At 36.6% G+C, this 288,358-nt stretch overlaps 3 protein-coding genes across 3 annotated transcripts; all 3 read right to left on the bottom strand.

Moving 5' to 3' along the window:
* Positions 1 to 73,274: 73,274 nt before the first annotated feature.
* On the bottom strand, positions 73,275 to 80,471 carry LOC119776830 (histamine N-methyltransferase-like). Its single transcript, XM_038275448.1, has 7 exons — positions 80,322 to 80,471; positions 80,101 to 80,241; positions 79,379 to 79,431; positions 78,272 to 78,379; positions 76,401 to 76,531; positions 74,368 to 74,461; positions 73,275 to 74,185 (listed from the first exon to the last, which is right to left on the bottom strand). The coding sequence occupies exons 2-7, from the start codon at positions 80,232 to 80,234 to the stop codon at positions 73,830 to 73,832; spliced, it is 876 nt and encodes a 291-aa protein (XP_038131376.1). The 5' UTR covers positions 80,235 to 80,241; positions 80,322 to 80,471; the 3' UTR covers positions 73,275 to 73,829.
* Positions 80,472 to 84,065: 3,594 nt separating this feature from the next.
* LOC119776831 (histamine N-methyltransferase-like) lies at positions 84,066 to 97,289 on the bottom strand. The gene is made up of 7 exons (XM_038275449.1): positions 97,216 to 97,289; positions 94,994 to 95,139; positions 93,206 to 93,258; positions 87,962 to 88,069; positions 85,939 to 86,069; positions 85,670 to 85,763; positions 84,066 to 84,433 (listed from the first exon to the last, which is right to left on the bottom strand). The coding sequence occupies exons 2-7, from the start codon at positions 95,131 to 95,133 to the stop codon at positions 84,072 to 84,074; spliced, it is 888 nt and encodes a 295-aa protein (XP_038131377.1). The 5' UTR covers positions 95,134 to 95,139; positions 97,216 to 97,289; the 3' UTR covers positions 84,066 to 84,071.
* Positions 97,290 to 108,660: 11,371 nt separating this feature from the next.
* On the bottom strand, positions 108,661 to 275,977 carry thsd7ba (thrombospondin, type I, domain containing 7Ba; the record flags this gene model as incomplete). Its single annotated transcript, XM_038275473.1, has 27 exons — positions 108,661 to 110,019; positions 110,330 to 110,417; positions 111,853 to 112,048; positions 112,398 to 112,480; positions 115,108 to 115,203; positions 117,200 to 117,373; positions 120,236 to 120,407; positions 123,256 to 123,401; positions 127,247 to 127,364; positions 129,735 to 129,850; positions 133,583 to 133,727; positions 145,449 to 145,605; positions 146,786 to 146,919; positions 150,734 to 150,739; positions 176,125 to 176,303; positions 176,713 to 176,973; positions 202,604 to 202,795; positions 209,317 to 209,420; positions 212,292 to 212,424; positions 213,361 to 213,476; positions 222,291 to 222,522; positions 228,497 to 228,688; positions 247,219 to 247,419; positions 259,367 to 259,525; positions 261,679 to 261,848; positions 265,185 to 265,433; positions 275,113 to 275,977. Coding segments are annotated over 27 exons (4,766 nt in total), but the record flags the coding sequence as incomplete, so codon positions are not given.
* Between the last annotated feature and the right edge of the window lie 12,381 nt (positions 275,978 to 288,358).

Genomic DNA, 288,358 nt, shown 5'->3' with positions numbered 1-288,358 from the left:
TTGAAGCCTGTGGGTAATCGAATTTAATGTTTAATTTGTTTGAAGATTAAACTGATTGAACTGAAGATGGCTAATACTGAAAATAGGTAAATAAACATCTTTTAATGCATATACCAAAGATTAGGAATACATTTTTATCTGACGTTAGAGATTTAAATTCACACCAAAACCATATAGGTTAAAAACTAATATTTGTAGTGATGCTTCATACTCAGAAACCTTAATGCCTGCAAATATATTGCTTTGCAAAGGCATGGTGACACTGAGACGTGATACATTTAATATTTCTTTAATTGATAGAACATTAATAGTGTTTCTCAAATTTACTTGCACACTTTACTATTCAGTTAAAGGGTCAGGTGATCTAAAGGCATACTTGTTTTTTTTTATAGGAACAGTCAAATTTAGACATGTCCATCATTACTTCCATCAAAGCTCTAGGAATGAGATTTACTCTAACATCTATCCACTCTGACGACTGTCCAGCCAGTCAATGCTAAGAAAAGTGTCGATACAGATCTCGAGATTATCATCCCAAGTATTTAAAGAGTTAAAAAAAATAACAAAGCTAATGTGAGCTTCTTGAAAACTACTGATCATTACGGTTCACTTGCAATGTTTTGGGAGACTGAAGAAAATGACTGAGCATTAGAGATATGGTCGACAAAAGACACCAAGATAAAACACCTTGATTCCTTTGATTTCAGAGAACAGCCAAACTAATAACCATTTTTCAAAGATGAAGAGAGTACAAAATTGGAACAGAATGCCCAATATTTTAAATAAAAGACAAGAGACAATCAAATGGAGAAAGTCCTGACAGAAAAGCTGTCAGAACACTGGTCACTTTGTCCAAGTGAGATTACGTTGCAGCTTGTGATACAGGAAATATACAATTTAACTTACTCTTACAGCTGTCTATCATGCATCAGTTTAGTTTATCCTTTTCTGCTCTGACCATTCAGGTTGGAGTTTGATGTCAGGTTTAGTGGGCCTGGAGCTGTAGTCCTGTTGGAAGGTTTGCAGGATCTGGACCACCATAGTTTTTACTTTTTTCAACAAGTTTAATAATTAACAAAATTATTCAATAAAAAAAAAAAAAAAAAGAAACACTAGCCATGGAGAACTGTCACATGGAAAAACATGTGCGTTTTCTTCTGCTTACTCCTAACCTCTGTGCATGTCAGAAGATTGTCCTCCTAATGCATGGCTTTTACCAAGATTGATAAACAATTGAACCCAAATGTATTATGTTTTTCTTCCTGTTGAATTATTTTGCCATGCAGCTGGAGCAGACTTGATGTAGGTCTACTGAATAATGAGGTGAATTCGGCATTTTTGTTTTATCTATGAAAGTACATTGACATTTTACTAAACATAATCAACCAATGAGACATTTTTTTTTAGTTATTATTGGACTATTTCCTACTGAATTTATTTAATAGTGGTTTTGTTTTGGGAGGATTTGTTATTGAAGAGTGAGAGCTGATTTTCCATGTTTATATAAAATAAAGTTAGCTTGTGTGTGTAAAAGTGGGATATTATTACATACCTTTAATAAACAAACAGACCCTTTTTTTACATTTATTTTCTGATATACATGCAGGGAGACTCAGTTCATTAAAATATACACTAAGCCAGACTTTGGGACAGAGGAGACCTGTGAGGTTTGAATGTGTGCCATTTATTTTTCACGAAAACAGTTTTCTCTTAAAGTCGAAAAATTCTGGGATCTTGGACCAGGGCTTGACTAAGCATGGACCTACAGGACATATGCCTGGGCTAACACTCATTCTTTGGCTGGCCCAAGGCTGTCATAATATAATCACAAATGTTCATTACATCAAATACTTAATATGTTAAACTATATTCAATTATTTACCAAAATATAATATAATTTAAAAATGTAAAACTTTAAAGATAATTTATATCCATGTTCATTTTAAACAATTAACACAGTAAGGCCTGCCCCTCACCTCTGACTAAGGTGAACAAACTTAACAATTTGAGGAAACCAGATTTAGAGAGGTCACCTTGCTCTGCCCTGTGAAAACTAATTAAAAGAAAAATCACAAAAATACAAAGGAAGTGCAACACGGCTGAGAGAATAAAAGACTCCAAAACCCTCAAGTGGACCCAACAAATATGTAGAATTAATACTGTTTGTTTTGCACCACAAGTATAACTGGGGCAGAAATAAGGAAAAGTGGGCTTCTCGCTCATTTTACAGAAACGACAATTTTTCTGTCCCTATAACTTTGAAATCTATTTTTGTTTTATATTCTTAAAATACATATTATTGACTCCATCAAACCATTTGACATAATTAACTTGGTAAAATTAGCTTTTTAAACAATCAGTTTAGATTTCCAACCTCCACAAAAGTGCTCATCCCAACAGTCACTTATGGATTATTTAAAATACGTTTTTATGCCATTCAATATATATATATATATATATATATATATATATATATATATATATATATATATATATATATATATATATATATATATATATATATATATATATATATATATATATATGATATACATGAAATGTTAAAGTAAAATACCAAGTTAATATCATAAAATATGATCAAAAAGCAATTGTCCCCACCAGTTGTGTCACTGGTTTTACCATGCTTTAAAATGATTTTATTTTGAAAGATATAAGCCATATTGAATACATCACTTAACCTCCTCTACGAAGAACTCCCATGATAAAAACAATTTCTCTTTGCAGTTTTTCTGAAATGTTTATCTAATGATTTCTAATGAAGCTTGAAGTTGCTTTCATTGGAGTTAGATTATTGTTTATGTTTATGCATTTGTGGTAATGTGGCCTTTTTAAGTTTATTGCATGTATTCTAATTTTTGATTTTCTTTATTTTTGAACTTGTTTGCTTGTTTTTTAATTTTGTGTGTTGCATGTTTTTTTTGGGGGGATTTTGTTTGGAGGCCACATTGCCACTCACACCTGGACACGCCCACAGTAACGGCACAGGTGTTCCCCATCAACCAAGCAGCGTGCCGACTGGGACGCTGATTTAAAAAAGGCAGCTGTTTGGTTGGAGAGAGACCCGGACATGGGAAGGTTTGGTTGGAGAGAGACACCGGACATGGGAAGGCCGATCTTGGAGGGAGCCGGACGGAGCGGGTGAGAGAGAAGCAGCGGGAGAGGTTTGAGGACTGACAGCAGGAGGCCGCTGGAGCGAGGTGCAGAGACGCACACCGGAGCGAGGTGCAGGGACGCGCACTGGAGCGAGGTGCAGAGACGCACACCGGAGCGAGGTGCAGAGACGCACACCGGAGCGAGGTGCAGGGACGCGCACCGGAGCGAGGTGCAGAGACGCACGCCGGAGCGGGGTGCAGAGAGGCCCGTCATGGAGCGAGGCGCAGAGACGCACGCCGGAGCGGGGTGCAGAGAGGCCCGTCATGGAGCGAGGCGCAGAGGCACGCTGGCGAGAGGCGCGTGTTGGAGGTGACCTCGCAGGCCAGCTACGCTGGAGAGGCCCACACGCGCAGCGTGCCGGAACGAGGATCCAGCGCTGGGGTGGACGGTGCCCTCCATTATACCCGCCAAGTGCGTGTCTTTTAACAGACTGGGCCATATGACTCTGCTGCTCTTCACCATCCGTATTTTTATTTCTTTTTAATCTTTTTCCTTTTAACTTGTCTTTTTATTTTTTTTTTATTGGACTTTAATCTATTAAACTTTTTAAAGCTCTGCTCACAATCGCCGCAGTCTGTTTGGTTTTATGGTTTTTTTTAAGAGGATCGCACCTCTCGGGTGCCACACATTTAGCAGAGGCTTTTATCCAAAGCGACTTACAAAGTAGACACAATTTTACAGGCATCATCAATATTACAGTAAGTTCTCTAGAGGAAAATCCCTTGTCAGAATCAGCGGTGACAGCAAAGACAGAGATGGAAGTGCAGAAAGAGTAGGAGAGGGGTACAGAGCTATGGGTAAGAGTTAAGATAAGAGTTGCTCTTTGAAGAGGTGGGTCTTTAAGCGTTTCCTAAAGATAGAAAGGGAGGCTGCTCTTCTTGTAGTACTGGTTAGGTCATTCCACCATCTTGGAACAACCCATGGAAACAGTCTGGATTGTCTTAAGTGTGGTGTAGGCACTGCTAGATGACAATCCATTGATGACCAGAGTGACTGAGCTTTGACATAAGCCTTTGCAAGAGGGTTCAAGCAGACAGGAACCACACCCTTAAACACTTTGTATGTGCTACCAACTCCCTCAAAGAGTGGCATCCAGATCTGCAGTGAATGCTAAAGCTGTTGAGCTGAAACATGGTGACCGCAACCTAGACTGCAGACACCCTGAAAATCAGCTTGGCCATTCCATATCTACCCATAAGCACTGTGATAAGTTTTCTTTAGTTTACAGACATTTTTGACTCCTCCATACGGATATGCCACATGCCAGTCTCCTTTAAAGCCTCTACCATCATCCCTGTTCTCCAACAACCAAGGATAGAACTAAATTAGTTTATCATCTTGACCACAGTAACAATGAAGCCCTTTCCCATCTTAGATCCATCATAGAACCATATCTGGATCCTTTGCAATTCCCCTACAGACGGGGGCAGAGTTTAGGCAATTTGGGGCCCTATGCAAAGGCATGGGGCCCTCTGAATTGAGAAGACAACATATAAAATAGACACAAATACGCAGATATAGAAATTTTAATAGATAGACATCCTTATTTGTTCTACCTTTTGTCCCTCTCTTTTTGTCTCCTTTGTTTTTTTTGGGGTCACGTCAGGAGTAAGGTGTCACTATATTTGTGCAAAAATGGCCACTCCCACACTCAGTGATCGCAACCTAAATTATCATTTTTATTTTTTTTACTGATTAACACTAAATTAATAAACTTATTTGTTTGGTATAGATAATAATCCATTGATTGTTCCTTGCTGACCGGTCTTTTCCTTTAAGACATTTAATTTTTGAAAGGTAAATTTTTAATTTTTGAAAGGTAAATGATTAGACTTTTTAAATCACCAGAATGGCTGTAATGGAGGGTTTTCTGTCTTGGTATTATAAAAAATAATTAAAAATTCTGAAAGTTGATGGTAAATCAGGTTAATGATTTAGATTCATAACCTACCACTATCTTGTGTTTTTGGTCACTCAATGCCATACAAATAATGTGAAAAAGTTGGTTTCAGTTACTTAAATAATTGGGATTAGATGTGAGGCAAAACAATAAGATTTGTATTTGGAAGAAAATGGAACACCTGTGGGACTATTTCGATACTTCTTTATTTTCTGTGAAACAAATGTATAGGTTGAAAACGAAAAGTATTGTATATTCTGTATTCTAAAAGTATGGGCCATAAAACAGACTAGATATTATGATGAGCATCATATACTCGTACTTACAGAAAAAAAGTTTCTTGAAACACCATTGTTTATAAAAGCAATATATAGTAAAGTTTGAATTTGTGAATTTTCAAAGTCTGCCTTAAAGCTGTTACCTTAGATCTTCAGTTGCCTCTCGCATTCCTTTAGGCTCTGAGTTGCAGCCAGAGCCTTTTAAGTAGAACATGCAATCAGTACATGTGTTCATCACTGGAGCTACAGTCACAAACTGTCCCCAGAAGACCATAATAATTTTCCTGTGAGTGATAACAATCACTTCATTTAGTTCTACGTTGCCTATGATAAGGCTCATTCGCTGTGAGTCTGAAATGACAGTATATTAGGAAGAACACAGGCAGTCTGAGGAGTGACAGCCTGATGTGTAAAATCTTGTCCCCTTTCATCAAAAGAGTTATGATCAGTCATGTTGGGCTCGTAACAAATAGCCGGCTTTGCACTTTTATCAGCAATGCCGTGACCCTCAACGTTGTGACCTCATCATTAATAAGGGAAAGCCAGATGATAGATCAAAGCATGGTTCAGTGGAGCATCCCTGGGCCAGAGCTGGCCTTGAATCGTTCATCACATCATCCCCGTGGGGACTTTACGATGGTCTGGGGAGAAAGGACGATCTCTTGGCTGTCACATTTGTTTTACTGCTTTTGATAATGTCTCGCTTTTAAGATTGCACACACAAGAATTTCTCATTAATACCCGAATGGGATTTTAGCAATGACGACATGCAGATGCTAGGATACAATGGAGTTTTAGGTTTCATGCATGCTCTGCCCAAATCAGCTCGGTTCCTGAGTCAGCAGTTTATAATCATTTTACGAATATTATTTGAAGCTGCGCAGAAAAATAGAAACTTTCGAGCTTAAGTTCCAAACTTTTTTACATTTACTTTACACTAGCTAGCTCCTGGGAGGTAAGCTGTATCATGACCAGCCATTACTAGTGTTATTGTTTTATGTACGTTGATCATAATCATTGTTGTGGTAATATAGGAGATTTTAAATATTGCACATTTTAAGTCAACAATTTCTTTTTGTCTTGTCCCCCTTTTCAGTTGTTAGAGACAAAGGACTCTCTGGCATGCAATGCCTGTTTTTAGATGAACGCCTATAGATTATAGTTGGATTAGGGTAACTTTTAAAAGTAATATCCCAATTTGTTTAACAGACCATAAAATATTGTCAATCTGATATCATCTTTCTCAAGGCAAATTACTCACCGAAGTCCAAAGTCAGGCCGATTTGTTACCCGAGGGCCATTTGTTGCCCTCAGGTTGATTTTGTTTGCCCGTCAACTATAACTCAAGAGTGAAGGGAAATCTGTTTGCCAATTTAGATTGAAAAAAAATGTTTTTTTGTCCTTTTCACTGATGTCAGACTTCTTAAAAAGCAAAGATCTATGTACAAGTCCTCTGTCAATAATGGTGCCTTACAGCAAATGTAAGGCACCATTATTAGTGGGAAAAAAAGGGGGCAAAGTTGCACAAACCTCTTACACCCTCAGGGAGTATAAATACATTTCTGCCTGACAAAAACACACAAAAGTAAATCACTTATAGCCTCACAGCTATTAGATTTAAGAAGAAACTTTTGGTACCTCTGTAAATGTAAGATGTCATAGAATGGTTTTCTGGTGTCAGCACCATTGTAGCTTTGACCCTGCCTGAAATATTAGGGACAAAATACAAAATATTTTGCATTTTTTGAACCTCGCCAAAATTTTCTTTGAAATAAACATTGCAAAACACTACCAAAATATTATTTATAGCACAAAAAAGTAGTACAGACTTTTAAATCTAAATGTTGTGTACAAATATACCAAATTTGGACTCAATCAGATGAATCATATTTATTTTAGAATGGTATTAGTGAGAAATTTCTTAGGCGGAGAGGCCATTTTGGCACATTTATCCAAAAATGTCACCAAACTGTGCCAAATGTGTTTTTTACATCAATACTGGGGGTTTCTTAAAATTACGAGGTCACGTAGCAGCTGGACCCACCGGTGGGTCCGTAGGGTTCTAGGGGTTAAGATAAAAAAGATGACTGGACAATGCAAAAATAAAACACAGAAAATATCTATTATATCTAACTATCTTGCATCTAACTAGTACTTTTATTTTTTTAAATCTTTTTTGCAAACAGACTGCTGTTTTCTTTTCATCTGCAACATTTTTCATTTAATCTTATAATGACTTTTTTATGAATACACTTTTTTATGATATGTGGGGTTTCTTTTACTATAAAGTCCATTTAAGCTTAAAAATAATTTACAATTTAAAGGAAAGATTACTAATTTACCTAGTATGTGACAATAAAGGATATTTCTGTTTATTTTTTTATCATACACAGTATATAAAATTATTATAACAAATTATATATAAAATGGCAAAAATCATTATCGGTGAATATGCTCAAAACTCTTATATTATGATTTCAAAATATTACTCTTTGAGAAAAGTGAAAAAAAAACAACATATTTCTTTCACATTTTTATTCCAAAGATAAATTGTTTTACTTCATTGTAAAACAAGCTGATCTGAGCGTACTGAGATCAGACTAAACTGAAGCGTCTAGCAGAGTTTATATTGCACACAATATCTATATACAATATTTGTCAAAATTACATTTGTCAGCCAACACAGTAATAGTTTCTGATAAGAGCCATGTGGCATACTGTAAAGCCTAGGGTATGATTACACCAGGGGATGCCCCAAGATGGTCTCAGATGTACCCGTGTTTTTTGGGATTTGGGAACACATTAGATGATATTTAATTGTTAAACGGTTAAACAAAGTCACATAAATCGGTGCAGTACGAGGGTGTCCCAAGAGACTTCTAATGCATATTAGTAGGGAGTTACAGATCATGAAGTTTATGTTGCCAGGCTTGCAGTGAAGCCAACAGTAGACTGAACTATAAGTATGATTCAAGCCTTTAAGACTTCATACCTTAAATGGATAATTACAAACTGAAAAGATTAATGAGTGCATTGTTTGAAATTTATTCAACAATAATTTAACATATTAGATACACGAAACAGTTTTTCTTTTCAGTAGTAAGTACTTTAAAAAATTAAGAGGACTATCTCTAATCCTGCAGAAATGCAGAGCATGATTGAGCAGACAGTTTATTTTAGTCTATAAGTCCTAACCCCTGTTTTATGTTTTTTTTGTCATGAGAAACCTTCCTCGTCCTCTTGGGGTCCTCCCAGTCAACATTGATGAAACGAAGTATGCACCACAAGATTTATGCCCTGGAAGAAACAAAGCTTCATCAAGGAGCTTTTCTTCACCTTCTTTGATAATTTTTTGTTTAGGGTAAATTATATTTTTTCATGTGAATTGTCATCATGTGTTTTGCCTTTAGGCTGTTTAGCTGTGCATATAGTGACAGGCAGTGGAGGTATTGCTACCTTCCTTTGTCAGTCGTGCTGTTTTGTCTACTTGCATTTTGTGCACATGCTGAAATAGCTGCTGCTCAAAACCATGTCTGGATGAAATAATCTGAACTTCTCAATTAAATGTAATTACTTAAACATCTACCTTTGTATGATGTTAGAAAGTCCATGTTGTTTAGATGTTTTTCTGTTGGAAACTGTTCATTTATACTGTGTTTTCGGTGAGATGTCATATGTCCGACGCTCATGAACGCACCATAAGTGTTCGAAGCTTCATTGAACGCACCACACCTGCAAGTGAGATGGCTGAACGTTTTTCCTGCTGATACAGCAGTGTAAAGCTCATTATTTCCCGTTTTTTCCTGAAATTCTTCATTTGTATGTGTTTACTAACTGGACTTGCTGTGTGTACATGTCAGAAGGTGAGTTTAATGGCGCTTCATTCTACTGTATGCTGTAACTTGCATATTTCATGATTACATGTCTAATATTTACTATTTTATGCTGCTTGATGTTCAGCTACCAAGCTAATTTTCACCATGTTCAATGTGTGCTGTATTCATGCTCACAATATATTAGTCATATGTGTTTCATTGCTAAATACAGTCTTTATGTTTGAATATACATATTTTATGTATATTATGTATGATGTGTTTGTAATGATTGTTATTCTGTATTCCTTTGTAGAACCACAGTAAATCTACAAAAAACGAGACATCTGCTTCCGTGTCTTTTAACGGGGACACATTCCATACACCTTGCCGCTCTAAACCAGTTAACTCCTGGAGAACACCTCATCTCCTTTTCATGGTCCTTCGAGCCGGATTAGAGTAATATCAAGGTATGGATCCTGCAGATGCCCACACTGAGCCAGCACGCCAACGTGCTTCGCAGAGAGAGCGATATCCACCAGCTTACCTGAGTGACTATGTGGTTGCAACTCTCCCTTCAGAGGGACAAACCCACACCACACACCCAGCTCTATCCATCCAGAGTTCACATAGCCGGAAAACAGGCATGTCTCGGAGGAGCTCCAACCCCAGGTCTAGATGCTCATCTCGCTCATCTCGCTCAACCACCAGCAGCTTCTCCTCTCACATCTTATCAGAGTTAGACACAGCTCAACTTGAAGAACGAGTGAAGGAAATGGAGCTTGAGGAATTACAGCAGACAATAGAGGAGGATCAACAAGTTGATAACGAGCGTCAGAGGCTTCAAACTCAAGCCAGAGAAGCCCAACAGCTACAAGAGGAAGCCATCAGAGCACAAGAATTGCTGGCAAGACAGATGGAAAAACGACGCCAGCTAAAGAAGAAATGTAATGAGCTGGAGATAGCTAAAATGGTTACTTCTCTCCTCAAAGTGAGATCCCAAGATTCTGGTGACACCGGATCCTCCTCTCATCCACCAGATCAGCACAACCTAAGTAACCCTGTGCCTCAGCCAACTCCAGCTCCTCTTCCCATGGCTATTGCTCCACCTGCAGCAAAGCAACGTCCTGCTCCGCCTCCTACAGCTGCAGCTCCACCCTCAGTAATTGTAGCTCCGCCTCAAGTACTTCATGCAGCTCTACCTACCACGGCCTCAGCTTTGCCACCAGTGATTGTGTCTACGCCTCCCATGCTCCATGGAGCTCAGCCCATTGTAGCCCCGGCTCCTCCTCCGGTGAGTGTAACTACACCTCTCACTGTTCCAGCTCCGCAGCCTGCAGCTCCACCACTGGTGAGTGCAGCTCTGCCTCTCACTGTCCCAGCTCTGCATCCTGCAGATCCACCTACAGTGAGCGTGGCTCCGCCTCCAGGGCAATGTCCACCCTCACCTCTTCATCCACCATTACAGTCAGCCTGTTCATCTATGCTTCCTGGTTTAGCGGCGGTGGACTACAACCTAGTCCCTGCTCCATACTCAGTTTATCCAGCGCAGCATCAGCCGACTCAGTCAACCATAACATATCCTGTTCAAACAGCGTCCTACCCTTCAGCCTTGCCTCAATCCAGTACACAACAACCACAGGCAGCTGATGTTTCTCAACTCTTTTCTCCTTCCTATGGTATACCCAAACCTATGATTCCTTTCTTTGAGAGCGGCAAAGAAAGCGACTTTGCTTTACTAAAGATAGCGCTCGACAATCTTCTGAACAGCCATGTTCACCTGAACGAGCAGTACAAATATCAAGTGCTTCTTGGACATTTGAAGCTGCAGAGCGCGCTTCAGCTGGCTAAAGCCTTCATGTATGATCCAAGGCCATATACAGCAGCCATGCAGGCTTTACAAGATAAGTATGGTCAACCCCGTCAGATCGTCCAAAGTGAACTGGGTGCCATCCTAAATGCTCCAGCACTCAAGTTTGGTGACTCTGAAGCATTTGATGCATTTGCCCTATCTATCCAATCACTAGTAGGCATGCTTAGGACCCTGGAGGGTCAGAACGGCTATGAGCTGCGATGTGGATCTCATGTCGACCGACTGCTGAGCAAGATGCCTCCCAGCTACCGTGATGGGTTTGTGGAACACTGTCTTAACCAAGGTATTCTTAGGACAGGTACTGACTAAACTTACACCTTACCTGATCTGAGTTCCTGGTTACAGATGAAATCCCAAGCTAAACGCATAGCAGGTCGAGCAGCTTAGATTTATAACTATGAAGCTCCCAAGCCACTGAAGAAGGACCAACGTCCCTTCAACCGATCAAAGGAGAAGTCAACAGCATTCCTCCTCACTGCCAGTGGAGACCAAAGCCCCAAAGGACAAAAGTCTTCACCGCCAAAGCCCTCATCCAAGCCCAAACCATATTGTCCTCACTGTGACAGTAAAGAACATTTCTTAAATGCCTGCACAGAGTTCAAGAAATTGAACATCAACCAGGTTGTGAGGTGGATACAGGATGGACATCGATGTTGGAAGTGTGGACGATCTCATAAACCAGAGTTTTGCACCCTCAAGCGACCGTGCAATACCTGCAAAGAGCAACATCTCACAGTATTACACGATGCAGTCCAGCAAACTCAGAAGAGTGTCTTCATGGTGACGGCTCCGACTGAAAAGGTGTACCTGGACAGACCAAACAGATCTCCCAAGGTGATGTTAAAAGTTGTAAAGGTCCTACTCCATAATCAAGACAGAGTACTAGAGACCTATGCAGTTCTGGATGATGGTTCGGAGCGAAGCATCATTTTGCCACAGGCTGTGCAACACCTGAATATCACCATGCGGCCTGAAACACTTACCCTCCGAACTGTTCACCAGGATGTGGTACAGCTTCATGGTGCATCTGTTGCCTTCTATGTGTCTCCACTGCCTAAACCTGAAGAGAAGTATTACATAAGTGATGCATTCACAGCTGAGAATCTTAGTCTCTCAGAACATTCATATCCAGTGAGAACCCTCCAAAAGAGATATAAACACCTCCAGCACATACCATTGCCTCCTGTTGATCACGCTCAACCCTTGTTACTAATTGGATCTGACATGGCTCATCTCCTGACACCGATAGAGCCGATCCAATTTGGACCTCTTGGGGGGCCTATCGCAGTCCATACCAAACTGGGCTGGTCACTTCAAGGTCCCACCAGCTTTGACCAAGTTCCTGGATCCAACCAGCAGTGCCTGCTTACAGCAACAGTATCGCCTTCCTCTGAACTCTTCAAGAACGTTGAACGCCTCTGGCAGATTGACACACTGCCATACACAAGTGAGAAGCAGGTCACCCGATCGAAGCAAGATCAGCAAGCCTTAAACCTGCTCCAGACATCCACTGTCAGGGTAAATGTCGAAGGGGTACAAAGATATGCTACACCACTGCTTCGCCGAGCCAACTCCACCATCCTTCAGGCTCCTATGGAAGCAGTGTTGCCAAGTCTTCGTAGTACAGAGAGAAGACTCGCCAAAGACCCACAGCGTGCAGAGGTCTACTGTCAAGAGATCCATAAACTAGAGAAGATGGGCTACGTAGCAGTGGTACCACCAGAGGCAGCAACATCAACTCCAGAATCCTGGTTTATACCACACCACATGGTGCGACATAACAATAAAGACAGGATTGTGTTCAACTGCTCCTTTCAGTATGGAGGAAAGTCTCTCAACAACCTTCTTCTTCCTGGACCTGCCCTAGGCCCATCTCTGTTAGGAGTCCTCATACGGTTTCGTCGATACCCAGTTGCAGTGAGTGGGGATATTAAAGGTATGTTCCACCAGATTCGCCTTCTGCCAGCTGACAAACCTGTTCTGCGCTTCATTTGGCGGGACATGAAGAGAACAGAGGAGCCAAAGATCTATGAATGGCAAGTTCTTCCCTTTGGCACCACATGCAGCCCTTGCTGTGCCATCTACGCCCTGCAGCGGCACGTCCAGGATATTTGTAATATTTGGATTAACTGAGTGTGCAACTGAGTGTGCAGCTGTTCAGAGGATCTCCATCTGAAGTTAAGTTATTTTCTCTGTGATATCTCTGTATCTAAGTAACTCTAACTGACTACTTTAAAACATAGCACCTTCTGCTGCACTTTTCTACTGAGCACTTGTCAGTTTCACACGGTTTTATTTCTGATAGCAAGAAGTAGCTAGCCTAGGCTAGCGCTAGCTTAGCATTGCTATGGCTTCTCTCTCTCCCTCCCTTGACTCTTTTCCAACTCTTCCTTCTTCCTCTCCTCTCTCCTGCTCTCTGTGTCAGATGTTCAGTTATTCCTCTGCCTCCTTTAGTGATAATGGGATGTGTAATAAGTGTAGTATTTTTGTAGCTTTGGAGGCGAGGGTGTCAGAGTTAGAATCCAGGCTTCAGGCTGTTGAAGTAGGCCCCCCACGTAGCTGTCCTCCAAAAGTGCCTGAGCAGCCAGACGATTGGGTAACTGTACGTAGAAAGCGTAGTCGTGGATCTCTGCCCACTGGTCACCACCAACCCGTTCACGTTTCTAACCGGTTTTCCCCACTCAGTGACACACCCACTGAGAAGCCCACTCTGGTGATTGGCAGCTCCATAGTCAGAAACGTGGCATTAGAGACACCAGGGACCATAGTCAAATGTTTGCCGGGGGCCAGAACGGGCGACATCAAATCCTACCTGAAACTACTGGCTAAGGATAAGGTTAAATACAGTAAGATTGTTATTCACGCTGGTGGTAATGACACCCGGTTACGCCGATCGGAGGTCACTAAAATTAGTGTTGCTTCGGTGTGTAAGTTTGCCAAAAAAATGTCGGACTCCGTAATTTTCTCTGGTCCCCTCCCTGATCTGACCAGTGATGACATGTTTAGCCGCATGTCGTCATTCAATCGCTGGTTGTCTAGGTGGTGCCCTGAAAACAACGTGGGCTACATTAATAATTGGCAATCCTTTTGGGGAAAGCCTGGTCTGATTCGGAGAGACGGCATCCATCCCACTTTGGATGGTGCAGCTCTTCTTTCTAGGAATCTGGCCACATTTATTAGTCCTCCAAAACCCTGACCACCCAGGGTGCAGACCAGGAAGCAGAGTTGTAGTTTAACACACATCTCTGCAGCTTCTCTACTGTTACCCACTCTTTACTCCATCCAGACAGTGTCTTGCCCACGACCAAAATCTAATAAATTAGCAAAGATTCCCAAAGGAGTAAATCATGATAATCTAATTAAAATCAAAATAACTCCAATTGGGGAAAAAGTTAAAACAATTAAATGCGGTCTGTTTAACATAAGATCGCTTTCCTCTAAAAGTCTACTAGTTAATGACTTGATTTGTGATAATCACATTGACTTGTTTTGCCTTACAGAAACCTGGCTGCAGCAAGAGGATTATGTGAGCATAAATGAGGCAACTCCTTCAAGCTATTTAAATTTTCACATCCCCAGAAGTTCTGGGCGAGGAGGAGGAGTAGCAACAATCTTCGAGTCTGACTTACTGATTACTCCCAAAACAATTAATTCCTACAACTCTTTTGAACATTTAACCCTTAATTTCCCTGATCCAAATTTCAAGGCAAGAAAACCTCTTCTTTTTGTAACTTTGTATCGTCCACCAGGTCCTTACTCTGAATTTTTAGATGAGTTTTCAGAGTTCCTTTCTGATTTGGTATTAAATACTGACAGGGTCATCATAGTGGGAGATTTTAACATCCATGCTGACATTGAAGGCGATAGCTTAAGAGCAGCCTTTAATGCTATCTTAGACACTATTGGCTTTGTTCAAAATGTGAATAGTCCCACGCATTCTCATCTTCATACTTTGGATCTTGTGCTGACATACGGCATAGAATGTGAAGAAATAACAGTATTTCCTCACAACCCTGTCCTCTCTGACCACTTTCTAATAACCTTCAGGATTACTTTAACAGAGTTCTCCTCCCCCAAAAGAAGGTTCAATTTTAGTAGATCTTTATCAGATAGTGCAGTTATAAATTTTAAAGAATCTGCTTCACTTTCTCTCTGCTCTGTGTCACTGAGCAGTGCTGCAGAGTGCAAAAGCTTAGCTTATTCCCCTTCACAGGTTGATGATTTTGTTGAGGGGGTTGCTAGTTCTCTGCGTATTGCCTTAGACAACGCAGCTCCTTTGAAAATGAAAACCGTTAAAAATAGAAAGCTTGCTCCTTGGTTTAATGCAGAGCTGCGTACTTTGAAGCAAAATGCTAGGAAACTGGAGAGAAAATATCGCTCCACAGGCCTGCGAGAGTCCTTCCTAGTCTGGAAAAATGGTTTACTGCTGTATAAGAGGACCCTTTGTAAAGCAAGAGCAGCATACTTCTCCTCATTAATAGAGGAGAATAAGAATAATCCTAGATTTCTTTTTAATACAGTTGCCAAACTCACCCAGAGCCATAGCTCTGTTGAACCGTCCATTCCACCTGCTCTTAGCAGCAATGATTTTATGGGATTCTTTATAAATAAGATTGATCTTATTAAAAATAAGATCATAAGCACTCCTCTATCCGCGATTGTACCTGAGGTAGTCATGGAATCTGAACCGGGTTTAGACTGCTTTGATCCAGTTGAACTCTCTGAATTAGCAAAATTATTGTCTTCATCTAAGCCTTCAACTTGTATGTTAGATCCAGTTCCAACCAGGTTATTTAAGGAGGTATTCCCTTTGATCTCCTCCTCCATTTTAGATGTGATTAATCTATCTCTGTTACAGGGATATGTACCTAAAGCTTTTAAGATTGCTGTAATTAAACCTCTGCTTAAGAAACCGTCTCTTGACCCAGATGACTTGGTCAATTATAGACCTATATCCAATCTTCCTTTCTTATCCAAAATTCTTGAGAAAGTAGTTGCCAAACAAGTTTGCGATCACTTCCACCATAATGAACTTTTTGAAGAGTTTCAGTCTGGCTTTAGAGCTCATCATAGCACTGAAACAGCTCTGGTGAAAGTCACTAATGATATTCTCATGGCCTCAGATAATGGACTTGTATCTGTGCTCGTCCTGTTGGATCTTAGTGCTGCATTTGATACAGTTGACCATAATATTCTTTTAGAAAGACTTGAATATTTTGTTGGAATTAAAGGAACAGCACTAGACTGGTTTAAATCTTATGTATCTGATCGAATTTAGTTTGTTCATGTTAATGATAGATCTTCAACACGCTCAAAGGTTACCTGTGGAGTACCACAGGGATCAGTGCTAGGACCAATTCTCTTTACTTTATACATGCTCCCAATTGGTAGAATTATTAGACAGCATGGGATTAATTTCCACTGTTATGCTGATGATACCCAGCTATATCTGTCTATAAATCCAGATGAAGCTAACCCATTACATAGATTACAGGCATGTCTTGAAGACATAAAAACCTGGATGCCTCTTAATTTTCTGCTTCTGAATGCAGACAAAACAGAAGTTATAGTCTTTGGACCAGAGACTCTGAAAAAGAAACTGATTAGCCAGTCACTTCATTTGGATGGGATTAAACTGATTTCAGATAATAAAGTAAAAAATCTTGGTGTTATTTTTGATCAGGACCTGTCATTTAAATCCCATATCAAAGAGGTTTCTAGAATTTCCTTCTTTCATCTGAGGAACATCTCAAAAATTAGAAATATCCTGTCCAGGGGTGATGCTGAGAAACTAGTCCATGCATTTGTTACTTCAAGGCTGGACTATTGTAATTCTTTACTATCAGGAAGTCCACAAACTGTAGTTAAAAGCCTTCAGCTGATCCAAAATGCTGCAGCCAGAGTTCTAATGAAAATGAAAAAGAGAGATCATATCTCTCCTATCCTGGCTTCTCTTCATTGGCTTCCTGTTAAATCCAGAATAGAATTTAAAATCCTCCTTCTCACATATAAAGCCTTAAATGGCCAAGCTCCATCTTATATCAGAGATCTGATTGTTCCTTATGTTCCTAACAGAGCACTTCACTCTCAATCTGCAGGTTTACTAGTGGTTCCTAGAATTTCTAAAAGTAGAATGGGAGGCAGATCTTTTAGTTATCAGGCTCCTCTCCTGTGGAACCAACTACCAGTTTTAGTCCGTGAGGCAGACACCCTGTCTACTTTTAAGGCTAGGCTTAAAACTTTCATTTTTGATAAAGCTTATAGTTAGGGTGGCTCAGGTTATCCTGAGCTATCTATATAGTTATGCTGCTATAGGCTTAGACTTTTGGAGGACATAGGGACCCCCATTTCATCATTCTGCTTCATTCTCTCTCTGTTCTCCTATTCTGCAGAATCTGTTAGTTCAATCTCTAACCTTCTGCTCTCTCTGCTTTTCCTCAGAGTAGCTTTGCCTCGTCTGTTCCTGTTTGGCTGTGACGTCATCCTGGAAAAAAACATCAGCTGTGCTGCTTCTATCAACACCCTTGTTAATAGATGTTGGAGATCGGCCTGTTTTCCAGTGTGGTCCTGTTTCTCTGACCGTGACTGAGTGGATGTGCTCTCTTCGTCCTCTGGCATGGGAGCTGCCTTGGAGCTCGTCTGCCTGGCTGTGTGTTTCCTGGACGGGGCCGCCTTTTACAGCTGCTTTTTGTATCTCTGCTTCTGTCTCCTTGAACCCCAGTCGGCCTCGGCAGATGGCCGCTCACACTGAGCCTGGTTCTGCTGGAGGTTTCTTCCTGTTAAAAGGGAGTTTTTCCTCTCCACTGTCGCTACAAGCATGCTTAGTGTGGGGGATTGTATTTGAGTCAATGAGTCAATGCAATCAACTGGTTTTCCTTAGATAGAAAACTTTGTATCAATTTGACTGTATGATCTGGTTGAACTGTAAAGTGCCTTGAGATGACATGTGTTGTGAATTTGGCGCTATATAAATAAACTGAATTGAATTGAATTAAGTCTAACAGCCATCTCGTCGATTGTGTTGAACAGTCTTTCTATGTGGATAACTGTCTCCGCAGCACCCACTCGAAGGAGGAAGCAAAGGATCTGGTGGATGGTCTAAGTCAGTTACTCATCACAGGGGGCTTTGAGATGCGGCAGTGGGCTAGCAACATCCCAGAGGTCATTGAGCACCTACCATCTGACATGAGATCTGAGAGCAGTGATCTGTGGCTTTCCCAATCCAGCATGGACCTACAGGAGCCAACTCTAGGGTTACGTTGGGATTGCCTCCGCGACTCCCTGAAGTACAAACATAGAACAGTGGAGAGAACCGAGCCCACATTAAGGAACGTCTATAAGGTACTTGCCTGTCAATTTGATACCCTAGGTTATATTGTACCGTTTACCACCAGAGCCAAGATTCTGGTTCAGGATCTTTGGAAAGAACAGATCGGCTGGGATGAGCCAATTCAGCCACAGAGTCTCCGTGACAGATGGCTCGCCTGGGAACAAGAGATTCCAGAACTCATCCACATGGAAATCCCCAGATGTTATGCACCAGCTTCTGCAGACTCACCATCATCAACCAGAGACCTGCACATATTCTGTGATGCTTCTGAGAGAGCCTATGGGTCTGTCGCTTACCTGAGAACAGAAGACAGTCAGAATAAAATCCATGTCTCCTTTGTTCTGGCCAGGTCACGTGTGGCACCAAAGAAGCAACTCTCCATGCCACGGCTAGAGCTGAGCGCTGCCCTCACTGGTGCACAGCTAGCCAGTGTTCTTCGCACTGAACTCACCTTACCCATCAGGAAGATAACACTCTGGTCCGACTCTACTACAGTTCTACACTGGATCAGGTCGGAATCTTGTCACTATAAAGTCTTTGTGGGTACCCGAGTGGCAGAGATACAGAGCCTAACGGACGTGAACAACTGGAGGTATGTGGACAGTACTAACAACCCTGCCGATGACATCACCCGGGGTAAGACCCTGAAGGAGCTGTCCCGACCACATCGTTGGCATAAAGGCCCTGAGTTCCTGTGTCACACAGAGGATTACTGGCCAACCAGTCCATCATCCTATCCAGAGACAGATGATGGTGAGCTAAAGAAATCATCCTTCTGTGGACATGTAACTTTTGACACCTGTCCGCAACTCCCTGATGTGAGCCAATTCTCAACATGGAAGGACCTGATGCAGACAACCGCACAGTCCCTTCACGGGGCGGCTGAGCCAAACTGAGCCACCTAGTAAAGCAGCTGACTACATCAAGGCAGAGAACCTCCTCCTTAGAAGGGCGCAGTGGGAATCATTCCCAGAGGATGTCAAGGCTCTCATGTCCGACCGACCTTTACCAGCCCCCAGTCGTCTGGGTTCCCTTTCTCCAGAGTACGACAAGGACACAGGACTAGTAAGGGTCGGAGGGAGGTTACGGAGAGCAGAGCAGTTACCACAAGACACCATCCACCCAGTTTTGCTGGATCCCAAGCATCCACTAACCAACCTGATCATTCAGGATTTCGATGAGACCCTCCTGCATCCTGGGCCCGAAAGGGTCTTAGGTGAGCTGCGTCATCGGTTCTGGATTCTGCGGGGAAGGGAAGCAGTAAAGAAGTGTCAGATTCGTTGCATGCAATGCCAGGCATGGCGGGCTAACCCTTCTGTTCCTAAGATGGCAGATTTACCACCTGCACGTCTACGCCTCTACAAACCACCATTCTACTCAACTGGAGTTGATTGTTTTGGTCCGTTTACAGTCAAGCTTGGACGGCGAACAGAGAAACGCTGGGGCATCATCTTCAAGTGTATGACAACCCGCTGCGTGCACTTAGACCTTCTAGAGAGCCTAGACACCAATGCTTTTCTGATGTCTCTACGACGTTTCATCTCTCGAAGAGGCAAACCTTTCGAGCTCTTGTCTGATAATGGGACCAACTTCACTGGTGGAGCCAGAGAGCTACGTGAGGCCTTCGAGGCAATGGGCCCTCAACTGAAGGAACAGTTGGCAGCACAGCAGATTGAATTCTGCTTTAATCCCCCAGGTGCACCTCACTTCGGTGGAACATGGGAGAGAGAAGTGAGGTCCGTTAAGACCGCTCTCAAGGTGGTACTTAAGGAACAGACAGTGCCTGAAGCAGTGCTCCGCACGGTTTTAGTGGAAGTGGAGGGCATCCTGAATGCTAAGCCCCTTGGGTATGTCTCGTCAGACGTGGCTGATCCGGATCCCATCACACCTAGCATCCTGCTAATGGGACGTTATGATGCATCTCTTCCACAAGCTGTTTACGATCCTAGTAACACCCTGGAGAATCGTCGATGGAGGCATAGCCAGGTCCTTGTTGATCACTTCTGGTCCAGATTTATCAGGCACTATCTGCCTAGCCTGCAGGAGAGACAGAAGTGGCTGAAGGATCGAAAACAGCTCCAACCAAATCAAGTGGTGCTCATTGTCGATCCACAGCTCCCACGGGCTTTATGGCCTGTCGGAAAGGTACTAACCACTTACCCAGGGGCTGATGGACGCGTCCGGACCGCTGCCATCAAGGTCAAGGATCGGACATATGTCCGACCAGTAGCTCGGCTGGTCCAGCTGCCTAAACTGGAAGAGGCAGCCGAAGATTTAGTTACTTAAGTGGACTTTCTATCTTGGATTCGACTGTGCGTAGACAGTCGGGGGCGGCTATGTTAGAAAGTCCATGTTGTTTAGATGTTTTTCTGTTGGAAACTGTTCATTTATACTGTGTTTTCGGTGAGATGTCATATGTCCGACGCTCATGAACGCACCATAAGTGTTCGAAGCTTCATTGAACGCACCACACCTGCAAGTGAGATGGCTGAACGTTTTTCCTGCTGATACAGCAGTGTAAAGCTCATTATTTCCCTTTTTTTCCTGAAATTCTTCATTTGTATGTGTTTACTAACTGGACTTGCTGTGTGTACATGTCAGAAGGTGAGTTTAATGGCGCTTCAATCTACTGTATGCTGTAATTTGCATATTTCATGATTACATGTCTAATATTTACTATTTTATGCTGCTTGATGTTCAGCTACCAAGCTAATTTTCACCATGTTCAATGTCTGCTGTATTCATGCTCACAATATATTAGTCATATGTGTTTCATTGCTAAATACAGTCTTTATGTTTGAATATACATATTTTATGTATATTATGTATGATGTGTTTGTAATGATTGTTATTCTGTATTCCTTTGTAGAACCACAGTAAATCTACAACAAACCAGACATCTGCTTCCGTGTCTTTTAACGGGGACACATTCCATACACCTTGCCGCTCTAAACCAGTTAACTCCTGGAGAACACCTCATCTCCTTTTCATATGAACAAAACTATAATCACATAGTTACTTTCAACCAGTATATAAACATCCAACCTCTGAAGTCTAATATAATCATGTGAATTTTCCTTTCACAGATCAATTTTTACATGTAGCTTTATAGATTAATACCTTATTCAATCACATTGATGTGTATCCAGTTTCAGATGCTGCTTTTTTTTTTGTTGTATAAGAAAGTTTTATGATTTTATTTACCCGATTCTTGGACTCTGGTGCAGTGCTAGGCTGAGTGAACGCAGCACAGCAGGAAGGCTTCAGAATTTATATCCTCAGCATTCTTTACTGCATCTCAGTTCCACTCAACTAGATGTAGAAGTAGTGAGGTTTTACATTTATGGACAGAGAAACAATAGAATTTTGTGCTCAGTCGCTCAGTCAGTGGGCTTCATCATATGAAACAAATTCCAAATGAACTAAATTAACAAAGATAAAGTTATGTTTAAAATTATTCAGCATATCTACGTTAACTAATTATACTGGACCAAACCCTCAGGAAGCTAAGCTTTATATAAAGGATTAAAGAATAAGAAAGAAGAAGAAAGAAAAGGCTTACCAACTTTCATTTCATTTTCTAACACAGTGTCTTACAGTATTAATGAATAATAGGATAGATATGTTTATTAATATAAGTAACACTGTGGTCCGTTATGGTTTGTTCTTTGTTCAACCCCCTCTAGTATGACGGAGTATTAAGGCCAGGCTAAAGATTTTTTTCATTCATTATTTTGAGAATAAGGTCGTAAAATTACAAGAATAAAGTTGAAATATTACGAGAATGAACTCATCATACAACAACCCTTTCCAGAAAAAAACCACCATTTGACGGCCAACAGCAACCTAAGTCCCCTTTGACATTCTGCCCAATTTGATGCTGGTGTACTAAAAGATTTTCTGATTTGTCAAACCGAGGCCAAAGTAGAACTTCATATAATGCTCAACATTCCTCATTTTAGGGAAGAAAGTGCTTCTTGTAAGAGTTGTTATAAAACACAACTTGTTTCTTGTAATTTTAGGACTTTATTCACGTAATTTTACAACTTTATTCTCGTAATATTACGACTTTATTCTCAAAATAGAAGTTAAAAAAAATCTCTGACACCAATAATCCGTCATACTCGAGTGGTCCATAGCCCTTCCTTTTCTTTCTTTTAAAGCAGTTTGCAGTTGTTTTTTTACTATTTTCATCAGTTTCTGTCTATGACTACAGCATTTAAAGGGGTTATAGAATGCAAAGCTGAGTTTTCATTGTCATAGATGAATAATGATAGTTCAGTCGGTGAAATGAACATACGGAGAAGTTCTAACCCCATCGACACCTCCATTCTTTGCAAATCTCACAATTCTAAACTTCCACCCTAAAATGGGTGAATCCAAACAAAACCCCGAATTGATGTCAACTCGGGGATGTTGCCTTATTTGGTTCTGGCCTGTACTTTTGTCACGCCCCAAAATTGAAATACAGACCAGCCCACTGGTTCACTGGCTCAAGAACATGAATAGAGGTAAATGTAAGACACCAGTTTAGCTGTTAAGTCTACAGTTGGGTTTACTTCTACAAGAATTACAAAGCAGGCAGTTTCTCTATTGAAAATGAGCCAAACCACAGGCAGAAATGCAGAGTTCCAGGCTGCACAGAGGAAGGGGAACATTTTCATTGCTGGGCCACCTGTGTCCAGGCTAACGTCACCGAGTCGGGTTCGGTTGCTCTGTCCCCAGTTCCCGGACCAGCCCCGGAGCTGACGCCTTGGTTCGAGTGACCGGTGTGTTTAGACTCTGTGCTACAATGTAGTCGACCGAAATCCTGGTCGATTTTTTAAATTATACATATTATTATGGAACTCCGCTGATCAGGTCTATTTTCGTTAAGAGGGATGTTTAACGGTACCTTCTGAGCTGATTTGACAAAATAACACATTTTGCCTGCCTACAAAGTCTCGTTTTAGCTAATCACAGTAACAAATGAAATAGCCGCAGAAAAAAAAACAGCTTGCACTTCACAGTCTTGCTGAAATTGAGGATTCTGACAAAACAGATGTGATGTCAGTAGCTGCTATTTTAATTCAGCTAGGCACATCTTGCCTTTGTAACACCTTTATTTCCTCTCTTAAACAATAATACTTCAACGGGATTGGCTGTCCTATTTTGGTCAGTCATAAACAGTTGAAGTGGTGTGCAATAAGATGTGCTTTTGAACACAAAGCTTGTCGGCATGGTTAATGAGACTGGCTAGCTAAAAAACAAGTGCACCCACTTGAGAGAGCAAGTTAAGAAACGTTTCCAGAGTAGAGGAAACTCTAAAGACTCCAAAAAGAAAATAATGATAGAGCGAAAATTATTATAAGCTCAACAGGTGAGGGGGGGGGGGGGTGTTTTGCTTTTGTTTTTCTGTTTGCCTCTACTTGTTTTTAGTTGTTTAAGTCACATTATGTCCTCTTCTATGGATGCAGGCGGCAGTGCTACTTAATCCATAAAAAGAACGCTTTCATCTCCTGCACAATCTATTATTTGATCTGCCTACTTTTGGCTTCAGTAAAGACATTCAGACATTGAAGGTTTGACCAATGTCACTCTTTAATCTTATAGTCAAATGAAAAAAGAGCATTCTAAAGAGCATTTAATTTATGAATACCCTCTTTACATAGAGCTTACCCAGATCATTTTACCATATTATGCTAGAAATTTAAAACAAAAAATCCCTCCATCCATCAATTTTTATTCCAGTTGGGGTCGTGAGTGGTGCTGGTGCCTATCTCCAGCTGTCTACAGGCGAGAGGAGGGGATAAAACATAAAATGAATGACATAAGAAGTAGTTGTACGCAAAAGGTTTTTTAATGCTCCTCTTCACCATTGCACACAAATTGTCTACTGAGCGGTAGTTATGTCATTCTCATTACTTCAAGCCTACAAGTTGTTATCAATAATATACTTTTTTGAAAACTTCATGGAGACTAACATTATGACACCATTTTGCTATTACTGTTATGATTACTTCTACTTTTGAAGGTATCAGCCATATACATGGTAGTATTTCCCGTCATTGTGTTTTTTTCATAAATAATGACCATGATGATTTTTGCATGTCCATATAGAAAAGCAAATAACTTCGAAACTGTAAGCCCAAATTACATGTGTGATACATCATTTAAAGGCACACTATGCAACATTTTTCAGTTAATTAATGTGTTCCATAACGTTTTGGATGATTAAATGAGTCATTTCAGGTTGAACAAAGGTATTCTCGGCCGCCCTGGTGGTCTGTGGGGGAAAAACCGCACTTGCAATTGCAGGAGCACCGACCCGCACCCACAGGCTCAGAAGTCTCACGAGAGTCGGTCTTGCTTTACGGCGAGAACTGCTACACGCCCCCAGTTAAAAGCATGCTTGTTGCTAGCACAGTGGCGATCTTTGTGCAGCGCTGTTTTCACACCGGACACAGCCAAATCGCGTCTGCTGCTTCATTTTTACTGCTTGTACCAGTTCTGACGCGCGGCTGAAGCAACTTTGCTGCCCTGGCTGCGCTGTGCAAAAATTGTGTGAACGCGCGTTGGGCGGAGCTTCACTATCCTTTCTGTGCCTTGCAGCTCTATTTGCTGTGATCAGTGGGAATAAAGTAGTTTTAATATGTTTTTAAGTGAGAAAATACGCCTGAAAACGTAATCAATGCAGTCAGTTCCTCCAGATTACAATCCTGCCTTCCAATATTTTTTCTGTCGGAGCCGCTCAGACCCCCACATAGCAGCGGTGCGCCGATAGTTGGAATCCCTTCATCAGCAGCCTCTGGCGGTTCACGGCGGCAGCTGGTAGGTGTTTTTCATCTAAATAATCCAAACTGCAGGCAGCAGGATAATAAAAGCGAACATATTCTGCCGGCAGATTTCTGCATTTTAAGTTAATTTAGGCGTCAATAAACTGTTTAAGAGGAGTGATAATAGCGCTCTGATCATCAGCGCTGTGTCTCTCTCCCTGCCAGCTCCCAGATCAGCTTCTCTGATTGGTTGAGGCGGCGCGTCGAGCAGAAAAAATGAAATTTTTCCATCTGGAGCAGCAGCGTGTTTGCAGCGCGTCACACGCGTCAGATGCTTAAACGCGCCCGACGCGCTGCTTCAGCTGCTCAGACGCGCTGCGCCTGCTGCTCAAAACGCGCCGCGGGACCTTTTGCTGCGCCTTGACGCGCGTCAACCATTGACTTTGCATGTAAACTCGCTGCTTCTGTCGCGCCAGCTGCGTTCGCCTGTCTGCTAAGCTCAAAACAACCGCGCCTGGCTTGACGGAGAAACCAGGAGAACAGCTGAGCATATTTACGACAGTGCACTTTTACTTTCGCCCTCTGGGGGGAGCCTCGCTGGAAAATCAACACCGGTTGCATAGTGTACCTTTAAAAGCAAACACCTTCTAGAAAAATATTTAAAATAGTGTGACTAAAACAAAACCACTGCAGCAGTTAAAACATGACTCATAGTTGGGGTTTTTATTCTTGAAAATAATAGCTCTTTTTGGAATAGCAGTAACAAAGACAACCTTGACAATAGGCATGTGTCATTGTATTACATTTATTCTGCATCATGTCAACTACAACTGCAAAATTTCAGACCTCTAGGTAAAGAGTTCAAGAGCTATGGGACTTTAACTTCTGGTGTCATCAGCACCTCCAAACCTCTCCAAATGTGCCAAATTATTCCAAATTGTGGTCATTGCTTTTATGCAATGAGCATACCCTGGTCGACCTCGGCAGATGGCTGCTCCCTCTGAGCCTGGTTCTGCTAGAGTTTTTTTCCTGTTAAAAGAAAATTTTCCCCCTCCACTGTTGCAACATGCATGTTCGGTGTGAGGCATTGCTGAAGAATCAATGACAAAATGTGAGAAAAGGTCATTGCGGCAAGGTCTTTCTAGGAGGAGCATGGCTTGCAAGTCAACAACTGAATGCAATCAACTAGTTTTCCTAACAAAATGGACAGTATTGTTTCTGTATAGTGCCATGACCTGACGTGTTGTGAATTGCCACTAAATAAATAAATTGAATTTAATTGAATAATTACCAACTCCATATGAGAATTAAATGAAAAACATCCAGTGTCACCTTTTGCGTTCCATGCAGAAAGGTTTATTTTTCCAATAAAATTATTTTCTATATTGGAATAATCAGTCAGATTAGCCTACATAGAATTCTGCTGCTGCTTCCAAACCGTTGTCTTATATAGTATTACAAAAAAAGGGTCAAAGGGTCAGAAGGTGTAAACTTTCCTCATACAAGTCATCCAATATTTCTTCACACTGAAAATGTTTTTTTATAGCCCAGTCAGTCATACCCCTCAGGTAGCTTTTGTCCAACAATCATATAAGGACAGTTTCTTTCAGCTCAGAGAGATATACCTCAGCTCCTACAGGTAGCAGCTGACATGACTATTAGTCTTTTTTCTGGTACTTGCAGGTGTCAGACTCGCCGGTGCTCACTTGTCAGTGCTGCTCTGTGTGCTGTCTGAGGTGATTCATCTTCTTGCCAGCATCATTAACTTCCTTGTGAAAGGACTGGCAGAAGAAGACTCAAAGCAAGGCTCCAAAGAGTTTATGTGCCTTGTCAGAAGATACTTTTCCTCCTCTGTAATCAGGTTGAAACTTTTCTCTCTTCAATGTACTTTTTTGCGTTTAATAAATTTTTTTAATCATTTATATCTCAGCCCAGAAAACAGATCCTGAAAGTCCTTAACTTAAAACAGTACATGTATTATTTAGATTGTGGTGTAAAATTTCATGAATGAATTAATCTAATGTTGACACCATTCAATAACAGAACAAATGTTTCAATTATGATAACACAGTTAATATACAAAAAGAAAATGTGGTCATATCATTAATGCAAGCACATTTATCATCAGTAGACGCAAACAAACGGACAATGGCATGAAAACACCCTCGGCACTGTGCTATTTTGTTATTTCCCCATTAAACTAATGAGTTTCTGTTCCCCATTAATTGCTTCATTTCAGTTCTGCTGCAGATATTTATTTCTGAAACAGCATGTGTGCATTGACTGTTTGCCTTATTTAGGCCCCTAAATGAAGCAACTCAATTAGTGACTGTAAACATAAAGTCCCTTCAAATTAACCTTTGTTACACTACATTACATTTTTGTATTAAACCAAAATGATTTTATCAGAAGGATGGTCCTAGAAATCAGTATATAGGTCACAATTAAAAAAAACAAACTTTTTGGTTGTCATAAAGCTCTGAAAAAGAATACATTTTTCTAATGTGTCTATATAATAGAGCGCAGGGTTGTAGGCAACTATAAAGAATTTTAATACAGTATATTTTGCCCTGTTAACAGCAACAAAACACTCATCGGTTTCAGATAAATACTGAGTCAGTTAATCAAAAACATGTTCCTATGTAAACAAAGTTGTATGATAAGAAGTTTACAAGCAAAATTGACAAAATAATGCTAGTTGGCATAAATACAATCGTACAACTGCAATAGTTGGTCAAACAAGGATGACCCTGCTTAATCCTGCCTTTAGATTCAAACTTCTAAATCACCAGAAGGTAAAGATATTCCTATGGCTTTAACAAAAGCATATGTTTGGGCTGGTCAAGATGAGCCTTTCAAACCTAAATACATTAGTTGTCAGGTATGGTGTGATGGTTTCAATCAGTGGGATCTTTAGTGCTAATGGTATAGAGGGAATTCAACAAGTCTGAAAAATTATGTTTTTAAGTTTTTGTAAAGCTCTTCCTCTAATCTCAGCCAGGACATAATATCCATCAAAGTTGGAGTGCTAGGAATCCAGTTTGTGTGGGTTGTTTGTGTGTTTTTCTCTCTCCACCACCAGGGGGCTCATTGGATCATTACTGGAGGAGTATTTGAGCAGTGGGCTGTCACTACCTCAACCCCAGTGTGTTTGCCAGTTTTGGGTACTCTAGCCAAGCTGAGATTAGAAGAGTCTAACCTAAGCTTTGTTTCTCTGAATTTTATCAAGTTTTTTGTCTTTGTTCTTCGGCAGGAAGCCTTCCTGAGTAACTGGATACCTGGACCTTCACCCCCTGGAAGGATTAACTGAGAACACAGTGAGCAGGGGAAAACCTCCAAATGATCTGTTCAAGTCCTCTTCGGAAATCCAAGTGACAGTCCGCTCCTTTACTCCTCTGGGTCCAACGCTAGTCCATCTGTCCTCCCTCCAACGACTTCCCTCTTCTCTGGATTAACCCCCACAAGCTGGATTCAAGGATTGACCAGAGCCCCCTCCAACCCGATTCCCTCTTCAGTAATATTCAAGCCTCAGTCAAATTTCCTACGTTCCCTGAACTGATCACTGTGATCTCCCCTTCAGACTTTCCAGTTCCGGTTCACCACTCCACTGAGTTCCATATCCAACTTCTTTTATTCATCTACATTTAATAAACCTGTTAAACTTTTTCCCTTGGTCTCTGAGTGGTTCTCTGCATGTGGGCCAGATCGCTTTAACCAATCATGACGTGGAGTGTGTGAACAAATTAGCTAATTTAAATGAGTTCAATGTTTTCAGTTTTTGCTAAGGAGAATTGTCAAAGGTTCTACCAAATACCAATATCTGCAACTGGGTTGTGGGGGCAGCAGTCACAGCACATACTCCCAGACTTACCAGTCTCCAGATGCCTCCTCCAGGCCCTGAGATGCTCCAGGACCAACCAAGAGACAGTTCCTGCAGCATGTCCTGGGCCATACCTTAGGCATCCTCCCTGTGGGACATGCCTAGAATAGCGGTCTTCTGAAACAGATGTCCAAGCCACTTTATTGTATATGACTGCTCTGCATGTGGAAGAGAATCAGCTCTACCCCCATGGAGCGCCCAACCACTTTGTGGAGAAAGATCATTTCAGATGCTTGTATCTGAGATCTCATTATGTTGGTCATGATCCACATTTCATGGCTATAAGTAAGGGTAGGAATGTAGACCAACGGCTAAATCAAGATCTTTGCCTTTTTGTTTCAGCCCCCCAACTCATGGGCAGGACCCCAAGATACTTGAACTTGTCCCTTTGAAGCAGGAACTCTCCTCCAACCTATAGCATACAAGCTACGTTTTTTGGGATGAGAACCATGGAGGATTTGGAGGAGCTGATTCTCACCCTAGCTGCTTCGCACTTTAATGTGAACTGCGCCAGTTTAGAATGTAGGACTTGGAACTTGAAACCTTGAGCACCCTTCAGGGTGTAGAGTTGTTCAACTGTTCAATGGCTAGAATGAAGCCTCCTAAAGGGCTGGTTATACTCCCACAGCAGTGTGTCACGGTGAACTTGTCACAGGTATGATGCAGACATTTTAGATTTATGCTCCATTTTAAAGCTTGGTCTGCGCTATGTTATACCACGCTACAATGTAAGAGGGACTCAAAAGTCAAGAATAAATTTAAAATTGTTCACCCAATATTTCTATGACGTTTGCTAAAGTTGTGTTTTCTAAGGGAACACATATCTCCTAATTCTCCATTGTAAACATTAATTTTATCTCATTGATTAGTACCTTTAAACTGATCACTGGAACTTTTTAATTCAATTACAACTATTTCCATATTTTGTTTGTCCAGCTCACTTGCTTTTTGGAAGCATGTATCAAACAATCATTTTTTTGTGGCAAATTTCAGTGGCTGTTTCTGACAGCAAGAAAATAGGAAGAATCTCACCCCTTGACCTTTTTTCTGAAGCATACCTCTTTTTCAGCTGCTTTATAATAAGTTATTATCCAATATGTCAGACTTTAGAGAGGTTACAAAAAGTGGCACAGGTTTTTGTTTTTTTTCTGGGATGTTATTAAGCATGAGTATGGACTCTTAAGGACCTCTGCAGACTTTCTACTTTCGAATGTTTCATTTGGAAGCCCCACAACTAAGAGATTCTGGCAGGTAAATCTAAATATAACAAATACACAGCTTTCAGAGCTTTGTAATTAAAAAATATATAAGTCTAACATTTTATATGTAGCTGGCCCCTTATTCCAGCATGCACTATGTAGAGGATTATATCCAGATTGTTCTGCCTAAGAACTACAACGCTAGAACACTCCTAAGATATTTCTGTCTATTTTTTTCTATAATGTAGTTCATATACAGAATGCAAACCCGTTTGTTTAGCGTCATTGTTTGTTATGTTGTAGACAACTGAGCAAGCAAACCTCCTCCTTGGATTTACGTTAATAGGGTTATAGTAAGGGAGCAAGAAGGGGGGAGAAATGGGGAGTGCTAATAGGAAAAACACCAATACACAGGGAGTTTCATCTCTTGTGTCTCCACATGATTAGTTTAACAGCTCCTTTGATCTTTTGTTGTGATTGAAGTGTTTAAGTGGAACATGGGGGGCAATGGCAGAGCCAGGGAGCAGGCGTTGAATACTCCGCCACAAAATGCCTAAGAGGCACAACATCTTAATGTCAGGGGGAAATTAAAACACTTTTCCATTACTGAGGCCCTTGAATCTTAATTCATTTGTCCACACACAAAACAAAGTAGGTGACGGGGTCAGTAAATACTCCATGAATATGATGTGAATTTTGACCTTTGAGAACAGGTACAAAAGGGAATAATTTTAACATATACATTTATATATGAGAGGGACAGTTCACAGTGCAAAACAACTGGACCTAGTGGGAGGTTCTACCCTGATCAGACAAACACGAAGTGAATAAAGAATGTCATATAAATTCATATCTCAAATACTAAGAAATTAAATGTGAAAGAAAACAATATGCACAAATATCTATTTTGTACCAAATAAAATACACCAAACTGGTTTAAACAGCAGAATAGGGACATAATTAACAAAACCTTGTTGGTAAAAACATATGCCCTGTTTTTTAGATTTTAGATGTTTAAAGACTTAGACAACTCTTATTGTCATTTTGTATACAAAACAAAATTTTGTCTTGTAGAGCGTAGGTCTTCAACAGGGGGTCCGTGACCCCTAGGGGGTCCACGGAGGTACTGCATGGGGGTCGCGAAAGTTTTGGTTGATAACACTCTTTTTTTAATATTCCCCCCCTGCAATTTTTCCACTAATTGAAAAGTCTTTAAATACACATAAACAGGAATTAAACACACTGTATTAAACAGATAAATGGAGGCAGAAGATGTCTTTCAGTCATCAATGCACACATTCAGCGACACACACAGGAGCTCTTTTAAGCTGAGCACCGTTTCATTCACAACACCTGTCCCATCAACCAGGAATCAGAATCAGAAATACTTTAATAATCCCAGGGAGAAATTACTTCCGTTACATGACTCCATCTGTAATAGAGTTACTATAGGACCAGTTTGATATAACACACTTTCATTCAAATAAATAATTAGGGGGTCCCCGCTCCATCTCGCCATCAGTTTGGGGGTCCTTGTCCTGGAAAACATTGAAGACCCATGTTGTAGAGCATTTATGACATTTCCATTTCTTAAAGTGCAGCAGAAAAACAGAAAAGTGTGCATAGCACAATTTAAAGGGGTCATAGATTGATTCTATAGGGCATTTGGTGCTGGTCCTTAAGGTCTCTGAATAGGCTGTGTAACATTGGTTGGGCTGAAAATTATATTTGCTGTTCTATGAGCCCTAATGCAAGCCTGGTTATAAGCACTAGAATGAAACGACAGGTTTTCTTCCTTTTATGGTATGCTCATGAATATTTAGATGAGCTGTGAGCTTATTGGTTGGTTTACAACAAGCAAAGCCGCTGAGCAAAGACTCATCATTGTAACAAGTGCTCACTAACTGAAACATCAAATTGTTGATATGGTAGGGTGACCAGACGTCCTCTTTTTCGGTTATGTCCTAGTTTTCATACCTAAAAAAATGTCCGGGGGGAATTTCAAAATCGGCCAGGATTTTGGTCGACTGCAGTGCAACAGAACCGAGCCGTGAGCTCTGGCGCTGGTCCTGAAACCCCTGGTAACAGGGGGAGTGAGCCAGCGGGGGACGAAGCGACCGAACCCGATCTGGTGACAGTATGCTTCCCCCCGCCAGCTTAGCGACAAAATAATACTTACAGGTTGCGGTTGTGATGGCCTTCAGTCAGAACAGTCCCTCATTTCATAAAACAAAGTTTATCAAATTCTGCTTTGAACTGTCCAAGATTTTGAAAGCTCTCTTGGGTAAAATGCTTAGAGCAAATTAACAGCTCAGCATCAAACTTTGCAGGGATCTTCTGATACACAAAAATAATCCATGCCTGTCGAGTCTTCGGATCCTTGGGAGACTGTGAAAATGTTCCCCTTTCTCTGTGCAGTCGTTTGGTCGTTTTATGGTGGAAGTTTAGAATTATGAGATTTGCAGAGAAAGGATGTGTCAATGGGGTATGAACTTCTCTGTACGTCCATTTAACCCACTGAACTAGCGTTATTCATGTATGACAGTGTAAACTCGGTTTTGCATTCTATGGCCCCTTAAATGCATTTCATATTGAACATCCCTGCTGTGTATTTATAATATCTTCATTATCTTGTGTTAGACAGAGCCACAAAAAGGAAATTTATCTGTATGTAACAATTGCTATGCTGTCCAGCACAACAGGTTTAGCTGTGGTTAGTGAAGTGTAAACTTTCGACAAATCCAATAAAGAGCTTGACAGAGCTACTAACGACACTCTGATGTAGCACTCAGAATGCAGTGCACACTGGAAGATAGTGAATGCCGGTAGTCTTTTCTCTGCAGTGATTTTTTTCACTATATGTTTGTTTTAAAGGTAAACATCTTAGCAGCCAGGTATCCAAGCAAAAGTTGTTACCTTAAGGGCTCTTTATTAAATCTTCCCTGTCAAAAATAGTCTCACTACTGTACATTTGTCTTCTTACAAAAATCACTTGTCAACTCTTGTAAACTGTGACACAGTTTGGAGCTCTGATACTCATAAGCTTGAGGTATCATCCAGACACACTTCACAACACAAACAATTTGGTACCTGTAATGTCGTGTCAATACTGTTGGACACAAGACAGATGTTGTTATTATTTTGTCATTTCGACTTTGTGCACCAGTTGGAGTATCTCAGAGATCCCGCTGCACCATAATGTCAGCTAATGAACGGAGAGCTGGAAAAGCACAGCAGATTTGTTACCAGTGACAGAAAGCAGTGATGGATTCATGGGTTAACATCCACGGCACAACAGGCTGTAGACTGTCTAAAAGCTGTGGTGGCATGGAACCAGAGACAGGTGCAAGAAAAAATTTCTTAGATGGTAAAATCTACTTTAATTGCAGCTAGAGTCTGCTCTAATATTTTACCATAGAAATGTAACTGTAGTTTTTTAACTTCAAAATAACATCTGTCTATCCCATCTATCTATCCACTTACCCATCCATCCTTCCAACGATCTTTGATTTATTTATATGCAATGCTGTTGTGCAGATGACATAGACAGCGCGTGGAAATTATTGGCAATTAGCAAGACACACTCAATGAAGGAGTGGTTCTGCAGGTCGGGGACCACAGACCACTCCTCTATACCTTTGGTTTTCTGGCTGTTGTTTTGTACACTTTTCAATCAATCAATCAATCAATCAATCAATCCACTTTATTTATATAGCACATTTAACAAACAAAAAAAAATCCAATGTGCTGTACATAAAAACAAGCAAAAATCACCAGCAGTAAGAGCTTAAAAAGAATAAAAAGGACACAGAGGACCACACAGTTATGTGGTGTTAAAAGCCAAAGAGTAAAAGGGGGTCTTAATAAGAGACTTAAAACACTCCACTGTGCAGGCTGTTCATATATAGAGGGGCAGAATATTCCAAAGTCTGGGACCAACTACAGAAAAGTCTCTGTCCCTTCTGCTTTTAAGCTTTGGCACTATTAGCTTAAGACCTCAGAGGACGTGCCACTTTTGAATGTTGGTGGTGCTTTCACACATGTGGTAGCATGAAACGGACTCTATGACGCACACAAGTGACTCAGCTAGTGCAGCTCATACAGGGTAGCACATCAATGTGACCTGTGGCAAGAAGGAATTCTGTGTCTGTTATCGTAGTGTCCAGAGGCTGGAGGTGCTACTACGAGAGAGGACAGTACCCTGGGAGACATTGGAGGAGCCATAGGAGGGCAACAACCGAGCAGCAGGACTGCTACCTCTACCTTTGTGCAAGGAGGAACAGGAGGAGCACTGCCAGAGCCTTGCAAATTGATCTCCAGCAGCGCACAAATGTGCATGTGTCTTAACACATAGTTAAAATTGACTCCATGAGGATGGTATGAGACCCAACGTCTACAGATGGGGGTTGTGTTCACAGCCCAACAACATTTAGGACACTTGATAGTAGTCAGACAACATCAGGACTGGCTAATTCGCACTTGCGCCCCGTGCTCTTCACAGATAAAAGCAGCATAATAATAATAATAATAATAAAAAAAAAAATAAAAAAAAATAATAATAATAATAATAATAATGAAATTGAGTAATACAGTAAATCTTTTGATGGCACCCAATGGTAAAATTCACTCTCTGCATTTGACCCTTCCTTATGGGGAGCAGTGGGCTGCCACTGTTTGGTGCCCGGGGAGCAGTGTGGGGTTAAGGGTTTTGCCCAGGAACCCAGAGTGGAGGCTTCGCAACCTTCTCAGAGCACAAGGGCACTGTTCTAACCACTAGGCCAACCACAGGTCCCTGATGGACGTGACGGAGTCTGGAGACACTGTTGAAAGTGATCTTATGCCTACAACATCCTTCTACATGAATGGTTTGGCAGTGGGTCATTAATGGTGTGGGGTGATATGTTCTCCATGTGCTTGCCAGGCGAGATGAGATCCTAAGACCTCTTGTGAGACTATATACTGGTGCAGTTGACCCTGGGTTCATCCTAATCCAGGACAATGCTAGACCTCATGTGACTGGAGTGTGTCAGCAGTTTCTGCAAGATGAAGGCATTTAATCTATGGACTGGCTTGCCCCCGTTTCCCCAGACTCAAATCCAATTGAGCACATCTGGGACATAATGTCTTAATAGATCCACCGACATGATGTTGCACCACAGACTGTCTAGGAGTTGGTGGATGCTTTAGTCCAGGTCTGGAAGAAGATGCCTCAGGAGACCATCCGCCACCTCATCAGCAGCATGCCGACGCATGTAGGCCACACACAATACTGAGCCCAATTTTGACCTGTTTTAAGGACAACACATCAAAGTTGGATCAGCCTGTGGTGTGTTTTTCTACTTTAATTTTATGTGTGACTGTGTGATCTGGTTAAATTGTCTGTGTAAAGAGCCTTGAGATAACGTGTTGTGAATTGGCCCTAGATAAATAAAATAAATTGAATTCCCTCTGAATCCAGGTCTCTATTGGTTAATAAATGTGATTTCCGTTGTGTGATTTTGTTGTCAGCACATTCAACTTTTTTAAAGAAAAATTATTTTGTGAGAATATTTTATTCATTCAGATCTAGGATGTGATATTTTTTTGATAAGTCTATATATAATCAATGTTTGTCTGTCCATTTTAAGATTTGAAAAGCATTATAATACAAAGATATGGGCTCAGTAAAGTGTGTTTAACATCTGCTTTTATCAGAGATATAAGTTTTTCTCATCAAATAGTGTTTTTAATCTAACAAACAAGTCCGATTGCAAATCTCATTGTTTTGAATATTATTGTATGTATGTACAGTATATACAAATAATTTATCCCACAGGATGATGTTTTGTCCCTTGTACCTGAAATCGCATATCACATTTTAAGGCTGTGATGCATGTTATTCAGAATGTTTTAGAATTTTTTGCAGGTTGTTTTAGTTTCCATCTAAGAACATGTAATTTAATTTTGCTGTAATCTCAATGCATGTGACTAATATTGTATGTCTATACCATAATCTAATAAACAAGGACCAGAGAAAAAAACCCAAACAAATCTGACCAAGTACAAAAGGGGTATATGTGAAATAAAAAGATCCCACTAAAACGACAGAGAAACTCTGTGTCATGCAGGATCCTAATTAAAGATGATTAAAGGCTGCAGTCTTTGTTACTGCATTCGTGTATGACGGTTTTTCATCAGTGCTGAACAGGGAGAGAAAAAGCCTTCCCTCTTTCGCTCTGACGGATAGTTGAAACCCTCGGCCTTTGATTGGGGGCTTCATCTGATAAACAAACTCAATCAAAAATCATAGTTGAGGGTAATTATTTAAACTTTGTTAATGATATTCATAAGGTAGATAATTTTCCACCAAGGTATAATAAGCCCAGCTTGAAACAGAACTTGCAGATTTTACATAACATAACATCACAACTTATGTGACACACTAACAATGTGGTTCAAAACTGTAAAGAAAGAAGACAATATTGGTCTTTTAAATATTTGGTACCAATCTGAATAGTGTGGATGGCATTGTTATTAAGCTCCTTTGGGTGAATACTTTGCACCACCACCATCTGCCATGTATGTATATATGCATTTTTTTTTACGTACATGCAGAATCACAGGGAGAAGCAGTGAATTTTGACTTTTTATTTTTAAACCCATTTCACAAATTAGCGCCCAGTTGGACCTAATTAGTACATTTTTATTTGTGTTGTTATTGACACACAAAAACGATATATCCTCTTGCACACAACAAAGTTACATTAATGTAAACTTACTCATATTCCATCATGGAAAATATGGAGACGTCATTCTGGATTTTTTTGGTGTTCTTCACGGCTATTTTACAGCCACATTTCTCCACATGCAGAACTGACAGCTGAACTGATAGCTGATCAATTTGCTCACTTCACACACCTCACGCTCACTAATTATTATTCATCTTATCCCCCTGCTCCTTTTGCTTTATATATATGGCTCAGCCCAGCTATTGGGGCCAGATCATGGTTTGAGTTTGTGCTTTTGAGTTTTACTATGATGTTTTCAAGTTTTCGTCCTCAGAAGCCAGTGGTTAGAAAGGTTGTTTGGTGTTGTCTTGTGTTTCCTGATTGTGTCCTGGCTTTGTTTTGGTTCAGAGGAGGGAGCTAGTTTAAAGTTCCTTGGTTTTCCTGGTGTCATGTCATGTTTATACCTCTCAAATGCTGAGCCTGACTGTTTGGATCTGAATGTTTCTGCTTGAACTCTCTGCTGGACTCCTGGAACCCTGAACCCATCTGGACAATCTGTGTATTTCTGAAGCCCTGAATCTATTTGTTCCTGTATGGATCGGAACTCCTGGCCGGGCTACGGACTCCTAAATCTCAGATCTTGTTCTGAGCTTTTTGCCTGGCCTGGCTTGGACTCCTGTCTGTTCAATGGGGCTGCTGCACCGGGGATACTCCAGGCGGCTCTGCGCCGCATCTGGCTGGCAGTGCATCCACTGGACCTTGCCTCACCCGAGGGGAAGGACAGAATTGCCTATGTACTGATCCACAGCTCTGGGTTTTCTGTTATGTTTAGTCTGGATTTATTAAACATTTTGAACTTTCCCACTGTCTTTCTCACCTGAATACTAGGTCTTACTTTCTGGTTCTTTGAAATCCTTTTCCAACATTTTTGGAAATATTTTCCACATTATATATATATATATATATATATATATATATATATATATATATATATATATATATATATATATATATATATATATATATATATATATATGCAAAGGGTAAATTCCCATCCAATTATCCGTGAATAACCTGCCTTTCCACAACACGGAAGCTAATGTCCGGGATCATAGCAGCTAAGATAAGCAGGCATATGGATCAATATATGAGCACAGCTTAGAAGTGAATCAGTAAATATACCAGAGGTGCCAAACATCAGCTCCTTGTAGACATAACAGACACTCAAGACTGCAGAACTGAAACACTAAACTGAGCACTGCCTGCAATGATCATAAGAAAGCCTATGACTCAGTGCCACACAGTTGGATCATTGAATGATTGGAGCTATACAACATCAACAGGAGTCTAAGAGCCTTCATTGCAAACTCAACGAGGTTGTGGAAAACCACCCTTGAGGCCAATGGCAAGACACTTACACAAGTCTCCGTCAGATAAGGCATATATCATGGATATGTGCTGTCCCCACTGCTGTTCTGCAAGGTCTGAACCCCTTCAGCCAAATAATCATCAAGACTGGCTACAGATCCTCTACATCACAGTTGTCAAAGTGGTTCCAGAAAGGGACGTGTGGCTGCAGGTATTCTTTCCAACCAAACAATAGCACACCAGAATCGATTCATATTATCAAGTCACCATGTTCAGATTGGACTCCCTTGATGACATGACTAGAGTCTGGTGTGCTATTGCTTAGTTGAAAAGAAAACCTGCAGCCACACGGCCCTTTCTGGAACTGGTTTGACACCCCTGCTCTACATGGTTGACATCAAGCTGTACGCTAAGAATGATTGAGACATTGACTCACTAATCCATACCACCCGGATCTTCAGCACAGACATCGGGATGTCATTCCGACTAGAGAAATGTGGTCGGATGGTAACTAAGAGAGGGAAGGTAGTCCACACAGAGGGGGTCTCACTCCCAGAAGGAACAAGAGCAGACATTGAGGACAGCTACAAGTACCTTGGAATCCCACAAGCAAATGACAACCTCAAAGAGGCTACTGCCAAATACCTCCAATGTGTAAGGCAGGTTCTAAGGAGCCAGCTCAATGGCAAGAATAAGTTTCGGGCAATAAATACACTATATTGCCAAAAGTATTTGCTCACCCATCCAAATTATTGGAATCAGGTGTTCCAATCACTTCCATGGCCACAGGTGTATAAATTCAAGCACCTAGGCATGCAGACTGTTTTTACAAACATTTGTGAAAGAATGGGTCGCTCTCAGGAGCTCAGTGAATTCCAGCGTGGAACTGTGATAGGATGCCACCTGTGCAACAAATCCAGTCGTGAAATTTCCTCGCTCCTAAATATTCCACAGTCAACTGTCAGCTGTATTATAAGAAAATGGAAGTGTTTGGGAACGACAGCAACTCAGCCACGAAGTGGTAGGCCACGTAAACTGACGGAGCGGGGTCAGCGGATGCTGACGCGCATAGTGCGAAGAGGTCGCCAACTTTCTGCAGAGTCAATCACTACAGACCTCCAAACTTCATGTGGCCTTCAGATTAGCTCAAGAACAGTGCGCAGAGAGCTTCATGGAATGGGTTTCCATGGTCGAGCAGCTGCATCCAAGCCATACATCACCAAGTGCAATGCAAAGCGTCGGATGCGGTGGTGTAAAGCACGCCGCCACTGGACTCTAGAGCAGTGGAGACGCGTTCTCTGGAGTGACGAATCGCGCTTCTCCATCTGGCAATCTGATGGACGGGTCTGGGTTTGGCGGTTGCCAGGAGAACGGTACTTGTCTGACTGCATTGTGCCAAGTGTAAAGTTTGGTGGAGGGGGGATTATGGTGTGGGGTTGTTTTTCAGGAGCTGGGCTTGGCCCCTTAGTTCCAGTGAAAGGAACTCTGAATGCTTCAGCATACCAAGACATTTTGGACAATTCCATGCTCCCAACTTTGTGGGAACAGTTTGGAGCTGGCCCCTTCCTCTTCCAACATGACTGTGCACCAGTGCACAAAGCAAGGTCCATAAAGACATGGATGACAGAGTCTGGTGTGGATGAACTTGACTGGCCTGCACAGAGTCCTGACCTCAACCCGATAGAACACCTTTGGGATGAATTAGAGCGGAGACTGAGAGCCAGGCCTTCTCGTCCAACATCAGTGTGCGACCTCACAAATGCGCTTCTGGAAGAATGGTCAAAAATTCCCATAAACACACTCCTAAACCTTGTGGACAGCCTTCCCAGAAGAGTTGAAGCTGTTCTAGCTGCAAAGGGTGGACCGACGTCATATTGAACCCTATGGATTAGGAACGGGATGTCACTTAAGCTCATATGTGAGTCAAGGCAGGTGAGCAAATACTTTTGGCAATATAGTGTAGCTATGCTCTCCCAGTAATCATATACCCTGCAGGACTAATAAGCTGGCCAAAGGAGGAGGTACAGGCCACAGATGTTAAGACACAACAGTTCCTAACCATGTACGGAGGGTACCACCCCAAATCTAGCACCCCAAGACTATACGCAAGCCATAAGGAAGGAGGTCAAGGACTAATGAGAATAAGAGCCACTATCCAGGATGAAAAATCCAAGATCCACAAGTACATCAAGGACAAGGTTCCAACAGACAACATCCTCAGTGAATGTCTCAGACAATTAGGAAGGGGAGGATCATCCTCCCATGATCATCATCATGGGAAGATAAGCCCCTATACGGGATGTAGAGAAACCTAATCGAAGTTGCATATATCAGGAAATCCTACCAATGGCTAGACAAAGTCAGGCTGAAGGACAGCAGGGAGGCTCTCATCATGGTTGCACAGGAGTAGGCCCTAAGCACCAGAGCAATAGGCCCAGTGGCTGAAATAGTATACAGGAATATATATGGGCTTAAAGCCCAAAGGTCAAAGTGGGAAACACCTCAAAGACGGTAGAGAATGACCAAGCCAAGATCCTGTGCGACTTCCAGATACAGACGGACCGAATGGTAATGGCAAACCAACCGGACAATATGGTGGTGGACAAAAAAAACAGATAAAAGCCGTTGTGGTTGACATAGCAATACCAAGTGACTGCAACATCAGGAAAATAGAACATGACAAACTACAGAAATGCCAGGGGCTAAGAGAAGAGCTGGAGAAAACCTGGAAGGTCAAGTCATCAGTGGTAGCCGTGGGCACTCGGGGCAGTGACCCCCAAACTTGAACAGTGGTTACAGCAGATCCCTGGAAAAACATAAAAAAAATCTTGGTTCAGAAGAGTGCAGTTCAGCATGCAGCAGAGATACTGTGCAGAGCCCTCAAGCTCCCAGGCCTTTGGTAGAGGACACGAGCTTGAAGGAAATAAAGGGGGAAGACCACCCGCGATGACCACCCCGCGATGGGTGAGGAAGAGTTCACTGATCATAACCAAAGTACTTTAATTTGTCAGTTTTTTTTCAACAAAAATTCTTAATTACTATTTCGTTCAGTTTTTTTTATTTTTTAAATTACTAGTGTGAAATCAGATGGTGTGAAATATTCTCTCTCTCTCTCTCTCTCTCTCTCTCTATATATATATATATATATATATATATATATATATATATATATATATATATATATATATATATATATATATATATATGCATATATATATATATATATATATATACATATATCTATATTGTGTTTAAAAAAAGAGAATCATTCTGCTCTATTTACAGAATGCTATATAAGGTCTATTTCTGAGTCCATCCACAAGGACTCAGGACATTGAGTGTAACATTTCCTATTTACTATCAAATTCTGCCCCTAGGGCAAACACAGTCTCCTCTTCAAATCCATAATGGCTTTCCCAAGAAGATTTCCCTAAGATTTGCCCAAGCCAAAAGAGATTTAGATTAAAAATTGTGCAATTCTATAGCCATGTTGCTTGGGAAAAGGAATTTAAGAGTGTGCGTGTGGATGCCATCCCAATGCTGCATCTTGGAAGGGGCTATCGCTTTCCAAATTACTCAAGGCTGTGTACCCTCCTATGAATTTGTCCAATAGCATTAGCTTGTTTTTTTTGTCTACCCTCCCCTCTTCACAAAGTTTAAAACTAATCTTTTCTGAGAGCATGGCTGTTTTTGATAAGAAATCTAAACTGGGTCAAGGACTCAGAGTGAAGTCACTGAACATTAATTAAAGCTCCACCAATGCTACAATTAAGAATGTCTACAGCACGGGCTTTGAGATAGAAATCCATTCAAGGATTTGGAGAGCCTTTGTTTCTTTCTTCTCATGAGTAAAATCATTTTACCCTTTCTTTTTTTTTCCCAAAGTAGGTAATTAACAAGTCAAGTTAGTATCAAGCCAGTTAGGGAGGAAATTATTCCCGATCACCAACATCACATAATGATCAGTGTTTAAAAAATAAGCAGTATTCTTAAAAGAAATCAAAAGTTACAATAATGTGAACTGTGTTTAAGTAGTCCTTAAAAAAAAAAATCTAAATTTTTAAAAGAAGTAACAATATATTAACATCTGGGCTTTTATACTTTGAAAAAAAAGAAACAAAAGTGAATGTAAAACAGGAAACACCAAAAACGAACCTTATTTAGCTTTGTGCTCACTTTCAGGTGTTAGGTGTTTGTTTCACTTCTTACATATAGAGGAGTTTTCAAATAATCCAACAAAAACTGAACAATATCAGTATCCATTCTTTCACTCTCATTAAATTAATTTCTGAACTTGCAGACATTCGTGGGCTAATGTCATGTCTAAAGGTCTATATCTAGAGGTAGGCAGAGGCGCACCTTGTCAACAGGCAAACCAAGCAACTGCTTGGAGCCCCGAGCCGCTGGGGGGCCCCCGAGAGCCAGCTACTGTACACCCGGTAGATAAACAGCAACAGGCGAGCATGAAGTGGCAACGCTATAGTAACTGAGGAGATGCACAACTGCATATAAAAATTCAGATTGGATGGAATGTTGATTGACATTGGCTTTGCCCAGTCAAAATCCAGCCCAGCCCAGGTGGATGACTTCCCTTAATGAAAATGAACGTAGCCTAGCGAATGGGTGACGTTGTAGGCCTATCGTTCAGTAAATTGGAAAACAATTATGTAACTAAGCTGAAGGAAAATTATTCATTTTCCATGTCTCAAGAGAGACTTTCAGGACTGGCGGTTATTTCCATAGAGTATAGTGTGCGAAGGTCTTTGGATCTGGAGGACTTATGTCTGCATTTGCACAAGCCAAGGCCCGTAAGCAGCAATTCTGGAAGCAGTATAGGACCCCAATAATTTCACTACACTTCCTTTATATTTTGTACAAAGTTTATATTGGGTTTTTAAAGTAATTTACTGTTTTTTTTTATTTTATTATACATTTATTTTAATTAATTAGTTTATTCTTTACTTTTATTCTTTTATATTTTCCAAAATAACAAGGTTGTTCATGTTTAGAACATTTAGAATAAAAAAAAGGTTTTATTTAATACATTTTTCATTGGTGTCAGATTATTTATAGCCTAACATAATGGTGATGAACACTGGTCAGTAGGGCCCCCTAGGATTTTTTGCTTGGGGCCCCCACAGACTCTAGAATCGCCTCTGGAGGTAGGGTAGCATTTATTTAGAGATAAGGACACATTAGTCCTCTTTAACACCTGAGAAAGTTTATGGGGGTTTATAATGTACTGGACAGCTCCTGCTGCACTAAAGCTTTTCTAAACGATGGAACCTCCAGCTCCATGCTTCACAGGTGGTTTGAGGTTAGTTTTCTAGAATGCTGTGTTTGCATCTGTTATGATGTCTAAAAACATTTTACATACATTCCTCTGAAGAACATATTTTATTACATATTCAGATGCAAAATGTACTCTGTGGCTGTGTGCAAAACTCTTATGATAGTAAATCTTGTGAATTTCTTTGACTGTGTAAAGTAATTACGTTTGTGAGTGTTGGTGCTGCTTCCTAAATTTTGCACTCTGGGTGGGGACCCAAATGAATAATATAAAACAACCAGTGGACATCATGATACATTACCATCAAACAGAGATGATTTAAAGGTTATTCAGAATTTATTTTTCACAAGTTAAATGTCTTTCTTATAAAATGGAATCCTCTATGGAATCTTATATATACTGTACCTCAATGACTAATTTTGTATTTATTTTGAAAATCTACAGCATTTAATTGAGGGATTAAACTTTAAGCACTGTTATTGTACTATGATTTGTGGCAGAGCCCAATCATTTAAAGCAACTTCAGAAAGTCAGCAAAAGAAAAAAATAAACACAATAAATAATACATTCTGGAGAATAATATGTGAATATATATTCCCACAAATGGGACCACAATTGCCTTGTGAAATGTATAATCGGTCTCTGTAAGAGGAAGATATTTGGCAGCCCTTTCCATCTACTGTAACATTGTGCTTGTGGTCTTTCTCTTCTTTAGGAGAGCCATGGGCTGAGTATTTGAAGTTTTTAATATGGAACTCAAGAGACTAAGGTCACCTTTCAATACCCCTCCTCCCCCTCTTTTATTTGCTCTTGCTTAGTTCTGGCAACCCTGCTATTTCACACACTATTAAAAGAAATCTGCTAATGCAAGGAGCAAGGTCCCGAACATGTGGAACGGAAAATGATGGCATTTCTGAATTCTGTCTCTCTTTAAAAGACCCTGGGCGTCTTGTGCAGGGTTTATGACCCTAAGATTAGTCACTTTTTTGGAGCTGGATGTACTGCCTGGGGCTATTTCTGCCAGAAACTGATTTTCATATTGATGTGCGATGTAGAGCCCTCTCCAGTCCTCATATTGGTTCATGCATCACCTGGACTCTGCAGCTGTCAAGCCTCAGTGATAGCAAGTGAAGCAGACAATCCCTCTTTTAATAAATAAACAAGTACTGCAGTGCAAGTAAATATTATATCCTTGAAGCTTGGGGCATCTTTGCAATGTACAGCACATTTCATTACCATTAACGTTGCATGATGTTAAATGTCTATTTTCTGATTTACTTAAAATGCTTCTGGAATTTTACAATATTTATTAACCAAACCGCTGTAATTCAGTCATATAATATTTTAAAGATGTGTATGATATTGGATTATAATATCATAAAATTTCTATACATATATGCATTTGAATTGTGAGGAGTTTATTTATATGTAGGCGTATTTGTAAATATCCAGCCAGTCACAGTTTCCTTTAGTACGTATATTACGCTTATTTAAGCTCATGCAACTCCTCTTTTTCAGCTGCTGCGTAAGCTCCTCTCAGCCACAGACTCCCTGGATGTATTTCAATTCGACTGTGTCTTCCAAAGGCCAGATTCGTTGGCCGATTGCATCATAGCGCTGCGCAATGTCCTGTTAGGATTGGAAGACTCCTCCTTATATGGCCGACAAATGCAGCCTTTTTTTGGAAGGACAGGACCTTTGTATGCTCTGTGGCTTTGGGTATCCCGTGATTCATAGCGAGCAGAAGCTGGCTGGTGCTGCCGTGCTCAGAGGACAAAGGGAAATGGCGATAAGCAATGGAGAATATTGCAAGTACAGTTCTGAAATAATACACATATGTAAATAGTTTTGTATTAAACAATTGAAAATTGTTATTTTAAATGATTAGTGAGTCAGATATGTGGCAGTTATTGTTTATTGAAAGGTTTTATCTGACCCATTGCAAATGGATTTAGCTGACATTTAAGCACAGAATCCAATATCTCTGCAGTGTGGGGACTGCAGTTGATAAGGATATGGAAGGAGATGAGATCAAGACTACATTCTTTACCCATACAGTGGTTTGACCATCTATGTTAGCTGCCATCTGGTTGACTATGGTTTGGTTGACTACAATTTTTAGGAACATTGTGGGGGAGTTATTTTTTGTTTATCTAGGTCATAACTTGTTAACTTTTCTAAAGATCTTGAAACCAAGCAAAAGTATGTCAGATCATTCTTTTTTTGGTGTTGACAAAATAATAGTTTTTTTAAGGAGGAAATATTTGAGTTCCACTGTTTCACCGCCTGTTTCTGTTTTTGTTTTTTTTTCTTTTTCAAGGCATGGATATATATTGTGCAAGGGTATTATCTTTACTGTCCAAATGTATGAACAAAATCATATATGGTTACATGCCATACATGATATCTGAATAAATTTACCCTTTTTTGATTGCATCCTGAACTAAACAAGATGTGGAGGACACAATCCTATCTTCTTAAAACAAAGTGACAACAAAGAAGGATTGTGCACAACCACATTATATTTAGAGATGTTTTCTTACTGTGTATCACTGTAAATACTAAACTCTGCTGCATTGCTTTCAGAAACTCTAGAATCCCTCAACTTTGATTTTATGGATAAAGAACTTTTTAACTGACATACGACAGCAGGTACCACAAAGTTTTGAGTTCGGTAATCAGGTTTAAATATATGGCTCCCATAACATCATGTTTTATCCTTTTTCCCAAACAACAACAGTGGGAATCAGAAGGGGGGTTCTTTTTTTTTATATTTTTAGGACAGGAAGAGACCCTGGCAGCCCATATGTACAGTAAAGAGACTCCTGCCTAATATCATCTAGCTGTTACAATTCTTTGTGAGGTCACTTAAACTCATTGTCATAGAGACAAAGGTGTCATGCTGGATGGGCAGAGACAGAGCAATGAACAATCTCCAAACCTTTTACAATTTTGGCTATTCAGGGAGAGCAGGTTCAACAGGTTAAATGCTTTTAGAGAAACACTAAGCGATATGTCTTACCTTAATGTGCGTATTCAGCTTTAAGTTCTCGAGATTGTAATCTAAGTGTTTATGAACAATTGAGTGGTCAGTCCCCCCTAACTTGTTCTATCTGCAAGTGAAACGGCTACATCCCAATATAAACCCATAAATATCAATACCCACACGCCTTGTACAGTGCTACACACATGTGATTAGGAACAGTTTTATTCTATTTTTAAGTTTATAAAATGACAGAGCCAGCAAAAAAGGAAAACAAAATATGTTCTAAAATAGGAATAGGGGAGAAATAGAGAATTGACAGGGCTCACAGAAGATTGATACTGGCCAAGATGTTTGCTCTAAGGGGACAGAGGCGCACCTTGTCAACAGGCAAACCAAGCAACTGCTTGGAGCCCCGAGCCGCTGGGGGGCCCCCGAGAGCCAGCTACTGTACACCCGGTAGATAAACAGCAACAGGCGAGCATGAAGTGGCAACGCTATAGTAACTGAGGAGATGCACAACTGCATATAAAAATTCAGATTGGATGGAATGTTGATTGACATTGGCTTTGCCCAGTCAAAATCCAGCCCAGCCCAGGTGGATGACTTCCCTTAATGAAAATGAACGTAGCCTAGCGAATGGGTGACGTTGTAGGCCTATCGTTCAGTAAATTGGAAAACAATTATGTAACTAAGCTGAAGGAAAATTATTCATTTTCCATGTCTCAAGAGAGACTTTCAGGACTGGCGGTTATTTCCATAGAGTATAGTGTGCGAAGGTCTTTGGATCTGGAGGACTTATGTCTGCATTTGCACAAGCCAAGGCCCGTAAGCAGCAATTCTGGAAGCAGTATAGGACCCCAATAATTTCACTACACTTCCTTTATATTTTGTACAAAGTTTATATTGGGTTTTTAAAGTAATTTACTGTTTTTTTTATTTTATTATACATTTATTTTAATTAATTAGTTTATTCTTTACTTTTATTCTTTTATATTTTCCAAAATAACAAGGTTGTTCATGTTTAGAACATTTAGAATAAGAAAAAGGTTTTATTTAATACATTTTTCATTGGTGTCAGATTATTTATAGCCTAACATAATGGTGATGAACACTGGTCAGTAGGGCCCCCTAGGATTTTTTGCTTGGGGCCCCCACAGACTCTAGAATCGCCTCTGTAAGGGGAGACCTCAAACAAAAAAAGGAATGCAAAAGATTGACTTTAGACTGATAAAATTTTAGCATGCCACTTTAAAACATGAAGAGGGTGAATCACCTAATGCAAACAAATAAAAAAAAGTTTCCTACTTTAAACTGACTTGTATAAAAGCATCAATTTCCAGCCAAAAAACTGCTGTACACTAGTTTACATTAGATGATGTACATGTACAATACACATAAAAGACCCTGTACTATCTCTATAGTTATGCTGCTATAGACTTAGACTGTTGAAGGACATAGGGACCCCTTTTTCATCATTCTGCTTCATTCTATCTCTGTTCTCCCACTCTGCAGAATGTGTTACTTCAATTTCTAATGTTATGCTCTCTCTGCTTTTTCTAATCATAATTTTACCTGATCTGTTCCTGTTTGGCTGTGATACCATCCTGGAGAGAAATATCAGTGGTGCTGCTGCCATCAAGACCTTTGTTTATAGATGTTTGAGCTTGGCCTGTTTTTCAGTGTAGTCATGTTTCTCTGACCATCACTAGCTGAATGGGCTCTCTTCATCCTCAGAAATGGGAGCTGGCTTGGAGTTCGTCTGCCTGGCTGTTTGTTTCCTGGACAGCACCACCTGTGTAGCTGGTTGACAGTTGCCTTTTGTATCTCTGCTTCTTTTTGTATCTCTGCTTCTGTCTCTTTGAACCCCAGTCTGCCTCGGCACATGGCCGCTCACACTGAGCCTGGTTCTGTTGGAGGTTTCTTCCTGTTAAAAGGGAGTTTTTCATCTTCACTGTCACTACAAGCATGTTTAGTGTAAGGGATCGCCTTCAAGTCAACGAGTCGATGCAATCAACTGGTTTTCCTTAGATAGAAAACTTCAATTTGAATCAACTTGACTATAGGATCTGGTTAAATTGTAAAGTTCCTTAAGATGAAACGCGTTGAGAATTAGCACAATATAAATAAAATGTAATAAATTGAACTGGATATAGGTCTATAATTGACCAAGTCATCTGGGTCAACAGCCAGTTAAGTAAAGATTTAATTACAGCTATAGCTACCTTGAAAGCCTGAAGTACATAGCCCTGCAATAAGGATAGGTTAATCACATCTAAAATGCTGATAAGACTCAGAGGGAATACTTCCTAAATAACCTGGTTGGAACTGGATCTAACATACAAGTTGAAGGCATAGATGAAGATAATAGTTTTGCTAACTGTGAAAGTTCAACTGGATCAAAGCAGTATAAACCCAATCATATTTAGGAAGCTAATGATCTTATTTTAATAAAATCTATGTTATTTATAAAGAATCCAATAAAATCATTACTGCTGAGAGCATATAGGATATGGGGTTCAACAGAGCGATGGCTCTGGGTGAGTTTGGCAACTGTATTATAACGATATCTAAGAATATTCTTATTCTCCTCTATTAATGAGGATCTTATACAGCAGTAAACTGTTTTTCCAGACTAGGTAGGATTCCTGTAGGCGCTCTGCGCCATTTTCTTCAGTTTCCTAGCATTTTGCATCAACATTTGCAACTCTGCAATAAACCAGGGAGCCTGTTTTCTATTTTAAAAGATTTTCTTTTTCAAAGGGTTTATTTTGTCTGAGGCATGCAGGGAACTAGTAATCCCATCAACAAGATCATCAATTTGTAAAGGGGAATAAATTAAGTGTTTGTCCTCTGCAGTATTGCTGAGTGATACAGAGGGCATAGAAAGTGGAAGAGATTCTTTAAAAATTATAACTGCATTATCTGATAATGATCTGCTAAAGTGAAACCTTTTACCCTTATCAAAAAAGAGCAATTTGGGAATAACATGGATCAGAGCTTTGCATGAATTACGGAGTCAAAGAGTAAGGAGAGAGTATCCAAGGCCAGATGTGCCTCTCTACAAGGAAAAAAATATGCAGTGTGCTTAGAAGCAGCCACATCCTGCTGCTGCTGGTAAGCGTCAAGCAGTGGGGTGTCAGCAGTCGGCTGTCTGAAGCATCACACCGTCTGTCTCTGAGAGTGCAAGATTTCAGCTTTAAGAAGGAACTGTCTTTTAATGTTGGTGACACTTCATCCATCATGCTTTAGACAAACACTTCCCAAGTTGACTGAGTGATAGTAATGCAGCATTAACTTCTGTTTGCTCTGAGGAAAACATCATGCTTGTTTATGCATTTCAAAAGGGAGAAAATATGCCTGTCACACTTTTAAAACTTATTTTACTGCAAGAAAAAATAAGTTTGTACAGAGAGTACAGGGTTCAGAAAATCCACAGTAAAGAAGTTATACATCACTCTGCACTACAACTATTACGGCAGGAACGTTTTATCAGCTTAATTGTAAAGAACATGTTATCTGAGCAGCATTCCAAGGCTGTAGCTTTTGAGCAATGGCTCCCCGACAGAGAAACCCAGCATTCTCTTGGTATGGAATTGCATTTTATTGAGCTAGGGCTTGTCAGCATTTCTGGTGAGCTAGTAAAATATAATTGTGTCATCCTTTATAAAGCAGTGTTGGGTTGACAGCACCCAGAGAAGCTTCATTACTCTGCTTTTTATTGGGGTGTGAAGAAGGGGGCATTCTATTGTTGATGAATAACGTCTCTCTTGCATAAAGTCAAGGTAAAACACACTCAAGGCAGCAGTGCAGTATTCTGATGCATGTACATGTATCTTCTTAAACGAAATCAATTCAACTGAAGAGTTAGAGCTGGTTAGCCATTATAGTTTTACCTAATGCCTATCAATACAGATATTGATCTGCAAGTGAAATCGAAATCTGTGAGAAATCTTTCACATAAATTTGAGTTTATGCAACAAATTCCCCAAGACTTAAAGAGACAAACTACTTTTGTACCATTTGTTTCATGGTTCTCACACAATATAATTTTGTAGGCTGTAAATTCTTGATAATTCCGTAATGAGAAAAGTAAAGGTCAACCAAAATCTTTTATTTAAATTTAACTTATATCTTATTTAAATTAATAAGAAACCAGGTCATGGGTTTTATTAACTGTGCAAGAATCATTGTAAATTAACATAAATAAATGGTTAATATCTTTTTATGATTTGTTTTATTTCATAGAAAGACATAGAAATATACTGTGTAAATTTCAAGTAATATAATACTGAGATGCAACTGTATTCTTGAGGTATTATAGCTGCAAAAAAATAGTTTTGAATAAAATGACAAGACTGTTCAGTAGTGCTGTGGTCAAAAACACCAGATTGGGGAAATAAAAATATAAAGTAGGAACCCAGCATTGAGTTATTAAAGTTGGACATGGTAACACCAGGGACTCAGGCTTTAAATAGAGCACTGAAGTTTCCAATTTCATTTTTCTATGCACAATCAAGCCCCAGACCCAAGAGAGGGTGAATACTTAAGGTTTTCTGAATGAATGAGAAACAGGCATTTAGCGAAAGTGAAAAAGCAAAAAAAAAAGAAAAAAAGGAAGGGGGGGGGGAGTCAGTTGATTAATGAAATGAAGTTTAATAAAGTCACAGCAATGTAGGGTCTTATTTTCTTTTCCTGAGGACAGGGATTAAGTCTAAATATCCCCTACTGGTATTAACTTCTAATGTGCTTGCTTTGTTTATTTATTTATTTATTTTTTTGCAATGAACAATGCAGTGGAGATGGTCATTGTCCTCTGGAAGAGCAGCGATAATATACAACTTAAAACGACTTATTAGGTTTTTAAAGACCTGTCTTTACACAAAAGTTGTTATTTATGATTTAGTGATGTAGTTACTGAATGATAGGTCATTTGGATCTTAGCAATATCACAGCTAAAATCTCAAAATCATTCCCCTGGGTATTTTGCATTGATTTTAAACTGTGACTTAATAAATGTAAATCTTATAGGAGAGCAAACATTAGCATTATACAGAAATCCTTAAAATCTGTAGACATAAATGTACCACCCTTGACCTTTTCATTGTTTTTAAGAGCAGGAAAGTAGTTTAAAACCCACCTATTGCATAAATCCTCAGTGAATATATGGTAGCTTTTAAAAACAAAAAAATAGCATGTGTCTCAGGTGGGGTGGAGTTTTAAAGGACCCAATGCAAATACCAAAGTTGAAGTGTTGTCTTGCAGATTTAATAATTCAAAAGGTGGCAACTGAGGCAAAAATACAAAATAACAAATTATAGAAAGCAAAAAACTACAAGACGTCAGAGAAAACACACATGAGCATCAAGAAATGATGAGGAACCAGTGAACAGTAACTAAGATGGAGGATTATATTTTTCAAACAAAGCAAAGACCAGGGTAATCAACTGATGGGGAGCAGGTGTGGGCAAAAGGGTCTAGAAGGGAGGTAAGTGAAGGAGACTGACACAAGAGGGCAACAGAGGGTAAACTAAAAATACATAGGAACTCAAATACAACCATAAAACAACACAAAATGGAAATGAAACTAATACACTAGAAAACACAGAAAAACATGAATCAAAGTGTAACTGAAAACTCAAAAAGAAAGATTAAAGAGAACCAAAAAGTGCAGAATCTGATTGTATGATCTGGTTAAATTGTAAAGTTCCTTGAGATGACACGTGTCCGGTCATATTCAGAATTCAAACTTCTGAAAGTACTTTAAATATAAAATTATTATGCTGTTTAATAAATGATACGTGTTTATAATTAAGAGTAATTTTCATTTTAATGTTTTTTACTGGAGGCATCCATGTTTGTAAAAGAACACTACTGCCACCTACTGGTTTGTGATGTCACACTGCGGTATCGGCTGTTGAGCAGTTCCCAGTGCTCTATCTGATGTTTGTCACTAAGCTCTATTATTCAAGTCCGGGGGCAATGGCCCTAGGATTCCTGCTCCATGATGTAACTACCGGAAGATGTCAGGAGTGAGATGTTACTATATTTGGGCATAAATGACCACTGTCAAACTCAGTGATCACGAAGAAAATTTATATTTTTATACTAATTAACACTAAATTCATTAAATCACAGTGAACGTATTAGTTTTAGGTATGGAAATTCGTCCATTGATTATTCCTTGCTGACCAGACTTTTCCTTTAAGTACGCAGGAAAAGAGTTGTTTTCTCAATCATGACACCTATTTAGAAATATTCTCTCTTATAGAAATTTAATTTTGATTCAGAACTTAAAATGAATTCAATTCAGATTTACAGTATAGCTTGAGTAGAGGGTTTCTGAGGAAACCATAGGCATCCTAAAAAATTAAACAAGTACACTTTACTGTTACCACCCCAATACTGTCTCTCTACTCTACTACAACCTTTCCTGTACAGCTTCTTCCCAAGTGCTGAGCCTTCTGACTGATTATTCAGGCTAGGATATTTGCAAATGGCAGTAGGACAGCTGGCACAGTTTGCTCAGTAAAAGCCAGTGATAAACGCAGACGTTAGACCTAAAAAACTTCAATTTAAAAACTGTTTCACTTTTGAGATGAAGTATCCACATGGATCCAGAAGTATCCACATATTTTCAGGAGTTTTGTTGTACAGTGAGTGAGCACAGTTAGTGCAGAGAAGCTGTGTTTTTCGCTTATTTTAGTGTATTTAAGGTTAAATTGCTTTATTTTGATTGCCTACCACCCTGCCTCTCGCCTGTAGACCATCGGCCCCTCCGCGACCCTGACGCAATAAGCAGGAAAAGATGGATGGATGATTGCCTACCTTGATATATACAGCCCTGTAATCTAGTGAGCGCAGTTGCTAATAAACACATACATCTAAATGTATTTTATAGCAGTATTTTTAAGCACATCTAGCAGTCATCGGTGAAGTGTTTTAAAATCCAGATGCTGTTATTGTTCAATTTCCTCTTGGTGCATACTTACTGTGGTCTTGCTGCAGTGTCCAGCAAAAATAGAAATGAATAGCATTTTGAAGGTCACAGACACTAACTGGGTAGAACTGAGATTTTCAGCTGCTAACATTAAGTTTTTACATACAACAAATTAGGTTCTCTTGTTATGAAGTAGCTAAGTAAAAGTATTTAAGTAACAACAACGATCAGAACAAGTGCAGAAAATTCAACATCTGGAATTGCACTTAATTTCACATTTGTGAATACTACTTTTTGTGACTCTCAGCGTTTCACTACAGTGGATTTTCCAAAGAGTGCCTTAATCTCTCTGAAGAGTGCTAGTCTGTTAGGTCTCTGAGGTACTGTCTCAGACATTTCTCCAGAATTCCTCCTCTATTATTGGTCTTGGATAATAAAACATAGCTTTTACAGTTTTCATCTTTGGCTTCTATATGTAATGGTACTATGTACAATAGTAACTAAGTATGTTGTCATAAAAATAATATCATTGTTCTCTCTCATCAACAGAGGCGTGCACAGACATTTTGGGGGGCAGGTGCTCAGGAGGGGGGGGGCACTTTTTAGCGCACGTGTAACACTTAATTATAAAAAAAAATAAACGCATGTTGAATGAAATTTGACTTTTATTTGTAACATTCTCTAAACGTGAGTTTTCAATGGAAAAAAGTCACATCACCAACAGAACAGACTAAAGCATACTTCTTTCATCTGGCTCATCTCCCTGTTTTCCCTCACCCATCTGTTCTACCTCATCCTGGTCTTTTTCTGTCTCTGTGTCTTCCCGGAACTCTTCCTCATCTCCTGTCCTGTTATATGTTGATGGTATAGAGCTTCCCTGTTGTGACTGGCTACAATATATTAATAATAACCATCATGACAATAATAATAATAATAATGATAATAATAATAATAATAATAATAATAATAATAATAATAGCTTTAACAAATATGCCACATTAGTTTAAATAATGGGCTATTAGGGCAACATGACTGGAAGTCTTGTCACGTGGATATGACTTATGGTAGACTACAAAATAATAGCTATTTTAATAACTGCTGCACAAACCACTTAAAAATAAAATGTGAACAGCTTTTAAGATTTTTCAATATGATTAACCCTCCTTTCTTGGTATTGTGCTGCAATTACTAAATCAATATACAATTAAGACAATAAAGAGACCAAAATGTGTTAATTTATGTTGCATAACAAAACCTATACAACAGAAAACGTTTGTCTTAACACATAGATTTGTACAGAAGAGGATTAGGGCCACTGAAAAAAAAAAAAAGTTAACTGATTTTTAAATTTTATTTCAGTTTAACATGGGAAAAAAGTCAGAATTCTGACTTTTTTATTGTCAGAATTCTGAGATTAAAGTCAGAATACTGAGCAAAAAGTCAGAATTCTCAGCAAAAAGTCAGAATTCTCAGCAAAAAGTTAGAATTATGAGATTAAAGTCAGCATTCTGACTTTTTTCCCATACTAAACTGAAATAAAATTTAAAAATCAGTTAACTTATTTTTTTTTTTTCAGTGGCCCTAATCCTCTTCCGTAGATTTGCAATTGCAAACTCTACCAACATTATTTGTAGCCTATGTGGTCGTCCTCACGTTATCTGTCATTGACTTGGGCCACAGATTAAAACTTTCAGAATCAGAATCAGGTTTATTGCCATTGTTAGTGAAGGAGTTCACAAACTAGGAATTTTTTATGGTACAATCGTGCAACATGAAACATATAATATGGAATAGGTAAATAAAATTATAAAAATATCTAAAAACTGTGGGTATACGTCATGCAGTAAAATAGACTAATGTATACACTTTAGATAAAAAATATGGATACAAAATATAAAAAGTAAAATAGCATCTTACAAGGAGACAACTAGTGCGTGTTTGGTGCTGCTGAATGAGACATTTTAATGCACAACAAAATGATTCTGCTTGATCTGTATATTACCTGGCTAATAGGGCACGGGAGAAGCAGCCTGTCAGCGACCGTTCCTGCTATTGAGTTCACGTGACAAAGGAAGAGAGAGAGGCTGGTCGGGTGTGCGCAAGTAGGTCGGTCATTTCGGGGCATTGTTTCAGTCGTTTTTAATGGCTCAGGTTTTCAAAAGATCATTTCAAAACCGACCTCAGTAAAATCTTAATAATATTAATAATAATAATAATAAAAAAAAAAACGAGTTTCAAAAGGGCATTTTCTTTGATAGAGGGCAAACTTCCTAGTGCTTTAGCACCACCTAGTGTCTATGTGTGCACGCCCCTGCTCATCAACATGCTTTTTTCTTGGCTGTGTTATAGGATTCTTTTTTTTTATAAGTCTTGAAATTTTTTTTAAACATTGGATATAGAAATGGAATGCAATTTCTTTAAACTTAACAGAAATAAAGAGAAAGTAGAAACACTAAACCTGTTTTCTTTTGAGCAATTTAAATACAAATTGAAAGGATAATTTAGTATTCTATAACATACTCAAACAATTCAAATAGCAGACAGTTTTCCCCCCACAAGCAAGAAGCTAAATTGACAAGCATCACCTCAAAAAATAAACCACAAGAGGGGTGTTTGGTGCGGGTAAAAGTCAACGAGTGCAATTATGAGGGATCTTGCCCTCAGAAACTCTCCAAGATGACTAAGTGCACAAGTGACAGTGGCTTCTTTTTATCTCTCAAGCAAATATTGGCTTATAAGGGCATAGCTTAGAGTCAATATCAAGTTATTACTCAAAAAATGTTATCACAGTTGTTCAGGCACAAAAAAAAAAAACATCTTCTGAAGTATCCTGTTCTGCATGAACACTTTCTCTCAGTGAGAGCTTTACTGTTGTGGTGTTAAAACACAAAAGTCTAGACTGAAGTATGTGCTTAGGTATACAGTTAAATATGCTATTCAACAGCCTCTAATAGAGGTATATACAACAGCAACATTCAAAATAACACATCACAGCCTTAAATGCAAATCATTTTAGTGAGATTTATATAATAAACCATCACAAAGTATTGTATAGTTATAAAGCAGAGGGGAAAGCTACCCCTGTAAGTCAATACATGATCTTTACCTTTGCATCAGTTACATCTGCAAACTATTGGAGTATATCTTTGCTAGTTTCACACATCCAGCAAAAATGATGAAACTGTATCTTTTGCAGCATATAAGCTTAGACTTATGGAGAGCAATTTTAAAAACATTAGTTTTCAAGTTTTACATCATATTGTTAAAATGTTTAAGACTGGATCTATGGGCTGTTTTTATCATTATTCTTGAATTATTATTCTTAAACAATAGATTATTTTGTTTATGAAACAACATACCTGTGGAATGTAGGGCTAATAACTATCCTATCTACATATTCCAACACTTGAGCTTATAGTCTCTGTAGCTCCTCTAGAATTACATTGCCGGTCTCTTGACTCCTTATCTAACAAATACTCATTGCCCAGCTTTTCAGTTTACCTTACAGGCCATGTGCTGTGAAGGTTGCAGCTGTATTTGTTTAATTTCATTAAAATATGGTGACTGGAACAATACCTCTATGTGATATTCAAAGGTTACAATATTGTTTTAACAATTTAGCCTTGTTTTAAAAATCTCCACAATCGTATCACTGACCTTTTTTGTTACTTTGTCTTTATTATGATACTGTTGCTGACCATCGTTTTTCTTTAGCAATTCTCTAAGATATTCTTAGAACAGCAAGTATAATGAGATGAAACTACAAACACTGGACTGTATTTACAGCATCACTACTTTGAATTTTATTTCAGGGTATCATAGCTAAGGTGGCTTAATACAGACGAACAACCACTCCTATGACAATTTTTATTGCTTTTTCTTCCTTTTGACAACAGTTTAATGCTTTTTTTTAAATAAATAAATGTTTAAGTTTGTGTTTGGAAAAATAAAAAGGTTCATTTTGAGGGGCATAAATATCTCTGTAAGACACAATCTGAAATGGATCACAGATTAAAAGAAATTGTCAATTAGTGATACAGTATGCAGTATAAGTATGGTTTCTGCTTATCACTAGCAATTCCTCAAAAATCACAGCCACAGGAAGGATACTGTGGATCAGATTGCGGTTCTTTAAATCCCTAGATTAATGAGTGTGACAAAGAAAAATTTGGAGAGTGCTCACTCTATTTAACTCTTCCTGATTTCTGGTTAATTCCTGTAAGATTGATTTAAGCCCTTAAATCGTTACACTGATTTTTATTCTTTTTATTAAACCCATGAAAAGTATAAATAATAAATCAGAGAACTGAAATCTGTAATATAGATTCTGTTTGGCATCAACAGCTCCCTGATACAACTCTGGTATATTAGAAAAAAGAAATTCTGAATAATCCTTTAAATTGTCATATTCTGCCTTACTTTGACCTGCTGAGGGGAGAGGCTATAAAACAGCAGCTGCTAAACAGGACTAATTCTCCGGAATGAAATATACTGAAGGGGGCAGACCATTTACAAGAGGGTTATCAGAGCTATATTTCAAGTACCGGCCACAGCCTTCGCCCATTAAAGTGTGTCTGATGTATTTTAGGGCCAGTTTATGTGCAGCTCTGGTCTTAGAGGGTTACGTTGATAGACTCTCTAGTCTGACTCGTCATATAGAGACAGAGAGAGGAGGATTATTTTGATAACTGTGTACAGTTAAAAAAAATCTAATAGGACATGCTTGCTTTTTCTACTCCATAGCATCATGGACAGTCGTAAAGGTTAATGAAAAATGCATTTGACCCATTATAGGTTATGGGTCAAATTTCCCATTTTAGGTAGTTACACATAATAGTATGAGATTTTCAGCGTATGATTTGCATTAGTAAACATGTCACAGTTATAATATATTAAATATAATTGATCATTATGATGATAACACATGAGATAACCACTTGCATAATTGTGAGATATGAAGAGCATTTTGTGCAAAAGATTCTTCCTTTTCTGGTATTGTTTGATTAAATCTGAAAAAAAATTGTTTATAACAGGCCAAATTTAGTTGGTTAATAGATGGACTATTTGTTTGGCCCTAACATATATTTTTTTATAAGCAAAAAAATAGAAAATGAAAAATGGATTTGTTGCTCTTTATCCTGCCAAGCTGACAGTGTGGGTGGGGCAGTACACTGTTGCACAAAAAAAAAAAAAAAAAGAGAATGCTATTTTCTTGACATCTCATTAAAGACATTTTAATGAATAAAATAATGAAACAATAAAAAGTTTTGGTGTATTTTTTTAAATCTTGGTACATCTTCACAAAATCTGCTTATTGCCTTCAACAGGTTTTAAACTAAAAATGTGTTAACATGACTAATGAATAACAATGAAGGTAATTTTTTTTGTTTGTAATAATTTTATTTAATACAAAATAACATCTGGACATGCCTTTGGGCCGATTTATTAATTTCTTTACTACTATACTACTCAATTCAGTTCAGTCATTCTCACTTTTCTAATCTCAACTTTAAGACATTCCAAAACCATTGTCAGCTAGTCATTTCCGAAGGGACTAGATTCAAAACAAGGGTAAAGATAGGATACATAGGTATTTAATGAACTGCATCTTGCATTAAAAAAACAAAAGAAGGATAATTTTGAAAATTTACTTAAGGGGTCAAGCACAGATAGACAAAGCAAACACTGATAAGCATCTGGATCATGATTCATGAGGTCAGATTTTCAACTCTAAACACACCATCCATATGCTCAATAAATGTGTTTTTACCTGAATGAGTTATACAGTCATGACTAAACGCTGCTTATAATGTCTGTAAATATCCAAACAGTGTGTGGTTCCCATGGAGTATTCGTACATTCACATTTTCAGCCTGTTTGCATTGAATTGCCAGCAGTATATGAAGCTGATGAAGTTCATATGCTGGAAATGTGCATTAGATCCTCATGAGACGTGAGGCCTGTCATGTCAGCTGCAGCTAACAACCAAGTGACAGAAAGTAAATGAATACAATATCCTGCTAACAATGTAACAATGTCCAGCTGTTCAGTTCGTTAAAGTCTAATCAATCACCTGTAAAACAAGGTGATCTGCACAAAAACTATAGCAATTTATTTAGCTGAGAACTTTTCAGTGATAAGACACCAATTGGCACGTGAAGTAAATAGTTCTTGAAGAGCATTAGTGGGAAACGGTGTATTGAGGTTGATTATCTCAGTGACTAATGCTCTGTCACTCTGTAGTATGAGAGAGCACAGTGAGGACCCCCGGTAATGAAGCCTGAGCAGGTGTTGAAAGCACACTGACATCAAGGGGGAGTGCACTGACAAGAATTTCTGATGAATTTCAATTACTGATCTATTAAAGCTAATGAGCTAAATGGGCAGCCAGAATACATTCACCAGATAGCCCGAGAGAAGACCTCAGGTTTTTTTCTCTTTTTGATTCTGGAGTCACTGCAACGAGTGAAGTTGCTTGACATGTTTCTCTGTTAACTTGGGGGCTAGAAAATTCAGCTGTATGACCTCTTATTATTTGTTTCTTTTATGTCATGTCTAATAAAGGTTAGTGTTTTCACTGTTACTTGTCATTTCTAATTATAATGTCAGAATGCCATCTACTGGAGGGAATACAGCAGTTAGGATCTACTGTACATTAGTTATACACTGACATCTGCTGGCCCTAAGAGGAAAAGCATGAGGAAGAGGTTTATTGTGAGATGTTATTTTCACTATTTTAATTCAAAAGTTAACATACAATTCTCAGTAAAAGAAAAAACGTTCTTTTGAAGAGTACAACTTCAAAAGATAAATATTTTTGGTATCCTTGAACAAACTTCTCAAAATAGTTTGCAGGAATTTTGCAACATTCCGACAAAGACAGCAGGTAATACATAGTCAGATTAGTAGACTGCCTCACTGGTGTTCAGTTCTTCCCAGAAAGCTTTTAATCAAAGCTTAACGAAAATCAAAAGTTGTGATATAGTCAAAAACCTTGACTTTGTTGCCCTAAAGCAATTTGTAAATTTTTTTTTTTCTTTTGCTGCTACCCTACAGGAGTTGGTGGTCCATATGAAACATACTTTTTTGTAGTGTCTTTATAAATTGAGCAGCTTTACCTACAAATGAACAATGTTCATGTATTTATCTCAGGCAGAATAAAAATATTAGACACAAATTATATTACTTCCCCCGTACTTCACCGATAGGATGGTGTTTTCCAGGGCTGCATGCCTGTGCTTGATTTTCCTCCTATTGCAAATGTTGCCTTTTTGGCAACATTTAACATTTAGTTTCAGGATACGGCAGAATGAAAGTCTAAACGTTTTATTTTTTTCCCTAAGCACATTAACAAATAATAATATGGCATTTTATGCTACTTTTTGAGTAATTGAGTCTATCATAGCTTTCTGCACCTTGTCAGAACAGAACTTTGTATACCAGTGGGTGAAATCTTTAACAACTTTCCCATGTTCTATTTAGAAGCATCACTATGTGCTGTTCAGCAAGAGAAGTCTTTGCCTTAAAGACCAAGGCTTACAGCTTTGACATCTCAGACTGCTTTGACTGGAGAAGCTTTACTGAACGTCTGGAGATTTTCATGATAAGAACAGAACTCTTCTATAATTTCTATAATTTTACTCCAGATATCAGAGGAGGCATTCTGGATGTCCTCAGGAACAAGTAAGCATTGAAAAAAAATGGCAAGCTGTTTTTTTAAGGCTTCAGCATCTTCACTAAAATGTTCTTCTTGTGCATTTTGTAATTTTATTGATCTTGTTTAACCCTTTAAAGAAAAAAAAAACACTGTATGAGTAAATTCCACTTTTGTCCTCCATTTAAAAGATCACCTCACTTTTAAATCGCATTTATAATCTAATCCAAAATTGGTTTAAGTTTTACATGTTTTGATTAGCAAAGGCACTTTTGATGTTATAAATAAGATATGTAAATGTAAGCCTGTGACTAAACTATAATCAGCACTGTAATAGACATAAGAAAGAAAATTGTCCTTAATGTAGCAGAGGGCACTTCGGCAATGAGCAAACAGGCAATTATAGCCAAACTCTCTTTAGTTTAAAGACACAGCAGCTGAGAGTATTAAAATACTAAAACAAGATGTTGTTCATTATCAGAAGAAGGAAAAAATTATATTTGGTAGCTAAAATGCTCAGATGTGTCCTTAAGCAGGAAATGACCAACAGTAGAAGTACAGAGGAAAATAGAATAGATTTTTACAAATTAATTTTGGGCGTAAACACCAAAAGATAATAAACTGGGTAATACATTAGCTAAGTCAGCATTAAATGTATGCATGTGTTTTGTTTTATCCCCTGATATAAAAACTTTAAAATACACTTATATTATAAAAACAAAATGGAAGAAAGCTATTACGTCTTTTTTATTTTCTATATTTATTTATTTTCAATTTTTCTTCATTTACACTATAAAATCTCTTACATACTTCTGGATTGCAGTTTGACTGCACCCATGTAGGAGACATAGAAAACATGGAAATCCTATTTCTCTGGTCAGGTGAGCATTAAACTTTTTGGGTCTGCGTTTAAAACTCTGTAGCAAGAAACCACCTCTCCTTAATTACATCATAGAATATAATTAAACCATTATGCAATGGAGTTGATTTTTTTCAGTAGGACATAAATTGTGTGAAAAAAAAAAGGTTTATTAAAACAGCGATCCGGAAAGAAAACTTGCAAACTAGGGCTTTAGCCCATGGCTGGGTTGCAGATTTCAGCAGGAGAGTGGCGCTAAACAACAAAAGCTGCAGCAGAAAAGGTGTTGAACAAGGGCGTTGAGCTCCTGTCCTCCAGGGCCACTGTGCTCCATATATTAGATAAACTTCTGCTTCAGCACAGCTGAATCAAAAACACTTGAATTAATGCAGAGGTGACATTTAAGCCATTTGATTCAAGTCTGTTGGACCTGCGACATATCTAAAAAAAACTGCAGGACACAAGACCAAAAGAGAAGGCTTAAACTGAAAAATCTAAAATTAATACAACTGAATATTTTTTATATATATATATTTTACGATTAAAGCATCCAGAAACACGGAAATCATTTTTTTTGCAGGGGTAAGCCTACTGTACATTTATTGGGTTCGAGGAAATTATATTTTCATATTTTTCCATGAATTTGCACAGTTTGGTCATCAGTATATTATCAGCATATTCAGAGTAGCAAAAGCGCTAAATAGGTTGTGCGTCTTTTTTTTTTAGCTAATTTTAAGCATGTTGTTTAATTAGGCCTGGTTGATGGCTCAGCTTAGCATATGCTATACGTTATAGTATATAATATAATTCCAGGGTTTTTCGCCAGAATAGTCTTGAAAAGACAATAGCAATGGACAGGAAAACTTGGAAGATGCATCCAAAGAACCTAATAGTTTAAGCCTCCGCAGCTTCAAACTGCTAAGTGACGGATAAAAAATAAATAAGTTAAAAGGTGATATGCTGAAAAAATAAATTCATTGCCTTGATTATAATGAGAAAACATACATTAATTGACCTATAAAACACATGCAGAAACCTTTTAAAAACCTATAGACATTGTGGGTCTGAAGTTGAAATCTGGAGGTAGGGAAGAGAAAACATTATTCCAAGCATAAAATTCATGTTAAATATCTGCAGCAGTTGTTTAATGTGTACTAAATATGTATTCCAATTGTTTTAGTTAGTTTGATATTTGAAATACTTTTTATTATCATTTTATCAATCAAGAAATGACAGTCATCATCAGAAACAGTTTTCTGTAAGTTCATAACCTAAAGATTTGGTCCAATTTACAAGTAAGCTTTTCAAGAACTGTTCTAGTACACCTAAAAACAAAAAACGGGGCTGAACTTTCAGTGTGGCAAAATGGGAGTGCCTATTATACAAACATGTCTGGGTTTTCCAAAGGGTCATATTTGTATAAATCTTTGCATGAAAAACAAGCCTCAAAAGGAGAGCAAGTCAGGGCAAGTTTATTTGTAAGGCCGCACAAAAGGTCATTTAAAAGGCTAGACAAAAAAAATAAAATTATATAATTGATTTTATAGTCACTGGGTGTAATGGTGCTCAAAACGAGACTAAATAATATGAAAATACAAAAAAAGACTGTACAGCAGTGTTTTGCAAAGAATGTTTTCACATGTTCCACAAGTTTTGTTTGCACTTTAAACCTCTGTATAAATATAGAGGTTTTGCTTTATCATAGTTAGTTTTCTATGCTAAAACCAACATACATTATCTAAGAGCAGTTTGGAAATCTGCCTTTTTTTGGCATGCTATCTGTGCTTTAAATGGAACAGCCCTGCAGTTACAGTTATTTTTATAACCCTAAAATATGATGGACCTTTACTGAAGAGGCTAACTATAGAAATGCCTATCGCAAGAAAGTTCTTTCCAGATTTTTAGCCGAGATTATGTTACCATGTTCTAAATCCAATGGGTAAACAGCATGAACAAGCCTAAGGGGGGATAGAGCAGAAAATTGTGTATATGTGTATTGGAAATGCTTTATTTTTTAAATCAATGCCTGTTGCTTTACCCTGTCTTTGTTTATGTTGCTGATATGTTAAAATGCATATCTGATATCAAAGCTAAAACAATAATCTTTGAAAATAAACTGAGGACTTCACCTTTTAAACTTGATGCAGCAAACAAAGCATTGCTGCAATTTTGTGAGTGATGTCCCTACTCCTGAGTGCTCTACTCAGCTGAAGCTTCAAAGTATCTCCATTAGCAGGAAGATTTCAGTCTTCAGCACATGCATAAACATCCCAAAAAAATCCCAAAATGAGGAAGCTGATGAGACAAAACTAAGGATAATGTCTCTTAAAATGACTGGAAGGGTCAAGCTCAGATTTATAACAGGCTGCAAAATTGGAACAGAACAAAAACCCACCTTGAGTGAGTGTTGTGAGATTATGCCGAGTATATAATACTTTTTTATCGGGTGTTTTTTTTTTTTTTTTATTATTAATTGAGAACAAGGTGTACAAGGTCTTTTTTTTTAACAAGCAGCCAGTGTTGTGACATTTCAATCTTAAGGAGAAACAGCTCAAAGTTAATTTTAAACTGTTAAATGTTATTAATTTATATTCATAGGTCAATTTTGAGTTCATTAATAGTACTGTTTATCTTAAACATGCAGGTCGCCAGTAAGTCACACATTGACTTTTATTGAGTTGAATTTGTATCATGGTCTCATTCCGAATTGAGCAAATATTCGCTCCTATGAATTGTATATTTCTGACATGTTTTCAAAACAAATTTCGCTTTTTCCTCATACCGGGTCAAAAATCAGATGGAGACTGGATTGGTTTCTCCTACTGAATGCGTGCTCCTGAAGTGGGGCTGCCGTTTCTGATTGGGACAATCAATGGTGAAATACAACTAAAGAGCTTCTCTTGTGTAAGTAACAAAAATACATTTTCTATTGGAGCATCCACACGACAAATAAAGTTTGGAATTCAATCACTACTTTAAAAAAAAAAAAACTGCTAAATGCCTCAACTCAGCTAACTGATTAATTGAAGGAACCTATCTCTGTTGTTGCTGTGGCTGGCCTGGTAATATGTAGATTCTGTGCCTTTAAGACCACCCCTCTTCATTTGCTTAATACATCAGAAATGTGGAAAAAAATGGGCGGAGTGAAGGAATTGTGAGAAAGACTAGAAAGAACAGACAAAAAATTAAGGAGTACGCAGGCGTAATTACATTTAAAAAACAAAGTTGGTCCATCATGATATGGCTTACTTAGAGTTTGTGGTAAATAAATTGCAATACGTTTTTTAAATTATGTCCACGTTTCCAAGCAAAATAATCATCCCAAAGTCAAAGCAAATAGGAAAATCTTTTTGTTGTCCTGTTGTGTGAAGCACTCAATTAGGCATCAGGATCTCTACAGGAACCGCCATAGTCCTGCCCAATTAATAGTTGAATAGGTGGAGTTGACAGCTTAAGTATTTTATATTTTAATATATTAAAAAGACCATATTTCTGAAAGCATTACATATTAATCTGCACTATTTTGCTGTTTTAGAGGACAAGTGAGTTGCAATATAGTGTGGATCTGAGTTTGTATTTTGCTTCTATGAAAAAATAAAGGACATTTGATTTCTTAATGTTATATTTGTGCACACCATTTAAGCATTTATCTGTAAAATAGATATGAAACTGAAAAACATGTTTTTCAAACAATTTAACAGAAATAAAACATATCTTGCAATATAATTCAGTATAAGGGAATTCAGCATAAGCAGAGAACTACATGTTTAAAGCCAGTGCTCAGTCTGTAGTGATGAAGGTAAGATGATGAGAGGAGCTGCCTTTGATTAGAGATGCTTCTAACTACTGTATAGGTTTTTCTTCCCATGCATAATAATCCAATTAAAGCAAAAATTACCTTTAAACTTCAAAAAGTGCTTTTCTTTAGGAACTCTGTCATTTAATCAGTGGCTCTGCACTATTATCTCTCCTGTCAGTCTGTGTGCATGCTGAACACCGCCCACATTGCAGCAATGGCATCACATATGCCTATATCTCAGCTCTCTGCTCATGCCTTTAGTAAAAATATATCCGAAGCCAAGTGTGCACTTATAAAATGTTGCTTTGATTAATGGAGTTTTGGTAATGTTCTGCCTTAGACTAATATAATGGATTTAGCAATATTTAAATAGTAATTAGATAGATCAAATTTTTTATGAAAAAATAACACTGCTAACATCATAAGTATTGCCAGTCAATTTCTCCCAACACTGCTGGGGAGAGGGAAATTTGGGAGTCTTTGCTAAGATTGCTGCCTCCGCATCACGGTGTAGAATAAGCGGACAATGACCAGTACAACTATTGTTTGTGTTTTCTATTTTTACAATATCCTACCTTTTTAATTGATCTTATAGCCAAACAATATGTGTGAAGACAGAACAGTATACACATTAGAATCTACAATAACATATTTTATTCTAATGACATGATTTACTGGGCTACAGGTCCAAAATACCACCTGCACCTAGTCTGTACTGAAACACATGATAGGGACTGTCTTAGAGGCCCAATGGGCAAGTTATAGAAATAATCTAATCTCCACAGTTTGCTTTGCCAGTGACAATTATCTGTTAATGCAATTAACAGAAAAAAGAAACTGACTGTTATTTCAATCAAATTGGTTTTGCTTGGTTTGCTGAAAGCATCAGAATATTTAAGAGATGTTAGAATTGTTGAGATGTTGGATCGTGAGCTCTTCTGGAAGCATAGTATCCCAAACTAAATTTTACAGCTTCAATTCAATCTCAGATCAGTAAATTCAGGTGGAAAATTATTTAACATTTAAAAATACAGAATTATTTCATATTGAAATCAGCAAATCAGTATTGCAATTAATGAGATGCTGATCTTACAGCACAGGGCTGCTGTTATTTTCCCTGCAGTAACTAATGTTCTGCACAAGACGGTGCTAGAGGTTCACACTCCTGGCCAAATCCTACCTTAAATGTAGCATTACTTACCTTAACTTACCTATCCATGTACAAATGAAACAGATTTCTTACACTAAAACTTTCATCATTTATGATATGTTGGTGAAGATTCTCAGTCAGGGGATTCTTAGTAGATTGTTTTTTAACGTTTTTTGGAATTTATGATATGGTTATGGTATGAAAAGGGATAAAAATTATTTTAAAAAATGCTAATGATAACCACTAATAATGACCATTAATTGGTATGATAACATCTGAAGCAGCTGCAGACAGACACTTAGTATTTACTGTGTAAAATTGATTGAACGTGAATTGGCGCTATATAAACTGAATTGAATTGAATTAAAAGAATCCTAAATTAACATGAGGAGGGAGCCATGAGATGATGAGGTTCCATCTATTAGAACGTATTAATTCTTCATCTTCACCTGCTGCCAGATGATTTCACCTAAATAGATACACTGATCCCTTACCATTCAAGAAATAATTTCGTAATATTATGGCGGTAACAACAGCCAAGCCGTTTTGATATGTATTAGTTTTACTCAATATGTATTCCTGATATCTGAAAAAACATTTTTTTTTTTGTCTAAACAAAATGTCATTCTCCACATCTAGAATAAACATTCTGGATGTCTAGAAATTCATTTCAGATCTCCATATTCCTAATATTACTGGTCATTATTTGTATCATTTTGACTATGAAGAAATGTATTTCAGATATAAATACATATTCAGTCAAGCTGATAAATGTCAATACGGCCACTTAAAATGTGTAAACATTTTTAGATATATAAAATTTAATTCTTACTAGTGTAGTTTTTTTTTTTTTTTTTTTCTAAAATTCAGTTTCTGCTATAAAGATGTAATTTAGAAAATATATTATTACCGTTAGGTCTAGGAGTGTGATTTTTGATCAGGAAAAATCTTACTTTAGCGACCTACAAATGGAACAACAGAGAGGAGAGTGCTTTTACTAGATATAAAAATGGTCCACTTCATATAAACTTACGCATTAACTTGAGCAACAATGAGGCAGTCGCATTTTCCTGCTGCTCTGCAACTCACTGATGTGTCCCTGCTTTGCTGTGTCTTGTCTTTTCTGAGCCCTTTCGTCACATCACCCAAATTCAAACAATGGATCTGGTCAGCTAGTCTGTCAATGCAATTGATCAAATTTTCTCAACTGGAAGCGAGGGAACAGGGGACCCTTCCTGGGCTGCAGGGACATACTTCGTGGGATACACCATGGACTCATGGAAGGCTTGGAGGATAGTGTGTTTTATACTCTTGTCAGTGGAGGATTTCGAAAATGTATGGATTTTCGATTTATGATACTTGGATTTTTCCTGTTTGGATTTGGAGGATACCTGATGTATCTTCAATTACAGAGTGGCAATTTGGGCATCGATCAGGCTAGCTGCAGTGGTTGTACTCAAAGGTGAGATGGGATAATATCTTGGATGTGCACGCTCGCTTCAAGGCGGAAAAGCCAAACAAATTAGAGCCAGCAAGAAAAGACTCAAGTCCTGAGCATTAATAGAAATACTCAACACACACACACACAATTAGTGCTCAAATGTCAGACTGACTTTCATGTGGCTCCAGCCTCCGATGTGACCCTCTGCTGAAAAGTTTGAGTCATGTTTATATGTGTTTTTCTTGTGCTGAGGGTTTTTTTTATATCTCAAACTGTATCATTTCAAGGATAACATGTGAAATATGCTTTTTTCCCCTCTCCCTCTCCAATGTGGCTCCTATCTTTCCATAGAGATAAAGCCCCCCCTCCCCCACACACAACCCCAATGCGTGTGATGTATGTGATGTATGAGATGAACGGTTTGTACGGAAACTGAAGTCTCGATTACAATGTAATTTGTAGTTGACAATAAAGCAATTTAATGATTGATTGAGTGATAGAAATAAGTACTTCCTGTTGCCTGTTGTCATAGTGACTCGTTGAGTCAGTGCTCCACTGATAATGGCTTTTCAAACTTCCTATGCACGTGTTCAACTCTGAGCGGACCTACTTAGAATTGGTAGAAGTAATTCATACCAGACGTTGTGAAACCGAAAACTCAGAGTTCTCGTCTTTAAGCTACATAATTTTAGCAGATTTGAACCTGAGTTTGTTAAACCTGCTTTATGAACTGCTTGCTTTGGTGGCGCAGTGGTTAACGCACACAATCAATGTATGGAGGCCTTAATCCTCGACATGGGTGACCCGGGTTCCTCTCTAATACCCCCTTCCCTGCCAGCCTACTGTCCATAAATAATGAGCCACTAGTGCTGTAAAAACTCCCAAAAAATGTTTTGTGAAATGGATCCCAGGGTTTTCCTCTCCTTTGCCATGCAGCTCCTATGCAACATGAAGACATGAAACATGGGATGCTTTCAACTGTGGCCCTGAGCTGAGAGTTTTAGCTTTCTTAGAAAGATGGGTCATTTTTGGGCCTTCTTACCAGGTGGGTGTTGTTCTCAGTCAAGGAGAGGTAAGGGGAAATGTAAATGCCCAGAAACGTTAAAGGATGAATAGGGTTAAAAGGGTGGGGCTGCAGATAAAAGAATGTGGTGTAACATTGTTAAGGAACAGTGGGGTCTGTTGGTGAATTTTCTGATCTACAGTAAAGTGATGAGATAATCCAAGGTTGTGGAGCTTTAGGGCCAGGATTTCTGGCAAGGCAGTGTTGAATGCTGATCTGAAGTAAACTGATTTGTCAATGACAGGTGTTCCATTTTGGTGACCTTTGACTTCAACTGTGTTGTTTGGTTTAAAAGAAAAACTTGAACTTCGGTCTGCTCAACCAACAGTGCTCCTTATCGGATGGAATAAAGCATTTAACCACTGAAACTTTTAGTAGAAATGTAGCTGTTTACGTACTGTAGAGCATCTGTTAAGAAAGCATTCAATTAACAACTTATACATTTGCACAATGTAAATCTCATGCTTTGCCTTAATTTATATTTCATCTCCAGGGTTTCCTTCAGTTAGAAATGTAAAAACAAAAACCCACATATTTGGTCTACAGTTTTCAAACTGAACTCATAACAAAAGAAAAATAAATATTACCAATACGATTGTGTCACATTGGAATTAACACCTTAAATACTTTAGAAAGACAAATGCAAAGCAGGAAATACTTATAAATCAAAAGCGAAATAATGGTAGGTTGTCATTTTTAGAAATGATCATCTTAAATGTGTTGTGTGTATTCATATTTAGCTTGCCTGAACCCTTAAATTATAGAACTAGCATCCATTGCAATCATCTTTGTTGTGCATTTCTCAAGCTTTGCACATCTAGAAACCTAAGATTTTTCCAATTCATCCCTGCAAAATTGCTGAAACACTGGCACAGGCCAACTTTGAAATATCTCCACATAGTTGCATCTGAACTTGATTTAAATAAATAAATATGGATATGCTTTGCTCAGAATTATTCATGCATTGCTCTGGAAATGTGTTTATGGGAAATAACCGGCCATGAAGTTCACCTTCACCCCAGAATGAAATTTGTTTTACTTATATGTTTACTTATAACAGGTTTTTCTGGAAGTACCAAGTTGTATTTAGCACCATTCTTTATGCTGTGTTTTGTGTGGCTCAGGATTTGCGCCGTGTTTCTGTGACTTTTTTCAACGCTGAGCTTGAGTATCTTTGCAATTTAAAGTTATAGTGGAGGATGTTCTTTTTCTGGGTGGATCATCAAAACTAGTGGTTCTCCTATTTATCAATCATTCTGGTGATATGTTTAAGTAAGGCCATTCTACATGCTCATCCCCATTTTCACTTACCAGTGGTGAGTCTGACATAGTGGAAAAATTGCAAACTTTATTTTGGAAAGTAAGCTTGTATGAGCAATGCAAACAGCAACTTTCAAACAGAGCGTGCACAAAGAGAAATGGGCTTGTGCATGCTCCCGCAAGTGTTAAATAGATGTTCCCTCTCAGGAGTGGGTACAGGGTTGTGCATGGGCTTTTTTTTTTTTTTTTTAAAGTGATATTTTGCCAAAATCCTCCACTATACCTTTAAGAGGAATTATCCTTAGCTTTGTCTTAAAAGGATCCCCCATACGAACCTCTTTTATACAGGTGCTAAAGATTTTTAATTAAACATTTTTTTGCAAAACAAGACAATATTTTGTTTGCAGCATGAAGAGTAATAGACAAGACCCCCTGTTCATTTTCAAATATGATTGTTTTAGCTTTGATGTTAGTAATGGTTTTCAAAATATCAGCATCAGCATAAACAGAGAGAGATAAAAGCTACAGGTATTGATAAAAATATATATTTTAAGGATGAACATTGAATGTATTCTTCTATAGGTGTATTCAAATATTTACATTTCAGATTTAGAAGACAGCAGGATAATCTCTGCATCTCATGAATTTGGAAAGAATAATCTTGCTATGGGTGAACATTCCACATTTAGCCTCTCCAGTGAAGTTACACAGTTTTAAAGTTTATTGTTTTAAATAAATAAAATGGATTATATGATAACTGATGTTTTTACATTTTTAGCACAAAAGATGAGTGGAAGCGGAAATACCATGTGCAGGATTGATGCTTAACTAGACCACAGTATATGCAAGTACTACTATAGTAACCTTTAAATAATAAAAGTCAGCATTTATGTTTATATAGTGGAAACATAACTTGCATAAAAAAAAATAAAAAAAATGACCCCTATTAAAGCAATGGATGTTAATTACCATGACTTTGTCATTTCAAAAGCCTCCATAGGTGTTATTGTAGTATAGCATCTGGATCGTAACATATGATGTACTGTAGTTACATACAGTACATACTGTGACATAGTAATCACCTTTGTTCTTTTGTCCCACAACATGATCTTGTCATTTGCCCTCCTACATGCAATATTGTACAAAATTGTTTAATTTGTTCAAAGAAGCCTAGACAGACCTCTGATTTTTATCTTAGTGTGTCATTATGCTGTACCTTACGTGATGGATTATTTTCACTAATATTTGTCTATATATAAGAGTTGAAGTCAAAGGAAACTCTTGAATTGGTTCTCAAACAATCCCAGATCACTTTTCTATTTTGCACTCACATTCAGAACAAAACCTTATATTTTTTCAGAAAATTTTAATTTTATAGTGAGCAGTTACTGCTCTGACCATTCTCTCATTTCCATCAGTTATTGGCAATTTATATTTGTGCTTAAAATGTATACACAAAATATACTTTATTCTTTTAACTCACGTTAAAATGTAAAACTAATTTCTTTAAACATTTTTTTTCTCAAAGTTGTCCTGGCTTTTTTGTGAAGAATTTTATTTAACCTCATTGTAACCTGCAAATGGTGATTTACAAATAAACCTGTCCTGACTTGACCTCCTTTCGGGATTGGTTTTTCATGCAAAGCTTCCTTTCAGGACAGGTTTATCAAGCAAAGCTTTATACAAATACTGACCTTTAGAAAACAAAGCAATACTTAAATAATGGGCACTCCCATATTGCCACATAGAAAATTCAGCACAGTGTTTTAGCTGTGCCACCGGGCTGCGGACCGGTACCGGGCCGCACAGAAAAAAATCCATATATAAAATTTATCCACGAGTCTGAGTGATGTTTTATTTAGAAAAATATAAAAAGTTGGGGTATTCTCTCCCAATTACATCAGTCGGTGCATCTGTGCCTCTTCACACTGGTTAATTTAGTCAAGACGCATCCTATCTATAACCCTAACCCGCATCCTATTTCCTGCGGTTAGAGCGACCAAAAGAAAGCTACGGAACAGACTGGACATCAGGAGCACACTTCTTATCATTGTCTCCGGTTACGCCTAGATGGGACTGAGCCCTGAGCTTCAGAGAAACAAGCTCAGGGCTCCCACTAATTCAACATAATGGTGAGTCTTTTTTTTAGTCTGTTTGTATTTGATTTTATGCCGGTGGTATTATTTTATTCATCATATTTACCCCCCACACTTTAAAGGCCGGTCTGTGAAAATATTGTCTGACATATAACCGGTCCGTGGCGCAAAAAAGGTTGGGGACCGCTGCTCTAGCACACGTATCATTTACATTCTGACCGGTCTAACTAGGGAGTACCAATATGGCTTCACAGCACCAAGTACTACCAAGGGCCTATCAGTGGTTCAGTGAATAAATAGAGATCAGTGGTTATAGGCACCAGCAGCGGAAATGCCACAGATTATTTACAGGGGACAAAGACACTCTCAACAACTGGACATTATGGATTCTAACCTCGATAAATGCTGCCATCAACATTTTTCAGTGTTGTAGGAGCTAATCATTTAATCAAATAACTCATAGTTGGTTGTTTGAATATTTTATTTCACCACTGCAATTTAATTCACCAATTCACAACATGTTAAAGGCACTCTACAGATCATTTAATCAGATCATACAGATTGGTTAAACATTTTCAGAGGAAAACCAGATGATTGCATTGAGACAGCACCTTTTCTGGATAAGCATGTAGCTGCATTAGATATTTGTCTGCGGTTTCTTTAACTCTACAGCAATCCTTTACCCAGCATACTGAAGAGTCGGGCTATAACGGCCTGCTGGCTTATTGCTGAAGTGTGGCCTCTAGGCTCTGTTATGCTGATGACACTTTATTTTGAAGATAAGCTTAAGTCATTGGCTTAGACTTAAATAGTTTTCCTAGCTCTAAACATTGAAATCCCTATTGCTGATCTAAACATTTGAAAACTGAAACAATGTTAGGATTATACTTAGAATTAAGTATAATTGCTTTACTTTTAAATTTGAGAACATTTACCCATATAGTGTTTATTTGCTCAAAGAGGCAAATTTCATGGATAAAAGACAAGATGCACAATAAGAGCATTGTAACAAAGAGGTTCAAGCATGCACATAAATGCAGCTCAGATTGCTGTTGAAGAACACCTTGCCATCTTTTTCAGTGCTGCACTTGTTCCTAAGGAGATCCAGAATTCCAGCTCTGACCTCTGGGGTGAAGGATTCAGAGAAGTGGTCTCTTCCCGTCATGAAACTCAGCAGACGTTCTCCAGTAACGCTGCTCTGGTCGAAGCACTCTGTGATGTCAAAGCTGTTGGGAACAGGATGTTCTTCAAATTTAAGGCCTTGTTCTTTAAGGCAGGCAATGACCTCTCCTGATGAGCGGTACTCATCAATGCTTCCACACTTGCACAGCTCCTTCGCAAAAGTCTTCCACAGGATGTCCCAACCACTGTTAGCTGGATTGTGGAAAAGAAATAAAATAACGACAATATGAGAGGCAAATGACAAATAGAGGCAAATTCCATTTTACTTTTTGCCTTCAAGCAGACCATAATGTTTAAACATTTCTCAAAGAATCCTGGACAAAGGATAGCTACACAGATTTATATCAAATTTCACAAATTTGAATTCGATTTACCTGCTTCAACAATGATCATGAGTTTGCCATTGTTTTTAAGGAGGCTATGATGAAACTTGATGCTTTCACTCAGGTTATTTAGATAGTAGATCATCTGTTAAAGAAAGCATTCAATTCAACGACTTGAATATTTGCATAATGTAAATGTCAAATTGTACCTTCATTTATTTTTCATCACTAGGTCACTTAACTTAGAAACATGAAAACAAAAACCTATTAAAATAACATATTTTTTTTCTACAGTTACCAAACTGACCTCAACATATGCAAAAAATAGATAAATAAAAAAAATCTAGAAAAGCTCTCCAAGAGCACTTAAACCTAAAGTTAAAACCTGCACACCCATTATAACCAATCGTAGTGTTTTACATCACAATCATGCCCTTAAATATTTTGATTTGGATTTTATAAAGACCATTACAAAGCAGGATATACTTACAAATTACAATATAAGTGATTGAGGGTTGTAAACCCCTTTCAGAAATACAAATCTTTAAAAATAAAGTGTTTATTCAGATTTTGCTTGCCTGAACCCATGGAGCAAACCTTATATTATTACAGCAGTTTTTTTGTGTGCACATCTCATGGGTGTTGTCCGGCCATGAGGTGAACCTTCACTCAATAAAGAAGTCTTTTGTTGCTGCTAAATAGGTTTCTTCCTGAAGTTTTAAGTTGTATTTAGCAAATTCTTTTTTTGCCATCAACCATCACCAGCCTCCCTCTTCCTGCTGAAGAACAGCGTTCCAAAATTACTGACCTCCACAAAGATTGTGCTTTTTTTTAAGCCCAGCATTAGCTTTCCTCCCTATAAGTTGTGTGGCATGTAGTCCAACCAGTTTAGTCTCATTTTATTTCAAACACTTTTTAAATTTTTTTTTATGTTCCCTAAATGGAATGTGCCAAAGGTGAACCATGGCTTTCCCCTTACAATTCAACACTATATGCCGTGTTAGTTATGTGTTAATTAATAGTTATCTCATTAACAGATTCTCTTATCTGAAGCTTCCTCACAGTTACCACTGGCCTATTTTTACAAGCCACAATAGTAGTAGAAATATAACCTAACCCTGCAATAAATGTCTCAACAACTTTGCTGCTTACCCGTGCAGTTTCTTGGTCTTTGTGATGTAGTTGTTTTCTTATGTTCTTAAATGAACTACTGAGGCATTCACAACGCTATTTTTTATAAGATGTTTAAATTACACAAGGACAACTACTAATTTGCTAAAATCAGATTTTATGGAGGAATGGGGAGTAACAGTATTTGCATGACATTTCTCATATTCTTTTACCTAAAACGTCTTAAAAAATTCACTTTCCTTCTACCTTACGGATTTTAATTTTTTTAAACAACTATGACAATGCAAAGAAAAGTTTTTTTTTTTGTTTTTTTTTGCTTTTTAAGTAGGAGATACTTTCTAGATGGTTTGCTTAAGTAGATCTTTGGACCTTATACCGTGCATCTTAATAGTTTCTAAAAATTCTAAATAAGCCAGCTAATGGTTTTGAATATAATATAATAGAAAACACCAGTCTTATAACCTTTAGCAAGTTTCTTAAAGAAATGTTGAATTTAATTTTTAAAACAGAATGAAAATAAAATAAACAGAACAATGTTTTTAGGTTTATTTTAAGTATTATCTTGGAATTTGTTTTAATTACCGGTTACTATTATTATTATTTTTTTAACATCAAATATCTTATTGAACAAAATCTACAATTCCTTTTCATTAAATGTTTAATATTTCCCCCTATTTTAAAACCCCAAAGTACAAAATAATCTGTTGCCTTTTTAAAATGGCGACAGCTTTCCTATGGAGGATATTTAACAAAAAGTTGTGCTTTATTAGCCGTGTAATATTTGTGACTCTAAACACCTTTTATTTAGCTGCACTTGGGAAAAATTGCTATTTGGATTTCAAAGGTTTCAGACATCTGGTCTAGCTTCATTCCATACAATAATCACTGCATCTAGTACAGTTACAGTGTATGAAATATGGGGCAATAGTAATTCAAACCATATTGCATAATACCTGAACCATGTGGATGAAGTCAAATTTCTTGATGTCTCCCTTTGCCTCCACTTGCTTCTCATAGTCTTCACTGGACGTGATGTGCCATGAAAACTGGATCTTCTGCAGGTTGGCAGTCTTGACAATCAAAGCTAATCAATTATACAGAGAACATAGTTATGACATTAAGATATTTCGGCGTTTATAAACAGCCTTCTAAAAATGACCTTTATCCCGTCGTCAAAAACTGTAATTAAAATCATGTACATATGACCACCATTTTTACAATGTCTACATATTTTCTTGATTTTTTTTTTTTTTCAACGTCGTATTTTAGCTTGAATTTCAAAGCAGACCTATTATTATTAAGACCCTTTTCTTAAAATTTAAGCTCTGCCATGCTCTACTCTGCACTGAGATTTTTGTGTTTCCATTGATCCACTGACATCTGGGTGTGTGGCTTAAGGTCCCACCTTTGACCGTTAGCATTGTGTACTCTGTTGTTAACAGCTACTGTGTCACATTAACATATTAAAGATGTCTTTTCTGAAGCTATAGAAGAAGAAGTCAGAAAGAAATATAATTGTTCTAATAGATTGCACAGATGACTCATTCCATTTTCCTCCTGCATTGAATCTTTGGATCTCAAGACCTAATTATGTTTTTAAAAGCTATGGTTCTTCTACTTTTATTTTCATTTGTTTCAGCTAAAGGCATGGGTTGTCATTTATTAAAAGTAAACTTTATATTTGTTGCCTTGCTCTGGCCATTGTGGTCTTTTATATCTTCTTAACTTTTCATCTCGTCAACAATATTTGGTTATTTACCAAAAGCAGGACAATACATTTTTCATTCCAGTCATAGTAGTAGGGCTGTAGTGGCTTAACAAAAGAAAAGAGAGCTACAGTTAGCATGCAGATCCATGCATTTGAGCTTAGAAGCAAGCACTTAAGTCCCACAACAATGGACTCCGGACAGGAAAGCATTTACGGTTAACCCGAGCTGGCTCCTATGGAATTTAATATGGGCCTTCTTCTATTGCATTTGCTCCATGTGCAAGGTTTTTTTTTGTACTTTAAGCTCATGTATGATGGATGATCTTAAGGTGCTCATTGTCTGTTTTCACATCATTAAAGAATTTCAGGATAATCCCTTTCATAATTGACAACCTTTGCTTTAGAACCTTAACCCAGTGGTTCCCCACACCTGTCCTGCATGTTAAAGGTGTTTCTTTGTTGCATCACACCAGCAAAGAATCGATGATTAACAAGCTTCTTTAGCACTTGATTGCAGAGGAGGAACCCTAAAATTTGTCAGGTGAGCTGGAACAGAGACTTATCTAAAACATGCAGTGTAGGGTTCCCTGAGGACCAGGGTTGGGAATCACTGCCTTTACCATTATAACCAACTGTTGGCAAATATTGATCTGTAAATGGACATTTTTAGCTTAACAGGTGCATGGTGTTCATGCATGTTCTTCATTGGACATTACTGGTTGTCAATTATTAAAGCTTTATTTATTTATATATATATATATTTATATATAAGTCAATTTGTAGTCAAATTATGTAACACATTTGGTATGAAGAGTCTTAGCACAATAGAAAGAGAAATAAGTTAAGGATCAAGATAAAAAAAATACGTATTCTAAACTTTAATAATTTTGAAACTGTTTTAAAATGGTACTTAAAACCCCTGTTTTATAGTGACTCAATCTTTAAAAACCTGTAACACCAGTTGAAGCTTGAGAGAAAAAAAAAAAAAAAAACAGATCAGAAAGCACCAACAAACCTCTGATCAGTGCATCTATTATGTGGTGGTTCTTTCATATTAAATAATACAGAGCACAAAATTCTGCCATCAACAACAAATTGCATGTTATTCATCATTACCTTTGAAGTTATCTGTGAGCTGAGAGCTGCCCTCCACAATGTCAGCAGTTACAGGAACAGAGGGAAACGCTGACTGCAGAAGTGAGAGTATCTGGGCATCCACCTCACCTAAAGCAGACCATAAAGTTTTAGTATTTCTAAATTCAACCACACCTTTCTGCTTTATTTGATTTTATTTCACGAATGACAAAAACCTGACAAAACAAAGACTTGTCGCACCTTTTATTGTCTTTTTTGTAATTTATAATTGTCTTGGATTATCTGTAAAGCTCTTGGCTTTTTTTTTTTGTGTGGAAAAAGAAATGGCACCCATGTCAGAATGGGTATTGCTTGGCTGCTACAGCAATCACTCACCTATTTAAAAAAATCAATAGCAGCTCAGGCTGAAACAATTAATCGGATTAGTTATGATTAACTGATTATAGAAACAATCAACAAATTCAGTAATCAAGTAATTGTTAAATGGAGTACACTCGAAAACATGAGTGACTGACAGAACAGCCTACTTAAAGCAGTAATTAAACCACAATCTATATATATATCTATAGATATATATATATATATATCTATAGATATATATATAGATATATATATATCTATATATATATATATCTTTATATATCACTTCTTTTCATCTAACAATATGCTCTATCAGGAACCCCTCAACTAGAAAAACTTTATTTTCCATTTAATTCTGTAACAACTCTTCTTTAACAAATCCTTCTCGATCAGATTATTGATTAATCAATGTGCAAAATACTCATGAGTTGCAGCCTAACAGCAGCAAAAAGGAATTCTGAAAGTAGGGGATCCAGAAAAATAGGGACGTATAAAGCACTTTCTCTTTGTCCTAATTTTCATTCAAATGAGTTGGTTCCTATTATTAGATTAAAAAATGTTAGTGTAATCTCTTATACCTCACATGGACGACCATTGCTTTATAACCTTATGGATTAACCGTTGGTCGATATTGCTCTGTAAATGGGCGCAACAGTTGCACGGTTTCCATGCATTTTCTTTATTGCACCTTGCAGGTTGTCAATCATTAAACCTTTTTTTGAAAATTAGGCAATTTATAGTTTAAATCTGTTATATAACATCACATACCACCCCCACTCCCGACTCCAAGCACATCCAGGTTGCTTTTACCAGCTCCAATTCTGAAAAACATAAAAACTGGTTAAAGAAGAGGAAAAAAAAGTTCAAATAATGGGGTAATCAGTTAGCTAGAAATCATTAAACCAGTTATTACTTTAATAGAGTTCCATCAGTAATGGCAGGTAAAAAAATTCTTCTTTGAAAAATGGACTTTTTTTAAATAAGTAAACTAACCACGATCTTACGTCTGTATGCCTTTTTTTTGTTGTTCATTGAAAACAAAATATAAGCTATGGAGATGCATACAGTATAGTTTGACACATACATGTTGACAACATCAAAACTTGTTGAAATTATTTTTCTCTATTGTAGGAAATAATATGTCTGTTCGATTGTTAAAAACTGCAAATGGCACCTTGGATCTCAAATTTCACTAAAAAGTTTCCAACGTTTATGGATCCTGAAAAAACTAAGAGCAATGATCATCTGGCTTTATTAAGAAAGCTTTTGAAGTAATATAACAGGCCAATTTAGAAATAATTTAACTATAACATTCAAAATTTCCTTGAATAATAATATTAAAAACTAAAATACACAAACCTCTTTTAGAAAAAGAAATGGTTTATTGAAACCTTTTGGTTTTTCATATAACAATGGAGCATTGTGTTAAAATGGGCATGACCAACCATTCCTGAGGACGAGATGTATGACTATAAGCTTTTTCTTTGCACCTTTGAAATTCTGCAGGCAGGATGTTTTGAAGACATTTGACAATGGCTTCGTGCTCGCCAGACTTTTGCAGGTAAAACTGGAAAGAGTTGACATTGCAGCCCTCATAACAAGTCTGCTTTGCTTCCTCACTCATGTTTGCACTGAAAAAATAAATAAATAAATAAATAAATCATAAAGAAAAAAATGTATATATACAACTATTGGTATCAACTTTAAATACCTTGAATTTGAGTTTTTTGGGGAAGGCAGGAAAGGATCACGCAGTTTCTACGCTGCTCAGCTTCCTGGAACGAGAGTTGCAGGAAAAGAGCAAACTGCAGAATGGTTGCCTTCACTTTCAGACAGTTCCCTCCCAGGAGGAGTGGTCATTATGTAACTGTGGATCTAAATGGAGACAGTGACTGCGGCAGGCTGTTTTGACATTTATTAGAAGTGCTGTCCTCTATAGCTCCATTTGTTGATCTTTAAAATAAGATTGTTCCTAGTCTAAAAGATATTCCTACTAGTCAGAAATGTATATATAGTTATCATAAAATACATTTTTGCTAGCAAAAAAAACATTTCAAGCTGCCAAAAAGTGATTATTTTATATATCTGGAAGTAAAAGCCCAATACACATGAATGGGAAACGTAACGTCGTTTGTACTTGTAAGAATTACATTTCAGATATCTGGGATGTAGCTATATTTTAGATAGGAAGAACGTTATTTTAGATATCCGACATGTTTATTTTGACTAGGAAAAAATGCGTTGGAGACATCTGGAACGTACATTCAGTCAAGTTAATAAATGTCAAAATGGCCTGCCATATACACTGTTGACAGGTGGACAAGCACAGGTGCAGCACCTGCTCCCTCTCCTCGCTGTGTATTGATTCAAGCTGCCATGGTGACGGTATGCTGCTCTGACAGAACAGCGACTGTCCCACCAGCTAGTTTACAGACATAACTCAGGCATTTGCTTCCTAAACTTCAGATGACAAAATGTATACGTCCCTTGATTTTAATTTATCTAAGGAATGCATTCCTGCATTCTTGTTTTAATATTGACTGCAAAGATTTAATAACTGTATTTCTGATTATAGATTAAGCTGAATAGGAATTTATTAATCAGAATTCTGATAATTCATGTGAACCATACTTACAAAAAATGAATATACAATATATTAACAGAAAAGTTTATATTCTATTACATATTACCTACGCTTGTCTTCTCAGCATATATATATATATATATATATATATATATATATATATATATATATATATATATATATATATATATATATATATATATATATATATATATATATACATACATACATATATTTGTATATATACATGTATATATATATACACACATATATATCCATACACACACACATAAAATTTATATATATATATATATATATATATATACTCTTCCTCACCCATTGCGGGTGGTCTTCCCCTTTTTTCCTCCATGCTCGGGTCCTCTACCAGAGGCCTGGGGGCTTGAGGGTTCTTCGCAGTATCTTTGCTGTTCCTGGAAATGCACTCTTCTGGACTGAGATGTCTGATGTATTTCCAGGGATCTCCTGGAAATACATCAGACATCTCCAAGTTTAGGGGTCACTGCCCTGAGGGCCCCAATGACCACGGGCCCCACTGATGCTTCCAGGTTTTCTCCAGCTCTTCTCTGAGCAGCTGGTATTTCTCTAGTTTCTCATGTTCTTTTTGCCTGGTGTTGCAGTTACTTGGTATCGCTATGTAAACCACAATGGCTTTTTATCTGTATTTTGTCCACCACCACAATGTCTGTCTGTCTGTCTGTATCTGAAAGTCCCAGAGGATGTTGGCTTGGCCATTCTCTACCGTATTTGGAGGTGTTTCCTACTTTGACCTTGGGGTTTCCAGCCCATACTCTGCACAGATGTTTCTGTATACTATTCCAGCCACACACACACACACACACACACACACACACACACACACACACACACACACACACATATATATATATATATATATTATCTGGGTATTGCTGACTCGATGGGCTTCATAATACATGACTTTGCCCCTTCAACCTCTTTGTTATCATATCATATTATCAAGAAAAGTAAAAACCAGCTCTTCAGGTAGCCCAGGAAAGCAGCATCTTAATATCTGTGATCAAACCAGAAGCTTCTACAAAGGGGGGAGGAGAAAAATAAAGAGGAAACATCAGAGTCACTACCAGGTTCATATTAATGCACAAACTTATTAGATAGAGTGATCTTAAAGCTCCAAACTGTCTTGGTTTGATATTTTCTACAGCAACAATAATGGTAAAAAAAAATAATATAAACATAACTTTCAAATTTCAAATTTTGCCCATAATAGCTAATAACTTAATGTCTTAAGCATATTTCCAACTAAAATTAGAGGGCTAATATTGGTTTTTTACAAAGAGGGGTTGACCCATTGACAATAGGCATGTGGCTCCCTTCCCAGTGGCAAAAAGAAGCTGGGTCTGACCCCTGTCAGACCGAGTGTCTAGTGATACCATCATGCTGCGTTAATATTGATGATGCCACGAGTGAGGCAGAACTCAGGAAAGTAAACAATGCAGTGCAACATGGAAGAGAGCCAGGTCATAGTCAGTGTGCTTTTTTTTGATCGTTTGTCTCTGCAAACCCCTCTACCAAGGTTGCGCCATGTTTATCAAACATTACGCTACCTGGGGCAGAGTTGCACTCAATCACGTAAGTTAGCAGGTGGACCCAGGTCTGCTGTTCCCACTATATGCCAATCGGAGCCAAGCAGTTTGAAGGTGATTTTAATCCAGGTCACTTGCCGAGTCGTTTGAACCGGGTCAACGGGTCAGTGAGCTGTTCCCACTACCACAAAAAGACAATTGTTCCAAGGTTTAAACTTTTTTTTTGGTGAGTGGGAAAGGGTATTAGTGTTGTAACTATTGGTCTTATAGACAGCTAGAGCAGGTGTCCTATGGAAGCAGCTCTATGCTGACCTGCAAAATGCCAGTTAGCTCCGTAACGTATCTGACTCACTAATCATTTAAATTACATATTTTTGATTAATTTAAGATGAAACTATTCACATACTTGTATGTGCTTCTTTAGAAGTGGGTGGAGCATCCCAGATTAAGGTTTACCTATGGCCTAATTCAGTGTTTCACTAGTACTAGTCCCTAGTACTAGTAGTAGTCTGATTGGAAGTTTATAGCGACAGACTGCTGTTATTTTTCCTCCAGTACTTAATACTGTCCTCAAGATGGTGCCAGAGGTTTGCACTTCTGTCCAATTTCTAATTTACTTTCAGCACTTTCTTTTGGCTTCTTTTGTAGCTTCATATGGCAGCAAAATAAATACATTGAATTAATTACCTAATCTTTAATTTATGGTAATGCTATGGTTACAAAAACACTACTTAAAAACGACAAAAAAAATGTCTATTTCAAAAATGAACTTTGTACTCTGCCTTTGGACTATGTTGCAAGTATATTTCCCAACACATCAAGACAAGACTGTTTTGGGCAATTCTGTTTAACTTTCCTCATCCAGGCCCTTCTTGAAATAATATTGTTAGCCTTTTCAATGCATATTGAATAATTACTTTAAACTTATCTAAAATAATTCCCTATGAAAAGTTAATTGCCCTATTTTCTTAGTTGTAATAAAATAAGAGCTTCTGGTCAAAGCAGCAGTAAAATGGGGTTTAAGAAGGAGCCTGCCAAGAGGAAATCATTAAAAGTATAGACAAGTAAAACTCTGAAGACAATGTATTTAGATGTAACTCACTTGGAATGATCTTTATTTTGTGAATAATACAAATGAATCATTAAAAAATAAATGCATTTACTACAATTTATAATTTTATAGTTAATAAAAACTATCATTAAGTTATACAAAACTAAAATCAAAACAAAATATCTAAGTTATTTTATCTTGCTTGAACATTTTTATCATCTAAGATTATAAGACTGGTGGCTTTTAAATTGGTTTATTGATGACAATAACACCAAGGTTGTTGTTAAAGATAACTTTGCCATCCGACTCTTTGCTGCAGCCAGGATGCCGGAGCAGCTCCAACACACCAGCTTTCAGCTCCGGTGAAGCCACTTTACTAAAATCCAGCACTTCGGTGAGAAAGTCAAGAAGCAGCTCTCCTTTCTCATCTCCCTCTGTGAAACACTCGGTGATGTCCATTTGAGATGGGAGGTCAAAGCTCTGGTAGCTCACTCCCTTTGAGTCCAGGAGGGTTTTGATGTCTCCCGTGGTCACACATTGACTTATTTCAGTGTTGCAGAGCTCATTCCGGTATTTCCGCCACAGCTTTCCCCAGCCACTTTCCCCTTGAACAGATGGAGCAGAAACAGTACTATTGTGTCAGCATGATAACAAATGATTCCAAATGTTTACAGACTGATGTCTAAACCGCTTAGTGTCTTACAAAAATATGCACTGCTTGAAAGTTGTCATGTTGTCACATTACAACCACAAAAGTCTGTATATTTTAATGGAATTGTATGTTCTGGACCAAAACAAAGCATCGCATAATTGAGAAGGAGAAAGTAAAATAATATATAGTGAAAATGAAACCACAAAAAAGAAAACATCTTAAACTCATAGTGCATATTTGTTTTCAACCTCACAAAACCAAGACTTTTTAGAAATACAGCTTGCGTGAGTATAATTAGACTTAGACTTAGACTTGACTTTATTAATCCCTTGGGATTACTCCCTTTGGGAAATTGTATTTCCAGTAGCAGGAAAAATTGCACATACAAGAAAATAGAGGATGTTTAGGCACAGTATATACAATAGAAAAATAAAATCAATTAAATAAGATGTAGGAAGATGTATTGGGGGATGAGGATAGACAAATAAATACAGAGGGCTATAGCAAAAACAATAACTTAAATTAACAGTTATGTAGTGTATTGCACTTGAATGGTTGAGAAAAAAAGAGTTTCCAGATTATAAAAACCACAGCGAGTATCTACAACTCCTTTACTTCTGTTTTGTCTAATGACAGGAGAAAATCTTCTTCTTGTTTGCTGTGTCCTCTACACAGAAAAGTTGCAAAAATAAGCTTTCTTATGGCTTGATCTAAACAACAAAATCCTTCTTGCAAAACCTTAATCACCATCAAGAATAATATCTGTATTAACAGATTCTAACACCCAAGTCTTCCATAGTTTCCTCTGTCCTCTTTACCCATTCTTTGATGTTCGCCTTGCAGAGCCATCATTTTAGTTGGACAGTAAGGTTTGCAGTTGTGCTATACTCCACTAATTTCCACATACAGTACCAGCTGTACTATCAAGGGTAAAATGAAACATGTGAATGCTGTCTGTTGAATAGATGACTATTAGAAGCAGATCAAACGGACTAAATACAAATTCAAACACAAATTAGATTATTCCTAAGAAGTTTTTAAATCATGTATGATTCTCCTTATAGTTACTAAATATTACTTCATGATCTAAAATCTGAGTTTTAAGACGGAAACATTTTAAAAGCCACTATATCCAACGCATTAGTGAGACAGAACAATTGCTGATTTTAATTGATGTCAATCAACTTACCAGACACAAGAATAATAAGAAGCTTCCCATTCTTATCAAGGAGACCCTGGAAGAAGCTGATGGTAGCACCGGGGTCCTTCACATAGTACAGCATCTGTCGATTTCACTACATTTAATGAGCTGGTAGTTGCATTCATGGAGCACCTAATTATATTGCTATGCTAGACAGATGCACTAATGGGATTAATTGCTGTCGAGTGCCACCTAATGAATATGACCTAGATGTGTCAAAAATACAGCACTAGGGCTGGCAATACTTCAGCACCAACCTGTATCATGTGAATGAAGTCTGCCTTCTTTGTCATCTTTTTCAGCTTCCAGTGCTCCTCAAATTCTGACGCTGTCATCTTGTTCCAGGTAAACTTGATGTAATTTAACTCAGGTTTCTGTGACACTAAAACTTAAAACAGATAATAAACAAATGTTTTTTTTGTTTTTTATTTGGGGAAAATGGCCTATTATAGAGAATATATATATATATATATATATATATATATATATATATATATATATATATATATATATATATATATATATATAGCTAAGTATATGCATCTCGTATTTTCTTTTTTACAGAAAAGAGAATAAGATAAATCATTCCCTAGTTCTTAATGCATACACTTGTCAGACATTCTATATTGAGTGTTGGATCAGGCCTCTTGGAGCCTTGGTCACCAGTTTCTATTTAAGCAGTTTATTTGTAATACCAATCTTTACTTGTTGATATTGGTCTCACATTTTTTTTGTAACGCCCAACATTTTTGTTAGCTTGCCCTGACTTATAACTTATATCAGTTGTACTTTGCTTTAACCTCAATGAAAACCATGCCTAAAAGTAAAGCATTTAAATATGCAAAACCAAGGCAAGCTGAACCTTTTGAAGTTGTCCTGATAAGGGATAAAAGAGTTTATTTGAACATCACTGAATGCTATAAATACATTAAAAAAAAAGTATTTCAACCATGTATTAGCTTAAGAATGCCGAACCCATGCACATCATTTACATTTTTCTTAGACACACTTGCTTGACTTACTTAATGCCGACTAAATATTGAAGAATAATTTAAATATTACAAACTGACTATTTCTAATACAATGAAACACACTGCAATTGCAAAATATTAATGTTTTATTAACCACAAAAAAAATATTTTAGCTTATTTTTTTTATTTTTATAAAACAACTAATTGAAATAAACAAAACTCGATTGAGAAAGGTATTTATTTGCTTGAACATTTTTTGTCTCATTTGTTGTCAGTTAATCATCATGTTTATTGACTATATAAGTTATTAAGGCTTTATTAATATAGCACTGAAAAGATGTGGCTTCAATAATATTTCTGCTACTTGGTACCCTGGCTTTTGGAGTTGTGTAAAATTAAAACTGTTATATGATTTTCACCTCATATTTCAGAATAGCACTCATATCTGCTTCATCACACCACTTTAGAACTAGTGGTAGAAAAAAAAGGTGATATATGTTAAATTTAAAATGTGAAAATATGCCAATTTAAATTCCAGGCTCATATATTCTATTGTATTGGACACATCTAAATCACACTTTATGGTAAGACATATAGATGAAATATAATCAGTTTATTATTCATTTAGTACACATCTTTTCAAAAGCCTTGCCCTTTAAAATTCAATGTATTAAACAATCAGTTCCAAATAGCAGTATCTTGTACTGCCTGTATCTTGTAGTCTGTACTGCCTGATTAGCATATTAAGTGGAGTTTTGTTTGTGTATTTTCAGCTGCTGCTTATTCACGGATCATTACCACTTTCCCAAAGACTTAGCAAAGTCTTTAAGCATTTCTATGCCTACCACACCAGATGCATTTCTGGACGTAACCAGGATTTTAACCCAAAACCTAAACCACTTTACCATGGGGACCATAACAAAATATTAAATCCAGGAAAAGTTAGGTTTCAGAGTCAAAAATAATTTAATGTGATACAATTTATACTGTGAAAAGTCTTTTTAATTAGCAGTTAAATAAGTTTTCTTTTTGTGCCTAGAGTTCTTGTTCAAAACTAGAAAATCAGCTGTTTGAAGAGTCATTGCATTAAAAGAAAATACCTGCCCATCACTGCTTCAGTTGGGCTTTTTTTTTTGTTTTGTTTTAAGCACAGCAGCTTCAACATATAGATACAGGGTTAGAAATGCAACAAATAATATACCTTAATAATTCCAGAAAATTAAATATTGCACAATCTTGTGGATTGCATGTGAACAGAGACATGTATTTTGTACAGTATGAGAAGAAGATGAACCAATAAAGACTGTACCTTTGTAGTTATGTAGCTGTTGGCTGCTAGGCTCAACCACCTCATTATCCACTGTCACCTCAGGATGTCTCTTATGTAGCTCAGTGAGCATCTCTAGGTCTATGTCACCTATAGGAAAAACAAAAATCTTTAAGCATAAGAAAAAAAGAAATACTTCAGTGTCCATACAGAGCTGTATTATAGAAATAAAACATTAGATTTTTTTTTTCAGTAGTGTTCTATGGTTTAATAAAAATAGCAGTAGCCTTGCCTCTGTGACAAATGTCTGTATAATTGGATTTAATAAAAGAACAGGATTTAGCTTTGGGTTAATTTACATATGTGCATGTAAATTCTATATTCCAGTTATTTTTAGCATTACTGTTATATACTGAGGTCAGGAGGCTGAGGTCACTGGACCAGTCTGCTTATGGCCAAACTTAAAACTCATCTGTCCCTTCAAACATTTTAACATCAGTAGTGAGATGATGTTTTATGACCAACATCGTGATTTTATCTCAAATTTTCTCCATTACTATATTGTTTTAGATTTCATTTAATTGCATTTTTACCAGTCTTGTACTTTATTGTATTTTACAATTAACTTTGTAAAGCACCTTGTAATGTTCTGTTGTCTGGGAAAGATGTTCTAGAAATATATAGAAAAACTTAATTTACTTTCTGAAGTACTTGCATTAGATAGCATGGCTTTTTTTACTTGTCCAGCTTTTAGTGCAAATAACCATTGATTTCGAAATTAAAGAGATTTTAAATATTAAGTTTGCCATTGGTTAAATATTTATAAAATGGTGTTTGTGTTAAGTACTAAAATATTTATTACATAAAGAGATAACAGAGAAAAACAAATTGGCAACTTCTGAACAAAAATTGACTTAATCTAATCTGAAGTTCAGTGATGCGGTACCCTGGACATCAGTCAAACCTGCTTTGACGATATATCCTAAAGGCCCAAATTGGTGCGGTACCTACGAAGACAGGATACACGTTTACACTTGTTCTGTATAATGCCTAAATAAATTGTATTTACATAGTCAGAGGTCAAGAGTAGCACTGGGTTGAATTTCTTGTATGGTTTTCACGGCTGCAAAAGTACCATATTTTCCAGACTATAAGCCGCTACTTTTTCCCCAAACTTTGAAGCATGTGGCTTATTAGAAGGTGCTGCTTTTCTTTGCAGTTACCGCCAAAGCAGGAAGTCAAAGTTGGAAATTAAAGAATAAGGGGTTAATTTTCATTTAGCACAAGCACATGCAAGCAGTAGGCACGATGAAGAACAAATTTACAAAATTTACACATTTTCAGATTTAATTTGCCGTATTAAAGCTGCCGAACCAATGAAGAGACTGGACCCAACTCCTACAGAGTTGAAATAAAGATCTGAAGAAGCCCCATCTTTCAGTAGAAGCTCTTACTGCTGCCAGCCAACCAGCTAAGGAGCTACCATTCTCATCCTTACTCCTGGGGCTATATAAAGAGTTCCCCCTACAGGTTTGGTGGGAGGGAGTTCAGTAGATATCAACGGCTTATAGCACCGTGCGGCTTATGTATGTAAGTTAAAATTTTTTTTAAACAATTTAGTGGGTGTAGCTTAAATTTTACCTCTAAAAGTTTGAAACTATTTATGGAAGTGAAACACCGAGATTCAGCCCAAAATAGTCATTCACGTAAAATCTTTATATAACCAACATATCCATTTTGAAAAAAATAAAAGATCTGCTTTTGTATACATTTTAATAAGAAATAAAATGTATCTTTACTCTTTATAATAAAAGAAAGAAAAAAAAACAATGTTTCCAGCAGTAGTATTTTCCTAATATATCTTTGATGTTAGGCCACAAAACTCGGAGAATGGAGAACTTGTTGTCAATAACCTATTCATTCATTCATTCATTAATCCTTAGCTTTATCACAGATTATCTATTAGATTCATGTCTGAACTGTGGCTGGGCCACTGCAAAATGTCGATATTATTCCACCCAGACCTTTGAGGTCTTCTGGCTCAAATCTACTCTGCATATTCAGAACCAAACATGGAGAAGTGGCTTTTAGTTTTAACAAACCTTTAGAAAGCAGCAACATTTCTGAAACCCAAAGTTGCTTTAAAACAAGATTTAAAACATATTTAGGGCTGCCTTTGACTCTGCCATCTAAACATGTTCAGTTCGCAGTCAAGCTTTTCATTTTCTCATCAATCATTTTATCGTTATTTTTTAATCATCATCTTATTATAATTATAAATCTTTTGACTGCAATCTTTCTAATATGCTTTATTTTTTATTTTCATGTGTAGCACTTTGAATTGCCTTTCTACTGAGATGGTGTAGATCAGTATAGATGGATATATATTACTTGCATATAAACCTTTTACAGAAGTTTTTCCAAAAAGCTGAAAATTCCAAACTTTTTGTGAGAACTGTGTGATAAATAAATTGCTTTTACATTCTGTATAAGTGAAGCTAAGAGTTTAATGAACCAAGTATTGAGTCCTGCACATCTTGCGGTTTATTTCTAGTTCTGTCTTTAAATACAATGTTTTCTGAAATAAAGCAACTCTGCCTAACAGTTCACCAAACACTGCTGCTTCTCATGTTCATTTGTGCTGACTTTTCTAAACACAAGTAGCAGGCAGACACATAGGATACAAAATATGAAAACATTCAAAATGAATACCTTTAATTCATTTAAAACACACATTTATATATTTAAAGCTACAGTGTGTAATAATAACAGGCATATAAAGTCAGAAATGTAATATATTATACATAACTATGTTATTTATCATCACCTATGAGCTCAGCCTTTTAACCATAATATTTGCGTTGCCTTAGAATTCGTTATTTATAATTACATAGGAGCGGGTCTCGCAGCCATGGAGGCTGACATCTTTGCGCTACGGCAAGCGCAGAGGCAACAAACTAGCGATTGCGAGATCTCCCATTATGCTCGAAAATAACTACGGCAAGTTGAGAGAGATTAACTGAGACGGTACTGAACAGTAGATGGCAGTATTATGCCTGAGAAGCGTTTAGTCTGCCTGAAACCAAAGAAGAAGAAGAAGCAGGTATACTCCGCTTCAGTAACAAGAAAGGTGAACAAGGCGGCAGGCGTGAGTGACTTTGCAAACTGTTTGGCACTGTGTGGCCAAACATCAGACGAATGGAGGATCATGCCTACTCTGTATCACAACGAAAAGCGGCGGACACCGAACCCCCGTCATCTAAGAAGCGGAAACACGACGAGAATAAACGCAAGCGTGACAAGAAACGACAAAAAACACGGATCAACATTGGCACGGCATTTACACAATGGAAGTCACTGATGGAGGAAAAAGGTTTTCAAAGTGACGCTCAAGTTGCCAGTTTTCTCTTGGACAGGTAATTAATCCTACACACACAATTGTCTAATATCACTGCAGTTTTTGGAGTACAGGATGCTCAGACCTGTCTAAAACAATAACATGCTGCGTGATGATGCTGTTACTCTCCAGTATACTTATTCAGCAACGTCCCTGACGTTTCACAGGTAATGATTCTGTTATTTTCTGTAAAATAATTTTCTGGATATATACCTCGGTTACTTCTCTCCGGCTCCTTTGGAGATCTTCAAGCCTTTCCTCCTCTGCTCTCACCCCGCTGGCACCCCTCCCTCGCCTGGCCCTAGCTGCACGCCCACCACGGCCTCCCTGCCCTCGCCCTCTTCCTCTTCCTCGCCTTGTAACCCCCGTGCCACAAACAAGACTTGGACTCTGTAAACGGGGAATATATATTCTTCCAGCGAACACAATCTCGCTGTTAAACTAATGACTACAATTACTTCATTTGTTTATATCACCATGCAAAGCAGCTCACCAAAACGTCACAACGACGTAGAAAAAATAACGGGTATATTTATTATCTAAAGTCTACATGAAATCTATACCCTACACAGACTAATGAAATACTATCTGTAAAATTATCTATGTAAACAAACCTCATCACTTGAGAAGGTAGGTGATGCGGACGTCGTGGAAGACATTTTGTCCCGTAACGCTCGCCGTACTGTTGGGGGGGAGAAGCGGTGGGGGGGAGATGTTCATGTTGCTGCGGTTTGCAGTCATGATGTCGCTGAAAATTACACACTGTAGCTTTAATATTAATTTCAACTAATATGTTTTCCTTAATTTCCGGAGGGAGTGATCCCAAGGGATCAATAAAGTGCTGTCTAAGTCTAAGTCTAAGTTTTAGTTGCAGTCCCTCTTGGACTACTTGTTGGCCTTCACCTCTGATGCCACTAATATGGATTTATGCTAAACTTAAATGCCAAATGTAAAGAACAAACAAACAAACATCAAGTTTTTATGGAGCGGTTCACATGAAGGGGACAACCTGCAAAGGCCCTGTGGCCAGGGTTTCAACCCTGCATGAGGTTGAAACAATTAGAATTAATTTACATTGTGTGTGACATGACTTTTTTATTCCAAATTCTGCGTTCTCAAGGAAGTCAAATGTAGCATTATGATTTTTCCAAAGTTATCCCTTTATATAAAACTTATTTAATGTCTATTTCAGCGATGCTGTCAATTTTACATTTCCAGTGAGGTGACCTCAGAAAAATCCACAATGCCTAAAAACAAGTGCAGGGAGATTATATCTCTGACGGTATGATTTGGACAAAGGGAAGAGATTTTATTCTCGTTCTTATTAAAGGTGACAACTTACTCTGCAGAGGGAAATACATTTAAGCCATGAAGCTTATGTGGAGATGCAGTGATTTGTTTTGATTATGTTAAATAATACCCTGCAGGGAAGTTTGAAGTCATTCTAATGGGTTTTATAGTCCATTAGTGAATCCATTATTATACAGTAATGACAGCTCAGGTAAATCAAAAGGATTGGCTCTGACGTAAGTAAAGGGTAACAGTGCTCTGAGGGCATGTACTCTGTTTGGAAAGGAAAAGAAATAACTGTATTGTTCTAAAGCCTTGTGCTGTAAAGCTATATGATGTTGGGGTCATTTGTCAGAGTAATAGTAAAGATTTATCTGAAAGCTGGTCAGATGGCAACAAAAACCTCCTCACTGTCTTTTTCTTTTTATCGCAGCAGCCATAAATAAGAAACTAGCCAATCGGAACAGTAACAGGCAACTGATTTACCAACGTTCCTTCACCTTAGCTGTCTGCTGAAGAGGTCATTCAGCTATTTACTATGTCACAGTGCACATAAGCTAAGTTCAGCAGTGTCAGCATCCTATAGTTTGTGTTCTTACCGGCTCCGCTTCCAACTCCAATGATATTAAGATGGGACTTTCCATCTCCAATGCTGCCAGGAGAGCAGAAAGAGCAGGAATTAAAAAAAAATCTTTGGAACAGCAACGCCTTGAAATTCACAGCTTCCAACCTGCCAAATGTGGGTTACATCTTTTTAGGCCTGTAACTGACAATTCTGCCTGACACCCGGGAATGTGAGATGCTCTGATCTAATGACTGAAGCTTCTGCGAGAACTTTAGGCTTTGAATGTTCCAGAGACACGTTATGTCAATCAAAATAAAACATTTTGTTAACTCTATTACACCTTTTAATTAACTTGCAAATCACATCCAACTGGCTTCCTTGCTGATCTGCTCATGAAAACGTCAAAAGAAGCCGAATTTGGTTTTGATTCTCTGCAGCATGTCAGTCACCTCCCACAGCCTGTGACAGCAGAGCTCTTTTAAAGTGCTTAGATTTTGGAATTTGCATCCATACACATACTAACCGATTGGTTAATTGACTGGCCTACAGCTTTTACTTTGTCAGCTAAACATGGTTAATTTGGGAAACTGACTTTGCATTTAAGACCAGTCATAAAGACAGTCCTATTTTTAGTGATAAAAAATGAGATACCTCACAACGGCTGACTTTGAATGTTTATCTAACTTTATGACCAATGTGTTCATTAAATTAGCTCTTTGGTTTCTCATGTAGCAAACTGACAAGTACAAAATATATGCGTTGTTAGGCAATTAAATTACAGCAGTTTCAACCATTTCTTTAACGAGACTAAGTGCAAGAAGATATTTTTACATTTTCTGCATTAATTTTCAAACATAACCTGTGGTGTGGAATTAGTGGAATTAATAACCTACTTATAGATTACTGAGTAGGTTAGGTATTAAGAACAATTTCCTCTGCAGGCTATATTCTTAAAAGCCAAGAGAAATGGATGCTGTAGTTGCTCTCCTTTAAAGCAAAAACGGATGTATTCCATTTCTGGCACCATTTGTATAAAACTATAAAAACAAATCTCTAGTTTGCAGGCAAAAACAATGTGAAAACCCTTATGAACAATTGATCTAAGAAATAACGTAGCAGAGGAAATGTATAGCTTTTTTTAATGATCTACAATTGTGTTAGATAATTTGTGTTTTTATAATTAAGAGAATTCCTCATTGAAAAAAAATAATAATTCCAAGACCTTTAGACTTTCTTCACAAAGTAAATGTGTTGCTATTTTTTCTAAATTTAAAATATCCACAACGTCAACATCAACAACATATCAATATCTAGTATAAGAATGAGAGATTGCTAATATACATTTTTAAAAAGAATATAAATGAAAAACATGTATCTTCTACAGTATATAGAAAACAATAGAGCAGGTAGGGCAAGAAAGAAGAAAGGGCAGTGGGATTATTTGTACTGTACTTATCTTACCAATAATTCCAACTTTGTAAAGCATTATCCTCAACATTTATAAAAGCATAGTATAAAAGAGCAACAACGCGCATTTAGTTAAAATGTAATGTTATCCAAGTTTTTTACTCTCTTTACTCAATCACAAAATATAACAGGGCTAGAGCAGACATTTTAAATTTTATGAAATATCTTTCTGTGGTCAAATTTTGCAATTTTACATATTTAATTACTCAAATATGTCATAAAAAAATCTAAATAACCTCTTAGTTATGTCAAATCTAGAAAATGCTTCATACTGTTTGTATACTATACTTGAGACACTACAATGCTGCAGCAAATTTTTAGATATAGCTTCTGACTATGACATCTAGTACATTACCTGGACAAAATGTCTGGGAGTTTATTGTGGATAAAGTCTCGCATGCATTGGTGTTCAGAAGAGCGCTCCAGAAAAAGTTGGAAGGATTTCTGGTATCTATCATCATCATGAACCAGACTCTTCAGTGGAGATGCCATCATACCCGTCTAGACAAAAGGGAGTAAAGCAGTTAAACTCAGACTTTACCAGTTTTTTTCTTTGGTTCAGGTCTGTACTTTAACAGGGTCATATGTTTTGAAGGTAATTAACTCAACAGATAGCAGGTTTAGTCTTAAGATTAACTCCTGTTCCAGTGTCAAGACTTCTGGTGCTTAGATACTTGTACTTAGCTAAATCCATCTTTCTGTCAGTTTCAATAAGGTTCCCTGTCCTCACTACAAAAAACACAGCATGATACTTTCAACATGGGCTTGACTTAGGGCTGAAACAATGAACCACTATTAATCGATTTTTAAAATAATCGTGAAATAATTTATTAGCCTATTCATCGTTAAGTGGAGTATAGACTCTAAAACAGAGGTCATGGATTAACGGACCTGAGTCTGGATCCGGACCCACCTGCTGGCTACCCTGGACCCAACCTGATTTAAAACATTTATAAATCCCAGATTCACTGCTCCGACCCGCAGCGCTCCAGACCTCCTGTGCAAAGCAAAGCCTCCAGCCTCCGCTGTTCCTCCCGCATTACTGTCCTCCGACTTATCCTCGGAGCTCGAGGAGAGAATGCGCAATATTATCATTAAATTTGTAGGAACACAATATGCATAAATGAACGCTTAATTTAATATGACATATTTAAAAAAATCCCCGTCAGCATCCAGCATATGTGCGGTTTCTGATGGAGATGAGAAATCTGCTTCCTGGTCTGTTGAAGTTCCAATAGTTTGCATCCAATCTTTTAAAAAAACGGTGTTAGTGTTAGTTTTTTTAAATATATAGGAATTATGCTCTAATTTGTAGTTATTACCGATCTGTTGCACAGGGGGTGGCCAATGATAGGCTAAGGGTGGCCATGCCCCTCCATCTAGCTCCGCCCCTGCGTAAAAAACGTTTCAAAACTGACAATAGTCGCAAAAGCAGCTACACATTTTCCAATTGGATGTTACTGTTCATGCCTTTATAAAATATGCTTGTTGCACACCAATATATTAATCAGAGGCTTAGCCAGAAATTTTTTAAAAGGGGTGGCCAGTCAAAAACCAATGTAAACTGAGGGGTGGCTGAAAGCGGAAAGGTGCCAGAACCTAAGAGTCCATCTACAGTTTTCCAACAGGAACAACGACAAAATCCACATTTTCTAAATAAAGACAAACTATAAGTTCCTACTATTTTCCTTTTGATTACAAATTGATGCATATATTTAAACATCTATGCTGTCTAAATAAAAGGTATATTGGACAAAATATCTGGGGCAAACATCTTTTCCATTGTCATTACTTACCTACTTTTATCAAAAAAAAAATTCTGCATAACATTAATATTACTTGTACTAATATCTACATAACATTTATTTTTAAGTTATTATTAAAGTAGTTATTTATAATTTCACTGAAAACTCCTTGATTACTTGCAGAGACACATAATTTTCTTTTTACCCCATATAACACAAAATTAGGGTCTTAAAAAAGCATGAATTCTGTACATACCAACTATAATGTAAGTATTTAGATATGTATAATTAACCACAGTGTTTTAGTTGTCAAGAAACTATGAATCTGTGAAACATTTAAATGTTTAATAAGTTTAAACATTCCTCTTAATACTATTACTGCTGCCACCCTCTGTATTAGAGAGAAATAAATGATAGGCGTGGCCACAGGGGGGACCAATGATTGGTTAAGGGTGGTCATTGCCACCCCTGCCCCCCATCTAGCTCCGCCCCTGATATTAAGGCGTGTTTCTCTGTAATATCTTAGTTACTGACGCGCTATAAGTAAAACGTATATCACGTTTCCTTTGCCAGATAAATTACGACAAAGCCTCACGTTTATTGAAAAAACAAACAAACAGTTTCAGCCACAGCGGAAGCAGCCTTATGCAGACTGAAACCTCGTTCAGACCCAAACAGACGCTGTCATTTCCCCTCCACTATCATTTGCAGCTGGTCTGAACAGCAGCTAAACGTCCGTGTTTCAACCAGAGACCATCAAACAGCGGGTTAAGCTCTTCGCATACATTTTCCTCCTGAGCGTTTTAAGCAAATCATATCGGGGATCACTTACTGGGTGTTTCTCGCAGGAGTGCGTCCGTGGAAAGTGCAGGCTGGAATGAACCCTCCCACATGTGTCACGGCTTCCTTAGGGAGGGCGAAAGGAGAGAAATCTCACCAAGAAAATCAGTTATTATCTTTCTGCTGTAACCAAAGGTCAATAGAGTAGCTAACAATTAAACTTTGAAGAATATTGAGCAGCACTACTTTGACGTGTTTAGTAAATCCAATACATTTCTTAAAAAGTACTTGAAAAAAATATACTGACTGAAAGTAACATTTCGATTTACAATAAACTGTCTTTGAAAATTATAGTACTTTAAGGCTGAAGTAAAAAATAAAATAAATAACAAATTTGGGCAGAAAAAAAAACACTTTTTCAAATCTTTTCTAATGCAAACCTTTCTAAGTCAATCCTTATTGTAGTTGTAAACTTTGTAGAACAAAGTTCCTCCATTGATAATACCTGTTGTTTACTATAAACCTAACCTCTGAATTAATGTGTAGTGGGTAAAATACTAGTATTATAACTTAAGCTTGTGTAAAAACAAGAAAAGAAATTTTAACACTTAGAGGTATAGTGTAGGATGTTCTTTTTCCGGGTGGATCTTCAAAATGAGTGGTTCTCCTAATTGTCAATCATTTTGGTGATAAGTTTACGTAAGTCCTACCTGCTCTTCCCCATTTTCACTTACCGCTGGTGAGTCTTGCATAGTAAAAAAATGCAAATCTTTTGGAAAGTAAGCTTGTTTGAGCGATGCAAACAGCAAGTTGTAAACCAAGCGTGCACAAGGAGAAATGGGCTTGTGCATGCTCTCGCACGAGTTTAGTAGTCATTCCCTCTCGGGAGCGGGTATAGGGTTGTGCATGTGCAAGAGGGTGCGTATTTTCAAAAATCCGCAAAAATCCTCTCATATACTTTTAATTGTCTATGTTTGGTGCATTTTTGCTTTGCCTGAACAATCTCCTTCCTCATTCAGTAGATTTATTCCCAAAGGGTAGTTTCCAGACTTCCTAATAAAATTTAAGATCCAACTTTCAGTGTAGTTGATCTACAATTTATCTCTCTATGATAGAAATTCTTCTTTGACGAGATCTCTATTAATTGCTCATTTCCACATAATTACACATAATAACCCGAACAGCATAGAATCATCTGACCTGAAGTAAATCAAGGTAAATAGACTATAGGTGACTATAGATGCATCAGTATTGAACTACTGAGGTTTTAGTCTGCTCATTAAGAGTAAATTAAAAAGGCAATTTTAAAGATATTTTTCCTGTAAAATCTTACAAAATGTCTCTTTAAAGCTGGATGACCTTCATTGTGTACAGAGGGTTTAAATTCCAACTCTCCAAATTTGAAGTCAAAGACTTAATCCACTAAACCACAGGGACAATATTGATCTGGACAAAAGGTAAAAATAAATATAAACTTTAAGATCTGCACATGTTATAATATTGGTTTCCACTGTTGATTTGTACGTTATTAGTTTTTTGTTTGAGAAAACCCCTTAACTTATGACATTTTCATTTAAGAGTTTTGAAAATGAATGTTAATTACGTACACCTGGCATTACATAGCTGCACATGCGTAGCCTGGCTTGGCCTTTCTACAATGGATGAAGCCAGGATGTGCTCATCATGCTACTATAAGATGAGCTTGGCTTTATTTCTTATCCTAGAATTTTAAAATTCAGCTATAAAATAAAGCCTGTCTCCTCTTGCGTTACGTTTGTGTCTAACCTTCAGGTTTTTTTTAAATACTGTTTTATAGTATCTAATTGTTGGTGGTATGTGATTACATTTATACATTTCTATCAAGAATAATACAATATTTGGGTTTAATGACAGAATCTTAAACTGCATAATTTGCCCTTTTTTTCAGTCTCAGTCCATTGGCACACAATAAAAAAAACGAGAAACAAAAAACTGCCGGGTCAATGTTAATCTCAGGCTTGACTTCAAAGACCCTTCATTAATTACACAAGGTTGCACCATCTTAGCTCTTTGTTCCTACTGTTTTCCATGTGTCACCTTTTTCTCTCTTAGATATAAAGTTACAAAGGACTGAATCAAAAGTAGACAAAAAAGTTAGGGAGGGAAAAGTTGGCTCTTCTCTGCCATGATTCATCTAATTGGAAAAAAAAAAAACTCCCTCATGTGGACAATGAGACAGGTTTTTAGTCTAACTAAATATGTCCAATTCTTTGCCAGATGTTCATTAGAAGGCATTGGTAAACCCTCCACCTATCCTGTTTTCTCTGCTTAGACACAAATTTACAAACCAAGCTGCACTTAATGTAAAAATTAGACAAAAGTTCAACTCACAACTTTCAGTTTATCATTATTAAACAGTCTCTGGTATTCCAGAGGTTAGATGTTAGACTAACTATATACACGAAATGATGCTGTTAGCTAAAATTAGGCATACTAGCATGCTGAGAATTGCACTACTGAAATATACTGGTTATATTCTTTCAGTTTTGTCTTACATGGTTAATGAGCGCTACAAATCAAAGCTAGAAACTAGAAAAAAAGGATTATCTTTATTTTTTAAAACCGTAGATATTTATTATAACTTAAATAAATATATGACCCTGATATAGAACTAGCTGCACCTAGATGTTACACTAGTTCACCATCCAACTTATTACCAACTAAAGTGAACCCAATGCATTCAGATGGCTTAAATAATTTGATATTTAACATGAACTTTAAGTAAAAATAAAAAAGAGGTTTTGGACAGCATGCTCCCAACTTTATAAAAACACTTTGGAGATGGCCCCTGCATCTGTCACCATGACAAGGCACCAGTGCATAAAGTAAGGCCCATTAAGTCAGATGACCGCCCTGCACAGATTCCTGACACTCAACCCAATAAAACACCTTAGAGAGGAATTTGATGTGAGAGAAAGAACTTCTTGTTCAAAAGAACTTTTGGAAGAATGGTCAGATATTCTAATAAACACACAACAAAAACCTGTGGACAGCCGTCCCAAAGGAGTTGAGGCTCTTATTGGTGCAACAGGTGGACAAACTTCATAATGAACCCTATGGATTAAGATTTGGATATCATTCAAGTTCCTATGCAAGTCAAGGCAGGTGAGCAAACACTCTTGAAAGTAAACTGTGTGTTTAGTCCTTATATACGCAAATGCTGCCCAGTGATGCAGTGCGTAGCATTGCTGCCTTGCAGCAAGAACATTGTGGGTTTGATTTCCGGCCCAGGGTCTTTCATGCATGGAGTTTGCATGTTCTCCCTGAGCATGCCTGGGTTATTTCCAGGTACTCCGGCTCCCTCCCACAGCCCACAGTGCTTCTCTAAATTCTCCTTAGGTTGTTTGTCCTGTTTGTCTCTATGTTGCCCTGTGATGAACTGGCGAGCTGTCCAGGGTGTAACCGCCTCTTGCCCGTAGACAGCTGGAGATAGGCACCAGCACCCCTCGCAAACCCACTTGGGATTACATGTGTCAGAAAAGGGATGGATGGATGGATACACAAATACTCTACAGGTTTTTTTCCCCCAAGTTTTGCCTACATAAGTATCGAAGAGTATTTTCCAAATATTTGCAGAATTCCAATACTTGTAGATACAATAGAATATATTTTCATAGTGTGACATATCCTGCCATTTCTTTTTACCTACAATTCCACTAACTTTCTGCTACTATTTATTCATTTCACAAGGCATATATTTATAACTTAAAAGAATAACCAGATTTACATACATTCAATTCAAATTCTTGCACCAGCAAAAATGTATAATTTTAATAATAGGCATAATGTAGATTACTGTAATTTGAACCTGATTACTGTTTAGAAGGATACATTACTTCATATTATGTATTAATCTCATTTTTTCTTGATGCATAACACACAGTACTAGAAGAATTTCTGTGATTGCAAAGCAATGGCAAACAGGTGGCTGTTTTTCATACTTTTTCTTTCTCTACCTGAAAACCAGGTAACCACACCTTTTATTCTTGCACTACACTGCCCCCTTGTGTGCAAATAATCCAACTACCTAAACAAGACAATAACTGAATAAAACTTTTTTTTTTTTTTTGCAGAACTAAGAGCTACTAAAAGCTACAGACCAAATTATAAAACAGAAAGTAGCATATGCATTTCGCCTAAATGTTTTGAAGTATTTCTTTACTTAGTTTATAGAATCAAACTATTCCTCTACTGGAGAACCTCTACACTTAAATCAGTGACCACTGTTTTTTCCTCTTCAAGCATTCCACTCTAATGTAACGTAGCATGAAAAAGAAAATGTTTTGGAGTCCTTGATAATTTACTCATTCACATCAATGCTTGTGGTGGTATGAGCTGCTTTATACACCGCATCCAGGTCCTCTCAGGGAATCCCAAGATGTTCTACGGCCAGCTGGAAACGTGACCCTTCCAGTGCATCCTGGGTCGTCCCCTGGGACTTAATCCAGATGAACATACCTGATCAGCTGACTGACTGCAGAGCAGTGGTCCTACTTTGAGCCCCTCCTGGATAGCCAAGTTCCTCCACTTGTGTCAAAGGTATTGCCAGGCCTCCTTGTGACTCTAAAATGACTGATAAACCGAGTGTCAAACTTCTCTATGTAAAGTAATAATTCAATAAAAACTGATAACCATCTTTGAACTCTAATCATATACATAGACATGTTGAAAGATTTAAAGGAAAATTTCGGTCAGCAAGAATAATTAATGTATCATTATCTGTTAACTAATACATTTTAGGTGATTAATTTAATGAATTAAATGAATATACCATTAATCAGTAATTAAATAAAAACATTGATTTTTGTTGTCATCACTGAGTCAGGGAACTGACATTTTTGCCTAAATATAGTAACACCTCACTCCTGACATCTTCCGGCAGTGACGTCACGGTGCGGTAAGCCTAGTGGGAGCTACTAGACACATCTGCAATCAGCAACAATTATTAAAGATTTTGAGAGAACTTCACCATTGAAATTCACAAGAGCTTTAGTTAAACTGACAATGCCTAGGTGCATGGCAGTTGGATGTTGTAATACATCAGGTAAAAGTGAAAAAAAAATATGTTGTTTCACCTTTGCGATTCATGATCCTCCAAGTACGGGTTCGTCGTTGGATTGCCAACTTGAAGAGGGAGGATTTGCCATAGAATTCTGGCCAGAGAAAAAACACCTAATATGCAGCCAACATTTCAGAGAAGAATGTTTTCTAGATGCCTTGGTTAATAGCGCATTGTGATAAACACCAGATACAGCATGGGGACTTGCTCAACAGCCGATACCGCACTGTGACGTCACAAACCTGTAGGTGGCAGTAGTGTTCTTTGACCAACATAGAGCTCCAGTAAGGCACATTCAAATGAAATTTGCTCTTAATTAAAAATACTTATTATTTATTCAACAGTATGTAATAATTTTATATTTAAAGTACTTTCAGAAGTTTGAATTCTGAATATGACCGGACTTTTTCTGTAAAAGGCTCGGAAGTTCACTCATTTTTCACTTCTTCGTTATTCATGAGGTTTATAAAATAATGATAGATTTCTAGATGGAAGTTGGTAGATATCATTTGGAGATTCCAAATGGCTTTTTCTAAAAAGAAAAAGAAAAAAAAATACAGTATTTGCATTGATTATTGAAGTAGAAGAAACCCAAAAAGTAATTCCTGTCAGCTACCTGCACTCTGCCACCAGTAAATAATATGCAGTGCAAATCTTGTGATCAGTAACAACAATCAATTGTGTTAACCACCAATTTGGCTTAATGAAAAATTATATTTATGGGTAAAAGGAAACCACTAGATGTACTGCTTGTACAGGTGCTGGTCATAAAATTAGAATTTCATGAAAAAGTAGATTGATTTCAGTAATTCCATTTAAAAAGTGAAACTTGTATATTATATTCATACATTACATACAAACTCATATATTTCAGATGTTTATTTTGTTTAATTTTGATAATTACAAATGACAAATAATGAAAATCTCAAATTCATCATATCAGAAAATTAGAATATTGTGAAAAGGTTCAAAATTGATGGCCCCTGGTGCCACACTCTAATCAGCTAATTAACTCAAACCACCTGCAAAAGCCTTTAAATGGTCTTTCAGTCTAGTTCTATAGGCTACACAATCATGGGGAAGACTGCTGACTTGACAGTTGTCCAAAAGACGACCATCGACACCTTGCACAAGGAGGGCAAGACACAAAAGGTCATCGCTAAAGAGGCTGGCTGTTCACAGAGCTCAGTGTCCAAGCACATTAATAGAGAGGCGAAGGGAAGGAAAAGATGTGGTCGAAAAAAGTGTACAAGCAAGAGAGATAACCGCACCCTGGAGAGGATTGTGAAACAAAACCCATTCAAAAATGTGGGGGAGATTCACAAAGAGTGGACTGCAGCTGGAGTGAGTGCTTCAAGAACCACCACACACAGACGTATGAAAGACATGGGTTTCTGCTGTCGCATTCCTTGTGTCAAGCCACTCTTGAACCACGGACAGCGTCAGAAGCGTCTTGCCTGGGCTAAAGAGAAACAGGACTGGACTGCTGGTGAGTGGTCCAAAGTCATGTTCTCTGATGAAAGTAAATTTTGCATTTCCTTTGGAAATCAAGGTCCCGGAGTCTGGAGGAAAAGAAGAGAGGCACTTCATCCACGTTGCTTGAAGTCGAGTGTAAAGTTTCCACAGTCAGTGATGGTTTGGGGTGCCATGTCATCTGCTGGTGTTGGTCCATTGTGTTTTCTGAGGTCCAGGGTCAACGCAGCCACATACCAGGAAGTTTTAGAGCACTTCATGCTTCCTGCAGCTGACCAACTTTTTGGAGATGCAGATTTCATTTTCCAACAGGACTTGGCACCTGCACACAGTGCCAAAGCTACCAGTACCTGGTTGAAGGACCATGGTATCCCTGTTCTTAATTGGCCAGCAAACTCTCCTGACCTTAACCCCATAGAAAATCTATGGGGTATTGTGAAGAAGAAGATGCAATACACCAGACCCAACAATTCAGAAGAGCTAAAAGCCACTATTAGAGCAACCTGGGCTATCATAACACCTGAGCAGTGCCACAGACTGATCGACTCCATGCCACGCCGCATTGCTGCAGTAATACAGGCCAAAGGAGGCCCAACTAAATACTGAGTGCTGTACATGCTCATACTTTTCATGTTCATACTTTTCAGTTGGCCAACATTTCTATAAATCCTTTGTTTTTATTGGTCTTCAGTAATATTCTAATTTTCTGATATGATGAATTTGGGATTTTCATTTGTTGTCATTTGTAATCATCAAAATTAAACAAAATAAACATCTGAAATATATGAGTTTGTATGTAATGTATGAATATAATATACAAGTTTCACTTTTTAAATGGAATTACTGAAATCAATCTACTTTTTCATGATATTCTAATTTTATGACCAGCACCTGTATATAAAAGCACAATCTTTTTGTTCACATACTCCATTGGTGTAGTCAAAGGTTAAAGCTTAGAAAATGAGGATCTTTGGACATGAAAATTCACATGAATTCTGGCTGAGATTGGAATATTTTGTGAAGGACAATGGGCACCTCCAATTAAGCATCTTTGTCCTGTTGTCTTTTATCTGAATAAGACACACACTGAGTTACATTATATATTGTTTTAGAAGTACATATTAATACTTATGCAGAATTTTAAGCACACCTCTATGAATTCATAGTTTCATCCAAAATGATGCAGACAAGAACATTTTCCATTTCTAGTTAAAAAAAAGACCATTCATTTTATAAATGACCAGAAAATGTTTTAATTTTGCTCTGTGCCTGCTCTGACAAACTTCCCCAAACCATAATTTATTGGAGTGTTCCTGGTTCCTTATATGAACAAATTTAATAAATTAAAACGAAACACTCCAACTGTCATGCCGCTCATAAATCTTCACTAAAACCTGCAAATGCATCTTGAAAGATGCACAAATGAGATGAATTGGACATGACAAGATTGGCCCCCATCTTTACCATGGATCAGATGGCCGTGACACAAGCATTTTAAATCAGCCTTGTCTTAAACAAAAGTGACAGGATTAGATAAATGAATTAGATGAGACAAAGATTTAAACTCTGGATCGCTCGCAGCTCCGGATTATCTTGGGACTATCGGACTGGAAATCTGGCTGGAGGGCAAAATGAATCTTATCAACTGCTTATCTGTTCTGGGCTTTTCCTGGGAGCCTGCAGCAATTACAATACATCAGGACTGGAAAGCCAAGGAGCCATGGAAGATCTTTGCAGATTTTCAGCTTCTCTCTTATAAACATTCCTCTCATTTTGAACAGCACAGGGGGATAAAGTAAGAAACACTGGGCTTTTTTTGATTTCCACATGATTTTACAATTTATTTGCATTTTGTCCAGTTCTCCATGTACACACAATAGTAACACAAATAGTTTAGGTACCGTAAACGGTAGGCAAAGATGTTTTTAGATCTGTCAAACACACCCAACAGAGTTCTCATAAGCATCTAAGAACAGAAATGTTTCTAGACAGCTTATGATGTGCTGTTAAGAGCTTTTGAATACTTAAAATCATTTTTTTTTCTTGTACCCAACTTTTATTTTCTGTGCTTTTTTTGCTTCCAAAATTTCAGAAGCACTGCCATAAAAGAGACTGATCTAAAATGTTTGGCAACTTATGGAACAGAGTCTTTGCAAGGCCACTTGAAGCACTCTCTGTAAAGATAGAACAAGCATGCCTAAATACAGAGGCAGCTGCCAAAATACAGTTGTTGTGACAGGTAACAACCATATTTGTACAACCAGAAGGATTATAGAGTGGCTGATAAAATACATTCAGGTCAGAAACAGGAACCTTTAAATGTACATCTCAATAAATAAGAATATTACTCAAAAGTACATTTATTTCAGTGATATAGTTACAGAAAACTAGATGGTAGATTATATAGATGTGACACATACAGAGGGGCATTTTTCAGGACTTAATTTCTTTTAATGTAAATAATTATGAATTGTGGCAATTAATACTCTCAGAAATGGCAAAACAAATATAAATGTCAGCTTTTTGCAAAGTATGTCAGTTAATGCTTTGACTTTCATTGTTTGCATGAGTAACTGCATCGGCGCAGCATGATATGGAAAGAATATTGAATTTAAATATAATTTGGAGGCTTTATTCTCATAATCATCTGAAAGCCGTCGTCTTCCCTACTGCTTTCAAACCTTTTCTTTGAGTAAACTTTCCCCTATTATGCTTTGATTGGACACTATGAACAGACAGTTCTCTTAGAAATGAACTTAACCTCCTTGCTGAGAGTTGTAGTGACTTTATGCCAGAAGACTGTCAAGTCAGCAGTGTTCACAAGGCCTGCTTAGTTGATCTTTGCCATGTTTTATTTGTCAAACAGAAATCATTTTGAATATTATTGTACTGTATATTGTACCCTAAAAACTTCATTTTCAGTTTTAATTAGCTACAAGGCATAATTGCCCAGAAAGTTATACTTCAATGTGTGTCTGATTCTATTCAACAGAATCTTTTACATTTTTTTTTTATCACTGAAATAAATGTACTTTTCAATGATATTTGTGCTTGTTGAGATGCACATGTTAATCTTTCATCAGTGGAGGCAAAATGAGGAACAGCTTAATACCTGGTGAGCACCGAAACCAACAATCCAGGTAACACAGATCTTCCACTGGGTTGAAGTAGCCAAAAGGAACTGAGGGTGAAAACGTTTTATAAGTCCCTCAGACTTTTTAAAAATTAGCAGCAAGAGCAAATTAATGAAAAAAATCTTCACAAAACTAAGAAATGAAAGAAAAAAAAAATGATCCGAATAGTTATAATGTCCTCAGAAATATTTGCAATCTTTTTTTTCCGAATCATTTTGTGACAAATATTTACTTTATTCTCTGAGCTGAAAAAAAAACCAATATGAGTCATGAACAATTTTCTTCAAAACAAAACACAGATCATTCCAAACATTATGACCATTGGCCTAAGAGTATCTTGGTCCTCCTGGTGCCAGAGCAGCCCTGACCTGTTGAAATATAAAAACAAATTTCCACCGACTCTACTAGACCCCTGAAAGCTTCAAGGTAAAGGTTCAATGGATTGGACTTATTTTTGCAGCACATTCCACACATGCTAAATTGGATTGAGATCTGGTGATTTAGTAGCAAAAACAACACCTAAAACCTGTGGTTGTCATTTTGTTCTATGTCTGTGTGCATTAAGAGGAAAGATGCCACAACCATCAAGCTATTCTATTTCAAAAAAATGTTGTGCATGGTCCGCAGAAATGCTAACTTAGGTAGAATGTGTTGAAAATACATCTGTAACACTGCAAAAAAATCTCTAAAACTGAATAAAAAAATAAAGAAAATAACAATTAAAACAACTTATATATTGGTGTATATAAGTGTAATGGAGTGAGTATTTCTACTGCTAAAATAAGATGACTAGATGTTATGCAATTCAAATAAGAGACTGAAGTTATTTTATTTTAAATGTAAATTGTAAGTGTTTTAAGAGGAGGTAAGTGAGACACACCTCAATAAAAAATAACTGCACTTATTTTAGAAAAAAAATAACTTAGATTCAAATTTTTTGCACTGTAAAAGCAATTATTCTACAGAAAACTACACTAAGCAACAAAGTGCCTTTGCTACCTCTCCTTTGTTCCATAATACATACAGGTGACGAGTTCTCCAAGAAAGCAAACCACATTAAACTGGCAGTCCACTTGATACAGAGATTCATGAAACCAGACCATCTTCCTTTCAATCGCTCTGTTATCCAGTTCTGATTTTCACATTTTAGCAAAGTTCTAGTAAATGTAGGACATTCGCTTTCCTGTATTTTCACAGTTTAGCTTTCAGATACGTTGGACGCTTTGTTCCTGCTTTGACAACGGATGATTGAATGTTATTTAAGCATAATCAATTTATCTTTACTATAATGAACGGTGTATATGTGACTCCAGTAATAATCTCCACTAGTAGGAGGTTACTCATACTCATGTTACTGCAAAAACTATCTAGAAATAAAACAACAATTCTTAAATTAAGTCTATTTACCTTTAATTTGAGCAGGTAAATAAGATGATTTGCCAATGGAATGAGTATATTTATTCTTAAAATAATATAATTAGATAATATGCACTTGAAATAAGACAATGCAGTTGTTTTTGTTATTTTTAAATGTAAATTGTCTATCTCTATTAGCAAAGTGTCTCACTTACCTCCTCAATTCATGAAAAAGCGCACTTAGTTTAAGTAAAAATGACTTATTTAGATTTCAATTTTTGCTGTTTTTTTTTTTTTGGTGATGGTCAGTCATAATCTGTTGTCTAGAAAAGACAAGTGGTCCAATGGGGGATTAAAATGGCAATAAACAGAAACTCAACCATTCAGCAATTTTACCCTCAGTAGCTCCTCTGCTGTATTAAACTACACTGGCCAGTCTTCTGCTGTGTTATGTGCATCATTGGGATTGTCATAAGTTCACCACCCTTCCTTGCTGTGGACAGCTTTTGATATATAGATGTAATTCTGCAGTTGCTTTGACCCATTTTACTAACTATCACAACTTTGCCCCTGTCAAATGCACTCAAATGTAACATTTGCCATGTTTTCAAGCTTCTAACACATAAACATTGAGGTCATCATACTCACTTACACCCTTATGTATCCTACTTAGATGTGCCATGATAAGGAAATGATCTGTTTACTTTACCTGTCTGTGGTCATAATGTTATGTCTGATCAGTGCTGATACAAGGAGTAACCCAGCCAATATTCTTATGATTCCCCATAATATTAGAGTGGTAAGTGAAGTTTTGTTTTGCATCATATTGAGGTATGAGGTATGATCTCAATCATGCTGGTTTCCAATCTTTACAGTTGCATGTGTTTTGTTTATTTTGTTCTTAAACTGAATGCATCAAAATGGTGTGCGCTTCAATAACAGTGACATTTTGAACTTGTTGTTGAGATGTGTTTTCTGCAGCTGTTAGTCACACGAGGACAGAGAAATAGCCACATCACACTTGTCCTTCAACTCGAGGCAGGCTTGATTTTGGTTTCCATGTATACACAACATATTGCATCATCAACAATACACAATTGGACAGAAAAATAATAAAAAAAATGAAACGAAGTACAGTTAAAACACTAGAAAAGTTGTCAAAATAAAATAAAAATGACTCAGCACTAACGTAGTGCATAAACCATCTTATTTGTTTGGAAATAAGGAATAAGAGTTTATTCAAAGAGCTTGGGCCTTTCAAACAGTTCAGCATCTATTGAGAAAAATTAAAATATGACTACAGAATCTCCAAAACTAAAGAAGAAAAAAAAAACAAAAACAGAATTGTGGTCCCTATAATTCTTGACACTCAAAACATTCCACAAAAGACTCACTTGTGGATTGATTTTGTCTTTAGTGCCTAAAAGTCTTGCTTCATCGTTTGCAAGTGGTGCTTGCACCCTGTGTTCATGTAGCAGGCAGTCATAGAAAAAAAGGAACTAGAGGCCCATGTCTCAGTCTCGTCTCACTTGGCTTATGCTCTGCTTGTATGAGTCTGCCAATATTCTGCGCCTTCAGCAGCAAACCCAATAGTTCTATTATCTCAAACATAACCCTGCTAAAGCAGGTCAGGGCATATCCTGGGCAACGATGTGAACAAGGCCAAAATCCGGCCCAAGGCCAAACATGTCCTCGTGAGGTATAGCAGCCTGGTTACATATCCACGTCGCCATCATAGGCAAGAGTCAAGGGCTTCTGTGGTGGAGGAGATGCCTTAGAGGTTTTGGATGGCTTACTAAAAAACAGAGAGAGAAGAGATGGAGAAATCTCAAAATGGATGTTGCTTGGTGTACCAAAAGGCAGGCCAACTAGATTTCAGTCTTTAAGAAGAATTCCATTAACTGATAACAGGGGCTCACAACAGACGAAGTAGCATGGACGAGTATAACTCATACTTGACAGCAGTGTGTTGGAAGAAATAAATGTCCCTATGCCTGTCAATGTTTATGCTGCTCTCATAGCAAGTATGTATGACCTACAATAATGCTTCTGCTTTAATAATCATATGTTATGGATTTTTTTGAAGACAGTAGAAAAGCACATACCAGATCAAGAATGACACCGTAATGATGAAAAGTATGACAATGAATCCAACGACGGTTACAGCGTAAACCCACAGCTTCACTCTCCCATCTGTGCAACCAAAGAGAAAGTTTTAAGTAACGGGACAGGAAGATTGTTTAAACATTCTTTTAAATCTTTACATACATATTGGTATGAAAATATATACTGTGATCAAAGTGCCTTATCAAAGTTTTCACCTCATTTCAACCTTTTCATATTTTACCAATTTACAAAAACTATTTTTGACATATTTTATCAGAATTTTGTGTGACATCATAAATTAAATTCATGAAATTCGAGAGAGTTTATTTGTATTTAGCACTCTGTATCAATATTTTGAAGTGAATATGATCTGATCTAAATCAATGCAGATCTGCAGATTCTATCCCAGGATTGCCATGTATTGAACTCCAACCATCTTCCCTTTAGCTTCTGGTCTCTCTCTCTTTTTTTTATTTTAGATATACATTTTCACAGTATGACGTTGCCAATACCATATACTGCCATTGGAAAAGTGTTTTCAAGGTAATGTGTATTGTTAGTTTTTTACCAGACAGCATTTAGCTTTTAGACCCAAACAATGATGGTGATCTAATGGTCCTTCTTCCATGTTGGCTGTCTTGATTTTGAAACTAGCAATACATTTTAAATGAAACTTTTAAATGTTTTATTCCTAAAATGTACTTCTTAGTACTTCTTACACAAAAATTGATGAATAGTTGTCAGGAAACAAGAAGGTCTGCGAAGACTCAAGGTCTTTGCAGCTTTGGTTAATAACCTCCTTGGTTTGTCTGTCTAGATTCCAGCTTCTAATTCTCGTCTTCAGGTGATGAATTAAACAGCCTTCATGAGATGTTTAAAGCTTGGAATACAGATTGTATTCTACAACATCAACCATTTTTTTTTTTTTTTTTTAACAATTTGTCTTCTGGCGTTTATAAAGCTGTTTGTTTACTCCTGTTTTTTTTCCCCCAACCAAACCTCTGAAAACTTTTCAGTGTACATGTTTTTGTACTGAAACTAGACCAGCCTCAGGTAACCTGTATACAATTGTAATTCAGTTACTTCTAAATTCAGCTGTACTACTACTATTCAGTTTTTACCTGTGGGGGAATAATTGCTGCAGATTTTAATTAGTCGTACCAAAGTAAAGAGGCGTAAATGCAAATGTCAAGTGTCCTGAAGTGTGTTTCCATTTCCCAATTTCCATTTTGCTATAGATGTTAATACATTAGAGAAAGTACCACTGAAATACACAGATTTTTGTGGTGACAAAATTTAAAAAAGATACTACTTTCAGAATGCAATATTTAGGAGGAAAATTTGATCAAAAGGCAAGTCTGCTGTGGTTTACCTTAGAGCTAATAAGAACTAGAGAGACATTAACGAAGAAGAAATTCTTCCTGTTGTCCATTTATCTCATTGATTTTACAGGAACAAAGTTATTTTCAGAAGCAGAAGCAATGTCAAACAAGCTGCTTAGAGAGGATTTCTATTTCAGTACCTGGGCCAACAGGCCTTAAGGTCCACTCGCTGAACAGGTTGTTGGCTTGAGATGGTCGGGGTTTTAATCTTCCAGAGTTAGTTTTCACATCGGCTTTTTTGCTGTTGTCCACCCCTGGGGTTCTGGTACAGTAGTCCAAGAAGCCGTGTGAAGTCATCACTTCAGTGTAGCCCTTCTCACACCCACACACTCCACTCTGTATGAAATGGTGCCAGGAACAGAAAATCATTAACTCTTCACATAGAAGTGTTAAAATTGTTAATTGACATTTTAGGAGACCCCCTGTGCAGTTGCATGAAGATACTCTTAGGGGCAGTATAGCACCAAGCTGTGGGCATTCATTTTTACTCCCCACCCCCACATTTCCACTCCAAATAACCACACAGGTGTACTCCTTAACTGACACATGCAGTGATGTTAATCTGATTAGTTTATAACGGCCTGTTATAGAAAATTAAAAATGTGATTTATCAAGATCCATGGAGTGTCCCACCTAGAAGGGGAGCAGAAAACACAAATATCTCCGCACAGCCTGATAATCTTACCGGTGTGCAGTGTGAGAAGGGCTTTGTGCACGGAGGATGGCAGTGTCGAATGGTAGTGGGCCTTTTTTGTGGGAAACACCCCCCTGAGAAGAGAAAACAGTCTTACCTTTATTCCTTTACACATTGATCGGTAAATTAATGTTCTGTCACAGCTGATTAATGGGTCCAGGTGTCTATCAGGGTCCCTGATCAATTGTGAACATTTTAATTCCAACACAGAAAATTGCATGTCAAAATATCAAAGAGTAATGCCTTGGGCTTTTGGGTTTTCTGCCAAAGCTGTTTTTTTTTTTTTCCTCCTTTCCTTCTGGATTCATATTTGCCAGAAACACTTCCTTAGAATGATAAGATCACATCCGCCCACTATTTACAGCATCTCAAGCCTGCCCAAAGCATTTATATTCCCACAACAGCCGTAGTTTTGTTCTATTTCTCTTAAGCTGGTTTAGATACTATAAATACAAATGGATGATTATATTTATATGGACTGAAAGCCCCCGGGTTCAGCTTGGTTTATTGATTACTTTTGTTAAACAAGGGGAAAAAGTCAATCAATAGACCCTTGTATGAAAATAGGAAGATCAAAAGAGGTGTTTAGTCTTGCCAGAACACTTCACTGAAACTATTCCGGGTGAGTGTGTCTTGATGCAATGATATTTAGAAATCAGTTTGGCTAAATCAGAGACAAGTCAAGTCTCAAGTCAAGTCCTTCACATTTGATGTATGATGTAATGTCTGCATAAAATACTGATTAATAAAAGTAATGTGTTAAAATTACAAGCTTTCATTTGAGTTTTACACATTAGATTTTTTTCTTTTCCAAAAAAATATATATGCTGTTATAGTTGGCTGTCAAAATTTTTTAAAATGATTAAAGCATGATAGCCACCCCAATGATAATATAAATATGCAATATGTTACAGAAAAGAAAACATTTTCCAGTACAGATCTTTGCAAAAATTACTAGCTTACTTACAGGTACAGTGCATACTCATTTGATCCCTTTTTAATATTCAATCATAAACTTTAGCATCGGGAAAAAGATCATGTGAGTAAATTAAAGTCCAGTTATTTAGGAGAAAACAGTTCTACACACACCTACCTAAATTACCTCAGATGTCAGAACAAGAAAATAAAAAAATAAAATGAAGAAAATCTAAAAATAAATATCTTGATAATCCTCAAGACTTCAGAAAAAAAACTGGACTGATCATATGTATTAGGTATAAATAAAACTGTTTGGTATTATCATAATGTGGGGCAGCTTTGCTACTTCCTTTACTGGAAGAAGCCAGAAAAAATTCTCTCTACTAAAAGGAGTTCCGGATGTTCCTAAGAGCACAGTGGCCTCCATAATCCTTAAATGGAAGGAGTTTGGGATGACCAGAACTCTTTTTAGACCAGGCCGTCCAGCCAACTGAGCAATAGTGGGAGAAGAGCCTTGGTGACAGAGGTAAAGAAGAACCCAAAACACCACTGTGACTGAGCTCTAGAGATGCAGTAGGGAGATCGGAGAAAGTTCCACAAAGTCAACTATCACTCCAGCCCTCCACCAGTCGGGGATTTATGGTAGATTGGCCCGACGGAAGACTCTCCTCAGTGCAAGACATTTGGAAGCCTGCATAGAGTTTGCCAAAAACACACGAAGAACTCCCAGACCACGAGAAAGAAGATTCTTTGGTCTGATGAGACAAACGTTGAATTTTTTGGTAATAATCCTAAGCGATTTTTGTGGAGAAAACCAGGCACTGCTCATCACCTGCCCAATACAATCCCAACAGTGAAACATGGTGGTGGCAGCATCAGGATTATTGGTTGCAATTGAAGGAAAGACGAATGCGGCCAGGTACAGGATTATTGTACACAGTTTGTGAACTGTGTCAAACTCTGTGGTTTCGTCGTAAAGTGTAAGTTGTAGCTGCATGCAACGGTTGAAAAAAATCACCCGGCTTTGAAGGCAGTTAGTTTAGATGCACTACTGTCATTAGAAAACAATCATTTACTCAAATGATCCAAATATCCTGACCTAGTTTGTCTCCTGATAGCACGAGATAGGAATTTATGCAAGACTTGAGTCCTAGACTTCAGCTTGAGTATAAAGTAGAGTCTGAAGTCTTTTCTTTTTTACAATTTAAGTGCAACTTGACTTCTCAGCTGTGCCTTCATGCTTGTCTAAATTTGTGACCGACAGATTGCAAAGTCCTTATGCTGCACGGCAAGTTTCAATCTTATCTAAGTTTTGTTATATCTGGTAAAGATCTTATCTGTAGCAACACAGCCCACTGACAGTTTAATACTATTGTAAAGTCTAAAGAAGATAATTTTGCAATTTTACAATGTCAAATCTTTGCATTTCCTTTATCTCTTGATCCAATAAGGCACCATTTTCCTCTAAATGTAAATCAAAACCACCTGCTTCAGCTGCTTAAAAAAATTTGCAGTTTGACAGATTTTAGAGAAGAATGAAAGATTCACATAATATCTGAGCTGCATAAATAATTTTAGAGCTAAAGACTTATTCAGTAATGCTGCAAACATTGATATGAAGCAAACTAAAATGAAAAGGGCTTCAGCCTTTTTACTGTAAGGGAACAGGAACAGCTCACTTTAAGTTGCCTGATTTGTTGAGAAATTATGGAAGTGTCACTATGTCCCTGGGGGTGTTTGGTTCAACCTATCTATGAGCAGCCTAGATACTGTAACTTTTTACCTGTCACATTAACACCATCTGAGCGCTGACACCACACTGCCCTCTTGTTGTTGGTCCATCCTCCTATTTTCCACTGGTAACTGTGGCATTTTCCTCCTGCAGAGACAAATGAAAAACTCATTAGCAGTTTATTTTGGGGGTCCACACCTTTCCTCAAGCTCCTATAGATGGTAACCTCAATTTCTTTTAGACCTGCACCTTTGCATTATAAAGATAAGACATATAATGATTGCAAAGACAGGTAAAAGGAAAGAAAAAAAACTGTAAATTATTCAATTGAGACACCATGCGAGACAATGGCAAGCTCGGATAAAATGAGGTAAAATTGGCTGGAAATGTATGAAATGGGCCTCTTTTTTGCAATCAAAGCTCTTATTTTCCAGAAGTGAATTTTATAGAAAGGTTGATTTGAAGAGAGAAGCAAAGACAGATGGAAACTGATTCGTGGGAGAGAAAAAAGTACAGCCACACAAAGCGGTAATTTGGGAAAATGAACAAAAAGAGTCAAAAGTAACACCACAGAAAGTACAGAATAGAAACTATACATATGTATACACTGGTAAGTGCAATTTTAAAACAAATGTACTAAAACTTAACTGCAAATTTAATTCGTACACATATGGTTAAAGAGAAAAAAACAAGGAACGGTAGTGGGTAGGTCTAAAAAAGTATAAAGTAATAGCACAAAAAAAGAACTATAAATGAACTGAAATTACATATCTTAAGGTTCCCTAATTTTAGGTAGACAGGTTGAGGGCCTTATATAATAGGAAACCTAAAACCAAGCAGCTAAGAGACGAATTAATTTAAAGATGATCTGACAAATTGACTGGTGACTAGAAAGGTGCGATTTCTAGCCTGATTGCCTCTGACTCAAGACAGAAACTTAAAGGTCTATTCTTTTTCTTATCCGCAAATGTGTCACTTCTAAGTGCTTCCAAGCCATGCTGAAAAGAACATTATTAAGAGTCTACACAGTTAATGAATAATAAAAAATGGAGCTAATTTAAGTTTCAGTGATGTTGGTCATCAACAAAATGAAGTCAGCGCAAGAGCAGAGACAGAAGAAGTTTTTCTTCTGTAACTTTTTAAAACATTTAAAAGACAAATGCTTTGTGCAAATGAAACGCAAAGATGTGTATGACTTCAATGTCTCAAAAAGAGTCACGAGGCTAAAGAAAAAAAAGCACTGCTGTACCAGTTTAAGCTGTTACACCATCTATTTCTTTTTGAAAAGTGAGCAAAAGCATGTAATTTTATTGTCTTTGTTGATAGGGAAATATTTGCTTGTGCCCTCTGACCGGATTTACAAAGAGTTTGATTTATCAGTTGACTCCCCTAGTTGGCAAACTAATCAAGCTGCTACTGCTGCTGTGATTGGCTAAAAACCTCTACATGGGCGGCAGATCCCCAATCACCTCAAAGAAATGTACTGAATGTCCCCCCTGTTTTGTGAACACTTTCTACATGAGGCTTTCCAGATCAATACGTGTTTTTCAATTTGATATCTACATGGTATTAATCTGGCTTATACCAGGTTATGAACTTGGTATTAGTTGTTAAATTTTTTTTTACAAAAACAGGAATATAGAAATCAGCCACAAAAATCATCGAACCCCTACATTGAAGCTCTCTAAATCTGTAAATTCTTCTGGAACCAGAAGGGTATTTTGGCAACAAGCAAAGTTGAAACCAAGCCCATCATCCTGTCCCCTTTTCTGTGGTAACCAGTTGCAGTGAAGCTTTTTTGTATTAAATAACAAGTGTCTGAGAGTGAGAATAATGAGGGCTTTCTGGAAGAAACACAAACTGATAGCAACCAATACAAGCTTAGGCCATTAGCTTGCCCATGTGTATCGCTGAGTAGACTGTGTGACAAAGAATTTAATTCTGCAGTATTGGGGTAGGTGCCAAGTACTTTGTGACTGTTTGAATATTAAAAATTGATACTCTTTAAAAAATAATAAGCAAGAACAGGGAGTAGAAATGATTCCATCACGTAGGCTTACAATATATGTGTATTGTTTCTTAGTCTGTCCAAATTCTAGGTTTTTAGGGTGAAATATAAGCGTAAAAACATCCTCTTTCAGACCTTTACAAGTCTGGGTCTCAAAGATCTGCTGTGGGCAGCTGCCTTGGTTCTCCATTGCCTGAACGATCACAGCTCGAGAACGCGCTTGACGGCCGGTGGGCTCAAAGCTGCGGCCCTCCAGGCAGATCAGCTGGCAGGAGCTCCAAGTAGACCACTCTGTCAAATGGCAATCACCTGAACAAAAAAAGAAAGCATCTAATGTCACAGCTTGATCATCATTCAGTAATAATCTGTTCAGTTCTAGAAGGCTGATTTGCCAAAAATGAAGTACTGGAAGATTTAATAGGAATCAGAAACAGGTGACAGACTATGTTCTAAATGTAGAAACAGATTACCGGATATTGCCTTCACAGTGAGACTCCAAAGGTAAATGTAAAGGCGATGAAGATAATTGAAACAGGTCTCCCAGGGGAGAAAAGTTCTGATTGATATTTTTTTGTGAGTGAGGCAATAAATTAAACAAAGACTTTCCTCCTTGAATATCAAACACAAATATCCTTTATGCTGCTTGGTAGGGTTATCCTGCATTGCTACTATCACCCAAAGCCAGTGTCTCTCAGCCTCAGAAAGCCTCTGATTCTCTGCCTTGAACATCCATTAGTGACTATCTGTGGACTCAGGCATCTCATTATCTTTCATCTTCACACACAGACTGTATCAGCTCTTGTGCTACACAGCTTCATCTAAGGCTGCATGCTGCGGCTGTAGATGCATAAAGCAGCTTACAGCTGCATTCACACATTGCATTTCACATGTATGTCAGATTTAACTCTGCTGGACCTTGCATTTCACCTGCTACAACCTTCACACCAACAGACTTACACAAGCAGCAAGAAGAAACGCACACACATACACACATGTCTGCCCTTGGCATCAAACACTTCTGATCCTGAGCCAAGACTTGCTGCATCGACAGATTGAGTGATGAATCAAGCAGAGGATCACAGAGTAGAGAGATGGGCAGAGGCAACCACTTACTCTTCACAGTTAAGCCTTACAAAAGGCTTCGTGAGGCAACAGGCCTGGGTTCACAGGGCTGAGTAGCCTTTTGACCAAACAATAATAATTGTGTCTTCTAAAAATGACAAGGATATAAATAAATCCACCTCTTTTGCTTTCTTTACAGCAGCTATGTGCAGATGCACAGTAAAGCTTCATTAAAGAAAGATAAGAGCTGACAGAAAAGCAGAATACCTATCAGCTTCCCAGCTGCTGCTTCTCTGGCAATGATTAATTTTTTTAACTTGAGAAATAATTGAACCCTGATTCTTTAAATAGAATTCATTGACTTTGCAAATGCAGTTAAAGAGCATAGCATAAGTCAATTTTTCAGTCAACAAAATTATCACATTGTAACAATATGGAGACAGATTTACAGTTCTATTGAGACATTAATATCCGACTCCTTTACAAAACGTTAATACAAAGTTGCACTTTCTGTTCCAATTAATCATTGGAATTGTACCTTTACTTATTTGACCACTCCCTACTGACATAAAATACGTTTAAATTCTATTTTTCAGACTTCTAAGTGTAGTTCATAAGGTTTGAACATGAATACGTTTAAAGTTATACCAGAGGGTAAATATTTTCCTGTTTGACCATTTCAAAACTAAGTGTAATTTGATGTGTATTTACGGTATAGTTATTTTCACAGAACACCCAAATATGTCTATGTTTCTGCTTTGTAGACTGTGATTTAAGGTGAGGTTGGAGAATTTTGCCATTGTCCTCCCGTTTCATTATTTTACAGATTTTGTGATGGTACTTTGACTAACACTGGGAATAAAACAAAACATGGTTCTTTAACCCACAAACTGTACTTGACAGCTGTTAGAGTTGGACTATTAACTCATTAAAAAAAATATTTTGTGACTTTATCCAAACGAATTACATTTTGATTAAGGTCATGAAACTTTCATCTTTAGGTTAGAATTAGGCTTCTGAAACTTTTTAACATTGGGCATATTGAAAATGTGTTAATCATGTTTAAAAGCTAGACGCAACAACCACTTTAAATAAACTCTATGAACTGTCAACGAGAGTTATCGAACATTCAGCACCATTGATGACAATCGTGTTGATCGTTACAGAAATCTATTTTTTCAACCAGCTGATTAAAACACTGAGAAAACTGTGACAATGTTCTGTTTTAAAAAATCCTTACAAAAGTCAAATGTATTAACATATAATACTATTTTCACATTGTTACATTACTGTTTGAGAGATGCCTGTCTTTTTGGAATAATAAATTAAATTGTAAATCTAAATCTGTCAAGGGTATAAATAATTTTAAACTTAACTTTAATAAAGAATAAATTTAATACACTGTTGCTGGCTAGACTGCCTCTTATTTTTGTTAATGGGAATGTATTACTTTCACACTCTCTCCCAATGCAGCACTCCCATTGGCATTAATTCTGTGTCTGTGATAAGTGGAATGATTGCCAGGGACTAGGTGATTGCCTTAGGCAGTGTGATCTGTTAATTGTTTCAATTAGCACAGAATATTTTTTCATGCTCTACCTTCTAGTGACTTATTAAATGAATTATTGCAGAAAAAAACTGGTGTCAAATCATTGATCACAGAGAATGTTATCCATTTAGTTATTCAAGAGCACCTTTGAGTGCCATTACTTGTTTTTAAGTCAAAAATATTGGATTTATTCCCATGAAAGGGAAATTACCTTCAGTGTTTATTAGAGAGACCAAATTGGATGGTGCTCAGATCACTGAAATGGGCCATTCATTAAGTTATGACTGTTATTGATTTTGCAATTATTTGGTGTTTAAGAATGTCAGCTAGTTGAAGGAGGGAAGCAAGTAGGAAAACAGGTAGAACATTGGCATAAGAGATGTATGAGTTTTCAATTACTGGGACAATTGGCTAATATCTACTAGTTAATTAGTTCTCTAGTTATGCAGTAATGTATAATCTGAATAACTCCTTAAAATTTTTAGTCATTCTTCTAAACAAAATGCCACTACATTAAAAGAGAAGATACGTGAATACAGAAAAAACAAAAGTAGCTTTGCCTGGGCAGGGGACAAAGCAGGGCTGCTCCATTTCCTGCTGCAGTTGCTGCCTCTGAACATCTCCACAGAGCGATGTGTCCACAGGCTGAGGCGGAGGAGACTCATGCCAGTTCCCCCAGTCGACGACGCAGGAGAAATTTCTTCTCCGGACTCCCTCACCGCACTTTGCACCCTACAAAAAGAAAACAAATCTCTATCGATCAGCTAATTCAAACAATGAGCTGATCATCAGTTCACTTGTAGGGTAAATATTGTATGAAAAAAAAATCACAGATTCTAATCAAAGTTCTTACTGGCTTCTGATGGGTTTCTTCATCCACATTTTGGTTTAGGTGGTTATTTTTAATCGAACATTTCACTAAATTACTGGCCACATAATACATTTTCCAATCTATATTTTGCATCTGGTACCAGTCTGTTTTTCCCTCTGCTTAGTGTTGATGCATTATTTCTCTGCAGTTTGTTTTTCCAATTTGTAAGTCATTAAAATCTGTACAAGTATTAGAACACATGTTCACATATTCAGCCTAATTATGAAAAACCTCCACATTGTTCTTAATTAGAATAAACAATCCACAGTAATTACATTCCATCCTCCACCTAAAAAATAAGCAAATAGGTTTGTTTTTTTCTAATTACAGTAAAGCAAATCTACTGTTTTCAATAGATGTATTCAAGACATTAGACACAAAGTTGACAAATACTTTTTTTTTACTTTCAAAACTGAAAGCAGTCTCTTAAAAATTTCATTATACATCAGACAACATTTCTATAATGTCTATATATATATATATATATATATATATATATATATATATATATATATATATATATATATATATATATATATATATATATATATATATATATATATATATATATATATATATATATATATATATATATATATATTTATATATATATGTACTATACTATACTTTATAAATACATCAATTCTCTAAATCTTACAAGAGGTCACCAGCTTAGACCTCTTGTAAGCAGCTTTGTAGCATAGAACAAAATTAATTTGTGTCCACAAAGCAGGCAAAGGCTCAAAGGAGATAGCAAAGCATTTTCAAGTTGCTGTATCCTCCATTCAGTTTATAATGTATTCAACTAACGGAAAAAGAGCCGTGGAGGTCAAACAGAGGTCTGCAAGTCCACAGAAACTTTTAGAGAGAGATCTACAGAGGGATTGTTAGAAAGGAAAAGTAACAGTCCCTGCTTGACGGAGAAGGATTTTGCAGACAATGAAGTGAGGACAGGATTATTCACTATTCGGGGAAACTGGTGTAAATATGACACTGATAGATGATTTACTTTGTTTCTACAAATTTGGTTTTAAGGGGGTAATTTTACACAGTGTATATAAATGGTTAAAATATTCTGAGGTTTTTCTAAAAGGAATTTTGAAAAAACTAAACTGTTAAAGATTAAAAAATATATTTAGGCTTTATGAATATATATGCTTTACTAGTTATAAAGGCACTGACAGAGAAAAGAGCCATATAAACACTGTAGAAAAAAGATTATATGTAGGATTTTGCAAAAAAGAAAGACTAAAGGAGAAGAGTCTTTTACCATACTGGACTGAAATTCACAGAGAAATCAGACAGATCACAAACAGACATTAGTTAAGTGCTACGCTATGCAAAGGCTTTAAATAACTCCAGTATAAGACTATTAAAAGTTGAATGTCTCCTGATTTTAGAGCATTTTGTGGTTTTTCATACTTAGTTAGTATTGTTGCAAAACTTTTTCTAGCATTGAAATCAAATATTATTTTAATGATACCAGACATTCTCATTTTTATTTGCAAAACATGAATAGTTTAAGTACGTACAGCTTTTTATTTTAAAGATCATCATCACAACAAAAAAAAAAAAAATCTTATTACCATTACTTTATTTGATTTTTTTTTAAACATGAAATACTACAAAACCCATAAGCCCTCAGCATTCCCAAGCACCAACTGGATGGGGAATCGATCTCCTAAAAACAATCTTCTAAAAATATTGAATGATTTATACAAATTTTAGTTTTGAACTGCATTACACAACCAAGCTGGTTATATGCCCTAACTTAATTTATAACATATGTAAAATAAGTAATTAGTATAAAGATTGTTGCTCATTTGGTTCACATAATAAAATCAAGTTGGTTTACTTCTCAATTTCATTTATTTAATTGAAAAAAATTGTAATTATTGATTGTTTTGGTTAATCTACTTTAAGTAAGTTTAATTTACTTGAATTCTATTTTTCAGTTAAAGTCATGAGTAAATAACAAAGAACAATCTTAATTTATCAACATAAAAAAATTATGAAAATATATATATTTTATAAATTAAGATAGAGCAGCATATATATTCTTTTAACATGGGGACAGTTTCAGCTGTTGCGACAGTAAACTTTCTAGACTCAGCTTTATTTTCCATTCAAAAGTTCTCCTACTTTAGTGCGTTTGTGACAGAGCTTTTGCTTAAGACATCAGAATGAATACAACAGTAATACTGTATTGTTTGTGTTATTATCATGCTAATGTTTAATTAAATGACTAGAATTCTTGTACATCAAGCAAATAATCTGCCTTATAAGTATGTTTTATATTATTTTGAAGATGATGTAAAGGAACCAATATCATAGAAAGCCATCCAGTTCAAGTTTTTGCAAGTCATAGCAAAGGGCCACTCCTACTGAGCCTGGTTTTACAGAATGTTTCTTTCTGTTAAAAATAAATTGTTTCTCTTTACTATCACTACTTGCTTAGGATAAGGTGTTGCTGCACAGTTAATGCCTTAATGCAATAGGCTGTTCTTTGATGGATAACTTCCTCCAATTGGCATGAAATTTTGGACTTTATCCACCTAAACAGTATTAATACTGAAGCATAATTTAATTGCTGTATATATATATATATATATATATATATATATATATATATATATATATGGCTTCAACAAAATTGGAAGGGAACTAGAGATATGTACATGTTTAATATCAAGGTATTGTAAGCCTTACCTCAATAGTGCATGCAGACCAGTCATTCAACAGCCACATATAGCAAGGCTTTATGGAACAAGGTTTTGTCTGAGTAAGCTGGTTGGGACAGGGACGACCTTCCTCATGAGCTTCCTGAAGGATTCTCCGGGTTCGTACAGAGTGACCTACATAACGACAGGGCCAACACACCATTTAGATGAACAGTTAAACAGATCCAGAGAACATCTGCAAGCTGCAACCTAGTTTTAAAATGAAACATTGTCTTTTGCTGCATTTGCTGCATCTGTAAAATTTAAAAAAGCATTTTAAGGTACTACTGTTATAGTGACAAACTGCATCAGCTGGAAACAAGTGTGCATTAATAGAGAACATAAACTCAGCTGCATGTAAAAAGTAGGGAGAAATCAAAAATGCTTCAGAGGAAAAAATACGCAGGACTCTGTAAGACAAAATAAAATTGGATAATCGTTTTTTTAGTTATGAAAAGTCGCTTTACTTTCTCATTTTTCCAAGAAATGTTTTTCTCTAGGCAAAGATAAATTAGCACAAGTGTGAAACACATGATCCATTTTGCCACTTAATCCTGAAAACCAGAGGTTCTCTAACAAAGTGCCTTGTTCAAGTGAGCCGTTAATAATGTGTGAAAGGAATTGTATTTTCAACCAGCCACAGAGAGGTGTGTTGTAGGTACAGCGCCACATACAGAAAAAAGACGATTTATTCTGTGCTGAGAGGTAAATGTTTTTAGAAAAGAAACCCATCCACAACAATAATTGTATTTCAGGTACCAACTGTTAATGTGAGTTGAAAGTTACAGTTAGAAAACTGTGTCAAGCATCAAGTCAAATAGTCGTAACGGGCTTAAGATAAAGTCCAACTGAAGTACAGTGCTTAAAGCATGAAGGAGTTTTTCTGAAAAAACAGACAAAAAGTGGCTAGCTTCTATCCCAATACAGCATCTTGCTTTTTTTCTTTGTGTCACTTTACAACACTTTCCTTCTATATATTCCATAATATGTCATGTGAATGACCACAAATAGAACACAAAGTAGCACATAATTATAAAGGAAACTTAAATATGGCTTTTAAAAATGTTTAACAAATAAAACTAAATGATATATATAAAACTGATGTTCGTGTGAATTTGTATTTGGTCTCCATGGTTCAACACTTTGTAGAACCACTTTTTTACTGCAACAATAGCTGCAGTTTTTTCCTAGTATATATCACTAGCTTTGCACATTCGAAGGCATTTTTTTTGTCCATTATTCTATGTTAAATAGTTTTGGATCAGTCCATTAATCATCAATCCGGTTGAATTTGTAAAAGGCTTTTTTTAAATTTATAGGGAAAAAAAGGAATTGAGTTAGATTTAGGTCTGGACTTTGAATGGGTCATTTAAACAAATACCTAAACAATCTTTCTGTAGCTCAGGCGCTGTAAGGCCATCTCATTGGTAACAAATTTCTGCTCAGGGTTACCCTGTATTGAGGTCCATCCAACTTTCCATCAACTCTGAACAGCATGTCTACTGTGATGGGAATGGCATGTTGACGATGATTTTTATCGTACTAGTTTCCTGCCAAGCAGAGAATAGGTCTAAAACCTGCTGTTATTTTGTCATTTGAGAAAAGACCTTTATTCCATTGTGATTTGTGGCAAATTGTAAACATAACATTATATGGATTTCTGTTAACAGCAGCTTTCCTAAGGCTGCTTTTTCAGAAGCTCAGATTTGTTTTGTACAACTAATAATTGTCCTGCTGCCAGATTCTCCCATCTAAGTTGTGGACTCTGCAGCTCCCTCAGAGTAAACAGACATCTTGGATGCTCATCTGATCAATGCTCTCTACTTGCCCACTGTGTCAAATCAGCTGGATGGCCTAGCCATGGCAGCTTTGTTATTTACCCATTCACACACAGTATGTCAATATGATGATGGGCTGAGCAGTGGTCCATGTTCAGAGTTTCGAATATTGTTTAATAAGCTTATTCTGCCACTCCAAAAATTTTGGCCTTGAGCTTTAATGACTTTCAAAAGCAGTGGGTTGCAGTTAATTGTATTTAGGGATATCAGAGTAAAGTGAGACAAGAGTCACTTTTTAATCAAAACTTCACACATTTGCTATTTCATGTTGATTTATTATAAAAAGTTTTAAGAAAGAGTTTGGCATTTCCAAAACAGGGCAGGAAGAAGCATAGGCTTATTTAAGCCTGCCTCCTGCTCAGCAGTGCAACATACTATCTAACATAAGAGCCAATACCCACATAATGAACACCCCCCCATAACAAAGAGAATTCTGCAGACCCCCATTGAAAGTGATAATACTTCTTTTTATATCTTCTTATTATTTGTATATTACATATTACATAAACTTATAATCCTGCTTATATTATTTTTATGTTTTTTCTGCTGCATTTTTATTTTTTAAACCAATAACTTCTCTTTATAGTGTATTTTTTACACTTATACTTGTATTTTTCAATCCTTTTGTAAATCAAGGTCAATCTGTACTACTGTTTTTTTACCATCTTGTTTTACTAGACATTTTTTTTATAATATAAAATCATTCAAAAAGTTTCATAAGCATAGATGAGATTATTTTCCTTATACATTTATACAGATTTCCTCAACTCTGTGCAAGTGATTAGTGTTAAAATGCATTAATAGGTGCATCAGTCCTTACTCACCTACATTTCATTTCTTTTAATATCTGATTTGTTTCCTCAGAAATTATTTCTGCCAATGGTAAATAGAAAAAAATATTTATTTTTACAATAATTACAATTTACAGATTTTAAAGTCAAATAGAAATTTTGTATTATTGTTGTGTTTGGCAGGCTCATAGGTTCTAGTTTTAGTAGAACTAAGTAGAACTTTATCAAACAATATTGCTGGATTGAAATTCCAGAGCATATTGCTATAAGCTATCATCCATCCATCCATTTTCTGTCACGCTTATCCCTACTGGGGTCTCGAAGGATGCTGGTGCCTATTTCCAGCTGTCTACCGGAGAGAGGCGGGGTACACCCTGGACAGGTCCCCAGTCTATTGCACGGCGAGTATCCGTATCATTCCTGGACTATTTCTGTACCTTACTTCCTTAGTCTGCAGAATCCTAGGAGGCTCAGTAAAGGCATTACCTAAATTGACAATTCACAAGACAGCAGCTAAATTTGTGTCTTTTTATGTTTTTTTGTTTCTTTTTTGTAATTGTTGTCAAGCACCAGGCACACACAGTAAAAAGCAATTCAGTTCTGTCCAAAAACAAAACAAAAAAAAAAATCAAACCAAGCACATTAGCATTCCCATGGTGTCTGGACAAAACATAACATAATCTTTGCAATGGTTGAAACAGATACAACACAAATCCCCCATTGAGGCTCAAAGATGTGTTTGTCTTTCTGTTAGGAGGAACCGAGTGGCAGAAAAAGTCTCTGTGGCAGAGCCTTGGGAGACACAGTGAGGGAGAAAACCTCCAGTTTAAATCCCCAGCCAAGAGCTGCTGCAAGTGTGAGCTGATTGGAGTGAGGGGTTAAGTTTGAGCTGACAGACAGCCAGCTACAAATTAAAATTAATGAACTTGAGGAGACAGTGCTGAGTCTTTCTAATTAGCAGGCTAACAAGCTTTCTCTTTTGGAGACTGACTTTGGGAAGCCAAAGAAACAATATATAGATCCGGGTTAAATCATTACTTCTGTATATTGCATGAGGTCAGGATGTCTTTCTCAAAGTGATTACTGACATGCCAGGTTCATGATTACTGACTTCATCTTAAAGCATGCCATATAGCTTATGGCATCCGCACGAGTGAACTGCACATCATTTAGCTGAAATTAACCCTTTCTTATTAAATATGCATTAAACATATTGCAAAGGTGAGCATATTGGTGAATGCCTGATTAGATAAATTTTTGATGCCAATTAATTATGTTCACGGTGACTGTACTCAAGGTTGCCGTTGCTGTTGTTTCGACAGAGTTTAAGTTTGACTATTATAATGTTTACCTTGAGTCCCACAGGTGTGCGAGCAATCCGCCCACGGTGACCATTCGCTGAGGATGCAGCTGACAGGACAGTCAACCATGCAGCTCTCCAACAGCTGCAACTTGTTGATCAAACCAAACTGTGGAAAAAAGAAGCTGAGCTGAGTGGCGGGCCTACTCGTTATTTCCAACAACATCGACAACAATAATAAAAAGACACCCTAAAGCAAACGGCCATGGTTTCATATTTCAAGTTAAGCTGCAGCTCGTTTTAGAATGATTGAGATGCAGCAGTTGGTTTTTACAACTAGTTAATATATCTCTCAGTACTTGAGCTGCAGCTGAGCATTTTAATATACATATATCAAACTGGTAATATAAGAATAACAAAGAAAATCGAATATACATATTTCTGTAAGCCCTCATATTAATAGAAACTTAACAAGAAGAAGTGCAGCAGCAAAGTTTGTGGTGGATTCTTAAAGTGTAGACCACAGTGTCCTCCATTCCTTTAACAGCCATTGTAGTTAAGTGCTGCATTCTTTATCTATGGCTTTGTGTATAAGGAGCCCTGGTCAAGTTTCTACAGGTTTTAGGTTTGGGTAAAGAGGTTGTCGCTGCAGAGGATTGGCTTTGTGACTCGTCAACCATTTATGTGCTGGCATGTCCTTATGCTTCATTCACTACTCATCAGAATTTGAAAGAATTAATGGCATAATGCAAGCAAAACAGGTCAGCAGAATTACAGTTCCTTTACTGTGCTCAGCTTTGAATGCGGTTGCTGTCCTCATTCAAAGTTAATTTTTTTTACAATTGTTAACATTTCACAATTTCACAAGCTTTTTATGTGACTCTGGAAACACACTAGGCTTCAGTCCTGGCAGAGTTTGGAACAATAAACATTTTTATCAAATTTCTAAAGAAAAAAAAATATTCTGGCTTTATCACAATCAGTTGGCATGTAGACAACATTTAATGTATACTAAGGAGAGTTTGTTATAACAGTATGCCAGTTTTTGCTACAGTATACTAGTAACATTCAAGTTACAGATATCTAATTAAACTGAGTTTTATTTATATTAATCAAAGATTTATATTTCAAGTGATCTTTAAATTTTACTGCATTTGAATTTCACCTAAAAAGGAGGGTGGCTCAGCCAGTGTCCCATTTTAAAACTGATAGAAAGTCTGTGGTGGGAGCTAAAGACCAAAATGATGGCAGGGGAGCCCTCCAGCTTCAGAGACTTGCAGCTCATCACTTAAGAAAAATCCTTAATGCATATTCCGGGTTAGAAAATATATAAAGTGTTTGATTGCAGTAATGCCAATAAAAGTGATTCTGAATGATTATTTAGAAGAGGGTAGATACTTTTCAACATGCCACTATGCAAAACAGTTTAATTATTTTGGTTTCTTATCCCTTTTTACATAGATCTTGTCTTTCTTATTTCCAATCTGAAATAAACATATTAGCTCAAAGGAAATAAATAAATAAAAAAAAAAAAAAAATAATAAATAAATAAATAAATAAATAAATCAATCAATCAATCAATCAATCAATCAATCAATCAATCAATCAGCAAAGTGTAGGAAAAATTTAGGCATGAATGTTCCCTCTGTATTTTGGAAACATAAACATAGATAAACATACAAAATAATCTTTAGGCCATTTCGTAAAAGAATATGGCCCTCTGTCCAGTTCCTATACAAACTCTGCTTGTGTAAAAAATTTTTATATTACATATGAAAAAGCTGTTGTCAAATTTTTAAATATGCTGAATTAAATGGAATAAGGAGGTTATGAAAGTTATTTCTTAAAATTAAAATTATTTCCCCCACTAACTTAACATACCGTACTCAAATTAAGTCTGAATTCTAAAAGTAAAAAATCATCAGATGATTATGTATTATTTAGTTTAAAATGCATTTTCTTAGATATCTCAATATATTTGCTGCATCTTTTCAATTTTGCAGAGGAAACATCTGCTTTTCCCTTTATTGCAGCATCCCAAAAACACTATTTGTCTTCGCACAATTGAGATAACACAATACCATTAAGCTCTGTTGACCTAGTGGTAAACTGCTTATTGAAACATTGGTTTCAAGATTAGAGGCAACATTAGCAGTTAAGCATGAAGCGACAAGCCTTTCAATATACTATAAACTATTGCAGCAGAGTAAGCCCTGCATTAACCATCAATAACCCCTCACTGAAATGGAGGAACACAAGATTTCTTCTGTTTAGCACAAAGACATCATTCTTAATGAGTAAATATAACAAATTCATTAGTATTTCATTCTCTTATAATCTGGATGGGTTTAAATTTTTAAGCAGATATAAAATGTGAATTGGGATATACTTGCAATTAAAACAAAGCCCCTGGTAAAGCCCTTGTGTGTCTGTATCAAGGAGAATAAGTGAAGATTAAACATCCGCCAACAATAAGCTCAAACTGCTTTCCTCTGCAGGCTTTTTATTTAAGGCCTCTCTATCTTTATAGGGCCATTACCTGTTGGCACTTCTGCAACTCCACAGTTTTACCATCACTCCGCACACAGTCCAGCAGACGCGACCGGTAACCCTGACCACAGATGGCATTTTCACTCAGCCGGCAGGTACTCCAGTCTACACACAAAACATTGTTACATGTGCATGACTTTTTTTGTTTTTTTTTTGCAGTACAGACTTAGGAAAGGATTGGGGGGGAACAAAATTGATGAATGAATGTGAGTAAACATTAAAAGATAGTGACAGTATTTTTTTTTACATCTTTGCATTTACATTCAATTCACCCCCCCACCACCCAGTGACTAATATGCCCATATAGCACATTTTTACAATGCTTCATAGAGAGGTGCTGTATTTTAAAGAACCCTGACAGATTGCCTCACAATCTCAGTTTCTTAATCAACAGACCAGTCTGAGCTTTACAGAATACAGTGAGTGAAGAGACAGCTTTTTGTTAAAAAAGGCAGACTCAAACACACTATTTTTGATACCATTTGTTAAAAAACAACTGATTGAAAAGACAGATTCAATTTGCATGAGATTGGCATGAGATCAATCCCTAACAAGTGGAATATTGCTGGTACTCTTGCATAGCACTTCTATTGAGTCGGTAGTAATAGCGCATATAGTTAAAACCTAACTCAAATACAGTGTAAAACTAATAACATGGGGTTCTTTTTAATCATCTTTAAAATATTTAAAATTGATTACAAGGTCGGCTTTCTATCACCTGAAGAACATTTCCAGGATTAAAGGACTAATGTCTCAGCATGATCTGGAAAAACTAATCCATGCGTTTATTTTTAGTCGAATTGATTACTGCAACGGTGTTTTCACAGGTCTGCCTAAAAAGTGGATCAGACAGCTGCAGCTGATCCAGAACGCTGCTGCCCGTGTCCTCACTAAGACTAAGAAAGTAGAGCATATCACCCCAGTTCTAAAGTCCTTACACTGGCTCCCTGTATCTCAGAGAATAGACTTTAAAATACTTATGTTAGTCTATAAATCTCTGAATGGCTTAGCACCTAAATACATCACAGACTTGCTATCAGTTTATCAACCCTCCAGACCACTCAGGTCTTCTGGCTCCAGCCTGCTCTGCATACCTAGAACCAGAACTAAACATGGAGAAGCAGCATTTAGTTCCTATGCTCCACTTATCTGGAACAAACTTCCAGAAAACTGTAAAAGTGCGGAAAGCCTAAGTTCCTTTAAATCAAGACTAAAAACACATTTGTTTAGGATTGCCTTCGACTGTTCTAGTTAAACAGTTCAACAAAAACATGTTTTCTTTAATCCAACTGTTTTTAATATTCTTTTTTTGTTTCTGCATTTTTTATTTTATTTTATTTGTTTTTTATTTTTTTCCTACTTGCTTTGATTCTGTTTTATCTTCCTGTATTTTAATCATGTAAAGCACTTTGCATTGTCTTTCTACTGAATTGTGCTATACAAATAAATTTGCCTTGCCTTGCCTTGCCTTGAAACTGTTTTGGTTTAAAGTCAGTTAGGATTACTAAGATAACTTTTAACTTGCTATGCAACAGGCACTTGACATTGAAGTAACACTGAAACAATGTGGGAGCCCAACGTTGGATTACCATTGGATTATGATATGAAATTGTAAGATGGATTTATGTAAAATCCTTTCCTAATTGAACATTAGTACTCAATGTTGAGCAGATGTTGGATATTGGTAACTCACCAACACAACTTGACAGCAACTAAATGATGTCAGATTAATGTTACAAACTTAACGTTTAACTAACGTTAGCTTTTGACGTAACAACGTTGGCTTTTTGTTGTCACCAAAGTTAATACAACATAGTATATAAACATTGCTGAATATAATTTGTAAGTAGACTGAAGTTTATTTCATGTCTCTGTTCCATATTTTGAATCATAAGGGGGAGAAAGTTTAAAGGTATAGCAAACATACAGTATTTTAGGTTTGGAGTTTAAAAAAAGTCTAAAAAAAATCTCTGCATCTTTTTTCTGACACTGAAACAATTTAGGCAATCCTAACAGACCTAAAACTGGAAAGATTCAGTGTCAGACAGAAAAATGGCTTAATTTGTCCTTTGCATGCAAAATATCTGGTTTCAGTTGCATGTGTGATATACACTATATTGCCAAAAGTATTTGCTCACCCATCCAAATTATTGGAATCAGGTGTTCCAATCACTTCCATGGCTACAGGTGTATAAATTCAAGCACCTAGGCATGCAGACTGTTTTTACAAACATTTGTGAAAGAATGGGTCGCTCTCAGGAGCTCAGTGAATTCCAGCGTGGAACTGTGATAGGATGCCACCTGTGCAACAAATCCAGTCGTGAAATTTCCTCGCTCCTAAATATTCCACAGTCAACTGTCAGCTGTATTATAAGAAAATGGAAGTGTTTGGGAACGACAGCAACTCAGCCACGAAGTGGTAGGCCACGTAAACTGACGGAGCGGGGTCAGCGGATGCTGACGCGCATAGTGCGAAGAGGTCCCCAACTTTCTGCAGAGTCAATCACTACAGACCTCCAAACTTCATGTGGCCTTCAGATTAGCTCAAGAACAGTGCGCAGAGAGCTTCATGGAATGGGTTTCCATGGTCGAGCAGCTGCATCCAAGCCATACATCACCAAGTGCAATGCAAAGCGTCGGATGCGGTGGTGTAAAGCACGCCGCCACTGGACTCTAGAGCAGTGGAGACGCGTTCTCTGGAGTGACGAATCGCGCTTCTCCATCTGGCAATCTGATGGACGGGTCTGGGTTTGGCGGTTGCCAGGAGAACGGTACTTGTCTGACTGCATTGTGCCAAGTGTAAAGTTTGGTGGAGGGGGGATTATGGTGTGGGGTTGTTTTTCAGGAGCTGGGCTTGGCCCCTTAGTTCCAGTGAAAGGAACTCTGAATGCTTCAGCATACCAAGACATTTTGGACAATTCCATGCTCCCAACTTTGTGGGAACAGTTTGGAGCTGGCCCCTTCCTCTTCCAACATGACTGTGCACCAGTGCACAAAGCAAGGTCCATAAAGACATGGATGACAGAGTCTGGTGTGGATGAACTTGACTGGCCTGCACAGAGTCCTGACCTCAACCCGATAGAACACCTTTGGGATGAATTAGAGCGGAGACTGAGAGCCAGGCCTTCTCGTCCAACATCAGTGTGCGACCTCACAAATGCGCTTCTGGAAGAATGGTCAAAAATTCCCATAAACACGCTCCTAAACCTTGTGGACAGCCTTCCCAGAAGAGTTGAAGCTGTTCTAGCTGCAAAGGGTGGACCGACGTCATATTGAACCCTATGGATTAGGAACGGGATGTCACTTAAGCTCATATGTGAGTCAAGGCAGGTGAGCAAATACTTTTGGCAATATAGTGTATGTGGGCATCTCAGCTGCATAAGAAGGCTATGCCAGAGCACCAGTTATTTAAAGCAAAATATTTTCCATGATACTAAAAAGCAATGCACATAAGATTTTTTCCATGAAATGAACTGTACCTACTAACATAATTTAGTTTTAGTCAGCCACTGTGACGCTGATGAAGATTTAAGAAAAATAGCAGCAGCTCAGTTGGAATTTAAGAGGATATATACAGAACGTGGCTGTTAAAACAGGTATTGCTTAGGAGCTAAACACAAAAGGCTAGAAATGCAAATTATGTTTTCAGAGACAAAACCTTTGATCTATAGAGAAAATAAAGACACATGTGGCATGCCTTTTTTTATGTAGCTGCTCTACACATGAGACATATATGATTATGAACCAATGACAAAACTGGCTTTTTTTCCCCTCGATCCTTAAATATTTGCCTCTTTATCTAACATAATATTAAAACAGTGTGTTAGATGGCCATACCTGAGACTTTGTACTGGTAAGTGAAGCAGGTGCTGTTTAAAAGACAAGGTTCTGACTGAACCAGCTCTGGACAGGCTGCTTTCTCTGAGGCAGGAAGGCGGAGGATGTGTCTGGTTCTGTTCCTTTTACTGCCAGGGTCGCACTGCTGCAGAACAATCACACCACCAAAAACAATGTGCTTAGTTTGAGAGACAAGGATTGAAGGATAAAGACAACTGGATTTAAACCTGCCCAGTGTGTGTATATTTCTGACCCACTGACTCAAATTTTGCACAGATGTCTTATAGAATGATTCTAAAATTTAAGTGAATATGCTTTTTCAAATTTCTTAACATGCTCTAAACCTGCATAACAGAACATTTACTGCTGTAACTCTCAGATTAGTGGGTATAGAGAACTGCGTAAAGGAATGAATTATAAATTCATCCTATCACCACTGCACCTTACTGCCTTAAGTTTAATTTATTTTTATGGTAATTTGTCTTAGACATTAGCAGTAAATCCCCCTGATCCATCATTTTATACAGACATTGTGAATACATTTCCTACTGCCATTCTCAAGGCTGAAGATACAGCTAATCTTTTAAAGAGGTATTCTAAGGACACAGCATAATACATGTTAATATATATTTTTTGTTGTTGTGGAGATAATTTAAAAGTTCTTGACATGACATTCCATTGTAGTGCTGCTCAAAATACATTCTTATTTTTCAGAAGAAATCTATTATAATATATTTAAAAAGAAAATGAAACCTGCTACAAAGTCAAGTGAAACTGAGATCTAAGTAGCTTGATAACAAAAAGGCGCTTGTGAATTTTAAAAGTAAACAAAAGCACATTCAATCCAAATAGGACTTTTTCAATAGACAAGAAAAATAATTGCCGCACTATCATATTGTAAAGTAAATCAAATGTTTTTTTTGCTATCCCTCTGTTGCAATATTTTCTAAAGCAGTTATAACTACGTTGTATGCTCAAGGTTCTCATTCTTTTCATGTCACATTTATTTACAGAGCTTGTCTCATTGAGATCCAATTTCTCAGTAGTTACAGTTGAGATGTAGTTCTACAGTTTTTCATGTTTTTCAAAGTTTGTCACAAAAATTAATTGGTTCTGGAGTTAAAAGCTAATTTATAAGTCAAAACAAAAGGGGAGTATATATCTATCACATATTTCATGAGTCTCATGAAGTAATAGTTTATTTGATAAATATTCTATAAACCTTTTAACTGTCATAATATTTGTATTTGGCAGATACACTGCAAAAAAATCTAAATCTTGATAAGTCATTTTTTTTCTTAAAATAAGTACATTTGTTCTTGAACTGACGAGATGAAAGAGACATTTTGCCAATGGAACAAGATAATTTACACTTAAAATAAGAAAACACAATTGCATTGTCTAATTTAAAGTAACTATTATCTAATTATCTTATTTTAAGAGTAAAAATACTGGTTCCATTGGCAAACTATCTAATTTATCTACTCAAATCAAGGGTAAATACACTTAATTTAAGAAATTTTTTCTTATTTCTAGATCGTTTTTCAAGTGTATATTTCAAATCAATTATGTTAAACGGATTATGTATTTATTTATTTATGATTATTTACAGAGAAATAGTTCTTAGAGATAATGTGTTGACCTCAGTTACTCTGACAGTTTGTCGTCAACAAGATTATTGTTGCAGCATTTTCTCTAAACTTCATAACTAATCATGAGTTTTGTGTAAATGCTTAAACCTCATTTCAAAAATACTTAATCCTTCTTTTATAGAATTTTCTTAAAAGGAAAATCTCATCCCTTTACTAGATGAGACTGCTGCTACTGTACACACTTTAGTATGCAACCTATTTCAGTGTAAATGGATTGGAAAATACAAAAATTCTACAACAACCAGTGCTACTGCCATGGGTATTTGGTGGGAACCTGATGGTGTTCATGACCTTGTCCCAGCTTTGCTCAATATAGGGAAGGTTTTTGAGCTTCCGGTATAAATTTAGCAGCAGTACAGAAAAAAAAATCTCCTCTTCCTACAAACTGGTGCTAATGCTTTAGCATTAATAATTAATCTGTCAGCTTTTAAAATCACATTATCAGTAGCATAAGACGAATCAGATGAAAGGTTTTCTGTGTAGAATCTCCTCTGCACTTCCTTCTTTCATAATAAGAGAAAAAGTGTGCTTTGCATCCATCTAAAAGAGTGAATAAAGTGTAATCCCAATGGTTTTAATGAGAATGGTGCAGCATGTTAATGTGCGCAGAAACCACACCCATTCTTACATGAATTGGAAGTGATGGGCTTACAGTACTGAAATATGACACCAAGTTTGGCTGGCATCAACTCATGGATACAGGTCCATCAGTGTCAAATGTTTCTAAATGCTCCACACAGGACCCTGATACAGCACCACCATGATAACACACAATTAAAAACATCATCATAAAAGTGTTATGCTTTTTTGGAGATCCTTTATGTTCCATCAATCAAGGGAATTTCTGTTATTCTTACGTCACACTGGCTGACTATTTACATCTTAGACCAGCTTATAGCAGTGGATGTGGATGGTGATGGTAAATAAGGGGTTGGTATTAAATAAATAATCTAAAGAAGGAAAAAAAATATACGTGACTCAAAACAGTGAAGAGCAATTTAAAATACAAGAAAATCTGTTTCCTTTTACAGAACTAAAGTAAATCCAGTTAGACCACAATGTTTGATCATTTCCTAATAAAGAACAATTATTTAATAGTCTGCCCTAATCTTTCCTCATTAAATCTAAAGCACATCATTGTTTTTCAACTCTCAAAACTGATGGAATCTGTGTACTGTTTTTTATTTTTATTTTTTTTTAGGATGCCTTAATTTATTTTTGTCAGTGACTCAGTAAAAACCAAATTAAATACAAACATTGATTTTGTAATATCTTATACTAATCTAATACTATACTAAAGTTATTTTAAAAATAGCACCTCTGATTAAATTATACCAATCAATATGTTTCAAAGTTTAAGTGTGAATGTCACTGGTATTGAGCTGTAGAATAATACATTAAAATTTCCCCCTCTCAGACCTTTGGAGCAAGATGAGTGTGAGCTTGATAATTACCTGGTGAGCAATTGTCATAGCACCACAGAGACCTACCCTGGGGAAGCGGGGAAGTAGTAGCATGATATAATAAATTACTGCTACATTAGGAGAACATATCAGTCCATTGCCAGAGGAGGAGGATATGCGGATCGAATCTGAGGTTCTGATTAGAGGGTAAATAGATAAAAGCCTGCTCTAAACAGCCTCTGTCCCTCTGCACCTGATGCATGACTACACGCACCTCAGTCAATGTCCGCTGTTAATGAGAGTACTATTGAGTGAGGCTCATAAATCAGCTAGAATCATTGTTCTATTTATGTGGTGTTAGCTATGCCATACAGCATCACACTCACACATATGATATATCCTGTAATGTTCAATAACATGGTGAAATCCATCCATTCCAGCCATTAAATAAATGTGGTTGGAATGGATTTTTTCACTCAATAAACTGATAAAAAAAGATCTAATTTGTATATGTACACATTTTCATTCTTTATGAAACTGTAAATATCCTCAGGTAATTTTGCAGGTTGTCTTAAAGGTATAGTGGAGGATGTTCTTTTTCCGGGTGTATCATCAAAATAAGTGGCCCTCCTAATTGTCAATCATTCTGGTGGTATGTTTACGTAAGACCGTCCTATGTGCTGGTCCCCATTCTCACTTACCGGTGGTGAGACTGACATAGAGACGTAAGCTTGTATGAGCGATGCAGACAGCAACTTGTAAACAGAGCGTGCACCAGGAGAAATGGGCTTGTGAATTCTCTTGCACGCGTTTAATATGTGTTCCCTCTCGGGAGCAGATTCATGGTTGTGCATGTGCACTTTTTTTAAAGTGGAGAGAGCAGTTCTATTCAAAAATTCGCAAAAAATCCCTCACTTTACCTTTTAACTGTGCACGAAAAATCAATGGGAAAAAAAGTATGATTCTTAGTGCTTAACCTAAACAGGAACAAAACCTCTGGCAGACCAGTTGCTTTAGATCTATAGAATTAACATCTTATAAATTCATTTTGACACCCGTATTGGTATCCGTAAGATTTTCTAGAAAGCAAAGTAAGTTGACAGATGGACAGAATTGTGGGTATCCATTATTTAATAAAAGAAAAACCGCAAAGGTAATATACATAATTTAAATCTGAAAAAAGTAATAATGAAAATATTATATGAAAATGAACAAATTAAATTCAAACATTGCTCTTCAACCATGCTTCAATAGAATGATTAAATAAATGTATCTTATTAAACAGCGAAACAAGCCTGGAAAAAAAAAAAAAAAACGGTACCCTTAATTTAATATTTTGTTTAATACTTCTGCTCTCAGCAGGTATTTTGGTCCATGCTTATGAGCAAACTGCTCCACTGGTTTCAGGTTTGAAGGATGCCTTTTCCAGAAGGGATGTTTCATCTCCTTCCAAAGATGATCAATCGCATGTGGGGCAAGGCTCATAGAGGGCCACTTCTAAATAGTCCAATATTTTCCTCTTAGCCATTGTTTAGGGTTTTTATCTTGACCTGCGACTGTGACCAAGCTTTCTGACACTGGGCTAGCCTGGACCGCCAGACTAATATGACGCATACACTGCATATCAGTCTGGTAAAGGCCTGGTAAAGCTTGATTTCAAAGGTGAGACTAACAAGGTCAGCCTCATCAGGTTAGAACCAATCGGATAACTAAGGATATGATGCAAAAACTCCAAGTGACATGCTCTGATCTTGTACTTCCGTAGTCAATGAAACTATCCAGTGAAAGATATTTGCAGTTTTGCCTAAAAATTTAGAGGATATAAAGTGTGCTCTCGGGTACATTCTTAATCTTCATTTCCACATTGCTTTGTTGCGGTCGGCAGCTTGTTATGCTAGCAGAAAGGCATATTTAATGCTGGCATTGAAAGTCATGAACCGTGAAGTCCTGCCTCCTGCTCTGTGATTGGTCTAGCCAGATCTAGTCAGAGTCAACAGCTCTTTACCAGACGGAATTATGCTCTGTGCAATTTAGTCTGGCTGCCATGGCTAACACTGGGTAGCACACTTCTCTCTAGACTTGGATAGTCTAACATGCCATTGCACCGAAATAAATATAAATAAGCAGCCCCAGAATATAACAGAGCCTCCTCCATGTTTCACAGTAGGGACCGTGTTCTTTTGTTAATATGATTCATTTTTCAATCTGTGATCATACAGCTGGGCAAAAAGTTCAAATCGTATCTCTTCTGTCCATAGAGCATTCTCCTAGAAGCTTTATGGCTTGTTAAAATGTAGTTTGGCAAATTTCAGTCTGGCTTTCTGATTTTTCTAATTTGTGTTCAACAATGGTGTTCTCCTTGGTTCACCTTTAATGTCTTTGGAAGTCTTTCTGGGTGCTTTTGTTGCCATTCATATTATCCGACTCTTCGATTTGTCATCAAATTTCCTCCTGTGACAACATTCAGGGAGGTCGGCTACAGCCCCATGGATCTTAGATTTCTGAATAATATGTGCAGCTGTAGTTTCAGAAACATCAAGCTGCTAGGAGATCTTATAAAAACACCTTAACATCTATAATGTCTATAGTTTAGTTTTAAATTTACTTAGACAATGCTTTCCTTTGCTTCCTCTGGTCCATGTCGGGTGTGGATGTGTTCAATTGCAGTGGCTGTGTCGCAGATAGCAGATTTGTAGTCCCAAAACTGCACAGATATTTGATTCTGTGCTTAAATGTCAAGCAAACCCATTTGCAAAGGGAGAGATAAAATAAATAAACCAAACATTACCCACAACATAGCTGACTGTGTAACCATTTTAATTAACTGTTTTCATTAATTTAAGACAGAATTATTCACATATTTGTATTATATTAAACTAAATATTTACCACTGTTCTTCGCCATTTCACTTTTTCCTTTGAGCGGAGCAGCCGCCTTGCTTGGACTCGCAATACATCATGGGATACCCAGGAGAATGGAGGATACAACAAACCTGTACCCCCAACCAAATCTGAAGGGGCCACAGTGATGCACTGACCTAACTGGCCAACAAATTTGTCCTTGGGAGGATGCAGCTACTTAATTCAAACACAGCCTATGTCATCAAATAGCTGTAGACCTCTATGTAGGCACACTGACTGATTACAAGATAGTAAACACCTATGATACAAATTAGTTGACACACCTGGATTATACATATCCCTTTGGTTATATTATTTCAGTCTAATCCAGGAGTATTCATGAGTGTTTTTTTTTCTTCTTTAAACCATCCTGTTGAAGCATGGTTGAAAAGTATTGTCTGATTTTCACTTGTTCATTTTCATAGAATTTGTGTATATTATTATTTTTGGTCAGATTCTATTTATTTTGTGACCATCGTGAGTTTTTCATACATTAAACGAGGGGCACCAACATTTGTTTAAGGTGTGTGAAATATGTTTTCTTTTTTTGTCATGAAACCTTTGTCTAAAGATCTGAGTTTTATTTACCTCTGATATAACTATAGCCACATCACAATAGCCACTTATCAAGACAGGAAAGACAAAGGAGCATGCCAATCAAGGAAGACAGGTTTTTGTTGATCATTATGAGTCAGGAAATGTCTAATATATCCTCAAAAAATATTTACAGTATCTGGAATCATAAATAAGCTTAGAACAACCGATGCTGTGAAAAGCAGAACTATACAATGACCAATGTTTATTTTGGCACCAAGTAGGGTGAAGAGGGTGGTGAATGAGATATAAAAGACTGAGATGTTAATGGTTTTATCTAGTATTCACACTATTTACTCTAAAACTTATTTTAAAGAGTGTGAATAGATGTGCAGGATGCTGCAGGTCTCATTTGGATTCAACCACAATTGCTTAGATACTTGTATTTTTTTTTTTTTGCTGAATTACACCAATTTTTGAAGGATTTAGTTTTAGGCTTAATGGGAAAAAAAAAACATGCTTTTTCTTCATTAACAATACCCTGGCAGCGGATGATATTTATTCTTTCTCATTACATTTATTCTTTTAAAATTCTTATTCTCAGTGTACATTTTTTCATCTTTCAGTAGTGAAAAATTCCAGACGAATTTAAACATGAGTCACCATATGGCAGCACACGAAACTGTGACACATATAAACACAGTAAACATTTTATATTTTAGCACCTTGCTCGGTTTGGTAAAATGAGTTAAAGTAATTAATCAACCAAATAATCAACTGTTATAAATTTCAAACCATTAACAGCATCTTTTAGCTTAAAACAATGTGGATGACATTTCAAATAACATATGCAAACAGAGCAGCTTGCTAATTCTATTTAATTTAAAACCTTCCCAGTAAGTTGAAGAGCCTCAACTTTTCATCGTCTTAGACTGCACACTAAAAAAGTTTGCCTATAAAACATTTTTTCAGAAATGTTTTTCTTTTGGTAATAAATAAAAAATAAATTTAAGTCTGGTTTACCCCTCAATTTCTCTTATTTTTCTTACATTTATCCAGGTTTGAGTATGTCTTCCTACTATTGGCGAATGTACAAAAAACTACCCAAAAGTCTGAACCAAAAACTTTTTAAACTGTACCAAAAGCAAAGCAGCTGAAAAACACTAACACATTAGTAAATACATATTTTTTCCATGATCATGTTTTAATAACTGTAATTAATCGAACATTATTTTTATCCGGTGCAAACTGCTCTGGGTTATTATATTTCTGGACAGATTATAGCATATTTCTCATGTTTTATGGTGCTATTAAACATTTCAGAAGGAAAGTCTGAATATGATAACATGTCTGCCAGACCAAAAAAAAAAAAAGAGAAGAAAAGAAACCTAACAGATTAATTAAGTGATCTCTCTTGCTTTTTTGCTTTTATTCTGTTCTCTCTCTTACTCCAATGTTCCAGTTCAGTGAACTGCTATTTCTGACAGAAAACCTATAACATTAAAACATGTCCGTGTAACCACTAGCCTGTGGCTACAACACTGGGGAACAAGTTGTAATGTGTTAAAGCCTGGGGCCAAACTTTCAATAGAAAATGGAAACACCAATCATTTTCACCAAATATTTTGGAATTAGTGTTAAAATGTGACTTCTTGGTTGAACAAATAACAAAAGTTTTATTTCTGAAATGGAACAGACCTATAAAGGACATAAACAGGTGTTAAATTATATTCAGCAGTAGAAGGACGAAAAAATACATACAGAAAGGTGATAAAAAATAAATGTGAGATGAAGTAATTAGTACAAAAACATAAGAGTACTTTTATTATTGTTGCAGCTGTTTTAAATAACAATCTAAGATCTTTCAGCTAGGAATATTTCAACATACATACAAACACATATAACCATATCCACACAAACTTGACAGTAACTTTGTATAAATTTTAGGAAAAAAAAAGAAAAAGTTTGTTTTCAGGATCTTATTGCAACATAGAGAACAGCTTCTGTCAAATAAGTCCAGATGTACAATCTCTGTGGTCAGCATGGTATTGTACTGTAACAGCTATCATGACCGATAACACCTCCGCCATTTATAATGATTTATTTAGAGGGGACAAAGCATTTACATAGTATACATACTAACATAATACTAACTCTTGCCAGGACCAGCACAGCTACTTCCTTCCCTACATTATTTTTATTCTCTATTATAAAAATAATTATTTAATTATATCTAGCCTCCAACACCAAATCTACTCTTACCTCTCCCTTACATATGCCCACCCCCATCCACCATGGCCCTGTCCATTGACACCTATCCATACACAAAGACTTAGAGTGGTTAGGCCATGTAAAACCAGTCTGTTGATGAGGGGCACAAAGGATATGATTTTTAGAAAGGTTTGTTTGCATAAAATTGGGCATAAACTTGATGGCATGCGTAAAGCTGATCAACTAACTAGCTTTAAGTAGAATTGCATCTGTGACAAAAGCAAAGTAGTGCAGTTCCTTTGCCTTTATGAGTATGGAGAACATACACTGATCAATAGAAGATACAAACAGCTGAGAGGAGTATATGCACATTTAATTCCTTACCATACACAGAGTAATCTATTAAACCTGTAAAGGGTGCTGTTTTTGTGTCTGTATTCAGCAAAACTAAATGTTGGTTGCAAATTTAAAAACAAAACGTTCTGTGGTCATTGTAGTTCAGCTTCACTGACAGATGAGGAAGAGAATATTTGTGTGCATATGAACATATTTGGAAAGAAGTGACCATAGTTGGACAATGTTAATAGGGGAAATATTTATATTTAGGATAGATTAATGCAGTGTGATGCAAACAATCTTTATTAATTTCAGTAAAATGAAATAGACTTGGAACGGAACTTAAGTATTGCAGCATAGCAAACAAAGAAAACTGATTTTTAACAGTAACCAAAGGTCAAGAATCCAAAATAGAACCTGTAAAGACACATAAAAGTGTGAAGAAGAGTTAAAAACATTTCACACTTGCCTAAAAATGAACACGCCAATCTTGTGGGCTAGAGAGATTTTTATTTTATCTTTCCTCTCCCTCAATGTTTCTTTATTGATAGGATAGTTATGTTTTATTTAATCAATATCACCTTACATTGGTTTGCAATGCTTTGCATCAGGTAGGGGTTTTCAGGGGTGGATGAAGATAAACACAGCTGTTTAAAGCTTTGCTGTAAGTCACAGCTGTAAGTCTGACAGCTGCTATCTGGACTGGTTGTCAGAAAGAGTCAAATTTTCCAGATTTTATGATTTATATCTAGTCTTTTAACTCTAACTTTTAGCTTTTACATGTTAGTAGATTTGTCCTTGTTGTTATGTGGTAGATTGAGATATTTTAATGTAAAGTACATTATGACTATTTATTATAACCTTTTTTTTTATTATCAGATTATCATATGATCAATCATAATATAACCTCCAACTGATTTTCTTCATAGCTCATCTTTCTTAAACAGCCATGCTGCTTCCCAGTAGCACAAACAGTTTTCTCAGATAAATAGAACAGCCAGAATAACTTTTGTAAATCCCCCTCAACATGGCCACCATTTGCATGGGCCATTTCCTTCTGCAGAGTGACTAGCTACAGATATCCAAACTTCATATAGGGTAAAATAATTTAACATCATTGCCCAGAGACTGTCTTTCAATGTGTTTCTGAAGCCAAGAAATTGCACCCAAGCCTTCCATCACAATCCACTTATGTATACACAATCCAAAGCATAGTGTGGGTAGTGTGAAGAATAATGTTTGAGGCTAAGGGTATTATGGCGGAGGACCGTGTTTTCAGAAGTGAGGCTTGAACCTAGTTAGTTTTCATGTGAAATTATTCATTTGGCTTTTCAGTGCCTCCTGCATCACTCTGACTTCCCAGCAACCAATGTCAGGAACTTGTTTGTAGACTTAAGCTCCGCTTTCAATATCATCCTGCAGAACAAGCTCTTCCAGTTGAGTTTCCCTCACTTCACCTGCAGGTAGATCACAGGCTTCCTGGTAGACACAAACCCCTACATCAGGCGTAGGTAACCTTATTCCTCGACGTCACTGCAGCTTTTGCATGCATCCCTGCTCCAACACCCCTGAAACTAATGGCCAAATTACCTTCTTGACATGTCGGTAATTTTAGCAGAGGCCTTGCCATTACCCAGTAATTTATTTCTGGTGTGTTTAAAAAGGGATACATGCAGAAGCGGCACACGAAAAATGAGGTTGCCTACCCCTGCCCTATATGAAGCTGGGTAAATAGATCTTGGATTTCAGGACCATCAGCAAGGAGCTGATGGTCCTGACTTCAGGAGCATTATCAAGCTCCTGAAGTTTGTAGGTGACACCACCCTCACTGGGCCATCCTATAGGTGGGAGATTCATCTATTGAACTGCTGTAGCCAGAACAGTCTGGAGCTCACCACTCTTCAAACAGTGGAGATGGACAAAGACAATGATGGTGCGCTTCTGCTTATTAAGTCAACCCTTTACTCCATCATCATCTCTTTTGGTGCTCTCATCATCAGGGACAAGGGTGCAGGATATATTTAGTGCTGCAGAGAGGGTGATTGTCTAGAAATGCCCTGCTGTTCCTGAATTGTACATCTCAGGAACCAAGAGGTAAGCAGAAAAGTTTGTTGATGACCACTGCCACCATTAACACATACTGTGTTAGACTCTCCCCTTTGGCAGGAGCCAGGAGGCTACTGTCAATCACAAAAAACGGCTTCTAACCATCAGCTAGTAGCCTCATTAACAAGACCCAGTTCCTCTTCTGACAATGTTGGAGGAAAACAAAACAAAGAAAGAACACAAGAAGAAAAAACAAACATCTAAGTGTGTATATACATAATGTGTATATAAATAATATATAATCTAATTTTATTAAATTGCCATGATATTGCCACTGTCATTATGCTATTCTTAAACAGCTTGCATTTGCATAAATTTTTATATTTTCATATTTATTTATGTGAACTATGCATTTGCTTGTTTATATGTAGCACCATCTCCAATTGACTTCCATGTAAAAACAGACATTTTGTTCATAGGGTATTTCTGATTCCAAAAACGTAAGACATGTATCTTAAACTACAGTTTCTTCTTTTATATCCAAAGCTCTATTTTCTTTAAACTTTATTCCAAAATGCTTTTGTTTTTTTATTTATCCATAGTAAAAATTTTCCACTATCCTGCTATTTATATAATTATTGTTTGTTTGTGTGTTTATTTGTTTATTTACTTATTTGTTTATGCCATATATTAGTGGCAAAACATTTTAGCAAAAATCTCTCTACATCATACTACAGAACACAATGTGTCAAAGGAAAGAAAGTTAAAATATTTTGTTTCTTACCGGAGGACAGTTGCTCCATGCTCCCCAGGCTGCCACTACACAGTCATTAGGACAGGCTAAATAGCAAACTTGGGCCCTGGGAGGCATTTCCTCCTGATCACACAGACTGACGTCTACGCTGGCATCTTCCCGACTAGCTGTTCCCTTCATCACACACCTAGAGAAAAACACCAGAGGCACCTTCAGAACAAGTCTCAGGAGGTTGTTATGACTCCGTCCCACTTGCATACACAGATTCATTTTGAAGATTTTCACATGGATTGCTAAAATATGAAGCTAGCGTTTCCTAAGAGTCTAGTTCGTATTAGTCCTTTGAGCTTTCTCTATGTGTTTCTTTGTCATTATTAAAGCACGGGTCAACATATTCCTTTCTTTTTTATATGAAACTGTGTTAGACTAACACAGATATTAAATAATACATTTTCACTAGATGGAAAAACATACATTTACTGAAACATTGAATTAATAACCAATCAGTTGATTTTTGCTGTTTGCCATGTGAAAGGACATGTTTGGGTATATTGCTACTTATGTACCTGTATACAAGCTACCCTCTTTGTAAACATGATATGAACACAACTTCACACAATAAACACCCAAGCAGAGCTACAGATTAGGTGTTTACATCAAATCACGTTGTGTTCAAGCATCCATGTTGAGTTTCAGATCGAAATTCAATTAAGAACCTATGGCAAGTATTACATATTTTTGTTTACAGATGCTATTAATCCAATCTGACTAAGCTGCAAGTACTAAATTTTGCAAATAATTAACATTTATTTCTAACAAGTATTGACTCAGCAAAGTAACTGCAGATGTGTGCCAAAGATTTTAGTTTTCTGTTTGTGATAGATGTGCCATCGTTCTCGTTCTATATCAAAATAATATATGTTGGTCTAATACATAAAATCGTAATACAATACAGAGGTTTGTGGTTTTAGAGCAATATAATGGTTAAGAAGGTTCAAGAAGGCTCAAACAGAATTAATATTTTATAAGGCATGTATGGAATGCTGTTTTTTTTTGTTTTTTTTTTAACATGCAAATGTTAAATGTACTCAGCTCAAGTTTGCTTAATGCCATTTAGCCTATAGCTAAACAATCGATCTTTACAGTATACTTAATTCAATTCCCCATTGTCTCTGATGCTATTTGACCACCATAAAAAAGAAAAACAAAGTACAAACTATCTATCAACATTCATTGTGAGGCATTAGCTTGTCGTGAATGTTTCCCCTTAGTGTGAACTGGCTACAGTTTTCTTGCCAACCCTGTTTCTACTTTTGTATCCTGCCAAGTGAAGCAAATGGTTTGCCAACCCGAATCCACTTACTGACCTGATCTTCCGACTCTGGACTCCCTCCCCGCAGGCTGGCAGGTCATCCACAGTGTTGATTGTGCAAATGGACCAGGGTTCGATCTGCCATTCGTACTGGCTGCATTCATTCTGGCATGGCACAGCCTCATACACCTACATGCATGCATAGGCAAGCAGACACACACAAACAACACCGTATATGTGAGCAGAATAAAGGAGAAATACATAAAAAATAGAACCAAAAATGCAGCATCAAAACATGCTTACAAACCAGTTGCCAGAAAACATAAACATACATCAGGCACTGGCATTATATACAGGTAACTTGCAGAAATACTTCAAACCGTATTTGTGGAATAATTCATGACATATATGTTCCTGATTTTAACAGCGATCATTTCCCGCTACCTAAAGAATGACCTAACTATCCTAAGCCATCTAAATAACAAAATTCTGCATCCTGTCTTACTTCTGTCCATCATGACTGTCAACTTTAAAATGTTATATAAAAAAAACTTTTTTGTTAGGGGGTTGGATTTAACTTCCTCAAATGTTATTGTAAATAAAGAGTAAATCTTAAAAACTAATTATACATTTTTATTTATACTTCAAAATTTCCGAGACACAACATTTCTTTTAGATTAGATTAAATTCTATCACTATACTATAGACATGCTATTCAATTATTAGTTTTTACTTCAGAAACTGACACTTATATCATCATGAATATTCTTGTGTATATCACTATACTGTATAATGGCTTATTTGATTACGGTTATTTTATAATTACTGAAATTAATTCTAATCTTATAACTTTGTGCATTTCCTAGGGGGCTGGTATTCATTTTCTCTGGATTTTTTTACATTGCACTGTATAATGGTATGCTGGCTTGCAGTGCTAACTAAGTGGGTCCTAAATTTGATAAGCAGATATACAAAATAAGAAATAAATGTATTTTAACATGATTAAAACAATCTTCATTATATTTGAGTTGACTTTTCTCTTCCATTTAATATTTTTTTGTTTCCAGAAAACAAAATAAATAAATCATGAACTCTTCAAAATTTTAGTTTAATTTTCTGCAACTTAAGTAGCTTATGCCATCTGTGTGCTATTCAGTCAGGGGTCTTTTTGCTACTCTGTGGGAGACATCTGCAGTGAAACCATGTGCACCTCCCTGCTGATGCTGACCTACACTCTACTGACGCTATATAAAGCCTATTCTACAAGGAAGAATGTCAGGAATAATTTAACTCTTTTCATTTCGGAAAGCTAGTTCTTTTAAAGTCTAAGTTTATACAATACGTGCTAACAGCTTCCTTTTTTGAGTTTTTTTTCCCTTTATGGTTTGTTGTAGGCAAAAAACAGAAAGAAGCCCATTTTATTTGTGACATTTAAAGTGTAAATAAGTGAAAAGAAATGCCAAACAAAATGTAAAAGCCTTTTAGATACAAAAGTCAACAGACGAGAGAGGCTCTATACAAAGAATCTCGACTGTGCGTCAGAGCTAAGTATACTTAACATTCTGCAGCAGCAAGAAAGGGATACAAACTATTTTGTCCACACTGAAAAAAAACCTATGTAGGACATAGAAAAACAGCATGGTGTGTGTGAAATGGCAATGACCATGGCAACAACCCCTCCAGCCAAGGATGTAATTTGCCGGATTTTGAGCTCATTCACTTCTCCCCACTCAGCTGATGAATCTAGCAGCTAGCAAAATGTTCCTCTAAAAAACACATGTTTACTCTCAATCTATGTAACTGTCTACCACAGTAAAAGGTACGCTCTTGAGGACAGTTTGTGGGAAAAGCTATGACAAGCTGTAATGTGTGTCACTAAATGCGTGTTGAGTGTTTGTGTGCTCAGACTTGAGAGTGGGAATGAGTGTCGAGTATTCCCTTCCCTGGGGCCACACAGATGCCTATTACACACCGTCATCATCTCCCATCTGTCCCTGCAGATGCCCGTGCTGGGAAAACTGGCAACTTCCGTACTTCCACTTTCTTTACTACTACTGCAGATAGATAGACAGGTTGGAAAAATCTGCAAAAAATTTTTTTTGAAAAAAAAAAAAAGCTCTTTCTTTAACTATTTACCGGCCTTTAAAGTCTGAATTATGAGAAAAAGCTTTTGCAAAAAAGTACGGCAATTTCCTTAATGAATGCGGTATCATAGGGCAATCATCATTATAAAATATAGACAAACCAGCCTTTATATATTTTCGAAGCATATTGCAGTATAAGTCATTTTAAAACAGGATTCTTTAAAACAAAAACCTGTCCAAAGTCAGTCAACTGATGAAAATAGCAGCATTATCTGTACATCTGTCAAAGAACTAATGTAATGGATTAGTTCTCTAACAAAAACTAAGGAAAAGATGCTGAATGAATCTGTAACAACAGACGTGTGACAAAAGGCACTTAAAAAAAGATCTATGCAGGAATTTTAAGTTAGCTCTGTATAAGTAAGGTCAAGCTAGACTAAAGTATGTTTTCCAAACAAATACAGTCTCTCTTTTAGAAAACAGATGTAACTTTAAGAGAAGGAACAACCCAAATATGTTGGATCACAGCACAGAAAATGGCTTGAAAAAATAGTTTATGTAAAATTATGTATAAGGTAATAAGGTAACTGGATATAAGAGTGAAGTTTATTGGGTACTGTAAGTTAATGCTTACTTATGCTCAATCACTTGCTGTAGCAACATCAAATTTTTTTCCGTGTGTCTAAGATAATTAAAGGAGATAAAATTGATCTGTAGTTGTTGACTAAGTATTTACTAAATTTATACAAATTTTTTAGGAGCACACATGTTGCTGAAAGAAAACAAAGTTTTAAGTTGTGTTTTTTTCCATTTAGTGATGGGAAACCCATTGTGCTTGAAACTGGAATTATCAATTACTGGAGTGCAGTTAAACCCTCATTAACAAAACAGTGACTGATTACAGGAGAGAAGTGAGATTGTTACTATCAGTGTGTAGCGCTTCACTATAAAGCTATGTAGCAATAAAGACAGTTTAGAGAAGTAGGACTTCCGATACTATTGTCAGTTTTCCAATGCTGGTCAGAACTGGAGCAGAAACCTTTTAGAATTGAATAGGTAGAAGTTTTGTAATTCAGATTCTCTTTTTTGATTGACGGTCCATTCTCCTCTGATTACTTAAACAGCCTTATACGCTCATACAATACCAGTTATTGCATGCTGTCAACAGTCCTGACTTCCTCCCCCTTACTGGTTAAATTATGGATTTAATTTTCACTTTATGAACTGAAATTCAATGTGGAGAGTTCGGTTTAACTACAATTATTCTTTGGTGTCTGATGTGTTACACATTAAGCATATTTTACCATCACTCATCAGTAACCTTATGAATTTACAATCTGCTAATAGATAAAAGTGTTTTAATCTACTGTTCTAAACATACTGTAGCTGATAAGAGAAACAATAACATATAATGCTGTTTAAAAAAGAAACTATCCAAAATTAAGTTGATATAAACTATAAACACTGAGCAAAACCCAGAGAATTTTTTTTTCTTTCAAGTACATTAAAGGTTACATATACAGAATAAGGTAGAATTGGCAATCAGTTATATTCATCTACTCCAAGAGTGTCTCTATCCTCGGCTCTTTTGTTCTCCTTTAAAATGGCCTGGAATCAATTTTCTTTGATAAGAAATACAAGTGCTCTACCCCAGCCCAGTTTCTTTTGATCACATTCTCAAAAATCTAGCTGGCAATTTATAGTATAACAAAGAGCTAATGTTCTGAATGAGAGCACGTAAAAGTAAAATTAGGACAAAATATTATTCACACGGATTCGGTATGGACTATCCCTTTAAATTGCTAAATTTGTATGCTGAAGATGAAGGAGACAGCAGTACATGTGAACTGTTCAGATCTGGCATGCATTTCTCCTCATTAGCTAAAGCATAGAATATGTACACAATGAATAGCACTGACCTGAGCCTGCGTGGATGTCCAGATTAGCAGTGCATGACAAGCCAGAAGTTGGGGAGGGAGAGAAAACAACGATAATGATTATTAGTTTAAATTTAGCCTGCAGTGACAGAAATGTATAACTCTGCCTTAATTTGACTTTCAAAACTGTCGCAATCTGCCCAATATTTCATTAACGAGGGTAAAGGATGTTAGGTGCCTCATGATATGCAGGGACTGAAAGTATTGATCAAAACACTCGATTTATAGCGCTTAGAGAGTTTTGAAGTGCCAGAGATGGCTGTAACAGCTGTGTGTTGGCTGTGTCTGCAGTTGAGGGACAACTCCAAGAAACAAACTTGTCTGGAGATAGTGAGCTTAAATAAACATATGCTCATAAACGCTTTTTTCTAGACTTCTAGATGTTAATCTAAAAGACTGAATGAATAAAAGACATAACTACAATAAGGGAATGGCTTAGGCACTGTACAAGATAATTTTTGATTAAGTTGACCATTTTAGACTTTATGCTTACTCTGTGTATGATCAGAGATCAACATACATTAGATCAATGTTGTACTTTTGAATTATTTATTTGAACTGTTCTTTCTTGATAGTCCAATTGAAACGTACATTGAACTGTATTCACTTTCAACCATCTGACCCAAATCTTTAGATGATCAAAAATTTGTGAGAATGTTCAGAAACAAAATGTGGACCACCAAGGCTCAAACTGATCAGGATGTCCACAGTGAGTGCAGTTAATGATTAATATTGAGTCATATTCAGTTCATGAACAAGCTGGTGTTCCAAACTTCAATCATTATCTTTATTTACAACTCAAGACATAGAAAATCTGATTCTGCATTTATCTGGAAAAGAAAGTCCAGAGAGATCCAAGTTCAAATCCTGAACACATTCAACAAACTATCAAGCTGTGATGGAAACATCTGAAGTGGGGATAAAGTTAAATAATAAAGCTATATGTAAGATGTTTTAAACACCATGTGCTACGCATGAGATCCCATCAGCTCTGACATCACAGAGTTCCTGAAGGCCATGCTTAATTCCTACACAAAGTAAAGGGTTTCTTTAAAGATTGACTCAGGATATTTGTGGAAATATTAGTGATTTTAGATTATTTCTTTATTGAGCCTCTGTGCATACTTTTGATTTTATGTAGATGAAAAAAAATCCACAAGAAGTTTGAAGTTTTTCAGTCGATTCTTGTTTATCAAAAAATAATTGAAATAGTTGGCCGATCATTTCACTCTCAATGAAAAAAATGGTTTAAAGATTACAGAAAAGCCCTAGAGTTAATATAAAAGTTGACTGAAGATAAGTAAATGTAAACCTTTGACTGGAACTCTACCTATTAATAAATAGGAAAGTTATGTGACAAAGAAAAAAAAAAACATCAGATTTTTTTGTCAGATGTGTTTATCTTTTAATTTATGAACTAGAACTAGGGATGTGGAATCTGAGGTATTCCTCCAAAAAGTTGATTTTGTACCAAAAAGTTTTATTTTTGTTTTATCTGATCAAAGGATTTTCTTCCACTCTTCTTCTGGATCATCCTTAAGATCTGGCCAATTTTAGACAAGCCTGGACATTTACTGGCTTAGCCAGGGGGACATGCCAAGTACTGGAGGGTTGGAGCCACTCATGGAGTAGTGTGTTACTGATGGCAGCCTTTGTTACTTTGGTCATATCTCTCTGCAGGTCCTTCATCAGATGCCTCTGTGTAGTTCAGGAAATTTTGCTCACCATTCTCATAATCATTTTTATCACACAGGATGAGATCCTGCGAATCAAGGGAGATAATCAGTGGTATTGCATGTCTTCCATTCTCTTATAATTATTCTCACAATTGACTTCTACACACTTTCCTAGTAGTTTCTTTAAAAAAAAAATCATCCAGTGTGATTGTTCAGATTTTTCTCATTTTGTCTCTTATATTTAAAGGATACCTATGATAAAAAATTAAGACCTCATTAAAAAGAAAACAATATTTGCTCTTTAACCTCACCTGTCTTATCCATGGTACCCTAAAAGAGTGTATACAGGGCAGAGCTATTTAGAATTGTGACTGAGGCAACGACTCAGAACAACTTGATCAACACAGGATCCTTATATGTTTGGAGGCAAGTGGGCTGGAACAATCCAGCAATCTACCCCCTGCAGCATAACAGCTATTAAAAATCATTTTACTTTGTGGATGAAGGATGACTGTTTACTTTTCAGGTTGTCACAAAGCTTTACAATCACATTATATAGCTGCTCAGCAACACTTAAGAAACAAACTTCTGGAATACAAAAATAAAAAGGGTCCTAGGCGGTTTATACAGGCTCCACTGCAGAATTTGTTTCAGTGAAAAAACAGAGAAAATGGGACATAGGAATTGAAGCAGAGCATGCTTCTCTTCACATCTCTGTCATTGTGACTTTGACTTTTAAAAGTCTGAGCTGTTGCTGTCAGTTGAAGGATTCAGAGAAGGATCTATCATTAAAGAAATTCAAACGGTAATACATTTTTACAAAAGCATTTTTAAAGATAAACTGTGCAAATACACATTGTTCATGATAAAAGCAAAAGGGTTTTGATTTGAATTAATTGTTTTAAGAACTCACAATGCCTTACAAATCTTCTAATGTCTGAAAGTTTTTCATAAACCAAAATCTTTGTTAGTAATTTTTTATGAATTCTTATGTATCTATCTAACAGAGGTGGGCACATAAGTGTGAAGTAGAAAAATAATGATGCATTAATTCAAAACAGAAATCTTACAAGTTTTAGATTAACAAACTTTATTCCAATATTCAGAAATGAAATCTATTCTAAATGAACTGTCTTTAGAAGTCATTCGTTACGAAGCTCCATATGTGTGTGGTTTAATAGAAGTATAAATCCAGCGGCATCATTAAACAAACAGTACCATGAAGATGAAGGAAAACAACAAAGAGAGCAGAGGTATTGATATGTTCAGTACAGAATTAGATGGAGAAATAGTTGAGCAAACTCCAAGAACACTGTTCCCATCATCTGATCATTTAAAGAGAATAAGGACAACTACAAACCTACCAAAATGCTGTGTCTACCTTGACTGACAGATAATACAAAGAGAATATTAATTAGAGGAGCAGCTAACTGCCCAATGACAAATGTGATTTGCAGCTCAGGTGGAAGCATGTACTGGCAGGAAAACTCTTTAAACCGTCACTGTTATCAGGCCTAGAGCCATTGAAAGATCTGTCAGAGGTTTACTTAATACAATGTGAGGGACACTGCAATCATATGAAAGAAGGTGCCTTCTTGCATCTACAGAGTATACTGTATACTAACACACAGCAAACCCATGATAGCACATAATGATTTAATGCTATATTGCTGTGGGGATTTATTTATTTTGTTACCTTGAGCATTAAAGATAATTTTGGTTGGAGCTCATGAATAGGTGTATGCAAAAATATTTTTTAAAATATTTAATCCTGTTGAGAATCTGAAGGCTTGAAATGCTTCAAACTGGGAGGTTTATTTTAATAAGTACAATGTCCTGAAACACACAGCCAGAGCTACAATGTAGGAGATCAAACATGACTTACAATGCTCAAATAAAAGTTTCAGCCTAAATCCAACTGAATATTTGTGTTAAGACACAAACAATAATATTCACATATCCCTAACATTCATTCTAACTGAGGTCTAACCGACGTATCTAGCAAAGGCAAATGGTTCAAGGGATTATGCAGTTGGTTTTGCATATGAAGACTTTAAGCTGAAATTAAAATGAAAATTATTCCATAAAGTTGAGGGTAGGTGGGAAAGAACAGATATGCTCCCCAAACAGTTCAACTATTTGTTTGAGAACTTTTCTGAAAATAATTTCAATCCCATTTTAATATTATGTACTGTCAAAGATAGGCTCTCTGTGTAGCTTTCTCTATCCTGTTCTTTTTTCTGAAAAGAGAACACTAAAAACAATAAAAACTCTTTATAACTTATATGTATTAAATAACTAGGAGACATGACAACAGATTTTGATAGACATTGTTGCTTAGAGTTACAGAAGGCAGCTGCATACCCCGGGCTCACTTCTAGGGGAAGTGGCCTCAATTAACAGTTAAAGAGGCATTTTATACATCTCCACTCTGCCACATCATCACATTTTACATCATACACGTTACCAGATGAGTAGACATCCATGGATCCAGCCTTATCAAAATATTACACTTTGTTCTTAGCTGAGGGACAATGTTCTCATTCCATTCCCAAATATTTGCTACATATAGAATGAAGATTATAACTGTATATCCAGACAGAGGAACTGCCTTAATTAGATAAACTATTTGGGAAAATACCATCTCCGACATGCAACAGGCAGCTATTATTAAGGTGTAATTAGCTCACACATCATCAATGATAATTATCCTATCAGTTCTGTTTTGTCTTGCTCTATCACATACAATTCTAAAAAGAAATACACTAAAGTTTTTGGTTGTAATGTGACAAAAACTAAAAATATTTCATTAAGTCTCAGGCTTTGTTCAAGACCACTGACTTTTTAATAACTAGTTTTATGTCATCTAGTGAATTTAGCTATATGACAAATTTAAGTAGAGTGTGTGTGAGTCGATGCTTATCTGACAATTTGACTCATATGACTAGAAAAGGAATAAATCCATTTTGATTAAATATGGTACATCTGAAATTTGGATCTTCTATGTTGACAAGTGCCTTGAGATTACATTTGCTGTGAACTCGCTCAAAAAAGATGAACTGAACACAGAATCAAATAATTTTTTTAATTTGCAAGATACGTACTTCACACTTAAAATATCAAATAAAAATTAGAATATTTTAGCAATTCAGTCCATTGAAAATAATTTTATAGACTATGAGCAAATGGTGAAATGCACAGCTTAACGACTCAAATGGATTGAAAAATAACCTACTGTTTTGGTTTTAGACTACTCAATAAGCTTAAAGCTTCTATGTTTTTTTATTTATCTCACTGTCTTTTTTATTATTTTTCTCCTGACAGATTATTAACCACCCAGGATGTCAATGATCCACGGACCCAACACTATTTACAGTATATTAAATATCAGCTTAGACTTGCAGCCGCATTTACTCTCTAGTGAGGCAGAAGCATGACTCTCTGTAATTGCTTAAACTGATTGGCTATCAAGCTCATAAAATGATTCCCCTTCTTGTTTGTCTTTAAATCTATTATGGTGAGCAACGTCAACAAGATAGGAATGCATTAGCAAATACATTTTACAAGTACTTAGCCCTGTGACACAACAATAAATACAGTATGGTCAAATATTTTTACCACATGCTGTCAAGCCTGAATTATGATATTTAGTATTTTGTGCTACAAGTCATGTTTTGTAAATGGATTTAACTTGTGACACAGAAAGAAATGCAAAGCAGACAAATGGCAAAGTAAAAGGGAATAAAGTACTGATAGCAGTTGTGTTTGTCAAATTTACTAAAAGACCTGCACACTGCTTATTTGTTCTTTCTGACACAAATAAGCACATGATCACTGAGTGCTTCAAGAATTGCCAAGAATGGCTGCCGATTTATTCCTGAACATGTAATTACATGGTTCTACAGCACAAATCATATATGCTTAATAATTGAGGGAAAAAAACAACAACTTGATTTTTGACCTCTAAAATTTTTCAGTATAAATGTTTGTGAATCAGGTTGTGTATTAAAACTCCTAGATCAAACAGTTTTCAGGAATTTTCTCTTCTTTACTACTGGGGGGGGGGGAAAGATCACATTCTTTTACCAGGAGTGACACTGAAAAGCTAGATCTTACATCCCTTCCCTTCACTGGCTCCCTGTCAAAAAGAGTAGAATGTTTTATTTTATTTTTTTTCAGGTATAATGCCCTTAATGTTCAATCTCCCTTATACAGTAAATCATCAATCAGTATGTGCACTCAATTGTCTTTCAGACTTAAATCTGCTCATCTGCTTGGCGTTGTTTCTCTCTTAAATAAAGCCTCTTAATGAACTACTAGAGAGTTTTCTTCCCTCTCAAGCAGAAACTATTTGCCGATCAATGCATCCATGTTCCTTTTCTGTGTATGCTATGTCTTCTCAACCACTTAGATGGTTGTGGCCAATGGCCTTTTACACTGAACCTGGTTCTGCTTGAGATTTCTTCCTATTGAACTGGGAATTTTCATTTCCACTGTGACTACATACATGATAGGTATGAGAAATTGCTGAAAAGTCAAAGACACAATGCAAGGGACTGGCCACTACTTTACTTTACTACAAGTTCATACAGAGGAAAAAATGCTTAAGGTCATTGACTCAATGCAATCAGTTGCATTTCTTTAGATTAAAACCTTTTTTTTGCCAATCTGTAAGATTTTATTCAATTCACTTTCTAAAGTGCCTTCTGATGAGGGGTAAGCAACATTGGTCCTTGAGTGTCACTGTACTGCAGCTATTACATGCAACCCTTCTTCAACACACCTGAAATCTTTCATGATGGGTTAACTGAAGGAGACCCAGTTATGCAGAACACCACTGACGGACACAAGGATGAAAAGTTGAACAGTTTATTAAAGCACAAAACACACAGAATGTACTGATTCTGGTTCGGGCCTGGGAACTGGTTCACCGGAGTCTGCGTGAGAGACAGCACAGTTAGTGACTGCTGACAGGGTTTGATTTCCACTGGTTCACTGATTGTACCTTGAGGGTTCTTCAGGTTAACCTTGGGAGAGTCACTGTTGGTTCTGGAGAAGGGTTTGTCAGCAGAGTCCGTTTGCTGCTTCAGCGTCTCACGTCTTAGCTTGAACAGACCTTGGCTTAGATTTCCCAGCTCTAGTCCTGAGCTGCTTGGGGGTTCTCTGTGAATCTTCAGGGTTTGGCTCAGAGGGTCGGCTCGGCAGGTTAGCTCTTCCAGAGATCTCACAGAGGAGGCACGGGTTTCCTGGAAAACAGAGACAGTAGTTAGAATCCAGACTGGATTCAAAGTCATGGAGATACACTGAGGATCTAGGCTTTAGCGCTGACCAACTGGAACAACACTGCGGCGTTGAGGCAAGGTCTGAAGACAGCTTATATAGTGGATCCTCTGATGATCTTTGACGAGCTGCAGCTGTGCAGGAGGCTCCCTCAGAGGATCCACGGCGGACTCTGCTGGAGAAAGATGGGATTTCTCCAGCTCCCAACGAAACCAATGAATGGTTAATGGCCCGACCTCTCGCAACAGACTGAAATGGTACTGTAATTTGGTCAGCAGGGATGTTCTCCTTCTCACATATATAAAGCCATTAATAACACAACGCCATATCTTATCTCTGATTTTTCCTTATGTTCCTTACAGAGCACTTTTCTCTCAAACTGTAGGTTTCTGCGAATTCCAGGAATTTGTAAAAGTAGAATAGCAGACAGATAATTTAGTTATCAGGCTTTTCTCCTGTGGAACCACCTTACAGGTTTAATCAATGAGGATGACACCATTTCTACTTTTAAGAATAGCCTTAAACTCTCTTTTTGGGTAAAGCTTGTAGTTATAGTGATTCAGGTTATTCAAAACAAAGTTTATGGTGTCTTCTATAGGTTTAAGCTGCTGGAGGATAAAGGGACTACTATTCATCATTGTTCTTCAGTTTACTTTTCTCCAATTTTGTTTTATTTTTTAGTCCAACGTCTAACTTTATGTTCTATGCTTTTTTGTCATAGTAGCTATATCTGGGCGGGTGTTCTCTTTGGCTGTGACACCATCTTGAAGGCATAGGCTGGGCTGTTGCCAACAACAACTTTAATTATAGACGACAGAGTTTGGTTTGTTTTTCTTCCAGACATAGCTGTGAGCTCAGCTTTTACTGTAGCCAACTGTATGAATTTCCCCTCTGGAACAATATTGGAGTATTTATTTTATTTTTTATTCTATTCTATTTTCTATTCTATTCTACATCTGAATTCCTAAAAAAAATGTTACTCACATAAGTGACGTGGGACTTTTTTAAACTACCTTAATTAATGTTTTAAACTGTGCTAAGCAGAGCTATTGGCTTTTGCTCCTTCCCTCTCCTTTTACCCCCATTCATTTCTGTTGAAGAGCATTCTTCTCCACTCCAAAAGAGGGCCTGCATTATGTTTGATTACCAGAAATAGATCAAGGATGAGAGATCAGAGGTCTGTATCACAAGTTAAGCTGCAGGCTGCCTCTCATTTGCAAACCCCATTCTCATCTGTACAGATCTTTATCTCTGCCCTGCTGCCAGACCATACACTGCTCAACGCTTATTCATCCCAATCAAGCTTCACCATACACTTCTTAACTCTGGCCTTCCATTTACTGTTACTTTTTAACAGCTTCAAATCAATTCAATTCGGTTTATTTATATAGCGTCATTTCACATGAAAATGTCATCTCAAGGCACTTTACAAAGAAATTAATCAGTTTTGACTCATGGCTCTCCCTTGCACTTCAGAAGATTTTAGCTCTTGTATTTCTTCAGCTGATTTGTTTTCCAACCTCAATTCAACAAATTGGATAACAATTACTCATCCAGCATATAAACACCTCGTGGAGCCACTATCATATTCATCTTTCTCTTATCCTTTATGATCGGACTTTTACATTTTCCTTCACATTGGCACACATTTGCAAGGGGAGTGTCTCCAGTTCTCTGCTGATTTCAAGCTTAACAGGTGTGAAGTAGTTTATGGGGCAGGATAAAGGTCTTGATTACAACTCCTCACAACAGAATGGTTTCAAGCAGGCATCCCCAACCCCGGTCGTCGAGGCCCGCTGTCCTGCAGGTTTTAGAGGTTTCCTTGCTCCAGCACAGCTGTTTTAATTGAAAGCTGATTAACAAGCTTTTGGTCTACTGTAATCGTTATAATCAGCTGTGCTAAAGCAGGGAAACCTCTAAAACCTGCAGGACAGCGGGCCTTGAGGACCGAGGTTGGGGATGCCTGTTTTACAGGATGTAGTACTTAATCTAGCCACAAAATCTAACCTAAATATTATGATTCCTTTATATAATGATTCTATTAACAAATACTGTAGTAACATACAGTAAAACAAGATATGAAAAAAGGTTGAAAAGACTGAAACTGACATATTTTAAGAAAGTCCTTTAGATATATTAAATATGCTTCTGCATCTTTATCATCCCAGTGGAACTGTCAAGGATTTTGATGCTGTCACACGATCTGTTGGGATTGACTATCTGTGCTAATTTTTAAGGTGCATTTGGGAGCTTGTCCTACATTCTGTATATAAGTATTGACAGATTTAAACACATAAAGTAAATTATAATTTTTTTTGCTGCCTGAATTTGATGACTGCATTTAAATATGGGTAATTACTCATATATAATTACCTCCACTAACCTTTTCATAAGCAAAAAGTTTCATATTAATTTATACATAAGCCTGGTCACTCGTTTTGCAAAGCGCCATGACAGTCTGCCATCTTAGAGGCACATCTAAGTGACAGACTCCACTGTTGCTACAGGCATGCTTGGTGTGAGGGATTGCATTCAAATCAATGAGTCGATGCAATCAATTAGTTTTCCTTAGATAGAAAACTTTGAATCAAATTGACTGTATGATCTGGTGAACTGTAAAGTGCCTTGAGATAACATCTGTTGTGAATTGGCGCTATATAAATAAGCTGAATTGAATTGAATTTAAATTGAATTGAATTAAAAATTTAGATGCCGTCAAGGTTATAATACAACAAGAGTAAAAAAATTTGTTTTACTCGTGTAGTAATTTCAGTGCAGTTGAATGGCGCCTGCAGGACCATGCAGGACCAAGCATATGCTACAGCAGCAAAGCTAAAGGGTTTTAACATGCCAGAGAAGCAAAAAAATAGAACTAAATGGACAAGGAAGTAGGAGACATAAAAAAAACATTAACATCAGACAAACCTTCTCCAGGTGGAAGAAATGGATAAAAGAAAATACATTTAAAATGGATGCTAATGTTTTTCCATTTGCTTTAATTAGACAGCGTTTCTCGTTACCATAACAGTAAGTCCCAAAAACATATACTAATCTTGCAGGTACAAAACTGTTGGTTTACATGGCTTAGGTAGCTTTCGAAGCAACCGTAAATGCTCTTTTGTCAGTGTAAATGCCAGCTAGTAGGGACTTCACTTTGGTTGACTGTTACATCTGCATTGTTGAAGCTTTTTGACACACGCCGACTGCCGTTACCACAAATACATGTTTAAAAAAGGGGGGAAATACCCCAATTTCAAAGCTAAATGACTGAAATTCTTACACAATATTTTTTCAAGCCTGATCACTTCCATTAGTTTAGCTTATTCTCAAAATTTCTATTTTGTCCAGTATGTTAATGTTATCATGTTTTTTTTTTAATTTCAAATAAAATAGTATAATATTTCAGCCCAGCTTTTAACTATAGAAATCATTCACATCAGTCTAGCCCCAAGGTGGTCATGGTAATATATATAATTTAGATGTCTATTTTCCTCCCACTTTCTTCATTACTTTATCCATCCAGTTAGACACTATAAAGCTATGATCCTTAATTAAGATCCCAGGCCTCATTCTTCTCTCCTGACACTCTTTTGTTTCCAAAGAGGATGGATATAGATCCTAAGAGCAAAAGTCCACAGAAAATGTTTGACTGTTTAAACTAATAGATGAGAAAAAAAGGTGAATGTCCTGTTTTGAAACAGCAGAAAAAATGTGTCTCTTTCCAGGTAGTTGTAGGAATGTGGGATAATAAGAGCGGCCCAGAGCACTTTTTTGTGCACATAGTAAAGGAAAGTGATCCACATTGCTGACATGTTTGTCCTCTCAGTCACTCACTATGTAATCTAAGAAAAAAAGAAAAATACACATACTTTGTGTCACAGCAGCCCAGTGTGCTTTGTATATAATCAAGGAAGGCCAAAACATAATGTTGCTGTTTTTTTTGTTGTTGTTGTTTTTGCTTTATAAAAATGTGCATTTTGCAAATGCAACATAATTTTAGGAAAAAAATTAAGAAAAGTTATAAACAAAATAGTTTAAAAAGTAGGCCCATTGTTAAGAGCTTCACATGATGATTCATTAGTTCCCGTTGTCTTAGTAACAAGATAAGACACAATTTCTGGCTTATGAATTAAAAAAGTCTGAGACCTGACATTTGGACCTAACAAGCTGGGGGAACAGACTTAGATTTGCGGAAGAAGAGAAACCCATATTTAGTATTATACTGTAACAAGATCAAACATCTCTGCTTAGATTTGGCAACATTTATTAGGAAAACAAATTTGAGAACAGAGAGCCATGACTTCAAGAACCATTAAAAATATTTTTTAATTTAACATTTTCAAGCCCTGATTACAATAAAAACAAACAAAAAAAACCTTCTGTAATCAAAAAGCACTTAATGTTCAGCCATGCACCTTTGAGGGAATCTATGGCAGAGGAGGGGAATTTTTAAAGCTGTGCAAAATTTATCTAGACTGTAATCACAAAGCTGATCTCATAAAATGCACCAAGCTCAGCAGATGTGACTCATATTTTTTGTGATACTTATTCATACAATTTTCATCCACATACATAAACAAACTCTTTCCTGATATAGCAGTACTCAACACTACGAGCAACATCTGTCCACACAATCTAGCAAAATTGACCTTTCCTAAATCAATAAAGGATAAGTGCATTCAAAATTATAATTAGTGCATTTAAAACCAGGAAGTGCATTCAAAACTTCCCACTATTTAAAACTAGCATCCATTGATGGTCACTAGAGGGTGTGCAGATATTTCCCAATATGCTTTGCAAGAGCTGTCATGGGATCTTTTGGTGGGTAAGAGAAAACAACGATGGTGCAGGTACCATGCAAGGAGCCAGGCTCATGCGAACACCAGGGAGGGAAAAGTAGTGATACATAATCCCTGCTCTACATAGTGATTGAGTGGCTAGGGCGTACATTCGAACAGCGTCATTATTTTCTTTTTAAATACATAATTCTAAAATAGCTTAGCAGTTTCACTATTCTAACAAGTTTTGATAAAATCAAATCCTTTGAACTTTGACAGGGAAACGCCAAACAATGTTTTAATATCGGCCTGTATTTGTAGTAAGAAGTAAGGCATTAACTAAAGGCTATAGTTTGATTTATACATTTCCGAGAGAGGAAAAAAAATGAAAGAAAAAAAATGAGAATATAATATGTTTACCCAGGTAAAAATTTATATGGTGACAGAAAATAGAAAATCATAGAATACTCATTCTTATCGCTAGATGGCTTTATCATTTCACTTTTGAGCTATAAGAAAATTTATCCAATGAGTTTGGCCTTCTTTGCACATGCATGAACAGAAATGTGGAAACTGCTGCTCCGTGGTGATAGTTAAACATTGTGAATCTAATACTATCCTTAAATTAAAAAGTGAGCTTCAAACATATGGTTAAACAATTTTTCTGGCAAGCATAGCAATGCTTCCAACAATCTTTATGCACAATCTGCTTTGCAGTTTTGATTGCTGTTTTTTGAGACCTATGTTTCTGCATGCAGTATGCTGTTCTGCATATGCTGGTGTTAAACAAGTGAGATAAAAGCTGTGACCAAGATAAGCTATTCTTCACCAACTAACAGCACAACAGAGTAAAACTTGCAACAACTGAGAACTTTGATGCATATTCAAGGACAAATTAAAAAGGTGCTAATGTTGTATCCAATAGCATGAAATATATAAAACAAACTGTATTTCAATGTGGTTAGACAACAATATCACATACATTTATATTGCTTTTTAAATATGTAAAAGATGTATTTCAGAAGAAATAATAGAGAAGTATAATCAATATACAACTGAATGCATACAACTTTGTCTTTTAGGTTTTTCTAGAAGGTAACAGCAAGAAGCATCAGCAGCCCAGATGCTCACTCACCATGTGTACAGACAGCCTGCTGAACGGGGGCCAAGGCATCAGATCATGACATGTAATGACCAAGAAAGCACTGAATGCTTTATTTGTCAATGCAGGAAGACTGACAGACTACTTTCTGGTAATTTACAGACATACCAAATAGTTCAAAAAAAGATAAATACAATAAAGCATTCCGGCACATCAGCAAAACAGAAAATAAAATCCAAATGCAGCAACAGAAAAGTTTGTGAGTAACACTAATATTAGATCTGTCTTTTCTTAAAGTCAGGGAATGTTGGCAGGAGCTGTTGAGGATTGTGATGCTCAAACATGATTATTGCTTCCATGGCTCTGTGCTGAAGTAGCACAAGACAGGTAGAACTCAAGCTCAGTCAGTTTCAATACAATTTCAAACAATAACATTGTCTTCTGGAAAGAGAGAGTGACACTGCTCTGATTTGTGCTTTTCAATTTAAAATGTTTAGGAGAGAATTTCAAAATATGTGAATAGCAATCCAGTATGAAAGGTGCTAACGCAAATCGCCTTATTTAATCCCATTTAAAATGGCAGAAATTACACATTTGCAATTATTCAGCAACCTGTGAGTGATCTACGAAGATGTATTTGCGATGGATAACAGATGAAAAACTGGCTTGGACTGGTCTATTTAAATTAGGAAAATGTATGTGCTACTGTTTGTGAAAAGCCATAAAACAAAAATTAAGCTCCAAGCCATGGAATTGGAGGTAATAATCATAACAATAATAACAATGTGGGCCTGGTGGATATAAATAGCATGCTCTATAATTACAGAACCCCAAACGCATGGTTTAAAACTCCCAAAAAGGGCTGAGCAGCATGTCTGATATTTTCATGTAAGCTCTTCAAATTTATTTAGTATTTTAAATACAAGGAGCACTGTTGTTCAATTTTCCTATCTGCATTGAGTTTTGTCAGTTTTATCAAGTTGCTGTATAATTTGTATAATTTCACTACGTTATAGTGATTCAGCAATCCACTTTTAAAGCTTCAAAAGTATAGAGGTTACAGGTATACGAGTAGCCTCTAAAGGGGATAAGTATTTGAGGAGTTAAATTATATGAAACATATAAATGTTACTGGTGGGATAGATTAAGTTTTTAAAACTAGATCTCACTGTAACCTTGGAATTAAACTAGATTAATCTAGATTAAAATGGCTCATTTGAATTCTGCCAAAGGGCTATATGAATCAGAATCAGAATTACTTTATTAATCCCTTACAGGAATTTTTAAATTTTTTTTTTGTAGTGCAACCATTTACAGAAGAAAAATAAGATTGTAAGTACAAATACGATATAAGAACAAAATAAGATAAGAATAAGAATAAAATAAGATAAGGGTAGGAATAAAACAAAATAAGTATGACATGTGTGCTACCTAAATAATAAATAAAATTAAGACTTTGAACAGGTTTCTTAATCCAGGTGGCACATTAGACCAGGGGCTCATCTCCTGTTTCCAAAATTAATCACAAACTGCTTGAGAAAGCTTTTCTACTATGATAACTGGTGATAAAAAATAATATTAAGATGTATATATAATTGTTTATATAATTATAAATAATAAGGTGTATTTGTGTTTAATAAGCGTTTATTCAGATAAACATGAATTCTGAACTGTAGGTCTACATAATAGGTCATGATGAACAGTTTACAGTCAGTAGCTTTGTGTCAGTCATTCCAAGCTCTATTTCTGGTTTTCCACCAGTCACTCAGACAGGCATTGTAATGTCCTGTGAGGCTTGAGTAGCAGCAAGGGCTGCTGGGTAATGTCAAGATAGGGAAAACATCACCAGTTATCCTAGTTTTGTGTAAAAGAGGCTTGTTTATGTTGGTAGTCTGTTCATGCTAAGCTAACATTATGTTCTGGAGGTTGCAATTGTAAGTTTTAAATATTGCAAGAATGTTTCACCAGTTTAATATAAAGAAACAAGCATTCCCTCTCTATTTGTGTTGAATAAGTAAAGAACTCTAACACTGGAACTTGATTTGAGTGTGAGTTACATATAAGTTGTCAAAAACAGTACAATATTCATATTCAGTAGTATAGAACCAGCTCCCAACCCAACTTTGAAAATAGCAGCATGTTAATGCCAACCCATCACTAATAAATATATAAATATATATAAATATGAATAGAAGACAAATATATATCAATATGAATAGAAGACAACAGAAACTCCAAACAAGGGTAGTATGGCCCTTTTTCAGTAAAAATAGCACATTATGGGGGCCATGGCCTGGACCCAACAAGGGGAATTGCACTTTCAGGGGTCACATTTAGGTCTAAGATTTGATTGAGTTTAGGTTGGGGTTAGGGTTAGGAATTAACCCTTAATGGGTTAGGATAATGGATACGCTGTAGAAATGAAAGGAAGTCAATCCAAAGGCCCTGCAAAGATATTTCCAAACCTTATGAGGATCAACTGGCCTTGTGGGGACCAAAAAAAGTGTTCCAATGTGGTGGACCACATTTTCTTTTTTGTAGTTATGGACAGATCAGATCAGATTAGAAAACAAAAATCTTAAATATCCTTTTATTTTATTTTATATTTTATTTTACGTGAAAATGTATGTTCTATTTTATGTGAACATTTTTTCAAATGTTCACATATAATACAAAATATGTTTCATTATAAAACAGATGACTGTATTGCAAATGAAAGCTTAATGGCAGAAAATAAAAGGCAAGAACAAATTATGTCAATATTAGTGTTTAGATTGCAATGTTGGCTGCAAAACAAATTTGTGCAAAATCATGATGTGAACTGAGATGTTGCATAATATAAAACTCAAATGTGAAATCATGAAAAGAGAAGCAACCATTGTTATGCACAACACCTTAGCAAAAAATGCCAAACTCAGATAAAAAGGGAGAGTTTTGTTCAGTGGGTCAGCTCCAGGGTGGATGGAGTTCAGGTATTAGCAGAATGAAAAAAATAATAAATTGACTGGTTAAGACTGTAAGACAGTTCCTTTGTATTATGTGGAATGTGCATTCACCACTTGATATCTCAGCCCATGACAGCCAACGCATGTGGGAGTTATGATGAAATTCAAATGTCTCCTGTAATTATAGTTCCAATTTGTGTGTTTCTCTGGGAGCTCAGCTTAGACATCTGTGAGTCTTCTATTACAATCTCTCAAGGCATTTTGTGTATCAGCATTAGTTGCTGATGGTGGGATTGTAAAAATAAGTGTGTGTGACCTAAATTTACCTGTTGAGCGTTTTGTGGAACTAATTTGGAGCAAAACTTGGATCATGTGTTGTGGAAAGTAAAAACACTTTTAAAAAGAAAGCTTTTAAACTCTTTAAAACCTATAAATCTAAATGATGTGTTTTTAAGGCCACAAAGCCCTCTCAATGGATGATCCTTGACACTCTCAACATGTGCTCACCTCAAATAAATATAGGATTTGAAGTATCACGAACCTTGCCTAGAAAAATGTTTATAGGATTTATGCATGAATTCATCTTATAAATGTGTGCATATACAGACCTCCATGCAAACTTTTCTCTATGCATGACAAGTAGTTTTGAAATACTTCATGGTCTCCTCTGGGGCATAACAGAAAACCAAATGGTAATACCAGCAAGGGTATCATCACTAAGCATTTAACATTGTCATTGGTCTACAAACATTCAACTCATTCAAGTATTATTAAAATGCAATAAAATTATAGTACTATACAGCGCAAGGGGTAAAAGTCTATTTCAGCTGACATTGACCCATAAGAAGCTGTGTACATTTTCAGTCATCTGGGTCATGGCAACCACATAATAAAAAAGTTTAAAACAGTTTAAATCCCACCTGAAGGATAGGGACATTTATATGTCAGTAAGGCCAAAAGATTAACAAGTGGGGTTCCTCAAGGCTCCATTCCGGGACCCCTTCTATTTACAATCTAGATGTTCCCCTTAGCTCAGATAATAGCAAACAACAAGATCAGTTACTGTTGCTATGCAGACCACACACAGCTTTACATGACAGTGTCACCAGGTGACCATGAACCCCTCAGAGTATTGTCCAGATACATACTGTGGAACAGATCATTATGTGGATGCACCACAATTTTCTACAACTGAATAAAAACAAAACAGAGGCTATAATCTCTGGACCAAAAGAGGAGAGATCCAGAGTTTGCTTAAAGCTTCAGCTACTACAGCTAGAAACCACCGATTATGGCTGAAATCTTGGTGTCCTGATGAACTTAGACCTGAACCTTCAGAGGCACATAGGCAGTTACTACAGTAGGTCAGCATTTTATCACCTAAAGAACATTTCCACGATTAAAGGACTAATGTCCATGCAGGATCTAGAAAATGTATTCATGCATTTATCTTTAGTAGAATTGATTACTGCATTTGATTACTTTAAAGCTTTGCCTAAAAAGTCCATCCGACCGCTGCACCTAATCCAAAACTATGCTGCCTGTGTTCTCACTACAACTAAGAGTGTAGAACACATCAGCCCAGTTCTGAAGTCCTTCCACTGGCTCCTTGTAGCCCAGAGAATAGAATCCTTCTGTTAGTCTATAAATTACTAAAAGGTCTCACTTAAGTCTTCTAGTTCAAGCCTACTCTGTGCACCCAGAACTAGAACCAAACACTGGGAAGCAGCATTTAGTTCTTATACTTATCTTGAGGAAACATGCAGAAGACTGTAAGTGTGCTTGAAAGCCTGAGCTCTTTTAAGTCAAAGTAAAAACCCCATTTGTGTTGAACTGCCTTTGGCTGTTAAAGTTAAACTGTTACAGTAAATGAGGTAATGTTAGTTTACAGTTGTGGTATTATTTGTTTACTACCTGCTCTTATCATGTTTTTATCTTTATTTGCTTTTATTCTGCTTTTATTTTTACTCTATATTTATGTAAAGAACTTAGAATTGTCGTACTGAGTTGTGCTATACAAATGTACTTGCCTTGCCTAAATTTGCCATCTGAACCTTGATGAGAGTAATCACATAATTGTCTTTCAATGGATTTCAAATAGATTTGGATGTTTAGGAGCTCAAAACCCAATAGAGGGAGAAGTACTCAACAGTAGTACTTGAGTAAAAGTATTGATACTCATTGTCAAATCTTAATCAAGTACAAGTAAAGGTTACTCGGTAAAATATCTACTCCAGTTAAAGTACTGAATTTTGAAAATACTTAAGTGTTAAAAAGTACATGCATTTAAGTATTCAGAAATACAAATAAAATTTTCTAACATCAGTGCATTTCTGTATAATTTTCTGAGTAATTTTAAAGAACCTTGTAACTCAGGAATCACCTGATGTATTGATGCATAGAACCTCCTGCTAAAAATTCTAATCTAGCCTGTAGAGAACTTTAGCATAAAAATACCACAAATAAAGGACAGATATATTTGATAATTGTTTCTTTTTTGTTTTTAAACCCCCCAAAAAAACAAGAGTGTCTTCATTCTCCTCAAACTTTCACTATTGAAATGAGGTTTAAGGTTGAATCTATTACAACAAAGAAACTAAAGCTCTGCTTTGAGAACTCATCCTGCTGAACAACTTAGCCACATGGCAACTACTAACGCCTTAAAAAGGTATAAACTACAAATAATATCTGCCCTGAGTTTGTCACATTTGTGGAATGTTACGCAAATCTTTCAAACGGTGCTGTCCAAATTCAGTGCTAATGGCTGCTATCTTGCATGTTGAAATTTTATTTCAAGAAAGAAAATCAGCAAAAGCGGATTGCAAAAATAAGCTGAGCCAAAAGGAACAAGTAACTAGTAGATTCTTTGAAATTTATTTAGGGGGTGTTAGGATTTTGATGATATCTCCCGGAAATTAGTTTTTGGCACTTGGGTTGTCTGGAAACCTGTTTCAGAAGTTCACCATATCTACAAAAAGTGGAGTAAGTATTTATACAGGCTTTAAGGGCTCATTCACAAAGCAATTTTGGGAGGGTCCAGGAGCTCCGAATTTTCCATCTTTTTTTTTTTTCTGAGTTTTTACGACACTAGTGGCTCATGTTTTCGACAGCAGGCTGACAGGAAAGTGGGTATGAGAGAGGGGGGGAGACATGGTCTTCAAAAGCTGAATAAGCCTTTATAGATCTTCCTCTGAAGTACAAACAAGTAGTCAGAAGAGAGGGGACTGTAGTTTTGTTAGTAAGGAGTGCAGACTGTCCTTTTCTTTAGGAGTGTTGTATGGTTGGTTTGTTGGAGGTGTTCATAAGTGTTTCTCAAACCAGCAGAAGAAGCTGTTTTATTTGTCAGCCAGTCTGGGGATCATCACAGCAGGGGTGGGGCGTTGCCTCTGCAAGTTGGAGATTTTGTGTAGGATCCACAAAATGCTGTTTTGATGGTGGAGAGGTTGCCTTTGACATCCTATTATAGCTTATTTAATCTGCACTGATATTTTGTCAATTTGCTCCCAGCCTGTTTATACAGGCGTTAGTCAAAGAACAGTTGTACATGTAAACTGGACTTTTTTATATGCAAGTTTTGTTGCATATACATCTGTTATTCTATATGAAACATGACTTGTAGGAATATAACTTTACAGAAGCCAGTATTATGTTACAGTTTCAGATAGCCATGTCAAAGCAGCAGAAAAAAATAGAGGTAGACTGCAAATTCTCTGCCAATTTCTGGAGATAAGACATATCCAATCCTATATCTGTAAAAGAACTGAAGCTAGAATCTTAAAAGGGCTGAGGAAAGATTCAGATGTCCTGGCTATAATGAAACCTATTTTTGTAAAGGAGTAAAACCTGAGAAGCAAAGGATATGTCAATTGTCTGTCAGAGAATATAGTGTCTGCTTTATCAGGCTCCCTAAACTTTTGTGTATTTCGCAAATGTAAGAAGTGTACAGTTGGTCTGCTTTAGAGGAAGCAGTCTTTTTGATTAGCATGCTTTTTTTGTGATATAACAACCTGTTTTTCTCTCTGTAAAGAGAAAGAAAACAGAGCAGCTTTTCTGTCTTCTGCAAATAGAGGTTTAGTAGTTTATTTGATCATTATAGTAATTATTATTAAAATCAAATTGCCCTGCTTTATGAGTTTTACAGAAGAGCAAGAAAGAGCCAGAACAGACAAAAGTAGGGGTTACTGGATTAAAATAAATACATGTTTATTTTAAATTTTAACCTGTGTCAATTATATGTTGGCAGTATTAAGGAAAACTTTGAACAAATTAGGAATACATTAGACAATGTACCAAAAGTACAGTAAGTACAATAAGTGACGTAAAATAATGTTTGTATGAAATGTGCTATGTACGTAAATAGCTTGTCTTATGTCAAAAACAAAAACAAATAAACATGAAAAAAAATCACGTTTGTTTCACATATAATTTGACTATTTACCTAGCCCCTTTTTTCTTTAGTGTTCAGTGTTGCTTTTTTCCGTCTTTTGTGCAAATTGTACTTGACTTCTACTTAGGAGTAATTAATGACTATAAAGGCCATACATAATCATTATTATACACTGTTACCAAGTCATTCTGTTGCTTGATGTAGGGCTTATTCAGAACATTTTGTCTATGTGTTTTACCTTTAGAAATACACAAAATTCTGATCCGTCTATGTCCCTTAATCACGTTTTTATCCGTCCTTCTATCGATACCCTCTTGTCCTTGCTGTGTTACGGTGGCACTGGTGCCTATATCCAGCTGGCATTGAGCGAGAGCTTGGGTACACCCAAGAAAGGTCTGCAGTCCATCAATTCGGAGACACACAGGACAAACAACCATGCACAAACACACTCATATCTAATTTAGAGAGAACTATTAATCTAACGGTCATGTTTTAGACTGCGGGATGAAGGTGGAATCCTGTGGGAGATCCAAAAGGTCCATGGGGAAAATATACAAATTCTATTTGGTAAGCTTCAAGTCCCTAGGATTCAAATCTTGCAGTTTCTTACACAAGGCAGCTTTCAGCACTTTTTCCTCAAAAATCACTGAGCTGATGCAAAATCATTAAATTGACAAACATATAAAGTGAATGAAATAAAGGTGAATCAACATTGACTTGAATGAATTACCTAGGAAAATAATTAGAGTAATCTTCTCCCGAGGCCCAGACACTGGTGGTGGAATAAGTAAGAGGGTGAGTGGAACTGATCATAATCTGAGAGTGAGGGAGGAGATGGGGTGGAGGTGGGTGAAAGTTTGCTTGTGTGTGGGAGAGAGAAGCTAGACCAGGAGCTAAATGAAGGGGATCTTGAAAGATGTCTGGGTTCAGAGGAGGTGTGGTCCTGGGATGAATGGCTTAAGCTGGAAGAACAAAAACTAATCACTCTATAAGTCAGGGGTAGGGAAATCCAGTTCCAGAGACCGGGTATCTTGCAACTTTTAGATGTGCCTTTGGTTCAACGCACCTGAATCAAGTAATTTGATGATTGACAGGACTCCAGAGGAACTGACCAGCTATTTGATTCAGGAACTGAGCCATTTGATTCAGGTGCACTGGACCAAGAATTGATCAAAAAGATGCAGGGTACACAGGAATATGTGATACAAAAAGTCATGGAAACAATCTGGGAACTTGTAAGGGTAAGAACACCAATCACTATGTTGTGTCCTTAGTTTGCTACTGAAGGGATGGTGCAATTCAAAAGATACATGGTGTCATGTAAAAATAATATCAAATGCAACTATATAGTGGTTGTGGCTTTTTAGGTGAGTGTCCAAACATCTAATGGATGCAAAAGTAGTGGACTCAAAATTTCCCATGGTGCACCTTGAAAAGAAGTGATCGTCTATGGTCACTAGATAAGCAGATATATCCAAGAATGCTTTGGAGCAAAACGTAGTGATCATCTGACTGAATGGTCAGTTAACTAAGTCCACCATATAGTCCCTGCTCTATATAATGATTAAGGGATTGAGACTTAGGGGTTAAGGCAGACGTTCAAACAGTCTGTGTACAACTAAATTGATCACAAATTATGTGAACTAAACCAAGTTCTATGTTCTAGAATGGCTATTGCAAAATTGGGTTTACCTCAGGGTGAACTTCCTACGAAAAGGTGAAGCTTGTGAAAGGATAATTAAAAAAACGTTATTTTCAAAGCCATTCTTTTTAAAACGGCAGATCAAAGTCAAGTAAACATATCTTCATTGTAGCTGAATAACAACGATTTTGCCAGAACAGTATCTGGTAGTGAAACACCTTTACAACAAGTGATATTCAGTGAAATATTAAAAATGACACTTGAGTAACCTTTAAAAATACAACTAATTAACTAAAAAATGTAGCAGACAGAGATAAAGTCCTCACGTGTATTTAGTATTCTTCTAATATAGTTAGCCCTTCAATTATTTTTCTTCCTATTTGAACAAGAGAACCTGAGGGGGAGTTTTCACAGGCATGAATTATTCATGTGGATTAACTTACCAATTGTCAGATTTTTACTGCTGGACAGAAAAAAAAGAATACTTCATAGAAATCACTCCTAAACTCAAAGCCTGCCTTCTATACAGTTCATTTGACACTGTAGCCATTTTTGCTCATTATTTCTTTGTGGCCCTCCGTCCCTCCAACTCTATCTCACTCCTATCTTTGGTGCTCACTCGACCATGAGACGAGAGGATGACTCGTGGTGTGCTGTAAATTTCATCTTTGTCAAGCCAATCACTTCTGGCTGCAGCTCAAGGGGGGACATCTGCTTGTGGGAGGGAATTTAGTCTTTGGTCGATGACTGCTTTACCGTCAGCAAAAACAGAGTCTGTCTATGAAAGACAAAGGTAACTGTTAGTGGCTGCAATATTAACAGTCACTCCAACACCATAAGAGTGTAGGTCTGAAGTCTGAGCATATACGCTGACTTTTCAAGTGAAATGCTTTCTTTTGCACTCTATTGAGACGCCTGGGGGGTTTCTTGCTCAATCTAACAGAATGGACAAATAACATTACTGATCTGTGCTTAGTGCATTAACGTAAAGGTTACTGTATCTTTTCCACCCATGCCTCAGGCAGATGTACTTAACTCTAAATAGCCAATTTGCTATTGTTAACAACATGCCACACTCCACCCTCAGGATAACACTATGAACAAAAGGGCAACAAATAGCTCCTATTTCAAGAGGGCAGGTTATTACAGGGCATTAAACCAGGGCCCACACAGACATTGTTAGTGGGCACTTAACCATCTGTACACAAACCACCAGTGGAACGCATCTGAACATTAGTCATAAAGCCACACCTCATCTCCATATTGACCTCCATGAAAAGAAGTGTCCTTTCTAGCCCATTCAAGCATACAGGCAGCATTCATAAAACCCTTCCTCACTTTAAACCATGACCCCCAAGAAAGACGTGCTGTCACAAAGTGTTCTGGGCCGCAGAGAAAACCTGACTGTGGAATATCAAAAGCTCCCGTCTGTCCACTACTCTCTTCACTCTCCTAGTTTTCCCCACTCTGATGTCACGTGAAGGGTATGTCCTGCAAGGCCAATGATTTAGTCTGACTGAGGACTCCAGGAAATGAACAGGTCACCCTAGAGTCCCACTGTCTGACGGGCAATAAAGCTTGTCATTGAAGTGTGAGCAGAATGCAACAAGTCCACTGCGATGTCATTTAGATGAGAAACAAAGTGAACTAAGAATTATATTCAAAGAATACTCTAAGAATGTGTTAAGAATTTAGATGGAAAATTATTTATAAGCCATAGTAATGTATCCACTAAGATAACGCCATGGATGCCTTTGTAGGGATGGGGGAGATCTGCTCCATCAAAAGGAAGCTGAAATGTGTACAGCTTTTTTTTATTTCAAAACACATTGCAAATATCCAATGATCTTCTCTCATTATTAAGAGTAATTACCTAATAAAACCTAAGAAAAAAACCCCCAAAGTAATGCATAATTATACAATGGAATAAAATGACTCATGGTTAACACAAGATTAAATTTAAGGCATGTATTTGTATACAAATAAATAGTTAACAATGAACATCATGATACCAAGGGACAGTTAGGAATAAAGTTGTGAAGAAATTTAAAGAAGGATTTTTATTAATTAAAAGAATATCCAAAATTTAAACATCTTACTGAGATGTCTAATTAATCTTTCTTAGAAATGTAAAGACTATGCTAAATCGAAAACCTAAGAGGATATTAACCTCCGACTAAACTTACACACAAGCAAAGAAGAGGAATGAACAGTAGAGTAAAAATGAAAGCCATTATTAAAAGTAATCCACAAGAAGATCCACTTATTATATTGTATGGGAAATGGCAAACACTGAGAAGAGGGTTGTCTGAATGTAACTTTTTATGCTACAGTATTTCCAAAATGCCATGTCTGGCAGAAAACCAACTTAAAGAAATACCCAGAATACAACATCACTCTGTCTAGATACTTTTCTTAATCAGGGCTAGAGAAGCAAGTCCCAGTTAATGCAACATACTGACAAGGGTACCCCTCACATCAGTATTTGACCCGCAGGGTAAATGACAGTGTATCACGGGACACGCAACAAAAAACGTTTAAGTTTAGCCTGCAAAGTTACTATGGTAGCTTTAGAACTGTATGGTGACATGAATACTACTGTTTCTTTAGGTTTAGGGTAATGTATGGGTTAGTAGTACGCTTTTACTTCAAAGCTCATGGAAACAGTGTTTGAAGTTCCTGCTACAGCCTATCATGAACACCGCATATCAGTTACTGATGAGAGGGGTCTTCCCATCACGTCAGTATCTGACGCGCGGAGGGACTTGACCAAGTGTCAATATCTGACGAGTTCAGAGTGAAACTGTATTGGATGATAGGAAGATATATCATGCATAGATAAATGGTGGAAGAAAACTCTGTCTGTAAAAGACTAGTGACCAGAGTGGAGGTGCAACTTCCAGCGGAACAGCTGCCACAAACATACAACCAGTAGTTAAGATGAATGGCTTAGATCTGAAAAACTCAAGTTGATAACAGTGATGCCCATACATACAACTCTGTCCTGCATGGTTTAGGTGTTTTCTTGCTGTCAAAAACCTGACATATAAATTAGTAATTATTATTCATCTGCGGCACTTGATGACTACTGAGGAGGTCATGCAGTTGAATTGAACTTGATATGACAGAACAGAGACACTTCTACAACAGTATAGGGCGGAACTAAATGAGTACCATGGTTAGGAACCACTATGGTGGAATGGTTCAGTCCAAGTCTAGACCAATGGAGAGCGTTACATCCAATAGAATAGCACTGACAAGCACTATAATTTGTGATGATGTACCAATGACAGAGGAAGAGCTATTTTTGCAAAATGGAAGAATATTCTAGAAAGTGTTGTTTCTAGGAGGTAAGAATGGAAGCTGATTGAATGCATGCCACACTTCTGAGATTAATATGAAACAAAAAAATAAATAAATAAACACATTTATTGCCACTATTATGCACCACCAAGTTTTGGTGTAGCACATAAATACAACTGTCCCAATGAATGAATGCTGCCTTTACTAACTGGTTTATAAATAGAAATCATGCGTCGGGCATAGAATATAAGTAATTTTACCTGGTTCTTCAAATCCAACTTGGGGCATGGACGTCCACCATTAAACGCTTTCTCCCTGAGCCACTTGGATCTCATTTTCAGCCCACTCCCACAGGAGGAACTGCAGGCTGTCCAGGAAGACCATTCACTGAGTTTACAGTCGAGGGGGCAAGGAATATGACAAATCTCGACGATGTGGCCTAAAATTGAACATTAGGAAAACAATGAGACCTGATTTAGAGCAAGAATAGTAGGAGACAAAGGAAAGATGAATGGAAAAAAGGAAAAGACACAAAAATAGAAGGTGGGATACAGAAAACTAAAAATACATGTTTTTCCAGATTTTTATTTTTTGTTTTCATTCATTATCAGTTCATATTATATTCAAATTGAGGTCAATATTTCCCAGACCCTGGAATCTTGTTCCCTATATTATTAGTATCTCAGTGAACACATATTAACACAGATAGTTTAATAAACAAAATGCCTAGCTGGAACTAGCAGACTTTGATATTGACTCATCATTTGGAAAAGAAAAAAAAAAGGATACCTTCAATAAAAGAAAAAAACAAAACAACATAAGCATTAATATTTTCAATAAATTTATACCTGAATCTGTACAGAGTGTTGGGTTAACCAGGTGTCCTTGCTGGTCAATGCAAGCCACAGCTCTGTAGCGAAGACCTTGGCCACACTCCTTTACCTCTTGCTGCTTCATCCAGCCCTGCAGCGAAACTGGAGAATTTGGAAGGATGCACGCAGACCAATTCCCAACTGGCTGAGATAAAAACTGATTACAGGGACAAGTCTCGTTCTCTTCCAGCGGGTACAAATCCTCATTCAGGCAATGCTCCTTCTTTTTGCTACGGCCTAAGCAGAAGACAAACAAAGCAATGAAAATCTATGAACATAAGGCCAACATTAACACTTGAATTGAGTAAGAAAACATTGTCCCTTGTAGAAAAAGAGGGTAGAATGTTGAATGCATTAACATTTCATTTATTTTCGAGTTACGTAGCATGCATTGATAAATAGGTAGGAAACAGATTTTCAAAAGGGAAAAACAATGATAAAACTGAAATTAAATATTTACAACAATTTAAATTACAACAACTTGTGTTGCTAATTTATTTATACTCATACATTCTTAATCTTACTGAGTGGGCAGCTGAGACTAGAATACACATTAGCAACTTATTGAGCATGAATTGTTGATTTAAAGTATGGCCACTGTGGTGAATATGTGATCCCCAATGGTTCAACAACTTCTTCCCAACTAATATTTCCACAATGACCGCCCCCCCCACCCCCAACCCCAACCCCCACCCCCCCAGTTGTATATAATTGGAAAATACTCACTATGTTGATAATCACTTAATCAACAATTGCATCTGACTCTACTAATTCCTAAATTGAACCACATCTTACAGTACTATATCTATCAAAACATTTCAGGGCTACACTTCATGTTTGTTTGAGAAATCTTAACAAAACTAAACTAAAAGGAAAAAACAATTGCATCAGCATCTAAAAAAATAGAGAGATTTGTTTGATTAAGTCGCCGTTAAATGTCCATCAAATTGGATTTGAGTTGTTTTTTTCTGTAATTAGACAGATGTTTAAGTGTACGTGTGTTTATTGTTTTTTCTATGTGAATAAAGCTATTTTAGTCACTCATAACACAGCAAGAGGTTTTTCAGTTTATTCATTTATCAACTTTCTTGAAATCCGTATTGCCTGAAACTTTATTTTGCGCAGGAGAGGCAGAATAAATGCATTCCAAATCAGTTTAAAGTGCATCATAATCAGCTGAAAGAAAGCATGTCTTCATTTTGTGTGATCCCTAAATAACCTGAGGGAATGACTGGTTTTGTACAAAAGCATTTTAAGTTTTAATTTTCAATTTATGTTCAGGCCCCAAAAGGCACATCTCTGCTTCTTTTTGTTTTATCACTATATTAGAAAAAGTCGGAACTACAGATTCTAAAAGAAATACTGGTCTATTTTCATTTTTCTGTTACTGATCATTTTTTATTTTTGTCATGGGAGTGGTTTTTTTTTCTGTCAAAAAAAATCACACTTAATGAAAATTTGGAGATCTGACATATTTCACAATAGGCAAAAAAAAATAAAAATAAAAGACAGTAGATAGATTTGGTTTGAATTAATATTTTTGGTGCCTGTTCCTCTCTTCTTTTTCATCTCTCCCACAAGGAGCAGTCACTCTTTAATAGTTAATATCATCAAAGTTTTCATTGTGAGTAATGATTTGGGGACCACTATGATCTACTAGTCTTGGATTACTGCATGCTTTTACATACAGTAATACATTAGGGCAGCTGTCTACATGCAAACAATATTTGCCCTTCATGCTCTCTTTTCATTCAAGCTATATGAAGATGTTGATTATAATTTCCTTGAACAACATTTCACTAGCTCTCATGGTCAAAAGTACCAGTAAAAGTATCAAACTGGGCTTCCTGGTCAACCAAGAAGAGACATTCATTGATAACTTTCATGCCACTCCATGCTGATTTTTAAAAAACATTGACCAAATATTGAGAATATATATTTGCATAGTAAATAAACACTTTTGATAGGGTTTGCATCTTATAATGGGATAGGTTTTTATTAGTATTGTGCAACATTCAATGCTTTTGGGACCCTGCTTTTTACTGTTCTTTTAAACTTAGTTTTGATAAATAAAATGTATAAAACTGCACATTTGCTTTAAAATGTATTTTACCTTTTTCAAATTTTCATCTGTCTTTTCTTTTTTTTTATTACACTGAAATGTGTTGCCATCAAATACATTTGAAATATTTCAATATTTCACAAAGTTCTGTGCTAAACAATTAATAAATAAAAAAAATTAAAAACTACTGTACTGAACTACTTCTAAAATGTTAAACTGTTGTCTCAAGAGGTTAAAGAATATTTTATAAGGGATTATCAAGATGTTTTAATAGTTTGGATTGTATGATTAGCCTTTTACTGTAGTTTCTTTTAATAGAGTTCAAAAGAGTTCCTTGGAACTATTATGGGTGACTTTTTTGTCTCTTCCTGATTTTTAAATCATAAACCGACCTCCAGTAAAGCAAACAAGGCCTGTTTAGCTTTATGCTGCACACTGCAAGTCTTGATGCTTATGATTTTTTTCTGAACTCCAACTATTTATATTGTGTTTTTGTGGATTAGTGAGTGCAGTTCTGAAGAGAAGTCCATATGAATAAATAGTCACATCCATGATGTTAAGGTGAAAGTCCAATGAAATATAAAATGACCGTTCTGGCTGCAGATACTGGGATACATATCTGATATAGTACAGTATGTGGGAATGGCACCCTTTTTTTTTTTAAATATATATATTTATAAAAAAAGATAATGTAGGATATGAGTCGCATATGGGCAAAAAGCAAGATTTGGGTCCCTTTGCCTGCAGTATGAATGTAGCCTTAAATGCTGTTTTTGGTGCTTTTATTGTGAATGTATTTTTGCAGTTAGTTGACTATTGATGGCCAAAACTGTTCCATGTATTACTAAATGTCCAAATCCTCAATGATGGCTTTATACACTTTCACAAATAGAAAGGACATTAATTATTTTCCTTAATAACTTCTGTAGGAGCCATGTTTAAGCATATATTTTATTTTAGTTCCCATATCTATCCCCAAAATAAACCTTTTGTTTGATTAAAGGATAATGATGAAAAGACAAATTGTGTATTTTGAGATGGCTCTGCATTAGAGTTTGGAAATGCAATTGTATAACAACAATCAGAATGTTAAATGGAACACGGGTAACCAACAAATTGTGGAATTGAGATTATTTGAGGCTGCGTAAATGTACTATATTGACCTTTTCCTTAGATGGCTGCACACAGATAAACAGGGGCCTAAATGTTCAGACAGGGAACTGATTCTTTGGAACCTTTTTATTGACTTAGCCATGGATTTTAAAGGAAATTATAATGGATTATCCTGAAAAATAATTGTAAGATTAGCCACGTCAGAACAAAGTGTTGCTTGCTTGTATAATTATCAGTACAGCAATCATCTCAATGCCTACAGAAGGAGGTTCCTCTTCCTTATTTGTTCTTGTCTGGGTCTTAAAGACCAACTGCCCTTTATGCTTTTAATGTGTCCCTGCTTAAACACAAACAAATTAATTTGATGGGTCATTAACAGAAGTCAGCGCAACTAGATGACCTGCTGGGGAGATAATTTAATCATTCAGCTCTTTCAGACAAGAATGTTTTTATTTTGTTTGCCCTTTCTATGTGGGTTGTTTTTTGCTGTCAGCATTTACACTAGAAAATAAATGAAGGAATTAACAAACCAGCAGTGATTCTCAGCTGGTACTGAAGCCCATTAGAGGCACACTTGAAGTATATTTATACCGGCTGCTACAACATAAATGACTCCACTGGCTCAAGGGTATCCTTCTCTCATGAAACACATAAGAAATGTACATCAACACAATCCCATTTAAAGGTTTTTGTGATAAATGACTCCATGTTAGAGCGATTATAAAAACATGTAGGCCAACTAATCAACCAATCATTAGATTGTAAAGCAGTTAGAAATGAACAAAAGGATTTCATTGGAATCAATCAGGAAAATGGTACACACAAGTCTACAGCACCATATTATGTAACAGCACAGTACACGCACTGAAAAAATCTCATTACTAAACAGAATATTTTCCATAAATTAACTGCAAGAAGACAGAATTGGTTAGGGGTTATCAAGAGAAGGGCAGTAAGAATACTGGAGTTGCAGCAAATTCTTCTGAGTGCAGATTTTGTTTTGCATGTGACAACAAGGTCTTATATTATCCATATATCTGGATTGAGGATGACGATTAAGATATTTTTCTTCCCAAGAAAACATAAAGCTCTGGCTAATGTCACCCTTTATGTTGTGTCAATTGATGCAACAATAAACTTAAAACATTAGCCAATCTGACCCAGAACCTGTGGTTTTAGTCTACTTTTGTGGAATAGCCCAGTTAACGTTTAAAACTTAGAATAACAGAGCATATGTTGGGTTGTTTATAAATTATTGTTGAAAAGAGATTCCCTCACAATCTGACATAATTTAAGGATATTTCTAGGGAAGAATGGGCAAAAGATTTCCAGTCAGGTTGTGGGATGTGGATAGACTTGTAACAATTAAAACTGATTGCTGAAACTAAATAAACAGATAGGTGAAAAATGTTCTTATTACTTTAGGCCTTTTTTTCGCTTTTCACTTAGTTTTGCACTGTTAGTTTTCAGTGGAACTGCAAATGATACAGTACATGTCAAATTAAAGATGGTTAAAGTTCTAAAATAATATTCCAAGATGTATTTTTGTCCTTTCCTATTTCCAGAGATGACTTATTTTTAAATCCAGAATAAAGTAGGGGAAAAAAACACAGTAACATTAAAATATTGTAACATAAAACATGCTTTGCTTTGTTTGAAAGTATTTTAACACAAATATATGTTGAACTAGAACTCTGCATTGCTGCATTTTTTTTTTTGCCTTAGGATCTACAGAATAAAACTCTTATAAATGCATAAAGATGACAGATACACTGGTTTATATTAATAAACATTCTTTGTTCAGTGACACACCAGGTCTTTAGGGCATTGTTAAGAAAACATTCAGCTGTCAACTCCACTTCATGTACTTGTCAATATTAGGTGAATAATTAATTTGACCCTCCCCTCTTGAAAGGTCTTTAGAGCAACAAAATTATGTAACTGGCTCGAATGGACTCCGAAACATCACAATATTTTTGCCATACTGCCATTTCTTTTTGTCATATTGTAATCATACATTGCTAGTCTCAAAACACTCCCTCACAAACATGCCAAGGGGGAAAAACATAAAAACATTTGTCCCAGTGTAACAATAAACTAAACTCGAAATATTTAAGTGTATCTTTGGTAAAGATTTCAAAACAAAGAAATTTATAAATATCAGGTGATATCTTTGTTTAGTTCTGATCAAGTCAAAGATATATTTTGTTATATTTTTCTTCATCGGATTCCTGTAAAACAAGAGTAATTATTTAAAGTTGTACCTCTCAGTCATTAAAACTTGAATAAATATTTTTTCTTTATTTGTTTCTTTATTAATGGAATCCCCATTAGCGTAGAGTGCTTTGGCTATTCTTCACAGGGTCCGAAAAAAGAAAAAAAGAAAATACATAAGGAATAAAAACAAAATCATGCGCCTATGTACATATAATCAAGCGTTGTTTACATTCCATTCTGCAACCGAGATCTAAATGCTCTGTACAGTACTCTCTCATTACTGCGCTCTTAAAGTGAAGGATTACATCATTCCTGAAGTTTTTAAAAGTAGAACGGGAGACAAGGATCGTATCGTTCTTAGAGACGCAATTTAGGCAATATTTTGCAAGATCTTTACTCCTTAGGTTTTTCTTAGAATTTCAACAGAAAATTGTTACTTACAAAGCCATAGCCATAAGAGAGCTCCTAAAGTGGAACATGTTAACATTAGTGGTTCCAAAAACAGAGAGAGCTGTTTGGCCGATCCTCTCTTTCAATAGTGAAATAATTTAGGACAAAGGTGTTTACGAACTATACAATAACCAATAGGGAGAATAGATAAACCTTATCAATCTCATCGGGAGAGATTAATTTAAGCAGGTGGATTAAAGGCACATGTATAGCAAAATAATTTTAAAGAGGATAAATAAAGAACAGAGCAAATTGTGAATAATCATTAATAAAAAACTAACAATGCTAAAAACAATATAGGAAGGGTTCTGAGAGAGCAAAAAACGTTTAAATATAATTGGTAAATGTCACAGAAAGATATACGTATAACACAAAACAGCTCTAGTACAGGTGTATGATGTAAAGATGTGAGTTTGCTGTATTTTACATGATAATTCATAACCCAAATGGTCATCTAGAAATTATCTTGTCCGATGACATCTCCTCTCTGGCTTTTTTTTATTGTGGCCCACATTTTTTGCTCACTTTAAAGGCTTGTGTGTAAAAGCAGAAAAACTGATGCATCTGCTCTGAAATGCACCTCAAACTCTGCCTGTGCACCGTGATCTGGGGACCAATTTACCTTTCAAGACTCCTCTATTCATCTACCAAAAATGTGCTGAAAAAAGCACTGCTTCTCTGCCCAATTCATTTTTTCCCGTATTTTCTTTTGTCATTACATTTTGATTTGCCAAATACAACCACCTGAATCATTCAGGCTATCATAGTAAAACATCAACAGGTGAGTACACATTAAAAGTAATGAGCAAAATGATAAGTCAGTCGAGTGAGAAAAAAAAAAAACGTAAGCAAATCAAAATATCATTGAGGATGTAAATAAGGTATACATTTGCTTAATTTCATTATCATGAGACACATTTCTTAATCCATGTCTGAATCAGTCAATTTTCTCCACTAGAAGAACATATTTTTTATTTCCTGTATCAACCAATCACAGCTCTTAGAGACAGTGTCACGCCTAGCAGCAGGATCAACCACACCACATCACTGTAACAGAATTTTCTGTTCCATCGTTGTTTAAAGTTAGTCTAAAAAACTATCACTCTTAAGATTAGACTCCTTAGGAGGATTTTTTATGGTATGCTAGGTGCATAAATTTTCATCTGAGATTTCTGAAACTTAGTGTTAAGTTGGACAATTAGAATAAGACATTTGCTCCTAAAACATGTATGTATGTCTGTATGTATGCATGTATATCTATCTTGATAGTTAAGCCCAGCAGCTTTTTGTGGTGTGTCTCAAGTCCAACACACCTTAATCCAAGAACTACTACAAGAACGACAGCAGGACAGTTCAGAAGAGAATGAGAGGCATCATCACAAGATAACTAATGGAAACACAAGTTTCTTTTAAGACTGACATTAGTATTCACTGAAAATCATGCAAACCTTACTGTACACACTAAAGGTTTAAACATGGCATATGTCCTGCTTTTCAGAGCAGAAGAAATTGAACTACATTAAAATATAACATTAAAGGACATCACATCTGCACATCTGTCAAAAGTTATACATAATTCAAAGGCTTGATATTTCTATCTAAATGTGATGCGAGACAAGTCAAATCACTTTAGCAACAAAATATTTGTTTTTGTGTACTGTATATTGATATAACATTAGGGTCACCAAGGAGTCAGGTGAATAGTATACAGTTGTGGTCAAAAGTGTACCTACACTTGTAAAAAATCATAATGTTATGGCTGTCTTGAGTCTTCAATAAGTTCTACAACTCTTATTTTTCTGTGATAGAGTGATCGGAACACATACATGTTTGTCACAAAAAATAGTCATAAAACTTGGTTCTTTCATAAATTTATTATGGGTCTGCTGAAAATGTCACCAAATCTGCTGGGTCAAAAATATACATACAGCAACAAAATTTGTCAACTTTGGTGATGTAGCGAGTTGTGTCAATCAAATTAGCTTCATGTCATGGCCTCTTCACTTCTTCTAAGTGATTCTGATTGACTACAGCTGTTGACTTCTCATGAGCCCATTTAAATAGGGCTCATTTGACCCAGTGATTAGACTCAGCTACAAAAGCTACAATGGGAAAGTCAAAGGAACTCAGTGTGATCTGAAAAAGCGAATTATTGACTTGAACAAGTCAGGGAAGTCACTTGGAGCCATTTCAAAGCAGCTACAGGTCCCAAGAGCAACTGTGCAGACAATTATACGCAAGTATAAAGTGCATGGAACAGTTGTGTCACTGCCACGATCAGGAAGAAAACGCAAGCTATCACATGCTGCCGAGAGGAGATTGGTCAGGATGGTCAAGAGTCAACCAAGAATCACCAAGAAGCAGGTCTGCAAGGATTTGGAAGCTGATGGAACACAGGTGTCAGTCTCCACAGTCAAGCGTGTTTTACATCGGCATGGACTGAGAGGCTGCCGTGCAAGAAAGAAGCCCTTGCTCCAGAAAAGGCACCTTAAGACTCGGCTGAAGTTTGCTGCTGATCACATGGACAAAGATAAAACCTTCTGGAGGAAAGTTCTCTGGTCAGACGAAACAAAAATTGAGCTGTTTGGCCACAACACCCAGCTATATGTTTGGAGGAGAAAAGGTGAGGCCTTTAATCCCAGGAACACCATGCCTACTGTCAAGCATGGTGGTGGTAGTATTATTCTCTGGGGATGTTTTGCTGCCAGTGGAACTGGTTCTTTGCAGAAAGTAAATGGGATAATGAAGAAGGAGGATTACCTCCAAATTCTGCAGGAAAACTTAAAACCATCAGCCCGAAGGTTGGGTCTTGGGCGCAGTTGGGTGTTCCAACAAGACAATGACCCAAAACACACATCAAAAGTGGTAAAGGAATGGCTAAACCAGGCTAGAATTAAGGTTTTAGAATGGCCTTCCCAAAGTCCTGACTTAAACCCCATTGAGAACATGTGGACAGTGCTAAAGAAACAGGTTCATGCAAGAAAACCATCACATTTAGCTGAACTGCACCAATTCTGTCAAGAAGAGTGGTCAAACATTCGACCTGAAGCTTGCCAGGACCTTGTGGATGGCTACCAAAAGTGCCTAGTTGCCGTGAAAATGGCCAAGGGACATGTAACCAAATACTAATGTTGCTGTATGTATATTTTTGACCCAGCAGATTTGGTGACATTTTCAGCAGACCCATAATAAATTTATGAAAGAACCAAATTTTATGACTGTTTTTTGTGACAAACATGTATGTGTTCCGATCACTCTATCACAGAAAAAATAAGAGTTGTAGAACTTATTGAAGACTCAAGACAGCCATAACATTATGATTTTTTACAAGTGTAGGTACACTTTTGACCACAACTGTAATCAATAGGATACAACTTTGACACAAACTTTAGAAGATATAGATATATTTATAGAAATGTTTTCATCATGTAATTGGAACACTTTGGAACATATAACGCCTTGCGATGGACTGGTGACCTGTTCAGGGGGTACCCCGCCTCTCGCCTATAGACAGATGGAGATAGGCAATAGCACCCCTCGCAATCCCAATTCGGGTAAGCATGACGGAAAATGGATGGATTGATTCTTGGATGGAACACATAACCTAGTTTAGCATTTTGTTAAACAAGAAACGTTGTCCTCGGTAGAAGGAAATACGGATGGTCAAAAGCTATACTGTATGCTCTGACAATTGAATTGTATTTTTCAGTTCTATATAGCCAACATAGTATCCTACACATTTTTAATAATTCCTTTTTTAAGTTTAAGTCACAATCTGGAAAAACAAAGTATATTACGGCTTAGAGGCTACTGGCACAATTAATAGCACTCTAAGATTTGAGAAAGAAGTCATGGCTTTGAATTTTAGGGCATGCTCTTTTGGGAAGACCCAGACAAGGAATAAGCAGGAGAAAATGGATGGATCTTTTGGTAAGGAAATTGCAGATGGTTTACAAGAAGTAGAATAGATAATGCCTTCTAATTATATTGATACTTAGCAATCTGTCAGGGACCCATGTTTGAAAAAACAAGTTTGATCTTTTTTTTGACTATTTCAAAATCAATCAAAATGTCATTCAATTTATGTTTTTTCTAGTTTTTCTTTTTCTGATGCTATAGTAAAGCTTTTGGAAATTATCAATTTCATTTTGGAGAACAGTTAATAAATCCATGTATGTTTGATCCTGCTGTTTTACCAGCCTCATGTCGGGCAGTGGTGGCCTAGTGGTTATGGCATTTCACTTGGATCCCAGAGGTTATGAGCTCGAGCCCCACACCCACGGACTGCCTGTCTGGGTCCATGAGCAACACCCTTAAACCCACACTGCTCCCCGGGCACTGCACAATGGCAGCCCATTGCTACCCAAGAGGATGGATTAAATTCAGAGAGTGAATTTTTAACTGGGGGGTTGTTAGGGCATTGCGCTTGGATCCCAGAGGTTCTGAATTCAAGCCCCACTCCGACAAACTGCCACGCTGGGTCCCTGAGCAAAACTCTTAAGTTCCACACTGCTCCCCAGGCAATGTACAATGGCAGCCCACTGCCCCCTAAAGGGATGGGTTAAATGCAGAGATAGAATTCCGTTGCTTTGTACTTGTGACAAATGTAATGACAATAAAGTTGAATTTTAAAATTCTAAATTCTTTCTATGCCACACTCTGATCAGAAGATAACACTAAGTTCAAAGATAACCATCTAAAGCATCTGGCTTGTCAATAGAGAAACCTTTCTTGATTCCCAATCGGACTTATTTAAATCTGGGGACAGACTGCATGACTTTTCCAGTCTTTACTGTTTCGATAAGGCTAGGAGTTTACTCTAACAGACTGGTTTCAACAGCTTTTTTTCTCAACTGAAACACTGAGGATCATAGACTTTTGCATCTGCTGAGGGATAACAGGCTTATGGGATTTGTCAAATCCTCATTTTTGTATCAAACTGGCAAGGGTGACAGTTTGAAGGGTAAATAAACATGCCAGTAGGTGAAGATATTCTCAGAATTCAGACTATATTTCTTTCCAAGTCCCTTATAAAAATAAAGCGGTTCAATTTTAATTGTGTTATGTTTAACTTGCATGTAGATTTTTTTAAACAATTATTAATATTTGGATGGTACCAACGTCTATAAATCTAGATTTTACTTTTTTTATGTCAGATTGTTTGTAGGTTTTTGACTGAGGCTAAAAAGCAGGTTTAATTTTAAAAGCACTTTAATTATAACTTTGCTTATTAGGATACCAATATAAAGTTTGGACTGAGTTGCCTACATTTAAATGTTAAACTTATGAAAATTACTTCATTCTTATAGACTAATTTGCTCAGACATGTCACCTCTTCAAATTAAGCAACAACTCAACCAATTAGATTAATAAATTACTAACATCAGTTAATTGAAGAAAATTTTTGAAGAGAGAGAGAAGACAGACCGGATTGTGCTGGGTTCTCAAGAGATTGCTGCATAAGCATAAAAGATTGCAAATTCAACCAGTCATTCAACCGCTGGTTGTCTAGGTGGTGTCCTGAAAACAACGTGGGCTACATTAATAATTGGCAATCCTTTTGGGGAAAGCCTGGTCTGATTCGGAGAGACGGCATCCATCCCACTTTGGATGGTGCAGCTCTTCTTTCTAGGAATCTGGCCACATTTATTAGTCCTCCAAAACCCTGACCACCCAGGGTGCAGACCAGGAAGCAGAGTTGTAGTTTAACACACATCTCTGCAGCTTCTCTACTGTTACCCACTCTTTACTCCATCCAGGCAGTGTCTTGCCCACGACCAAAATCTAATAAATTAGCAAAGATTCCCAAAGGAGTAAATCATGATAATCTAATTAAAATCAAAATAACTCCAATTGGGGAAAAAGTTAAAACAATTAAATGCGGTCTGTTTAACATAAGATCGCTTTCCTCTAAAAGTCTACTAGTTAATGACTTGATTTGTGATAATCACATTGACTTGTTTTGCCTTACAGAAACCTGGCTGCAGCAAGAGGATTATGTGAGCATAAATGAGGCAACTCCTTCAAGCTATTTAAATTTTCACATCCCCAGAAGTTCTGGGCGAGGAGGAGGAGTAGCAACAATCTTCCAGTCTGACTTACTGATTACTCCCAAAACAATTAATACCTACAACTCTTTTGAACATTTAACCCTTAATTTCCCTGATCCAAATTTCAAGGCAAGAAAACCTCTTCTTTTTGTAACTTTGTATCGTCCACCAGGTCCTTACTCTGAATTTTTAGATGAGTTTTCAGAGTTCCTTTCTGATTTGGTATTAAATACTGACAGGGTCATCATAGTGGGAGATTTTAACATCCATGCTGACATTGAAGGCGATAGCTTAAGAGCAGCCTTTAATGCTATCTTAGACACTGTTGGCTTTGTTCAAAATGTGAATAGTCCCACGCATTCTCATCTTCATACTTTGGATCTTGTGCTGACATACGGCATAGAATGTGAAGAAATAACAGTATTTCCTCACAACCCTGTCCTCTCTGACCACTTTCTAATAACCTTCAGGATTACTTTAACAGAGTTCTCCTCCCCCAAAAGAAGGTTCAATTTTAGTAGATCTTTATCAGATAGTGCAGTTAAAAATTTTAAAGAATCTGCTTCACTTTCTCTCTCCTCTGTGTCACTGAGCAGTGCTGCAGAGTGCAAAAGCTTAGCTTATTCCCCTTCACAGGTTGATGATTTTGTTGATGGGGTTGCTAGTTCTCTGCGTATTGCCTTAGACAACGCAGCTCCTTTGAAAATGAAAACCGTTAAAAATAGAAAGCTTGCTCCTTGGTTTAATGCAGAGCTGCGTACTTTGAAGCAAAATGCTAGGAAACTGGAGAGAAAATATCGCTCCACAGGCCTGCGAGAGTCCTTCCTAGTCTGGAAAAATGGTTTACTGCTGTATAAGAGGACCCTTTGTAAAGCAAGAGCAGCATACTTCTCCTCATTAATAGAGGAGAATAAGAATAATCCTAGATTTCTTTTTAATACAGTTGCCAAACTCACCCAGAGCCATAGCTCTGTTGAACCGTCCATTCCACCTGCTCTTAGCAGCAATGATTTTATGGGATTCTTTATAAATAAGATTGATCTTATTAAAAATAAGATCATAAGCACTCCTCTATCCGCGATTGTACCTGAGGTAGTCATGGAATCTGAACCGGGTTTAGACTGCTTTGATCCAGTTGAACTCTCTGAATTAGCAAAATTATTGTTTTCATCTAAGCCTTCAACTTGTATGTTAGATCCAGTTCCAACCAGGTTATTTAAGGAGGTATTCCCTTTGATCTCCTCCTCCATTTTAGATGTGATTAATCTATCTCTGTTACAGGGATATGTACCTAAAGCTTTTAAGGTTGCTGTAATTAAACCTCTGCTTAAGAAACCGTCTCTTGACCAAGATGACTTGGTCAATTATAGACCTATATCCAATCTTCCTTTCTTATCCAAAATTCTTGAGAAAGTAGTTGCCAAACAAGTTTGCGATCACTTACACCATAATGAACTTTTTGAAGAGTTTCAGTCTGGCTTTAGAGCTCATCATAGCACTGAAACAGCTCTGGTGAAAGTCACTAATGATATTCTCATGGCCTCAGATAATGGACTTGTATCTGTGCTCGTCCTGTTGGATCTTAGTGCTGCATTTGATACAGTTGACCATAATATTCTTTTAGAAAGACTTGAATATTTTGTTGGAATTAAAGGAACAGCACTAGACTGGTTTAAATCTTATCTATCTGATCGAATTCAGTTTGTTCATGTTAATGATAGATCTTCAACACGCTCAAAGGTTACCTGTGGAGTACCACAGTGATCAGTGCTAGGACCAATTCTCTTTACTTTATACATGCTCCCAATTGGTATAATTATTAGACAGCATGGGATTAATTTCCACTGTTATGCTGATGATACCCAGCTATATCTGTCTATAAATCCAGATGAAGCTAACCCATTACATAGATTACAGGCATGTCTTGAAGACATAAAAACCTGGATGACTCTTAACTTTCTGCTTCTGAATGCAGATAAAACAGAAGTTATAGTCTTTGGACCAGAGTCTCTGAAAAAGAAACTGAGTAGCCAGTCACTTCATTTGGATGGGATTAAACTGATTTCAGATAATAAAGTAAAAAATCTTGGTGTTATTTTTGATCAGGACCTGTCATTTAAATCCCATATCAAAGAGGTTTCTAGAATTTCCTTCTTTCATCTGAGGAACATTGCAAAAATTAGAAATATCCTGTCCAGGGGTGATGCTGAGAAACTAGTCCATGCATTTGTTACTTCAAGGCTGGACTATTGTAATTCTTTACTATCAGGAAGTCCACAAACTGTAGTTAAAAGCCTTCAGCTGATCCAAAATGCTGCAGCCAGGGTTCTGATGAAAATTAAAAAGAGAGATCATATCTCGCCTATCCTGGCTTCTCTTCATTGGCTTCCTGTTAAATCAAGAATAGAATTTAAAATCCTCCTTCTCACATATAAAGCCTTAAATGGCCAAGCACCATCTTATATCAGAGATCTGATTGTTCCTTATGTTCCTAACAGAGCACTTCGCTCTCAATCTGCAGGTTTACTAGTGGTTCCTAGAATTTCTAAAAGTAGAATGGGAGGCAGATCTTTTAGTTATCAGGCTCCTCTCCTGTGGAACCAACTACCAGTTTTAGTCCGTGAGGCAGACACCCTGTCTACTTTTAAGGCTAGGCTTAAAACTTTCCTTTTTGATAAAGCTTATAGTTAGGGTGGCTCAGGTTATCCTGAGCTATCTCTATAGTTATGCTGCTATAGGCTTAGACTTTTGGAGGACATAGGGACCCCCATTTCATCATTCTGCTTCATTCTCTCTCTGTTCTCCTATTCTGCAGAATCTGTTAGTTCAATCTCTAACCTTCTGCTCTCTCTGCTTTTCCTCAGAGTAGCTTTGCCTCGTCTGTTCCTGTTTGGCTGTGACGTCATCCTGGAAAGAAACATCAGCTGTGCTGCTTCCATCAACACCCTTGTTTATAGATGTTGGAGATCGGCCTGTTTTCCAGTGTGGTCCTGTTTCTCTGGCCGTGACTGAGTGGATGTGCTCTCTTCGTCCTCTGGCATGGGAGCTGCCTTGGAGCTCGTCTGCCTGGCTGTGTGTTTCCTGGACGGGGCCGCCTTTTACAGCTGCTTTTTGTATCTCTGTTTCTGTCTCCTTGAACCCCAGTCGGCCTCGGCAGATGGCCGCTCACACTGAGCCTGGTTCTGCTGGAGGTTTCTTCCTGTTAAAAGGGAGTTTTTCCTCTCCACTGTCGCTACAAGCATGCTTAGTGTGGGGGATTGTATTTGAGTCAATGAGTCAATGCAATCAACTGGTTTTCCTTAGATAGAAAACTTTGTATCAATTTGACTGTATGATCTGGTTGAACTGTAAAGTGCCTTGAGATGACATGTGTTGTGAATTTGGCGCTATATAAATAAACTGAATTGAATTGAAATTACTAACATCAGTTAATTGAAGAAAATTTTTGAAGAGAGAGAGAAGACAGACCGGATTGTGCTGGGTTCTCAAGAGATTGCTGCATAAGCATAAAAGATTGCAAATTCACTAACAAAGATTCAGCCTTATAGCTAAAACAAGTTTGGCAATGCCAAAGGTGTAAGTGTCGCTCAAAGAATTCCAGTCCCTAAGGCAGGGGTCTCAAACTGTAGTCTTTAGTCTAACAAGTCCTGCAACTTTTAGGTCCTTCTCTGTTTCAGCACAACTGACTCTAATATGTGCTCATTTGTAGAGCTCTGTATAGGTTGTTACCATGCTAGTTAGGTTTGGTTGATTGGCCAGTTAATTAAGTTGTGTAGGGCAAAGTACACTTCAAAGAGTTGCAGGATACCAGCCCTTGAAGATTTGTTTCAGACTACAGCCTTAAGGGAATTGCTGGAGTGTCTCTGTAGAATTATTCCTACCTCCTGTTATTATTACTTAATTACCTTGACCATTGAGGTTATGTTTTTAGTTGAGCTTGTGTGTGTGTATGTCTGTCTGTCTGCCTGTGTACAGGATAACTTGAAAAGTTATGAATGGGTTTTACTGAAATTTTTACTGAGGGTTTGCCTCAGTCTAAGGAATCATCCATTTAATTTTGGCGGTGATCCAAAACGGATGGATGCATTTTTTTTTTTTTTTTAAGAATTCTTTAACATTATTTGGTGAACAAGCGGTTCCCCTTTAGACCAGAGAATGGCAGCAGTGACTATTGACAGCCTCAGCATCGGACTGCATCAGTCCAGTGTTTTAATATTATACTGAGGAAAAAACACAGGAGAGGTGAATGAAGCCTCACACGAAGTCTTGATCTGCTAATCAAATAAGAAAGCAGAATGCAGAGTGAATGAGGAAGGAGAGTGCAGAACAGACATCATAGGCTGCAGACACACTGTGTGCCTTATTTATAAACCTATGAAAGGATTTTAAGTAAATTATTACAGAAGATGCCCCTCATGCTAAGGAAAAATTCATAAAAATTTGGTAATGATCCAGATAAAGTCAGATTTTTGCCTATATCTAGGTGTAAGTTACAATATGGGGCAAAATGTGTTGCTTGGCGGAGGTCTGCGGTCTAATTAGTGATTATCATCAAGTTTTACTTTAAGAGATTTCAAATTTAAGGTTTTGCTCTTTGAGCTTCAGCCTAATTTAGATAGCATCAAAGTTTCAAAGTGGAGGGAACAAACCAAAAAATCATGATTAACAGGGTTTTTGCAAATAGGCACCTGCATGTATGATTAAAAAGGAAACAATGATTAGATGGTAGGTGAAGTTTATCCAAATTTCATAACTTGAAAGTAAAAGCACAACTCTCTCTATTCCAGCTTGATGAGTCTCTCTGGTTTCCCATTTTGCTTTTACAGTCGTTCCCTGTTAATATCATTGTGAAAGTTTAATAACTGCTATAGCCTAGATTTTTTATTTTTTTAATTAATAGGTCATAAAATGATATGGGGCCTTTAAACTTTCTTTTCTGATACATAATTTAAAAATGTCTTAAGACCCTAAGGCAGCGGGATCAAAACAGAAAGCCACCTACCTTTCCTAGCATAAAGAAACTAAATAGCAAATAAAGAAAACAAAATCTAGGCACAATAAAGCATACAGACCCCTATAACTCTATAATATCCATGGCTATGAAATATACAAAGATTTTCTTGACCTTCATGTTTACTTTTAGCAACGCTGTTTCATGTATTGCTCTAAATGGAAACAGATTCAACATTAACTACTTCACAAACAAAGAACAGATGGAATTATATTGTTTGCTTGCTGATACAGTGTTTAAATAGAGATTGTTATGGACTGGCTCCGAGGTTAAAAAGAACATCCTGTATCCATAAAAAACAAACAGTAAAACCTTTAATGAATTGAAATCCCCAGTGAATATACTAATTATAATATGAAAGTGACAATCAAAGTAATTACTCTGTGTACTGTAAAATCTGTTTGCCCTGATCCAAAAGGAGAGAGAGAAAGAGAAGTAAAAATATAAAACAGTAAAAGAACTGAACTCTTGCTCTTCTCACGCAGTCATATTTGTTTCATGGGACCAGGGTGTTCTCATCCTCTTGAGTTTGCAGTAACTGAGATGCCCATCTGTTTCTGAAGTGTTCTGATTGCAAACATTCCTCCCAGAGTGAGAATCCACTGCTGTCACACCGCAATCCACTAACAATCTGTTCAATCTACACCACTGCTGGTGGTTGATTGAAAAGTGCAACTGCGACATTAGTTCACTTCGACAAGGACATCGGCAGCAACCGTGTTTCTTCAGGCATTCCTAACAGCACTTTAAAATCATCAATTTCAGGCTCATTTTGAAACCATATCATATCTTATTTCTTTCTGAAATTACTCAGGTTTCTTCAGCTAATGTACAACACACCTGGACTTGTGCAGAGTGTTCTGTTTAACTTTAGCAGCTAAGTGTTGATAAACCACATATGAAAGAGAAATATGGGAAATGTTTACTGATTTTATTTTGGAAACTGAAGGCCAAAATGAATGAAGGCCATGATGAATCCAAAAAATGTATTTAGCAAGATTAGCACTACTTTTATATTTTTTGATACTCAAGCAGAAGTAGTAGTCACTCTAGAATGTACTCAACTAAAAGTAAAGTAGGAACTTTGTGAAATAGCTTCTCAAGCACTGAGTATGCTATGAAATCAGATGTTTAAGCTTTTGTCATCAGACAGACAAATTTGTTCAAATTATATTATTCTGATGTACATAATAAAATAATAAGAATAAAAAAATAAATGACATGGTTACAAAATAATCCATATGAATATAGTATGTATGAGATATGAATATATATCAATATAAATCAAAAGTTGGGATCAATATTAATACTCTATTCAAATTATATCATTGATATGCAGAGCATATCATTATCAATATTATACAATATTATACAGTAAACTTCTGACACACAGAAGAGGACAGAGAGGGTGTGACCTATTGAAAGACCTGGTCTTTATAGACCGGGTCTTTCAAAGACCTCAAAAACAGTGAGGGATGAAGGTGATCAGATGTTAATTGGGACAGTCAAGTCTTCAGATTATAAATGTATATACACTACCGTTCAAAAGTTTGGGGTCACATTGAAATTTTCTTATTTTTGAAGGAAAAGCACTGCACTTTTCAATGAAGATAACTTTAAACTTTAAAGAAATACACTCTATACATTGCTAATGTGGTAAATGACTATTCTTACTGCAAATGTCTGTTTTTTGGTGCAATATCTACATAGGTATATAGAGGCCGATTTCCAGCAACTATCACTCAAGTGTTCTAATGGTACAATGTGTTTGTTCATTGGCTCAGAAGGCTAATTGATGATTAGAAAACCCTTGTGCAATCATGTTCACACATCTGAAAACAGTTTAGCTCGTTACAGAAGCTACAAAACTGACCTTCCTTTAAGCAGATTGAGTTTCTGGATCATCACATTTGCAGGGTCAATTTAACGCTCAAAATGGCCAGAAAAAGAGAACTTTCATCTGAGACTCGACAGTCTATTCTTGTTTTTAGAAATGAAGGCTATTCCATGTGAGAAATTGCTAAGAAATTGAAGATTTCCTACAACGGTGTGCTACTCCATTCAGAGGACAGCACAAACAAGCTCTAACCAGAGTAGAAAAAGAAGCGGGAGGCCTTGTTGCACAACTGAGCAAGAAGATAAGTACATTAGAGTCTCTAGTTTGAGAAACAGATGCCTCACAGGTCCCCAACTGACATCTTCATTAAATAGTACCCGCAAAACACCAGTGTCAACATCTACAGTGAAGAGGCGGCTGCGGGATTCTGGACTTCAGGGCAGAGTGGCAAAGAAAAAGCCATATCTGAGACTGGCCAATAAAAGAAAAAGATTAAGATGGGCAAAAGAACACAGACATTGGACAGAGGAAGACTGGAAAAAAGTGTTGTGGACAGATGTATCCAAGTTTGAGGTGTTTGGATCACAAAGAAGAACGTTTGTGAGACGCAGAACAAATGAAAAGATGCTGGAAGAATGCCTGACGCCATCTGTTAAGCATGGTGGAGGTAATGTGATGGTCTGGGGTTGCTTTGGTGCTGGTAAGGTGGGAGATTTGTACAGGGTAAAAGGGATTCTGAATAAGGAAGGCTATCATTCCATTTTTCAACGCCATGCCATACCAAGTGGACATCGCTTGATTGGAGCAAATTTCATCCTACAACAGGACAATGACCCTAAACACACCTCCAAATTGTGCAAGAACTATTTAGAGCAGAAGCAGGCAGCTGGTATTGTATCGGTAATGGAGTGGCCAGCACAGTCACCAGATCTGAACCCCATTGAGCTGTTGTGGGAGCAGCTTGATTATGGTATGCAAGAAGTGCCCATCCAACCAATCCAACTTCTGGGAGCTGTTTCTGGAAGCGTGGGGTGCAATTTCTCCAGATTACCTCAACAAATTAACAGCTGGAATGCCAAAGGTCTGCAATGCTGTAATTGCTGCAAATGGAGGATTCTTTGACGAAAGCAAAGTTTGATGTAAAAATCTTATTTCAAATACAAATCATTATTATTTTTAACCTTGTCAATGTCTTGACTCTATTTTCTATTCATCTCGGAACGTATGGTGGTGAATAAGTGTGACTTTTCAGGAAAACACAAAATTCTGAATGTTAGTGTGTGTGTGTATATATATATATATATATATATATATATATATATATATATATATATATATATATATATATATATATATATATATATATATATATATATATATATTAATGTATCCTATTTGCCCTGAATTTTTATTTTTTTTTTTATCATCGAACTGTATTAGTTGTGCCGTTGTTGCAGGCATCTCAAGATAAGCTAATTATGCATCTACTAATATACCTCCAGTAGAGTTAAAAAAATTCATTTTTTCTTGAAGCTTAAGATAATGGAATTAGACAATTTAATTGAACAAACCTGTGGTTCCCCTTTAACATATTTTAAAAGTTTATTTTGGGTCGTAGAAAGTGTATTATCTAAATTTTTTTTCACGATATATGCCACCTTCATCTGCCCTTGCCGTCCAAGCTTAATTAATCTGCTGCCACCCCTACTGAATCATGGGACACGATGGGCAATGAAGGATACTCTGGATGCATCCTTCAGATCAGAAAAGTTAAGGATGTATTTGTTAGCTGCATTTGAAGCAGTCAGGCAGATTCTTGGATTGGGACAACCTTGAAAGCCTTTGGCACATCTCGATAACCTCATCAGCTTATAAATGTGGGCTTTGAATGATGCACCTCCGGAATTGGGACACAGCAAGGGCTGCAGCTAGCATGCAGATTCATGTCTCTGAGTAGAAGGAAGCACTTTTCTATGCAATAGTAAAGGTAAACCCCTGCAATAATTAACTCTGGACAACCAGGATCTTAAGGTTATAAAAACAATAAAACCGTGGAGTAAGCCATCTACATGCTTGTGCTTTGTGTAGGAAATATTGAAACAAAATAGCAATCACAATATTTGTTGAAAAAAAGACATTATGTTCAGAACAGGTTTAAATGATTAGCTTTACGGTAATACACACATAGGAAAAAAATGAAACTGCAACCTTAAATTAAAATAAATGAAATAAATGAAAAACAAAATTAATTTTAAAAAGAGATATTCTTAAAGATATCTCGTCTTTCTAAACCCATGTTACTTTTGTGTAATTCACATAACTCTCTTAAAAGCTTATTCTGACAGAGGAGAAATTGTAAACAGCCCTAATGCTGAGCAGCATAGAGTAGTTAAACCGTTTATTGCCAGTTAAGCTCTGACAAACTCATCTAATCTCTGATCATTAGAAGGGATGATTCCCATTTGAATATGTATACATTGCAGCATATTGCTGGAAAATATGGTGGTAACATCCCCATGGAAGTGTTTAGAAACAAAATATTCATGCTTGTATATGTTTTAAAACATGTTCCTACAGCCATTTTTTTAATGTACCTAATATACACTATATTGCCAAAAGTATTTGCTCACCTGCCTTGACTCACATATGAGCTTAAGTGACATCCCGTTCCTAATCCATAGGGTTCAATATGACGTCGGTCCACCCTTTGCAGCTAGAACAGCTTCAACTCTTCTGGGAAGGCTGTCCACAAGGTTTAGGAGTGTGTTTATGGGAATTTTTGACCATTCTTCCAGAAGCGCATTTGTGAGGTTGCACACTGATGTTGGACGAGAAGGCCTGGCTCTCAGTCTCCGCTCTAATTCATCCCAAAGGTGTTCTATCGGGTTGAGGTCAGGACTCTGTGCAGGCCAGTCAAGTTCATCCACACCAGACTCTGTCATCCATGTCTTTATGGACCTTGCTTTGTGCACTGGTGCACAGTCATGTTGGAAGAGGAAGGGGCCAGCTCCAAACTGTTCCCACAAAGTTGGGAGCATGGAATTGTCCAAAATGTCTTGGGATGCTGAAGCATTCAGAGTTCCTTTCACTGGAACTAAGGGGCCAAGCCCAGCTCCTGAAAAACAACCCCACACCATAATCCCCCCTCCAACAAACTTTACACTTGGCACAATGCAGTCAGACAAGTACCGTTCTCCTGGCAACCGCCAAACCCAGACCCGTCCATCAGATTGCCAGATGGAGAAGCGCGATTCGTCACTCCAGAGAACGCGTCTCCACTGCTCTAGAGTCCAGTGGCGGCGTGCTTTACACCACCGCATCCGACGCTTTGCATTGCACTTGGTGATGTATGGCTTGGATGCAGCTGCTCGACCATGGAAACCCATTCCATGAAGCTCTCTGCGCACTGTTCTTGAGCTAATCTGAAGGCCACATGAAGTTTGGAGGTCTGTAGTGATTGACTCTGCAGAAAGTTGGCGACCTCTTCGCACTATGCGCGTCAGCATCCGCTGACCCCGCTCCGTCAGTTTACGTGGCCTACCACTTCGTGGCTGAGTTGCTGTCGTTCCCAAACACTTCCATTTTCTTATAATACAGCTGACAGTTGACTGTGGAATATTTAGGAGCGAGGAAATTTCACGACTGGATTTGTTGCACAGGTGGCATCCTATCACAGTTCCACGCTGGAATTCACTGAGCTCCTGAGAGCGACCCATTCTTTCACAAATGTTTGTAAAAACAGTCTGCATGCCTAGGTGCTTGAATTTATACACCTGTGGCCATGGAAGTGATTGGAACACCTGATTCCAATAATTTGGATGGGTGAGCAAATACTTTTGGCAATATAGTGTATATTATATTTGTTGTTTTCATATGTTTTGCCAAAAAGAGTTGTCTATAGCCTCTATACCACTGAAATTAGCAGGTCATCGCAAGTTTTTCAAATATGGTTTGGCCCATTAACAATCGACATTTGGTTCCTTTTTAACATTGACAAAAGAAGCTTGACTTGACCATCGCTGGCAAGCTGTGTGGTCTCTATCCCCCACTAATGCTTCTCCAGTGACGCGATCACGTTGGGTTAGCATTGAATATCTCACTAGAAATCAGGAAAGTAAATGATGCAGAGCAACATGGACGAAAGCCAGGGTAAGGTCAGTGGGCTTTTGTCTGTCCGAATCTCTCCCACCAGAGCTGCGCCATGTTTATCAGATGTAAGCAGTGTTGTTTTGGCTCTTTAGATCAGACACAACTGGCGTGGTGTGTCACGTCCCTCCGTGCTCAATGGTATCATGTACATTAGCTGGTCGACTGGGTCTGATGCTATCGCTGTATGCTGATCGTAGCCAAGCTGATTGAATGCGATTTTAATCCGGATCGCTTACCGATTTGTTTTACTCAGGTTTTTTTTTCCCGGCCTGTAAGAAAGGCATGTATTGAAGCTTTTGACCATGAGTGGTATTATACTATCCATTCATGATTCATAAAAATGTGTTTTTAATTTTAGACTTCCCAACTATAACATACAAAATACAAACTTTTACTTTCAAGTAAAAGTGATTTTTTTTCTTTGTAATGATATCTGCAAATCAATATAAATCAATTTAATCTGTCTTGTTTTTTTAGCAAGCATGTATAAAAAAGAAAACCCCCTTAGCACTGCTTCTAAAGAGCATATATCCACTACATAACGGCAAATTCATCTTACATATAATCTATTTCCAACTGCAGGCAGTCATGTTCATGTAATTTGCATGTCTTTAGACTTTGTGGAATCAAAGCTCCATAAGGTATTGGAAATTCAGCATGCAGATTCATCACAGGAAAGGAGCAGGTACCCTGTGGACTCAGAATATTATTGAGTTACCCAAACAGAGCAGAATGTGGAGTCGTTGTCTAACAGAGAAATGCACCACATACATCTATTCATTCAGAAGGTAATTTATTGTGTTTAATTCCCCAAAGCTTAAAGTAAGGGGTGTAGATTCTAAACCACAGAAAGCCTGTGATTTGCGTATCTTTTAAGATATATGGAAGAATGAGCAGGTGGATGTTATCAGAGGCTAAAAAACACTGAGTCTAGCTTTATGTTCATTTAATGTTATTCTTTTGCCTACTTTTGTCTCACTGAAGTTGGAAAAAGATTGTATGCAAAATAGCACGGAGAACATTTTATCCAGGTGACACAGTTGTAAACACATTCCTGCATGATTTGTGGATTGGGGATATAAGGTATTAGCCTTATGTCAATATTAATCCATAGGTTTGAAAATGTTGTCATAATTTACATTGGCTGGATCATTTAATTTATTAATGCTATATAGTTTTTTTTCTAATATTTGAAACCCAAGAATAGTAAACTTTTTTTTTTCAGGAAAAAATGTCACTCTTGATTATTACATTAATAATAATCTAAAAAGTATAATAAGTTTTCTTTTACCTATTTGTAAGTCTAAATATCTGTCTCTCATATGTGTTTAAGTAAACAACTGATATATGTAAAAGGCATTATTTATGGACATGTATCTGTAACACCTTTGATGTGCACAAAAGGACACTGACTCAGTTGACATTCGTAACATTCAATAGCAACACAATATAACTTAAGGCCAATTTATACTTCTGACGCATGGCCTCTGCAACTGGCAAATCTGTCTCTGTTCGTGACCACGCACCACAGGGTCTCTGCAGCCGTCGTTGCGCACTTAGAGAAAATCCTGACAACACGTTGGACGGTCGCAAACCTGCGCAGACAAAAAGCAGCTGTGATTGGTCCTTGGTTTGCTTCTCTGGCTGTCTGTGTGGTCATCCTTCTCGATTCGGTGGCGGGGTGTGCCATTTTTAAAAACCGAGGAGAATTAACAAGAATGGATAACCATGACGAAAGGTTCATCAAGGAGGTTCGGAAGTACAACCACTTGTATGATGCCTCAGACATGTTGTTTTTGAAAATAAACACTCCCGCCAGCGCTGCCGAGGAAGTTCTAGTGACCATCAGCCGAAGTTCTCTTATGGGCTTCCCCTAGCGCTTTGGCGGGGAGCTGCTGTGCGTCCCTAGAAATTCCAGACAGACGTTGCAGAAACATACCAGCAAAACTGGTTCGCGACCAGACCCAAGCGAAGTTTGATGTGCGCGGTTGCAGAATTATAACCCGCTCTTACGCATTCTTTTGTTAAACAGCTTTTTAATGCTCTAAAGCAACTTTCACTTCCAATAAAAAAAAAAGTAGTCCTCATTGGGCTCAGGCAGGCTTTACTACACAGATGAACTGTGAAAGCAGCCAGCTTTCTTAACCACTTTCTGGAACTGCAAATTAAATAAAACAAAAAGTAATGTAATGATTATAATAATAAAAATAAAATAAAACAGATCCCACTTGTTACCCATCAATCTCTCTGCCAAAAATGAAATAAAAGGAACTTATCTGAAGAAATAAGTATTCTAACAAATTGTTCCCAGAGAAACCCACATCTGCACAGTCTTATGTCATGTGTAGGTTTCTTAGGACATTATGGAGGGATAAAGGGTATATTTACTACAACCCCTCTGGCATTAGATTAAATATTCATGAGGACAAATAGTATCCAGTCTGGCCTGTAACCACGACATGCAAATCATATTCTGCCATCTGCACCAAAGTTGGAGATTACAAGCTGTATGAGAGCTAATTTAGACCGGATGCTATGCTACAGGGACAGTGTACAGTTATAATAAAATGACTTGAATGACAGTTGAGACACAATTTATTTCACATGGCATATCAAAGAGGACAAGCTTTTCGGTATGTGAAGAATATGCTCCAATTAGTACTGTCCAAGAAGCAGCAAATAAATTCTGTCTGCTGTTTCCTTTGGAAGATCAATAAGCATTAGGCTGTCCTAGGCTTCCTGGAGGAATTAGCAGTAAACTCAAACTAGCAGACATACCCAAAAAAAGCTTTGGTCTTCTCTTTTTTAATTTATTTTAAAAGTCACTGTCAGCCATATCAATACGATCATGCAGCAGCAATGTGAGAATTTTTGACCCTAGAGGACAATGGTACTGTTCCAGCAGCAATGAATAAGGCAGCTGTTTCTATATGATATTGATGTCAGCACAACATGAAAAGTACAAGAAAAGTCCTTACCCACAAGTGAACGCCTGCGAGTACGTGAGCTGCCACATCCGGCACATTCGGAAAACTTGGACCAAGCAGTTAGAGTGCAGTCTTCCTTGCACGCCACCCGGCACTTTCTAATATGAGAGGGAAAGGGGCCAGCCCATTGCAGGCACTCTGTCATGTTGGCCGGCATACCGTCCTCCCCAACACAACTGATCCCTGCGACACATGGAGAGAGGACAATTTTCATTTACATGATGATTAATATTCACACAGTGCACATGGCCAGGAGGTTTTGGGTTCCAAAATTAATATTTTTTTAAACTAAAAAAATTGCAAATGTGGCCTTTATACTGTAAATCCCCCAAGAGGCCCTAAATTATATAAATGATGACGCAATAGAACCACCTGTTAACAAATCATTACAGATGTTTGATCAATTATCGGAACTCATAGAAGATGTAGGTTTCAAACAATCTTTTTTTTTTTTTTCATTGAATTATGTAACTTTGCAGAGAGGCCAAAATGCAGTCCTGGCTTGAATCTGTGCAGGTTCTAGATTAGGGTGATGCCAAGCTAAAATTGAAAATGATGATTGCAAAATGATGATGACTGCAAAAAGATGATTAGCAATTATAAGTACAGTTTGCTTGCTCTAAAGGCAGTAATTAAGACCTTTTAATGGAGTTTTGAAAAGGGTAGAAATAAATTTGGACATACAATTTTTGATACTGTATATTTGTAAAGCAATGATATTTTAGACTTTCAGGTAAAAATGTGCTGTAGAAAGGGGTCATTTGGGGCTTAACCCTTGTAAATTAACGTTCCTCCTTTTACAAACTTTTCATCCAGAATACCTTAGAAAAGCTCAAGCTTTTAAATTGAAGTTAAATCTTAGTTGTTTTTTTCTTCATATACGAATTCAAAATAGTGTTTAGGAAATTCACTAGTTTACAAACTCAGCTCAATTCAGTTATTTACAAACCCACATCAATTCATAAATTTAAGACCCACACCAGTCTTTTATATTAATAAAACATTTAATGATAAAATGTCGCACTTTGGCCAAACTGTATAGTATGTAACATGCTTGCTTTGGATTCAATGGGTAAACATTGACAATTGCAACAATAACTGTTATCGTACATTTATATAAAACTAAAAGTAAAGTAGTTCTAAAAACAAGGCATTTATCAATTATAAAAATGTAGTAGTTGGTTATGGTTGTTGCTAAGGGAGCTTTAAATCCTCTTTTTAGTAAAAACTAAAACAAAAAAAAAGAGAAATCAAAATCTGCCGAGAAGTCGTCCAACTATTATCACTATGGTAATGACTGCTTGTCTCCACTGGCATGTATTTCTGTCCCTTCACTTTTCCACTTATATAGCCAACTCTAGCAAAGACAGCTTAATTCTGTCATTCATGTGACTTATTAGCATCGCAGCTCGGACTTCCTGACTTTGAACCGTTCAACCATACAATTTTTACATTATAAGTTCAGTCTGATGCCTTTGTGTGGCTTTTAAAGAAGAATCTAAGAAATTGTGCTATTCTTATAGTAGCATTGAGGATTTTCTATAATTGTTAGATAAATGTAAACATATTGAATAGTCATTAAAAACTTTATATTTTAGGGAAACATATCCATATATTTATTATTGGGCTATTGACTACATGTGAAGAATGTTATTATTATTATTATTTTATCAATAGTAGGTTTCTTTTGCCATCAGCCCAAGAAGCATTTTCTATTATTACACTTAATAGCAGTTTCTAAGCTCACTCTCACCATCTGATATGAATTCATTGTAAAAGGTTCTTCATAAAGCATTGTGAAGAGCAATGTAGACCCGAGTCATCAAAGCCATTAAGACAATTTTTTCCTGCAGCTATAGATCATCAGCAGGACTCATTTTCCACCGAATAATCTTCTGCAAGAGCTTCATTTCTACCTGGAAAAGGTTATAATGCATGCAGCCAGAATTGACACAGTTTGGGGGTTGGATTATGGCACAGTATATGAAAGCTATAAAAAAAAGAAGAAAACTTACTTCTTACTAGGTTGTGTGCTTTTTCATTAAATTTCTATGGAACTATATTCATTAGGGGTATAATTATCATAAAGTTAAAGAATTAAAGAATTATTTTATATTTTTGATACCGTTACGTTTCATATTGGTTTGCTAACTCAACAGAAACACAAGGCTTTGTAATTTAGAAAATCGCAATATATATTCTTATGCAACAGCATTTGAATACCAGTGCATTCTACTAAATATGCAAAAGACCTTTAAGGGGCTTATAAATGCATATAGCCTTTTGCCAGTGGCAAGTAGGGTAGTGAGGGTTATAATGACTGAAGTATGGAAAACTTCATCTCAGCTTAAAAACCTAAAATATCATTCCCATGTGCAATATGATGATTCAAAGCACCTAAGTTTCTATCATTCTAAAGTAAAAGTCAATGGGACCCAGAAATGCTTTTCAAACATGCGTCTTCTCAGCCGAACGGAACCATTAAGGCCGGGCTGGGAGGCCTTTCCTTGACTATCTGCCCACTATACCAGACAATGGGAAAACTGGGCAGTCAACATAACTTCATTAACACAATTGCACATTTGCAATTTTGCTCTGATGCAGGCTGATAGCAGCTCTAAGGTGGAATGCAAAAAATTATATGTATCATGTATTGCAATCTAGAGAGAAAATATTTACACTTTATCAAGATTGAAGCTGAAAAGAAAATATAACCTTAACAACAAAAAAAAAAGAATAGAACAACCCAAGAAAAACACTAAAAGTATTGGGGTGACTGTAGCTCTATTTCAACATTAAAGCAGTAAAGTCGTTTGGTACGACCTGCTGTGAATCAATTCCCTTATCAAACTTGTGTGAGTTTGACTGATCTGTATGGAAGAAATCCCATAAAGGTTTTGTGGCAGGGTAGTAGACTTGAAGGCTGGAGGCTTCAACTACAGCTCAATACTGTATGTGCAGAGCAGGTTTCCAAACATTTTAAACATAAAGTAATAGAACCTTAAGTCTAATCTAGAGTTTATGCTCTAAGCTACAGGTGCAAAGCTGAAACGGACTTTGAACTTGTCATGAATAACGGAATAAACTCTAACATAGAAAGGCGAGAAACTCATGAGATTTAATGCTCATTGACATTCTTTTAACTTCTGTCTTTAATGATTGTTTTGTTCAAACAAACAAATTATTTATGGGAACAAACTGAGTCAAATCACTACATGAATTGAACGTTGAGCTGACTTTTGTACTGCATGCATTAGAAATTAGAAATTCAGGATCAAATGGTAAATGGCATGTACTTATATAGCGCCTTTATTCAAATCAGGAGACTTGACCAAAGCGCTTCACACTACATTCATTCACCCATTCACGCGCACACTCACACACTGATGGTGGCAAGCTCTTGAGGAGTCATCCACTACTTAGTACTATAAGGTAGTGCCTCTAATTTGTTTGCATGCTGGGACAAAATCTGTCTAACTGCATAAGCAAATCACATCCTGATTAGTGCCATACACAACCAAACAGATTCTGCATGTCTTATCCATAACAAATGCAAACGCAACCACTTATTTTATAGTACTGATTTTGCACATCAATTTAACGCCTCTTCTCTTCTTCTTCTTGCAGTCGCGAAGATTAGGCTCTTGATGTCACTAATGCTTATTGCTTATTTTTAAACTCAAAGGAATAACCTGAAAATGTAGCTGCTTTGACTTTGTAATTTACCAAATAAATATTTTAAATTAATCATTATCGAGAAATTATTCCATAAAAACTGCTGTTCCATCAGCTTTTACATTAATATTATATAAAAAAAAAGTTATTAATGTGGTTAATATTATATCAGAAACAAACCATGTATTAGTTATGGGTGAAAAAATAAAATATTTTTATCAATGTCATTAAATGGTTGTGTCTTTCCTCTGTCTTGGGGCACAGCGTTAAAGCATTTATTACCTTGGTACACAACTATATACAGTAGTATGCGCAATTACTGTATATTTTCTTTGTTTGTTTTGTTGTGTTGTTTTTTTCTTTATCTCTTTTCACTTTCTCCTTCTTTCCCCTTTATTTTCTCTATCTTTTTCTCCTTCCCCTTAATTCTTAACCCCTCTCCTTTCTCAACTCCCTTTCCATGTTAGTGTGCAATGCATACGATTTAATTCCCAAAACCAGTTCATATATTGCTTTATACAAAATTACCAATGACACTAAGCAAAATGATCTACTTGAGAAAGCTGATCTGTTGGGCTATTAACTAGCTCTGGGACATCACTTCCCAGAGCTATGTTGGCAAAAGAGGACACAAGGAAAAAAAAAAAAAATACAAACAAGTAACAAACAAACAGGGAAACAGCACACTGTGTGTACTAATTTTAAAACTATTTACAGCACATGTTAACCTTATCCGACATGGACACTGCTAAAAAGAGATACTGCAAAATGACTTCTGTGTTGTATCCTCAATGACGATAAAGAAAAAGAGAAAATTTTCTTTATTTTTCTAACAGTGCACTCATGAAACAAAGATTTGTGCTCTTTAATATTCTGTAGATCCCTGAAAACATAAATATTGCTCTAGGGATTTATGAGACTATCCATTCAAGTTTTTATTGCCAAAATCCACTTTAAATTTGTGTCGTTTGGAGGACAGAGCACTTTGTAAAGATTGACATTATCTGTTTATACCAGATAAAAAACTGTGCAGCTCTGTATATCATAAGAAAATATTGTGTCTGTATAGAATATGTATTTTCAGAATGAACTTCATCGCTTTCCTTCCCTACCACTCCTCTCAAAATCTGTTTTTCCTATTTTTTTCAAGGTAAAATGTGACTGATAATAAAAAAAAATATATAATTGTTCATATTATAAAAAAGAAAAATGCTCCTATTTTGAAGCAACTTTACTGAGAATATATAACACTGACTTACGTTATTTTACCTAATGCAAAGGTTTTCTATTTTCAAGATTATTTTCCTCCATTGGGATTTACACTTTCTTGTTAAGGATTCAAAGATAATAGGTGTTTCCACACTTATAAATCAGGTAAGAGTAGGGTTTTATCAAGGAACTCTTCCTACAGCATTACTCTCTATTATTTTAAGAAAATAACATATCAGACATATTTAAAATATTTCAAGAAGTTGTATTTGGCATTGATAAAATGACTTGTTCACTCATTTCTTTGACTCAATTTGACACATTAGGAAAACCGCAAAAATTTGATTGACATATGACCATTGATATATGATTGGCCGAATTTAAATGTACAGAATGATGTATAATTATCTGGCCTGCATTAAATAATGGGGGCAAAAAAGCAGATTTTAAGGCAGATTATTATTTTTTTTTATAGAACTATTAAAATTTTTGGGACAATATAGTCTGATAAAGAGTACATTTATATGCATGTTTAAGCCAGAATGGTTTGATATTTAAGACTGATTTCCCTACGACTTTAAAGGTGATTTCTAGCCCTAAGTTCTGAACCCTTGAATAAAACTGGTGTAAGTTGTTTCCTTCCTCTATCATTTACCTCTTCCGATTGCTTTGCCCTAATTATACATCAGTCTGACATTTATGTATCCTTTTCACTGAATTGGTTATGCCATCCATGGAGTGAGTGTAACTCAAAGTTCTTTGTCATTCTTAAATCTACTTTTAAATTCTCTGTTTGTGCTATTTACAAATTTTCATCTTGCAGTTCAGTTTTCTCGAAATGTCACAGGTACTTAACTCAGCCATTATCTAATCACATTCAAATACGATGCTGTAAAGGTCAATGAGGCTTGCTCTTAACCTGGGAACGCCAAAAACACTTTGCGTTGTGTGCTCATCAGAAATTTGTTTCAGAAATGTCAGTCATAATTATAAAGAGAGAGAATTGCTGCTTTCAAGACAACAGAGTGATGCAGCAGAATTCAATTGGATCATACAGGGAAAAGAAAAGATACATCTTTTACATTTGTTTCCCTTTTCAAAGTTTATTATGTTCCCTTATGGTATTTTAATCATTTAAATATTGGGAAAACTGTGAAATGCTAAGGAAGAACTGTTTGATACATTTATTTTAGAGAAGCAAGTTAGTACTTATAATTATGTGCTTTGCTCTTTTCAAAAGGAGCAAACAATAACAAACTTCATCTTTAATTTTAAGCATCCTTGGAAGCATAACATAAATGTTTGTAAAACACTATTTTAACAGTAAAACACACCACTGTTGTAACAATTTGTCTTTTTCTAAAAATCTTTCTATGTATCATAAAGCATTTTCAAAAATCATAAATACAGCTAAATACCTAAATTATTGATCTTTAAAAAAACATTAATGGAGTGTCATATTTGTGTTCCCTTTCAGGGAACGAAGACCCACAATTAAAAAGTACTGTTATGAAACTGTACAAATGAACTACAATTACAGGAATTTATGAAAGGGGTTAATATCATTGGAAGGATATGATAAAATAAAATCAAATAAAATCGCGTGATTTGTTTTTAGGTAATTTTTTCTCATTGTAGCAAATATGTTACAAACTGTTTGTATTACATACACAGTCAGTTATATATATATATATTTAAGAATAGAAGAATTAAGAGGCTGGACTGAAGAAAAAGTCTTATAACATGAGATACATGGTCGCAGCAGCTGATGAGGAGAACAGATAGGGAGGGAAAGACTTGAGGTGAGGGTCAATACTTGCCTCTTGTTTCTAAACCATTTCCACAGGCTTCTCCTGATCCAGATAATCCTCGTCTAACAGAATCTGGAACCAGAGTACAACTGTGCCACTTATGCATCCTCCACCTAGATGGAATGACAAAAACAAGGCTTTATTTGTTAGAGAATAATAGTGGTTTTATATTTTCAACATCAAACCTTTTTATTATCCAATTTGTAACTTATGATCTTGGTTGGACACATCTAGGAAAGATACAGTATTGTTGGATTTTGTAAAGAGAGAAAAATAAAAACAACATAATATTATGGCATTTGAGTCTTTTGTATGCTGTGCACTTAAAGGCAAGTGTTCTATTTTGCAATTTGTCCTTTTAAAATAAACAGCTTTCCAAAGAGGTTATGTTTGAGAACTTTATATTTGTAAGGTATACATTTCAGTGATCAAGCAGATAAAAAAAAAAGTTCTAAAAACAAACTGTCGCAGAGAAATTAAGGTACCTAGCTCATGAACAGTGAACCAACATACAGTCAACAGGTGCAGAAGTCTGAACATTTCCTGAACATTACAAAAAAAACCTGATTTTCAGCGATTGCCTCAAACTATTGTTTAACAAAATTCTACTACAGCAGCTCCATCAGCTTCTTTTTTATATATTTTTATATATAAATTTAATGTGAGAACTGTAAATATACAGTCATATGTTTATATTACTTTTTATATATTTATTACTGTTTTCAAGGCTGCGCTCAAAAAACTGAAATTGTCCAAAGCTGTTTTAAATGAAATTTATTTTTGTATACAATCGTGTTATATAGTCTATATATATAAATATATATCTAATATTTTTATTTAATATTCCTTTCTTCAATTTAATTTTTTTTTTACTGGCTGCTTAGTTTTCTGTATTACAAAGTCTATTTAAACCATAAAGCAGCGCTAAATGGCTATTACAAGGTCTCCCAGAACAGCTTTGCTCAGCTCCTCTCAGTTTGCCTTTATTCATAGTGTTTTCTGGCGCTGTGTGTTAACACCAGGCCAACCAAATAAATGAAAACAGGATTAAATTAAGCAGGTCACCTTCTTCCATTCTTAACTGGTTTAGCTATCATGCTTGCATATTCAACACTGGCATTTCTTATGCATGGCATAAGCAGCCTGGCTTGTTTGTGATTATGCAGTTCAACCCACTTTCTTTTCTCTATGAAAAAATCTATGCTTTACGTTCCTCATCAATCTGAGCTATAGTTGTTTCTCTGTTTCATCAAACCACACACACCAGCCTACATCCCTGACTGTATCAGTGATTCTTTGCTGCCCATTGCCCTGTTTAATGAAAAATGTTTCTTTAAGGTGTGGTGAGTATTGAGGAATTTTGATGAGGGAGTTACTTTAACTAACAGTCAAAAGAGTCGCTGCAGCTGCTTGATTTTATTATTTAAAATTTTAACTAAAGGAATGAGTGAACAGTAGTAGAAATATTTGCAAACCTCGTTAAGAAGTTTCTTACTTTATGACTATGTTCTGCACCAAACAGTGTATGCGTTGCTAGCCTAATTATGTACATAATGGCTACAGGATTTTGACATTAATTAGCTAAGACTGTCAGTGTTGTCTGTCTAATCCAAAAACAGTAACAGCAGCACAGTAAAAATGATTGATTATGAAAGGGAAGCTGACATGCATTTTTCTGTGGAATTGAAAAGACATATGTTTGAGCCAGATATCCTTGACTAAAGGCTCTGTTTGAAGCCGCTGACTCCAGCATGAGCAATGGAACCTGATTGTACAGAGCAGGATTGGTCATAGCCCCCGGTTTGTTTTTCTGTGTGTTTATTTATTTTATTTTATTTTTTTTGCTAAACATTTGTGTACTCTTTACAAAGGGTTTTCCAGCTGTTTGGTACAAAGATTAGCTAATGAGGCATCTTTAGAGTGCCAATCAGAATGTAAATGTTCAACAAAGCTTCATTTGTCTGTCCATTTCAAACTTAGACATCAAATCACTCTATCTTGACTGAATTAAGGAAATGAGAAAGAAGAGTGCAGACCTCTCAGAATGTACTGATAAATATATGTTCTAATTTTGAGGTTGCGCTGCTGTTTAGAGATAAAAGTCAGAATACTCATCACAAGTCTGTATCATCAAAAGCATTACAGTTTCATCATCAGTGACCTTACAAATAATGTCATCAGTCTGGAAAAAATAGCTGGGACAGAAAACACTGGGGCTTGCCACAATACTCTAACATGAATATGGCTAAAATTAAACTTCAATTTTGTTTTTTATACAACAGCATTAAAATGCCACTGTACTGAGACCAACATTTGTATCTAACAGCACAAAATTCACCTTGCAATTATAGTAAAGTATTGTTTTTTCTCAGATACCTTATGTTTGCAAATGTTTTTCCCTAAATACATGAGTAATAAAACGAAATGTGCTTTGGTGAGATGGCATTAAAACATAACTTTTTGCATTCATAACGTTACTTTTGACAAAACCCTGAACCTTAAACATACAATAACCTGTATGAAACATGGTGGTGGAAGCATTGTGCTGCGAAAACACTAAAGCCGGCCAGAGTTGTTTGGAATCTAAATTAAGATTGGCAGAACAGTTACTCGAAGTACACTGTAAATGCTACGTTATAATTATATAACCCTAACCCTTAGCTCCACTTTGTGTTGTCTGTCACAATAAATCACACAAAATACAGTAAAAGTTTGTGATTGCACTGTGACTAAATGTGAAAAAGGTTCACTAGATAAAATTATTTTTCTTAACATTGTAACATGCAATGACAAACTGAAAAATGTCTTTATTCAATACATGTCCTGAAAAACCTAACTCATTAACATAGTTACAGCTATCAAGCAATTTATACCTCCAATTAACTGTTATAATCATGACAAATCCCCAGTTTTACTCCCTAAAGGGTTTAAAAATTTACCATTATTGAAACTTCAACTGATAATATAGTAAAAAACACATTTACCTATAAACTGGACAAACACGAACTGAGTCACACTCCCTTTCTTCATACAGTGTGTCAGGACACTCTTGACCTCCATTAGCAGACCTCTGAATGATTATTCTGTACCGAGATTGCATGGCAGCAGTTGAATTATCTGTGCAAGATGAAACACAAATTTCATAAAAACAATTATTGTTTTTTTTTTTTTTTTTTTTTTAAAGCAGCATAGTAAAAAAATCACACTGGTAAATTAAGGTGACCATTGTTGATGGAAAATATAAAATCATGAGAACACATTTTCTGGTAAATAGAAAAAGAACAAACACAATCAGTACATTCTAACATATGAAAGAAGCAGCCATAGAAGTAAGTGGTCTTGAAACTGATCTGACTGATTAGGATGCCCTTGATGGTCGGGATGTCCTCCACTTCGCTGCTGTCTGTTTTCGGACACACCACAATATAATGGCCTCATTTGGCTCGGGCTCCAAGGCTCATTAAACAAAACTAATTACAAAACATTGAAAATGCTGCAATTAAGAAAGTGATTACATCGTCAGCAGGCCCAGTGGACTACAGCATATTTACAGCGATGAGATGTCTATCCACTTCTTCTAAAAACTATCTCATTCTTTTTTTGTTTCATTTCCAAGATGCTGCACTGCACATATTGAAAAACCATTAAATATCTATTTTCCTCTTGATGTGTCAGCTTAATGTAATCAACACTTAAGGTTGTCATAAGCCATTAAATGTAATAATTAACCACTCTAGTGCTATGTGCTGTCTCTATTCTGTTTAGTCTCATTCAGGTCTTTCATTGCAACAGAAAAACAACAAATAAAAATAATTTAATACATCTCTACATGCATTGTTGGAATGAAACAAACTGTGTGAAATTGTGTTATAAAGAGACGATTGAGCAAAGAAACTTTTTTTATTAATTATTATTTCTTATACAATGAATACATATTTTACTGATTTCCAAACTGTTTTTATTTTTAAAGGGCATCAACACATAATAATTTGTTAGTTTTTTACTTGTGTTTTTATTTATTTTCTTTTAAATTTCATCTAAAAATAAATCTACCTGGGAGACAAGATGTTGGGCATGCTGTCCATTCACTGAAGGGGGTCACTACACAGTCCTTCTTGCAGGGAAGCAAGCAGGGTCGGTTAGTTTCTGGGCGAGAAGAATCTAAACACCTGAGCAAACAAAAAACATGTTCATTAACGTAATCAATGTTATCCCAATAGATACTATACATCTTAATTTTCATAAGTAGAAAAAATGTTGTTTTATTGAGAAAAAACCCTGTAAACATAAAAAACAAACCAGACAGACTTTATGAAACATGGAATAGACTAAACCTGCGATACCATAACATTTCATTTGAGTCAAACAGTCTTATCAGTCTCTCTCTATTATATAAATATATATATATATATAAAATTACAATTAAATCAAAACACTACTTTTGTTTAATAGTGTTAATTTCTTTTAAGGGGTGAATAACACCTTAAGTCAGACCCGAATCTCTGTACAATCCTTCTATGCTTAATGGACCTCATCTGCACTACAAAAAGTCAGACATCTCCTCTCTGTGTGCCTCCTGTAGGACAGCATGCTCAGGCAGCGCCTTGCGAGAAGACTGAGCAGTGGTACAGGGAGAGAAGCAGAACCTAATTTTGGACTTTTTGTTAGTGTTGTAGACAGAAAATCAAAACAAAAAAACTAAAAAGCTGAAGTATAATTTCTCATGCAGTAATTTACTACAAAATAAACTGTAAACATCATTGATAAACCAAAAAACATGCTAAATGATAAATGCAAAAGCAACAGACGTGAGAAATGTGCTCCCATGTTCAGCCTGTTATGTATGTCATAATTCTAGAGTGATTTACTCGCAACAGCATTGCTAAAGTCTGTTGATTTTAATTTATAATGTGTAACATGTCATGATCAATCTGTATGAGTCAGTCTCCTCTGTAGAGACACAACTTTTTTAACAGTTGAGGAGTTTTCATCAAACAAACACAAAATGTAGAAAAAGAGCACAGGAAATATGTTTTTTTTTTTTTTTTTAGCCGCACTTTATAGAGTGAATTTTTTTTTTCGACTAATAAATTATTTTCTAGATTAACTGAATTTCAAAGACATAACATGTGCAGTCCTGTTCTGATTATGCAGAGGATAAACATCTGGCTTTATACTGAAAACTCCTCTGACTTTTAGTGGCAGAGGAATGGAGAATACAATAAAAGGTTACCACCATAATAGCTGCAGACAACTCCCAGTGCAAAGCTTTCCTTGTATTTCTCACATCTTGCATAGAACCATCACTGTTGGCCTTACTTATAGCAGGTTTAGTGATGCATTATCCAAATGTGGGTCACTTTCAACACAGCTCTGATAATGCAGATGAACTAAACCAGAAAAAAAAATCCAGTAAAGAAATAGATCTTTAGCAAAAATGTGCTACTCTAGATGAAAATAAGCTTAAGCTAGTCCATCTTACTGAGGTTTGGGGGTAGAAACCTGAAACATATCATATCACAAATGATAATTCTACTTATATTATCAACTTCTAGTTGCGGTAAATTATTTTCCTTGCAGACTGGGTGACACAAACTGCATTGATGAGAATTATAAACATATCCAAAGCATATCCAACTTTCCTTGTGTGCATCTAATGGTTTAAACTACAGTAGATGCTAGTTTTCTTGTAGAATGATTCAGAGTCAGATCTCCATAGAAACATGAATATGCTACCTATGTAGAAACATGGGTTTACACACATTTATCTACAAACAGTAGCTTTGGAAACTTTCTTTTTTTTTAAACTTTTATTTATCAAAATGTACTAATAAACCATTAGTGAGGTTCCCATTATTGCATTGAGTCTTTCAGTCTGTTCATGGTTATTTTCATACTTTCACTTAAAAATGCACTAGAATTTGGTATAATGCAATAACAATCTATCTGTTATGTGTTGAAGAAAACAAAAGCAAAGTTGCATTTCCACCCAATATTTTTTTTATAATTATTATTTTTTTATTTTCAGTAGCTTCTATATTATGTGACTGACTGAAACAAAATGTCAAGCCATTATGCTGGACTCGATTAATGATGCAGACTTTATTTCACTAAATTTAAATGCATTTACTTAAGAAGAAAAATCAAGATTTATTTCAATTTCCCTTTGATAATAAATATATAATCAGATGCAGTAACTCCTTTTAAACCTGTAGGGCAGAATTCTCAACAGACGGTATTCGTACCCGTAGTGGTCCGTCAGTGGAGAGGGGAACATGAGAACATTTTATTTTTTAGGCAGTAAAATAAAATAGGGCTGGGGTCTGTTTTGCTTTGTGAGGACCGAATTGAAAAGTTAAACATGCTTTTATAAACCAAAGAGTTTTTCTTATATTTTTGAGCTCAACTTCAGCTTTGACATCAAAACCAAGCAGAGGAACTGACTGGATGGATATAGAGAACAGCCTGATATCAGCTGTTTTTCACACTGAACTATCGGAGCTCAGAAAAGCAAGCTCAGGGCTCCTTTGTATGAAGCAGGTTCACTGAAAACTCTGAGTTTTCTAAACCCGAAATCTGGAGTTTTCCATTTCACAGAGTTCACTCAACATGAAAAACAATTTCTTTTGAAATTCTCCTCTCTTCCACAGACTTCCTGTGTATGGCAGGTTTCCAGGGAGCAGGCATGTTCTGCTACCCAGTCAACCCCTGCAAAACTGTACAACACTTTCGCTCCTAAAATCAAAGTACTGCTTCATTTTCTCCTCAGAGCTAACCGGAGCAGGTTTTCTCCAATAAACTCAATGTCTTCTGTCTCCGCTCTACTTACAGGGAATTGTGCTGTTTTATTTTCTGATTTATTCAGAATTTTTTCATAGTTTTGTACATGAGAAAAGAAAAAATCATTAACCAGGTCCATTAGACACATTAGGGTTAAGAAAAAACATTGCATGTCTGTCTTATGAGAATCTTATTAAAGAATGGTCTGCATTTTTTCCACAGATAATTAAAAATGTATTGGGAGACGATTCTACAACTCAGTGACAGGATCTGAGATTTATGTATCTTTGGTTTGTTTAATATGAGCGACATGCAGGTCCTTTTTATTTATTTATTTTTACAGTACATGAAGAACAGTTAATGTATTTATACTTATTTACAAATAAATGTTTATTAAGGGTTGAATAGGCCTTTAAAGAAGCTTAATAAGCTGATATATAAGTTCAGTTCTGTTCTGAGAACTTGTGAAGATTATTTTAAAAATACAAATGTCGAAAATTACTAACAATTCTCAGCATCCTATTTAGGAGATTGCTGAAAAACAATCTTATATTCAGTCCAAGGCTTCTCCAGATGCCTACAGTAATTAATATCTACAACATTTTATTTATTTGAATGCTGCAATTAACATCTGCAACATTTAAGGTGTTTTCCATTAACTTTGATTTGAATTAGAGTGTAGCCTACAAAGACAAGGTGAAAACAAGGTGCTAATTAAATTGAGAAAAGAAAAAGAAAATTTGGAAACTGCCTAAGAGTGCATGATATCTGCTTTTAATATTTTCTTGCTGTAAAACCCTAAAATAGTTTTTCCTGTCTTGTATTTTGACAGATTCATATTTTGTGTTATCTATCTTTAATAGCCCACTGGCTGTGATCCAGAGCTCTAAAGAGAGATTGATACAAGGCTATAAAATAAATACTTGTAAGCTTTGATGTTTTAAATCAGTCACTAGTCAAACTCCTCCTCCTTGTCTGAGAGGCTGCATGGATCGCCAAATTTTCCTTTCGTTCCTCCTTCCATACAACCAAAAATCCAAGGATCACTGGAGGCCCAGTATGATGCCACGTCCCACCGACTGCAAAAAGCCACCATGGACAGGAATGAGATCAAAGTATGCCAAAGCATGAGAAGGCAGGATATATAAAACCTTTTCCTTCCCAAGCCTTATTCCCTCTTCTCCCTTTAGCCTTCTTGCACTGATGCATGCCAGAGGAAATGGCAAAGCAACAAAGCAGCTGGGGGAACATAGATGGATTTGCTCAAAATTAGGATGTCAGACTTACAATTAAGGCCATGGGGTTTTAAGCTGTGACAACAATGCAAGGATTGAAGGTCTGTTTATGCTAAATGATTGTAAGTGTACAATCAAAGACCACAGTATTTGTTTTCAGGTTCTAAGTTAAGTTTAAAAAAAGATAAAAAACCCTTTAGAGCAAAAAACAGTGGTACAATTTAAATAACCATCCAAAAAAACAATTTACATCTTGTCACATTACAAACACAAACTTCATTGGGTTTTTTTTTAATAACGATTGCATGCAGTACATTAGATACATAAAGTGAATATTTATATTTCAAAACCTAAAAAAAAAGATGGATTCACATCTGTTCCCATGATTTGAAATTTATGCAAAATCCCCATTTCAATTCAGCTAAGATGAAAAATATTTGAATTTCAGTTTCTTGCATCAGATCAGGAAAGCTGCTGTCTAAAAAGTGTTTTTACACAGTCTAAAGAAGAGGATGCTGAAGGTTCTAGAGGACTTTTATGCACTTGGAGATACGACCCTTATATGGTATGGCTCTACCAGCTTTGCAGAAGTAAACAGCTATATTTGTGGACTTCCAAATCCTCTCAAAATAGCTTAAACTATATTTAGTTGTAGACTTAGGAGGACCCCATTAATAATTTGTGTTCAAATAATATTGGCCATTCAATTTTATTATAGCTCTGGCTATGTTTAAGATGATCTAATCTTATCCTGCTAGAAGGTGAATCTCTGTCCTAGTTTCAGATCTTTTAAAAATATATTATTCACTGCTTGCTTTTTTTTCCATTTCTCTTCCCACCAACTATGACAACTCTCCCTGCCCCTGTTAAAGAAAGGACTCCTACAGCCTCCGCTCTGTTACGCTGTGTAGATGGTGCTTTTAAGGTAATGTGTAGTTTTAGTTTTCCTCCAGGTGTTTGCATGCAGCAACCTTTTCATGAACCTTGGTAGGTTTCTAAGTTAATTTTTGATCCACTCTAGGAAATAAACCAGATGGCAGAAATAAAAAAATTGCCATCGCCACTGAGTGAGGAAGAACATTTTGGATGGACCCTAAATTAAAGGGGGACCTTCATAGTGAAAGGACACTAAATGTTTGTATTTTACATTGCCCGACAAGTGCTAACACACAGTGAAAGTCGAAATGAGCTGCTAAAACTTGTGGGATGCAAAGCACAAAAACAAATGCAACAGAAACGCTGAAAACAAAAAATAAAGCAACAAAATGCAATCACAAAAAAAATAAATAAAATAGTAAAAACAGCTGCAAACTCTCTGTTAAAAAGTGCTTCGTACTATATGGTGTTGAGCATGGCACTTCCTCTCACTGAACTGCAATTCACTGGATTGCTGATAGGCTGTTGGTTGTTCATGGTGCTGTGAAGTCACCAGCCGCCATATTGGTACTCTCTAGTTAGACTGGTCGGAATGTAAATAATACGTGCACCACAGCATCAAACAACGCTGATTTTCTAACTTTCAGGGTGGCCTAAGACTTTTAAAACAAAGATAAGGTAATTACTTTGACACACACTTGCTGTTTTATTGCATCAGTAGACTACTGTAATTTATGATAAAAAATAGGCACATCACGTTGCATATTCAGTATGTCCATGAAGTATATAAATCATGTGATATAATGTTATTATTTAATATTTATAATATTAATATTGTAACCTTAATAATATAATATAATTTTATTATATTATACAAATCCATCGCAACAAAATGTGTGTGTTATTGAAGCATAATAATATTGTAGTCAGATATTAAAACTATTACACACACACAAACACACACACTATCTAACAATGTGCCAAAAATGCTAAATTGATGATGTAAATGTAATATACATGTATTGATTACATTGTTATGGTAACCACATTACATTACAGGCATTTTTATGGCGGGACTCCATGAGAGTGGGGAGTACCAAGATGGCGGCAGATGACCTCAGTATTTTCGGTCTATCATCAATCCAGTTAATAAATAAAGATCAGTGTTCCTTGTAGTATCAAACCTGACCCTCTGTACAAACAGGAATTTAAATCTCAACACAGGATGAAAAAAAAAGAAAGTTGGAAGAAGAAAGAGGTTTTTTATCTTTCATTTTCACGCACACAGTCTTACAGTATTCGAGCATAAAAGCACAGTTATGTATAGTAATAAAAGTAAGTCTCTCGTGCGATATGGTTCGTTCTTTGTTCAACTCCATCTAGTGGTCTGTAGCACCTCAGGTTTAGAGCAAGTTTGCAACTGTATTTGCTTTTTGCATAATTTTCATTCTGTTATTGCAGCCTTTTGTTTATTTGTTTTTGTTGTTTTTTTGTTGTTTGCGATTTCGGAATTTTTTGTTTGCAGTCTTTTTTTCCATTGCATTTGTTTTGTGTGTTTGCATGTTTCACTGTTTGCTGCATGTTTTCATCTGTTTGAAGCTCCTTTCAATGGTGTTTACAGAGTTTTATTTTTTGCATTTTTATGTGCTCTGGAGTTTGGGTCACACATATTTGTGCAGCTTGCTTTTGTTTCACTGTTACCGGTGGTTTACATGAAGCCCACAGTAGTACAGTATTTAGTTGAATATTCCCAGTGTTACTTGTTAATCTTAAACTACATTGGTCTTTTTTTATTTGGCTTTTAATTTTTTGAATACCCATCATTTAAGCATGGTGTCTCAAACTATATTTTAATTTTTTTTCTATGCATATGTCTGATATGATTTCAGACATATGAATAGTTCAATATCATATAACAATCCAAAAACATGAAGTCACATTATGAGCAGAAAAAAGACCAACATGAGTGACAGGGAGTGAAATGTTAGGCTGTCTGTACATAAGTTTTTTTATGATTGAGAACAGCACTGGATTTTAAGAACCTTCCAATCAATACTGCTACTCCTCTACAGCCATCTAAATGGCAATTTTTTTGTCACTAAAACAGTGATTATGTTCAGGGCAGAACATTAAGAAAAAAGCCATGGTGGAAGTTTCTCATCAGCTTCAGGATTTGGGGGAGCAAAGCTCCTGAACCCAAATCTGTAGCATCTAAGTGAAGGAGGACTTTTTTGACCTCTAGACCAGTGTTTCCCAATCTTTTTTTACTTGTGTACCCCTTTGGGCAGTTTGTCTTACCATGAGTCCACCTCTCAATCAAAAGTATTGATTTTTGTCCAAAAGTTGAATGTATATTAAATTCTTAGACATTTTATTCTTTCCAACTCAAATAAGAAAAAAACATAAATATGTTGCCTGGATACTAGTAATGAATCAAAATGAATACAAAATAAAATCATATTATGAATCAGCCTTTGTAAATGTGGAGCTCTTATGAGTAACGCCATTGTAATGATATGGACTTGATGAATTGCAACAAAATACTGGACAGTAATTATAGCCAGACTGACTCCATTTATTTGACTTTCATTTCAACACTCATGACACTTGAGCTGGCTTTGATGAGCTCCAATAGCTCAGGTGTGGAAAAACAGCTGATACCAGGCAGTTCTCTACATTTAGTCTTTTTCTCTCATTGGTTTGAATGTATAACACAGCTGAAAGTAAACTCAAGGAAAATATTTCTTTTAGGTCTAAAAAAAACAAGGTTGTTTTATTTTTAGAACTGAAAGTCAATCAAACATATTCCTGCAGCTCTATACTGATGGCAAGGAAAACTGACAAAGTGTTGGTTGAGCCACTGCTTTCTGCAGAAATTATTGCTCACCACAAATTGCTTTGATCTTTCCTGACTGAAATGAATTTTTCCCTGAAAAGAAGCTTTATTGTATTTAGAAATCTTTGCTCTTCAGATCGTAAATAATTCAGAAAATACTGAAGGAAAATTTTAAGTTGAACTTTTAAAACTAGAAAAAAAATTGCCAGCAATATAATCTGTGTGTCATATAAGGATGATTGCATATGTATAGAGTGCAACAATTAAAAACTAATGGCTAAAGCTTATTTTTCTGCAATATAAAACACTATCTCAAAAGTTACTGACAGACAAACTCATTACCAATGAATAGCAACATGCAGGTCTAAGTTTTAGGTGGTGTTCCATTAAATGAACACTTTGCAAGGATATGAGAGAAGCGAAGTGATTAAATTCACAGCACACTGTACAAGTGAGATCTGTTGAAGGAGCAGAAATGACAGCTTTCATTAAAGCTTTTGTGGTAGCAGACAGGACGCGCATGAGAAAAAAGCCTCTCCATAATCCATTTTATGGCCCTGTCAATAATATGTTGAGCTAAAGAAGGGCAAACTTTGTGAATTATTTATAAATCTGTCTTTCTGGTGTGGGCTTTAACATCATTAAAGTGACAACACAAAAGCCCTTAGCAGTGTTTGATATTGTATTGCTGAAAGAGAAGAATAGTAGGGAAGCGAATGCAAGATGAATCTCGGGATCACACACTCATACAAAAAAAGAATGAATGGCAAAAACACAAAATAAAAGTATAAATGAGGAGAAACTTCTTTACAAAACTCTTAGAATTTGATTTCACAATGCAGCCTATCCAATTGTTAATCTTTTAATAAATATAAAGACACTCCACATCCTTATCAGATGTGTTTTTTTAAATAAACATTGTGTATCAAAGAATTATACTGTACCCCAAGCATATTCACATCTTTAACTATTAACCTTTAAATGGCCAACACTTTATTCAAGACAGTTTTCTGATGCCTAAAGGTTTATAACTAAATGACAAGTAAAAGACAGAAATAATAACTATTATGAAAAAATGAGGCAAAGATTACATATAGAACTAAGATTGTAATCTTAATTCTACAAAATTCTACTAAAATAACTATCGCACTAAGCTGGAATATGCAAAAAAAACAAAAAAAAAAAAAAAAAAAAACAAAAAAAAAAACAGGAAAACTATCATTATGACTAAAACTACTGTATAGCAAAGAGTGTACCTTTTATTTGTGACTGGACCAGCATTCGTCTTCATGCAACTAACATTACGGCTTTGGACACCAACTGGACAGGAAGACGTCCAATTCTGGAAGCTGCTTGCATTGATTTTTGCAGAAGCATCCTCAGTACAGAGACCCCATTCTGAGGCATTCCAATAAAATACAGGGCAAGGGTGGTCATTGCAGACTCTCCATTCCTCTAGTGCTGGGGCTGCTGGGCACACTTTGCCATCTGGACATTGGAATCATAGGACAAAAACATTACTCAGTAGCAATTTTAGAAGTGTAGTTTGATGTATTCTTCTTAGACAGAACCCACAGTCCTTTCTTGATTTAGCTCAAAATTACTAGCTGGAAATCATTAAGCTATTATATCTGCCATTTCTAACTCAATAGTTCTAAAGTCAAAAATTCCAATAAAGCTTTCCACTAATCACTTATATTTGACAAGGCTTTTGAGCAAAGGTGAGACATTTTCAAGAGCAAAAATGGAAATCCAGCTGCCAGTTGAAGATGTGCACTCCATGACGCCACACACTAAAATGTTTAAAACTGCTGTAATTTTGCACACACAAATCTCTTTGAACCTTACTTGAAGATTAGATGTACACATGCTTTGCACAAAACAGAAAGTGTGCATGTCTTTTAATACGCACAAACCTTTTAAAGATCAGGCCCTTAGCATGTACTGTAGAAAACAAAATACAATTCAATATACGGTGAGTTGTCTGGAAAGGAACATTAGAAAGCATTTATGTTGTGGCTTGGTTTGGCAAAATAGCCTCTTAAATCTTGGTTAATATAAACCAAAGTAGAGGCTTTGGTCAGTTTCTAATTCAACACAACTAACACACTAAGGAAGAATTACAAGAATCAGGGAAGCATCCTTTTTTGTTATGCTGATGTTTTTCATACGGTATCTGAGTCATTTGTAAAATAGTTTTTTCTATTATGGCAACATTACTGCAAACTTTTTTAAGTCTAGATTTTTTTTAGAAATATGTCTGACATTGGTTGAAAATAAATAATTTGTTCTAGCTCTGATATAACGCTGATGCACAATATAACTTATTGTTTTGTTTTTCCTAAATGCATACAGTATGAAACCCTGTTTGAAGTCGAGCAAACTGTGTAAGCTTATAGTAGAGATGCTTGTTTAGTTGAGCCATTTTTTGAGAGTACATGAACACTATATTGAGACACTTGAACCAGTTAAGTAAAAACATAGAGAAAAATGTATTTAGGTTTGTTTTGAAATTACAAGAACATCAAGCATCCTGCAAAGCATTAACTGATTATGAACTCTCTATTCTGTACCAAATCAATTTGCATTCAAATATGATGTCTGTGTGGTAATGTGGCCTTTTTGTTAAGTTGTTGCATGTTTTCTAATTTTTGATTTTCATTATTTTTGAACTTGGTTGCTTGTTTTTTAATTTCGTGTGTTGCATGTTTTTTGGGGATTTTGTTTGGAGGCCACATTACCACTCACACCTGGACACGCCCACAGTAACGGCACAGGTGTTCCCAATCACCCAAGCAGCGTGCCGACTGGGACGCTGATTTAAAAAGGCCGCTGTTTGGTTGGGGAGACACACCGGTCATGGGAAGGCCGATCTTGGAGGGAGCCGGACGGAGCGGGTGAGAGAGAAGCAGCGGGAGAGGTTTGGGGACTGACGGCCGGAGGCCGCTGGAGCGAGGTGCAGAGACGCACCGGAGCGAGGTGCAGAGACGCACCGGAGCGAGGTGCAGGGACGCGCGCCGGAGCGAGGTGCAGAGACGCACCGGAGCGAGGTGCAGGGACGCGCCGGAGCGAGGTGCAGAGACGCACCGGAGCGAGGTGCAGGGACGCGCGCCGGAGCGAGGTGCAGGGACGCGCCGGAGCGAGGTGCAGAGACGCACCGGAGCGAGGTGCAGGGACGCGCCGGAGCGAGGTGCAGAGACGCACCGGAGCGAGGTGCAGGGACGCGCGCCGGAGCGAGGTACAGGGACGCGCCGGAGCGAGGTGCAGAGACGCACCGGAGCGAGGTGCAGGGACGCGCGCCGGAGCGAGGTGCAGAGACGCGCGCCGGAGCGAGGTGCAGGGACGCGCCGGAGCGAGGTGCAGAGACGCACCGGAGCGAGGTGCAGGGACGCGCCGGAGCGAGGTGCAGAGACGCACCGGAGCGAGGTGCAGGGACGCGCCGGAGCGAGGTGCAGAGACGCACCGGAGCGAGGTGCAGGGACGCGCGCCGGAGCGAGGTGCAGGGACGCGCCGGAGCGAGGTGCAGAGACGCACCGGAGCGAGGTGCAGGGACGCGCGCCGGAGCGAGGTGCAGAGACGCGCGCCGGAGCGAGGTGCAGGGACGCGCACCGGAGCGAGGTCAGAGACGCACGCCGGAGCGAGGTGCAGGGACGCGCGCCGGAGCGAGGTGCAGGGACGCGCGCCGGAGCGAGGTGCAGAGGCCCGTCATGGAGCGAGGCGCAGAGGCACGCTGGCGAGAGGCGCGTGATGGAGGTGACCTCGCTAAGGCCAGCTATGCTGGAGAGGCCCACACGCGCAGCGTACCGGAACGAGGATCCAGCGCTGGGGTGGAGGCGCGTGTTGGAGGTGACCTCGCTAAGGCCAGCTATGCTGGAGAGGCCCACACGCGCAGCGTACCGGAACGAGGATCCAGCGCTGGGGTGGACGGTGCCCTCCATTATACCCGCCAAGTGCGCGTCTTTTAACAGACTGGCCCATTGACTCTGCTGCTCTTCACCATCTGGATTTTTATCTTTCTTTTTAATCTTTTTCCTTTTAACTTGTCTTTTTATCTTTTTTATTGGACTTTTAATTATTAAACTTTTTTTTATTGGATTTTAATCGATTAAACTTTTAAAGCTCTGCTCACAATCGCCGCAGTCTGTTTGGGTTTTATGGTTTTTATTTAAGAGGATCGCACCTCTCGGGTGCCACATCTGAAGTTAGTCATCAAATACCATATACCAAGTTCTAGACAGTTCAAAAAATTTAACTAACGAATTTTTAGATAACATAAAGATAATGAACACCCAGAAATCTCAATAAACTAAAGTTTTTTAGTAAAGAACAATCAACAAAATGAAAAAAAAAATCTGATTTGAACTTAAAAGTAAAAAATTCTCCTTACTTTAGAGGACAACCATGAGGCTGAGGTGACAATAATAACTATTAAATTAAAGAATAACTAAGTTTGCAGTAATTTTAAATTTTAAACAGCTATTTGTTTTATTTTAAGTTTATTTGAAAAACAGTTATTACAAAATCGTATTCTATTCCAGAGGAATTTATAAAATGTCTTTTTTTCTCTTTTTCCATCATTATTATTATTTTCATTTTCACAAACTATTTAATTCCTTCCATTTGTTAAAATAAGCATAGTTTTGTCCACCTCAGTAGTATTTAAAGTACTGTTATATCTCAATGGAGATAAAATATTCAAACACTTATTGTGAGATAAAGATGTTAGCTGTGATAAATGAATTACTTTGTCACTGAACTAAAACCAAGATAATACCTTTACTTTTGAATCTGCTTTGGATTCTACAGATGTTCTGCTAATTCAAACAATGCGCAGCACTCTCACAGCTTTCTCTGCCAGCTAACAGATAGCAGGAAATGTGGTTTAAGCTGCAAGATTCTTTCATCAGCTGTTATTGCTGATATGTGTTTAGTTACAGGGATTAATGGGCAACAGCCTCCTGCCAAGGCTTCCAATGCTGTCTGACTTAAAAACCTGAAGCATACAGAGCCACACTTGCCAGAGTAACAGTTCCTGATAAGGGATGGTTGGCTTAAACCTTACAAATGAAAAATGTCTGTTTAGGAATCTTAAATCTAGGGAACCAACCAGAAGGGTTGCAATACTGGTGAAACCACTCTGATAAAACCTAATGCCCAATCAATCGTTATCTACTATTTGCTGAGCTTAGTTTTCAGAGAGATCTTGATTATTTTCGACATTTGTAATTACAAAACATTTTTCACATCTGTACTCTGATTCTTCATTTATGAATCTTATATATATACACTATATTGCCAAAAGTATTTGCTCACCCATCCAAATTATTGGAATCAGGTGTTCCAATCACTTCCATGGCCACAGGTGTATAAATTCAAGCACCTAGGCATGCAGACTGTTTTTACAAACATTTGTGAAAGAATGGGTCGCTCTCAGGAGCTCAGTGAATTCCAGCGTGGAACTGTGATAGGATGCCACCTGTGCAACAAATCCAGTCGTGAAATTTCCTCGCTCCTAAATATTCCACAGTCAACTGTCAGCTGTATTATAAGAAAATGGAAGTGTTTGGGAACGACAGCAACTCAGCCACGAAGTGGTAGGCCACGTAAACTGACGGAGCGGGGTCAGCGGATGCTGACGCGCATAGTGCGAAGAGGTCGCCAACTTTCTGCAGAGTCAATCACTACAGACCTCCAAACTTCATGTGGCCTTCAGATTAGCTCAAGAACAGTGCGCAGAGAGCTTCATGGAATGGGTTTCCATGGTCGAGCAGCTGCATCCAAGCCATACATCACCAAGTGCAATGCAAAGCGTCGGATGCGGTGGTGTAAAGCACGCCGCCACTGGACTCTAGAGCAGTGGAGACGCGTTCTCTGGAGTGACGAATCGCGCTTCTCCATCTGGCAATCTGATGGACGGGTCTGGGTTTGGCGGTTGCCAGGAGAACGGTACTTGTCTGACTGCATTGTGCCAAGTGTAAAGTTTGGTGGAGGGGGGATTATGGTGTGGGGTTGTTTTTCAGGAGCTGGGCTTGGCCCCTTAGTTCCAGTGAAAGGAACTCTGAATGCTTCAGCATACCAAGACATTTTGGACAATTCCATGCTCCCAACTTTGTGGGAACAGTTTGGAGCTGGCCCCTTCCTCTTCCAACATGACTGTGCACCAGTGCACAAAGCAAGGTCCATAAAGACATGGATGACAGAGTCTGGTGTGGATGAACTTGACTGGCCTGCACAGAGTCCTGACCTCAACCCGATAGAACACCTTTGGGATGAATTAGAGCGGAGACTGAGAGCCAGGCCTTCTCGTCCAACATCAGTGTGCGACCTCACAAATGCGCTTCTGGAAGAATGGTCAAAAATTCCCATAAACACACTCCTAAACCTTGTGGACAGCCTTCCCAGAAGAGTTGAAGCTGTTCTAGCTGCAAAGGGTGGACCGACGTCATATTGAACCCTATGGATTAGGAACGGGATGTCACTTAAGCTCATATGTGAGTCAAGGCAGGTGAGCAAATACTTTTGGCAATATAGTGTATATATATATATACGGTATATATATATATATACCGTATATATATATATATATATACGGTATATATATATATATATGCCGTATATATATATACCGTATATATATATATATATATATATATATATATATATATATATATATATATATATATATATATATATATATTTTATTATTTTCTTCTATACTAATATGAGTTCTTCTTAGTCCTTTATTTCAATTATAAGAATTCAGGAGAACTTAGGATGTATATCACCATGCGCCTGAAGATGGGGAATGGATCACAGCTGTGGAAAATGTCCTTTGTGGTACCAGTGCTAACGCCACTCATTGGGAGAACTTCTTCGGCTACAAGAACATCTGATGGTGGAATCTGTTAAAGACCGTCCTCAGTCTTTTGTAAAGACGATCCTTTGATTTCTCCTTTGCTTAGACTTGGACCTTTGAGTGACAAACTGAAGCTTTATATGGAGCTAGAAGGGTCTCAATATTAACAAACTCAAATACCCACTTATGCACAAGAAAAGATCCACACATAGACACAAGGATTCAAATAAACAAGATCCACAAAAGTACTTGTGATGTACAGTATATGCAGTTTTATCTTGATTTACAAACTACCAGTGGTCTTTGAACTTCACTGCATTTGTGTGTGGATTTCTGAGACTCACCTGACGTTACTAAATGCACAAATGCATTTTTTAACAACCTATAATTTGCAACCAATTAGATAACTCCATTGTTCAGCTCCATTTCATAAACTTTAATTTTACCCTAACTCATTGCACATTTCATTCAACCTGTACAGTTTTATTGTCTCTGTTTTAAATGTATATTATATTAGAGGAGTAACATAATGGAATGATGTACGTGTTTTACACACAGGAAGAAGAATGATTTTAAGTAATCTGAGGGAATTTGATGTTACTGTACCTTTTCCTGGAATGGCTAATACAGTGCGAGTGCGACTCTGCTTGCCCTCTGCAGTCTTTGTAGCACAGCTGTGTGAGCAGGGTGACCAAAAGGACCAAGAGCCTACCACACAGTCTGCAGAACAGGGAACATCACAGGCCTCCTCAGTGGGTGGATGGACGTCTGCACAGTGGATGTCAGGCACGTCGACTCCTAAACATGACATATTAACACATCTGTTCAAATTGTGACCTTACAATTAGATTGAGTTATCTCAGAAAATAAGCATTAATTTAATGAAAAGCATAGTAAGAGAAACATTTTAAAGTTTTTAGAGTTTTTCTGAATTCTAGATTGATAAAGCGGAATAGTTTTAACTAGAAACTTAAAATCAACAAATGAAAGAATCTCAGCCGTGTGAAGCAAAACACAAGGGAAACTAAAAAATAAAACTTTATTGAACTTAAAAGCATAGCTTGATGTCTTATTAAGCAGAATAAAGTGCGATAAGAAATTATAATGTGTGTCGAGGTGTACTGTAGGTGTACAGATAAAATAAGGTAAACAAAAGTGAGCAACTGTTGGAGTTAAAAATACTTTCATTAATAAATATTTTAAATGATTATTATTATTGTTGTTCCTAACAATATACTCCTGTCACATGCAATTCAAATATATTTTACATAAACACGCCCTTGAAAACATTCCCTAATGCTTTACTGTGTAATCTAATTTGATCTAAATATTGTATTCCACATCTATCTAGATAGAGAAAGAGAGAGTAATAGATAGATAAATAGATAGATAGATAGAAAGATAGATAGATAGATAGATAGATAGATAGATAGATAGATAGATAGATAGATAGATAGATAGATAGATAGATAGATAGATAGATAGATAGATAGATAGATAGATAGATAGATAGATAGATAGATAGATAGATAGATAGATAGATAGATAGATAGATAGATAGATAGATAGATAGATAGATAGATAGATAGATAGATAGATAGATAGATAGATAGATAGATAGATAGATAGATAGATAGATAGATAGACGTTTTTGTACATGCTTGGGGAGAACATGCAAACTCCATGCAGAAAGACTCTGGACAGCGAAGTATCCACATAAACACAACTTTAAATGTAACTTCTTAACACTTAAAGATTTCATTCTTTGAAACACAGTACTCTGTTAAATATGTTTAATTTACTGAATAAATTTCTACAGACAAGATGACAGGAGAATTGATTTTTATTTCTATCTACAAATGCAAAGTGCTCGGAATGATCGTCAGATCCTCTAAGTTATAGGCCATTCTTCTTAACTATATATAATACTATATATATACTGACATATATATATATATATATATATATATATATATATATATATATATATATATATATATATATATATATATATATATATATATATATATATATATTTATTTATATACTGACAGCTAAATATGTTGGAGGTGCTGTGTTGGTCTTGGGTTGTGCTGCTGACTTAGTTCTGAAGCAAAGTTATTATGGGAAACATAAATTTAATACGTGTCTGCTTTTTTCATAATTGTGTCCAATATTTTTCTAAAATAATATTGTCATCATGATATTTCTTATCAAATGTGAAACCAGCTGTCATGTTCTCTTGGGTCAGCAGTGGGTTTTGTCTTCATTGAAATTAAACAACTTTAGTGTATTAATGTATCTGGGTTTAGGTTTGAGATGCTCAATATCTTAAAATGAATAAAGAACCAAATTAAAAGCAAAAATCTCTTATGCTACAATATTTTTTCCTTCTTTCTGTTAAGTATTCTTCTTTCTGTAGCACTGTTATCGGAAAGATATGTTATTTTCAGCAGCACATGTCATTCATAGTGGAAAAAGTATAAGGTACTTCATTGTAAAATAAAATATACTTTAACTGATCTGCTGTTGCTTTGCAGCAATCATTGGATAAAATTATTTTTGTAACAGTTACTGATACTGTAATATATGACAAATAACCAGTATGCAAACAATACTCTCTTCAAAGCCTTTGGTTAAACACTGAAATAATGAAATTTGATTTAATGAATAGCTCTCTATATTGAATTTCTTTTGGCACTCAGATAGTTTTGAAAGTCGTCCTTCCGTTTTCATCTTTCAGCCATGTTAAGAAATATGCCAATTTCATCCTTAATAAAAATGACAAGCAAATAAGTCAGTAAAATTAGTGACACAAAGTAAACTAAAGATTTGATGTGTGTCTATTCATCAACAATGCAGAAAGATTCTACCCTCAAAATAACATATCTGTAATATATTTTTTTTGTTTTTACGATGGTCTCTTTATGTCACAAAGAGTGGAAAAGAAATGAAAAAAAAAGAGGAATGACATCAAATTGTCAAAACAATGCCAGCAGCGGCTGAGACATCGTTTTTAGATGTACACTTGCAAGGCGTAGTATCATTAACTTTGCTGAACTTGCCACTACAACAAGATATATGGTTTAACAATAACAGCTCTAGGGCATATCTGTTCTTTGTTTTTCCCAGGGATACACTCTGAAGATAGGCGGATACAACAAATGCATAAAAAAAGAGCCTTGGTAACGCCTCATGAGATAAATGTAAAATACCCCCCTAGGAAGTTTGAGAACCTTTTATCCATGAAGTTAAAACATCTAAAACATCAAAATATGCTGTATTTGTGTGCAGCTGAAGAAGGTTGTCCTCTGAAAAAATAAAGAAAAGCTAGGGGCTACCACCTACAAAAATTTAATTGTGATGAAATGTGGTTTAAAGAAAATAAATCCAAAAAAGAGAAAGCAAAATACTTGAAGCTTGTGTCTATTATATAAAGTATTAACAGTATTAATAAACAATCTATAACTGTACTATCAATAACACAATGAAAGAAAAATAAGCTACAAAATAGGCATCAACATCATCTAATGTTCGCATAGTAACAGATGTGTTGTTTTAGTAAAAAAAAAGGAGTAAAGTTGATTCAAGGTAGAGATATAAGGTAATAAGTAAGACTGAAATTAAATAAAAAAAAAAACTGTAAGAGAACATTCTTACATTTCCTCATAAACCCACATTTCCTAAGTGCACCTAACTAAGCAGTGATTTGCGGGCTGCTGCAGCACCTGAGTCGAAGCTGCATTTATCATAATTGTTTTGAACTAAGTGAGAATTTACGCTGCGTGGGAATTCACTGTCATGGTTCACCATCGCTCCCACCCAGATAATTATTTCAGATTGGTACACTTTACACAAAGCAACCATGAAATAAAACTCTGCATATACAGATTTCTATAAGTTAACCTTCACATTTGTGGGATGGAAAATGAGATGCAGGCAGAAAACATATTAAAAGTTAAAATGGGAAAAACAAAGAAAGTTTTATCCTAATTTAGGTCTGCTAGTCATCTTAATAAAATGCACACTTTATGAGAGCCTAAAACAAATATTATGGTAGAGTAAAAAGGCATTTACATAATCTAATAACTTTAAGGATGAAAAGTAACAATTATTCTTAAAGCTGCAAAGGTGATATAAATAATTTGAATAGTTTAACTCAATCATATGTAGCAATTAATCCATTTCTTAAATAATCTATATTGTTTTCTATGCTGTGAAATATATAACACTTGCTCCTGAGTGGCATTGTTACTCTTGGCACCATTTTTGTTCATATTTTGGTAATTAGCTGTGTACACTCAAATTATTATTAATATATTCCTTGTTTTCTCCCCTAGATCCTTCATTCAGCGCTTCCATATTCCGCTAATTAATCTCACCTGTTCCGGTAATCATATGGAGGTAGGTTTACTAATTGCAGGGTTCTCCCACTATTTCCTGTTTATACATGTTCCATTAAATAAACAAAAAAGAACATACATATATCTATGTTTGTCTTCAGTCTGTTCTGGCAGGCTTCCCCCTCACACACACAATCACATAGTATTACAAACAGATTCATTTGTCAGCATAGATGCCATATTGTATTAAATATTCCACTCTTCGCTCGCTAACTTTTACATTTACCAGAGCTTTAGCTGATGCTCCTTCAGTTTCCCTATTATGATTGTTTTTGGGTTTTTTTCTAAACAGCACAGTTTGCCCTTCTTATTAGCAGGGGACAATTGTGGGTGGCATACAGAGAAAAGTGGGGCAGGGTCAACACTGTACTGCTTTGTGCTCTTTACAGCATAAACAGTGTTAAACTTCAATAATCAAGAAAATCATTAGCATTCCCAAAATAAAATGTTTTAAAACCTATGCCCTGACACTAGGAACTGATTTATGAATATTCTTACAGTTTTTTTTCCCACGTCTAACTGTTTCATTCTTCACGATGGGAATTTGATTTTCATGAGCTACAATTGAATTGACCTGAATGCCTTTAGTCATACAGCATGCAATGTCACCTAGTCTAAAACCCCACAAGTGACTATATTCTTAGATAAGATGTGCAAATGTACCTTGCATGTTCGTCTTCTAATGTGTAGACTTAACATGATGTTCAAGTTTACTTTTTAAAACTATCTATAGTAAACATTTTATTTCTATGTCTGTAATGTCTCTTTGTTCTCTTACAAACTACAAAAAAAAAGAAAAAAAATCAATTTACCAATTACTGTCTTTGAAAACAGAAGGAACTAATGAGTATATTTGCAAACAAAAAGCCACAAAACTATCTGGAAACAAATGACATAACAGCATGAAGCTACAACTTGTGTATGCATGCATATTATGTCTGAGGGTGTAGTGTTGTGTGGAGAGATGGCTGCCCCCTGGGGTCCTCTTGCATTATTAATACAGGGATCTGTAGTTAGGGCTCTTACTCAGAAATAATATCACTGCCTACCGCATGCAATTTCAACATGATTTCTGCTCTGGACGCCCACTAACCAATTAATTTTTGTCATTGCTATTTTTTCTGCTGTATATCCACAGAAAAATAGCATTGACTTTCCTTAAAACTTAATAATCACATTTCTTCAGCCAGAAGAAAGCTTGCCAAACATGTTTCTTTAGAATTTTATCTTTACTGACATCCAATCGTCCATGTTTCCAGTGGCTTTTCTGGGCTTGTCATCAGCAACATAATATTGACCAGTTTGGCAGAAAGAGATGGACAGTTGTGAAAAGATCCTGCTGTTGTTATTGTTAGGTTCACTAATGTCACGGAGGTTGCAGGTTTCAGTTTGGTCGCCATCCAGTGCAGTGCACAAGGTAGGAAATCACTCATGTCAGCCATCACTTACAAAGAAACAGAGTATATTCGAGTCAGCAGCCTCCACACTCAGTGGCATTGACTCTGCAAGGAGAGGGAGCAGAGGGAGGTGTCAAAACAACTTCACTCTGCCGTGGGGAATAAGCCGATGGGTGAGCCATATCAGCAGTTATTTATGCTACTTTAGAGCCCAAGAACCAACAATGTAAGCAGAAAAACTGGGAACAGTTAAAATCTCATGTTGTCTTGTTGCTGTCAATACAATATTGTTTATTGTGTGGCCTAGTGAGTTAGATCTAGCCAAATTGACTGTAATAAACCCTTTAAAAGGACACTTAGTAACTAATGTACAGACATGAACTACTTCATGCAAACTAAAGATGATGGAAAGACTTATTAAGTAGATTTTTTTTATTTAAAATTTAGTTCACTGTTTAAGTTGTTTTAAACCATTTAAACTGGCCACATATTTCACTTCTTCATTTCTCTCATTAGAGCTAGTTTTCTTTTTTTTAAACCGAGGTTATTTACAGTGTAGGTGAGACATTGACACCTATAGGAATATACCTGCTCCAAAACTAGGATCAACTTCTTTGACATTGACTTATGCTCTGTATTGTATAAATATCTTTTTAACAGAACTTGTTGCTCATTATTCAGAAATGAAGGGGAACTACATAATTTTCCTTTGATGAAAATAAAAGTTTGATTAAAAGTACTTTAAGTGCTCTTTCATTGTTAATCTTTCATGTTAAGTTTTACTAGTTTTCATGTCATTATTTTTGTCTGTTTTGGTTTGTTTCTAAATCGTCAAATTCCTTGATTTCAACCCAATAGATTGTAGTTTGTAAAACATAACATCTTCCCTCCTTAATTTACTTCATCAGCATGTATATTTCAAGGATTTCTATTTGGTTGCTGGTAAATCCTTTTCTTTCTTGTGTTGTTCGAATGCATTATCAAGTCTTGCTTATATTCTTGTCACGCTAAGCTGATTAATTTGGATTCTGTGTTCTACAGATTTCCTGCAACTACAATGCCTTTTGTTTTATTAATAAAATCTTATTTTCTTTCCTCGCTAGCCTGCAGACTCACTACTTGCATTTATGTCAACTCTGCAACACACTACAGCAGTATAATTCGATTGTAAGGTTTGAGAGAACATGATCTAAATTTGAAAATATGCTCTTTTTTAGTGATTAACTTTAGATGGACAACAGGGCAGATATGCAAAAACTTTGTACATACTGTAACATGACAGGTCGTACAAAAAGATGTTAAAATATGAAATCCAGAAAATTTGTCAGAAAAGCTTTAACTATAAATAAGGTACTGTACAGTAGGTGTACATGTGTAATTTTGTAGCATGTTTAAGCAATCCTTCCACATAAATGAATGGTATCAAAACATTTTAAGAAATAACTATTAGATTTTAAGGTACCTGTAGTAACATCCAATCTAAAATTGCTAGGCCATACATACTAGCAAGAAAGAGCACTTGAATTTTTTTTTTCCCCTAAAGAAGAAAAAGAACAAACACTTTTTTTTTTCAAAAATATAATGGAAAAAGTAGTTACAATCCAAAATAAATTCACCATCAGTGAGTGGGAATATCCTGATAAGATGACCAGAAACTTAAGTGTGGTTACATAGCAGCACACATTTCATTTGTTTAAAAGATATTCTGCTATCAACTATTGCATATCAGCATTCTCTTTTTTTAAATTTCAACCCAGTAATGTTGATGATCCTGAATTTCTCCCTATGCCCTGACAGTGCGAGGCATTCTGTCCAATCAGATTCCTGCAGATCAATCTCAAGGCACCAAGTCATGTCTGGTTGCATCTGAATTTAATCACCATTCAGATTAAATTACAGAGGTTTGGTTTTGGCCTCATTGCTAGTAAACCTAGGGTTTCTGTTTGTATTTTCCATAATAAGGCCATGTAACCAAAGGTATTATTGCACAGGAGGAAGTCACTTTTCAAGCAGAGGTGTTAAAAGAAAGAGGAAAAGTCAATTTTGAAAATGTGAAAAAATGCCATGAGTCATAGTTACTAGCAGCACTATAGTACAATATGAAGGTTGGTGTTCCATTAAATATGAGCTAAAGGCTTGGAGCTGGCAAGTTGATGGATGCAAAAGTAAGTATTGCCAGCAGATGACGACAGCTTAGAGCAATGTTTATGTCTGAGGAACGTGACAGATACAAAAATATTTTTTCTGGCTCCAAAAGGAAAAAGCAAACACTGTCAGGACAAATGCTTGGAGGATATTGCTTTATTTTTGTCATGATCTTGGAGCAGATTACTGGCTTAATTACTCATTTAATTCTCCTGCCTAACTCTGCCCAGTTTCTACTTACTGTTCATCTGATCCACCTGCTCCTGCTTCTATTTAACCAGCCCTCTAACCAGTCATCAGCACCAGATTTTCTCTCGAGCAAGTGGGGAGAGTGTGCCAACATTGCATTAATGTTTCTGATTACCTGATCCTGACCTGTTCTGCCTCTCAACCACTCAGCGTGCTGGTTCCTGTCAGATCTGTTTGCCTGACCTGTCTTTGCACTCCTAGATTCTGCCTGCTTACTGAACTTGGAACTGTTTCCTGTCACCAACCTGGATTTCCCTTTGGAACCTCTTAGGACTTCTCATCTCCTGGTTCTGAATCCTGAGCATGTCCTCGACACCAGCTTTGGCTTTGCCATTGGGTTTTCCTACCCTCCTTTTTCTGCCGGAATCTGGTCCCCTGCTTGATCTCCATCCACAGGAACTGCACTGTTTGGGACACTCTGGGCGACGCCGGTCACGTCTTGTTGGCGGCCAACTGGCTGGATTCTACCTTGTTCTCTGGGCTTGGAATGAACTGGTAAACCAGGTTAGTGACTCACTTTCATAATCTTCCTCCGTTAGATTTACGTAGTCACTAACCTGTGTTTCCATTCTGCAGAGGTTCCTGCGATAGACACCCTAGCTGTTGTTACTGCAGATCCAACATTTTTAATAAATGCTTTTGAGTAACCCCACTGTCTGTCTTGCTTTGAATACTGGGTCCTCCAATATAATATATAATAGTTTGTTCAGTTGGTTGTTTTTTTGGTCAGAGCAGAGTCCTTGCATTTTGGAAAGCTTCAAGCTCCCTGTTTGAACTCCACAGCTTGCCACTCTGGGTCCCTGAGCAAGACTCTTAGCCCTCCAAGCTACCCACAGATGACTCAGGATTAAAATGCAGAGGTCAAATTTTATTGTATTGTACATTTGGATTGACCAATAAAATTGATTATCCTTAAAGATCCCGACTTACGGTTTATTCTGCTTTTATGTGACTTACTCATAATCCAGTTTATATCATATTTAAATTAGGCACAGGTTAATCTTATGCAAACAGAGCATAAAATTGGAAAAAGTTTTTCTTTCACTGTAAACATTCTTGTAGAGTGCAGAAAAGACCTAGACTATGTTTTAAGTTATTTCTATATAAGAACAGACTTAGACTATGGGGAAAATTTCCTATTGACTATTAACAAAATAACACGAACAAAATCTATCCAAAATCTTGTCCCGTATCATTTAAAGAAAGAATAAAACCGAAGAATAAAGTAAAAATCATACAATAAACAACATCAAAATGACTTTTTTCTTCAGTAATTTTCTGCCATCAAAGTTCTCATATATCCCACTTTTTCTGTGTACAGATCTAGAATAATCTTTCTTTTTGTGCGAACATGATTTTAACAAACATCTGATTTTACATGTCCATTTTATTTAGAAATTTTATCCAAGGCTTTATTTTGACAGTCTGATTCTCAGGAATAAAACGTACCAGCAGAGGAGATTTTGCATGTTCATACTGTGAGATGCATCCAATTCAGGCAATTTCTTCAGAAAAATATTAGATACCTCTAACTGTGCCCCAAAGGTCCTTAAAGCACTCTGTGCAACATCATTTGTTTCCATCTGAGCCTGAGTAGCTCTACAAATTACCTTATCTGTTTGCTAAGCAAAATAACCTGACATTTAGGTAATGGGAGATGTTTTCTGATTGTATACTTGAAATTTCCATCAGTTTAAGTACGTTTGAAAATTGATGCTTCTGTGCTCCTCAAAGGCAGAGACATAAAGAACTCCATACTTCTACCTATAGGCTTCATATACTCAGCTATTTTATGCTCCTCTCAGAAAACGACAAATTAAAACCTACCACTATACAGGAGGATAAAGTACAAAGAGCTTTGCAGATCTCTTGGGCTCTTGTCACTTTCTTGAACTTTACCCTCTGAGTAAAAACCTATAGAGTGTTAATCTCTTATTGTTTAAACAGGGTTACAATAAGGGAGCAAAATGTATTCTCTGCTTGAATCAATACTTAGGGGAAAACACAACATGAAGAGAGGATTTTAATGGAGATATGTATTATGTAAACAAGGCTGTCAGCGTAGAAACTGTCTACAGTTGACCTTTTCCTTAGAAAATCAGTAACAGCTATATAAACCCAGCATATGGTAACTAAGAAAAAAAAAATACCCTGCAAAAAATCTTTTGTTTGCATCAACAGTTTGGATTTGTTGATGCAAACTTGATTCCACAGAATGGCAGAGAGTTCTTACCAACGTGTCTCTTCAGCTGATTTTTCAGAAGCATCCAGCTTAGTCTTTAGGTACTGAGACTAGAGTGTGCTTTGTAAAATTATTCTATGCTCTTAGAACTTTTCATAATTTGTAGTATTACAGAAATTACCTTCAGCTTCCTTAACTCTGAAATCCAGTGTGACCAGTTGCCTAGGCAAGTCAGCTTATTTCTAAAAAAATTTGGACCCCGGTGTATTTTAATCTCAGTATAAATAAAGCTCTTCAATGAAGGTTAAGGTTTATGAACAAACATCTTTTTGACAACCAGAAAACTCAGCAGAAATGTCAGCCGTAGAGGTGTAGAGAAGTTTAAGGAAGGGTTAGTTTATAAAACAAGCAAACTTACAGTATGATATTATTATCCCATGGAGCATGGTTCAGTTTAAAAGTACAAAGAGTATGGTCATCCACCTAAAATAACAGGCCAGGCTTAGAAAAGATTACTCTGGATAAGTGCTGCCGTGATATATATGTTTTATATGTTTTATACATTTTCTCTAGGTCCTAACATGTAGTAGATAACTTTTGGGGGAAAAATGAACCCTGCGTTTGCCTTTCGATGTTTCCATTTTACAGTTTTCATAATTGTATCACTGTGTTCAATCTGATTAGTATTGCATCAGTGTTAGAATATTTTTCATTTGTCCATTTGACTGAATTCTTGCTTCACTGTGCCTGCAAGTTGTGTATATGTTTGGTCTAAATTAGGGGATTTTGTGATTCAGTTTCACCAGATCACATATTGTAATGTTTATACTTAAATTAAAAAAAAGAACTGCCAATCCGCATAATCAACAGTTAGTGGTATTGACAATAGGCGAGGACTTCTGTTTCCCTGTAAAGTGGTTGCGATGATAGCAGGAAGGAATTACCTCAATTGCTGCATTGCAGCTTTTGAAAGCTGAAATCTGAGTCCACCCCCTCTGTTGGTTTTTCTTTCTTAACGTAGATACCCTACTTCAAGCCCCTTTCAAACAACCTATTTCCTTTGTCCAAAATGTGAAAATTCTAGTCCTCAAAAGAATGTCCTTTGTCCATAAGGTGTAGATGTACCGCAGAGACCTGTCCCAAGCAGGTCGCCTTTCTGTGTTGGGCCATGCATCTGTTGAGAGGTAGTTTGATTTCTCAAATATAAAGATCCGAGCCTTCTTCTGTGCACTGAACTGCATACACCACTTTCATTATATTTGGTCTGGGGGTTTTGTCTTTAGGATACACTAGTCTCTGTTTAAGGGTCTTGTTTGGTTTGAAATGTACTGAAATTTTGTGTTTGGAGAAAATCCTCTTAAGTTTTTCAGACTCCAGGACCAAATGGGATGGCAATGTTTTGCGTTTAATGTCCTCACCATTATATTCTGCTGCACGTCTTTTGGATTTCCTTGCTCATTTGACAAACGCCAGTTTGGGTATCCACAGGTTTGAAGAGCATCTTCTATGTGTTTCTGTTCTTTGTACTTCCCTTCCGTTTTAGTAGGGACATTCTCAGGTCAGTGTTGTAATGTTCTGATGAATGAATTTGTGTTCCAGTGGGTGGTGTGAGGCAAAAAGAAGATATTGGTCTGTGTGAGTGGACTTCCATCTCATTCCATGCTCAGCAAGCAGCCCAGAAAATGTAGTTTGTTGTCGTTGGCATCCTCTCTGGTGAATTTGATTTTGTGGTCAACGGAATTGATGTGTCTTGTGTAAGCCTCCACTTCCTTCAGCTGGATTTTGATGAATGGGTCATTCACATCTCTAAACAATTGGCTTGGTGGTGTTCCTCTGAAGGAGTCCAAAGCTCTCTTTTCCATTTCTTTCATGTAAAGATTGGCTACAATGGAAAGACAAAGGTCCACTAGGGTGCAGATCTTGTCCGGAGTGAAAATAGTCCTGTTGTTTTGGTCACTACCTTGTTGAAGACGTTTCCTGACTGTTTCTACTGCCTCTGATATAGGTATGTACGTGAAAAGAGAAGCAACATCAAAAGACACCAGGGTTTCTCCTGGCACCATCTTAAAATTTTTGACTTTGTTTGTAAAGTCTTAGGAGTTTTCTTAGTGATGTGGTGAGTTTCCCACCAATGGGGCTAAACTATTAGCAAGCTGTTTAGCAATGTTGTATGTTACTGAGTTAAGGCTGCTGAGTGGTGTTCCTTCCTTGTCAATATTTGGGAATCCATATAAGCATGGAAAGTCCTCCCTCTTAATTCTAAAAAACCCTAGAAAAACTGCAATAGGAGACACAACTGACTGCAAAGGTACACTGGAATAATGCATCTAGCTCAAAGAAAGTGCAGTGCTGCAAGGAGTTTACCAGGGGGATATGGTATGGCTTCTATTTGGGATTGGTTCCAAATAAGCCCTCAAAAATAGCATCAGTTATTTTCGAGTAGACAGTATGTCTCTACTATTAGTTTCTGACTGTCCAAGTTGAAACTTTCACAATATATTCTTTTCTCCTGCCTGTAATTAAAAGAGTGTTTTTTCTCACAATGCTAAGACATTTCTGGATGTTCTGCATCAGGATGTGCTAAATATAGAGCCAGAAACTGGATCTGCAATCCATTTTAGATTTGATAAGTTGCATTGTGAGTAGTGAGTAATTATATTAGCATTTCCTTCTCCTCTCCCTTCCTCCCAAAATTGATGAGGAGTAACCATTTCCCCCTCCACCTCTGCTGAAAAACTTTTACCATCGCCGAATAGGAAGTATCCTGACCATATTATCTATAGTGTGATAATGTCATGTACTATAGATGGATTTTAATAGCCCTAAAAAGGCCAAGGATGACCCAGGATGCCCAGTAGTTACAGAAGCTATAAATGAATTACTTTTGCCTGATTAAGAAAAAATGCTTTTTACATAATGCATCATTACACTCTATCAAAAAAATAACTGACTAATTGATTTCGCGATTGACTGATTCCCGGTTTTTCTTATAAGGAATAGGCAGTGAGCTGGGGCAACCCAGTATATTTTTCTCTGCTAGTGGCACAGTGAGGGACACAGCCTTTACTAAGCAGCAACTACTCACTGTTGGCAGCTTGGCGATTCCTCCAGCTGCTTTTATTGTTCTAAAAGTGCAACTAGTGACAACTCTGCAACTTTGCTCTGTGTTGTTGGAGACTTTGGCAATAACCAGTAAAAGCTCTGCATGTTCTGTGGTTACTGTCTTGAACTAGCAGTGATTATTGCTGTGAAGCCATTCCACCTTAAAATTAATAAGAGGTCAAAAAAGCACGGCCTTGAGTCAGAAGAGAAACTGGGGAAGGAAAATTAAAGCTGAGTCCATGTTTGCCATCAAAAAAAAAAAATATCAAAAGCACAAAGTGTCCACTTATTATGCCTTGGATTAACAAATTGAGATGTAAATATAATGTTAACCTTTTTTTTTTTGGCTGTTTGTTTTTTTTCTCCTGTATATATACAGGTAAAATGCAGTCAGACAAAGTATTTCTGATTAACAACACTCATGGTCTTTCCCATTAAACTGTGAAGGTTCTCTAAACTCTTATAGGAAGCCAACAAGCAAAACACAACAAGAATTCAGCAATATAATATCTTGCTGAAATAATGTGGCTGGTAATCTTAGCATGGTTCAATTAGAGTTCAATAATTGGGGCTTCCAGTCTCTCTATTTCTTAAATGTTCTGTTGGAATTTGTTCGACAACCTATTAATATGTAAATTCTAACAAAACAAAAGTTCCTCTGTCAACCTCGGGAACATCAAGTCATACATTAAGAAACAGAGAGAGGGAAGAATTTAGGAAATTTACTGACATATCTAGTTCTATTGTAAAAAACGTTTATTATAGGGCTGTTTTCTCATATTTGATGTCCACAATTCCTTAAGGGTGTAGCTGTAGAAGAAGCTGTAAAAAATCCCTGACCTTAAGAATATAAAAAAGTTAAATTATTCAAAATCTTTGTCACAGCTCACCTTCAAATTTACTTATTTCTTATTTTTTTTCTGAGGACCAAGAATGCCTAGCATTCCTCTCCAGACAAAGTGTCCATCATTCTTATTTGTGCAGCACTTGAGAGAGGAACCTTCTGTGTGCTGAATATGAATTTGAAGACAGAGAAGCAATTAGTAGCTGCTTTCTCTTAGGTCTACTAATTTTATATGTCGAGCACAACAGCAAAACACCTAAAATCATGTTTTATCTCAAGGAAAAGCTGACCTTGGTCAAATTAAGCTATGAGGGTATTTCTGCTAAACTTATCATCATGAACCAGTGAGTTTCTTTCTTTCTTTCTTTCTTTCTTTCTTTCTTTCTTTCTTTCTTTCTTTCTTTCTTTCTTTCTTTCTTTCTTTCTTTCTTTCTTTCTTTCTTTCTTTCTTTCTTTCTTTCTTTCTTTCTTTCTTTCTTTCTTTCTTTCTTTCTTTCTTTCTTTCTTTCTTTCTTTCTTTCTTTCTTTCTTTCTTTCCATTTATTTGTCTTTAAAAACTTATTTAAAGAAAAGTTGCACAGAATTGAACTATTTTATTCCTGACTGTAAAGTTCCTGACTGAACTGTATTGTAAAACACAGAAAAATGGCAGATTCATCATAGGTTCATCTTCATTCTTTGTCAATAGTTATAATTTCTGACTATCAGTTCAGATTATTTTTTTCTACCACTACAGTGATGAAAGAAAGACCTTTAAAGGTATAGTGGAGGATATTGTTTTTCTGGGTGGATCATCAAAATAAGTGGCCCTCCTAATTGTCAATCATTCTGGTGATATTTTTTACATAAGGTCATCCTACGTGTTTATCTCCATTTTCATATTTACCGGTAGTGATTCTGACTTAGAGGAAAAATTGCTAATCTTCTTGTGGAAAGTAAGCTTGTATGAGCGATGCAAACAGCAACTTAAACAGAGCGTGCACGAGTAGAATTGGTGTTACCCCTCGGGAGCGGGTACAGGGTTGTGGAGACTTTTCAAAAATTCACAAAAATTCTCCACTACACCTTTAAGTCCTCCTATGAATGTCTCAAAGACAACAAATGTGGCCTAATCAAATTCTACACTTAAATCCGATTGAGATGCTGTTTTTAACTGGGTTTTTATGATAAGACCTGAGTTAAAACAATTCTACAAAGCTGAGTGAAAAAAAATTCCTCAACAGCTGTAAACTACAACTTCTCAATTACTGGAAATGTTAGATGGTAGCTGTTGCAGTTTAAAGATTCAATAGTAATTTGTGTTTTTAATTAACCAATTTATTTAAATCTTAGCTGATTGATGAATCACCTAACTGCATTGTAATGTAGTAATATTATCTTTGTCTAATATTAATAGCCAATATCAATATTAGACAAAGATATGTGGGATGGGTAAGAAACAATCAAAATACTTAGATAGAGGATGCAACACAGGGTAATACTCCAGAATATTTGTCCCTTAATGCATAAAACTCTGGACAGCAGCCTTATAAAGTATATACACTAGATTCCCTACAAAAACAAAGATAAAATCAGTTTGTGATATGCCGAGAACAATATTTAATGCACCAAGAAATAGTAATTGCAAGTCCAATAAATCAAAATGTAAAATAGATGAAAAAAATGTCATTATTCCTGAACACTAAATCAATCCTATTTAATTTCACAAGCCTCTTTTCACCAACTTTCAAAGCTGCCATCTTTACTCTGCCCGTCAAAACTCATTAGGCCCTCACACCGGCTAATGTATTTGGACTCTCATCTGGATTTGTGACAAACATACACACGTTCCATTGTGACAGAGTAATAAAACACAGACAAAAAAAGACTCTAATTAGGCCCATAATCAATTGAGATGAGCAATTAATGCCTGGTAGGAAGCAGGGATTCTGACTTTTAATCAGGCCTGTGTTTTCTGTGCCCATAAAGCTGACAGTGGTCCATAATGAATAATGCATGCTCCGTTAATGATAATGCTCCTATCACCCACCTTGATGATATGGCTGAGCACAACCTATCACATTACACTCGGTGTTTTAGGCGTCACAATAAAACTGAGGGTAAGGTCTCTCTACATCACTGCATTGCTGGCACTACTGTACCCTTGATCAATTTTATAGCTTCTATTAATTTAAATTTTTAGGAATAGCTATTCCAGCTTCTTTGTATCATGGTGTGATTCAAAAAGGAATTACTTAGTTCATACATCTCAAGCTGTTTCATGTAAAGCATTGTTCAATATATCTCATTATCTTTTTGGATAAAATTAGGAAGCATGCTTTTTTAATTCAGGGAGTCTTGCAGATATTTATTAGTATTATGCTTTTGTAATACCTAACAAGGTAAAACATGTTTTAGTCATGCCAACATTCCCATCCTTAGGCTAAAAGTATGGACACCCCTTGGACTTTTTAAAGTTTGTACTGTCAGAATTATGAACCTAAATATATATATTTTTAACAGATAACAAAGTAGAGCATAATTCTGACATGGAACGAAGATGATAAATGGTTATATAAAAATCCCAAAAGTGTACCCCCTAAATAAAATGTAGTTCAACTATTTTCCTTCAAAAGTATATCAGTATTTAATTTGGTATAAATAATTCAACTTGATTATAAACTAATACAGTGTTTCTATAAAGGCCACAGTTGTTTATAAACACAGTGAGGTACAAACATAAGGAGTAAAGTAAGCAACAAATCACAAATGTCCTATGTAGAGGATTTATAAAGGATATAGCTAAAAATAGTCCTAGTACCATCTTTTTCACTTATAGCGGAGTCTTACTTCAGGGTCTGTATCCTTCAAAGGCTCTATTTGTAAACAGATTATGGCGCAGTGCTGCATTGAAGGCTGTCCCAATCAACAAATCCTCCTTAGAGTCCTTCAAATGTGTCCACCAAATGGATCCTTTCTTTGGCTGATTTGAAGGATGCATCTGGATGATCCTTTGTTGCCCAATATTTCAGTAATTCAGTGTGAGTAGAAGCTGATTTGTCAAGCTCAGGCAGCAATGGCTGGAAACAGTGGCAAAAATTGTGAATAAAAATTGAAATACGTTTTCTAGGACCTCAAATATTTTTTAAGATGTTTTAAGGCGAGAGTGCAGGTTTGATTAATACCTACCCGGTTCCTTAAGGTTCCAATTAATTAAAAAAAGTACTGTGGTGATTCTTAGTACTATCGTGCCTCAGCAGCTGTTAGCTCACTGGGCAGTCTTCTCTCCCTCTACAATGGAAGGCTCATGGTGCCCGACTCATTGTGTTCAACCTATTTTTGGCAAAACTGCTGGGTTGAGGTTAAACAACTCCTTCAGATAATATCAAAACTGTTATGTTTAGCTTATTAAAAACATTGATTTATTATCATATAAATACAGGCTTAAATTACATTTAAGTTTCAAACTAGATGATTTTATTTACCTATACTGGAGGTATAATAACAGATTAGTAATTAGCTCAACTTCATATGCCTGCAGCCATTGTACAACTGGTGCAGCTTTTAAATTAGAAAAACAAATTGGAACAAATTGTGAGGGTCCAGATAAAATATAAATTTTTCCCTGAGTATTATGGATTAAAAAGAAAAAGTTATGTTTACTGTATAAAACTGATTGTTCTTTCCAAATACCTACTATACCAACTTTCATTATACATGTATATATATATATATATGTATATATAAAAGCCTATGCTTATACACATCTTCTAGAAAAATATTTTTATGGTTCTTAAAACCAGAATATTGAAGGCTAATGAAAATTAAAATCCCTGATCTTCCTCTAATAGTTGTGACCTTTCATATGATATATGTTTCATTTATCTTTTTATTTCTGTGAGAATAGTCATACAAAATGAAAAAAAAATGTTGTTTTTTTTCAAGCATTCAGCTCCTGAACTGGGATATGCCCTATGCCACAATCATAATCTTTAACGGACATACTGAACAACTAGTAGTCATGCACATCTAGGTAATGATCTTTACAAAAGAGTGAAAGAAAGAAAGTTATTGTTGAATTAAAAACATAAAGTTCCATGTTTACATTTTCAGATTCCCATAATCTACAGTATATTATGGGAATTCGAAACATGTGGAACTTCCTGTACACTAACATGTACAGGAACATCCACAGTGATCTTTTTGAAAACTATGAAAAAAAAATAGATATATATTTGTGGTGGAAAACTAGTACTGCACAACATTTGGAAAATAACACCCCATAGGAAAATACAACAGTGGCAACATCAAGCTAAGAATCATATTCTTCTCCAGGGGGAAGAAAACTGGTCTAAGCTATAAGGAAAGATATGTAGAACTAAATAAAAGGCAACTATCTGTCATGATTTCACCACTGATCTGGTCTGGTTCCTCACAAGAAACACCTGCTCCCCTTCTCATTACTACTCATCGTATCCACCTGCACCTGTCAGTATATAACCAGCCTTCAGACCAGACATCAGTGCCAGATTATTCATTGGTGAGATTTATTCCAGCATTCTGATTCCTGCCTGCCTGTTTGCCTGACCTGATCTGCCCCTGTTTCTGAACCTGTCTGATCCCTGTCTGAAGTGACTGCCACCCTGTGCTGCCTGAGCCTGATCTGTTTGTCTACCTGCTCGTTACATAACCTGGAACGGTTTCTCAACCTCCTCCTGGATTTCCCTCTGGTTCTTCATTGGACTTCTGATTACCTGGCTCTAACCCCGGACTTCGCCCCTGACCATGGATTAGGGTTTGTCCTCTTGCCTATGGTTCTGAGCCTCTAAGTTCTCAGTTCAAGGATTACAAACAATATTGCCAGGCCAGTAGATGTAAGCATTTTGGAAAAATCCTAACCCTATTGTAAGTTATGTTTTTAGAGTATTCTTTAAAATTTAATTAAGACAAAAATGAAGTCAATGGGAAAAAAAAGCAATAACTTTAAATTAGAAGATAGCAGGTTACTTATGCGTCCCAATCATTACCTTCAGCATTGACACAGGTCACATTCTGTACTGCAGTTCCAGGACCACAGGAGCTATTGGTGGGAATGCATTTTTCCTTTTGTTGGATTTGCCACCGGTAGCAGACAAGATCCTCACAGGGGATGAACTCCATCAGATGAGGGCAAGTCCCCAGAGTATTACTGGACTCCCACAACACCTCTCTCTTCCTTTTTCTGAAACCTGATAGAAAGCAGACAGGGAAGAAAAGAGCAGAGAACATGAGAGAATTGACAGACTATTGCACATGCATGATTGAGGATGTTGTCTTTCAGAGAGATCAAAAACTCCTTTAAACAAAGGTTTACAAGGCAGTTAACAGTAAATCCCCCTATTTTTCACATTTCTATGTTTGATCTAGTGCAGGTTGTCTGTTCCAGTCTAAGCTAAAGTTAAATTCATAGCCCTGTTGTTTCTCATAAAAAATAAAGAGAATACAAAGTAGGTGGTTCAAAGAGGAGAGGGCAGAGAGAACCACTTTTGTTTTCCCAAGGATGTCAGTCTAGGCACCAAAACAAAAACACTAAAACTCTTTTCATTTTCAATTTGGTTCAACTATTTTTTTGAAATGATAAAAATAAAAATCACACAAGGAAGGAAGGAAGGAAGGAAGGAAGGAAGGAAGGAAGGAAGGAAGGAAGGAAGGAAGGAAGGAAGGAAGGAAGGAAGGAAGGAAGGAAGGAAGGAAGGAAGGAAGGAAGGAAGGAAGGAAGGAAGGAAGGAAGGAAGGAAGGAAGGAAGGATTTTAGATTTCTCATATTTACAGGACATCGTGGCATGCAGGATTTTTTGCTGTGGGAATACATTGTCAGTGTCAAGATAACTGTTTAGACTCAAGTGAAAAAGAAAAAAAAAATGAAGCTGTTTTGACGTTTACTGAAATGTTGATTCTTCAGTAAAGAGGCAGTGTTTACGGAAATACAGCAGAAGCAGTATTTCCAAGGCAAGAGGGAGTAATATATTGAGAAAAAGTAGTACAAAAGAGGCAGAGGTGTGACAGAAGCAAAGAAGCACTGTCAAGCTGCAGTGATGGTCCATTTTTTTTGACAATTACTTTGTGTATTTATATCTTTACAATTACAATCACCCTTTTAAGAATTGCTGCAAGTATGTTGTGACCAATCTGGGATAATCTTTGATAAGGAAATCAAATCATAACACTAAATGAGTGTCATTTGACTTTCCTTTTACTGAAAATCTTATCAGTTAAATTCATATCCAACCACATTAAAACAGAGAAAAAAAAAAAAAAATATATATATATATAGGCTATATATATATATATATATATATATATATATATATATATATATATATATATATATATATATATATATATATATATATATATATATATATATATATATATATATATATATATATATATATATATAATATAAAACAACAACACTGTCAGTAAGAGTGATGAGTAAGTTAACTGAAGAATGGAGCTGTATGTCTCTAGAAATAACTATCTACATTCAAGAAAGTGCACCATAAAAAAACCCTTTCCTAGCCTAGATAATTTAATATTGACCGGCAGAAATTCCACTTACAAAACTAAGCAAAACCAACTACAACAAAAAAAAAACCTCAAGGCTCTCAATATACATGGGACACAGATAGGAAGGCTTGCTATGGACCGCTAGGACCTGAATAAAATAAGTGCTAAACAATAATAATATTAATGTAGATAATGTAATTATAACACTGATAAAATATAGACAATATGGGAGAGTGAACAGTTCTAATAATCACATCAGAAATGTATATTCATAAACATAATGTCATAGTGTTATAGCGTTATTTCATCTAACATAACTTTTGTTGTTTTTAGTTGTTTTTAAGTTATTATGTATTTCTTGTTTTCCCTCTGTTGCCCTGTCAGTTTCCCTCCCCTCACTCCCTTCTAGATGCTGCCTTCCACACCTGTTCCACATCTGCTGATCAGCCTAGTCTTTATTCAGTCTCCCATATATACTCCTGCATTGGTACCTTGCAAGAGCCTCATTGCTGATTTCTATATAATTTTTTCTGCCTTATTTAAATCAAAGTGTTAAAATCTGGTTTTGCTATCAAAGTAGTCTTTGAGACAAAATTTTTAATTATACTCTGTGATTGCTTCTGATAACGTAGAGGCATCTCACCACAGAAAGGATGCATTCATATTAACACTTTGAGAAAAATGTATGAATAACTTTGATTCTTTAATATCACAGCCTTATCATTCAGCATTTTAAAGAACTTTGGAGAATGATCCAAATGTCTTTTCATTCAATATGAATTGAAAAACGACTATATCTGTAGCTCAATCTCCAAAGTTATGGTTGAAAGAAATTGTTATATTCAGTTAAATAGAACCAAGGAGTAGTCAATGCTTCTTTTAGCTCCTCCAAAAATAAAAACTTATTTTATGATTTCCCTCACTTGACCACTGTGTTCCTTGATGTTTTGTTCACAAATGTTCAAAAAAAGACTTTTGAGGCCCTCAGAGAACAGCTGAATTCTAAATGAGAAAAATGTATTCAGAGAAGATGTCTACTATCTAATAAAATTACTTTCTTAGATAGGGAACTGGGAACAGTTTTAATTATTTAAATTAAAGCTGGTATATAGAAGTATGAGAATAGTATACAAGTAGCTTTTTTTTTCAAAGTATCAATTGTCAGCTACTTTTTACAAATTAGTTCAGAAAACAACTGTGATTTTTAGCTCTTCCACCTTTCTTCTTTTGTAACCATAAAACCTCAAAAAGAAAATCTGTTAAATATGAATGAGAAAGAAATTGATTGTTGTTGCCTGAAGAGTGGCAAGCATATCATAAAGACGGCCCGAACAATAAAACGGCATAAAATATTATTGAATGACACAAACTTTTTGAGTCAGTCATTATCTTTATGCCACTTACCTATTCATCCACATAGCCGTAGTATCCAGTATTATTATGCATATACTCCACTCTACAATATTGATTTTCTTAAGGATGGATTGGTCATAAAATATTCATTTTTCCATGAAAAGGTCTTTATTGATTGGTCATGTTCACATTTATAGTTGAGATTGACTTCTAAGCTTTTCCAATTCCCAGACGACAGTACAATGTTCTTGCTTGTAGAAAGCTGACGGATGAAATTCCTTTTTTCTAAACCCTCATCTCTCCCTTAGTGAAACTGGTCTCTCCCATGCTTATTTTATTTTACACTGACACCGGCCACCAGTGGAAAGGCCCCACATTCTTTTTCTACTAAGGTACCACCATTTAACCCTTGGGATCCCACTTGGCAAATTACAGACATTGGTCTACCATCTCTTGAAGTGAAGCATGGGTTTAGTAGCTTGATCTGAGGGAAGCTGCCTCTCAAACACCAAAGACACTTTGGATCGATTGCAGAATTGCCCAGAGCACTTACTGCTACCCGGATCCAAGCCACAAGAAACGATTTGGCTAGGATATGAATAATTAAAAGCTTTCTTGGACATACCAGGTTTATTTCAGAAAAGGATCAACAGTTTCTTTTTTCTATTTGTGTGTTTTTTTGTTTTTTTACACACTGTAGTCAAGAAATGCACCTTTCCTCTATGTTCCGGTAGAGACATTGCTGAAAATTCCTCCAGTAAGCTCTCATATTCAATTGATTTCCCAGTACAGCTGCAAATAAGATGGGCCAAGATGACATGAAAACATTTGAAGTTACAACAAGGCAAGCTAAATTTATAATTTTCCCTAGAGCCAAAGTGCTTGGCTCCTTTACCCAGAAACAGTTTAATTTTAGGTCAAAAGCAGATCAGTTTACTCTAAAATGTTAAGGGAGTCCTATCAGAGCAAAGAATTCTTTGAAGACCCAGGGCTACAACCAACTAGAACACAACAAATCTCAGCCACTCAATATCTGCTTGGTGTATCGTAGGCAGCACACTCACTGTGATTGACTCTGTGATGCTTTATAATCTGCCTGCTGTGTACTCTAAGGCTTTATGAATGCCATTAGAAGATAGCTTGCAGCAGGAGCCTTTCAAACAAAACAACAGACAGTTCTTTGTTTTTCACTCCTTGAAATATATTAATGACGCCGTCTCTGAGAGGACCCTGCTCATCTGATAGAGATCTGGTGTTTTGAGACTGCCACCGCTGACCTAAACAATCCGCACTGCTGTTGCTCCCCAGGGCCCTTTCATGCACATTTACTCACTGCAGGGACGAGGTCATGATGCCCTTTTAAAACAGACCTTACACACTAACAGCTCAAACACCCTTGCTTCAAACACACTTCCAGAGATTTCAGAAACAGCCTGTTTTCACCTGTGTACAAAATGAAGTACACTGAGTGCTCCCTTTCTCTTCATCACTTTAGTGTTTGATATAAAGGCCTTGTAAAAATGCTCATATCCCTTGGTTTGACCAAATGCCTTCACATTACCTAGTGATTTTTGCATTCTATAGGCATTCTATTTCAGGGTTGCCTCGTATTTAGTTCCATATATCTTCCCATCAGCTCTGCCCATTTTCCCTAAACGACAGAGGAACATTTTTTGTGTCTACACATCTTTAGTGTAACTGCTGGAGTCCAAACTGGTCAGCTTCAAGGAACAACCATGTCAGCTATTGTCAGGATGTGGTGGTATAAGCTGGACCTAATATAGAGACATGTGGGTACTGTAATATCTGAGTCAATATGTTACTCCCCACCAGCCCCATAATGCTGGCATGACAGGCAGCTCCTTCATGGATTCAGCACATTTGTGAAACGGATGATGGATCTGACACATAACATAGTAAATGTAAAACCAGCCTAAGCAAAGGAACCAAAACATATAGGCCAAATGATAGATAATCTTAAATCCAACAAAATAAAACAAAATATGGGCAAAAAATAAAATCTAAGAGAAAACTGCTAAAACAAAACCCCACCTATAGCGGGTTCGTCAATTTTGCTCTTCAAGGTCTGATGTGATTCACCCTTTAGGTGTGTCTTTATAGACACAACAAAGTCAAATAATCAGGTCATTAGCAGGACTCTGGATAAATTGACTGCATAATGAGGCATTACTCTAACTGTCAGGTCACCAAAGCTGGGTGGAACCCCCGCCACCCTAAGGATTCAGTCCTGCTCTTTCCACAGCTCACCTACTTGGCCCTCAGAACCCTTGGCTCAAACCTGTCGTCCCTCATCTCCAAACGTGCTGAAAGACCAGTGTCTCCACTCTCAATACAATCATCTTCTTCCAACAAGCTAAAACCTTTTCCTCCGGACTTCATGGACTTCCCCCAGTCTGTAAGCTGGCTTAAAGTACTCATTGCAACTTTCCATCATCCATACTTCCCCCACTTAATAATTAGTTTTCCCTTCTAGTGCCCCTCTCAGTCCCGGCTCCTGCAGTTTTTTCCAGACTCCCATCTCCTCTTTTGCATATCGAAGAAAATAAACTATTTAAATCTGCTTCTCTCTGATCTTTTGCCAACTTAACAGTCTTAGAGCCAATGTTATGACAGCAACTTAGCTATTTGATTCAGGTGTGGAAGCAGAGACTTATCGACCTTAATTGAGGAAGCCTGCCCTTTAGATTTTAACACTTTCCAACAATTTTTGAGTAATAGAATAAATAATGCTAAACAAGATATTCAAAGCTTGGGGAATTTTTTTTTATAAAAAATCCTTTCTTACTAGAATTACCTTAGTCTTCTCCTTGTTCTCTGTTGTGTTCCTTGATCTCCTTGATATTGTTTTTTTTTTACTAATGTTCACAAACAAATCTGTGAGACCTTCACAGAAGAGTTGTATTTTTACTCTGTATATTACATAAAGATGTTCGACTTTTAACAGCTAAGGTTTGTTGTATTGGAATTTATTCAGGGGTCTCAGATTAAAGTGAGCATAAAAAATAATAAAATATCCACCCAAGACCTTTCCAGTTAGGATTTGTAAAAAGCTAAAGCCATGTTTTGTTTATCTAAGACTTCACAATTAAAAACAACTTCTGATTTATCTTTATTTTTATCAAATATAAATTCAATAAAGTACATTATTGTTTGTGGTTATAACCTCTGAAAATATATAAAGATTTTAAATTGTGCGAATTCCATTTGTTAAACACAAAATGTTGTGGCCTCTTCAAACACACTTATTTTCACCTCTCTGTGAATTGTGTTTAACATTTTGACCATGGGGTTACTCCAACCCTTTTTGATAAGAGCAGTCTGTCCATCTGAAATTCTACCTCATTACCTATTTATGGAAAATGCTCAGCATTGCCAAGCCTATTGAGAAAAACCATGCATGAATACCACCTTTCATGGTAGTGCAGTCCCATGTTAATCATACTGGAAATGCTTAGGCAACAGTTTTTATTGATTTTACATACACTGTCTGCAATAGAATGCAAACTTAATTGCTGCTGAACAGGGGTTTGGGATTTTTACCTCATGACCATCTGTTCAAATAACAATTTGAATTTTAGAGAGAGTATAGCAGCTGTTAGCCAGCTATTAGAAATGTCTTTTAGGATGTTTTGCCAACCTTACTCTCTCCTCCTGTTGGTTAACATATTTCTGAGGCAGAATAAACAAACTACAAATGTTGTCTTGCATATGCAAACATGTACAAACTGTTAAACTAATACTTTATGCATTAACACAAACATTACATTCATTAGGTGGGTAAGATAATCTGATGTTAAGATATAATTACTTCTAACAAATTCCTATGTCTCATAATTTAATTCAATTCAGTTTATTTCTATAGCGCCAATTCAAAACACATGTTATCTCAAGGCACTTTACAGTTCACCAGATCATACAGTCAAATTGATTCAAATTATTCTATCCAAGGAAAACCAGTTGATTACATCGACTAATTGACTGGAATGCAATCCCTCTCACTAACCATGCTTGTAGTGTAATTCTAAAAGTAACCTAAAATTAATGTAACTGAAATATTTTTTCAACTGCACTTTTGAAGTTGATTAGACTGACTAGGAACCTTTGTGATTCATAATTATAGAAATGGAGTGTACTTTCTTCTTCCTAATGGTCTCTTAGATGGCAAGTTTTGCAAATCATCTAAAAATTTTGGATAGAAATAAACTTTGTTCTCCCACAGATGGGACATTTAAGCATGTTATAGCAAAGAAAATATGCAAATGAAAGGTACAGGTACACATAAGAAAAAAATATAAAAAGGTGGCATACTTAGATTTAGTTAAAAATGGTCAACATAAAGTTTAAACATACCGGTATGGTGGAGCAGTAGTGAGTTTCTTGATGATTTAATGAATTTAGCGTTAATCAATAAATAAAATAAAAACTAAATTTTTCATCGCTGCCGCCGAGTCCTGGAACGTCCATTTTTACACAAATATAGTAACACCTCGTTCCTGACATTTTCCGGCAGTGATGTCACGATGCGATAAGCCGAAGGCCATTCTCCCCACTTTACAAGCTAAATCAATGGGAACTAATAACCACGCCTGCAATCAACAACAATTAATGAGATTTTGAGAGGACTTCACCACTGAAATTCAAATATAGTTAAACTGACAATACCCACGTGCATGGCAGTTGAATGTTGTAATTCATTGGGTAAAAGTAAAAAAAAAATAGTTATATCACATTTCCAATTTATGATCCACCACAGGTTCATCATTGGATTTCCAACTGGAAGAGGAAGGATTTGCCATCAAACTTTTGGCCAGAGAAAAACCACGTCATTAATCCGTTACTTGCAGCTTTGCATAGTGCACTGGTCATCTCCATCATGGATAATAGCGCGTTGCGACCAACACCAGATACAGCACTGGGACTTGCTCAACAGCGGATACCGCACCGTGACGTCACAAACCAGTTGGTGGCACTAGTGTTCTTTGATAAACAGGGATGACTCCGGTAAAGCACATTCAAAGAAAATTCCTTTAATTAAAAACACTTATCATTTATTGAAAAGTAGGTGAAAAGTAATGTGACTGGACTTTTACTTTAAAGTAGAGAAACATCTAAAACATGCAGAGCAGTGTGCCTTGATTGGCAGGGTTTAAAATCACTGTGGTGGATGATGATATGGGCCACTGTGGTGCGATGATATGGGCCAGTTTCCCCCTCTCTGCAACTGACAACAGCTGTGTTTACACTACAAATGTGCACACAGCTATGTTGATGTTCTGTTACATTTGAAAATGCATTTCAGCTCCATTAAGTAACAAATTTAATTCACAATAAAAGTCAGCCACAGCCATAGTGGGCGCCATCACCCTCCAACTACTTCCGGTCTTCTTAGTCTGTTCACAAGGCAATAAGATCCAGCTGCAGATCCCGTGACCAATGTATCTGTGTATCTGTGTGTATTTCATACAAATCAAAATTGACTCCAAACTCTCTATGTTGAATTATAGTTGTTCAAAATGCTTTTTCTTGTTCCCTTGTTAACATTAGAAGTGTTAATGAACATTTTACACAAAAGACAATGCATAAAGGAAGTATGGTGGCTGGAAGCTACTAATAACTTCACAGTGCAAGAGCAAGAAAAATCCTCGCACAAGGTTAGATTGCAGGACATGCAAGAAAATAGAACATGACTTTTGGGGAAAGAAATTGCAAAACATCTTTTGGAAATAGGAAAGCAGATGGTGAAGGATAACTAGAGACAAGACCGAAAATAACAAAGGTTTAATGAAGGGAGAACACTGATAATAGGCAAACTAAAACAAAGTCAAAACAATCAATAGGATTTTAGTTCCTTAATAAATGTGAAGCAAAATCCATCACCAGGTTAGGACACTTTTTTTTGTTTGTTTGTTTTTTTGTTAGGAAAATTAAATTAATTTAATGTGTTATTGCAGCAGCATTGTTGAGAAATCCAACTTATGACTTCATGTCACATTTTATATATATATATATATATATATATATATATATATATATATATATATATATATATATATATATATATATATATATATATATATAATGAAATAAAACGACACCTCTTTACAACCATGCCCCGACATAATTAATGGAAAAAATAAACAGGCTTTCACAACAGTGATGGTACCCTTTACTTCATATATTGTTGCACAACAATTTGAGTTAATCATTCCAATCAAACAATTCTTGTAACTGTCAATGAAACTTCTGCCCCTCTCAGCAAGTATTTTGGCCCACTACTCATGAGGAAACTGCTCCAGTTTCTCAGGTTTCAAGGGTGCTTTTGCAGACAGCATGTTCCATATCCTTCCAAAGGTCCTCAATAGCATTTAGGTCAGGGTCATAAATGGCCATCACAGAAAAGTCCAATGTTCCCCTCTTAGCCATTTTTCGGTATTTTTAACTTGATGTTTTGGGTCATTATTCTGTCATAGTGCAACACATTTTTTTTCTACATAGTGTTAAGGTTTATTTGTTTTAAGTGTTAAGATTTATTTGTCATAGCCATTATTTTGGAATGACTATGACCTGGATGGCTGAGAATCTTCACCAGCATTTATTTGCGCCCTGCAGAGATTATTTCTTTGTCTACTGTTCTGCCAATATGGCTCTGGGAATAGTTGTCCCAGAGCTAGATGACAGCTAAACAGCTTTGTTTTCACAAGCAGACCAATTATAACTGTTGCCATAAGTTTCTGCCTGATATTTGTATATGAAACTATTGAAACTGATTTAGGTAGTAAAATCGTATACAACAGACATGGTGATGGAAAAAGGCGGTGAGAAAGAGGGGATAAGAACTAAGGGAAGAGAGAAAGAGATGGAGGAAGGAAAGAGTGCATAAATAGAGAAAAAATAGAACAAGACTGCAAAAATAGACAACACAGAAGATATACAGTAACTCCTAGAAGTCTGCTTTCACACCTGGGTGAGAAGAGAAGAACAGAAAACATATAACATAACAACAGCAAAAAGAAGACAACAGACATCCAAAGTAAACCCTAAAAAATGCTTCAAGAACAGAAAGCTATATGTGTGGAAGGCAAAACCGATGGTGATCACACAATATTATTCCGGGTGGTATATATCTAAAGCTGTAACTTAGTGTTTAGCAATAGTGTGTATCCATGAACACCTGGAACGAAATTCCTGTGGTATATACACATGGGTATGTTCATGTATAAGGGATTCACAAGCTTCTTCAGAAGGAAAATATGCTTTATAGCAGGTGTGGGCAGCCCCAGACTGACCCTACAAGCTCCCAAACAAATACAGAAGCAATCCCGGCCACAGATATTAAGAGGCACCACAGATCACCGGGACACCAGGAGGGCAGATATAGGTATGGCCACGCCTACCGGAGAAGGGCGGACGAGAGCACCTGGAGCCCAACCCCAGGGAGCAAAACACCAAAGCGACCCAGTTTCTGAGGCGCCTGACTACAGAGGCCATAGTGCCTAGGTGCCACAATGCCATGGCAGTGAGCCCATAGGCTCTGACAGCACCTGGACATACCAAAGGTGGACCCAGATAAGAGCTCCTGTGCCCAAAGTTATGGTAGGGACCCCACAGGACTAGGTGGCTCACCCAAGACAGCACCCCACAACTACAGAACAATCAGTGTGCCAGCAGACACAGGCACCTGTCACTGGTGGGGAGCTTAAGAAGGGTAAGGAGGCAGGTCCTGCGCAAACACCCAACCTCACAAGTGGACAAAGACAGCTTCCCATTCATCAAGTTACATTTACATAATCCCAGCCTTACACCCATACCGACATATACAAGCACTCAGAGTTCACACAGGGGCAGACACTAAACATATCCTTACACTCCTCATGTATATACTATCCTCCTGTGTCTGGAGGCTAGGGGACCAAGGGGTAGATCCCCAGACCCCCCAGTCCTGTTAGGCTGATAGGCAAAAAAAGAGGGGCAGGGAGAGGGTGCCATGATAGCGAGGAGAGCAGAAGTGTAGCCCAAGACTAACCCCAAACACCATCCCCACTCAGCCGAGGAGGCACAACCCCCCTGACAGCTCGACCACATCCCCTCCGTGGCATCCCAACATAAACTGGACACCTGCCAGAGCAGGTAGCCGAAGAGCCTCATCCCGCCCCCAGCGAGTTACAGCCATTCCAGGGCCACATACTATATACTCATGGCTGCCAGGCAATTGCAACCCAGGAAGTCCATCCCAATAGGCCAAATACGGCACGCCAGCCACCTGAGCCCAGGTGCCAGCCATCCCCCAGCTTCCCACACAAAACTGCAGGCACAGGTTGCCAAATGCCAAATGAAGCAAAGCAGACCCACAACATAACAGAGCCCCCTCCATGTTTCACAGAAAGGACAGTGTTCTTTCTTGATATGGTTCATTTTTCCATCTTTAAACATAGGCTACAATGAGAAGGAAGAAAAACTGCGTTTCTTTATTGAACTTTTATCGCCCCTCTTTTTTTCTATTGCGCCACACGTCTATCGATCGATATATACCGTTATTGAATTATTGCCCAGCCCTACTTTGGGATGGTCTAATAGCCTTTACCTTTAACAGGCATGTCTAGAATTTTCATTCTTATCCCTTAAGACAACTCTTTCCTTTACTTCCTCTGGTCTGTGTTGACTGTGGTACCTTGTGGCCAAACAGCACAGTGATCACCTGTAGCCCTATATAGGCTCACTGAATGGTTACAAGATTATAGACACCTGTGATGCTGGTTAGTGGACAAACCTTGATTTAAAAAGAATGTTTGGGCACACGTTTAGTCTTTTTTTAAGGGTACCATCATTTTTGTCCAGGTCTGTTTCATGAGTTTGTTTTTAAAAAATCTTTCAGTCGAAGTATGCTTAAAAAGTCTGAAGGTCATCTGTTTCTTCATTTTCATAGATTTCTATTGAATATTACTTTAGTCAGATTCATATTATTTCTGTGACCACTGTCGTTTCTTGTTTCATTAAATGAGGGGTATCAGCAATGCACATTTGTTGATACCCCTCATTTAATGAAACAAGAAACGACAATGGTCACAGAAATAATATGAATCTGACTAAAGTAATGCTATGCATAGACATTGAGATACATTGATTGTATAAAAAAGTTTAACCCAATAACACTTGCAATAGGACCTTTGTGAGGATGTACATTTACATATTTTTTATATTTTTGAAAAGCCAAACCTTGGTTGTTTTCATGTCATGCTTTGTTTTCTATCATACCTCTCTTCCCTTGAGGTTCTGTGCAGTTTTCCTGGAGGCAGGCACTCCAGGGCGACCACTGGGACAGCAAGCACTGATGCTGGCAAGCAATGGTGCAGTTTTGAACAGCCAATGGAGGATCATCTCCATCACACAGCCAGGCATTCACAGGCCTGGACACTGAACAAACAAACAGAAAAGAACACACAGAGAAGGATAAACCAAGCTCAAGGAAAACCATACAGATTCAGCTGTATGGTGTGTGGATGTGTGTGTGTGTGTGTGTGTGTGTGTGTGTGTGTGTTATGGGGGATGTGTGAGTGATAGAAATTTCTGCCAGGTAATATGTTTAGGATTGGACTCCTAGCAGACATGTGGGTTGGGTGATGCAGAGAGAGAGAGAGATCAAGAAGACTCACTGCTGTCAGATTGCAAAGTATTGATTTAATTCAGTCCTGACTTGGAAGACAGGATAGCATTTATTGTTAAAGGCTACCACTTCAAACTTTGCACACCGTGGATAGAAGTTTAGCAAAGCTTATAAGGGAGTAACAAGTGGAAAGGCCAGAGGGTATTGCTCTTCTGATGACAGACTTAGGAGACCATAAAATATAGGGCAGTTGGCAGCTGAAGGGAAAACTAAGAGGCATTAAATCAAGACATGTTGAAACCAGTTTATGACTAAGTATGACAGCTGAACCACCTGTGATGAGCACTGACGTGGATCTCTTTCAGTGTGAAAGGGTATTCTTTGCCTGTCCACAACCCAGAGAGAGATCTAAATCTAATATGTCACGTTAATGTAGCTTGGAACATTGAGAGGAAAATTTCCATTTGATTAAGAGCCTGTAGAAAAATGACAAAATATCTAATTGTTTTTTATTTTACTCACAATAATTTGCATGATTTTTTATTTTCTATTTGAAAATGATATCCTTGTTCAAACACTGAGATTATTTTATTTTTTTCCATAAATTGTTTTTATCTTAAGTTGAATCAAAAACTAAAAAGGAACTTCACATCACAGTACATGCACTGCTTACTTTAGCCATATGTTAAGGCTTTGTTGCAACAAACTTGTCACTTAATGTTTTCATTTTTTTTCCAACCTTGTTCAAAAGCATAAGTTCACTAAACGCTAGGAGGAAATATTGATGTCTAAATTGGTATGCTTTCAACTGTCAATTTGTTTTATTCATTATGCAGCAAAGGGTGTTATTTGCAGAAAGAATAAAGAATATTTCAATTGAGACTCATTAAAAGGGCCCCACTGCGCTTAATTAAAATGATAAATGATTAATACTTAATATGCCACAGCCTGTCTCCTTTATTTTAAAGTAACATTTTTTTGTCTTAATTTATGGTGATTCATTCTGTGAGGAAACTTCTTGAATCTATCATTAAGTTATCTTTGGTTATTGATTTTTGCATTTAAAATGAATAACAAAGTTTTCTTTTTTTTTGTAACTTCAATGTGTAGAATTTACTAGTGAAAAAGTAGAGGGTTTTTCTCATGGTATGATACCCTTAAATAGAAGCTAAAATTCCCCACTAAGGGACTGTAAAGGTAATTTTATTATTCTAAAAACCACAGTATTACAATACAATGATGGTTAGAAAAAAGGCTTTAGCATGATAACAACAAAACAGGCTCATTTTTCTAAAAACTTTTTTAACACTTTCTTGGAGTCATTGTCAATTCTGTTGGCTCGCACTCGAGCGATCTGTAGTTGGAGCACTAATGTATTTAAGCAGAATGGAGGCCGATCCTTCTCGTTCTTCTGGATTATCTATATACTATATTTTTTTTTAAAGAAAATTAATATTTTAATAAAAATGAATATTTTTATTCTGTGCGACTCTAGATATTCTGTGTATTATTTTTGATAATGTATTGTTTTGATGAAAAATTGTAGCAATGGCCTTGATGCTAACATCTCAATGCTTTGTTACCTGTCAAAATATTATATATATTAAACCTTTTTTTTTAAAGTTGAAATAAATCTAATTACATTTTTCAGTCAATCTCTAATTCTTTGGCATAACTTCATGTGTTTTTAGTTCTGATTCTCTGTCCAAAATGATGTATTATGCTTGCTCAAAAGAATGCTACTTCATAAGGAAATTATGAAGGAAGTTCACAAAAATACAAGCAGCAAAAATATTTGAAGGTTAATACTTTTTTTTTATTTTAATTTTTTTTTTTTATTGAAAACTGTCCTGTGACTGAAGCCTTTCTGGGGCATCATTAAATCTACCACTTTGAAAAACTTAAGTTCACCAATGTTTCAAGTTCAGGAATGTTTCAAGAACGACAACTCTATTTAGCCTACCTTCCTTCCTGTAATGTGGTGCTGAATCATCAAGGACTTGAACACAGTAGGTGCTCCTGGTCTGGACCCCTTCTCCACACAGCATACTGATGTTAGCCCGCCGTCGATCCTGCTGCCCTATTAAGGGTCGAATGCGGCATTCACCCCAATCTGTAGTCTTCCAAGTGTACCTTAGTAAACACAAAGGTATGAGAAAACTTTGTCATACAGAATAACTCTTACATCTTGACTCAAACCTTTTAATATTTGTTTACACAACTAAAAATCACAAATATGTCTTGACATTATTCACTATCCAAAAAAGGGTAGTTCCTTATGATCAGGTAGAAGAACAAGAACACATTGTTTTAAGATGTTAAAAAAAAAAACAACTGATAATTATACTTGGTTTGTTTTTTTAGCCAAACCAAGCCAATGGTTTGTAGACCTCACTTTTCATATAGTTACTCTCATAACTTTTTTAGGGGAAGTCTCTCTCAGCTTCATAGGTCTAGAAATTGAAATTTCTACAAATTCACTTTTACAAAGAAGCTCAGGCTCATACAGAAGAGGATTATGGCCACTGAAAAAAAGAAAAAAAAGTTAACTGATTTTAAAATTTTGTTTCAGTTTAATATGTGAAAAAAAAATCTGAATTCTGACTTTTATCACAGAAGTCTGACTTCAATCTTAGAGCTCTCACTTTTTTCTCAGAATTCTAACTTTAATCTCAGAATTCTGACTTTAATCTAGGAATTCTGGCTTTTTATCTCAGAATTCAGACTTTTTTTCTCAGAATGCTGACTTTAATCTCAGAATTTTGGATCTTAATGTAGATGGGCCCAGGAAGGAAGAAATGTGGGAAACCTCAGCTTCACCGAAAAAGATGTGAGTTGTTTAGGAGGGCCAGTACCACATAGGTGGAAAACAATGGAATTAGGCGACTTTTTATGTGCCCAAGGGGTACCCGATGATGCTATTTTATTAATGGAAGAGCAGACAGTGATTAAAACAAGAGAGCTAATCTCTAAAACAGACATGGCTACAGCTTGATGCTAACATGTTTGTTAGCTGTGGGAATTCAGTCAGAATTTTGAGATTAAAGTCAGAATTCTGAGAAAAAAGTCAGAATTCTGAGATTTAGGTTAGAATTCAGAGATTAAAGTCAGAATTCTAACTTTTTTCCCTATATTAAACTTTTTTTTTATTTTTTCAGTGGCCCTAATCCTCTTCTGTCGGCTCAGTCTGATTAGATCATAATGGAAAAAACAGCTGTCAGCTCTAACATACTGTCCAATGTCATGAAAATGTGCAGTTTTGCTCATTTATTTCCCATACAGGAAAGTGCATAACCCTGCTCCCCATTCAACCTAGTTACTGCTGTTCTTCAACTCTTACAGACATGGAAACATGATCAAAAATGTATGGATGTATCTTGTTGAAACTAGAAAACCCTTTAATAATAGCAAAAACAAAAAAAACTAATGATGCTTTGATATCAGCCTTTACTGACTTATTCAGTTTCATTCAGAATGATAGTTTTATCAGTCGCATTATTTAGCATGATTAACTCCTTTTCTCTGTTGGTTTGATGATGATGATGATCTTTAAAAGTAAAAGTGTATTAAACATTAAAAAATACTTGCTTTTGGTTTTATTTAGTTCATTTTTTAGCTTACTGAATTTGTTAAATGATAAATTCAAAAATACTGCTTAGATAATGCCTGTTAAGAGATAAACCTGACAAAAACAAGGAAAGCGTTATCCTGTTACAACAAAAAAACCTACAGTATCTCATTACAAAGATATAAACCTCTGTAATAGTTTTAGATCATATATCAGCCTTTTGCAGACAATGTTTTCACATAATATCTTCACTATTCTCAACAGTTTAAATTTTATTGCTGATAAACTATTTTGTTGCTGCTAAAACTGCTCTACATTGTACTGCTTTGATTTGATATTTTTTTCATTATTGAGCCAGCTAGAAAAAAATTCTTGTATAGTAAGCTTGCAAAATTCAGCAATAATTAAACTATTGTATTCTATTATATATTCTATTCTATTCAGATATTTTGCAGTGTTTGGTTTCTCCCACCCCTGAGAACTGCACTCTTATTGTAAAACATTGTTAGTAAAAGTATCATACTGTTAGACGCTTTCCCTCAGTACAACAAAAAGCAATTTAACAGGTAAACCAGAAAGTTTCACTTTTCTACTTTTTGACCGGATCAACCTCTTTGTCTTTTTTTTTCTATTATTGTTTATACTTTATGCTGCCTTTGGAAAACTGTTACCAGAATACTCGATCCTTTCTTCAAATAATGGTACTTTTCTTACCACTTTTACATAAAGTCCAGAACTGGGAAGTGCAGAAGTAACAGTCCAGTCAGCAGAATCTGCCTCTTAATCTGTTGGTCTCTGCAGCTCTGCAAGAGTTACAATGGATCTTTTGATTGCTTTTTTTCATTATTGTTCCTCTTAGCTGGCCAGTCAGTTTAGACAGAAAGCTATGGCTTGGCAATTTACTGCACTGGATTTTACTCAAGAGGTATCCGACTGAAAAGGGGAATTGGGGGGAAAATACTGTGAAACCATATACTGTATTGGTTTGCTTCAATTTCACATTTATAATCAATATGCATTGATTTTTTTTATGCAAAGTCTCAATAAAAGACACACAAAATATGTGGTGGGACAGAGACAGAATGTGAAAATATTTAAGGGAAACATTTTTTTTGTTTGTTTTTTTTAATCAATGGGAAAGAAGTTAAAAAGTTCTCATCAGACATGCAGACCTTTCAAAAGTTAATCTGCCATTTAACAAACAAATATACATCTAAGTGAATGTGAATAACAATAAACAATTAAGGAGGATTAAGATTCAGTTTATACAATAAATTTACAGCTGCTTTTAAAAATCAAGGAAAAATATAAAAATATAATCTTCCTTCTTTGGTACTTCTTTTAGTCAGTCAAAAAAACGGTGTGATGATTATTTTTGTTTTCAAAACTTCTAAATAAATGTTTGGTTTCAACTACGAAATTCAGTATGCAATGATGCAGAAAGCAATAATATTTGAGGAGATTACTGGAACAACAGCCCCTGGTAATCTATCAAATGCTTAATTTCTGTAATGAGTTTTCCCCTAATCACGTAAATCCCCTGCTCTCAGGCGCTCCATTTAAATTTAAAGGAAAAAAAACCAAACTAACTAGCACAGAATGTAATTCTCCACTGATTACTTTGTTCAGTGCTTTTTTTATTAGCTAAAACATATTCCAACTTCAGTGCAACAACTTTCAGGAGTCTTTCTACCCTAAGCCCAAACAACTGATCTTTTTTGTTCTAATAGCATATTCAGGTTTTGTCGTTGTTCTTTTGTTTTTTGATCAAATAAAAAAAAAGAGTCAAAATGAAAAGAAAAAAACAACTGTTATGATTAGAAGCTTAATTATGACTTGAGTTTGTTTTCTGTGGGCACTGAGCATGATAACGAAATAACATATGCTGTTTGTATGAATACCTTGGACATTTTGGAAGCAAATCCCCGATAATGTTGCAGGCCTCCTTTTCCTCAAGAGCAGGACATTGTTTTCCTCCTCCATATGGAATCTGTGTCATGATCCGTGTCCGGAGCCGATACCCAGGAGACAGGTCGGTGGATTGGCAGGTCTTTGAGCAGTAACTCCATGATGACCAATCAGAAGTTTGGCAGTCTTTGGGCATCACACACGCCTGGTAGGTCAACGGAGTGTTGTCCTTGGTACATAGACTGAAGATTGAGAAGACTCTATTATCAAGTCTGACAGAATTTGCTCCCTGATATAACAGACTTTTAGACTTCAGATAGATTTTATTTGTCATTTTGTTTACACAAGTGTAAAACAAAAAGACATTTCTTTTGGAAACAGCTCACTGGACAATTTCATCTTTTAAAAGTACAGCCTTGAAAAATAAAATGACTTATTTCTGAAACTAAAGTTTATGACAGTAATATCTGCTGATGCTTTTTGGGGTCTTAAAAAGATGTTCCTGTTCACAAAATGACATCTTGAGCTATACAACAGCCTGATCAAACTTTCATGAAAACCTTTTATTTTTACGAATATGAAAATGAAGGATGGTAGACTTAAGAAGTATAATTTTACTGAGCTTAATCAAAGAAAATTGTTAACACCACAGCATAAGCATTTTTATTAAAAAAAAAAATGTTGCAAGCTTATAATAACATTCATGGTTTGTCTAAATAGTTAATTTGAAAAGTCATAGTTTACTGTGCACAATTTATACAGTGGGGACAATAAATTTCATTGTCTAAATTTTTTAGTGTGATATAATTTGTAAGGCTAATTTAAACCACAAATAAAAGTCATTTATTTTATTTTTCCAAAGTGGTTAAAAGGAGTTCAACATTAAAATGAACTTAAATGATTCAAATACAGTGTTGGGAGGTGGGAAATAAAGACAGCAACATTTTTTGTTTTCTTTTTTAATGGTAGTAGAATTTAAGATCATGACTTATCTTAATACCTATATAAAATTAAATATCTTCCTCTGATAACAAGCTTTGCTTTTCCTGGTCGTGATACAGGCCCACTCAATCACACTGTCTCAGTAAAAAGTGGTTTGAAATTGGCAAAGGATCTAACAACGCACATGCTCATCTCTGATACTCAAACAGCAACAACATGCAAATAAATACGCTTTTATATTATAATGTTTAAAATAATATAAATTAAATAATAATATTTAATAAAATAAATAATAATATTTAAAAATCTCTACTGACATCTTATATCGGGTATAGTTGAAAAGTGTGCATCCACAGGAGGATATGGATTCACTATTTCTAAAATCAAATAGTTATCAGGATGGAATATGTTTTGTTAACCTGATTTACTGTTTTTATTACTTCATTTTAAGACTAAATCAATCTAAAATTGCCTTTTGAGATATACATAATATATATTGTATTCATACCATTCTAGCCTGTAGAAAGGAGTTTATTACAGTCTCTTTTAAAGCAACAGTTATTATGATAACACTAAAGCAAATGGTAGAAATAACAGTAATAGGATTTGCAGATATCAATATTCAAGTTTCGGAATTTGTTTGGAAATGAAAATATGCGGATTGACTGCTGAGTATATGACCCTGAGTTGGGTTAGCTGCATGAACTTTCCTCTCCTTTCACCACAGAGGTTTTTAGAGTGCACCACATGAGAAAGCAGGTTGTTATTGTGAATTCCTACTGTGTACTTCCTATGCCTATTTTCTTATTCTTTCTTATTAATGCCAGACATAGATGAATCTGAAATCTGCAGCATGATTTTTTCGGTTATTGGTGGGCTTTGTGAGACAATAGATTTACATTGTTTGTATTTAGGTATTATAGCCTTTGCTTCATATTAGGGATATATTTTACAGTATTAGTGTTATGCTGTTGTAAATGTACATTTTAAAATAAAAATACACAAAACTTAAAAAGCAGAAATTAATCAGTAACATTTTCAACACAGTTATTGAGATTCAAATGGAATTTAAGAAAGGTAGGGTAATGAAAGACAATGCTGGGGAACAGAAGTGTTTCATTGGCTGCACAAAATCTGTAACAGTAAAATGGCTTTAACATCATGTGCCTTTGTGGCTAGCCAGTTATGTATGAAAATTGCTGGAAAAAATGCAACAGGCATCTTTTGACAGTTGAGATAAAATTATTTTTAGGAGAAACCATGCTATAGCTTCAGAAACACATTGCTTGTTCAAAAGGACTGAGAAACTGTGATCAGGAATGCATCAAGGACAGCCAAGCTGCTAAAAGGTGGAATTTATTAAAATACTTGTACACTTCCATTACATTGATTTAGTATTTAAAAATTCATTTAATTTCTCTCAATCATAAAAATAATAATCTAATTCAGAACCAGCTTAATTTGGCCATGTTAGGTTTATAATAGAGGAATTGTAAATGCAACAGTGCTTATCAGGGTCTTCAGATAAGACAAACATATTCAAATTGCACAAAATGTGTAAATTACTCTGTGTACTTCTCATGTTACGCAGTTCTCCACAAAGTTGTTATTTTTTTTCTGTTTTGGGAGAGCAGAATAATGAAAAAAAAAAAAATATTCAAGAGCAAATAGCGTAGCATGAGCTTTAAATTTAATATTTGCACAGGGTCTTACAGCCCTTTACCATAGGCCAGCTGGTTACATTGAACTTTAATTATAGTGCAGGCCCCGGGTGTGGTTGGGATTTAAATGGATTAGTGGACAGAACTCATTAAGTAACATTTAAAATATCACATGCCTGGAGAATCTAATGAATCTTCCAGATATATTGAGCTGTATGGAGAACAAATGAACTTTGCCTAATTCCTTTTGGTATAAAAAAATCAGTTCATTTACTTCATCTTCTGTGATAAAAGTTGTCCATTCATAAGTACTTGAATTAGCCAATTTGCTTTCCTAAATTACTGAAAAGGCTCTATTTGTCACTGAATTCAAGTTTCAGTTGATTACCTGGGCAATACAAATAATGAGCTTATTAATTATAAGCAGTGAGTACATCTTCCTTTATATTCTACAATCAGAAAGAACCAAACATTAAATACTGTAACACTATATTTATATTGAAAAGGGACGAGCCCCAAGTGTATTTAACAACAAGCTCAAGTCTATTTTTGATGCAAATGATACCTTTGTAAAATAAAGTCACCGTACCTTTAAAGAGTATGACTAGTTAAAATTACTCAATTACAGTTACTTGAGTAAACTTTTGACAAAATTATACTTTAAGGAGAAGCTTAACAGCACCATACTTTTAGTTTTACTTGACTAACATTTTAGTAAACATATCTACAGGTGCTGGTCATAAAATTAGAATATCATGAAAAAGTAGATTGATTTCAGTAATTCCATTTAAAAAGTGAAACTTGTATATTATATTCATACATTACATACAAACTCATATATTTCAGATGTTTATTTTGTTTAATTTTGATGATTACAAATGACAACAAATGAAAATCTCAAATTCATCATATCAGAAAATTAGAATATTGTGAAAAGGTTCAAAATTGATGGCCCCTGGTGCCACACTCTAATCAGCTAATTAACTCAAACCACCTGCAAAAGCCTTTAAATGGTCTTTCAGTCTAGTTCTATAGGCTACACAATCATGGGGAAGACTGCTGACTTGACAGTTGTCCAAAAGACGACCATCGACACCTTGCACAAGGAGGGCAAGACACAAAAGGTCATCGCTAAAGAGGCTGGCTGTTCACAGAGCTCAGTGTCCAAGCACATTAATAGAGAGGCGAAGGGAAGGAAAAGATGTGGTCGAAAAAAGTGTACAAGCAAGAGAGATAACCGCACCCTGGAGAGGATTGTGAAACAAAACCCATTCAAAAATGTGGGGGAGATTCACAAAGAGTGGACTGCAGCTGGAGTGAGTGCTTCAAGAACCACCACACACAGACGTATGAAAGACATGGGTTTCTGCTGTCGCATTCCTTGTGTCAAGCCACTCTTGAACCACAGACAGCGTCAGTAGCGTCTTGCCTGGGCTAAAGAGAAACAGGACTGGACTGCTGGTGAGTGGTCCAAAGTCATGTTCTCTGATGAAAGTAAATTTTGCATTTCCTTTGGAAATCAAGGTCCCAGAGTCTGGAGGAAAAGAAGAGAGGCACTTCATCCACGTTGCTTGAAGTCCAGTGTAAAGTTTCCACAGTCAGTGAGGGTTTGGGGTGCCATGTCATCTGCTGGTGTTGGTCCATTGTGTTTTCTGAGGTCCAGGGTCAACGCAGCCACATACCAGGAAGTTTTAGAGCACTTCATGCTTCCTGCAGCTGACCAACTTTTTGGAGATGCAGATTTCATTTTCCAACAGGACTTGGCACCTGCACACAGTGCCAAAGCTACCAGTACCTGGTTGAAGGACCATGGTATCCCTGTTCTTAATTGGCCAGCAAACTCTCCTGACCTTAACCCCATAGAAAATCTATGGGGTATTGTGAAGAAGAAGATGCAATACACCAGACCCAACAATTCAGAAGAGCTAAAAGCCACTATTAGAGCAACCTGGGCTATCATAACACCTGAGCAGTGCCACAGACTGATCGACTCCATGCCACGCCGCATTGCTGCAGTAATACAGGCCAAAGGAGGCCCAACTAAATACTGAGTGCTGTACATGCTCATACTTTTCATGTTCATACTTTTCAGTTGGCCAACATTTCTCTAAATCCTTTGTTTTTATTGGTCTTCAGTAATATTCTAATTTTCTGATATGATGAATTTGAGATTTTCATTTGTTGTCATTTGTAATCATCAAAATTAAACAAAATAAACATCTGAAATATATGAGTTTGTATGTAATGTATGAATATAATATACAAGTTTCACTTTTTAAATGGAATTACTGAAATCAATCTACTTTTTCATGATATTCTAATTTTATGACCAGCACCTGTACCTTTACTTGAGTAAAATGTTTGGCTCTCATTAGTAACTTCACCAAATAACCAACAAGCTTGTTTCTGATAGAAAGTGATCCTCACAAAGTCACACAGTTAATGCTATGTCAAAATGAGTGACCTTTTTTTGTACAAGAGTTAACCTTATCCTACCTTAAAAAGCTAACCTATAGTAAGGAGTAAATATTATCACTAGAAGTTTTTTTTTTTTTTTTTAGTTTTATGTTAAAAACAAATTTGGGATGGAAAGGTGTTTCTTCTGACTGGAATTGTTAATTGTCAACTACATTATGTGTTGTTTTAATTGTTTTTATGATTTTTAAAAGAATTTGCACATAACTTTTAATTTTGGTCTATTTCTTAATGCACAATTTAAATACCAAATGTTGCAATTAGTTACTCAGTAGTTTAGTAGCCTTTTTTACCAGATACTTTTTCAGTTTTGCCTGAGCAAATTCAAATGGCTACTTTTTTACTCAAGTAGAAATATGATGAGGAAGAGTTACTTTTATTTAGGTACAATGTCTGGTTCTCTACCCATCTTTGAAATGCTACTGTACACTGTACAAGGTGAATAAAACAGAAGCCTCCATCTTAGATTAATTAACCTGATGTAAACAATACCTGACTTGATGGCTGTGAGTCCAAATTTTAGTTTTGTTTTTTTTTTTCCCCAAAAGAAGCAGAGAACAGCAAACATGTCACACTTCATGATTGCAACAGCCAATTTATCTAAACAATAACAAGCACTATGTAGTCAGTATTGAATAAAAAGGTTGTATCTGATATACAGGCTTCTATGAATGGCATTCTGAAATTAAGTTTAAGAGCTGCATAATGGTGTCACTATACAACAAGAGGATGGTATTTAGTGGCATTTAAACAACAAACCTCAATATAGATGCAATGATTTTTCTCCCTCAATGATGGAAGCCCAATTGTGTGTGTGTGCGTATGTGTGTAAGGGGGGTGTATGTATTTGTGTTGCATGTATGTGTGTAGAAAAATCCATTCTTATCAAATCCAAATACCAGGGTCGACTGAAAAGCAGCAACTGACGGGAGTACCACTTAACATTTAACACAATAATACCTCACCTCCCTGCCAACATGCTGCTGAAACACCGACTCTCACATAATCCAGTTATACAGATTAAATAACAGACATCCATAAAGAGCATTTTGACACCATCCTGCTCTATGTGAACAAAACAGCTTGTCTCCAAATTCAAAATAAAAATTACATCTTAGTAAGGAAGGAGGTTACATAGATAGAAAAATAGATGTGAATAAATAGAAGAAATAATAAAGAGATAAAAATAAACAAAAAGTCATCAATTGAATGTACAAGTAATCAAATGGTAATGTGATGAACAAGTCATTATGTAATAATGTAATTAAGCCTGTATGTACACATCAGATTAAGTGTTAAAGTAAATATTAAAATCAAATGAAGAGATATGTATCATGCTCTGCCATTCTGGATTTTCTGGCTTTGTGTAAGTTTTAATTTTGGGTTCTCACTTATGCTTTATTTTATGTTATTCTGTATTGTTAGGATTTTTTTTTATCATTTTTAAATTCTTAGTTTTACTCTTCCATGTTATTCTTTTTCAGCCTTTTCTCAATTATATATTCCTTGTTCTAGTTTTAGTTAGATTTTCTTTCACTTACCCTACGGGTATGTTATCAATGGCTTCAGTTATCCAGTCCATTCTCTTATGCTATAGTTTTCCTCTTTCTTGTTCCTTATTTTGTAGTCATTAGTTTATTCTCCTTTGGCCTTATTTAAGTTGTTTTCAGTTACAGTTACTGTAAACCCTGTTTTCTGTGGTTACTCTTTGTTGCCCCCTAGTACCCCTGTCCCTTAGCTCCTTTCTAGCATCTTCTATCCATACCTGCTCCCAATGATTAACTGATTACTCCACTCTTGGTTCTGTTTTCCAATATATAGGCTAACTCCTCCTCTACAGTTCCTCAATGCTGGATTCTCTTTATTGCTTTGCTCCTCGTGCGTTCCTTCCTGGTGTCCAATGGTTTGGGTTTCTTGTTTTTTTGTTCCTGGATTTGTGCTTCTGTTGCTGTCTGCATTTAAATTAAACCTGCAAGAACTCATCTCTGCCTCCTCATCCCTGCATTTTGGGTCCTCAACTAATTTCATCAAACCTGACAATATGTGTGAAGATAGGTAAATCATAAAATAAATATTGATGGGTAGGTTAGTGGTGGTGGCCTATTGGTTAGGGCATTGAGCTTGGATCCCAGAGGTTCTGAGTTCAAGCCCCACTCCCACAGTCTGCCACTCTGGCTCCCTAAGCAAGACCCTCAACCCCACAATGCTCACCGGGCACTGCACAATGGCAGCCAACTGCTGTGATGATAAACATTCCAAAGTTCTCTATTTCTCAGGAAAGAGTTGTCTTACGTATTCCCTGCTCTGGCAATTTTAGACACAGACAGCACTTGGTTGTGATTAGAAAATAATAGTAACCACAAAAGTAATGATCAGCTCTTATTTTCTGTGAATAACTTAAAGGAATAGTACACCCAAAACATGATTAGCCTTCATTTTCTACTCACCCCCATGCTGAACAACACTCTGGAGTACTTTTTTGATATCTCAAATGCATCTGGAGATCTGGGAGGCTTCTTGCTGTCTGCTGACATTCAAATAATGGAGGTCTATTGTGAAAGGTCCATAAAAGTCCACAAAAACGTGTCAATATTCCTCCATACTGCTCGTCCAAAGTATTCCAAGTGTCCTGAGTGGGTAGCATCCAGAATTTACTCGAAACGAAGTCATTTAGAATGTTTTTAGAGCATAAACAGTAGTGTATAGGATTTCCTGAAAGCGCGCAAATGCGCGTTCACGAAGCTACGGAAGCCGGCAGACCAAACCAGCGCATTCAGCTCGGCAAAGAACTCACGCTCTTCCTCAACACTGAAGTCCTCAGACATTTTTCTTTCGTTGTTTCTTTCTTTGCACAGGTAAACAGCACATTTCTTCTTCTACGCTTGCATTATTGGCAGAGCAGACGCTGAATGCGCACTTTCATCTGGTTTGGTGTGCCGGCTTCCGTAGCGTCGTGAACGCGCATGTGCGCGCTTTCAGGAAATCCTATACACTACTGTTTATGCTCTAAAAACATTCTAAATGACTTTGTTTCGAGTACATTCTGGATGCTACCCACTCAGGACACTTGGAATACATTGGACGAGCAGTATGGAGGAATATTGACACGTTTTTGTGGACTTTTATGGACCTTTCTGTCTCGGGCACAATAGACCTCCATTATTTGAATGTCAGCAGACAGCAAGAAGCCTCCCAGATCTCCAGATGCATTTGAGATATCAAAAAAGTACTCCAGAGTGTTGTTCAGCATGGGGGTGAGTAGAAAATGAAGGCTAATCATGTTTTGGGTGTACTATTCCTTTAATCTAAAAAAATATTTAAAAAGCTGTGATGTCATCACACTTATTGTCAATATCATCAAGTTAGGGGAAAAGGACCTTTAATTTTGATCGTAATCATTATAAAATCTTACTTTACCCTGCAACTATCCTACAATTTCTAAAATCATGCGTGTGTTCTGCAGTTGAATGAGACCAGTCTTTTTATGCTACAAATGTCCGATAAATGCTCCATAAAGGTCAAGATCAAATCTTTTGGTGTAAGATATTCTTGAAAAATAATTCAGTGTTTGGGATGTTTGACCATTGTGTAAGAGAAGAGTATTGGTGTAGAATAAGATATTAACATCAGAAAGTGGTGAAACATATTGGTAGAACTGTTATTGAATGGCTTTTGCAGCATAAAATCAGAAACATGTAATTTTCATGCATGTTTTAAATCATACATTTTTATTGTGTAAGAACAGTAGAGTGTCTGTTTGCTTCCAGTAATACTATGTTCACAAATACTAGTCAGCCACATAATTAGGTCGTCTTCCAAAATTGCTTGGTTGTGCAAAAGACAATTACATTGCAGAAACTCAAACTCAACTAGAGATAATGAATATCACATTTTGAATTTCAAACTGAACATAAAAATGTGTAACATTTTGGGATTTAGGTGACTTTGAGCATGGATATGGTGCCAAACTGGTTGAATGGATAATATGGGTGTGTCAAATTCAAGTGCCTGAGGGGCAGTATACTGCAATCTTTAGATGTTTGAGAACCTAATCCAAGACACCTGAATCAAATGAATCAATTACCCCATCAGCAAACTGTTAACTTCTTTATTTTTTTTTCTGATTACCTAATAGATCAAGCTGCTTTGTAGAATAGACATACAATGTCTAAAAGGTACAGTACATCGGCCTTGGCGAACCGGATTTTTACATCCCTTTTACATCTACAAGGTGAGTGTGATAGAAAAGTTTAATTTGTTCAAGTAACCCCTCAGTGTTGCTACAGTATGATAAATAATATATCTACTGTAAATGTACAAATTATCAAGACTTAAAGATGATAAGCCACAAGAGCAAAATACCACATTTTGAGCTCAGAACAGGAACAATTCACGGCTGTGCAAAATTTGACAATAACAGATTGGAATAATGCTGTATATTCCAATGGGTGTGGATTTCAGCCAGATGAAAGCATGGATCCATCCTTCTTTTCCCCAACAGTACAGGATGTTGGGGGGTGTCATTTTGTGAGGCTTTACTTTCTGGCACTTTTAAGGCTCCTCACTAAGAATCAGCACACCTTAAACTCCACAAGATACCAAAAGTAATGCTGCTCATCATGACTATTACTGTAAAACCACAGTGTACCCATTTTCCAGCAAGATAATTCACTTTGTCACAAGACTCACAAAATCTCTAACCAGTTTATTGAACATTAGAATCAGTTCACTGTATTGTGATGTGAAGGCTAAAATGCTGCAACTCCTTACTAGCAAGGTGTACCTAATAATGTACCCAGTGAATGTAAAAAATGTTTTTATTATCAACATACAATCCTCTTACCTTAGCATGACATTCTTTCCATCATTTCTTGCACAGCGTACATGTCGTGTCTGATATCCCACTTCCAAGTCCCATGACATGGGGTACCTTAAATGCACATGAGCATTGTGGTGGTGGTACCGGTGATGATTAAACTGGTTGTTAGAATCCAATGTATGTAGCATAACTGAGTTGTTGTCACTGGAGCTAGCACCAAAGTCCACTGTTGTCCTTCCATTTAAGAAGGCATCCTTGTTATGCGGTAGTCGACACTTACTCCATGCCCCAACTTTAAGACTGTACTGGTACTCACCTTCTGCAAGAGGGCAGTCAACAGAGTTAGTACAAGTCCTTCTCTCAGTTAGATTAGGGCAGTTATCTCCTCCATACATTGGTGCGGCAAGGACGTCTCTAGTTCGATGCTGAAGACCAGCACCACAGGTTTTACTGCAACTTGACCACGAATTAAAGTCTGAAACTACACAGTCCTGAGGACAAGGGATGAGGCACGCTTGCTCCACAGGAGGTTTCTGTGAAAAGAACTCACATATCCTTATGCTGACGGTACTTCGATTGGAAGTTCGAACACAGTGGATATTGCGCCTCTGAATGCCATGCTGGGCTGTAATACACTCAGTGGTCCTCAATTTGAGTTCATTGGAAAAGAAAGAAACAAGAACACAGTCCCCCCAGTCAGAAATTTCCCATTCAAAGAGATCCTGGTGCCAGTTGCAGATCTTAAAACATTGCCGTTTACTTTCCGGCTTTTCCACATGCTGGCAGTGAGAGTGATGGGTGGTCCAGCCCTCTATGTGGACACACCATATCGTCCTTGTCTGGACTCCACTGGAACCACACACCTCCCCGATACACTGACCCCACGAGCCTACAACAAAAGAAAGCACATAGAGTGGTCATTTTCATTAAAATCCTGTGCTTTACATGGAAAAAAGGCCACATTTTAAATAGCAGCTATCTGGAGACTTGCAATCAAGTCCAATTCAAGGCCATTCACTTAACCTCTATGATTGCTTTATTCATGAACTGAGGAAGAATGGAACAAAGGAACACAAAGTAATCAAACCAGTGACAAACATCAATGGAAAATACAAGGTCACTTTCTTAGTCACAAGGACGGGATCAATATTTAAGGTAATCAACACTCCCAGGCCCATTATATATAGCTTAAGGAATATTAGCATTTATTTGCACACTAGAACATCTCAACATATTTACAGATTTGTAAGATATATTTTTAAAATAATACAATGAAAGCATAAATATCTTGATCATGCATTAATATTAAATTAAATTAAACAAGCAATTACACACAGAACATGAACATTACACAGAAGTGTGATCATACTTAGGGAATTCTTTTTAATATGGTTTAGTCGTTTCTGAAGCATAACATTGTAATAGTTATAGAAATATTCCTTCCCCCTCTGATTTTTTTTTTGTTTGTTTTGTTTTTACATTCTGTTGTTTTTACACCACAAAGGTTATTGGATGTTGTTTAAATTTTATGGTCTAGCCTAAGATAAATAGGTACACGGTTGTCAAGGGGAAGCATTATAATAAATGTTTTGCAATTTCTTTTACAAATGCAGATCTAAAAAGTATGACAGAGATGTAAAGTCAGTATCCATATATCAAAACTCTTAATTTTCAGAAGTTTTTCCAGCACATTCCTTTATTTAGCTCTGTCAATGATCCTCTCATTTATGAATACCTTCCTAGATCCTGTTTATTAGAAAAGTAAAGTCACAACTATCTTCCAGCAGGGACTGGTGTCTATTAGATGATGAACAGAGTAGGTTTTGTGGCTGACACACCCCTTTACTTGTGAACCTAAAATGTACAATTTGGTCCCTTCTAACCACAATTATCTTTTAATTATTATTAGATCATCTTTTTTATTTAAAAGTCTTAGCTTTTTGATTGTGATATGTATTTTCAGAGAAAAAAATAAGGTATTATTGTTGGAAAATACATTGCCAGCTAAAAGAAATTTTTAATTCATCCAACTAGATGATATGGTTTAACAAATCTATTCTATAATGGCACTGGTGTTAGCATTGTAGGTAACTAAATGTTATGAAAAGCACCGGAGACCATGATTTACAAGAATCTGCACAGGCCACAGGGTAGGTTGACACACCACACTGTGATCTCAGGCAAATGATATTTAATGCAGCTTTCTGCATTTTTCAAATTCTTAAATTTTTACCATACGCATTAGCCCCCTGGGAACAGTGAGGATCATTTTGAGTAAAATCAGTCATGCAAGCTAAGATCAATATTGTTTTTGCCAACTTAAAATAAAAACAAAGAAACTTTTTGTTCATGAGATGTGTAGTTTGCTATTTAAGAGTCCTGATCTTGCCAGGGTGAGGGTCCTGCTCTTGAAAAAATATTATATGTAACACCTTTCACACATAACTTTTGTTCACATTAAAACAGAATGAAATGTGTGATCAAGCTTGTGATACAGTATAAATTATTGTAATTCTTTATCTCTCCCTTGTTTGTTTGTGCATTTCTACTAATATAAATTATATAATAGTTGTTTCTCATATTGTCATTGTTGCTTTTAAGCTGTAAAACAAATGATACACAGATTCAAGATGATAATCATTGGTCAAAGTGATTTACAGTTTATGTTGGATTTTATTTTATGCACCTCACAGGTTTTCTTGTGCTCTGAAAATGTGAACAGCAGTATGCAAATGTGCAAGCACCAGCTTACAGGGAGCATTGACAACACAATAGATATACAGTATATAAATCATCTTCAAACACTCTAATATATCTATAAATGCATGTAGACATTGCAATTACAATCACAAAAGTTTTATGATCCATGATTTTTACAAATATACTCTTTAGGTACAACAGTATAACAACCTGACTAATGTTGTGTAGCTCCACTTTTTTCAAACTAAAAAAGTTCCTATTAGTAAAGTCACAGACACAGATGTGTTGCAAAGGTAAACAACCACTAATTAGGAGAACAATTGGGAAGAAATAATGAATAAAAAAGCTGTTTTATGGCAAATTACATGACAGCCCTTTGTTTGTCCTTGTAAATATGCCTGCGTATGTGAGAAAAATAAGGTTCCCCATTGTTTCATAGTTGGAGGGCAATGTTCAGCTTCCAACTTATTTGAAAGGATTTAATCAAGTCTGAATGCAACTGCAAAAAAAACGTTTGTTTTCATAAGACCGTATATATGCTGTCCAAGGAAGTTATCAAGCATTAATGAACTGCATAGTTTCAAACCACTGAAAAGTGGGGACTCTCTTAAGCTACTGGTTTTTAGGTTGCTAAATTAAGGGAGTTTGCTTTTCCTCATTGTCATGAAAGCTACCAACCTTCACTTATTCTCTTCAAAATCATTGACAGTTTAACCTGCATGTTGCACAATTCAAAAACTGCTGTATTCTCAGTTTAAAATGCATGCTAAAAAACGTGTAATTGAAGTAAAATTTACACACAGTGCCTTTCCAACTCACCATGGAGACTTTATAGTTAGGTATTTCCCATCAAATTTGGCTTATGATGTGGTTGTGGTAAAACACTGCTGGCATGCCAGTTGCTACTCCTAAGCATCAGCTTTTTCGTGACTAGGGTCCACTTGTTTCATTTTTAAAATGTGCTATATAGAGGAAAACAAAATGTGGGCAGGGAGAAAACTGCTGATATCGTTTCCAGAAAGACTTCTCTCAGCTTTGAACTGGATCTTGGATTGTGCCTCTTGCACAACTTTAAGCTGACCACAGACTTTGACAGCATGTGGAAACTGTTGAATATTTTACAGCTATATGCAAGCCAAGTTATGAAAGACAATTCTGAATAGAAACAGGTGAATTTCTAATGTACAATCTCAGCAAGAGGTTTTGGTTGTTTTAAATAAGGGTAAAACTTTACACCAACTGTCAAAGATGTGCAACTTGGATTATTCTTCCAGTTTATTCTATTTCAATAATTAACAGAAATCACTACATGATCATATTTGCAAGACGTCTTAAAAACCTATAGTAATTTTTCTAACAATGAGTTTACTTGTAGACGTGCCATTAGATTAATAGTTAAGCATATGGATGATTTTTTTCCTTCATAATAGAAATATGGTAAGTTTTTCATATTGAATGCTGATGTACATTAGTATAAATAAAAGATGTTGAATAAACTGTTTAATATAGCTGACAAATTAACATATATATTACATCTGACCTTTTGTTCTTGTCCTTAAAAGAACCTGACCAATATTTAAGAGAAATAAGATAAATTTCCTGGTGTAATGTACTTTTATATGTCACTTATGTTCATTTTTCAACCACTTATTTGCACCATGCTGTGAAAAAGATAATGTGATTCATTTCTTTTAATTGGAAATAAATTGCTGCAATAATGAGATACCACTGCCTTGTAAATTGGTTTTGAATGACAACACGATGAAACTGTTCAGTGAGTTTTCTGTAGCAGAGAAATCTGCAGTTAACACTTTGTTTCAGGGCTCTAAACTAACATGACAAGCTTGATGCTTACAAATCCAACAGAGCTGAATCTTTGCACAAGTTAATTAGTAGCTTACAGCTGAAATTTGTTTCTCCTGGCTTTGCAACATTAAGGAGACCAACCCAACAACTTTAATTCAGTACTGTTACAAAATTCACAGTGACAATTGCAGGCTGTTTCTTTTAAATGTAACGTCTAGGCTCCAAATTCACACTGCTTTTTGAATGGCTACTTTTGTTCATGCTAGCGTCTTGCATGCTAAAACAATCATCAGTCAGTCAACAAAACTCCAGCAACATAGCAAATAAGTAAAGATAACCTGCTTAAAGTCTAAATCAGTGTCAAAATTGGCAAGAAAGATCAATTAATTCACTTTGAACTTTGTATAATTTTTAATATAAGAGTTTACCTAAGTATACAGTTGTTGACGATATAAATGGTTTCATTGTTACAGTGTCCCACACTGACGCGTTGTCTGCAGAACAATGCGCCATGCCACAGAGCTAAAATCATATCAAACTGGTTTCTAAAATTGCAACAGCATTGACAGTCACTAGATTTTAATTCGATAGAGCACCTTTAACATGTGGTCAAACCAAGGAATACTTTCAGTTTGTTGAATTTAATCCACAGAGGATTAAAACCTTTATGAACACAAAAGAGGGTCCTATTAAATTCAGGTTAAGAAAGTTGGCTGATGGTACATTTTAATCAAAATAAAATAGTATTATCATTCAGTATTTTCACTTGAAATCATATTAATTTCAGCTCTTTACCATTGTTGAGTTACCAATAGGGTTATCCCTCCCGCCCACGTGTTTGTACATTTCTAGAGAGCTTACAAGTTGTGTTTCTATCCAAATGTCATATGAAAGTTGAGCAAATTTTAAAATTGTAAAAAAAAAAAAACATTGCAAATAGGATGTGTTTCAATCCATTGGAGTGAGTTACTATTCGATATAAATTGTAATTTCACCAAATTATGTTACGTTTGGTTGTATGAACAGGAAATGGGGGTTGTAAACCACCGTGGACAACAGATCAGTTATGGACAGAGATTTAATTAATGTGTTGCAATTAGGGACGTTCTACTTACTTTGTCATGTCAGCTAGTATTAGTGATGCAAATTCAAATGAGAAGCTACCAGCGGAAACATCTGGTCAATAATGTAAGGTAATTATTCATTACATCAGAATGCAATCAACAACTATGTTTCCATTTCCTCTTATATGCATTAACTTTTTTCAATACTCAAAAACCAAATTTTTAAAACCTCAAGCAAGGTTTAAATTGTTTTTCCAAATTTAGTACGTTGATTTGAATTTTGACATTTTCATCCACCTTTACTAATGCCATACTTCAAAGTAGGCAGATGAAAACATTAATAAAAACTTTGGAACGGTGCAACTCAGCCAGGGTGAGGATGTATCCACACTAGAGAAGTTTCTTCTCCAGATGAAAAAAGTTTTGTGGTTTTAGAGTTCTAGGTAATTTACTTAACGGTACTCTCTCAGGCTTAGACCTCATCTGAACATTTGCAAATAGACACAAACTCAGTTTAAACTTTATGCTTCTGTGGACGAAAAACTGGTAACTACACTGGAAAACGTATAACCTTGCTAAAATAAAAGAAATGATGTCCAGATACCACGTCTAAAATATTTGACTTCACATAATCTGAATTTAATCACGTGTTATGACGTGATTATTTTATGTTGATGTAAACACTAATACTGCACTTGACCCAACTTAAAATCTTTGCCCTGTTCCAAATGGTTTTCTTAACATTTAAGTTGAAGAACCAAACTAATATATTTAAATTGATCCAAACTAATGTACTTACTTTTAACTAAATTAACATGAATTAATGTTTGTATTGACACCAGTTAATTAGTTTGAATATAACCAAATTATAATTTTCACATTTCATCTGACTTTACTTAAAAAATAATTTCCATTTCCCATCTTACAAACTCTATAAAAAAACACCTGGCTAACAGATCAATTAAATGTATTTCTTAATTGTTAATATAGCTTTAAATGGTGTAAATTGACGTTAACTAACCTCGGCAAGCTGTAGCAGTTAGCATCTTTCGCTAACATGCTCACCACAACAGCCCTCCTACTCTTTATAACGTTACACTGGAGGCTCCCGCTACCAAAGACGGCCGGGTATCCAGCATTTAACTGGAACAAAACTCCACACTGTCCCTTTAAGCAATGTTTGTTTAGCTCTGGATGTAGCCCGGTTGAACGAGCGAGGGCTATAACATTGTTTATATGCAACTGCATTGTTACTTGCGTTTATTTGTGGGCGAAATCCACCCAGGATGTAGAGACGACAAAATTGGCGCTCTCTCACGGTCTGGGACTTGGACTTGATCACGTGCTCTGACTGCTTGCAAAGTGCATTTCACATGTGACTCAAAAAGAAAAAATAATAAGTTACTGCAGGTCATGAATAAATATATACATATTGAGAGAAATCAAAAAACTTGTTTTGGATCTTTTGTATATATATTTAGTTCAGGTTAAATCAAACTTGATGTCTCAAAAGCCAAAAAGAATGAGTTACACAATCAAATTTAATAATTTGATCCGGTTTAGAGTGACAGCCATTAGTTTGAATGAACAGCTACATGTTACACTTTTTTTCAGTGTAGATTAATTTATTTCGTTTACATGTTTCTTTCTTTTTTATTTTTTAAATCTTATTTCAAATACATTTAATACAGATGATCTGTTTAACCAATTGCCTTCTTTCAAAAGTTAGAAAGGTTGATATCCCATGAAAGTCTCGTCCCCAAAAATACAGGAATGGAAAAAAAAAAAACATAAACACAAATCTTTGCACTTATATTTGATCTCATTCATTCATGTTTCATTTAAATGACAATTCAACCTGCAAATACTCACACAGAAGACACTAAAATAGTTTTAATAAAATGAGAAATATAGCGTTTGGACCTAAGCATAGAAATTGATGATTGATAATGAAGATGTTGTGATTTAGTAGATTATTGGGATGGTTAAGAATTCCCTGCCAGGAGCCCGACACTCATGGTGTAATTGAGGCAGAAAGACAAAGAGCTTCAGATGAAAACAATGATGATGCAGAAAGCTTTTGGAGTAACAGTATTTTTAAAGCAGAATCCTAACTGATGATTGGCCACAGGAGAGGTGTGCACAGGGTGATAGGTTTGCAGCAACAAAGCATCAGAGAGTGATTGGCTGATAGGTGAGGCTCAATCCAGTCCTCCAGTTTGAATATATGCTTAAGCTTCATTGGATATCAAATGGACAAGAGGAGTTTAATTCTACTGCACGCACTATAATCGGATATTAGGTACAGCTTAAAGGAAACACTGGTCTACTTTGGGGAGTTTTATAGCATTAGTGTAATATTCTTCTATACCTAAAAATACAAATATCAAATTTCATAAATGCTTGATTACAAATATGAAAACATGAATGCTTTATCTCCCTAATAGGGTAGATTTTTTTAAGTGGGCAGGGATGAGGTGAGACAAGCCTTATATTTATCAATCACAGTTTAAATCAAAGTCAGTTACTTACATGTCTTTAACTTAAAGGTTTAACTTTAATGTCGAAACATATTGTTAAGAAGAAAAATAATATTAACCAAAATGTTTTACACTTAATTTCTGCTGTGTATGGCATCAGAATTACGGTACAATAACCCTTCTAACAACACTGCTATAAAAAAAACAAACAAAACTGTTTTATTTTTATAGTAAAACTGGTTAGGTGCTAAATATAGGAATGTAATGTCTCACAAGGCAACATCCCCTCGGAATTAACTTCATTAAAATTAAGAACAAAGAAAAATGTAGAGTTGCATGGTAAACTAGATCACCAGACCATTGCATTTCATTCCAATATTGCTTTACAGTTAAAGCCAGAGCAAGATCTGAAGATGCATACATGCACCACTGGCATGAATACCAGATACATTCTGAGCTGGATTTGAGCCATTCAGTGGACTTGCATTACAACATAGGAATGTAATATCTTTTCAAAGAAAAATGCGTGTACATGTTGAATTTATTGTGGGTTTTCCTGCATTCAAACAAGGTCAAAATTGCACAAGTAGGTTTAAATATATGCAGAAAGCTCTGCAATCTTTTGGACGGGCAGGTTGAAGGTAAACTACACTCTAAAGGGATTCATAACCTTAACCAGAGACAATATATGGAAATATTAAATGTTGACAAAAATGTACTACACTAGATAGTAGCTTCAGGGCTTGTTTACAATTCCGAAATAAGATAATAATCAAATAAATAATAATAATCATAAAAAGTATAAACATTCATCCAGGTAAAACTGCATAATCAAAACTGGTTTCTTAAAATCCTTTCATTTTTCCCTGATCAAAAGTAGTATAATCTGTAGTAATTTGAGTATTTCACAACTTGGCTGCAGAAAGGACAAGCTTGTTAATTGTTTGCTAGAAATCACATGCTTTAACTGAGAAAAAAACAAAAACAACTGTTGGTTCCTTTATGAAAAATTGTGATATAAAAATTGCTAATATTTTATACAGATGAATAGTTGTATTGTACAGAAATGAAAAAGAACTACAGAACAAAGTCAGCTTTAAATCAGCTTTATTTCAGCCAAAATTCATAGTGTTATGAAGCCTCTTTTATTACCTTCAAGCCTCATGGTCTTAACATGTTTAAAAAGAAAAATTGGAGCAAAGAAGAAGCAACATCAGATCCAAATCATGGATCACAGGTTGTGGTTGTCAGACGTGAATGCACCATATAAACACAGACACAGGGGAATGATTAATGTATTAAATGGGTTCCCCAGATAATGCTTATCCTTTGTAAAAATTGATTTATTCTAACAGAACCTTATAGGATGCTTCTTGTTCTGTATTATACTTTCCAGGGTTGCATTCCTGTTATTGTAATTGATTTGCTTCCTTGTTTTTAATCTGTCTTAAAATATGTTGCATTGGTTATTTCTTTTCTCTTTGATAGGTAAAGCATCTTGAGTTAAAGTATATGCACCATTGTATTTGGAAAGTTAGTTAAATCTTTTTTAGAATTGTATTGTCTTCTTATTTATTGCAGCTGTTTTCACAGCATTTTCATGAAACTTTGCTTGAGTTTGTGAGAATTTTCCTCGTCTCTTCCTCACCCATCTGAAACACCTACAGCCACTTACTTTACTTACAGCAGAGGTTTTGGGTCAAAACAAGGGATTTCTTTAAACAAAGTTTTTTTAAAGAACAAATTGGCTTTAAAATGTGGAAAGATTGGGGGAACAAGGGGAAATGAAACCATTAGAAATGGCGGTATGTAAGGCACGCTGGAAAAAATGCTTGAGTATGCTGGCGGGTAAAATTTAGAGGTGTTGCATACTGGCCCAGGTACTGTAAAGCACTAGAGTTAGTGCTTTAAAGAGGCCAATCCAGACACTAAGTGCTAGTCTGAAATACACATAAAAAGAATGTGTACTGTATGTGGAATCATGATTTCACGTGTCTTAGTATTGATTTAAAATTAAGCTTGTAATTTTTAGAGGAGCAATTCAACCTTTCATCAACTATTTTGCAATGCACTTGTACCTCTGACAGCAAAATGGCCTCAATGTTGTGTGACTAAAACACTTGACAACAATAACAGACTGCAGAGTTTTTAAAACTCATCCAAAGACACTTTTCTTTATCAGTGTAGCCAATTGTATCTCTACTTTATCTGCTTTGATCACATATTTTTTTGCAGGTTCTAAATGGGTTGTCCACACAGGCGGCTTTGAACTTCAGCTCGCAGGTGTCTGTTTTGGATCACTACCTCTTAATCCGCTCAGTTGTTGTAAGAGAACAGTGATGACAAACACATCACAACTGGTTTGGAACAGATAAAGCATGCCAGCATCAAGCTTCGGAAGAAGTTTTTCCAGATCCTCAAACTAACCTTGTGAAAAACATTCAAGGCACCTTCAAAGCCAGGCTAGAAGAAAAACAATTAATTAAAATAAGATATTAATATCAGATGATTATTGGATATCCAGTAAGATCTATCTTTAGAGCTTACAAAATGTATAGGATTTAGTTGCAACCTAAAACGGAAACTGCAAAAACTATTCTAATTTTGACACAACATAGATTACAAAAAATACATATTTTATGTATTTTATTTCTTTTTGGAAAAAGATCAGTTCAGTTCTTTAGTTAGAAGTCGAGCTTATATTAAAAAGACTGAATATTACCTTATTAGATCAAAGAGATACAAAAAATGTAATTCTCTTTTGTTGTTCAGTTGATCAAATGTGAACAGAGCGGATTTGCTGGCGAGATAAAAGACAATAAATGCTGTTTGTACACAAGAAAGGTTTTAAGAGATCACTCACACAATTTAACTGTGAAAGTGACTGTTTTTGAAAATAAGGATCTTTAGAAATATACTACTTTGGATGCCAGTTTAGAAATTGAGGTCTTAGCCTTGAAAGAGTAACACAAAGAATCATCAAATTATAATCTAAACATAGACATGAAAAGCCGATCATCAAAAACAAGATAGGTTGTAAATTACGGAGTGTCTCAAAGCTACTTCAGCTCATTGGCACATACGTTACGGTCACTCCTTCCTGATAAACACTCTTTCATCATCAGGAACACCTTTGCTTTTGTTGCTGGTTTCCAACTGTGGCAAATATGCATGTGTGATTTATGGAGGTGGGTTTTGGAATGATACTACTCCCAGAGGAGCCAACAAACACAAGCACCAGAGAATCTCTTAAGCTCTGAATAATCACTCTCTTGATCTGCCAGCATCAGCATCTGGCGACCCTTTAGAAGGACCCAGTCACCATATTTCCTTCATTTCTACCTAATGTGGGTTGGGAGTTGTCTGCTAAATTAACCATTTCTTTGTACAAAAGGCACAACAGAAAGCAACACAACAAAAATACTCTCCACTGTGCATCACAATCAGGTAGATCGAGCAGAGGAGATGCAAAGAAAAGATAAATAAACTTTCGATAAGCAGTAAAGTTTTAGCACTTTTAAATCTCATGCCTCTCTGATCCTTTTAATTACTTTTAAGATGAATGAATACTCAGGTGAAGGAATGATTTGGAGAATTTCTGGATTTTAATCTGATTTCTTATGCACTGTGATTTTTTAGCACTTGCACAACTTACTGTCAGTTGAAGAAACACAGTACCATATTTTTTTAATGGGCAAGCAACAGTCTGTGGAGTGCTCTCAACTTATTATTGCTGCTTACAATGAAAACAGACCAAAATCCATCCTAAACTCTCCCGTAGGACAGCAACAAGTTAAGAATATTGTTAATATTAAAGTGGGTATAGTTCCTGGGTGAGTAGAATTAGTGGGTAGATGATGATTGGTTTATTGCAAAGGATCTCTGGAACTATTTACTGAGGTTTACGACACTCAAATTGTGTGTTTTCAGAAAGCTTCTGTGTCCATCTGCCATCTTATGGTTGGCTGCTTAGTTTATGACGCAAATGTATTTTGGTGTTGGTGTATGGAAGAGTCCCTTCCATACACCATCCTTGGTTTCCATACACATTTTGAAGGTGTCACATCAAATGCATTGTGTTTAATGGTAATTTAACATTATAAATCGGTTAAGCCGGGCAACACTGTGCATTTTTTTTCAAACGTTGCACGCAGCTACTGTACTGCTCTACGGAAGAGGATTAGGGCCACTGAAAAAAAAAAAAAAAGTAAACTGATTTTTAAATTTTATTTCAGATTAACATGGGAAAAAAGTCAGAATTCTGAGAAAAAAGTCAGAATTCTGACTTTTTTCTCAGAATTCTGACTTTTTTCTCAGAATTCTGAGATTAAAGTCTGAATTCTGACTTTTTTCTCAGAATTCTGACTTTAATCTCAGAATTCTGACTTTTTCTCAGAATTCTGACTTTAATCTCAGAATTCTGACTTTTTCTCAGAATTCTGACTTTTTTTATTGTCAGAATTTGGTCAGAATTCTGAGATTAAAGTCAGGATTCTGAGAAAAAAGTCAGAATCATGATTTATGTTCGGCCTCTGATGCGATCTACCTGCTCAAACTGTACAACTACAAACCACGTCGGACTCAGCTCCACAGTGAGATCGAGCTGCTCTGACTTTTCTATCTGGAAGCCAAACAAATATAAGCGGAATATGAAGCTCACTATAGTGAAAGGTGCTGCCTTGGCAATTTGTGCAATTTTGTGCTGAAAGCGATGAAAAGAAAAGGTGCTGACATATTTGGACATAGACATGGCTGAGCAAACATGGCTACTACGGTCTGTCAATTTACAGACAGTACTGCATTTCACTAATTGCTTCCCTGCCAAGCTGCTGTATTTACATCTGAGAGGAAGAAGAAAAGAAGAATCCTTCATGCGCCCTGAGTGATTTGCCCACGACCTCAAGATTCCTGATTGAGAGAGGCTGATCGCCCCTTGTAACCCCCTGTACACCACACGACTCATGACGCATGATCGGGCTGAAAGTCGGCCTGATTGAAAGATTCTCGCACAACTGGAAAATCGCACAGTGTACGCCGGACATCATGCTGCTAATCTTAAGGATAAATCCCATCAGTGCATCACAAAAACTAAGCTAATTAATTAAAGATTACCTAAACTCTACCTCTTTTATTACTAATTATTTTATGTATTCTGTGTTTATTCCAGTAACTTGTAGAGGTTGCATAGTTTATAAAACATAATAATAGCACTTTGTTAGG

Source organism: Cyprinodon tularosa, unplaced genomic scaffold (assembly GCF_016077235.1).
Source record: "Cyprinodon tularosa strain WSP-4 unplaced genomic scaffold, ASM1607723v1 ctg96, whole genome shotgun sequence".
Lineage (NCBI taxonomy): Eukaryota > Metazoa > Chordata > Actinopteri > Cyprinodontiformes > Cyprinodontidae > Cyprinodon > Cyprinodon tularosa.
Note: the sequence above shows the minus strand (reverse complement) of the source record. Positions and strands in the feature narration are given on the sequence as shown.

Bases quoted from the DNA above. Each gene is read 5' to 3' on its own strand.
- LOC119776831 (XM_038275449.1), bottom strand. From the start codon at position 95,133: ATGATGGCATCTCCACTGAAGAGTCTGGTTCATGATGATGATAGATAC. The intron at 86,070-87,961 runs GTACAGTCTTTA...ATCTGTTTTAAG, and splicing joins ACAGCTACATAACTACAAAG to TTTTAGTGTCACAGAAACCT. The intron at 84,434-85,669 runs GTAAGTTGATTG...CATCTGTTCAAG, and splicing joins TCTTATTATTCTTGTGTCTG to GGGAAAGTGGCTGGGGAAAG.
- LOC119776830 (XM_038275448.1), bottom strand. From the start codon at position 80,234: ATGAGTGAGGAAGCAAAGCAGACTTGTTATGAGGGCTGCAATGTCAAC. The intron at 76,532-78,271 runs GTAATGATGAAT...ATAATTGATTAG, and splicing joins GCTCACAGATAACTTCAAAG to CTTTGATTGTCAAGACTGCC. The intron at 74,462-76,400 runs GTATTATGCAAT...TTTCTTTAACAG, and splicing joins ACTTCATCCACATGGTTCAG to ATGATCTACTATCTAAATAA.